The sequence below is a fragment of the Entelurus aequoreus genome, linkage group LG04 (assembly GCF_033978785.1).
Source record: "Entelurus aequoreus isolate RoL-2023_Sb linkage group LG04, RoL_Eaeq_v1.1, whole genome shotgun sequence".
NCBI lineage: Eukaryota > Metazoa > Chordata > Actinopteri > Syngnathiformes > Syngnathidae > Entelurus > Entelurus aequoreus.
Window position 1 is genome coordinate 26,181,238 of NC_084734.1, and position 204,422 is coordinate 26,385,659.

General features: G+C 38.9%; 2 protein-coding genes across 2 annotated transcripts in view; one reads left to right on the top strand and one right to left on the bottom strand.

The window, feature by feature from the left end:
* gja10b (gap junction protein alpha 10 b) overlaps window positions 1–8,491 on the top strand; it is an 8,871-nt gene extending 380 nt beyond the window's left edge. The window contains exons 2-3 of the mRNA XM_062043469.1: window positions 1–1,247; window positions 6,112–8,491. The exon at window positions 1–1,247 is cut by the window's left edge and continues 169 nt beyond it. Of these exons, the coding sequence (XP_061899453.1) occupies window positions 1–1,247; window positions 6,112–6,150 (1,286 nt within the window). The 3' untranslated portion in view covers window positions 6,151–8,491. The remainder of the gene's footprint in view (window positions 1,248–6,111) is intronic.
* Window positions 8,492–22,032: 13,541 nt separating this feature from the next.
* Window positions 22,033–184,202, bottom strand: bach2b (BTB and CNC homology 1, basic leucine zipper transcription factor 2b). Its single transcript, XM_062044458.1, has 5 exons — window positions 184,038–184,202; window positions 76,557–76,811; window positions 51,331–52,827; window positions 37,618–37,824; window positions 22,033–28,811 (listed from the first exon to the last, which is right to left on the bottom strand). Exons 2-5 carry the CDS (start codon window positions 76,797–76,799, stop codon window positions 28,344–28,346), a joined length of 2,415 nt encoding a protein of 804 aa, XP_061900442.1. The 5' UTR covers window positions 76,800–76,811; window positions 184,038–184,202; the 3' UTR covers window positions 22,033–28,343.
* Window positions 184,203–204,422: the final 20,220 nt, after the last annotated feature.

Here is a 204,422-nt window from a genome sequence, read left to right on the forward strand (position 1 = left end):
TTGTTTGCAACACAGAACAACCTGGGTGCAAAAATGTTTGCTATGACCAGGCTTTCCCCATCTCCCTGATTCGCTACTGGGTTCTTCAGATCATATTTGTGTCCTCTCCATCCTTGGTCTACATGGGGCATGCGTTGTACCGTTTGAGAACCCTTGATAAGGAGAGACACAGAAAAAAAGCCTGCCTGAAAGCTGAGTTGGAGGGGGCAGACCCCGTACAGGACCACAAGCGAATAGAGCGAGAACTCAGGAAACTAGAGGAACAGAAGAAGGTACGGAAAGCTCCCCTTCAAGGCTCCCTGTTGAGAACATACGTTTTCCATATCTTGACCAGATCTGTAGTGGAAGTGGGTTTCATTATAGGTCAATGTGCTCTCTATGGCATTGGACTGTCTCCTCTGTACCGATGTGAGAGGTTGCCTTGCCCCAACAGTGTGGACTGTTTTGTGTCACGACCAACGGAGAAAAATATTTTCATGGTTTTCATGCTGGTTATATCGGGAGTCTCTTTAATCCTCAATCTTCTTGAGATTTTCCATTTAGGGGTGAAAAAGATCAAACAAAGTTTGTACGGTTACAAATATGGAGACAACGACAGTGCATGCAGGTCCAAGAAAAACTCTATGGCGCAGCAGCAGGGTTGCATACTACCAAATTCTTCCCCACAGAAGTTGCAACATACACAAATAAGCTGCTCGTTTCTGTCCAATCGTGATGAAGATACACAGGACTTGACCGCCATACCACCTCATACTCAGGAGCCGAACATCCCAAACCACCTGCCAGCACAAGCTTACCAGCCAAGCCAAGCTGACATCAAGAGTCTGCAGCAACTTCGAGCTGTGGAGAGGCGACATACTCTGGACATGGGGAGGCAGTCATCTTGCAGTGACAACTCCGATGCACCTCATAACCCCGGCATGTTGCAGTACACAGAACCTCAACCTACATTAATGGCCAGCCACATTAATATCCCTGCAGTCCTAAACTTTTCACAAGGAAAGCAGAGCAGAGTGAGTATATATAAAGAATTTAGCGATGCAAGTGATTCTCTTGGGAGTGACCTCTTCCCAACAACCAGGAAGAGCAGCTTCATGTCCCGGGGAATGTCTGATGGAAGGCAGGGGACTCCATCTCCCAGCCTAGATTCTATAAATGTTACAAATACTGAAGCTCAGCACTTCAACGGGGAAGAGAGTCCCATAGAGACTCCACCGCTTCCAGGCAGTGGGAGGAGGATGTCTATGGTAAGAATTCACTAGATTTGAATATCTAAAAATACTAAAGTAGCTATATTTAGTTCGGAATATGAAGTTCTTGAACAAACATTGTGTGCATCAGTTTTATTTAGTGTCTGAACTTTGGTCTTGGTTAACATATTGCGCGGAAAATAATTATTGAATCCCCTGCTGATTTTATAGGTTTAACCCCTTACAAATATACAATCGGTCCATAATTCGTATAGTAGGTTTATTTCAGCTGTAGAGGCACAACCTTGAAAAAAAAATCCAGAAATAATAACATTAAATAAAGGTTAGAAATTAATTTTGTATTTGATTGAGAAAAATACATTTGCACCCAATTTATGGTGACTCAATAGCCACGTGTACATGGGCAAAATGTATTTAATCTAACCATAAAAAGGAATAAAATGTTACTGTGTACTTGGACCCTGAAAAAAATCAGATGTTAACGTGCATTTTCATGCATCACAACTTAAATCGGAATACTTTACTTTGACAGGCGCAGACATACCGCAAACGGAAAGGAGTGTTATTGTCCGAAAGATGGCGACATCTCGCCATCTTTCGGACAAGTTTATTTTTTTTTACTGTAGGTGCTGAAGAAGAATAAGCAGTGACTTCCTGCTGTGGACAACCATGACTGCATTTCTGCTTGTCCGACATTGTCGCATGATTTATTTATCAAGTATTTCATTCTGTTCACTACTTTTTTTTTACCTCTCTTTTTTAAATGGCGCTGATTTGTGCCCGCCATGTTGCGATATGTATAAGTTGCCGCGCATCTTAATGTTACAACATTCTGTGTATGTGCCTGAGGCTAGCGGTTAACACTTGGAGTAGCTGTAAGCCCATGAATAACAACTGGATCCCTCCTATTATTGTTATACAGACACACAACACTCCAGACTATAATTTAGTTTTTGCTAGTCTGGGTTTTAGAGCAACAATCTCAACAGTATATAATGCTGTTTACATTTTGCAGGTTTCCCTGCTCTTCTTCAGGCTTGTAGGGATGAAATAGCCTCTGTGTTTTTTCCTGACCTAGCGTATGTTCCACTCTACCCCGGTATTGAGCACTGTATAACGGATAAACCACAGAAACCTCAACTATATAATGCTATTTATGTACATGTTGGATGGGGGGGAGGCAACAGCAAGACAGTAGCTTTAGAAAATGGAATTATATCCCCTCTCTGCCACCAAAGTATAGCTGACCTCAAATACAAGCTCAGTACGGATCATTTCGACCCAAATTTTGGAATAAGTGCTCTTCAATCTGAATGACTATCCGCATAAAACACCCGTCTCAATCGGATTGAAATTTAGATTCGTACATGTGTGATCGGGTCAGAATAATCCGAATGGCGTGTTTACATGAAGCATTTTTAATCCGATTGGGTCCATGTGCACATAACTCATTTGTCACTACTACAGTGCCTCTCAGTATGAGTTTACCTTATTTACAGTCCAATTAGCAAGAATAAATCTGATAAAAGTACACAAGCTATAGATTTTACAGTGAAACTAGAAAGTCATGGTGTGAAAATGTTTGTGCAAACGACGTGATTATCATTATTAAGGCTTTCTCGACATGATATAAAACTCAGTCACATTACACTCGTTTCAATATAGTAGCATTAAGTGTTGTACTGTAGTCTGAAGGTTTCTCAAGGTTTAATTGCTATACAATTTTCCCGGCCACTAAAGACGTGGAAATACTTTGTCATAAATAATGAACACTTATTCCCAGCTAAATGAGGCATGTCTGTGTTCAGGAGTCGTAACTCCAGTACTTAGTGAACTTTGCCATCTCCTAACTGCTTACCTAACTAACTAAAGTAGCAATTTACAGTAACTCATTATTTCAGTTCAGATTAAGTTTATTTTCTTCATTAATTTTTGGCAGGATTTAATTTTGGCTTCAGATTTTACAGTATTCAACACAATTTTTCCAGAAATTGTCAAAGACTTCCCTATTGTCTGATCGGTCGTCCACAAGTTTTAGCCATTCTCTATGTATGTTTTATGGTTGTAGTGTGTTTGTCCGTCCTAAACATTCATTTATGTTCCAACACATTTACCCCCGCACATTAAGAGCATTTGTGAACAGTTGAGAGCGATTTATAGCAGACATTTTGTTTGTAAATGATGGGCAATGAGAGATTATCATCACACTTCAACATCTCCTATCACATAAATGCTGCCTCTTGGCTAGATCAGCATTGCAAATGAGAATATGTTCTTAATTGGCATACCATATATGGATAAATAAAGGAGGAAGTGAAGACACAGGTGTTTTGAATGATTATACAGTGCATCTGGAAAGTATTCACAGTGCTTTACTTTTACCACATTTTAAGTTAAAGCCTTATTCCAAAATGAAATAATTTTTTTGTACTTAAATTCTACAGAAAATACCCCATCATCCATCCATCCATCCATCTTCTTCCGCTTATCCGAGGTCAGGTCGCGGGGCCAGCAGCCAAGTAGGGAAGCCCAGACTTCCCTCTCTTTTAAAACCCTATAAGGTTTTAAAAAATATTTTTGCTAATTTATTACAGTAACTGATTGTAGTACAGTAACTGATTGTTTTATTTTGTTTGTAGTTTGCATTTCTGGTCAATCACTCAGCTTCTAAAACTTGTTGCTCAGCCTCGGTACATTCAGGTTAAAAAATATAAGGTTTTGCTCAGCATCAACATTTGTCCTAAAACAGTCGTTGTTGGCTCTCATGAAGTCTGCAATGATTACTTGTTGTAGGAAATAGTGAACCTTGTGATGCGTCTTTGAAATTAATGCACTGCCGTATGCTTAAAATGCCCAAAATACGTAAACATTGTTATTATATAGTAAGTATTACATAGTAATTATTATTGTGCTTAAAAAAGAAAAACATTTGTGTGCTTGTGTCACATACGGAATGTCAAGGATAGGCAACATTTTTAAAAAGTGCAGTTCCCGTTTAACTCTCTTGGCCATGAATCACATGTACCTAAGTATTCACAGCATTTTCTCAATACTGCTGGAAGACTAGTCCGGATAGAGAGAAAAATGAATGTAGCAATGTACAGAGACATCCTGGAGAAAAAAAAACAACGCTTCCCATACAACCTGATGGCGCTTAAGAGGTGCTGCAAAGAGGAATGGGCAAATAAAAATAGGCGAAACTGTGGCATTGAATTTAAAAGGACTTGCCAAAAGTGCATCAAACAAGTATTGAGCAAATGCTGTGAATACCTATTAACTTGTGCTTTTTATTTATTATTATTTAAAATAAATATGCAATTAAAAAATAACTTCTTGTTGTCATTATGGAGTACAGTTTTCAGGACCAACATGAATTTATTTAATTTTGTAATAGGGCTGTAACATCACAAATGGTGGAAAAAAGTACACTGGTAATACTTTCCGAATGCTCTGTGTACTTCATTACCCAGAAGGTTTAGTGCTGTAGACGGCAACCGTAAGTCGGTCTGAGCTAGCCGGGACGACGACGTTTGTGCCGTTTGAGCTATAAAAGACTTGATATATTCCTCCCACCTCCAAAGACATGCACCTGGGGATAGGTTGATTGGCAACACTAAATTGGCCCTAGTTTGTGAATATGAGTGTGAATGTTTTCTGTCTATCTGTGTTGGCCCTCCGATGAGGTGGCGACTTGTCCATGGTGTACCCCGCCTTCCGCCCGATTGTAGCTGAGATAGGCTCCAGTGCCCCCCGCTACCCCGAAGGGAATAAGCGGTAGAAAATGGATGGATGGATGGATATATTGTTACACCTTGCTGTTTCTGCTTCGTCTACACAATAAAACGCCACTCAAAGACAAATTACCTGGCAAAAATTACGCTGATTGGCCAAACTGTGCGGGGAATTTGCAAGGCCACACATAATTTGCAGGGATTTCTTGAATTTGCGTGAATTGGTATTGGAAATTTCAGGAGTGACTGATTGTGAGGCTGACATGTTAACCATAGACCACCGTGCTGTGGTCATGAATATTAACCAAGTATTAGCTCATGCCAAGTAACTACTTTTAGCAGCGCCGTAATGCAGCTATTGACATACTGAGCTTCTGCATCGCCTCTGAGTTGGTGAAATTTAATTGTAGATTATAAATCATGCCTCTCACTCGTATAGCAGAAGATTGTTGCCATAAACCGAGAAGTTGGGCCACTTTGACATTCAAATTTAGCGAGATGGCGAGAAAGACACAAAAAGATGTTTGTTATATGATGATTATGATGAATTCTTCTTTTAAACGGGAAAATGTGAACACCCAATCAGTCAGCATGCCACTGACAGCAGACATTGTACAGTAACTGACTGTTTTATTTTGTTCGTAGTTTGCATTTCTTGTTAAGCACTCAGCTTCTAAAACCTGTAGCTCATCCTCTGTATATTCAGGCTCAAAAATACAAGGTTCTGCGCAGCATCAACATTTGTCCTAAAGCAGTCGTTGTTGACTCTCATGAAATCTGCAATGATTAATTGTTGTAGGAAATGGTGAACGTTGTGATGCGTCTTTGAAATTAATGCGCTGCCGTATGCTTAAAATGACCAAAATATGTAAATATCATTATTATTAGTATATAATAATGTTAGTATTATTGTGCCCGTTACCACTACATTACATATACTTACAGCACGTATATAAAATGTTGATTTTTTTACGAGCATTATTGGTGCAATTTTTTGCTAGCATTTAACGATTTAGAGTGCATAAAAAAAGAATGATAGGCCAAACATCAACTTTGTTGCAGAACTACATCAATTTGATCCTAATGTTTGTAAATCAACTTTTAATTGTTTAACTTTTTTAAAACGCATGCCTTTGTTCGTTAATTGCATACCTCCCTTTTCATTTCAGAACATGATTCTGGAGCTGTCTTCAATCATGAAAAAGTAAATTCGGAGCTCAGATGTGTCATGTGGGAGCTGACTCAGCAGGTCTAACCCTGCCCTGTGTCTTCTTGTTGTATGTCTGGGTATTACTCACACTCTTATATTCATGTGACATGTTGCCAAACATTGTACTCAGAGTAACGTTACTTTAGAGCAGTTCTTCTCAGATAATGGGGAGTTGGGGATTGGCGTGTGACCCCAGGAAACTTGCTTTATTAGTTCCATGCTTCAAACCCGCTTTGAAAAGCATGTGCACTACAAAATGTGCTAATTGTAGCCATTATTCCTGACTTCTAAATGTATTTATTTTAAAAAAGAAATCAGTATACATTGTTTTATTAATTTTTGTTATAAATATTGTGCTACTGAGTTAATGTTACTGATCAATTTGCATGTATTATATATTAAGTTTAATTTCAGGTTTCAGTATCAAATGGTTCGAGTTGGTCAAAAGTGATTATAGTTTGAATAAGGGTTTCAATGTATTTTTTATTTCTGCCAAATGATGCACTTTAAATATTTTCTGTTGCAGTCTCAAAAAATTGTTGATGAAAATACTATTTCTTGTAAGTTGATCTATATTAATTTATGTATTTTCTTTAATGTTACTAAGGATACAATGCAGGAGTGTACTCATAACAATTTATACACAAATGATATCATTCATAGTCACGATGGAGATTGGGGGTGCAAAATGTTTTCTTCTACCTAGAGGGAGTGAAACAGAAAATAAATGAGAAGCACTGTTTTATAGTAATATGACTCAAATAAAACTATGAAGTAGTCATACAAATAATTACTCAAGTACTGAGTAACTTTTGATTTACTGTATATAGCAGCTATTTTTAATGGTGTCCGTGCGTGTGTGACAGAGATCTAACTACATGTGCTACAAAAGATGCACATTTTACAGTCACTCATGATGTTAACAGGACTAATGTTAGCATCTGCTTAACTACAACATTAAAAAAAAACATCTACAACTTACCAAAACGTGTTTTGTATAGTTCAGGGGTCGGCAAACCAAAATGTTGAAAGAGCCATATTGGACTAAGAATACAAAAAATATCCGTCTGGAGCCGCAAAAAATTAAAAGCCCTTCATAAATCTTATAATAAAGGCAACACATGGTGTTAAAATGTTATATATATTCTACACAATTTTGTAAAATTGGAAAACATTAGTAAAAGGGAGGCTTCTCAGAGGCTGAGATAACCCCTGGAAATTACTGGCTTAACCTGGCCAACTGTGTCCAAGTTAAAGGACACGACAGGCTCTCTTCTCCTAATGGATTTATTACAATCTTTGCAAGCTGGGTAACGTTTGCTGTTGTCTGGAACAACAGAGTACACAAACAACTATCAGAATTGCAGACAATATTACAAACAGATAATGTGTCATGAGACATGCAAATATAAATTAAATAGAGGACATAAGTAAAGGAAATTAAATGAGCTTAAATATACCTACAAACAAGGCATAATGATGCAATATGTACATACAGCTAGCCTAAATAGCATGTCGATGAGCTTGGAGTCTTGCAATGACCAAATATGCCTGATTAGCACTCCAACAAGTCAATAACATCAACAAAGTTCACCTTTGTGCATTTGCACAGTATACAATGTTTGGTGGACAAAATGAGACAAAAAAGGAGTGGCATAAAACACGTCTTTCTGTGGCAGCGTCGGAGAAAGTTGTATGTAAACAAACTACGGTGAGTTCGAGAACCACCAAAATTAGTAGGACAAAACGGCGCTTGCCAAATACAAATCTGGAAAGCTTGTTTGATATAAACTGGGATTTCTAACAATTAGGAAAGCTTTTGTCATGTTTGTCCTTCTAGAGAAACCATATTAAAACAAAAAAATATACCCCCCGCCCCCACACCTTTTTCCATTTTCATGCATTTTTGAGAAAGTTTCAGAGAGCCACCAGGGCGGCGCTAAAGAGCAGCATGTGGCTCTAGAGCCGCGGGTTGCCAATCCCTGGTCTAGTTGAAAGTTAAATTTTTGTAGGCTGAAATGTGAACATTTCTACCGTCACAGATGAGAGAGTATGGTATGAATGTTATTTTTTCCCCTAGTTTTTAAGGTATGCATTGCAGAGCTGTGCTGCCTCGTATTGAGTGTAGTGTAGTCACGTCACTAGTGCTTACATTAGATTGATGAAACGCACTCATGTGACAGTGCCCGCGAGAAGATGTCTCTCCAACAAGTCAAAAGTACGATTATGCAAGCAGTAATCAATAGACAACAAATACATATAATGATGATATAAATAACCTATTTTTCGGACTATAAGGCACACTTAAAATCCTTTAATTTTCTCAAAAATCAACAGTGCGCCTTAACCCGGTGCGCCTAATGTATGGCAGAATTCTGGTTGTGCTTACTGACCTCGAAGCAATTTTTATTTGGTTCATGGTGTAATGATAAGTGTGACCAGTAGATGTCAGTCATACATAAGAGATACGTGTAGACTGCAATATTGATTGATTGATTGAGACTTTTATTAGTAGAATGCACAATACAGTACATATTCCGTACAATTGACCACTAAATGGTAACACCCGAATACGTTTTTCAACTTGTTTAAGTCGGGGTCCACGTTAATCAATATGACGCCCGTCAACAACACAAACACTTTAAATGTTCCATTGAGAATATAGAACATTACACACGGCGCTCAAAAATCTGTCAAAATGTTTTTAGTACGACTTCGGTAAGCTATGAAGCCGCACCGCTTGATGGATTGTCGGCGCATTAAACTTATGAATATTATTATGATGTGTGTATAAGGACCACAAAACGGCACCTATTAGCAGACGTATAACCTGGCGTTTTGTTTCGCAATATTATGCAAAACCAACTTTTCTTACCTTCTGGTACCTGCTGATCTGTATTTGGGATCTGTCAGTCTTGAAAATGTGTGCGCGTCTGCCATTGTAGTCATAAGCTTCTTCTTTTTCTCTACCTTCTTATATGGCATTCATTTTCCGCTGTTGCCATTTCTAATATAAAGTAGTGTAAAGTTCTTACTTATCAGTAGACTAGCTATCAAAGCGTTAAAAACTGTAGTGGGTTTACATAATTCACCCACGGAACTTTAGTCATTAGAGGGTTTTTAGAGGGAGGGTTTTTCACAGGGGAGATAGAAGTTAGAACTTTACGCTACTTTATATTAGAAACGGCAACAGCAGAGAATGAATGCCACATAACAAGGAGATAGAGAAAAATAAGAAGCTTATCAACCACGGAATCGGCACGGACTACAGTGGCGGACGCGCGCTAATTTTCAGGACTTATGCAGAACTCAAATACACATCAGCAGGTACCAGAAGGTAAGGACAGTTGGTTTTGCATAATATTGTGAAACAACACACCAGATAATATGTCTGCTAATGGGTGCCATTTTGCTGTCCTTATACACACACACCATAGTAATACTTGTATCTCTGACTATGGTAGCCGTAATGGGCCGACAATCCATCAAGCGGTGCGGCTTCAATGTCGTACTAAAACATTTTGACAGATTTTTGAGCGCCGTGTGTAATGTTCTTTATTTTCAATGGAACATTTAAAGTTTTGATGTTGTTTACTGGCGTCATAGTGCAGTCTACACGTATCTCTTATGTGTGACTGCCATCTACTGGTCACAATTATCATTACACCTTGTACCAAATAAAATTGCTTCGAGGTCGGTAAGCATGACCAGAATTATTTCCTACATTAGGCGCACCGGGTTATAAGGCGCACTGTCGATTTTTTTGAAAATGAAAGGATTTTAAGTGCGCCTAATAGTCCGAAAAATACGGTAGTTGAATTCACATTTGTCTGCCAGTTCCTCTTACATTCACAGAAAGGTATTTTCAGGCAATATTAGTAGGCCATGTTAAAATTTGCAATAATTATATTTTGATATCTGACTAAGCGTTCACTGTCATCTTTCCAAGTGTTTGTCATCAGCACCAATTAGCTATCTGTTGTAAGTAGGGATGGGAATCTTTCACATGTGAACCAATGAATGAATCGATGTTGGTACTGAACAGTACTAATTTACTGTACTTTTGTGTGTCTTCATGTAATAAATTGTAATTGTTTAATAATTTAAAATCTCATTTCTTTTTTTTAACATTTTCCAATGAGCTAAAAATGATAACTTCCAAAACTGTGCTGTATTCATCGGTAGTCTTAACGGTACAATATATCATTTGTGTAAATAAAGATGTTAAAAATGCAATTTTTATTACTGCAAAAGGTTGTACACCAGCAACATCATGCAACATCGTACAGCAGGAAAGACTTTTATCAACACCTGATTTTTAGGTCTTAAACACGTTTGTTTGCAGTGCAAGGTGCAATGCAATTGTTATATCAAATTGTAAGGCCCACACAGATCCATTACAGTGTTTCTATTCATTACAATTACACTCAGTATAACCATCCATCCAAATTAATATTTAAAATATATTTATTTCGGAGTCGCGGTCTGTGCTGGAGTTCGATCTCTATATACATTTGTGAAGTTACAAACGACTTAAGGTTTATATTATTTGCCGAAGATACGACCACATTTTGTTCAAGAGATATTAAACAGAAGTTAATAAATATAATTACAGATTAAATTAATGCATTTAGGAGATGGTTTGACAAAAACAGACATCTTTGATTCTAAGTAAAACTATAATATTGCTATTCTGACAGGGATTAAGAAATCAAATGTCTAGGTATAATAACGAATGACAAAATTAACTGGACATCTCATCATAAAATATATATAACAATCATGTTCTTTTCAAATACCTTTTATAACTAATAAATTGGATTTACAGCCCCGAAATCTTATTGTTTTCATTTCAATGTCCCGCCCTATGCAAAAGTTCTTAAATGTTGTATGTGCATACAAATGTTAGTCAGTGTATGCACATACAACATGGAACAGGTTACTAAGTACTAATATGATCCAGTTTATGGAAGTATTCAAACTTAAAGTCTCTTCAAAGTACAAGGAAGAAGAATCCTGATAAACATCTTGAACTTTATTGAAATATGAGACATAATCCCTGCTTGGCACTCAGCCTCAAGGGTTGGAATTGGGGGTTAAATCACCAAAATGATTCCCGAGCGCGGCCACCGCTGCTTCTCACTGCTCTCCTCACCTCCCAGGGGGTGAACATGGGGATGGGTCAAATGCAGAGGGTAATTTCACCACACCTAGTGTGTGTGTGACTATCGTTGGGACTTTAACTTTAATCCATTCATCTCATTTTCATCATTATGTAGGTCACAATTTGTAAACAACTATGTATTCATTAGGACTGAATTATTTATTTGTGTCCTTGTGGAAGATTTAGCATAGGAAATCATACTTGCCAACCCTCCCGATTTTTCCGGGAGACTCCCGAAATTCAGCGCCTCTCCCGAAAACCTCCCGGGACAAATATTCTCCCGAAAATCTCCCGATTTTCAGCCGGAGCTGGAGGCCAAGCCTCCTCCACCTCCATGCGGACCTGAGTGAGGACAGCCTGTTTTCACGTCCGCTTTCCCACGATATAAACAGCGTGCCTGCCCAATCACGTTATTCCATACGAGGCGTTGGCATACCGCCGATGAGCATGGTGCAGATGGAGAAGATCTTCTCGGCGTCCAGGTTGGCGCACACGTTGCCAAAGCCGACGCTGGTCAGGCTGCTGAGGGCGAAGTAGAGGGCGGCGATGTACGAGCTGCGCACCAACGGGCCGCCGACCGTGTTGTTGACGTAGGGCATCTCCAGGCGTTTGCCCAGCTCATGGAGCCATCCTCGGGGAAGAGACAGGAGGACAACAGGGTGACAAGAACTAAATCATCCAGACTAGAGATAAATTGTATTATTATGTTTATCTTACCTAAAAATAAATATATTTATTAATAAAAAAACAAACAATTAAATACATTTTTACTATATTTTGCTAAAAAAAATCAAAATTAATTGTATTTTTATTTGTATTTTTTCTGACTCCTTATTACATCCAGCCATATAATTATACATTAAAATAAACATCCATCCATTTCCTACCGCTTATTCCCTTCGGGGTCACGGGGGGCGCTGGAGCCTATCTCAGCTACAATCGGGCGGAAGGCGGGGTACACCCTGGACAAGTCGCCACCTCATCGCAGGGCCAACACAGATAGACATATTTGAAATAATTAATTTTAAATGATCATAATAATTCATTTAAAATGACCATATTTAATTATTAAAATAATTGCTTGTTTATCAACAACTTTAGCATTTTATTCATTACATTTTGAAGCTCTCAGAAGCCAAGTTATGTTATATTCCTTAAGATTTATTTATGCAAGTTTGAAGTATCAATTATCTAAACACAGTTTTGTTAGCATATTTTCAGGATGTAGATATATATATGTATATATATCTAGCTGGTGAATTCTAGCTGTAAATAAACTCCTCCCCTCTTAACCACGCCCCCAACCATGGCCCCGACCACGACCCCCACCTCCCGAAATCGGAGGTCTCAAGGTTGGCAAATATGTAGGAAATTAACAAATGTGTCAGCATTTACTATGAAACAAAAAGGGGTATGATTAAAAAAAGCTCTTCTCCTGTCGGACATGTTGAAATGAGAAAATGTAAATATGGAATGGACAATGTGTAACCGTGTATGCATGTTGGAAATAAACCATACTAAATGTATAGAGTCTACCTTCCTATCTCCAGCTGAATTATTCAGGTCTATCATTTGAAATATTTTGTTGATTTTGTTACTTTCGCCTTTAGGACGGATGTTTTCCTCGTAAATTTATGGAGCTTTTGTTTTGAAATGCCCACAGCGAGCTGTCCTCAGTGTCGTAAATCAGTAGCAGCTGCTGAAAAGTGCACAGCGGCACTTGGAACTCCAAGGCGAAGGAGAGATTGTAATTTATTTATAAAATGAAACTGAAGATAGCAGTAATGCAACACAGCTGCCGTAAAACTGAAAAGAAGAAGAACTCCTCGCGCCTGGTTGTTGAGGAGACAAGGTTGGTGGTATACTTTTTTTATGTAGGTTTTCCCCCCATATACAGTACCAGTTACTGTTTAGCATTGTTTCCCCACTAGAGGGGGCTGTTGCAAAGGTCATGCGTAGCCAGAATGTGAGGTGTGCGAGGTTCAATGTGAAGTCATGTAACGTGCATGTACGTATATTACTTCATGTCATGATCTAGCCAAGATAAAAAATGGAAACGTTAAAGTAGTTTAATATACATATACAGCACAGGCCAAATTCACAACACGACTGATGGTCCCAACCCCATTGATAAAGCAAGACATTCCACTAATCAACCCTGATAAGGCACACCTGTGAAGTGAAAACCATTTCAGGTGACTACCTCTTGAAGCTCATCGAGAGAATGCCAAGAGTGTGCAAAGCAGTAATCAGAGCAAAGGGTGGCTATTTTGAAGAAACTAGAACATAAAACATGTTTTCAGGTATTTCCCCTTTTTTTGTTAAGTACATAACTCCACATGTGTTCATTCATAGTTTTGATGACTTCAGTGACAATTGATTGGATTAATCATGATTAACCAGAGGTTACTCGCTACCATAATTTGAATGAACTTAAAAACTATCTCTATATTTTGACACAAATGCAATTTTGTTGTCAGAGTGTCATACAGGGACGTGTTTTTTGTGTCACTTGATAGCACCTCATTATTTGCTCCCCACTTATCATCTTTGCACTGACGTATGCATTGACCTTATAACAACATGCTCCGTCTTTCAGGTAACCTTCCACGGATAAGGTAAAGGAGCATGCGTTGTCAAAATAAATTGTGTGAATTAACTGTGTAAATACAGTACAGGCCAAAAGTTTGGCCACACCTTCTCATTCAGTTTGTTTTCTTTATTTACATGACTATTTACATTGTAAATTGTCACTGAAGGCATCAAAACTATGAATGAACACATGTGGAGTTTTGTACTTAACACAAAAAGGTGAAATAATTGAAAACACGTTTTATATTCTAGTTTCTTCAAAATAGCCACCCTTTGCTCTGATTACTTTTTCGCACAATCTTGGTATTCTCTCGATGAGCTTCAAGAGGTAGTCACCTGAAATGGTTTTCACTTCACAGGTGTGCTTGAAGCTCATCAAGAGAATGCCAAGAGTGTGCAAAGCAGTAATCATGCCTTCAGTGACAATTTACAATGTAAATAGTCATGAAAATAAAGAAAACGCATTGAATGAGAAGGTGTCCAAACTTTTGGCCTGTACCGTACATACTTATTGCAATATTTTGTTATAATTAGTCACACTCATTGCTATGCTAAAAGAAGGTAACAAATCAACTACGAGCTACTATGGCTGCCACTACAAGATCAATAAATCCTACATAAAGAAGATGGTAAAGACAGTGTCTCTTAAAAAGACTGCAAACAATTAGCTCACACCGCCATCCGTCATTATCATTTCCTGCAGCTATTTTTTATCGTCGTCATTCGTGAGTACCAATATTTCATGATAATATGGGTGTGTAAAAAGTGTTTAAGAGAGTATGTGTGAAAGGTTATTAACAGCGTTTGGAGGGTTTATAAGGACATAGTAAGAATCATAAAATAAATAGTATCCCTACCACGGGGGTGTGGAACATAACTCCAGTGATAATCGAGGTAAGACTGTATAGGACGGTGGTCAGCAACTCGCGGCTCTATAGTCGCATGTGGCTCTTTAAGGCCGCCCTAGTGGCTCCCTGTACCTCTTTTTTTAGAGATGCGTAAAAATGGAAAGATCTAGAAAAAAATTGTTTTTGTTTTAATATATCTTCTGTAGGAGAACAAACATGACACAAACCTTCCTTATTGTTAGAAATCCCACTGTTTATGTTATACATGCTTCACTGATGAGAGTATTTGGCGAGCACCGCTTTGTCCTACTAATTTCAGCGATCCTGGAACTCACCGTATTTTGTTTACAAGTACAACTTTCTCCAACACTGCCACAGAAATACGTGTTTTATACCACTACTTCTTTGTCTCATTTTGTCCACCAAACTTGTTATGCTGTGCGTGAATGCACAAAGGTGAGCTTTGTTGATGTTATTGATTTGCTGGAGTGCTTATCAGGCATTTTTGGTCAATGCATGACTGTAAACATGCTATTTAGGCTAGCTGTATATGTACATATTGCATTATTATGCCTCGTTTGTAGGTATATTTGAGCTAATTTAATTTCCTTTACTTATGTCCTCTGTGTATTTAATTTGTCTCATGACACATTATCTGTATGTAATATTGGCAGCATTTCTGTGTTGTTTGTGTGCCATGTTGTTCCAGACCACAGCAAACGATACTCAGATTGCAAAGATTGTAATAAATCCATTAGAAGAAGACAGCCTGCCGTTTCCTTTAACTTGGACACACATGTCTATACCTTTGGTCATTCTGACCCAGTAATTTCCAGGAGTTATCTCATCCTGTGAGAAGCCTCCAATTTACTAATGTTGTCCAATGTTGCAAAAATGTGTAGAATAAAAATTAAATTGCAACATTTCTGTCAACGAAGATTTGGGTCAGCCTTTGATAGTAGGCTAATATAGCTAATATAGACACTTACATCATGTGTTGCCTTCATTATAAAACTTATACAAGACTTTTAAAGACATTTTGATAGTAGGCTAATATAGCTAATATAGACACTTACATCATGTGTTGCCTTCATTATTACACTTATATAATTTAATTTTTTGCGGCTCCAGACAGATTTTTTTTGTATTTTTGGTCCAATATGGCTCTTTCAACATTTTGGGTTGCCGACCCCTGGAATAGGACAACCAATGTGCCAAAATAACTACTAAAGACAAAACATCCAACAGGGTTCAGCCACTGAGTTGTTTTAAATACTTATTAATTGTTATTAAATTGTGCTATTTGAAACTGTCTTAAATAATCACATTATATAAAATGTTGTGTTGTATGTTGGATACATGTGCAGACATGGACAACACCAACATTGACATGATATTCTTTATTTCATCAACTGAAATAGTGTCCAGACAAAAAAAGCCATTGGTATTAATACTATCAATAACAAAAGAGGGGTTTTCCCAATATCATATTTACAATTTATCAAGTCAAACTTATTGCGACGTCATATACCATGTAAAATGATACTTGTACAGAATAATCACCAAACAGCTATTTTTAAATGGTCAGTACACAAAACTAGAAAACAACTTGAACTACAAGCTTCAAAGTTATTACATTAAACGCACCCAAACACAAATTTCAGTAAAAAACATGTAGCAATAAACACTGCTGCTGTTTGGTGATACGGTCCTTGAGCAGTTTTGAGAGGTATGAATGATTTCACAGGTAGAAAGTGTGAGAAAATCCGTACGAGTGACTTTGGGGGTGGGGACAGGGCCCCTGCATACACTCACTCTACGCTTTGAATGTGAACTGTGACCTCTGCGAGTTCTAAGGCATGTGCAGCATACTGGAGTGGCACTTGCACCAATGCATGTAAACCTCATATTTCATCAAATTCAATACATTGTCACATGTGACGGCCGTAAAAATGTAAACCTTTTTATTTAGTAATCACATTTTTCACAGCCTGCATTTCCATTCCAACCAGATAGCATCACCACCACACCATTACTCTCGCTACTACTCTGTGAACAAGGCATGTTTTGTTTATGTTCTCCTACAAACTTTGGAGTTAAAAAGCCAGTGTTTTTTGTTTGTTTTGTTTTTTACAGGTGAGAAAACAAATAGAACACGACACATACAAAACAAGCAAGTAGGAACATTCAACATGCACGATATTTTCAAAGGCTAAATTGTTGACTAATGGGCTCAAATGAACTGGTAAGCAACCTGGAGAATGGAATAAATGAGTAGAATGAAGGCGATAAATTAGTACACTGGCCGCAAACACAGGTTTTTGTTACTTTTACAAATATAGAGACATTCTGATGTGGACAATATACAACCTTTGGGAGTTATAGCGTGTAAAATTAATGTGCTAAAGCTCCACGTCAACCAATCAAAGCATTACAGCCTATTTGGTTGCTGAGGGAGAAGAGAAAGGGTTAAGTAAACACTGCCACCTTGTGGACAACTGACATAGATGACTTGGAAATCTGACCCTTTGCCTTTTCTGACCTTGTTCTATCATCTTTGCTGAAGTTCTATCATCTTCATTGATGTTTTATCACCTCTGACAAAAACATGTTTTTTTGTGACAGTACACATATTGGTTTTGTACAAGTAAATTGTAACTGCCTGAGTCCTCACCTGGCTTTAAAAGTAAATACAGTGCTACAGCTGTCTCTCGGCTAATTGTTAGGGTTTAGGTTGTGAACCAAAATTCAAATTATAAGCCTCCCCATCATTTGTTGGCGTTGCGAAGGTCACCTTGTAAAATCCGACCGAAACATCTGGTGCCTTACTCGCTCGCAATAGCATACAGCTAGAGATCTACGTAACTTTGAAAGTGAGTGTTCAGGACTGTGCTGAGAAGAAGTGTACGATATTTATTTATTTAAAGAAAGAAATCATAAAAAAATCTGAGAATGGTAAAATAATATCTAAAAAAAAAGGACATTTATCCATGAAAATATGGAAAAGCTGCTGACTGTGTGTTTGATGGATAAGCAGGCCAAAGGAGAAACTGTAAAAAGATAACATTGCTTCATAAAACAAACTAAGAAACCAAGAAAAATTCCTAGTTTGTGAACCCGTTCTCAAACAATGGCAATAAAACTATTCTGATTCTGAAGTTATTTATTATTTTAAAAGGCATGTTACATGATAAAATTGTGCACCCACTAAATAGTTTTCCATTACCGTAATTTCAATTTTTCGCACTACGAGCTGCGTCACAGGACCAACTAAACTCCTATCCCGGGGTATTTTACCATATTTAACTTTATTGTTTAATAAATTTCCATATACAGTCCACATTCACATTATAAATCATAAAAAGATTTTAGATATTTTGACTGTAAAAAAAATAAATCTAAATTGTACCAACTGGGAGTTGAGGATTTGGGGTGATTTTTAAGTGTGTCAAAATATAAAAAGGGTCCAGTCTAAAAACAACTGAAGCAATATAAATACTTTTTTTTAAGGTAAAGCATAAAAGCAAAAAAATCCAAGCATGTACCCCCGAGTTTAAGCAGGCCGCTAACATTTTGATTTCATTAAGCCTGGCAAAGAATACAAGGTTGCCAACAAAATTGTTGCTCTTAACTCTTTATGTGCTGGAGAGGGCAGAGGTAATCTACTTCCCAAAACCCTAGCACAAAAAAACCCACAAAATAATTGTCAAGGTGAAGTCCTGATGAAAAAGGCAATTTCTTGTCACATCTAATTATCCAAAAACATTAAGTTTAGTATGTTTTAACAAAAAATACACAGCTCACATGCAACAATTTGGCAGTTGCATTACAGTATGTAAATGAAACTTCATGATTGGAAAGTTTTGTAATGATACAAAAACCGTGCATCCATATGTAGGCTGCTCAAAAGATGACTTTTGAACAAGGTTGAAACCTGAAATGAGCAAATACTGTTTTTGCATGGACAAATCCACAGGAATTAATAACAAGGAAAAAGAGCTCAACACATGAAATGTGTGATTCCAAACACAATTGCAAAAGCATATTCAGAATGTAGTGAATAACAATCATGCACGTGTAACAAGAGCTTGCAGGGCAATGGGTCACATATAACCATAAGTTTGTTATCAGCTCACCGAGGCCTTTCTACTGGAGCACAACTGTACACAAAGAAGTTGCTGATTTTGTAAGTTTATCCCCTTTCAAAGATAAGCGCATCATTGTTATAGTATTTCTATTTGAAACAGAGAGACAGAATGTAAAAATAATGTGACATAAAGATTTTTTGGATCACTTGGTGTATTTGATTGCTTGGTGTAGAACGTATTGTTGGAAAGCACAGAGACCAGAAGTTTCTTGTTGTCGTGTGGTAGAGTGGTTGTGGGTTCGATCCTCAGTCCCTCAGCATCCTTGAGCAAGCTACTGAATCCTCAGTTGCTCCTGATGCTGCATCATCAGTAGGTAAATGGTGTAAAAGCACTTTGAGTACCTTGAAGTAGCTCTATAAGTAAAGTCTGTTTACTTGTAGTGTCTAGGACAGGGGTGTCAAACTCATTTTAGATGGGGGGCCACATGGAGAAAAATCTACTCCCAAGTGGGCCGGACCGGTAAAATCACAGCACGATAACCTAATAATAAAGACAACTTCAGATTGTTTTCTTTGTTTAAAATTAGAACAAGCACATTCTGAAAATGTACAAATCATAATGTTTTTTTTGTTTTTTTTACACTTACATGTTGCGGTTAATAGTATTCTATCTTTATTTGTCGTTATTTATATTTTCTGAATACATTGTGTGATAATGTTCATCAGTTAACTCATTGGTGTTAATTTTCAACCTATCACGATAAATTACAGGATGTTATTTATGTAATTTGATAATTTTCCTCGACTGATGCACTAACATCATGTGGTTTATTTTGTACATCATCTACAAAGATACAAAGAATTGCTATTGCGACATCCATTGGGCACATTCAGAACAGCTGTTTCTTTCATTCAAACATTTCAGGTTCATTTTTATACTTAGCAAACTCATCCCGCGGGCCGGATAAAACCTGATCCGGCCGTACGTTTAACACCCCTGGTCTAGTAGTTGTAGTGTTTAACAGTAGGGATGTTGTCAGGGCCAGTTTTTTTTTTTGTGATTATTGCGACCGATCACCTCAGACAATTTTCTTTTCCCGTTGGACCTATCAACTAACTTTTTACTTTTTCATATGTAGATAACGTTATCTGAAATATAAACACAACACTTGAACATATTGGATTAAACTGAATCGTAGTTCTCAAATGTAGTCTTTTTGTTTATTGTGCATACTATTCAAAGTGAGTACACGTGTATTTAAAGTAATGTGAAAATGCATCTTTACATTACATGAATGACATCATACATTATTTTTTATAATCTAATTATGAACTTATTTGAGCTGCATTTTTGTTGTTTGTGTCTTTTACGCACACCAAATCTACTTCTGCTCGCCAAATAGTAATACGGTAATCTGTTCTTTATTGATGTTATTAATTGGTTCTAGGCCTGGCTACGGGAAATGCATTTCCACTACGCACAAATGATTAATTATTAATTGAATAGCTTCATTGCTAGAGCATTAAAAACCGTGTTAAATATGGTTTACAGCATTAGGAAAGCGCTGCAGACATGAAATGCTTATGTAATCACCTTTAAAAACCGCACACTTCAAAGCGCGATGTGGCAAGGAACAACTGTTCCATTACTACTAGGCTGCAGTCAGTCCGAGCCCCTAGCGCAGACCTGGGCAAATTGAAGGCCTGGGGGACACATGCGGCCCGTTAAGCTTTTCAATCTGGCCCGCCGGACATTCCCGAATAATTTTTTTAGATCTTTAAGATAGAAACTGTAGCTGCCATTATGATGTGCAGGGATGTTTTCAAATGACCGCAAGCCTTGAACTATACAAAGTATTTCAATGGTTGGAATCTGCGCTTCTGCATGATATACTAGTTACTATGGTAATCTAATTAGTTACTATGGTAATCTAAGTCACAGCAGCTCAGACGAGGCACCAAGCAGTGTGGGTGGGGAGCGTTTCCACAGAGTGTTTCCAGAGCGGCCAGCCTGAAATGTTATTGAAAAGTTGTAAAGCTTAGTGATGTATCAGATATATCAAATTGTAGGTGTTTTTTTTTTTTTACCTTCACGTTCATATTTCGCTGTTGGTTGCGTTTTGCTTGATTGTAAATATGTCGATAGAGAGGGGGTGTGACGTTCATATCATTATTCAGTGTTTTATCGTTCATAGTTGATATTGTAAATCCCACATTCTTTATTTTCATGTACATTCTGTGTGTCTCCTTCAGTAAAATGTTTTTTTAAATTCCATTACGTTTTTTTAAAGCGGTCTGTTATAACGTTTTTAGCATTCAATCAGACATTATTGTGAGGTTTTGTATTAGTGTTCCTGAAAATCAGATATACCGGCCCCCAGACACATTATTTTTCTCAAAATTTGCCCCCCCCCCCCGAGTCAAAATAATTGCCCAGGCCAGCCATAGCGCATTACACAAGTGATATTAAATAATGGGGCCACGAAAAAAAATGTTTTTAGGGCCACAAAAATCTCTGGATGTTGTTGTTGGATTCTTATTCAACATTTCTCTGCAAACAAACACGTCCGGTCCACTTGATAACAAACGCCTCAATTTTTCTCTCATGTGACCACATCATATTCTTTTTGTGTGAGCTTTATTGTGAGCAAACTGTGGTGCTGAATTTCCCCCGGGAATCAATAAAGTACTTTCTATTCTATTTTCAGGTGTTGATTGTCAAACTTCATATTGTACATATGTCTTCTTGAGCTGGGGTCACTGTGTGGGCACAGCAGCCACGCTTCTTATTTGACCTTCTAGTCCGGAGGTGTCAAAGTCGTTTTCACTGAGGGCCACATCTCAGTTATGTTTGGCCCCAGAGGACCACTTCTAACAGTGAATACTATTACTACACACATTTTGAATGCATTTTATTAGTAGATTTGTAAAATAAAAAAATAAAAAAGATGATAAGTTGCAATAATTGTACGGTCAAAATGTAGTGTAAAACAGCACTGCTGTTTTTACGGTAAAAAAAAGGCCGCTCAGTTGCCATAAATTTACTGAAAAATGTAATTTTTTTTTTACTGTAAATAAAAAAACAGCAATTTTACAGTACAATTTTGGCACCTGAGCAGCCAGTTTTTTTAGTTTTTTTTTTTTACCGCAAATCAACAGCTGTAGATTTTTCAGTGTATTACTGTAAATGCCAAAACGGCACCACAGTTTATTATAGTAAAAAAAGTACTGCTGTAAAAACCACAGCAAATTTTAAAATTTTACCATGAAATTTATTGATACTTTTACATTGCACAATTTGATGGATAACTTGCTTTGAAATTATTATTATTAGCATTTATTTATTTAAAAAAATAATTGTTTGAATGTTTGATAATATATTTTTGCATAATAGGACAATATTTAAGTTAACAAAACATGCGATTACATGGAGAACATGTATTTTTTTTCTCCCAAAATAGAAAGAAAGAATACATTTAGTAATAAAAGTTACAGTACTTTATTTCCAGGGTTTCGAGGACCAAATAAAATGAAGTGGGCCTTGAGTTTGACACCTGTGTTCTAGTCCATTCCAGTCTTGTGCAGGTCTACAATCTTGTCCCTGAGGACAGCTCTTTGGTCTTGCCCATGGTAGAGGTTTAAATTAAATGAAGAGTGTTTATGTGACAGGTGCATATCATGAGTACTTTTTAGAAGGGTCAGGACTCATTTAGGTCAGAATGTTTGCTGGTTAAATACTTATTTCCCTGCTAAACGTCTTCTAAGCTACCTACCTGAACAATCCACAAGTGATTGATTCAATGCCCTGAGAGTACAGTGAGCCGGAGGAAGACTTTCCGGATTTTCCAAACATTTTGTCTCTCTCTGTTACAGTAAAACTACCATCAAAAATGATGGACCGTTCATTTTATATAAGGGAGTAAACTCACAAAACAGATACAGTATACTCATGGAGAACAGGGAGGATGCATGTATTAGAAATAGAATGCTCAAACAAATGCACAAAGTTACATTTTTTATTACTCTTAATCATGACAACATACTTATACACCTTCTTAAGTCAACATTTGAAACAAATACAAATTTAGAAAGTGATTCCTGTTTAACGTAACACTGCTGAGAGGTCTGTCAAGGTTTCAGACACACATTATACAATACTTTTTTTTTTTTTTTTTACTACAACTTTAGTCGGTTTTGACATAATTTTAATGCATTGACAGATTTTTTTTTTTTTTTTTGAAGTGCCAATTTCAATGTGTCAGTCTTTCAGACTTTTACAGAAAGTGATCCTAAACAGACATAAAGACCCCAATGAAGTGCTAACTTACTTTTAGTGCTTGGGAAATAAGTGCCTAAATAACATTTTTATTTCTGTATTTTGTCGGTGGATGCTTATTTCATTCATAGAGTATTAGGGTCACATGAAAAGAAAAAAAACCAAAAAACTAATAGGGGAAAAAAGCTGGTAAGAACATGCCAAATTTCAAACCAGAGCCTATAATGTTAATTCTAAATCCATTTAGCACGTGCAATGCTTTAATAGGTTGTCAAATTTTACAATTCAACTCTTCTTACTATATTTTTTAAAGAAAGTCATAGAAAACAAGCTAGCTATCGGACTTTGAGCCTTAAAGTGTAATTGCACTTTTTGGGAATTTTTCCTATAATTCACAGTCCATGGGTGACGAGAACACATTTTTCTTTTTTAATGCATTCAAACTCGTAAATAAACGACTTACAATGGTGCCATTGACAGCCATGACATCATTGCGTCCAGAAAACCCAATAAATTAAGCGCCAACAATACTCTATTTACATACAGTATTAACCAAGTATTAGCGACACTGTTATTATAAGCGCTAAAGTTAGGGACCTACATTTAGCGGCGCATTGATCAGAGAGACACAACTTCCTAATGCTGCTGTATTGACATCATCAGCTCTCTCGCCTTTGAGCTTGTGAACGCTAATTCTAAATTATAAATCATGTTTCTCAGCTGAAGAGTAAAATGATGTGGACATAAACTGAGAAGTTGGTCAACTTTGACAGCCAATTTAAACCCGGTAATGGCAAAAAAGACCCCAAAAAAACGCTTTGTTCCACCCCCTTTAGTATATCAACGTCCTATCAGTCGGCATCCCTGTGACAGCAGACATTGTACAGTAAGTGAAGTTTTATTATATTTGTAGGCTCGCATGAAGTCTGCAGTGAGTAATAATCAGTGATGTTGAAGGAAAAGACAACGTTGTGATGCGTTGCTGCGAAATACGTAAATATTACATGTTATTATGATTGTGCCTGTTACTGTGTATAATATATATATACTTACAGTGTGTGTATAAAATGTTGATGGAAGTGTCTGAATGTTTTTTTAAGCGCTTTAAAAGCAGAATAGAGCGACTACATAGGCTTCATTGTATGCAGACTTCGCATTTATTGACCAGTTAGAAATTAAAACATACGTGTGCTTATCTTACTGTACATAAGGATTGTGAATGATAGGCAAAATTCCCCAAAAAAGTGTAGTTCCCCTTTAAAATGGCTATAAAAAGTCTGACATAAAAATACTAATAAGACACCTCATGTCAATGATATCATCAATACATCTTCTTTGTTCAAATCAAAGTACATTTGTGCTACCGTGCATTAAAAAGTGTCAAGTTCTTTTTAAAAAAGGAATGCATTAGCAGGAACAATGTAATTAGTAGTATTGTCTTGTATGTGGTATACCCACCATCAAATCACTTTAAATGGCTCTGGGTTCCTGTGGGTCAATTACACGACTATTTTTTTCTCTTTTCAAAGTGTCCCAGATACTCTTGTATTTTGTACATTTAGGATTAATGTGAAATAACTCAAGGATCTAAAAACACAGACGGTATATACAAATAGTTTCTTTCAATACTAAGAAGAAATATAAGATCGAAATGATTTCGCATTAAAGACTGAGCCAACGGCAAAGAGTTGACTCTACTCACGTATTATGATTTTATTGACTTATTAATGACATTGCTGGTCTTGGAGTGTTTTGCTTGTTTTAAACATTTGCTTATTAAGTGCTTGTGGTTTACAGTAAATTCTCCTGAACTTGGTTTTAGCCGACGTTTGTTTCGTTACATAGCTGTTTTTCATCTGGAACGGGGGTCAGCAACCCGCGGCTCTTTAGTGCCGTCCTAGTGGCTCCCTGGAGCATTTTTAAAAAAGGATTGAAAATGGAAAAAGATGGGGGAAAATTAAGTTTTTAGTTTTAGTAAGTTTTTTGTTTGAGGACAAACATGACACAAACCTTCCCAATTGTTAGAAAGCCCACTGTTTAATATGTGTGTGTGTATGTTTCACTGATACTTTTGTCCTAGTAATTTTGGCGGTTCTTGAACTCACCATTGTGTGGACAGTTTGTTTACATGTAAAATTTTCCACTCCTTCTTTGTCTCATTTTGTCCACCAAGCCTTTTATACTGTGCGGGAATGCACAAAGGTGCGTTTTGTTGATGTTATTGACTTGTTGGAGTGCTAATCAGGCTATTTAAGCTAGCTGTATGTACATATTGCATCATTATGCCTCATTAGTAGGTATATTTGAGCTCATTTAATTTCCTTTACCTTTATCCTCTTTGTATATAATTTAGTTTTGCATGTCTCATGACACATTATCTGTATGTAATATTGGCCGCATTTCAGTTGTTTGTGTGCCATGTTGTTCCAGACCACAGTAAACGTTACATAGCTTGCCAAAGATTGCAATAACTCCATTAGAAGAAGGCAGCCTGCCGTTTCCTTTAAAGGCCTACTGAAATGATTTTTTTTTATTTAAACGGGAATAGCAGATCCATTCTATGTGTCATACTTGATCATTTCGCGATATTGCCATATTTTTGCTGAAAGGATTTAGTAGAGAAAATCGACGATAAAGTTCGCAACTTTTGCTCGCTGATAAAAAAAAGCCTTGCCTGTACCGGAAGTAGCGTGACGTCACAGGAGCTAGTATTCCTCACAATTCCCCGTTGTTTACAATGGAGCGAGAGATTCGGAGCGACAAAGCGACGATTACCCCATTAATTTGAGCGAGGATGAAAGATTCGTAGATGAGGAACGTTACAGTGAAGCACTAGAGAGGCAGTGATGGACGTATCTTTTTTCGCTCTGACCGTAACTTAGGTACAAGCTGGCTCATTGGATTCCACACTCTCTCCTTTTTCTATTGTGGATCACGGATTTGTATTTTAAACCACCTCGGATACTATATCCTCTTGAAAATGAGAGTCAAGCACGCGAAATGGACATTTAAAGTGACTTTTATCTCCACGACAATACATCGGTGACACACTTAGCTACTGAGCTAACGTGATAGCATCGTTCTCAAATGAAGATAGAAACAAAAGAAATAAACCCCTGACTGTAAGGATAGACAGAAGATCAACAATACTATTAAACCATGTACATGTAACTACACGGTTAAAAATTCTCAGCCTGGTAAGGCTTAACAATGCTGTTGCTAACGACGCTAAGGCTAATTTAGCAACTTAGCAACCAGACCTCACAGAACTATGATAAAAACATTAGCGCTCCACCTACGCCAGCCCTCATTTTCCCATCAACAGCCGTGCTCACCTGCGTTCCAGCGATCGACGGCGCGACGAAGGACTTCATCCGTGGGTTTGGCGGCAAGCATCGGCTAGGCGTAGTAAGTAGTCCTTGTTGTGTTGCTGTAAGTATTGTACTTAGCCGCTAATACACCGATTGATCCCACCTACAACGTTCTTCTTTGCAGCCTCCATTGTTCATTAAACAAATTGCAAAACATTCACCAACACAGATGTCCAGAATACTGTGGAATTTTGTCGAAGAAAACAAGAGGTTTTTGTATCGGGTCGATGGGGTACAACCACTTCCGGGGATTTTGTGACGTCACGCGCATAAATCATATCCAAATGAGTTTTTCAACCGGAAGTGTGGCGGGAATTTTAAAATTGCACTTTATAAGTTAACCCGGCCGTATTGGCATGTGTTTCAATGTTAAGATTTCATCATTGATATATAAACTATCAGACTGCGTGGTCGGTAGTAGTGGGTTTCAGTAGGCCTTTAACTTGGACACACACATCTATACCTTTGGCCATTCTAAGACAGTCATTTCCAGGAGTTATCTCACAAGTAGCCTCTGATATACTAATGTTTTCCAATGTTGTAAAAATGTGTAGAATAAATATTACATTTCAACATTTCTGTTAACGAAGATTTGTTTCAGCCTGCGACACATAGTCATTTTGTTTGTAGGCTAATATAGCTAATATAGACACTTACGTCATATGTTGCCTTCATTATAAGACTTATATACAGCTTTTCATTTTTTGCAGCTCCAGACAGATTTGTTTTTTGTATTTTTGGTCCAATATGGCTCTTTCAATGTTTTGGGTTGCCGACCCCTGGTCTAGAATCACTTCAGAATAGTGATGCTTACAATCGATTATCAAGAATATGAAAATGTGGCCTCATATGTCGAGCACAAGAGGTTCTAAAAACATCTCTACATACACGAAGCTTGAGCGTGTTTGTGCCAATAAATGTGTCTCTGTACTATATGCTTGTGAACAAGCGGTTTCTTTTTCCTGAGAATTAGGAACACTTTCCATTCACTACATGAGATGGTAAAATAAAAATTTTCTCTCAGAAATTCTTACGGTAAAACATTTAAGGCTGCACCTGCCAGTCATCACTCCAAGAAGCTCCACAGTATGTACATTTGGACTTGAAAGTCACCACAATCAAATACAACGGTATTGCTGGTTAGAGGGACACAATATGTAACTGCCACCAATAATCTTTTTTTTTTTTACCTCCATGTGGTGCTCAAATAGGCAAAACGGAATGTTACGTTTTACAGCCTGTACAGTAATTCAAAAACCAGACACATTTTTTGCATAAAAACATTTTTTTTTTTACCAACTATTTTGTCTAACTGCACGACATCTTTGCGTACAAAAGCCTTGTTGTCATTCTTCATCAGTTATGTCGAACATTCAGAGGATTCTGTTTCCTGAGTTTGGAATAGCTGTGGATGAAAAGTGTCACTGACAGCAATAAGCGAGAGAAGAAACACAAGGTAGAGGTAGAGAAGACTGATGAAGTCGGAGCGGGAGAAAGAACGAGATCTAGCAGGTCAGATCCTGCTAAAAAACGAAAGTAATTGCTGTTGGTCCGATGAGGTTCAACTTGTTGTGACTGTAGAAGATGCTGCTGGGGCCAGTAATAGCACCATTGTTAAGGATTTGGTGAGAGGTTCCCCCACATGTGATAGGAGGAGAATACCTTGAGAACAGTATTGCTGCTGTTAAGACAACTCTTGTGTTGACCTTTCAACAAGAAGACATCTTGAAAAACATAAATACTTACAAAGATTGTTTTTTTCAGTGAAAACTGGCAGAGGCTGGCCACCTCAGCAACCCTGAGAAACAGGGTTTGTCGGAAGAGTACAATTAAATAATAGAAAAACAAACAAACTACTTTGTCGAGTCCTTCCGTGGCTGCTCGTCAGTTGTACATTTTTCCGTCATTTCCTGGCAAAAATCCACCGTTACCGTCTGGTTGGGATTTTCCGTGTACGAGACGGGGTCTTGGCTGTTCACATCTTTGTCCGCCCCGTTTCTGACGGCCGGGCCGGATTCACTCTCCAAAGGCCCGGGAGAACCGTAGAAGTTGGAATCAGGAAAGTCCGAATGGGCAGTGAGGTCGATGCTGGAAGTGTTGGTTCTGCTAGAAGGCTTGGGGTCAAAGGCAGCATTGTTGCTGGCAGTGGAATTGGTGGCTCGTAGAACCGGACAGAAGTGGTGCAAAGACTGAACCTGTTCAGGGCTCACCTGGATATCCTTGGACACCTCTTGCGACAGACATGAGAAATTCTCCCATAGCTCTCCCATACAAGCCTTCAGCTGGTTCCTCTCTGTGAGAAGCTTTTCCTTTTCACACACCTGCATACACAAGAACACACGCAGTCATTTAGCTCTAAACATCAACTTGTGCATGGTACTGCAGAGTGTCCGCCCTGAGACTGGAAGGTCGTGAGTCACACCAAAGACTATAAAAATGAGACCCATTGCCTCCTTGCTTGGCACTCAGCACCAAGTGTTGGAATTGGGGGTTAAATCTCCAAAATGATTCTCGAGCGCGGCCACCACTGCTGCTCACTGCTCCCCTCACCTCCCAGGGGGTGAACATGGGGATGGTTCAAATGCAGAGGACAGTTTCACCACACCTAGTGTGTGTGTGACTATCGTTGGGACTTTAACTTGAACTTAAAATCACCTCATGGGATTTTCTTTGAAGTGTACAAACTCCATAAACACGTTTTCCCCGGACAAATGATGACAGAAATTCAGTCACATTCCTGCGACAATTTCTGCGACTTTCCGCGTTTAATAGTAGATTCCGTATTTTATTTAATTATTTTTTGCAAATTTCATGATTCCTTTAACACGGCAAGTCACTGCGAACATTTATTTTGCTGCTGTCAATTGCATGTTCGGTCATTTGGTTACTTCTATAATTGCGTTTACTCCAGGTGCAACGGTACATGTAAACCCACGGTATGGTTGGTATCTCGGTTTTAGGGCCACGGTTTTGTTTCTTTTTTGGTACGTTGTTGGGGGTAAAGGGAACAATTTTTTGCCTCCTATTTTGCTTGTCATTAAAGGCCTACTGAAATGAAATTGTTTTATTTAAACAGGGATAGCAGATCCATTCTATGTGTCATACTTGATCATTTCGCGATATTGCCCTATTTTTGCTGAAAGGATTTAGTAGAGAACATCGAAGATAAAGTTTTGGTCGCTGATAAAAAAGCCTTGCCTGTACCGGAAGTAGCGTGACGTCACAGGTTGAAGAGCTCCTCACATCTGCACATTGTTTACACCAGCAGCGAGAGCCATTCGGACCGAGAAAGTGACGATTACCCCATTAATTTGAGCGAGGATGAAAGATTTGTGGATGAGGTACGTGAGAGTGAAGGACTAGAGTGCAGTGCAGGACGTATCTTTTTTTGCTCTGACCGTAACTTAGGTACAAGGGCTCATTGAATTCCACACTTTCTCCCTTTTCTATTGCGGATAACGGATTTGTATTTCAAACCACCTCGAATACTATATCCTCTTGAAAATGAGAGTCGAGAACGCGAAATGGACATTCACAGTGACTTTTATCTCCACGACAATATATCGGCGAAGCACTTTAGCTACAGAGCTAACGTGATAGCATCGTGCTTAACTGCAGATAGAAACAAAAGAAATAAACCCCTGACTGGAAGGATAGACAGAAATTCAACAATACTATTAAACCCTGGACCTGTAACTACACGGTTAATGCTTTCCAGCCTGGCGAAGCTTAACAATGCTGTTGCTAACGACGCCATTGAAGCTAACTTAGCTACGGGACCTCACAGAGGAATGCTAAAAACATTAGCTATCCACCTACGCCAGCCAGCCCTCATCTGCTCATCAACACCCGTGCTCACATGCGTCGTTCCAGCGATCGACGGAGCGACGAAGGACTTAACCCGATCATCGATGCGGTCGGCGGCTAGCGTCGGATAGCGCGTCTGCTATCCAACTCATAAAGTCCTCCTGGTTGTGTTGCTGCAGCCAGCCGCTAATACACCGATCCCACCTACAGCTTTCTTCTTTGCAGTCTTCATTGTTCATTAAACAAATTGCAAAAGATTCACCAACACAGATGTCCAGAATACTGTGGAATTTTGCAATAAAAACAGAGCTTTTTGTATTGGATACAATGGTGTCCGAATACTTCCGTTTCAACCATTGACGTCACGCGCATACGTCATCATACATAGACGTTTTCAACCGGAAGTTCAGCTGGAAATTTATAATTGCACTTTATAAGTTAACCCGGCCGTATTGGCATGTGTTGCAATGTTAAGATTTCATCATTGACATATAAACTATCAGACTGCGTGGTCGGTAGTAGTGGGTTTCAGTAGGCCTTTAATGACCTTTTCAGAAAAAAAAAGGTTTTCATCCACAAACTCTAAAATGATTTATAAGGAGTAAATGTTACAGTACCCGAGAAGTTGAATCGGCGCAAACACGTAAACAAAAAGTGGGATTCAAAAATATTTAGATATAAAAATCTTGTCACGGCTGGTTACACCTGTCCGTGCCGTTTATGTTGGGTTTTGTTGTGGTTCTTCTGTGTTTAGTGCTTGTTCCTGTCCTACGCTTTTATTTCGGTGGCACTTCCTGTTGTGTTGGTGTTTTTTCATAACTACTTCCAAGCACTTTTTCCCTCACCTGTTTTCTGTTGGTGATTAAGACTATTTAAGTTGAGTGTGAGCCACTATTCTTTGTCGGGGCTTTGTTTGGAGATGATAATCATTCATGTGGATGCTCTTTCCTCCTATCGTAAGTTTTTGCTATATTCCAGCATTCCGTTTTGTTGCTTCGCACCTCTCAGTTTTAGTTTTGTTTTCGTCTGACCTCAGAACTTTCCTCCAGAAGATCTTATCTTTGTCCATGTGATTTGGTCACATTTTCAATAGACCCATAATAAATTCATAAAATAACCAAACTTCATGAATGTTTTTTGTGACAAACAAGTATGAGCTCCAATTACTATGTCACAAAAAAATAAGGGTTGTAGAAATTATTGGAAACTCAAGACAGCCATTACACTAGTGTATGTAAACTTTTGACCATGACTGTATGTAACTTTCTTAAATGAATACATCTAAACACTATTATTATTTATTATATGCATGAACAAAGAGAAGTTATTATAGTATTTAGCTTCTAAACAGTGATGGGCAAGCTACTTGGAAAATGTAGTAAGCTAAGCTACAAGTTACTCTCGATTAAATGTAGCTAAGCTACTGGGGACACTATCCCCAGAGAACTGTAGCAAGCTCCAAGCCCCAATAAGGGTCCATTACTATTAACTATCTGTCATTTAATTGGGGACACCCTACAACTAACTACTTATAGGGGTCCCCACACATCACAGTTTGCCTTTTCTTTGGCTCACCCCTATAATATTATTCATTTTCTCTACCTACAGTAAAAAAAAAAAGCATCAATCTATATCTTGACAAAAAAACAATGACTTGTGTGTTGTTTGGGAATAGCTGGTAATGGTTATGTGCAGTAAAACTTTTCATGAACTCAACTCACCTTAATGTGTGTTCATAAATTTGTGTTGGACGTCTTAGATGAGCAGTTATGATCTTGGTTTGCATAGTAAACAACTAAAAACTAAGGTGTTGGGCATTGTTTTCTCTAAACGCATACATTGGTTTAAATATGGCCAAGGACAGGCATTATTGTGGGTTTCCTGGACGTGGTCTTCATCACTAAAGGAGAAATCTAATCTGTGGGAGAGATTTCCTCTGCCATTTTCGAGTATGTTTCTTTTTTTTAGGGGCCTGGATTCGTTGTCTTTTTGTAGCTTGTAGCTTTGACGTAAGCTACCTTGTGTCTAAAAGTAGCTAAGCTACTTGTTGTAGTAATTGATTCTAATTATAGATTATCATCACAGTGGTTGAAAACTAATCAGACATGCACGCACAATCAGATTATTCACATGTTTTTTTTGTTTGTTTGTTTTATTTTTTTGTCCATGGTCTGCGCTTATGGTATGGTTGTAATGTCCTGTTAAATTATGTATTCTTTTGTATAATGACCTGTTGAATGTTTACTGTATTAACCTGCCTTAGGACAACGGATGACAATTAGCTATTGTGCTAACTCCGGCATATTTACATTGTTGCTCTATGTTGATGAATATGCATTGTCCTAATTCAAATAAATAAATAAATAAATAAATACATTTCGGTCATGTAAATGCTGCCTCTTTGCTACTGTAGATCAGCATTGCAAATTAGAATATTTTCTCAATTCCCTCAACCTGGCTTAAATAAAGGTTAAATATATTAATACATGTAAACTAGAAAGTCAAGACTGCAGTGTGTTGCTAAATATTTACATACTGCCTTACCCAGAAGGCTTAGTGCTATAGTCAGGTGGATGACAATTGTGCAGTTTTAACAACGAAGAGTTGATATATTGTTACACGTAGAATTTGCATGAATTGGTGCGGTTGCGGCAATTAGGGGGACAGACACAATGTAGGGACAGACTTGTATGTAGGGCTGGGCGATATGGCCTTTTTTTAATATCTCAATATTTTTAGGCCATATTGCAATACACAATATATATCTCGATATTTTGCCTTAGCCTTGAATGAACACTTGATGCATATAATCACAGCAGTATGATGATTCTATGTGTCTACATTAAAACATTTTTGTTCATACTGCATTAATATATGCTCATTTTAAACTTTCATGCAGAGAGGGAAATCACAACTTAAGTCAATTTACCAAAAGTGTATTTATCAACCACTTATTAAGCAGTGGCACAAACATTCATGTCATTTCCAAAACAGAAAGTGCAAGATTGTCAGAGACATTTTAAAACAAGCTATTAGTGCACTTTTGTGCATGGTGTCACTAAGATGACTTATCAAAACAACACTAAATTAAAGTGCACTTTTTGTACAGAACGCCACTACAATAGTTTAAAAACATGATGTCACACAAGATTTTTCAATAAGTGTCAAATAAAAATGAGCTGCATAATAGGAAATCAAATAGTGTTCGTCCTTCGCTATGTGGTAGGTTCCTGTGGACATTATCTCCTTTTGTTGTCAACTCTTTTTTTCATACGGTGTTGATCTGGAAATGTTTGCCTTGGCATTTTGATGGCGTGGCACCGAGCGGAGATGTTGACATGCGGAGTAAGCACTCTTCATTCTCCAGCAGGTGACTTTTCAAATGATGCTACATATTAGCAGTAATGGTACTTTTTGTAGCAACACTTTTCAGAATCAGAATCAGAATCGTTTTATTGCCATTGTTTGAGAACGGGTTCACAAACTAGGAATTTTTCTTGGTGCAAACGTGCGACATAAAACACATATAACACATATTTGGTATAAAAAGAGCTGTGACTGAGCTATCAGATAGACTTAGAAGGGATTCAAGGAATTCAAGGAGCTGCTGTTAGGAGTTATTGTTCATTCGCCTGATGGCCGAGGGGAAAAAACTGTTCAGGTGGCGGGAGGTGTGGGTCTGGATGGAGCGTAGTCTCCTGCCTGAGGGGAGAGGGGAGAATAGTGTGTGTCCAGGGTGAGAAGAGTCAGCTGCGATCCGACCCACACGCCTCCTGGTCCTGGAGGAGAACAAGTCCTGGAGGGATGGGAGCTTGCAGCCAATCACCTTCTCAGCAGCACGTACGATGCGCCGCAGTCTATTCTTATCCTGGACTGTGGCGCCGGGGAACCACACTGTGATGGAGGAGGTCAGGATGGACTCTATGATGGCTGAGTAAAACTGCACCAGCATCTCTGTCTGCACCTTAAGTTTCCTCAGCTGCCGCAGGAAGTACATCCTCTGCTGGGCCCTCTTGATGAGGGAGCTGATGGTCAGCTCCCACTTGAGGTCCTGGGTGATGGTGGTGCCCAAGAAACGGAAGGAGTCCACAATGGGGACGGGGTTGGGAGAGTCAATCAGGGTGAGGGGGGATGGTGGGGCTGTGACTTTCCTGAAGTCCATGATCATCTCCACTGTTTTCTGGGCGTTCAGCTCCAGGTTGTTGAGGCTGCACCAGGACGCCAGCCGGTCCACCTCTCTCCTGTAGGCGGACTCATCGCCATTCGAGATGAGCCCGATGAGGGTGGTGTCATCCGCAAACTTGAGCAGTTTTACGGATTGGTGACTGGAGGTGCAGCAGTTTGTATACAGGGAGAACAGCCAGGGGGAGAGTACACAGCCCTGAGGAGTACCAGTGTTTGTGGTTCGACTGTCCGAGACAATCTTCCCCAGCCGTACGTGCTGTCTTCGGTCCGTCAGGAAGTCATTAATCCAACTGCAGAGGGAGTCGGGCATGCTGAGCTGGTAGAGCTTGTCTCGTAGCAGTCCAGGGAGGATGGTGTTGAAGGCAGAGCTGAAGTCCACAAACAGGATCCTAGCTTAGGTTCCTGGGGAGTCCAGATGCTCCAGGATGAAGTGGAGGGCCAGGTTCACTGCATCATCTACAGACCTGTTGGCTCTGTAGGCGAACTGCAGTGGGTCCAGGAGGGGGGCGGTGATGTCCTTGAGGTGGGGCAGGACCAAGCGCTCAAAGGACTTCATGACCACAGACGTCAGCGCGACCGGCCTGTAGTCATTTAGTCCTGTGATCCGTGCTTTCTTGGGGACAGGGACAATGGTAGAGGTCTTAAAGCAGGACGGCACGCGGCATAGCTCCAAAGAGGTGTTAAAAATGTCAGTGAAGACAGGAGCCAGCTGGTCCGCACAGTGTCTGAGAGTGGAGGGGGAGACACCATCCGGCCCGGGGGCCTGCCGCATATTCAGCTTCAAGAACTGCCGGCGTACATCCTCTTCTTTGATGGAGAGGGTCTTTACAGTCTTATGATGTTTTTGGAGTCCTGTGATGTCATTGGAGTCCTTTGAGTCCTTTAACTCCTTTAATGATGTGCTGGCATTGGTGGGGAGGGTGATGGTGGGGGGAGCATGGCTTTGATGAGCTGAAGGCCGTTCATGACGACAGTAATGTGTGTTGAGGCCCTGAGCGAGAGTCCGGTCATTCAGGGCCTGGGGGGTTTTGGGCTTATAGTTCGTAAGGGCCCTTAGACCTCTCCAAACTGCCGCAGAATCATTGGAGCGGAACTGTTCCTGTAGACGGTTAGAGTACACAGATTTAGCTTTCTCCACTTCCCTGGTGAAGTGGTACTTCGCTTCTCTGTATGTACTTCGGTCCCCGCTTCTCCACGCAACCTCCTTCTTCTTGCGCAGCTGTCGGAGCTTGGGTGTGAACCAGGCTTGTCGTTGTTATAACAAACCCTGGTGCGCGTTGGAATGATGCGCGCCTCATTGAACTGTATGTATGAGGTCACAGTGTCCGTATACTCGTCCAGATTGTTCGTGGCCGCTCCAATTGCCTCCCAGTCTGTCGTTTCCCAGCAAGCACGCAACTCGTCCACAGACTCGGCGGTGAAACACTTAATGTTCCTCATAACAGGTTTAGCCAGTTTCAGTCTCTGTCTGTATGAAGGGATTAAGTGCACCATCACGTGATCTGATAGTCCAAGAGCAGCGCGCGGGACTGCATGAAAAGCCTTGCTCAATGTAGTGTAGCAGTGATCCAGCGTGTTCTCCTCTCTGGTCGGGCATTTAATAAACTGTCTATACTTTGGTAATTCCTGGCTCAAATTTCCCTTGTTAAAGTCACCAAGCACGATAACAAGAGAGTCAGGAAAAGACCGTTCCACATGTAAGATCTGTCCTGCGAGCGCGCGCTGAGCGTCACGCACGTCCGCGCCGGGCGGGATGTAAACAGCCACGAGAATGAATGAAACAATCTCACGCGGTGAGTAAAAGGGCTTACAGTGGATGAAAAAATATTCCAGAGAGGAAGAACAGTGTCTAAAAATGACAGTCACGTCTGTGCACCAGCTATTGTTGATAAAGAAGCATAGTCCCCCGCCTCTTTTTTTGCCAGAGAGCGCCGCGTCTCGGTCCGCGCGGAGGAGATGAAAGCCCTCCAGTTGAAGCGCGCTGTCCGGGACACTTGCGCTCAGCCAAGTTTCCGTGAAACACAACACACATGATGAGGAGAAGTCCTTGTTCCTTCTCATCAGCAACGCTAGCTCGTCCATCTTGTTGGCAAGTGAGCGGACGTTGGAGAGGAAGATGCCTGGTAAAGGCGTGCGTAATCCCCGTCCGCGAAGACGGACAAGTGCGCCCGCTCTCTTTCCTCGTCGATGCGGTTTCCCTCTTTTGATCGCAGAATGGACCAAATCCGCAGCTGACGCTAAGATGACCGGTAACAAGTCCATAGGGATGGTGGTTTGTCTGTTCGACAAATTACGGTTTGTCTGTTCGACAAACCGTAATTTGTCAAGTGTGGTTTGCCCCACACTTGACAAATTACGGTTGTCTGTTCCACATATTCCCACTTGAAGCCAAACCACCGCCAGACGATGGACCCCCTGCTGTTTTTCTTGGGAATTAATTCTTCCTTCATTTGTTACCAGATTCGCACCGTCTTTCTCTCGTATTACCACTCGCACCACAGCTAACGTTACCCATGCTGCTACCTCTCTACTCCACGAGGGCGTATACGTATGTGACGTATGACATGACAGTATGTGACGTGTGTAAGAAGGTGCGCTTGCTGTCTGTGAGAAGGAGACACAAGAAGGAGTGGGAAGAGCCTGTCGAGTAATGCCAACAGCTAAAAGCAACTGCGTGAGAACGTATACTCTAATATCACGATATAGTCATTTTCTATATCGCACAGCCCTACTTGTGTGTATATCTAGCTTGTGCTTAGTTGTTGTATAGCCTACCATGTTTACCTTTTGTAAATAACTTGACTAAAACACAACAAAAGACCAACCTTGTGTGCTTTGGAGGACATTTAGGTGTTGACTGGCTCTCCCTTTGCACACGTGCTGCAGGACTGCTTGAATTGAAGTGCTTATATCACAGATTTTAGATTCAAGACGATATAATCCGATACTTATTTTTGCTGATATATGCGATATCAACATCAGTGGCGACACCCCTCGGTAACAATGCTGAACCATGACAAAGCTGCATTCAACTTTGCAGCTTTAAGACTGAGCGGAGCCACGATTCGCTGGAAATGAGTGTCATCATGTGTCAGGAAGAGAAGAAATGATACCGGTGGGAAGAATTGGACTCACCAGTTTTCTAATCTCACACTCAAGGTTCAAGATACAGTCGAGCTTTCTCTTGCGGCAGCGTTGTGCAGCGATACGGTTCTTGCTTCTTCGCCTCACATCGTGGATGAACTCCAGCTGCTCTGAGGTCAGTTTGTGCATTTTCACCAACATCTGGAAGTCATTCCTTGGCAGATTTGTAATTTGATTAACAGGAAAAGGGAGCTTCACCTGGAGAATCCAAAAAAAGACAGAGACAAATTCAGTGTCAAAAGTGTGGGGAAAAAAACGTTTTAGATTGCTGTTATTTAATTTGAGGAGCCTATCTCAGCTGCATTCAGGCGGAAGGCGGGGTACACCCTGGACAAGTCGCCACCTCATCACAGGGCCTACACAGATAGACAGACAACATTCACATTCACACACTAGGGCCAATTTTTTTAGTGTTGCCAATCAACTTATCCCCAGGTGCATGTCTTTGGAGGCGGGAGGAAGCCGGAGTACCCGGAGGGAACCCACGCAGTCACGGGGAGAACATGCAAACTCCACACAGAAAAATCCCGAGCCTGGGATTGAACTCAGGACTACTCAGGACCTTTGTATTGTGAGGTACATGCATTAACCCCTGTGCCACTGTGCTGCCCATATATACACTACTGTTCAAAAGTTTGGGGTCACCCAAACAATTTTGTGGAATAGCCTTCATTTGTAAGAACAAGAATAGACTGTCGAGTTTCAGATGAAAGTTCTCTTTTTCTGGCCATTTTGAGCGTTTAATTGACCCCACAAATGTGATGCTCCAGAAACTCAATCTGCTCAAAGGAAGGTCAGTTGTGTAGCTTCTGTAACAAGCTAAACTGTTTTCAGATGTGTGAACATGATTGCACAAGGGTTTTCTAATCATCAATTAGCCTTCTGAGCCAATGAGCAAACACATTGTACCATTAGAACACTGGAGTGATAGTTGCTGGAAATGGGCCTCTATACAACTATGTAGATATTGCACCAAAAACCAGACATTTGCAGCTAAAATAGTCATTTACCACATTAGCAATGTATAGAGTGTATTTCTTTAAAGTTAATACTAGTTTAAAGTTATCTTCATTGAAAAGTACAGTGCTTTTCCTTCAAAAATAAGGACATTTCAATGTGACCCCAAACTTTTGAACGGTAGTGTATATCCATATATATATATATATATATATATATATATATATATATATATATATATATATATATATATATATATATATATATATATATATATATATATATATATATATATATATATATATATATATATATATATATATATATATATATATAAATATAATATACACACATATATATCCATATAATATGTATATTATTATACAGTACAGGCCAAAAGTTTGGACACACCTTCTCATTCAATGCATTTTCATGACTATTTACATTGTAGATTGTCACTGAAGGCATCCAAACTATGAATGAACACATGTGGAGTTATGTACTTAACAAAAAAAGGTGAAATAACTGAAAACATATTTTATATTCTAGTTTCTTCAAAATAGCCACCCTTTGCTCTGATTTCTTTTTCGCACACTCTTGGCATTCTCTCGATGAGCGTCAAGAGGTAGTCACCTGAAACGGTTTTCACTTCACAGGTGTGCTTCAAGCTCATCGAGAGAATGCCAAGAGTGTGCAAAACAGGGTTGCTCTGCTCTCCAGAAACATGGCTGAGTTATCACAGTGTGTGTCTTTGAAACAAAGAGTCAGAGCCACAGACCTGCCATGATAATTGTTCAAACTTTGCTGTGCTCCCCAAACTAAACTCCAACAGTGTCTGTCCCCCAAATTACCTCAATTTACTAAATCCACCCACTTTCTATAAGGAAGGAATTGTGGTTATTTTAGAGTTTGTACACGATGGACAGATTCCGGCCAGAAAATCCTTGAATCATCTTTATGACTTGAATGTGTGTGGGTGACTGTACGTGTGTGTGTGTGTTATAAACTCTAAACAAATTGATGAAAAGGAAACATTACAATCCAAATTATACTCAATAATATGAAACTATACATATACATACAAATATAATTTAAATGTATTCACAGTAGGGTTGTCTCGATACCAATATTTTGGTACCGGTACTAAAATGTTTTTCGATACTTTTCTAAATAAAGGGGACCACAAAAAATAGCATTATTAGCTTTATTTTAACAAAAAATCTTAGGGTACATTAAACATATGTTTCTTATTGCAATCGAAGAACAATTTTGTCCTTAAATAAAATAATGAACATACTAGACAACTTGTAGAAGTTGTACAAGCTGTAAAAATGTATTATCAATCTACTTGTTCATTTACTGTTAAAATCTGCTTACTTTCTCTTTCAACATGTTCTATCTACACTTCTGTTAAAATGTAATAATCACTTATTCTTCTGTTGTTTGATACTTTACATTAGTTTTGCGATCCCCAGCTTCTACCAACATAGTCACGTTCGTTTTGTCCTTGAGCAAGACACTTCACCCTTGCTCCTGATGGGTCGTGGTTAGGGCCTTGCATGGCAGCTCCAGCCATCAGTGTGTGAATGTGTGTGTGAATGTGGAAATAGTGTCAAAGTGCTTTGAGTACCTTGAAGGTAGAAAAGCGCCACACAAGTATAACCCATTTACCATTTAGTAAGTAGTTACAGGATCATACAATGGTCATAATTTAAGTTCTCATGAGTCCAGGGACGTATTTCCTGAGTTTATGGATATAATATAAATAAAAAATACAAAAGATTTTGTGATGCTAAAAAATATTGATGTAATTATAGTAGTAGTGACTAGATACGCTATTGTACTTGGTATCATTACAGTGGATGTCAGGTGTAGTCCCACCTATGGCATTTGTTTACATACAACATAGAGAAGCATGTTTAGCTATTCCTCGCCCTGCAGGGATGATACTTGTAAGAAACTTACTTTATTTGTTGCCGTGGGGACAAGGATTAGTGATTTAGAAGAAGCTAAAACACTGCCGATTGCGGATGGACATTAGCCGCTAGCTAGCTAGCCATGTCTTAAAGCACCTCTTCCGAAGGGCGTTTCAGTGTTATAACTTTTATCTCTGTTATACACCTTTATCGTTAGTTTTTAAGCCAAAATGCGTCCTTTCTCCCTTTTTTGTCTACACACTGTGTCTGCTTGTAAGTACTCCGTGATTGTGCGCTGCCGAACATGCTCCTTTGCTCGTAAAACCAGCAATGTTATGACGTGACGACGCGCCGTCATGCCTGTAAAAAAATAATATGGCGAGCCGGTACTTTTAATAATAATAATAATAATGGATTAGATGTTATATCGTGCTTTTCTATTATTAGATACTCAAAGCGCTCACAGAGAAGTGGGAACCCATCATTCATTCACACCTGATGGTGGTAAGCTACATTTGTAGCCACAGCTGCCCTGGGGTAGACTGACGGAAGTGAGGCTAACAGTTTGCGTCTACGGCCCCTCCGACCACCACCACCTATCATTCATTCATCATTCATTCACCAGTGTGAGCGGCACCGGGGGCAAGGGTGAAGTGTCCTGCCCAAGGACACAACGGCAGCGATTTGGATGTCAAGAGGCGGGGAGCGACCTGCAACCCTCAGGTTTCTGGCACGGCCGCTCTACCCACTACTCCAGTGGTCCCCAACCACCGGGCCACGGACCATTGGTACCGGGCTGCACAAGAAATTAAAAAAATAAATAAATAAATATTATTTTTATTTTTATTAAATCAACATAAAAAACACAATGTATACATTATATATCTATATAGATCAATACAGTCTGCAGGGATACAGTCCGTAAGCACACATGATTGTATTTCTTTATGACAAAAAAATTAATAAAAATATATATATATATATATATATATATATATATATATATATATATATATATATATATATATATACACACACCATAACACCCCCCCCCCCCCCCCCCCCCTCCGGTCCATGGGACAAATTTTCAAGCATTGACCGGTCCGCAGCTACAAAAAGGTTGGGGACCACTGCACTACGCCATACCGCTCCTTTTCAGAGTAAAGTACCGTTTTTGATTCATTAGTACTGCAATACTCTACTAATACCGGTACCCTGTACAACCCTAATGCACTGTTATCTGTGTATTAGGGTCTGTGATATATACTGAGGTATAAATTACGATTTTGTGGTCTCTATCGCCATAGTGGCAGAACCACTCCATCACAGAGTCATCACATCTGGAGCTACAGCAGCAGACAGATGTGCTGTCCTATATTGGACACTGCACTGCCACAGTGAAAGGGAGCCAGGTTGATCAGAACCAAGGCACTTTTGCTGACCTGAAACTCTGCCTTCCGCTCGAGGGAGGGAGAGAGAGTAATTCACCAAGGCTAGATCTGACCTCAGCATAGACATCAAGGAGTATAGGAGGAAAGTGGAGGCGCACCTGGGCAACAAAGACTCCTGGCAGGTGTCGCAAGGTATCCAATACCTGACGAGCTACAAAAGTAACCCATCACTGGCCAATAACATGGAAGACTCGCTAGTGGAGGAACTCAATCACATCTTTGCCTGTTTCAAGTTATACAGACCAGCCACCTACCCTCCTATCCTCAACTGCTCATCTTCCAAGAACACCAGGTGAGGCGAGCACTGAGAGCTATAAACCCACATAAAGTGGCTGGGCATATTGAGCAAGGTGCTCTGGAACTGTGCAGACCAGTTGGCAGGAGTACTGACATGGATTCAATTCATCCCTGGCACAAGTCCAAGTCTTAAGGCAGCCACTGTCAGCCCAAGTCTAAAGAGTACAGCCATAAATACTTGACTATAGACCACTGGCACTGACCTCTGTGGTTAGGAAGTGTTTTGAAAGGCTTGTTCTCCAAAATATCAAAGGCTGTCTCACACAGAATTAGGATCCATATCAGTTTGCCCTCAGGCCAAACCGGTCCACAGAGGACGCTATCGCCACTGCTCTCCACTTAGCTGTGGAAATTCTGGAACTCCCGGATACCTATGTCAGGATGCTGTTCCGTCAACTACATTATATTCATTACCATCATCCTGGTGAAGAAACATTCTGACCAACCGACCTCAGATTGTTAAGGTGGGTCAGCAAGCACTCCAGTGGGAGTCATTCATCGCATTGACCTGATCACTGACCCTATGGTAACTTATGCCACCTTTCAGACCAGCAATTACGGTAAAGGCGCATCTACAGTCAAAATAAATTGTGTGATTAATGTGCGTATATGACCTGATCAATGTGATAACTTTTTTGATTAATCACATGAGTTAATTTGTTATTTTTGACAACCCTACTTTTAATTCATGTACACATCTAGTAGATAAGGGCCTTTGTTTACAATAAAACATAATACAATAGGTTTACAGCTACATGTGTATTTAAAAAAATAAACCAACCAAACGTAAAACGCTAAGAACGACTCTAGGCGCCACCATTTTTTAAATTGCTTTGTTTTTATATATTGCTGTTATGAGTTAATTTTCACATTTACTCTTTTACAAAAAAAAAAATCAAACACATTTGTAGTTTTTCAAAAGTATCATAATAGTCATAAAACATTTGTTGTCTCATAAATCCTGTACATTGGATTGGTTTGACTGTGTTTAGTGAAGAAAAAGCCAAGAACATCTATGTGGTCATTGCATCCTTAACATTCGTTCTGTTCGTGCAGCTGCCCTCTTTGGAAAAAATTTGGACACACATGTCCACAGTAATACACATACTTATGTAAAATTGTACAGCGTCTCATTCTTTTTTCCGGCAGCCTGTAAGGACCGAGCTTTGAAATCATAAGCGGCCGGCTTCAGGTCTGCACGTATGTTCTCTCTGCATAGTGTGCACCAATTTATGTACAGACTGCAGAATATAAAGTTAATTCTAGTATAGTACAGATAAAATACATAAAAATACAAGTACTCTGGAGCTATTTTTTGCTTGTGTGAGTCACAATTTGACCACAAGATGGCAAAAGAGAGACAATAAACACATCCCTCTGATTCATAAGCTCATACAAGAAGTGCACTCTCACATAGGGATGATCCAAGAAGACTGCATTTGTGCTTAGCGCCTGGAAAGGTGCCAGTGTAGCAGATGGAGGAGGGGCAACAACTTGTCAACATCATGCAAATCAATAGCAGGTGATTCCTGGAGACATTAGCACCTGCACATAGGCCAAAACTAATTCATTAATGGGATAGATTCTTCTGGACAACATGTTTCTCCTTGTCCTCAGTGTGTGCAGGAACAATGAGCTGGTCTCCCTCCCTCAGGTAATGGCAAACCTTGTGATAAACACATCAGAGGTAGATCCTCCACAGTGGTAACAAGGCAAGCAGAGCCAGAGGAAGACGGCTAGAAGCGAGCACTGCAGCTCCTCTCATCTCTGCCTATTTCAGCCACTGCAGCTCAGGAAGAACAAAATCAAACAAAGAAGGAAGTGGAAAATAAGAAATGCAACTCAAGTATCTCGCTTTACTGTACCTGCACAGGCTGCAGGGGATGCCAGGAATATTGGCACTGAACCACTCACAGCAGAATTTAACTACAACAAAATGTTAATAGGATTCACAATCAATTACACGTCTGCTCTCGGGATGGGTACCTTTCACATTTCAACCGATACGCTACCAAAATACCAGTACATGGAAACCTAAACTAAGCCTAAACCTCAAAAATCTTCGAAAAAATGGTGGCACAGCAACTTAATACTTGGTGTCTAACAATCATTTTGAACTTTTTCAGTCAGGGTTTAGCGCAAATCACTCTAGTGAGGTGGCCCTTGCAAAAGTGACTATTGATTTGTTGCTAACCATGGATGTCAATACATAATCTATTATACAGCAGCAGCTCCCACTGCCTCCCCTCTGTTGCAAGTTTTGTTGATTCTATGTAACATGTTTACGTGTGCTATGGCTATGAGTTTTTTTTTTCCTTGGCCTCAGTCTGGACCCCCTCCCTGGAGTCCAGCCCTTGACTGAATATTTTTTTGACACGTGTGGACTAGCCAATTTAGCTTGGCAGCCATCACGATGAAGAGCAGCACAAAGTGTCGCATGTATGACCTTCACACTTCCTTTTCTTTCTTTGTCCCTCTTCTCACTTTTGACATGCTCCGCTTGTGCAAAGCAATATGCTGCTAAAAGACAGTGAGACAAATGATACAGTGAAATAAAAGGCCCTTTGGGGTACTTGTATTTGTAGCAATTGTACCAGCAAAACATGAAAGGATGCAGGACTCACTTAGGTACTCTTCACCTTGTACCACATTATTAATAACAAAACCAATCAACTGTAAGTCAACATACTGTATGCAGAGCTGATGCAACCTCCACTGGAAACACTTTTTCATAGTCCTAATCCTTCTACCTATTTACACTTTTAAAAAAATATACTGGTGCAAATAGAATAAGGAGCAAATTACTTTGGGCACCACAACAGTGAATGATTAGAGTTCGAGCTTTGTGCAATTCATTGGTGAGTTAAATAATTGGATATGATGTCAGTTAGACACTGCTAATACAGAGAATATTGCTTTTTTTTTTTTTTTTTGAAAAAAGCAAGTCTTGTCAGTGTTTATTGATTTGCATTGCGGAAATGTGGTTAAACTCCCTTCACAACTCTGTACGCTGTAGCAGCCTGCTAAGTGACGTGTCTACGTGGTGAGCAAGCATCCTTTTGGTGCCTTCCATAACCACCTCATTCACATTCAAGTGAGTTTAGAGGTTAGCCCGGCTTCTCCTCGACCCTGCTGTGTTTTGCTCTGTGTGTTAGTTTCACCCTAGTTTCACATTTTAGAACTGCCTCTGTTACCTTTTTTAAACATAATCGATATTTTGATATTTATATATCCATTCAAAATACATGTACCAATCATGATGCATCTAAGAATCGATCTCCCCGTCATCTTTGTTGTAGCAATGTTGCGTGCAAGGACAGGAGTGGGAGAAGTGTCAAAAGATGGCGCTAACTGTTTTAATGACTTCAGACTTTACTTAAATCAATAAGGGAGCAGCATCTCCTCATCCGGAAACAACAACACTGGAAATGTGTCCCGTGAAAAAACGTCCGACCGGAACTCTCTAATAACTAAAGTTCCTTGGGTGAATAATGTAAACTCACTACACCGGTATGTTTTAGCGCTTTTATGGCAAGTTTACTGACAGATATAAGTAAGAACTTTACACTACTTTATATTAGAAATGGCAACAGCAAAAGATGAATGCCCCATAACAAGAAGATAGAGAAAAAGAAGAAGCTTATCGACTACAGCATCGGCACAGACTACAAAGGCGGACGCGCGCCTATGCAGAACCCAAATACAGATCAGCAGGTACCAGAAGGCAAGAAAAGTTGTTTTGCATAATATTTCGAAACAAAACGCCAGATAATATGTCTTACTTTATACACACACACACACACACCATAATAATACTTGTATGTTGAAGCACAGTACAATCCATCAAGTGGTGCAGCTTTATAGCTTACCAAAGTCGTATTAAAACATTTTGATAGATTTTTGAGCACCGTGTATAATGTTCTATATTTTCAATGGAACATATAAAATGTTGGTGGTGTTTACTTGAGGCATATTGCAGTCTACACATATCTCTTATTTTTGACTGCCATCTACTGGTCACACTTATCATTTCACCATGTACCAAATAAAATAACTTTGAGGTCGGTAAGCAAAACCAAAATGATTCCGTACATTAGGCGTACCGGGTTATAAGGCGCACTGTCAAGTTTTGAGAAAATAAAAGGATTTTAAGTGAGCCTTGTAGTCCGAAAAATACGGTATTTGAAAATAACGATTTTTGATACAATTATTGAATTAGATCTCATGAGTTGATGTAGATATACAGACGTTCTATTCCATTTCACTTTGGAGGGAGGGAGTTGGAGTTCGCAGACATCCCAGAAAAGGACAAGGAGAAGGTGTGAACTTCACACTCAAACCCCCAACCTGGCTGGGGGCAGCTGCATTAAAGGCCTACTGAAACCCACTACTACCGACCACGCAGTCTAATAGTTTATATATCAATGATAAAATCTTAACATTGCAACACATGCCAATACGGCCGGGTTAGATTAGTAAAGTGCAATTTTAAATTTCCCGCGAAATATTCTGCTGAAAACGTCTCGGTATGATGACGTTTGCGCGTGACGTCACGGATTGTAGCGGACATATTTGGACACCATTGTGGCCAGCTATTAAGTGGGTGCCGCTATGTGCATGTCACGTACGTAACATTGGGGAAATATATGTGCTGTATGAACTTTACGGAGGTGAACGGTACTTTGGGCTGTAGGATTGAGTGTGTTGTGCGGGTGTTTGAGTTGTATTGGTGGGTTATATGACTTTATTTAACATCTATATGCTCCCACTAGGACAAATCATGCAAAATAATAACATTGACCATCATTGCTATGCCGATGACACCCAAATCTATGTAGCGCTATCACCAAATGACTATCGCCCCATAGATCTTCTGTGCCAGTGCATTGAGCAAGTCAAACACTGGATGTGCCAAAATTTCCTACAACTAAATGAAGATAAAACTGAGATAATTGTTTTTGGTGCTAAAAAAGAAAGGTTTAAAGTCGTCCAACACCTTCAATCACTGTCCCTGAAAACCTCAAATAAAGCCAGAAATCTTGGGGTTATTTTAGATTCTGATTTACATTTCGACAGTCACATCAAATCAGTAACAAAATCGGCCTACTATCACCTCAAAAATGTAAAAAGACTTAGAGGGCTCATGTCAGCTCAAGACTTTGAAAAACTTGTACATGCCTTTATTACCAGTAGGCTGGACTATTGTAATGGTCTCCTTGCAGGTCTTCCCAAAAAAACTGTCAGGCAGCTACAGCTTGTTCAGAACGCTGCTGCTAGAGTTCTAACAAAGACCAAAAAATGTGAGCACATTACACTAATTCTTAAATCCTTACATTGGCTCCCTGTACATCAGAGAATTGATTTCAAAATCCTCCTGCTCACATATAAATCACTACATGGTCTAGGGCCGAAGTATATTACTGATATGCTCCCACTATATAAGCCCTCTAGATCACTAAGATCTTCTGAGACCAATCTGTTAGCGGTTCCAAGAGTAAACTCAAATCAAGGGAGAGCATCATTCAGTCACTATGCAACAAATAGCTGGAATAAACTTCCTGAAGATGTCAGACTTTCCCCAACTCTGACTACTTTTAAAACTAGACTGAAGACTTTTATGTTCACCTTAGCTTTCAGCTAAATCTTTTAATCTTTTAACTTTTAACGTCTGCACTGTTTTTATTTTTATTGTCTGCATTTTAATTTTGCTTTTATTTTCTTTCATTTCACTTTGTTGTCTATGAAGCACTTTGAGTCTGCCTTGTGTATGAAAAGCGCTATACAAATAAAGTTGCCTTGCCTTATATGGACGGGAGGGGAGAGGTGTTTGTTATGCAGATTAATTTGTGGCATATTAAATATAAGCCTGGTTGTGTTGTGGCTAATAGAGTATGTCTTGTGTTTATTTACTGTCCCAGCTGAATATCAGGTCCCACCCGCCTCTCACAGCATATTCCCTATCTGAATCGCTTCCACTGCCCTCTAATCCTTCACTCTCACTTTCCTCATCCACGAATCTTTCCTCCTCGCTCAAATTAATGGGGTAATCGTCGCTTTCTCGGTCCGAATCGCTCTCGCTGCTGGTGGCCATGATTGTAAACAATGTGCAGATGTGAGGCGCTCCACAACCTGTGACGTCACGCTACTTCCGGTACAGGCAAGGCTTTTTTATCAGCGACCAAAAGTTGCGAACTTTATCACCGATGTTCTCTACTAAATCCTTTCAGCAAAAATATGGCAATATCGCAAAATGATCAAGTATGACACATAGAATGGACCTGCTATCCCCGTTTGAATAAGAACATTTCATTTCAGTAGGCCTTTAACAAATCATGTTCTGTAATGTCACACTACAGAATCCATGTTGTTTTACCATGTTATCTGCTGTTACCATATTCAAATGAATGTGTTAGGATATGGGGAAATAATCACAAAAGTACACTGAATCCACAATGATCATACTTGCCAACCCTCCCGAATTTTCCGGGAGACTCCCGAATTTCAGTGCCTCTCCCGAAAATCTCCCGGGACAACCATTCTCCCGATTTCCAGCCGGACTTAAGGCACGCCCCCTCCAGGTCCGTGCGGACCTGATTGAGGATAGCCTGTAGTCAGGTCTGCTTGGCCAACCAAAAAGTAACCACAGAACACTATACCGTATAGTGTTCTGTGGTTACTTTTTGGTTGGCCAACGGTTTACGTTGTATTGCGCACCCTGACGGCAAGTGTGGGAGTCTTTTTTTCTTTTCTAAACCTTTATTTATACATTTCAACATTTACAAAACAGTTGAAAATAATAATCAAAGTAAATACAAAAACAGTACAAAACAGTACAAAAACAGTACAAAGCATCGCCAGGGGGTTGTAAATTCAAAGTAACTAAAATAGAATACAAAATATATATATGTATATATATATAATAAACAAAGTGCAAAGCCATAGGCTCACTCAATTTCAGTAAATAACTTAAATCTGGAACACAACATCATCGTTTTCACAGCTTTTTGGTTGTTGGAGGTAGAAAGTGTTTTAATGTAAAGTTCTAAATATTTTTTAAAGGCACAAAAAACTGGCCGGGTATTGAGAAACTTACATTTATGAATATAAAACTTAGCCAATAGTATAATGAGGTTGAAAAGGTAAAATTCCTTTTCAAATTTTTTTTCATACAGTGTAAATCCAAATAGCACCTCTTTAATGCAAGTGTGGGAGTTGGTTCTGAAGTATGAAGTAAAGAGACGTAACTTTGTCACCTCGCCTGGTTATTGACTCCAACCCAGAATATTACACTGCCCATACCTACGCTCCTTTAAAGGCTGTGCTACTGGCTGCGAAGCATTGCACTTTCAAATACAACAATGAGTAGAGAAGAGTGTTATGTGAGTATATGTGTAAATAAATGAACACTGAAATTTATTATGTGTGTATATATATATATATATATATATATATATACATATTATAAAATACATATATATATATATATAGCTATAATTCACTGAAAGTCAAGTATTTATTTTATTTACTTATATATATATATATATATATATATATATATATATATATATATATATATATATATATATATATATATACATATATATATATATATATATATATATATATATATATATATATATATATATGTATATATATATATGTATATATATGTATATATATACATGTGTATATATATATATATATATATATATATATATGAGGAATTCTTACATTTCAGTGAATTCTAGCTATAAATATACTCCTCTCCCCTTAACCCGGCCCCGCCCACCACGACCCCGCCCACCTCAACCCCCTCAAAGCTTAAGTTAAAACACTGAAACGCCCTCAGGAAGAGGTGCTTTAAGACATGGCTAGATAGCTAGCGGCTAAAGTCCATCCGCAGTCGGTAGGGTTTTAGCTACTTCTAAATCACTAATCCTCGTCTCCATAGCGACAAATAAAGTACGTTTCTTACAAGTATCATCCTTGCAGGACGAGGAATAGCTAAACATGCTTCACTACACACCGTAGTTTACTGGCGTCACAATGTAAACAAACGCCATTGGTGGATCTACACCTAACATCCACTGTAATGATACCAAGTAAAGGAGCGTATCTAGTCGATACTACTATGATTACATCAATATATTTTAGCATCACAAAATCTTGTTTTGTTTTTTTAAAATGTATATCATGTTTATAAACTCAGGAAATATGTCCCTGGACACACGAGGACTTTGAATATGACCAATGTAACGACTTGGTATTGGATTGATACCCAAATCTGTGGTATCATCCAAAACTAATGTAAAGTATCAAACAACAGAAGAATAAGTGATTATTACATTTTAACAGAAGTGTAGATAGAACATGTTGAAAGAGAAAGTGAGCAGATATTAACAGTAAATGAACAAGTAGATTAATAATTATTTTTCTACCACTTGTCCTTAATAATTTTGACAAAATAATAGAATGGAAAATGACACAATATGTTACTGCATATGTCAGCCGCTAAATTAGGAGCCTTTGTTTGCTTAATTACTAATAAAAGACAAGTTGTCTTGTATGTTCACTATTTTATTTAGGGACAAACTTGCAATAAGAAACATATGTTTAATTTATCGTAAGAGTTTTTGTTAAAATAAAGCTGATAATGCAATTTTTTCGAAAAGTACCAAAAAGTATTGAAATACATTGGTATTGGGACAACACTAATAGGAAGTGTTAACAAGTGTGTGAAAGCTGCGTGGAGGGCTTATAACAATGTTAAATGCATAAAATATTCATATAAATCATAAAATAAACACTATAGTGGAACTGAACCTCACGGGGGGGGGGGTCCAGAATGTAAACCTCGGGGTAATTAGCATGACTCCACTGGCCACTGTTAGCGATGTTTAATGGTCTTTAGACTTCTGATGTCAGATCTTTAGACCACATTGAATTAAGAAGTATAACCTCATCAATGACTGGGTTATTGCCTTCAACCTGACATATTGGGGATCTATGCAAAGATCTCTATAGTGAATCAAATTACTTGTTGTGTAGTTGTGATGATGAGGACACTGAAGAGTTGCACTCACCTCTTGGCCATGTTCTTGTGCAGCGCAGGACTCGCTGTCTCCCTCTGAAAAAGAACCTGACTCGTCGCTTGAATTGGTGCCGTAGGACTGCTCACATTTGATCTTGGGCTGCACTTGGTTAAAAAGGGCGTCCCCTCCACTTTGCTCCTGTTGATCCACATTGACACACCGGGCCATGTTGGAGCAAGGGGAGGAAGAAAACTCAAATTGAGGCAAGCTGCAGGGAGAACCTCCGCTGCCATCCTCTGCATACGAGTATGAGGAACAGGAGCTGGATGTCCGGGTGCGAGTCTCGCAAGGTGGTGAGCGTGGGCACACTTTTATTGGAACTGGGCAGCTGGTGTTTGGCCGTGGGCGACACAATAGTTGGGGGTCGGTGGAGGTGGTACTGGGGCAAAAGGCCTGCGAGGTCGGGAGGGACTGGCTGGCTCCAGGCCACATTCCCTTTGGCATGTGCTCGGAGAGTTCCACCTCCAAAGAATTCCCACCAGGGTAGGAATGGGCTGGGGTTCCGACACGATTGCAGGCTCCTGAGGAAAATATGACACTTCGACGATCCAGCTCAACTTCCTGTTTGCAGATTTCATCACAGGAAGAGGACTTAAGGGACATTCTGGCGGGGAAACTGTCCTTCTCATTTGGGGATATTAAAGACAGACCCAGCTTCCCAGTAAAAACTCTACATTCTCCCTGAGTGTTAACTTTGTCCTGGGGGCAGCCGTTAAGGTTGGCAAAAAGCTGCTGTGATGTGTTGGGCAGATTGGGAAGGTCTACTCCTTTCTGGAAGAAGGCTTTGAGGCAGGAAGGGGACTTGGTTCTCTTGATTCTTTCCACAGACCTGGGATTATCCATCTCCATGGCTGACACATTGTCCTTTTCCCGGAAGTCCTGTTCATCCCCCGACAGGCACAATGAGATGGCCTCTTCGTCTGCCCGCTGTTCGACTTTGATTTGTGCCAAAGTCCGCCTGTCCTGACTGCTTACTTCCCCATCCATGCTGCTCTCTTTTATTGTGCTTGGAAAACCTGAGGTACCACTGTGTGAGGAGAAGTCGTTATTGTGCTTGTTGCAAGCCCACTGGTATTTCCTGTACTTGGGGCATCGCGGCAGGTCCGATCCTCTGTTTCGATCAAAGTCCAAACGGCCATCTGTGAAGCTACTAGGTATTGTCATTGCTAGACGATCATCGCCAGGAGGTTGAAATGAGGAGAGCCCGTCAGCACATTGTTGCATCCTCGGGGAGGAGGGTATTTCGGCCTCTGACTGCATGCTCTCATCCTCTAAATTGATGGCATCGGCAGCCACCTTGTGGCCTTGCAGCAAGCTGTCCTTTTCAATACGCAACTGAGCTTCAAGGAAACGAAAGCATGAGTCCTCTAGGTTGTGCATCCGCAGGAATTTGGCACAGCGAATGACCTCCTGAATGTTTTCTCTGCTGAGTAACAGTTTAGCCGTGTAGGCAAACTGCAACAATGGGGCGAAGCCTTCAGCAGTGACCTGAAAAAAAACCACAGGGAAATTGCCAGGATTACCATCACAACAGCCACTGGTTTGAGTCCTTTAAAAGTGGTGAGACAGACTGACGGCCCTAATGACCATGAACAAACTCTGTAAAATATCACGTTATATTGCACATCAGTAAAAAGTGGTCATTGAAAGCAGTACATCAGAACAGACAGACAATGCCCAACATATTTTCAAAAGAGCTGCTTCGAATTTCGGTAAACATTTAAATAATAAACATTCAGATCTGCACAATGAGTTTAAAGAGTGACGGGTAATAATGTAGCTGTTATACCTGTCATGCTGTTCGGCTCCGGTGCAAACAGTAGTAGAGGAGCGCAGGGGAAACTTTCCCTTCAATTCACTTTACCCCACAATGGGTCTGCTAAGACCCGCTTTCCGGTCAGAATTTGAGGCCGCCGATTTGTGACAATCTGGTTGCTTTATTATTAGTTTTGCAGGACACAACCGGACCCGTTCATCACTTTACTGCGCAGTGCAGGCGCTCCTCTCTCTCTGTACTTGCCCACTCACTCACTGACATCACTCAGCCCACACGTTGACATTCCCACAAACACACATACCGTACGCTCATAAGTTAACCAGCTCCCCTGTTTGTGCACATGAAGATACGTAGACGCCCAAACAGCTGCTTGGATTGATGCCAAATATTAGCGCAGTTAACACCCATCTAAGGTCAACTAGTGCAAGTAAAATGACTGAATTTGGTAACAAATTGCTACAATTTGTGTTTTATCTTTAACTAATGTGTGTTTTACCTGCTACATGTCTTGTCTGTGTACATTTAGTCATAGTTTTGTTTTTAGTACTTACTAATAACTGTATTTTTCTTAACGCACAGACCAAAAGTGGCAAACATAAATCATGAAGCATTTAATATAATGTTAATAAAGCTTTTTTATTATGATCCAATCTAATCCTTGATTATGGCAGACTATATGTAATATGGAAACAAGAAAAACACAATGTGTTCAATGCCCTTTTTTTTTATATCTTAACCTTTATACCAAAGACTATAAAAATGGGACCCATAACCTCCCTGCTTGGCACTCAGCAACAAGGGTTGGAGTTGGGGGTTAAATCACCAAAATGATTCCCGGGCGCCGCGCCGCTGCTGCCCACTGCTCCCCAAGGGGTTGGGTCAAATGCAGAGGACAAATTTCACCACATCTAGTGTGTGTGTGACAATCATTGGTACTTTAATCTTTAATCTTAATCTTCTAAAATTGTTCTTTGAGTGCAATAGGAAACATATGTTTATTGTATTGTAAGATTTTCTGTTAAACTAAAGCCAAAATTTACACTTTTCCATAGTTACCTTTATTTGGGAAAGTATCGAAAAGTATCGATATACAGTGGGGCAAAAAAGTATTTAGTCAGCCACCCATTGATTGTCAATGGGTGGCTGACTAAATACTTTTTTGCCCCACTGTACATTCTGGTACCGATACCGGTACCAAAGTATTGGTATCGGGACAACCCTAGTGCAGACACAGAAAAACACAGCAGCTTAACCACTAAGCCACAGTAGCTTGAATGAAAAGTAATGAACTCACAATAGAATAAGTGTGTTGTACAATTCAACAGAAGTCTATCTGGAACCCCGATACAGCAGAGAATAACCAGCTAAGGAAGTAGACTAATAAATCGGGAGAGAGAATGATATCAACACCATGTGATGATACTGTGAGCCATCGATATGAATCGGTAGATATGACACACCTCTTTGTGCTGCATGCTTCCGTCGTCTGGGCATTCCGTTGTTATAGTAGTCACAAAAAACCAAAACAACAAGGATGCCTGTTCACACATAGGCGGCTACATTAACTAGTTAACTCAAGTATCTAGTCTAATCCATTTATTGTATACACACACATATATATATATATATATATATATATATATATATATATATATATATATATATATATATATATATATATATATATATATATATATATATATTAGGGCTGCAACAACTAATCGATTATAAAAATAGTTGGCAATTAATTTAGTCATCGATTCGTTGGATCTATGCTATGCGCATGCGCAGAGGCAATTTTGATTTATTTAAAATTATATATATATTTTTATTTTTTTTATAAACCTTTATTTATAAACTGCAACATGTACAAACAGCTGAGAAACAATAATCAAAATAAGTATGGTGCCAGTATGCTGTTTTTTTTCAATAAAATACTGGAAAGGATAGAAATGTAGTTTGTCTCTTTTATCCGATTATTCATCGATTAATTGAAGTAATAATCGACAGATTAATCGATTATCAAATTAATCGTTTGTTGCAGCCCAAATATATATATATATATATATATATATATATATATATATATATATATATATACCGTATTTTCGCACCATAAGCCGCCCCGTGTTGTAAGCCGCACCTTCAATGAATGGCATATTTCAAAACTTTGTTTACCTATTAGCTGCCCCGTGTTATTAGCCGCACCTACGCTACGCTAAAGGGAATGTCAAAAAAACGGTCAGATAGGTCAGTCAAACTTTAATAATATATTACAAACCAGCGTTCCAACAACTCTGTTCACTCCCAAAATGTAATGTGCAAATGTGCAATCACAAAAATAGTAAAACTCAAAATAGTGCAGAGCAATAGCAACATCAATAACTCAACGTTGCTCATACGTTAGTGTCACACAACACACAAAATAAACATTTAAAGCTCACTTTCTGAAGTTATTACTCATCTACAAATCCCTCGAATTATTCTTCTTCGGTGTGCTTCACTTGTTTTTTGACACCATCTGTGATGCGGACGCGCATGCAGTCGTAGATCAACAGGGACGGAGCTGCGTGAAAAAAGTCACCCGGTCTCTTAGCTCATTTTTTCTTCATCCATCCATCCCTTCGAGTTAGCTTTTATGATGACGCCGGCTGGAAAGTTCTCTTTTGGCAAGGTCTTCCTTTTGAATATCACCGTGGGTGGAAGTTTCTGGCCGTTAGCATGGCACGCTAGAACCACAGTGAAGGACGACTTCTCATTCCCTGTGGTGCGAATATTCACCGTACGTGCTCCCGTTGTATCCACAGTGCGGTTCACATGAATATCAAAAGTCAGTGGAACCTTGTACGCGTGTCTCTTAGTAGGAGACATTTTGTGGTCTTTACAGAAACACACAAATGAAATAAAACATAATATCCGTGCGCTTCTTCTTCTACGGGGGCGGGTGCTCACTTTGGCGGTTGCTTACAGTAGAAGAAGAAGCGCTTCCTCTTCTATTGGGGCGGTTGCTTACCGTAGAAGAAGAAGCGTTTCCTCTTCTACGGGGAAAAAAGATGGCGGCTGTTTACCGTAGTTGCGAGACCTAAACTTTATGAAAATAAATATTAATATTAATCCATATATAAGGCGCACTGGGTTATTAGCCGCACTGTCAGCTTTTGAGAAAAATTGTGGTTTTTAGGTGCGGCTTATGGTGCGGAAAATACGGTATATATATATATATATATATATATATATATATATATATATATATATATATATATATATATATATATATATACATTTTTTTTTTGCTGTACACGATCACATCCCAAAACTGGAATTGACGTTAATTACATGATTAATTAGTAAATATAATAATGACTTTATAATATATAATGACAATTAAAATAATATACAATATAATAATTTAAAAAGCATAAATTAACAACATCTAATTAAATCGGATGGCGCCCATGATATTGTACTCTCTAGTCTTTGTTTTTGGCATTGAACAAAGAGAGCACAGTCTACCGAGTCAAATTCCTTGTGTGTTAAACATACTTGGACAATAAAGCTGATTATGATTCTTATCGAATCATGAGGTGCCCAAAGATTCCCACACCTAGTAAATTGAATGTTATAATTCTATTGGCATATTTTACACCAATATGGAAATATTAATTAAATCAGAAATGAAAAAAAACTTACCGTATTTCCTTGAATAGCCGCAGGGGCGCTAATTAATTTAAAACCTCCTGTCACTCCGGCGTTTACCGGAAGCCTGCGGGATGGCCGTGCATGCGCAAATTATTTTAAAACCTCTTCTCACTCCGGCGTTTACCAAAAGGAATGCGATAAATTTAGGCGTGCGCTTTGAGTGTGATGTAAGCATACCATCATGAAAAGCACATTTAATAAAAAAAACATTATTATGGTCTTACCTGTACTTATAAATGGAGTCCATTTGCAGCTCCTTCTGACCAAAAGCATCGATAACTTGTTTATAGAAGTCTTCCTTATTTTCTTTCTTCAGTTTTAAAAGTCTCTCTGTCTCGATGGAGATATTCCTTTAATTTTTACCTCCTGCTTCGATTGAAAGTCCAGTTTAGAAAACTGTTTTATTTTAGATACCGGTATGTAATCCTCCATGTTAAAAGTTCAGGCGAGAGGGAAAAAAAAGAGACTATCTGTTGCTGCGTGTTGTCACTTCTTCTGCAGTACCGGAAGTCGCAAGAAGGATCACTAGCGCCCTCTACCACCAGGAGGCGGAAGTCATTTAATGACTCATACCGTATTTGACACACGCAGCTACGGTATATTAATGAAACATAGCTGCTTACTGTTCTTTTTAGCATACCGTACCGGTATTCAATAGCTTGGACCTTAAATCCTACTGAATAGCTCTTTATCTTTTTTCCTTTGTGCGATTGCAAACTACTGAAATCAGCTTCCTCCATTTTGAAAATGAGGACAGGTAAATCGTCACTCGTGACGTAACGAATTTGACCCGGCGGAAGTTCTAGACATATGCTAAATATTTTGCGAAACGAGTTTGACCCGGCGAAAATGATAGACATGCGATAATAAAATTAATATTTTGCGAAACGAATTTGATCCGGCGTTAATAATGAACCGGCGATAAGGCCAAGCATGTTAATTATTTTGAGAAACGAGTTTGACCCGGCAGTAATTCTAGACGTGCGAATACTATATTCCCTGCGCCAATTCAAGGAAATACGGTAATCATTTTTTACAGTTAATTACATTGTGTATAAACCCTGACAATTCTTAAAATAAATACCTGATAATTTTCACAAAATATGACTTCTTGGGTCATGTACTTCTGTCTACTTCTTAGAAATTAATCACATTTATTTGTAGTGTAAACAGTCACCTGGAAAAAACCTGATTTAAAATAAATCAGATTTGGGCCACTTTGGCCTGCAGTATAAACATAGTGTTAGACTTAGATTGGTCAGATCTAGTTTAGCGGCTGGTGCCAACATCCCAAATATTTATACTGCAACACCAGGAGGGTGTGCCTGGGCAAGGATGGTTCTGCACTATCAAACTGAGAAAAATAACTGTTGAGATGCAAAGGAGCAATCCTACTGTCAATGCCAAGGACAGTCGTTGAAGGGTTATTTCCCCTCGTTAGCATTGAGGTATTGTGTGGCAGAGCGATCGCTGTGGATTGACCACTACCAGCTCAAAATAGTCTGAATCACCCACGTTAGTATTCCATTTAGTTGTAAACAAATGGCACCAAGGAGCATTTGTGGCCAGAATGTTTTTAAGTCCTGTTATTTGTTGGAGACTAATTGCAGAGTATTTTAGGAATGCTTGAAAGGACAGTGTTGTTTGTGGCAAATATGTTCTTTTGCATGTGTTGCTGAAACCAGTGTTTCCCACACATTCATTTTTTTGTGGCGGCCCGCCATGAAAGAATTACGTCCGCCACAAATAAAATAAAAAATATAAAAATGTTTTATTTTTTTAATTTTTTGAGTTCCTGTCCAGCTTCTCAGGCAAATCATATAGTTGATGTAGATGCCCATATAGGCTGTTCAGATTTACTTTACAAAAGAGAAGTGTAAGATACTTCTCTTGTTGCCTTATTTGTATTTGACCACTACTGTTTTCTGTTTATTTGTTACTGACTGTGGCAGGACACCTCTGCCTCTGTTTCACTTTATGTTGCTGGTAAATAATATGGTTGTAGTAGTAGGCTAAAGTTAAATTATTTAGTATGCACTAATTAAAGGGGCAGAGCTTTAAGAGACATTTTAGCTTTTATATTTTATAAGATATATTTTTTGTAAGAACCACAATTAATAAATATATTTCAGTGAATAACTTATTGTTCAAATCTGTATATAAATATGTACATAAAGTGTTGTAATTATATTGTAAAATGGATGGATGGATGGATGGATGGATGGATGGACATTTAAAACAAAACTGTTATTATTAATTAGTAAGTATACATTTTTTGAGCCTTTTTAGAGAAAATCAGATCATTGTAGTAAATTATGCAAATTACTTGATGATGTCATGGTGGCCACGCCCATAGCCACGCCCCCACCGCCACAGGTATCTTGGCAGTTTATGGGAAACACTGGAAACTATATCATGATATATCCGTTTTTTATATTGATCGATATCGATAATTTTTGATACTTTTTATGAACTGCCCATAAATACAGTAAAACAATTTAAAAATTACCAACGGTGCTACTTATCCGTGGAGAAAGTGTCTGGTAGCCAGTGAGGATGAGCGTGACAATAAGATATTTTATTAATAAGGTAATAAATAATTGGTGGTAGATTTGAAGCTAGTTGCAGGTTTGAGACACTAAATGGCAGTAGTGTATAAGCCAGACCTGGGCATTCGCCGCATGCGGCCCTTTGTGCGTCCCTGTCCGGCCCGCGTGAGGCCAATTATAAATTACAAAATAAATTTTAAAAAGTATCTATGTCGAGTGTGCAATACAACGGTGCTGCTTTTGTTTTGAAAATCGTTATTCGTATTACTTCCGTGTGGACGTATGCGTGTGCGTGATTGTGAGTGAATGTGAACAGCTGCAATCACAAATTACAAAATAAAGTTGAAAAAACATCTATGTCGTGCGCGCAATACAACTGTGCTGCTTTTATTTTAAAAAGTATTATTTTTGGGCGTGTGTCCGTGTGTAACCTGCGAGTGAAGGTGCACAGCGACAAGTGATGCACGGTTTACACCCGAGACGCTAAAAAGAGAAAAGTTGATGAAGAATGGCGTGTTTCCAACAAGACATGGACTGCAAAGCAACGTTCCCTCTAAGGTGCGTGCCTGCGCAAATGCGCACTGCTCAAGCGTCCGCTGCGCGCAGCAAATATATGCCGCGCACCAAATCAAATCCCATCTAAATTATAAACAAAATAAACATATTCATTCTGTGTAATTTTGCAATGCAACTTTGAGTGACAGTGACAACAAGCGGCCCTAACGGTGTTCGTCAACACCGTTCAATTGAACACCGTTCAATTATTGTAACGTCTATCGAGATGCTTCGAGGACAGGAATTATATCGATCACTTTATTGAGCAAAACTGTTTATATTCAGACATAACCACACCAAAAACATGAGTAAAACAATTCTATCTCGAAAAACTAGTCATTTTCTGCTGTACAAACCAGGCCAAAACCAACTTGTCATCTGTCACCAACACGCATAGCACTAAACCACTGGTGCGTTTATGGCCACACAAAAAGTCGGACAACTCAAACACCACACAAAGTTACACTATAAGTCCTCAGTCATACGTGTGCTTATTTTACTGTCATTTATTATTAATGTTAATTTATTTATATTAGTCATTGAATGCTGTTACACACACTATGTTGAAGTATTACTATTATTATTAATTATTATTATTATTATTATTATCATTATTATTATTATTATTTATCTTACGGTATACATCAAAAATAATATTGAGCAAAATTTAATTGAAATATTGTCGATGTGGTCCTCCAGCAGTGCTCGGGTTGCTCATGCGGCCCCCGGTAAAAATTAATTGCCCACCCCTGATATAAGCTATTGAACACTACACAGAGCACTTTGGGAAGCATCTAATTAAACCCACACATTGGAAGTGTCAGGATGTTGCCGCACTGTCTGCATTAAAACCAACAAAACTAAAAGACAACTACCTGTTATTCAGCTGATATATCAAGATATCAGTTTCTCTTCTCACTCCATGCAGAGAATCCACAGCGAGACAGAAAGACGGTGCAACCACACTAGTTATGAGAGTAGCGTATGTGTGTGCTCCTTTAAGAATGGCAGTGTGTTTATCATTAACTAATGAAGCCTACTTGGATGAGAGGTGAAACATCTTCTATGACAAACCAATCAGTCCAGTTGCAATTAAAGCTGCATGATTATGGCAAAAACAATAATCACAATTATTTTGATAGACATTGTAATCACGATTAATTACACCATTATTCATTAATTTTAAAACATTATAATTTTTTGTGCCACCAAAACTCAACTTTAAATATCGTTTAAAAAAATGATTTACATTAGTAACGAATAAACCACAACAAGTAAAATAATAAAAAATAGTAATAACAATACTTTTAGATAACAATAGCAATATAAAAAAATCAATACAATTCAGTTTTTCCATTTTAACTGGTTTTATTTCTGTTTTTTACCTTTTACAACTATTTTACTACCGTAGAGAGTAGGGTTGTTTGGTATACCGGTACTAGTATAGTACCGCGATACTAATAAATCATATATATTAAAGTTAAAGTTAAAGTACCAATGATTGTCACACACACACTAGGTGTGGTGAAATGTGTCCTCTGCATTTGACCCATCCCCTTGTTCACCCCCTGGGAGGTGAGGGGAGCAGTGAGCAGCAGCGGTGCCGCGCCCAGGAATCCTTTTTGGTGATTTAGCCCCCAATTCCAACCCTTGATGCTGAGTGTCAAGCAGGGAGGTAATGGGTCCCATTTTTATAGTCTTTGGTATGACTCGGCCGGGGTTTGAACTCACAACTTACCGATCTCAGGGCGGACACTCTAACCACTAGGCCACTGAATGACGGATTTTTGTCGTCAGGTCGTGACATTTTTGGTTTTATGAGCAGATGAGCATGTTCGGCAGCGCACAATCACGGAGTACATACATTGTGTGTAGACAGAAAAGGGAGAACGGACGCATTTTGGCTTAAAAACTAAAGATAAAGGTGAAGTTATAACACTGAAACGCCCTCAGGAAGAGGTGCTTTAAGACATGGCTAGCTAGCTAGCGGCTAACGTCCAGCTGCAGTTGGCAGTGTTTTAGCTACTTCTAAATCACTAATCCTCGCCTCCATGGCGACAAATAAAGTGAGTTTCTTACAAGTATCGTCCTGCCGGGATGATACTTGATACATGCTTCTCTAGTTCACCGGCGTCACAATGTAAACAAATTCCATGGGTGGATCTACACCTGACATCCACTGTAATGATACCAAGTACAAGAGCGTATCTAGTCCATATGATTACATATATATTTTTTAGCATCACAAAATCTTTTTTAGTTTTTTTTTAATTTATATTATGTTTATAAACTCAGGAAATATGTCCCTGGACACATGAGAACTTCAATTATGACCAATGTATGATCCTGTAACTACTTGGTATCGGATCGATACCCAAATTTGTGGTATCATCTAAAACTAATGTAAAGCATCCAAACAACAGAAGAATAAGTGATTATTACATTTTAACAGAAGTGTAGATAGAACATGTTAAAAGAGAAAGTAAGCAGATCGGTAGGTTGTGAGTTCAAACCCCAGCCGAGTCATAACAAAGACTATAAAAATGGGACCCATTACCTCCCTGCTTGACACTCAGCATCAAGGGTTGGAATTGGGGGTTAAATCACCAAAAATGATTCCCGGGCGCGGCCACCGCTGCTGCCCACTGCTCCCCTCACCTCCCAGGGGGTGATCAAGGGTGATGGGTCAAATGCAGAGAATAATTTCGCCACACCTAGTGTGTGTGTGACAATCATTGGTACTTTAACTTTAAATGAACAAGTAGATTAATAATTCATTTTCTACCACTTGTCCTTAATAATGTTGACAAAATATTAAAATGAGAAATGACACAATATGTTACTGCATACATCAGCAGTTTAATTAGGAGCCCCCCCACCTTAACCCCGCCCCCTCCAACCCCGCCCACCTCAACCTCCTTATGCTCTCTCAGGGAGAGCATGTCCCAAATTCCAAGCTGCTGTTTTGAGGCATGTTAAAAAAATAATGCACTCTGTGACTTCAATAATAAATATGGCAGTGCCATGTTGGCATTTTTTTCCATAACTTGAGTTGATTTATTTTGGAAAAGTCTTGTTACATTGTTTGATGCATCCAGCGGGGCATCATAACAAAATTAGGCATAATAATGTGTTAATTCCACGACTGTATATATCGGTATCGGTTGATATCGGAATCGGTAATTAAGAGTTGGACAATATCGGAATATCGGGTATCGGCAAAAAAGCCATTATCGGACATCTGTAGTAGTAACCATGATGAGATCCCAAACTTCTAGTAGACTTTGTCTTTTTTTCACTCATTCGCTCCTCATTAGTTTCACCTTTACAAGCTTCGGAATTTGCATGGATTTTGCCCGGCCCATTAATCCATTTTTTTTTCGATTATTCTACTTTAATGATCGTGAGAAGCCATAATCAAAATTCAATTAATTGTCCAGCCCTAGATGTGATCGATTGAATGCCCTGAGAATTCTATTACAGACATTTTTTTAATTTAAATGTGACTAATTCTGAACCTATTCTGCAGTCTTCGTCAGGTCACTGTTGGTCTGTGCTCTAAGTTAGTAGCCCTGCCTGTGTGTATTATCTTGTGTCCTCAGTCAAGTATATGCAAAGCCTTAAGGTTTGTAAGACTCCCGGCTTATTCTTGTTGTGGCCATGTGGTGTGGGATGATGGAGCAAAGCCTTCCATTTAGGCTTAATACCTGTTAATAAGGTAAACTCCTGAGTCGTCAGAGTTTGAGGCAGCCCACTGCTACATGGGCGATGTTGAGTTAGAGGAGTCTCTTATGGTTACTATTGGATCGGCTTAGCGTTCCAATGTTTGTCCAACTGTTTGCTTTTTTCCCACATTTCCCTGTTAAGGTGCTTGCAGTTTGAACTGGTTAACATTCAGGTCACGACATGTAAAATGGATCATTGTTGGCGGTTTTGGGGCGTTTAATAAGCCGAGTAGATGACTCCATTAGCTACATTGTTAGCCACCTCTTGCTAGCGTTTTTTTGCGGTTTAGAATACACAAAGAAAAAAGAAAGACGTGTGTTCTTGTTTCACAAGGCGATTGTAAATTATAGGCACTACGGTTTTATGGTGTACCGCTACTAGTATGGTATTGTGGTACTAATAAATAAAAAACAGTTCTATACTCTGTTTGAAAAGTACCGGTTCCTGGGCATGACGTCATGTCGTGACATTGTTGGTTTTACGAGCAGAGGAACATGTTCGGCAGCGCACAATCACAGAGTACTTACAAGCAGACACAGTGTGTAGACAGAAAAAGGGAGAACGGACGCATTTTGGCTTAAAAACTAAAGATAAAGGTGAAGTTATAACACTGAAACGCCCTCAGGAAGAGGTGCTTTAAGACATGGCTAGCAGCGAACATTCATCCGCAGTCGGCAGTGTTTGAGCTACTTCTAAATCACTAATCCTCGCCTCCATGGCGACGAATAAAGTACGTTTCTTACAAGTATCATCCCTGCAAGACGAGGAATAGCTAAACATGCTTCACTACACACCGTAGGAGGATACAACAGCTCACCGGCGTCACCGCTAACAAAAGCTAGCAGGCCTGAATGTAAACAAATGCTACGGGCGGATCTACACCTGACATTTACTGTAATGATACCAAGTACGAGAGCGTATCTAGTTGATACTACTATGATTATCAATATTTTTTATCGTCACAAAATTTTTTTTGTTTAACATTTTTTTTTCTATTATATTCATAAAATCAGGAAATATGTCCCTGGACACATGAGAGCTTAAATTATGATCAATGTATGATCCTGTAACTCAGTGTTTTTCAACCTTTTTTGAGCCAAGGCACATTTTTTGCGTTGAAAAAATCCGGAGGCACACCACCAGCAGAAATAATAATTTAAAAAAAAACTCAGTTGACAGTAAAAAGTCGTTGTCGCAATTGTTGGATATGACTTTAAACCATAAGCAACCATGCATCACTATAGCTCTTGTCTCAAAGTAGGTGTACTGTCACGACCTGTCACATCACGCCGTGACTTATTGAGTTGTTTTCTGTTTTCCTGTGTGTAGTGTTTTAGTTCTTGTCTTGCGCTCCTATTTTGGTGGCTTTTTCTCTTTTTTTGGTATTTTGGTCTTCCTTTGAGCGATATTTCCCGCATCTACTTTGTTTTAGCAATCCAGAATATTTTAGTTGTTTTATCCTTCTTTGTGGGGACATTGTTAATTGTCATGTCATGTTCGGATGTACATTGTGGACGCCATCTTTGCGCCACAGTAAGTCTTTGCTGTCGTCCAGCATTCTGTTTTTGTTTACTTTGTAGCCAGTTCAGTCTTAGTTTCGTCCTGCATAGCCTTCCCTAAGCTTCAATGCCTTTTCTTAGGGGCACTCACCTTTTGTTTATTTTTGGTTTAAACATTAGATACCTTTTTACCTGCACGCTGTCTCCCGCTGTTTCCGATATCTACAAAGCAGTTAGCTACCTGCTGCCACCTACTGATATGGAAGAGTATTACACGGTTACTCTGCCGAGCTCTAGACAGCACCGACCACTCAACAACACATAATTTGCAGACTATAATTACTGGTTTGCAAAAAATATTTTTAACCCAAATAGGTGAAATTAGATAATTTTTACAGTAAAAACAGTGAATTTTACAGCATATAAAAAAATTGTAACAAATGGAATGGAATGGTAAAACAATACCACTGTTTTTAGCGGTAAAATTCAAACAAAAGAGCTGCCAGTTTTTTTTACCCTAAAATCCTGTTGTTTTAATGTTTTTTTGTTTGTTTGTTTTTTAATGTTTTAGTGTCTAAGTGTATATGGCAAAAATAGATTTTACGGTAAAAAACTCAGTCAGCATAATTTAACTATAAAATCTATTGTCAATTTTACAGTCTACAATTTGATTGATAATTTGTTTTGAAATCATAAGTCAAGCAGATATTTAAGTACAGCATTTATCTTTATTTTAACAAAAAGCATTTTTGGAATACATGATAATATGAAATTGAGATTTTGATAATATTGAATTTTAAAAGATATGCAATTGCATGCAGTACATGATTTTTAATGTCAAAAGGGAAAGAACAAATATATTTAGAAAGAAAAGATTAAGCATTTTATTAACGCATATTATTTCCAGACTTTCACGGGCCACATAAAATAACGTGACGCCTTGAGTTTGACACCTGCGTTCTATTGTATTTATGTAAAATACACATTGGACTTTATACTTTAGTAATGTTTATTTTTATTTTCAGTCGAAACAAACCTAAATGAAGGAAAAAGTGTAAAAAAAATACAACTGAGGAAGGAAAATTACTCAAAAGAAGGAACATCAATCCTCAACAAAACTCCTGGTAACTATCTGTCTATCTGCACACGCTGGATTGAGTAGTGAGAGCAGGATAATGCATTTATTGACAGTGCAGTGTGGAAGTCAATGAGTTTACTTGCAATTAAGTAAACACAGTCTCATAGGAATATAACCTGCTGAGGCACTTTCTGACCAAACATCCACATTTCAATGTCCGGCCCCTTAGCCCTTGGGCTCTTGAAACTGTGGCCCTCTTCATTATGAAGTTGAAAACACCCTGCCATAACAACTTAAAAAATATTGGAATTTATATTTGATTTGTCTGAAAGCTCTCATGCATAAAACAATGTTAGGTTTATTACAAGGGTGTAGCAGTACATTTGTTCCTAATCAGATCTATACAACATTCTGTATGCTACAGAGTAGTTATGGCATAATACAACTTTGTCATGTCCAATACCGATGCTGCAGCCTTATTTATTGGCAGATGCTGATAAACAACACCAAACTTTTCTCCTTTTTTATTAAGAGATTTGTATGCATGTAGTTTGCTTGATATACACAGTAAAACATTTTTTTTTTTTTAAATGTGCAACAAATATTCTGCTCTAAAGGAAAGAATTAAACTATCCATCCGTCCATTTTCTACCACTTGTCCCTTTCCTTTTGGGGTCGCGGGGGGTGCTGGAGCCTATCTCAGCTGCAGAATTAAACTAATCAAAATTATATTATACCGCACATGGCATTGTATATATACATGTGTGTATATATATATATATATATATATATATATATATATATATATATATATATATATATATATATATATATATATATATATATATATATATATATATATATATATTAGGGGTGTGGGAAAAATCGATTCGAATTCAAATCGCGATTCTCACGTTGTGCGATTCAGTATTGATTCTCATTTTTCAAAAATCGATTTTTTAAAATTTATTTATTTATTAACTATTTTTTTTATTTTTTTATTTTTTAAATTAATTGATCCAACAAAACAATACACAGCAATACCATAACAATGCAATCCAATTCCAAAACCAAACCAGACCCAGCAACACTCAGAACTGCAATAAACAGAGCAATTGAGAGGAGACACAAACACGACACAGAACAATCCAAAAGTAGTGAAACAAAAATGAATATTATCAACAACAATATCAATATTAGTTACAATTTCAACATAGCAGTGATTAAAAATCCCTCATTAACTTTATCATTAGACATTTATAAAAATAAAAAGAATTAACAATAGTGTCACAGTGGCTTACACTTGCATCACATCTCATAATTTTGACAACACACTGTGTCCAATATTTTCACAAAGATAAAATAAGTAATATTTTTGGTTCATTTAATAGTTAAAACAAATTTACATTATTGCAATCAGTTGATAAAACATTGTCCTTTACAATTATAAAAGCTTTTTACAAAAATCTACTACTCTGCTCGCATGTCAGCAGACTGGGATAGATCCTGCTGAAATCCTATGTATTGAATGAATAGAGAATCCTTTTGAATCGGGAAAATATCGTTTTTGAATCGAGAATCGCGTTGAATCGAAAAAATCGATTTATAATTGAATCGTGACCCCACGAATCGATATTGAATTGAACCGTGGGACACCCAAAGATTCGCAGCCCTAATATATATATATATATATATATATATATATATATATATATATATATATATATATATATATATATATATATATATATATATATATATGTATGTATGTATGTATGTATGTATGTATGTATGTATGTATGTATGTATGTATGTATGTATGTATGTATGTATGTATATATATATATATATATATATATATATATATATATATATATATATATATATGTATATATATATATATATATATATATATATATATATATATATATATATATATATATATATATATATATGTAAATATGTATGTGTGTATATATATATACAGTATATATATGTATATGTATATATATATAATGTATGTATACATACATATATATATATACAAACATACACATTTATTGTTGCAATGTATATGCATAAATGACTTTATTGTTTGTGCAATTGATCATCATTATTAATTAGTGTGCTTCATTGTGCATGTTTCTGCTCTGCAGCACATTACAGTCAACTAACAGTGTGTCCCACGGCACGTTTCAGTTATTGTTAGGAGGAAACTGCTGACTCAATATCATTGAGGGGGGATGGTATGTGTGTGTGTGCGTGTGTGTGTGTGTGTGTTTGTGTAAGAGTCAGTATGAGGTGGGATTTTGTGTCCGACAGACTGGGGGAGGGTAAAGGCTTTGACTAGTCTATCTACTCTACTGATGAGCACAGCACATCTACAACTACAAATACACACTCAGCCAACCCTGTGTACACGTTAACAGTAGACACCAGACCTGGGGAAATTAAGGACCGGGGGCCGCATGTGGCCCGTTAAACATTCCCAAATATTTTTTTTAGATATTTAAGATGGAAACTGTAGCTGCCATTATGATGTGCAGTGATTTTTCCAAAGGACCGCAAGTCTTGAACTATACAAATTATTTCAATGGTTGGAATAGGCGCTTTTGCATGATATACTAGTTACTGGTATTGTCCGATACCAATATTTAAGTACAGGTGCCAAAATGTTTTTAGATGCTTTTTGGTACTTTTCTAATAAGGGGGACTACAAAAAACGGCATTATTGGCTTTATTTTAACAAAAAATCTTAGGGAACATTAAACATATGTTTTTTATTGCAATCAAAGAAACAATTTTGTCCTTAAATAAAATAGTGAACATACTAGACCATACTTGCCAACCCTCCCGTTTTTAGCGGGAGACTCCCGGTATTCAGCGCCTCTCCCGATAACCTCCCGGCAGAAATTTTCTCCCGACAAACTCCCGGTATTCAGCCGGAGCTGGAAGCCACGCCCCCTCCAGCTCAATGCGGACCTGAGTGGGGACAGCCTGTTCTCACGTCCGCTTTCCCACAATATAAACAGCTTGCCTGCCCAATGACGTTATAACATCTACGGCTTTTAGAGAGTAGAGTGCACAACTGCGCACACAACAAGGAGACGAAGCAGAAGAACGAGGAAGTTACAGACATGGCGATGCCGTCGACGAGCAAGATGAAGAAATACGCTTGCAAGTTCCAAAACGAATGGAAACAAGAATTTCAGTTCATCCAGGACAGTTCGAAGGGGAAGGGGTATGTAATTATGTTGCCTGTACATTTTGTAAAACAGATTTCTCTATTGAACACGGTGGCCGAGTCATGAACGGAGGAGAAGTTAAACAGGACAATACTGCCATCTACTGGATAGCCCCCGGAACACTGAAATTCAAGAATTTATTTTATTTATATGTATAATAAAATAAATATATATACATATATATATAGCTAGAATTCACTGAAAGTCAAGTATTTCATACATATAAATATGAAATACTTGAGTTGGTGAATTCTAGCTGTAAATATACTCTCCTCTTAACCACACCCCCCACCTCCCGATATTGGAGGTCTCAAGGTTGGCAAGTATGTACTAGACAAGTTGTCTTTTAGTAGTAAGTAAGTAAATCAATCAATCAATCAATCAATGTTTATTTATAAAGCCCTAAATCACAAGTGTCTCAAAGGGCTGTACAAGCCACAACGACATCCTCGGTACAGAGCTCACATACGGGCAAGGAAAACTCACCCCAGTGGGACGTCAATGTGAATGACTATGAGAAACCTTGGAGAGGTCCGCATATGTGGGTAACCCCCCCCCTCTGGTTCCTAATTTAGCTGCTTACATATGCAGTAACATATTGTGTCATTTATCATTCTATTATGATAAAGGACAAGCTGTAAAAATAGATTTTTAATCTACTTGTTCATTTACTGTTAATATCTGCTTATATTCCGTTTCAACATGTTTTATCTACACTTCTGTTAAAATGTAATAATCACTTATTCTTCTGTTGTTTGGATACTTTACATTGCTTTTGGATGATACCACAAATTTGGGTATCGATCCGATACCAAGTAGTTACAGGATCATATATTGGTCATATTCAAAGTACTCATGTGTCCAGGGACATATTTCCTGAGTTTATAAACATAATATACATTTATAAAAAGGAAAAAGATTTTGTGACAATAAAAAATATTGATGTAATCATAGTAGTATCGACTAGATACGCTCCTGTACTTGGTATCATTACAGTGGATGTCAGGTGTAGATCCACCCATGGCATTTGTTTCCTTTCAGGGTGCTAGCTTTTGTTAGCAGTTAGCTATTGTATCCTCCTACGGTGTGTAGTGAAGCATGTTTAGCTATTCCTCGTCCTGCAGGGATGATACTTGTAAGAAACTTACTTTATTTGTCGCAATGGAGGCGAGGATTAGTGATTTAGAAGTAGCTAAAACACTGCCGACTGCGAATGGACGTTTGCCGCTAGCTAGCTAGCCATGTCTTAAAGCACCTCTTCCTGAGGGTGTTTCAGTGTTATAACTTCACCTTTATCTTTAGTTTTTAATCCAAAATGCATCCGATCTCCCTTTTCTGTCTAAACACCTTGTCCTGCTTGTAAGTACTCCGTGATTGTGCGCTGCCGAACATGCTCCTCTGCTCGTAAAACCAGCAATGTCACAGAGTATAGTATATTTTTGATTCATTAGTACCGCAATACTATACCAGTACCGGTACACTGTACAACCCTACTAGTTACTATGGTAATCTACGTCACAACAGCTCAGACGAGGCACTAAGCAGTGTGGGTGGGGAGCGTTTCCACAGAGTGTTTCCAGAGCGGCCAGCCTGAAATGCAGGTGTCAGAGACAGACGCGGAAGGAGATTTTTACAACAAAGTTCAAAAGCTTAGTGATATATCTGATATATCAGATTGTAGGTGTTTTTTTTTACACTTCGCGTTCATATTTGGCTGTGTTTGTTGCATTTTAGTTGCGTTTCGCTTGATTGTAAAATATGTCGATCGAGAGGGGGTGTGACGTTCATATGTTGTCAATATTCAGTGTTTTATCGTTCATATTTAATATTGTACATCCCACATTCTTTATTTCCATGTACATTCTGGGTGTCTCATTCAGTAAAAAATTTTAAATTCCATTACGTTTTTTAAGGCTGTCTGTCATAACGTTTTTATCATTCAATCGTAACTTTACTGATGCATTGTCGTAAATCCAGTGGCAAATTTCTACATAAAAAAAAAAAAAAAGTCTAAACCACATCATTTCATATGGCCCTCGAATGCCTGGAAATATACGTCAATAAAATACCAATATCTTTTCTCACTAAATGTATTAGTTTTTTCCATTTTGACATTAAAACAAAAAGTACTCTGCAAAAGCCCTGCTTGGCACTCAGCATCAAGGGTTGGAATTGGGGGTTGAATCACCAAAAATTATTCCCGGGCGCGGCCACCGCTGCTGCTCACTGCTCCCCTCACCTCCCAGGGGGTGATCAAGGGTGATGGGTCAAAGGCAGAGAGTAATTTCGCCACACCTAGTGTGTGTGTGACAATCATTGGTACTTTTTAAGAACTGTAATAGCAGAGGTGGGACCAAGTCATTGCTTTGCAAGTCACAAGTAAGTCTCAAGTCTTTGCCCTCAAGTCTCGAGTCAAGTCACGAGTCAAGACAGGCAAGTCCCGAGTCAAGTCCAAAGTCAAGACTGGAAAGTCTCAAGTCAAGTCCCAAGTCCTGCATTTTGAGTTTCGAGTCCTTTCAAGTCCTTTTAACCACAGACTAATATATTTACACAGATTGTGTATGCTTTTAAAACGCTGTATTTATTTATTAAAACAAGTGCATTTGAAATTGCAGGAAAAAAAATAGTGCTGACATTGCACTTCATAATAGCACTATTAACCAGTTATTTTAAACACTTAACTCATTCCTTTACAGAATAAACACATTTGAAAAAACAAGTGCAACTGTACTTATTTGTACAAAAGTGTTAACATTGTATTTCCATGGCATATTGCATTGTAACTAGTTCCACAGCAGTTTCTATCCTGTTCTTATCTTATCTCATTGATCTAATCTCATACACTATGTGTGTTTATGTGTGCATACACATGAAAAACATAACAAATGCATGAACATAACAATGAGCAGAGTTGTACTTTTTAGATGTCAGGGCCCTATGCAATATGTACACATATTTTTAATATAGTATACATTTTAACTGACCTTTATTTTACGATGTTTGTCTTTTTGTAGGTGGCTAAAATATGCGGTGCTGCTGACCGCCGTCTAACGTTACGTTACTGTGTGTGATACATTGACTAACGTAACGTTAAGTGTAGGAACCTCATGCAACCCTGCTTAAAAAAATCACTTGAGAAAAAGTATGAATAAGGTAGCGAACTGCAGTGGACGCAACATATTGACGTGTTGGCAATGACGTTATAACTATAGACATCTTATAACTAGACGAATCATTGGCAATTTGGCCGCCATCTTGAAGTGGTGATGAGGAGCCGGCGAACAGCCTAAACTGACAGTTGACAGGTAGAAAACAAAGATGCCGGGCTGGTGTTCAGCGTTTTCCTACTCAAATGAGCGGACTGTTGAAAATAGGAATCGGGGGATTACTTTTCACATGTAAGATTTAACATTAACGTACTATTGTTTGTACTTTATGAAAATAATATTACCACAGAGTTGAGAAGGAGCAAAGATCTTCAATATTTGTATGTGAAAATCACAAATAAATCTTCCGGGGGAGGATGACCCCCCTACAGGGGTTTGGTTTACAAACTTTCAGCCCCACCTAAAACAAAATTCACCAGCCGCCACTGATTATGATGCATTCTCATTTTAGGCAAAATATAAGACAATACTTTCTTAACAGTATAATTGTAACCAGGAATAAGTCTTCAAGTAACAATATTCAAATACTAACATTGTTGGGTAAGACAGAATTTGGTTTTATTCTGAATCCAGTGAAACAGATTGGTGGTTTTAGCTGATATAAAGACTTTCAGGTGTTTATTTATGTTTAAGTATTTGGCAGACGCTTTTATCCAAAGCGACATACATAAAAAATACATTTATAAAAATCACTGTAAACATGATCATTTAAGGGAAGAATGTAATACAAAATATCAATACAAAGTGTCAAGACAGAATAAACTCTCTGCTGCTGCAGCAACAGAGATACAGTCTATAAGATATATAGATATCTAATGTATTCATACATTGTTTATGTACGATATACGCATGTACATATAACCTAATCATATTGTTTCTTCAATTTAAAAATAGCTGACCGTTTTTTCCCCCTTCTCTGGGATTATATTCCCAGTTTTGATCTCGGATGTCTGGTCACTTATAGCGTATAAGAATATTATATTACTGTTAAGCAAACTATGAATAATAAAACATGTGTCCGTTATCATAGCTACACGTATGACAAAAAAGCGCGTGAAAATCAGTGGTATTCAGTGAGGTAAAATGAATGAAATGCGCTGACAGTTCATTGCTCCTGCCAAATGAATTGCACTGAGTGGAGCGGATCACCACTCCAAGATGGCGGCCCCGCGTCTCGTCTGCGCCAGTAGGCAGTAGCGCTCGATGCTGCGTACCCTTATAAGATGTCTATGGTTATAACGTTAGCAGTGAGTTTACAGCCTCACTGATTTAACTACACAGCAAATAAAAGTCATGTTACTTAGCCAATAAACGTTATCTTACATTCAAAACTTACCCTTCTTTGTGCAACTTCAAATGTCGAACGAAGTTGGAAGTTGTTGCGCCTCCGTCTGTAATCTGTGAACAGCGTGATTTGCATACGGCAATTCGTTTTTTGTTGACCAAGTCGTAGTTTTTATACCCGAACGAAACCAACTTTGGCATAATTGTTTCTCACCGGCGCGTTGTTTGACAACTCTTGTTCATTGGTTGTCCTGCAATTTGATTGGATGAATGCTGTGTGATGAAAACAACATAGATCTAATTTGATGGGCTGTTGTACTGAGAGCACACACGCTGACACGCAGCACACACGCTGATAGACAGACACGTACAAAATGAAAGCTACGGAGCGCTCCTAAATAACTTTTTAAGCTTTGGGTTTTGGGGAAAGTAGCAAGTCATGTCAAGTCAAAAGGCTCAAGTCCAAGTGAAGTCACAAGTCATTGATGTTAAAGTCTAAGTCGAGTTGCAAGTCTCTTTACATTTTGTCAAGTCGAGTCTAAGGTCATCAAATTCATGACTCGAGTCTGACTCGAGTCCAAGTCATGTGACTCGAGTCCACACCTCTGTGTAATAGTATTCAATATCGCAACAAATATTGTCATACTTTCCAAAATATAAATAAATATCTGCTTGACTTATAATTTCAAAGCAAGTTATTGGTCAAAAAATTGTACACTCTAAAAAAGACAATAGATTTTATCGTGGTTTTTACAGCATATTACTGTAAATTGAAAAAATTATACCACTGTTATTTTATACAGTAAAATTATGTTGCTACTTAAAACCTATGATTGTTATTTTTACAATGGAAATGGAAAAAGGTTATCACATTTTTTTTCCAGCCAGAATTAAAAGAGTGGTACTGTTTTTCCATTTACGCTAATATGTCGTAAAAAGCACCGTAAATCTTACAGTAAAATTCTGGCGAATAAGCTGACGTTTTCTTCTGTAAATAAAACAGTGGTACGGTTTTTCCATTTTCTGTAACATGTTGTAATAAGACTATTTTTACAGTAATATTCTGGTTACTGGCAAATTTCCACATTTAAAAAAAGAAGTCCAAACCACAGGTGTCAAACTCAAGGCCCGGGGGCCAAATCTGACCCGCCACATCATTTTAAATGGCCCTCAAATGTCTGGAAATATGCGTCAATAAAGTACCAATATCTTTTCTTACTAAATGTATTAGTTTTTTCTATTTTGACCGAAAAAATATTAAAGTATTGCATGAAATTGCATAACTTTTAAACTTTAATGGTATCCAATTTTGCAACAAATATTATTGTCATACTTTCCAAAATATAAATAAATATCTGCTTGACTTATAATTTCAAAGCAAGTTATTGGTTAAATTGTACAATGTAAAAATGACAATAGATTTTATGGTGGTTTTTACAGCATGTTACTGTAAATTGAAAAGATTATACCACAGTTTTTTAATAGAGTAAAATTATGTTGCTTTTTTTAATGTAAAACCTATGATTGTTATTTTTACAATGGAAATGGAAAAAGGTTATCACATTTTTTTTTAACAGCAAAAAACTGGCGACTGAGTAGCCAGAATAAAAAGAGTGGTGCTGTTTTTCCATTTACGGTAATATGTCGGAAAAACCACTGTAAATCTTACAGTAAAATTCTGACCACTAAGCTGACGGTTTTTTTTCCCGTAAAGAAAACACTAGTACTGTTTTTGCATTTACTGTAACATGTTGTAATAAGACTATTTTTACAGTAATATTCTGGTTACTGGCAAATTTCCACATTTAGAAAAAAAAAAGAAGTCCAAACCACAGGTGTCAAACTCAAGGCCCGAGGGCCAAATCTGACCCGCCGCATCATTTTATATGGCCCTCAAATGTCTGGAAATATGCGTCAATAAAGTACCAATATCTTTTCTTACTAAATGTATTAGTTCTTTCTATTTTGACCGAAAAAATATTAAAGTATTGCATGAAATTGCATAACTTTTAAACTTTAATGGTATCCAATTTTGCAACAAATATTATTGTCATACTTTCCAAAATATAAATAAATATCTGCTTGACTTATAATTTGAAAGCAAGTTATTGGTTAAATTGTACAATGTAAAAATGACAATAGATTTTATGGTGGTTTTTACAGCATATTAATGTAAATTTTAAAACTTTTAAAGTAAAATGATGTTGCTAGTTTTTAATGTATTTACCATGTAAATGGAAAAAGGTTATCACATTTTTTTACAGCAAAAAAAATGGTGGCTGAGTTGCCAGAATTAAAAGAGTGGTACTGTTTTTCCATTTACGCTAATATGTCGTAAAAACCACCGTACATCTTACAGTAAAATTCTGGCGACTAAACTGACGTTTTTTCCCCGTAAAGAAAACACTAGTAATGTTTTTCCATTTACTGTAACATGTTGTAATAAGAGTATTTTTACAGTAATATTCTGGTTACGGAAGACCAGTTTTTTTTACTGTAAAATCTACAAATTCTTTTTACTGTGTATGTAAAAAAAAACAAATGTTCAGGCAAATTCTTATATTATTAACTGCGATGTGCCCCTCAATGAAAAGGAGTTTGACCCCCGTGGTCTAAACGATATGTTGAGTGGACTTACCTCCTCAGGAAGGGTGACCACCAAGCCATTCTCGGTCTGTCCTCCCAACACCTGCAGGAAATACTCACTGCAGGCGGCCAGCACAGCCCGGTGCCCGCGAAACTCCTTGCCCTCCACCAGGACTGTCACATCGCACAGGATGTCCTGCTTCCGCTGGTCGTTGAGGCAGAGGAGGATATTGGTACAATGAACCGTCGACTCATACACATACATGGGGGCTTCAGGCTTCTCATCCACGGACATTCCGCTCACGCCCTGGAAACAGAAGCAAAACAGAAGGATGTTGGTCAGCTTCCTGTCAACCTAAGCCAGCACTGCCTGCTGCTTTCTGCTTGAGATTTTTCACCCTCTTTCTCAAAAGGGCAGAGTCAATTTTTTTTACAGCTTATTTTATCCATTCTGTTCTTGCAAAATTTCTTCAATTAATTCATAGAAAACAAATTAGCAATATATAAGCTTTTAGCTTTAAAATTGTTATGGAATGTCTGGTTGCACGATATAGACAATATACAAAACCCCAAACCAGTGAAGTTGGCATGTTGTGTAACACGTGGCTTGGCATTGTCTTGCTGAAATAAGCAGGGGCGTCCAGGATAACGTTGCTTGGATGGCAACATATGCTGCTCCAAAACCTGTATGTACCTTTCAGCATTAATGGTGCCTTCACAGATGTGTAAGTTACCCATGCCTTGGGCACTAATACACCCCCATACCATCACAGAGGCTGGCTTTTGAACTTTGCGCCTATAACAATCCGGATGGTTCTTTTCCCCTTTTGGTCCAGAGTTTCCAAAAACAATTTGAAATGTGGACTTGTCAAACCACAGAACACTTTTCCACTTTGCATCAGTCCATCTTAGATGAGCTCGGGCCCAGCGAAGCCGGTAGCGTTTCTGGGTTTTGTTGATAAATGGCTTTGGCTTTGCATAGTAGAGTTTTAACTTGCACTTACAGATGTAGCGACAAACTGTAGTTACTGACAGTGGTTTTCTGAAGTGTTCCTAAGCCCATGTGGTGATATCTTTTATACACTGATGTCGCTTTTTGATGCAGTACCGCCTGAGGGATCAAAGGTCTATCATATCATCGCTTATACAGTTATATGGTTGAGGAATGTTGTTCTTAAACTGTTCGACAATTTGCTCACGTATTTGTTCACAAAGTGGTGACCCTCGCCCCATCCTTGTTTGTGAATGACTGAGCATTTCATGGAAGCTGCTTTTATACCCAATACCTGTTCCCAAAATTAGCCTGTTCACCTGTGGGATGTTCCAAATAAGTGTTTGATGAGCATTCCTCAACTTTCTCAGTCTTTTTTGTCACTTGTGCCAGCTTTTTTGAAACATGTTGCAGGCATCAAATTGTATTATTGATCTTTGACGAATCAGCATCAGTATTAATATGGCCAATACTGCCACTGTAACTATCTGGTATTGGATCAACAACCACATTTGTAGTTTCGCCCAAAACTAATGAAAATAATCCAAACAAGAGAAGAATAATTATTACATTTGAACAGAAATGTAAATGGAACAATGTTACAAAATTGCAAACAGTGTGTGGGCGGAGCACCATAAATAGCTTGCGATTAACTGTAAATTAGCAAGCAGATTATTTATAGTTCTGACAAAAAAATACAACCTGAAATGGTCACAATATGTTATCCCATATGTCAGCAGCCAAAATTCATATGAAACAATATATCATGATATATATTGTTATTCTAAAATATAATTTACTGTATATCCTGATATAGATTTTAGGCCATATCACCAATGCCTAGTGTGAAATAATCGTCACCATAACAAAAATGCTAATAAAATAACTGTCACTGTTTAATTTTTGTTGGTATGAATATGCATACTTTGTTCCATTCAAAGTATATTTTTTCTACACTAAAAAGTGTCAAGTTCTTTTTAAATACATTTATCTTGAACAAAGTAATACATGTAGCATGTTTTTCATCAATTAGTAAAAGTGTATTTTATAAAAAAATGTGTTCTAAGGCTGCACGATTAATCGATTTTATATCCTAATCCAATTACATGTTACTAAAAAGAACATCGCTAAACATGCATAAACATGAATAAACTTATGTGGCCACAAATAAACTCACAAATGCAGATTAGGCGCTTCCGGGTTTGCTCTTTTTCATAAACAAATGATAATGGAAATGTGGCGGATGTATCGTAAATGGGCTTCACAACACACCTGCTTTGCCAGGGAATAAGACGCAGCAGAAGGCTTCTGTGGTGCCAGTTTTACAACTTTGACGTTATATTTAACGAGGAGAGGTATGCATTCAAAGTGAAAGAGAGGCTGGGGTCTTTGCATTGTGCATTTATTTGGTAAACAAATCTAAGCGGTCACGAAAGGAGAAGTAATCGGGGAGATCCTCCTTATGCAAAGTGCCACAATGTTATGTTTGTTGCTTGTTTCAATAATGCAGAAACACAACTTTTAGCATCTCGGAACTTTTTTTTTTATAGCTCTGCAGGATACTCTTACTCGCTCGTACCTTCGCTAATATTTCTATACTTCTACTGCTAAGACTTGTAGTTATTCTGCAAGTACCAACACGCAGAAAACCTCCAGAAGGGAACTCACCTTTATCACTTCTGTAAGTGCTAAGAACTACAATAGTACCATATTATGACAGATTCTATAATAATGTCACTAATAATTGTTTATTAATATTCAAGTCACAAACTGTAAATGGACTGTTGTTGGAGATTTTTGGATAGTTATCTATTTTATTTTTTTAACATTTTATGGGCGGTATAGAGGACCTCCCATTGGCTCCATTGTAAGCGGAATTTTATTTACGTTTATTTCCGAGTTACAATGCACTAAAAAAAATACATCTGTCGTCATTTCTCTGATAATGATTGTGAATGATTAGCAAAATTCCAAAAAAAGTGCAGTTCCCCTTTAAATTACGTTCATTTCATTTGGATCTGGATTCTTGTGGGTTCATTAACTTATTGACTTGTTGTACTGCGAAGAAAAGGAAGCAGTGTATTTGTCAGTTGTTTCACGTCACACATGAACATCAAAGCTTTGATCCTTTGCAAGTTTTGAGGGAATTTCCACTGTGACCACTGAAGGTTTCAGAGCAGAGTCCTCTCATTCCTCATGCTGGAGATAAACAACCTATTTAGCAGTAAAAAAAAAGGTCACGGTTGGTGGTATTGATCCGGAGATAATATATGCCAGACACCCACGATGAAGACATGCTTGCAAGAGTCTGACGATTACCAGAGCATGAGCATGTATTAGATATGCATTTAAAAGCATCCACTTGGTATGCACAGTTCAAACATAAATGTTCTCCATACGGAGTCATCTCAGGATATGTTCAGTCCATATTTATGTAGATCAAATCATTCTTTCTGCAAATAATCACTCAATTAAGCTTTATTGCAGACTTCAACATCCAAGTACCAACCTACTCAGTGGCCTGGTAGTTAGAGCAGTGGTTCTTAACCTGGGTTCGATCGAACCCTAGGGGTTCGGCGGAGGTCAAAACACACCCGACTCATCGTGTAAATACAAACTTCTCCCTATCAGCATATTACGGATACGGCAACAGCTGACTGATTTGCAGGTGTGTAGTTGGTTTTGTTGTTTGAACAAGGTGATGTTCATGCACGGTTCATTTTGTGCACCAGTAAAAAAACATGGTAACACTTTAGTATGGGGAACATATTCACCATTAATTAGTTGCTCATTAACATGCAAATTAGTAACATATTGGCTCTTAACTAGTCTTTATTAAGTACTTATTAATGCCTTATTCGGCATTGTCTTATTATAACCCTAACCCTCTAACCCTAACCCTAACCAAATAACTCTAAATTAAGTCTTTATTACTTAGAATATGTTCCCCTGGTGTCCAAATAACTCTAAATTAAGCCTTTGTTACTTAGAATATGTTCCCCATACTAAAGTGTTACCAAAAACATATAACTTTGTCTTGAATTAAAAAAAAAAACACATTTTATTTTTCACTAAAGAAGGTTCGGTGAATGCGCATATGAAACTGGTGGGGTTCGGTACCTCCAACAAGGTTAAGAACCACTGGGTTAGAGTGTCCGCCCTGAGATTGGTAGAATATGAGTTCAAACCACGGCTGAGTCATACCAAAGACTATAAAAATGGGACCCATTACCTCCCTGCTTGGCACTCAGCATCAAGGGTTGGAATTGGGGGTTAAATGACCAAAAAAGATTGCCGGGTGCGGCCACCGCTGCTGCTCACTGCTCCCCTCACCTACCAGGGGGTGATCAAGGGTGATGGGTCAAATGCAGAGAATAATTTCGCCACACCTAGTGTGTGTGTGTGTGTGTGACAATCATTGGTACTTTAACTTTAACTTTAAAGGCCTACTGAAACCCACTACTACCGACCACGCAGTCTGATAGTTTATATATCAATGATGAAATCTTAACATTGCAACACATGCCAATACGGCCGGGTTAACTTATAAAGTGTAATTTTAAATTTCCCGCTAAACTTCCGGTTCGAAACGCCTCTGAGGGTTGACGTATGCGCGTGACGTCAATCATTGAAACGGAAGTATTCGGACACCATTGAAGTCAATACGAAATAGCTCTGTTTTCATCTCATTATTCCACAGTATTCTGGACATCTGTGTTGGTGAATCTGTTGCAATTTGTTCATTGCATTATGGAGAAAGAAGCTGAGCAAGCAAAGAAGAAAGTTGTCGGTGCGAAGTGTCTATTTTGCGAGGGAAGTCAGCAACAACACGTACACAGCCGGCGCTTCTTTGTTTACATTCCCGAAAGATGCAGTCAAGATGGAAGAACTCGGACAACAGAGACTCTTACCAGGAAGACTTTGATTTGGATACACAGTTGCGATAACGTGAGTACACAGCTGCGCTTCCAAACATTTGATCGCTTGCTATAACTAGCTCGAGCTAGGAGCTAGGAGCTAGGAGCTAGCATTAGGATTAATTTGTGGCATATGAAATATAAGTCTGGTTGTGTTGTGGCTAATAGAGTATATATATGTCTTGTGTTTATTTATTGTTGTAGTCATTCCCAGCTGAATATCAGGTCCCACCCGCGCGCTTCCAAACATTTGATTGCTTGCCCGTACGTGCGTGTCATGTACGTAACTTTGATTAAATATATAAGCTTTATGAACCTTGGGTTAGGTGAACGGTTGTTTGGGCTGAGTGAGTGTGTGTGTTATGCAGGTGTTTGAATTGTATTGGCGGGTTATATATACGGGATCCCGTCCATATTACCCGCTCGAGCTATAACTAGCTCGAGCTAGTAGCTAGTAGCTAGGAGCTAGGAGCTAGCATAACAAACACCTAGGTGTTTTTATGCGGGATTAATTTGTGGCATATTAAATATAAGCCTGGTTGTGTTGTGGCTAATAGAGTATATATATGTCTTGTGTTTATTTACTGTTGTAGTCATTCCCAGCTGAATATCAGGTCCCACCCGCGTGCTTCCAAACATTTGATTGCTTGCCAGTACGTGCGTGTCATGTACGTAACTTTGATTAAATATATAAGCTTTATGAACCTTGGGTTAGGTGAACGGTTGTTTGGGCTGAGTGAGTGTGTGTGTTGTGCAGGTGTTTGAATTGTATTGGCGGGTTATATATACAGGATCCCGTCCATATTACCCGCTCGAGCTATAACTAGCTCGAGCTAGTAGCTAGGAGCTAGCATAACAAACACCTAGGTGTTTTTATGCGGGATTAATTTGTGGCATATTAAATATAAGCCTGGTTGTGTTGTGGCTAATAGAGTATATATATGTCTTGTGTTTATTTACTGTTGTAGTCATTTCCAGCTGAATATCAGGTCACCCCCGGCTCTCACAGCATCTTCCACTCCCCACTAGTCCTTCACTTGCACTTTCCTCATTTAAAAATATTTCATCCTCGCTCAAATTAATGGGGAAATCGTCGCTTTCTCGGTCCGAATCTCTCTCACTTCATGCGGCCATCATTGTAAACAATAGGGAACTTTGCGTATATGTTCAATTGACTACGTCACGCTACTTCCGGTAGGGGCAAGCCTTTTTTTATCAGATACCAAAAGTTGCGATCTTTATCGTCGTTGTTCTATACTAAATCCTTTCAGCAAAAATATGGCAATATCGCGAAATGATCAAGTATGACACATAGAATAGATCTGCTATCCCCGTTTAAATAATTTCATTTCAGTAGGCCTTTAAGTAGACATAATCAACAATCCATACAGGACATAAAACAAAGACTATAGTATAAAAGGTATTATCACATAATATTAAAACACTGCTTGTGCATATTCAGTAAAAGGCATCTAATAAATAAATAAAAGCGGCAATAAAAAATATACTTTAAAACTGTGTTTACACAGGCACAGATACCAGTGTTTCCACGTATAGGATTGGTACCTAACAGAACTACACCTAGGATTGGTTATCTGTATAATACGATCATTCTGGAACCCCTGCAGTCTACATATAAACTGAAACGTCAGTTTTCTCAGGGTGGCGTGGAAGGTGTTCATCCCTAAATCACAAAAAAGCTTGCTGCTGGGCTTTCTGTGCAGGATTCTGAGACAGCAACCTGGAGTTTGCACAAGCTTTCTTTCTTGAACCTCACCCAGAGGGGTGCCGTGTACATAGGGGTGCAGTAAGTAAACAAGTACACCTTCGCTTCATCAGAGCAGTAAGGAAAGGTTCTCACCAACATATTGGCTTGGACATACAGCATTCTTTCCTGTCTAAGCATGTCAGCATCATCCTCCATCTTGTCTTTGATGATGTGTCCTAAGTATTTGACATCGTTGCACAAAGACAGGGTTTGCCCAGACAAGTACAAAATCAAAGCACTGATTTGGGACTGAGCAGTATACCAATTTAATTTGGGTTCGAGCAGTGTTTGGATTCACTGTACAAACGTTTGTACTTGCCTAGGGCCTAATCAGACGGATATTTTCAAAAATACAAATCCCCCTACTAAGGTGTTAAAACAATGATCATGTTCATTTCGACCAATCAAGGTGACTTGGTGGTATTTAGACATTTCTGTTCCTGAATATTGTGATATACAATACCATTATCTTTAAGATCAGCATTATATATATATATATATATATATATATATATATATATATATATATATATATATATATATATATATATATATATATATATATATATATATATATATATATGTGCGTGTGTCTATATATACAGTGCAGGCCAAAAGTTTGGACACACCTTCTCATTCAATGAGTTTTCTTTATTTTCATGACTTGCCATTGTAGATTGTCACTGAAGGCATCAAAACTATGAATGAACACATGTGGAGTTATGTACTTAACAAAAAAAGGTGAAATAACCGAAAACGTGTTTTGTATTCTACTTCCTTTGCTCTGAATACTTTTTCGCATGCTCTTAGCATTCTCTCGATGAGCTTCGAAAGGTAGTCACCTGAAACGGTTTTCACTTCACAGGTGTGCTTGAAGCTCCTCAAGAGAATGCCAAGAGTGTGCAAAGCAGTAATCAGAGCAAAGGGTGGCTATTTTGAAGAAACTAGAATATAAAAAATGTTTTCAGTTATTTCACCTTTTTTTGTTAAGTACATAACTCCACATGTGTTCATTCATAGTTTTGATGCCTTCAGTGACAATCTACAATGTAAATAGTCATGAAAATACAGAAAAGGCCTTGAATGAGGAGAAGGTGTGTCCAAACGTTTGGCCTGTACTGTATATATATATATATATATGTATATATATGTAAGTGTGTGTGTGCATGTGTTTGTGTGTGTGTGAAATATATATATTTTTTGTTGTCTTTTCTTATTTTTGTTGTTTACTGTATATTGTTGTCGTCCTGTCCGCATAATTTCCACCTGTCTTTTTTTCCTTTTTTCTTTGCTCGTATTGGACCAATATCTGATATCACTGTCGGATTGGGACACCCCTAATAGCTTGATGTAGTATTTGTTACCTTCTTCCAAATAGTATTCCCCGAAAACTGCAACCAACATGGCATCTACAGTGCAGTACACTAACAAAGTACAGTAGGAAAGGGACAGGAGATCTGTGTAAAAGGGGCAGTACTCCAACTGTGGTCAGGTGAAAATGCAAATTACATATACTTATTTCCAAATGTGAAAATATATGATGATTTACTACATTTACGAACACAATATTCCTGTATAAAGAGACGTGTAAACATATTTTTTAGATTGAACAAGACAACTCTTGAATCAAGGTATCGATTAGGACCCCTAACATATTACGGTATAAACCCAAATATTAGCTCATATAACGACGTAAATGGCAGGATATGAAGCGGTTATTGTGTACTGCTCAGACAGCAATGGATTGTGGGATCGGTTTAGGTCCAGCATGGTGTGGAACAAGCGGTAGAATTTGTTGTCTGTAGGGTAAGGAGGAAACAAATCTTACTTCGGTATTGTAAAAAGTTTAATGATAAATGTACTTAAATACTTCAATACTATGTAATGTATTTATTTTAATGATTATTATATACAAAAATACTTTAATAGCATGTAATGTAATACACTTGTTTCTAAAAATACTTCAATATTATGTAATATAATAATATGATAACAATGTTTCAAGGTTTCAATATTATGTAATAACATATATGTCATGATAAATATTCTTAAATATTTCAATATTATATATTACATCCCATTAAATGTAATGATAAATATCCTTAAATACTTCAATAATATGTAACATAATGATAAATAAATATACTTTAGTATTATGTCATTTCAAATTTTTTATGATAAATATACTTAAATACTTTGATATTATGTAATATAATAAATGTCACAATGAATATCCAACTCTTGACGAGCTACAAAAGTAACTCATCGACAGCCAACCACACGGAAGGAACTCAATCACTTCTTTTCCCGTTTTGAGTCATCCAGACCAGCCACACTTCAGAAACGCCACCAACCCTCTTGTACGCAACTGCTCATTTTTCAAGAACACCAGGTGAGGCTATAAACCCGCGTCAAGTGGCTGGGCTGCGTGGCATACTGGGCAAGGTATTCCGGGACTGTGCAGACCAGCTGGCAGGAATACTGACGAGAAATTGGCCCAAGCCCAAGTCTTGCCCTGTTTTAGGTTGCCAAGGTCATCCCAGTCCCCTACAGGACAGCCATGGAAAAACTTAAATGACTGCAGACCAGTGGCATTGACTTCTGTGGGTATGAAGTGTTCTCAAAATATCAAAGCCTGCCTCCCTCAGAACTTGGATCCACATCAGTTTGCCAGAGGACACCAAGGACGTCATCTCCCTTACTCTCAACTTAGCTGTGGAACATCTAGAATTCCTGAATACCTAGGAACAGGATGCTGTTCGTCGACCACAGCTCGGGTGTTCAATACCATCATCCCTGACATCCTGGTGAAGAAGTTGAACTTCCTGGTTCTACCACCCTTCATCTGTTCCTGGATAACACTTTCTGACCAACGAGCCTCAGGTTGTTAAGGTGAATCAAATATGCTCCTTCACCCTGCCACTCAGCACAGGGCTGCGTATAGAGTCCCCTCCTGTACGTCTTATATACGTATCACTTTGTCCCCATTCATCAAGTTCGCCGATGACACCACAGTGGTGTGCCTGATCACGAGGGGTGAAGGAATTGAGAGGAAATACAAGCGCTGACAGGGTTGTGCACCTAGAACAACCTGAGGCAGGACACCACAAATTGACATGCTCTTCTTGTCGTAAATGGAGCATGGACGGCGTGGCGAAGTTGGTAGAGTGGCTGTGTCAGAAATCGGAGTGTTGCTGGTTACTGGGGTTCAATCCCCACCTTCAACCATCCTAGTCACGTCCGTTGTGTCCTTGGGCAAGACACTTCACCCTTGCTCCTGATGGCTGCTGGTTAGCGCCTTGCATGGCAGCTCCTGCCATCAGTGTGTGAATGTGTGTGTGAATGGGTGAATGTGGAAATACTGTCAAAGCGCTTTGAGTACCTTGAAGGTAGAAAAGCGCTATACAAGTATAACCCATTTATCATTTATTTATGTGTGGAGACTGTGGCCTCCTTTTAATTTCCTGTCAACTTGCACCTCAGAGGGTCACACATGGACTGTAAACTCTTCACCACTGGTCAAAAAGGCAAAGCAGGCACTGTGCAGAGGAACCAAATTGAGGAGAACTACATGTATCTTTTTATCAAGCCGCTATAATGCCAGTGCTGATATAATGCGTAACTGTGTGGTTTGCTGCCTGCTCTGCTGCGGACAGGAAGGCCCTGCAGAGGGTGACCAGGACAGCGGAGAAGATTATCGGCCGCCCTCGCCCTTCCCCAGAGGACATTGCCCACTCTCAGTGCCTAGGCTTTCACCCTTATGGCGTCACATTAGTACCAAAAATCCAAGCGCGTAAAAACGGTTATCGCGCGCTGATTCTCCACTTCGTGCGCGCGCGCGACACCCTTTTGCGGGCGCGTGGTGCCTTTGTGCGCGCACGCGGCGCCTTCTTGCGTGCGCGCGGTGCCTTTCTGTCTCGGTCTGTGCGCTGTCATGTTTCATTTTGGTACTTTGGGGGCGGGCATGCTTAGACCGCCCCTTCTTTCTGATTGGCTTTGAAAAAAAAAAAGGAAAATAAAAGAAAAAATACAACTTCAAGTAGGTTGTAAAAAAAGGCAGATAAAGTGAAACTATAGCAATGCTTTTCTTTACACTCTCTCATGCACACAGATACTCATGTTATGAGAAGTATATTGTTTCAAAAATATTAACATTAATTGTTGATATTTTAAACATCTTTCAGATTACATTGCTCGAATTCAAAAACCACTTTACTACACAAATATTAGGCCCAATGTGCAGGATTATTCTATTAGTATTAGTTATTTTTATGGTTTATCATATCTTAGCTTATTTTTATGTTTTATCATATCTTAGCCTATTTTTATATGGTCTTATTATATTTATATTTCAGTTTTTATTGTATTTTATTTTATTTTATAGTTTTTCATATTGTAGTTTATTTTTATGATTGATTATATCTTATCTTATTTCATATTATTTTTGGACTTTTACCTGATGTGTATTTTAATTATTTTTAATCCATTTATTTGATCATCTAGTGTTTCCTCAAAGAGCCCTCTGGATCTCCACGTCCAGAGGGTTCCTGTGATTAGCTATTGTCATTGTGTTGTTATTATTATTGTTGTTGTTTGTTTATTTTTATGTACATGTTTGACTGTCTTCATGGGGTGTGGGTGTTATTTCTCATTTTGTTTTTAACTATGTAAAGCACTTTGAGCTGCATTTTAAATGTATGAAAAGTGTTTTATAAATAAAAATTTATTATTATTATTTTTAGTAATAGTACCCTTACAATCACTCCAAACCAGTTCAATAACTTACCTCTTTTTCAGCCAACATTTTTTTATCCACTTCTTCCTCTGTAAATCTTGATACATATTGACGATGACCCGCCCTGCTATACTTCTGATTGCTCAAAGCCAATCAGAAAGAAGGGGCGGTCTAAGCATGCCCGCCCCCAAAGTACCAAAATGAAACATGACAGCGCACAGACCGAGACAGCGCGCGCGCAGAAAGGCACCACGCGCGCGCAAAACGAGACAGCGCGCGCGCAGAAAGGCACCGCGCGCACGCAAGAAGGCCCCGCGCACAAAGGCACCACGCGCGCGCAAAAGGGTGTCGCGCACACACGAAGTGGAGAATCAGCGCGTGATAACAGTTTTTACGCGCTCGGATTTTTGGTACTAATGTGACGCCATACACCCTGGTCAGCACTTGGTCAACCTGTTGCCACCAGGGAATACATTTTAGAAGGAGAAACAAAGTTAAAAACAGTTCGGATATTGAACCTGTCCCAATAGTTTACACTGTTTTTCACTGTTGCATTGCTGTTTGTAATGGTATTTATGTTTTAAAATGTTATTTATTGCTTGTCTTGTATTTGAACTGCACCTATCAGAGTAGCCACCTGTAATTATGCCCTGCTCTCATGTTTAATGACAATAAAGTGTTCTATTCCATATATTCTCTATCCTGAAAATACTTCAATAGTATGTAATATAATAAATGTCATGATTAATGTTCTCTAATTCTTCAACATTATATAATATGATAAATGTTGTATAAAATGTCCACAAAATACTTCAATATTATGTAATATAATAATATAATTTAAATACTTGATCATCATGATCATCAACATCAGCCGTTGTCAGTCCACTGCTGGACGAAAGCCTCAGCATGTTTCTGCCATAGTGAACGATCTCTAGCTGCTCCCTGCCACTGCACTGTTCCCCAATACTTGTCTATTTCATCTCGCCATCTCACTCTTCGTCTTCCTCTATTTCTGCTCCCATCCATGGGTCTCAATGATGTCATTAGAAGTCCATCTAATGACTTAATAGATGGACTTCCAGGGAAGTCCATCTATTATCTGTTCTCCTACTGATATGTTCAGCCCACTTCCGCTTACTTAATTTGATAGTTCTCATAATGTCTTGGACTTGTGTTTGTTTTCTCACCCATTAATTTGTTTTTTTGTCTTTATATGTGATTCAGAGCATATTTCTTTCCATGTTGTGTTGTGCTGCTGCTATTTTATTTTCCATTTTATTTGACAATGCCCAGGTTTCAGCTCCATATGTCATGGTTGGTAACAAGCATTGATTAAAGACCTTTCTTTTAAGGCTTAACGGTATTTCTCCTCTCATGATGTTGCTCAGTTTTCCATATTGGCACCAGCCCAATCTGATTCTCCCCCCTGTTCTTGACTCTTTTCTTTCAGGCTAAATCTCTGCCCCAGATAGATATATTCATTAACTTCATCAATTTCATTTCCATTAACAGTCACAGGTCCATGAGGTACCATGGAATTTGCCATTACTTTGGTTTTCTTCATATTAATTTTCAATCCACAACATTTGCTGGCATTTGCAAGGTCTTTAAGCATATCTTCCACTTCACTGATTTGCTCTCCCAAGACAACAATGTCATCTGCAAACCTCAGATGATTAAATTTGGCGAAATTGTATCGCCTTGTCGGACACCCTTCTCTATGTGGATTTTCTCGCTTGGTTTGTGCATCGTAACTGTGGTAGTGCAGTTTGTGTAGATGTCCTTGAGTAAGTTAATGTACTTATGATGAATTCCTTGATCTTGCAGAGCTTTTAGAACCGACTGTGTCTCCACCGAATCAAATGCCTTTTCACAGTCTATGAAGGCCATACAAAGTGGTTTGTTGTATTCTTGGCATTTTTCTTTGATCTGATTCAATGTATGAATATGGTCCATGGTAGAAAAACCACTCGTAAACCCTGCTTGTTCTCTGCGTTGGTGGCTATTAAGTGTATTTTCCATTCGATTTGTCAGGATTCTTGTAAACAACTTGTATATATTTGAAAGAAGGCTAATAGGTCTGTAGTTCTTGAGGTCCCTCTTGTCCCCTTTCTTGAAAAGGATGATCATGTTAGCTTCTTTCCACTTCTCTGGCACTTTCCCATGATGTAAGCAAGCTGTGCATAGCTTCGCCAGCTCCTTAGCAATGACATCCTCCCCCTCTTTAATTGTGTCAATTAAAATATTATCTGGTCCTGGTGCTTTCCCTCGTTTCATGTTTTTGACTGCATGCTGCACCTCCCAATATGTGATGTCTGGAATTTCTTCTGAGTCTATGGATAATTGAAGGTCCACTGACTGACTGCTTTGATAGAGTTCTTCATAAAATTCTTCAATCCTCATCAAAATCATGTCTTGATCTGTGATTGCTGTCCCCTTTTTATCAAGTAATGATGTTATTGTTGTTAGGATCCGCTGCTCGGATCAGTTTGTTTACAGTTTAGTGTCACGTGTTTGTTTTTCTGTTGCCATGACGGCAGATTATGCTCAGCTGCCTCTGGTTAGTGTTCGAGACGCTCACCTGTTGTCCGTGCACTAATCAGAGGGCTATTTAGTCTTTGCCCGGGCCTCACTCGGCCTGGCTTCCTACTGTAACGACCTGGTCGCATCGTGGTGCGAGGTGTTCTCCCAAGGATGCAGACGGGCTCGGACACAGCTTGCAGGTAGGAAAATGATTTATTCAGGAACTAAATCGGACAGGAAAAAACAAAAACGACTAGCGTGGGAGCTAGCAAGCAAAATAGCATAGCCTGAAAGCTAGCAGGAATCAAAAAGGTCGATACTTGTTGCATGTAAGCAAATTAGGAAGCCAGGCCGAGTGAGGCCCGGGCAAAGACTAAATAGCCCTCTGATTAGTACCCGGACAACAGGTGAGCGTCTCGAACACTAACCAGAGGCAGCTGAGCATAATCTGCCGTCATGGCAACAGAAAAACAAACACGTGACACTAAACTGTAAACAAACTGATCCGAGCAGCGGATCCTAACAATTGTCTGCTTTCCACTTGCAAGTTTTTGCCTTGTTTTCTTCAAACTTCTATTGTTTTCTATTGTCTCTTGAATTTTAAGGGTATTGTATTTTCTTATGTCTTGTCAGAGTTTCTTTCGTATTGTCTTGCATGTTTCTGTATATTCAACATTCTGGAATCCAACTCCATCTCTCTTCATATTCCTCCTTTTCTCCATTAGCCACTTTGTGCTATCTGAGAGTTTGGACTTTTGCTTTTTCTTTTCTTTCCCTGCTGTTTTTATAGAGCTCTCATGTACTATGTCAATGAATTTGTCATTCCATTCGTCAAGGTCGGAGGTATCTTCTACTTCCAGTCCTTGAAAGCGGTTTTGTAGTTCTAGTTGAAATTCATGCTTTCTGGCTTCCAATTTGATCATATCGGGCTTTCTGTATTTTGCTATTAATTTCATTCTTTCTAATCTTGTATCTACCTTCACTTTGCACATAACCGTACGGTGGTCACTGCCAGTGTTTACTTTGTTGAATATGGTAACATCTTGAATTATCTTTGGCTTGTTAGTCAAGATAAAGTCAATTTCATTCTTGGTTTTACCGTCCGGGCTTCTCCAAGTCCATCTTCTGGATATTTTCTTCTTGAAGAAGGTGTTCATAATTTTGAGTTTGTTTCTGGAAGCAAAATCGATGAGCATTTCACCTCTGTCATTTCTGAGACCTGATCCAAAGTTTCCCGTCACTTCTTCCTCCCCATCTTGCTTGATTCCTACTTTAGCATTGAAATCCCCTATTACTAGGTTAAAGTGAGTTTTTGATGATTTGAGAGCCTGTTCCACTTCCTCATACAATTTGTCAACCTCTTCATCATCATGCGCTGATGTTGGAGCATACACCTGAATGACCTTAATGCTGTATTTACTGTTCAGTTTTATGGTTATTTGGGCCATTCTTTCATTTATTCCTTTAAATTCTGTTATATACTTTGTCCATTTCTTATTAATGATGAAACCAACACCTGCTAGGCTTCTGTTTCCCATTCCTATGTGATAGAATTGATGCCCGCTGCTTAGTTCAATTAATTGTTCTCCTTGTCGCTTCACTTCACTGAGACCTATGATATCCCATTCTATACCATCTAATTCTTCTTCAAGTTCCGTTAATCTGTCGTCTCCAATTAGGGATCTCACATTATACGATGCCACTCGCAGATCCCAATGATGGCCTGTATGAACCCAGGAATTCTTAGCACCCCCTGTTCCTTGCCTTAACGAACCGCCATCTTGGTCTGGAGCTCTGGAACTGCTGGGGACTGATATAAAATACCCCTTCCAAGCCAGCGTGGAAGGTGTAGGCTAATAACCAGCATGAAGAGTACGCCAAGAAGACGCCCCCCAGTCCCCAGCAGTTCCAGAGCTCATCATTATGTAATATAATAAATATTATTAATAGCCTTTAATACTTCAACATTATGCAATATGATAAATGTAATAAAACATATCCCCAAAATACTCTAATATTTTGTATTATAATAATTATCCATCCATTTTCTACTAATATACTTTAAAGGCCTACTGAAACCCACTACTACCGACCACGCAGTCTGATAGTTTATATATCAATGATGAAATCTTAACATTATAACACATGCCAATACGGCCGGGTTAACTTATAAAGTGACATTTTAAATTTGCCGCTAAACTTCCGGTTCGAAACGCCTCTGCGGATGACGTATGCGCGTGACGTAGCCCGGCGAACACGGGTATGCCTTCCACATTGAAGCCGATACGAAAATGCTCTGTTTTCATTTCATAATTCCACAGTATTCTGGACATCTGTGTTCGTGAATCTGTTTCAATCATGTTCATTGCATTATGGAGAAGGAAGCCAAGCAAGCAAAGAAGAAAGTTGTCGGTGCGAAATGGACGTATTTTTCGAACGTAGTCAGCCACAACAGTACACAGCCGGCGCTTCTTTGTTTACATTCCCGAAAGATGCAGTCAAGATGGAAGAACTCGGATAACAGAGACTCTAACCAGGAGGACTTTTGATTTGGATACACAGACGCCTGTAGAGAACTGGGACAACACAGACTCTTACCAGGATTACTTTGATTTGGATGACAAAGACGCAGACGTGCTACTGTGAGTATGCAGCTTTGGCTTTTTTTTGCGTATGTACGTAACTTTTTTAAAATATATAAGCTTTATGAACCTTGGGTTAGGTGAACGGTCTTTTGGGCTGAGTGATTGTGTGTGTTGATCATGTGTTTGAATTGTATTGGCGTGTTCTATGGAGCTAGGAGCTAGCAGAGGAGCTAGGAGCTAGCATAACACGTACCGTACCGTACGTGCGCGTCACGTACTAACTTTTTAAAAATATATAAGCTTTATGAACCTTGGGTTAGGTGAACGGTCTTTTGGGCTGAGTGATTGTGTGTGTTGATCAGGTGTTTGAATTGTATTGGCGTGTTCTATGGAGCTAGGAGCTAGCAGAGGAGCTAGGAGCTAGCATAACAAACACGCAGGTGTTATTATGCAGGATTAATTTGTGGCATATTAAATATAAGCCTGGTTGTGTTGTGGCTAATAGAGTATATATATGTCTTGTGTTTATTTACTGTTGTAGTCATTCCCAGCTGAATATCAGGTACCGTGAGTATGCAGCCTTGGCTGCTAAACATTCGATAACTTGACCGTATGTGCGCGTCACGTACGTAACTTTTTAAAAATATATAAGCTTTATGAACCTTGGGTTAGGTAAACGGTCTTTTGGGCTGAGTGATTGTGTGTGTTGATCAGGTGTTTGAATTGTATTGGCGTGTTCTATGGAGCTAGGAGCTAGCAGAGGAGCTAGGAGCTAGCATAACAAACACGCAGGTGTTTTTATGCAGGATTAATTTGTGGCATATTAAATATAAGCCTGGTTGTGTTGTGGCTAATAGAGTATATATATGTCTTGTGTTTATTTACTGTTGTAGTCATTCCCAGCTGAATATCAGGTCACCCTCGGCTCTCACAGCATCTTCCCTATCTGAATAGCTTCAACTCCCCACTAGTCCTTCACTTGCACTTTACTCATCCACAAATCTTTCATCCTCGCTCAAATTAATGGGGAAATTGTCGCTTTCTCGGTCCGAATCTCTCTCACTTCATGCGGCCATCATTGTAAACAATAGGGAACTTTGCGTATATGTTCAACTGACTACGTCACGCTACTTCCGGTAGGTGCAAGCCTTTTTTTTATCAGATACCAAAAGTTGCAATCTTTATCGTCGTTGTTCTATACTAAATCCTTTCAGCAAAAATATGGCAATATCGCGAAATGATCAAGTATGACACATAGAATAGATCTGCTATCCCCGTTTAAATAAAAAAAATTCATTTCAGTAGGCCTTTAAATGCTTCAATGTTGTGTAAAATAATAGATGTCATGAGAAATATTCTTTAATATTTCAATATTATGTAATATGATAAATGTCATTTAAAATATCCTCAAAATTCTTTAATATTATGTAATATAATAATATAATGTAAATATTTCAATATTATGTAATATAATGAATGTCATGATCAATATCCTTTGATACTTCAATATTATATAGTATGATAAATATATAAATAATAATAATATAATTTAAAAACTTCAATATCATGTAATGATAAATATACTTAAATACTTCAAAAATATGCAATATAATAAGTATGAACTTTAAATAATTCAATATTATGTAACATAATACATTTAATGATAATTATCCTTAAATAGTTCATGATATTGTCATTTAAAATATCCTCAAAATAATTTTTTTATATTACGTAATATAATAATATAATTATAATACTTCGATACTATGAAATATAATGAATGTCATGATCTGTATCCTTAAATACTTCAATATTACATAGTATGATAAATGTAAGAAAATATCCTCAAAATACTTACATATGTAATATAATAATATAATGTAAATACTTCAATAACATGTAATACAGTACATGTAATGATAAATATACTTAAATACTTTCAATAAAATGTAATATAGTAAGTATACACTTCCAATATCATGTAATACAATAATACACTTTAAATAACTCAATATTGTTTAATATAATACAATTCATAATATACTCAACATACTTCAATATTATGTAAGATAATAATAGACTTTATTTATTATGTAATAGGGACAAGTGGTAAAAAAATGGATGGATGGATGGATAACACATGTAATGATAATTATCGTTAAATAGTTCAATAATATGCATTATAATAAATGTCATAAAAAATATTCTTAAAGATTTCAAGACTATATAGAATCAAAAATGCAACGATAACCTTAAATACTTTAACAATATGTAATATTATAAATATATTGAGAAATAAATGCTGCATCCAGCAACAGTGATATTTGTTTATACCAGTTTGTGAAAAAAGTACAACTGATCAAGTAAAGAATAGGATGAAAACTACTTTAATCAGCACCATGACAACACATGTTTGCAGAAACTGCCAAGTCAACAAAATGTAACATAAAGCCAAACATTTTGTCTTCCAGCTTTTTGGTGGAAAACAATACATTTGCTTAGTTTTGACGATATAATGAACAACAATACTGACAGTGATTGGCATGTAAACAGGAATATTCTTATTGCTGCAAGCTCATGACATCAGCGTTTCAAAATAACTGTCATTCGAGACACATCATCACCCCGTAACATTTCTACACTCAATCAAAGCATCGCCGGTCAAAGTCCTCGAAAAGTTGTGCAGACATTTGCGTTACCTCAGAAAGGCGTCAGTACAGATCCAGTCATCTTGTATTCCACTCTTTACTTTGACAACTTTCTTATGTCTGCCACCATTTGTTACCAACAGCATCTGATCCTATCGGTGTCTGAGGGCGGCTGAGTATGACGGCGCAAGTGAGAAATGAGTGTGTGTGTGTGCGTGTGTGTGTGTGTGTGTTCGTTCTTGTATTTCTACCCTTCTTGAGACATCAACAAGGAAAAGCACCTTCCATATGAGGACCGGTGAGCAAGTTAGGACCGAAATCATGGTCCCAATACGGAAAACCATTGCAATCTATAGAGAGCCAAATACTAGAGCCTGAGAACATTGCTCCAAAGTCAGGTTTTTTTGTTGATTTAATGTGCATACAAAAGTAAACATAGACAAGACGGCAGTTAATGAAGGACTTCCCTATTCATCCCCGAAAAATTCGCCAGATGAACAGCTGATTTTACGACTTCTGATGCTGACGTAAGACAGCCTGCGTCCCATATGTGACCATAGGATGAACAAATACACTACGGTATTAAAACTATAGAGGCCATTAACAGTTAGCTTCTACAGCTGGGTTGCCCAAAGTGCGGCACAGGGGCCATCTGTGGTCCGTGACTCGTTTGTCATCGGCCTTAAGCACATTACAAAAAAACAAAAATAGAGGGTGGGGTCAAAATTAGGGTCGTCCCAAAAAGGAGGGAATTTTCAAATTGACTGTGTGTCGGTTTTAAAAGTGCTCCCCCTCTGGTTAACATATGAAATAACAAGTGTGTGTCATACTTGCCAACCTTGAGACCTCCGATACCGGGAGGTGGGGGGTGGGGGGCGTGGTTGGGGGCGTGGTTAAGAGGGGAATATATTTAAGCTAGAATTCACCAACTCAAGTATTTCATATATATATATATATATATATATATATATATATATATATATATATATATATATATATATATATATATATATATATATGTATATGTATATATATGAAATACTTGACTTTCAGTGAATTCTAGCTATATATATATATATTTATTTTATTATACATATAAATAAAAGAAATACTTGAATTTCAGTGTTCTGGAGGCTATCCAGTAGATGGCAGTATTGTCCTGTTTAATTGTGTCACATCATTGCTGTTTACGGCAGAAGAACTGCTTTACGGTAGACTAAACGTGACTGCTGTTGTTGTGTGTTGTTACCGCGCTGGGAGGACGTTAATGAAACTGCCTAACAATAAACCCACATAAGAAACCAAGAACTTGCCCTCGATCATTCTACAGTTATGACGTCATTGGGCTGGCAAGCTGTTTATATTGTGGGAAAGCGGACGTGAGAACAGGCTGTCTCCACTCAGGTCTGCATTGAGCTGGAGGGGGCGTGGCCTCCAGCTCCGGCTGAATACCGGGAGTTTGTCGGGAGAAAATTTCTGCCGGGAGGTTATCGGGAGAGGCGCTGAATACTGGGAGTCTCCCGCTAAAAACGGTAGTGTTGGCAAGTATGGTGTGTGTAAAAATTCAAAGTGCTCCCCCTCTGGCCAACATATCAAATAACAAGTGTGTGCAAGAAATTGAAATGCGCCCCCTTTGGCCAAATTTTTTTTTTTAAAAATAAGTACATACTGTATATATAGACATACTGTAATAACTTGAGGCAAATAATGAAGATTAAAAACCAATTACAAACAAAAAATTCAACAAAAACAAAAAAAGAACTAAAAGAACGTCTTTTTTTTCACAATGTGTCGACTTCTTTCCTATAAAATTGGTAACAATTTCTCCTTTTCTTTCCGTTTCTGTAATATTGCAATATTTTCTCGTAAAATTATTACTTTTTTAATGTAAAATTATTACTTTTTAATGCAAAATGGCGTCACTTGTCACACAAAATTCTGACTTTTATCACAACATTGCCAATTCTTTTGTTGTTCCTGTAAAAATAGTGACATTTTTTGAGTAAAATTATGGCTTTTGTCATCATCTTGACAAGTAAAATTTGGATGATTATTATAATTATATTTCATTTTTTTCCCCTTCGGCCATCAGGCACATGAACAATAACAAGATCTAATAGATCAGTTACAGCTCATCTTATTCCATTCTGTGTTATATGTGTTTTATGTTGCACGATTGCACCAAGTAAAATTCCTAGTTTGTGAACCCGTTCTCAAACAATGACAATAAAAACTCTTCTGATTCTGATACTGCCAACATTTTTGAAGATTTCTTATAAAATTGTGACTTTCGTCGAGTGAAATTACGACTCTCTTCATAAAATTGCCAACATTTTAAGCTTTTCTTGTAAAATTGCGACTGTTACTGAGTAAACGTCCAACTTTTATCATAATATTGCACAACTGTTCCGTTTTTACTTGTAAACTTTTGACTTGCGTCGAGTAAAATGACGACTTTTATTGTAATACTGACAAAAATCAAAGTTTTTCTTGTGAAATTGTGACCTTTTTCTTGTGAAATTCCAACTCATTTTTCACAACAAGCTTTTTTATGTTTGCATAGTATGTATATATTATTAATGTTGTAAATACAAATCTGTATATATCTAGAAAGGGTGGTCCTACAGAGGTAGGCATTTTTCGGTCTCAAGAAGGTGCAAATACAAGAGTGTGTGTGTGTACGTGTGTGTGTGTGTGTGTGTGTGTGTGTGTGTGTGTGTGTGTGTGTGTGTGTGTGTGTGTGTGTGTGTGTGTGAGGGAGAGAGAGACATGCCAGAGTATTTTAGGCCCCTGCCTGCTTAAATGCAGCTTGCATGAATCATGACTTCCCACATAGTAGGCCAGTGAGCAGGGTGAGTCATATTGCTGTCTTATATGGTAACACGCTGCACATGTGATAGAAACAGTGGGTTATCTATAGACCGGACTCACTGCTTCAAATGTCTGATGCTTTGCTGCTCTGCTTGAATGAAGTGTTTTGTTTTTTTTTTGTCGAGAAAGAAGTTGAAGTTTAGGCTAAAGTTTGTCCGCCCGTCATTTTATTGGGTATTTTCCACAGCATGCCGGTATGAGTCAGCATGCTTTATTTGGCTTTCACCACAGCTATACAGTCACCACACAGGCCAAACAACACAAAGATACATGTTGTTTTTGTCTTTCCAGACCTCTCAATGTGCAACACAAAGTCAATCTCACAAGGCAAAGATGGTGTCCTTTGAAAACAATTGCAAAGTAGTGATCAGGCCATAGTTTTACGCTCGGTTGAATGTAGGGTTGTACGGTATACCGGTGCAAGTATAGTACCGCGATACTAATGAATCATATTCGGTACTATAACGGCTGTAAAAAGTACCAGTCCCCCGCCAACTCCGCCGTCGTCACGTCGTGTTTTTGCTGGTTTTACGAGCAGAGGAGCATGTTCGGCAGCGCACAATCACAGAGTACTTAGAAGCAGACACAGTGTGTGGACAGAAAAGGGAGAACGGACGCATTTTGGCTTAAAAACTAACGATAAAGGTAAAGTTATAACACTGAAACGCCCTCAGGAAGAGGTGCTTTAAGACATGGCTAGCTAGCTAGCGGCTAAAGTGTCTGTGTTGTAGCTACTTCTAAAGCAGTGGTTCTTAATCTTGTTGGAGGTACCGAACCCCACCAGTTTCGTATGCGCATTCGCCGAACCCTTCTTTAGTGAAAAATAAAAACAATTTTTTTTCAAATTCAAGACAAAGTTATATGTTTTTTTTACTGCCGCACAAAATGAACCGTGCTTGAACATCACCTTGTTCAAAGAACAAAACCAGCACAGTGCATGAACTTACAACAAATGACACACCTGCAAATCAGTGTGACTTCTGCTGTTGCCGTATCCATAATACGCCGATAAGGAGAAGTTTTTATTTACACAATGAGTCGGGTGTGTCTTGACTTCCGCGGCGAGGGCTCCGCCGAACCTCTGAGGCCGACTCACCGAGCCCCTAGGGTTCGATCGAACCCAGGTTAAGAACCACTGAGTTAAAGTTAAAGTCCCAACGAGAGTCACACACACACTGGGTGTGGTGAAATTATCCTCTGCATTTGACCCATCCCCATGTTCACCCTCTATGAGCAGTGAGCAACAGCGGCGGCTGCGCTCAGGTGATTCAACCCCAAATTCCAACCCTTGATGCTGAGTGCCAAGCAGGGAGGGAATGGGTCCCATTTTTATAGTCTTTGGTATGACTCGGCCGGGGTTTGAACTCACGACCTTCCAGTCTCAGGGCGGACACTCTAAGCACAAGGCCACTGAGAAGGTTTCACTAATCCTCGCCTCCATGGCGACAAATAAAGTACGTTTCTTACAAGTATTATCCCTGCATGACGAGGAGTGGCTAAACATGCATAGCTGAACCATTCCTGAATGTAAACAAACGCCATGGGTGGATCTACACATGACATCCACTGTAATGATACCAAGTACAGGAGCGTATCTAGTCGATACTACTATAATTACATCGATATTTTTAGCATCACAAAATCTTTTTTCGTTTTTTTTAAATGTATATTATGTTTATAAACTCAGGAAATATATCCCTGGACACATGAGGACTTTGAATATGACCAATGTATGATCCTGTAACTACTTGGTATCGGATTAATACCTAAATGTGTGGTATCATCCAAAACTAACAACAGGAGAATAAGTGATTTTTACATTTTAACAGAAGTGTAGATAGAACATGTTAAAAGAGCAAGTAAGCAGATATTAACAGTAAACGAACGAGTAGATTAATAATTCATTTTCTACCATTTGTCCTTAATTATGACAAAATAATCGAATGGAAAATGACACAATATGTTACTGCATATGTCAGCAGACTAATTAGGAGCCTTTGTTTGTTTACTTACTACTAAAAGACAAGTTGTCTTGTATGTTCACTATTTTATTTAAGGACAAGATTGCAATAAGAAACATATGTTTAATGTACCCTAAGATTTTTTGTTAAAATAAAGCCAATAATGCAGTTTTTTGTGTTCCCCTTTATTTAGAAAAGTATCAAAATACATTTTGGTACCGGTACCAAAATATTAGTCTAGGGACAACACTAGTTGAATGTAACATTTGTAATATTTGTTTCGGATATGCTTAACAAATTACAATAAAGAACAAACGTGCTATTGTTTGCACAGGTTAACGTGCATAAGATGGACTTGGAAGAAGCAGAGCTTTTTTAATTCTTGCCGTTCTCACCAAAAGATACTTGTTGTCATTTGTCATTAAAAATGTTGAACAAAAATCTAAATAAAAGACAAATGATTAAACAAAGATGATTACATATAGTACAGGCTGAAAGTTTGGACACACCTTCTCATTCCCAACACAACTGATGGTCCCAACCCCATTGATCAAGCAAGAAATTCCACTAATCAACCCTGATAAGGCACACCTGTGAAGTGAAAACCATTTCAGGTGACTACTTCTTGAAGTTCATCGAGAGAATAACAAGAGTGTGCAAAGCAGTAATCAGAGCAAAGGGTGGCTATTTTGAAGAAACTAGAATATAAAACATGTTTTCAGTTATTTCACCTTTTTTTGTTAAGTACATAACTCCACGTGTGTTCATTCATAGTTTTGATGCCTTCAGTGACAACCTACAATGTAAATAGTCATGAAAATAAAGAAAGCAAATTGAAGGAGTAGGTTTTTCCAGATCTGTATTGTAGTTTGTATTAGAATGTAGGCCTGGGTTTTTAACACATTCGCTGACCTACAAATTATTGCTGAGAAAGGAGGGGATTGCACTGAAGCTCCGTGCATTCATGTCAAAAACAAAAATATTAGACATGTCTATTCAGCAATATCATTTTATAATTGTATAGCTGCTAGATGACTTAAGGGGCTGATTAAAACAAATTAAGTTGATGCGTTTTGGTGTCTGCTGGCGTTTTTTTTTAATGACATTTGTATATTCCATATGTTATTAACATACACTACCGTTCAAAAGTTTGGGATCACCTAAACAATTTTGTGGAATAGCCTTCATTTCTAAGAACAAGAATAGACTGTCGAGTTTCAGATGAAAGTTCTCTTTTTCTGGCCATTTTGAGCGTTTAATTGACCCCACAAATGTGATGCTCCAGAAACTCAATCTGCTCAAAGGAAGGTCAGTTTTGTAGCTTTTGTAACGAGCTAAACTGTTTTCAGATGTGTGAACATGATTGCACAAGGGTGTTCTAATCATCAATTAGCCTTCTGAGCCAAAGAGCAAACACATTGTACCATTAGAACACTGGAGTGATAGTTGCTGGAAATGGGCCTCTATACACCTATGTAGATATTGCACCAAAAACCAGACATTTGCAGCTAGAATAGTCATTTACCACATTAGCAATATATAGAGTGTATGTCTTTAAAGTTAAGACTAGTTTAAAGTTATCTTCATTGAAAAGTACAGTGCTTTTCCTTCAAAAATAAGGACATTTCAATGTGACCCCAAACTTTTGAACGGTAGTGTATATGAAAAAAAACTTCTTTCAATATGCATTTTCTTGCGTCTACAACATTCGCAGTTTGTGCCAGCATCTCCCATGAGTGCACCTTCAGCACTGTAAAAAAGTGAATCCCATTGTAAATGCAAATGCTCAGAAAAAGGTGGTACATAACATACTTGCCAACCTTGAGACCTCCAATATCGGGAGGTCGGTGGGGGGGGCGTGGTTGGGGCGTGGCTAAGGGCGTGGTTAAGAGGAGAGTATATTTACAGCTAGAATTCACCAAATCAAGTATTTCATATATATATATATATATATATATATATATATATATATATATATATATATATATATATATATATATATATATATATATATATATATATGTATGTATGAAATACTTGACTTTCAGTGAATTCTAGCTATATATATATATTTTTAATTTTTTTTAAATTTTATTATACTTATAAATAAAATACATACTTGAATTTCAGTGTTCTGCAGGCTATCCAGTAGGTGGTAGTATTGTCCTGTTTAAAGGCCTACTGAAACCCACTACTACCGACCACGCAGTCTGATAGTTTATATATCAATGATGAAATCTTAACATTATAACACATGCCAATACGGCCGGGTTAACTTATAAAGTGACATTTTAAATTTGCCGCTAAACTTCCGGTTCGAAACGCCTCTGAGGATGACGTATGCGTGTGACGTTGCCCGACGAACACGGGTATGCCTTCCACATTGAAGCCGATACGAAAAAGCTCTGTTTTCATTTCATAATTCCACAGTATTCTGGACATCTGTGTTCGTGAATCTGTTTCAATCATGTTCATTGCATTATGGAGAAGGAAGCCGAGCAAGCAAAGAAGAAAGTTGTCGGTGCGAAATGGACGTATTTTTCGAACGTAGTCAGCCACAACAGTACACAGCCGGCGCTTCTTTGTTTACATTCCCGAAAGATGCAGTCAAGATGGAAGAACTCGGATAACAGAGACTCTAACCAGGAGGACTTTTGATTTGGATACACAGACGCCTGTAGAGAACTGGGACAACACAGACTCTTACCAGGATTACTTTGATTTGGATGACAAAGACGCAGACGTGCTACTGTGAGTATGCAGCTTTGGCTTTTTTTTGCGTATGTACGTAACTTTTTTAAAATATATAAGCTTTATGAACCTTGGGTTAGGTGAACGGTCTTTTGGGCTGAGTGGTTGTGTGTGTTGATCATGTGTTTGAATTGTATTGGCGTGTTCTATGGAGCTAGGAGCTAGCAGAGGAGCTAGGAGCTAGCATAACACGTACCGTACCGTACGTGCGCGTCACGTACGTAACTTTTTAAAAATATATAAGCTTTATGAACCTTGGGTTAGGTGAACGGTCTTTTGGGCTGAGTGATTGTGTGTGTTGATCAAATGTTTGAATTGTATTGGCGTGTTCTATGGAGCTAGGAGCTAGCAGAGGAGCTAGGAGCTAGCATAACAAACACGCAGGTGTTATTATGCAGGATTAATTTGTGGCATATTAAATATAAGCCTGGTTGTGTTGTGGCTAGTAGAGTATATATATGTCTTGTGTTTATTTACTGTTGTAGTCATTCCCAGCTGAATATCAGGTACCGTGAGTATGCAGCCTTGGCTGCTAAACATTCGATAACTTGACCGTATGTGCGCGTCACGTACGTAACTTTTTAAAAATATATAAGCTTTATGAACCTTGGGTTAGGTAAACGGTCTTTTGGGCTGATTGATTGTGTGTGTTGATCAGGTGTTTGAATTGTATTGGCGTGTTCTATGGAGCTAGGAGCTAGCAGAGGAGCTAGGAGCTAGCATAACAAACACGCAGGTGTTTTTATGCAGGATTAATTTGTGGCATATTAAATATAAGCCTGGTTGTGTTGTGGCTAATAGAGTATATATATGTCTTGTGTTTATTTACTGTTGTAGTCATTCCCAGCTGAATATCAGGTCACCCCCGGCTCTCACAGCATCTTCCCTATCTGAATAGCTTCAACTCCCCACTAGTCCTTCACTTGCACTTTACTCATCCACAAATCTTTCATCCTCGCTCAAATTAATGGGGAAATTGTCGCTTTCTCGGTCCGAATCTCTCTCACTTCATGCGGCCATCATTGTAAACAACAGGGAACCTTGCGTATATGTTCAACTGACTACGTCACGCTACTTCCGGTAGGGGCAAGCCTTTTTTTTATCAGATACCCAAAGTTGCAATCTTTATCGTCGTTGTTCTATACTAAATCCTTTCAGCAAAAATATGGCAATATCGCGAAATGATCAAGTATGACACATAGAATAGATCTGCTATCCCCGTTTAAATAAAAAAAATTCATTTCAGTAGGCCTTTAAGAGTGTCACAACATTGCTGTTTATGGCAGATGAACTGCTTTACGGTAGACTAAACGTGACTGCTGTTGTTGTGTGTTGTTACCGCGCTGGGAGGACGTTAATGAAACTGCCTAACAATAAACCCACATAAGAAACCAAGAACTCTCTCTCCTTGTTGTGCACTCTACTCTCTAAAAGCCGTAGATGTTATGACGTCATTGGGCAGGCAAGCTGCTGGGAAAGCGGACGTGAGAACAGGCTGTCCCCACTCAGGTCCGCATTGAGCTGGAGGGGGCGTAGCCTCCAGCTCCGGCTGAATACCGGGAGTTTGTCGGGAGAAAATCTCTGCCGGGAGGTTGTTGGGAGAGGCGCTGAATACCGGGATTCTCCCGCTAAAAACGGGAGGGTTGGCAAGTATGGTACATAATGATGTGCTGCATGTTCCAAAACATAGCCAAACACCACAGTTAGGAGCATAGTAACATGAATGTGCAGTAAATGAGTGACTTCATGGTGAAAGCTGCGTATTAAAGCGGTCTGCAGCAGTTATCAATTGCACACGCAGTCTTAGTAGATCACACGCAACAAGCCCACTAATAGTACACACCAGTGGCGTGCGGTGAGGTTAATGTCTGGTGAGGCACTGCATCATCACAGTCAGATTTACAAACATATGAACCCTAAATAGTATCTTATTCACCATGTGATTGGCAGCAGTTAACGGGTTATGTTTAAAAGCTCATACCAGCATTCTTTACACATACAAACTAGCACACAAAAAAGCACATTTAATAAAAAAAAACATTATTATGGTCTTACCTTTCTTGCTGGACATCCAGCCTTTGCGTGTGTACCACGCCGTTTGAAAAGAACGAGTCTTCTGTCCCGAAGTCAAAAGCAAACCTTTTAGCTCCGGCGTTGGTCTACCTCTAATTATTACCTCCCGCTTCGATTGAAAGTCCAGTTTAGAAAACTGTTTTATTTTACATATGTAATCCTCCATGTTTTTAATAAAAGTTCAGGCGAGAGGAAATAAAAAAACGCTGCACTTATTATTGCTAACTTTTTTTTTTTTTTTCTTCTGCGGCAAGGAATGATCTCTGGGATCACTACCGCCCTCTACCACCAGGAGGCCGGATTACTGCGAGCCTCAGACAGTACGTCTTTGGCAGCAGTTTTATGAATGCTCAGCTGAAAAAATATGTTACACACATACAGTTGTTGACAAAATACACAGTACATTATATACCTCAGCTAACTAAACCATGGAAATGTATAATATAATTCATATAGCAATACGGTGTCACTGCACAGCAGCTCAGCAGTTAGCCGAGTCATTGTGCACAATCCATGTTGAGGCACAAATCAGTGACGTGCCTCAACTGGCTGCTGATCACCGCACCGTCTCTTCTCAGTATTTGAACGGCAAATGTGAAAATAAAAATAAAAATAATCTAAAACTGGTGAAGTTAAATGGAAAATAACTTTAGTATAATCACTGGATACATATAACAATTCAATTTTTTTTTTTTTCTTTTTACATTTTTTTTCTTTCCATGACGGCAGGTGAGGCCCCGCCTCCCCTGCCTCTAGTGACTGCACGCCACTGGTACACACAATTTTAGTCTTTGCGTGGTATTTGGATCTTAGTAAATCTGGCCCTATGTGTATAAAATACACCTCTACACCACCAAGGGCATGTCTAATATGTTCCAATTGTAGACCCGCACAAAACTGGCATGGCCTAGAAGTTTGACAATCAACTAGAAGCTTGGTGCTAAAAGAGAGGGCTATCGTGCAATAATTAATAAATAAAAGAAAATCTATACAACAGTCGAATCGTCCTCGCTCTGGAGCTCCTTGCAATATTTCGCCGAGTGGGATAAGGAGGATTGTGAGAAAGGTGAGGGAGTAGCCCAGAAATCCAAGAGAAGATCTGAATAATGGTGTCAAAGGTTTTGGAAGCAGAGTCAGCTAGAAACAAATAACACGATTTGCTGGACTGATTGACAACACGCAGTTTTTAAGAAGACACATGTACAAAAATACATTCTAAAGTGGGACTGAATGACTCACACAAAGAATGTTGTGTGGTCACATGACAGCAATATGGGCGTGTATGTCATCGAGTGGACTGGACGTGTGTGTGCTTGCAGAGAAATAATATTAGTAATAATGTTATTATTATTAACTACAAGAAATTACAATACACTACTACAACTACATTTAAACACAATACACTACTCCAACTGTGATAAACTACAATACACTACTAAGATTACAAAAAACTACAATACACTACTACAAGTACAATAAATTACAATACACTACTACAACTGCAATAAACTACAAAACACTACTACGACTACAATAAATGACAATACACTACTACAACTACAAGAAACTACAATACACTACAAAGACCACAATAAACTACAATACACTACTCCGACTACAATAAATTACAATAGTGAAGTGAATTATATTTATATAGCGCTTTTTCTCTAGTGACTCAAAGCACTTTACATAGTGAAACCCAATATCTAAGTTACATTTATGCCAGTGTGTGTGGCACTGGGAGCAGGTGGGTAAAGTGTCTTGCCCAAGGACACAACGGCAGTGACTAAGATGGCGGAAGCGGGGATCGAACCTGCAACCCTCAAGTTGCTGGCACGGCCACTCTACCAACCGAGCTATACCACCACAATACACAGAGGACATAAGTAAAGGAAATTAAATGAGCTCAAATATACCTACAAACGAGGCATAATGATGCAATATGCACATGCAGTTAGCCTAAATAGCATGTTAGCATTGATTAGCTTGCAGTCATGGAATGACCCAATATAAGCACTCCAGCAAATCAATAAAATCAACAAAGCTCACTTTTGTGCATTCACGCACAGCACAAAATGTTTGGTGGACAAAATGAGACACAGGAGTGGCATAAAACACGTCTTTCCGTGGCAGCATCGGAGAAAGTTGTACATGTAAACAAACTACAATGAGTCCAAGGATTGCTGAAATTAGTAGGAAAAAAACGTGCCTGCCAAATACTCTAATCAGTGAAGCATGTATAACATAAACAGTGGGATTTCAAACAATTAGGAAGGGTTGTGTCATGTTTGTCCTACAGAAAATATATTAAAACAAAAAATATTGTTTTTTCTTCATCTTTTTCCATTTTCACACAATAAACTACAATACACTACTCCGACTACAATAAATTACAACACACTACTACAACTACAAAACACTATCTTTTTCCATTTTCACACAATAAAATACGATACGCTACTGCAACTACAAGAAACTACAATGCATTGCAGCATGTGAAAATACCGTCTAAACATCATAAAATGCCACAATTTCAGACAGCCATTTTAAATATTCCGCTCCGAATGTCTTCGGCAATTTCCGTGGATTTGGGCTCCGATGACGTCACGCTTCTGCACTCTGACCATGTCAGCAGATCAGTCATAGCGAAAATATGCAAAAATTAGAAATAGATCTGCTGTCTATCATTCACAATCCTTATGTAAGACATGAACACATGTTTTTTTTGATGCATTCTAAGTCATAAATAAAATTTTAAAAAGTCTGCTAATAATTGAGTCAATGGATGCTCTCTATTTTGCTCACAAACCCCTCTAAATAACCGTCCAAAACCCGCCAACAATACTCTATTTACATATTGTGACCTGCATTTTTACTAAATATAAGCGATATTGTCATTACAAGGGCTAATGCAGACAAACTATTAGTTTTTCTCATTAATAACAGGGATCTAACTAGCTTATGCTGCAGCATTGAGCCGGCCGGTGTACTGCTCGTCAAAGTTATTCTCGATTATAACATCATGCCTCTCATCTGGATAGTAGGAGCATTAAGAATTGTGAATTGATTAACGTGGACCCCGACTTAAACAAGTTGAAAAACTTATTCGGGTGTTACCATTTAGTGGTCGATTGTACGGAATATGTACTGTACTGTGCAATCTACTATTAAAAGTCTCAATAAATCAATCAATTAATCAATCAAGCCATAAATCTAGAAGTTGTTCATCTGTGACAGGCAGGCAGCAACTTTTCCTTTTAACCCTTTGTGTGGATTATGATTCATTCTTAATCTAACCGGGAAGATATGAACATCCTATCAGTCGTCATTGCAATGAGAGCAGACATTGTACAGTAAGTGATTGTTTTATCATGTTCATAGTTTGTATTTCTTGTTTAGCACTTAGAAATAATGCTACATGATGCTGTAAATCACTAAAGCTTGATCTGTAAACTTAGAATAAGACTTAGAAAAACTTTATTAATCCACAAGGGAAATTGTTCCACACAGTAGCTCAGTTACAAAGGATGGAAAGGATAAGGATGGAAAGGATAATGCACACAAGGGCACACAAAGAGGGTGAAAACAAAAGGTATAAAGTAGACAAAAAATTTACCATAGTAGCAATATAAAATATAACATATATGTAATATTTACATAATATATATACAGTATATAATAAATACTGATATATTATATTATTATATTAGCTTCTAAAAAAAAAGCTTCTAAAACGAGGAGCTTTTTATATTTAGAATCAATGATATAAGGTTCTGGATCATTTGTCCCAAAGTAATCGTTTTTGGCTCTCACAAAGTCCGCATGATTTGCATTGTTGTTGATGGGGAAGGGATCTGTGGTTCCTACCTCTATGTCAGGGATCACGTGACTGGCTTGCTCATCATCTCTCAAAATGGCGCAGGAATCTGCAATACTATTGATACCATTTTAATTATATTTATTTACTCACAAACTTTGTAAGTGTTTTGGTGTCATAAATCAGATATATATGGCAATACCTTCAATAATAAGGCAACTTGTTTTTTAGTTTTACTGGTAGTTTGATATAAACCTGCCAAAAGACTGTTTATTAGTGGGTAAACTTACAGAATAACTGTACTTCTTTGTGGGAGAAAAAAAAGGAAGGTGAAAATGTGAAAGTCAGCCGCCACACTCAGAACACTGATAGGAAAATGTCTGCCCACAGAAAAAAGTCGACACAAAGTTGTCGCCCACGTCAAAACCTTTAAAAGCCACATGTGTTCACGTGCGAGTGCATGCAATTATTTAAAAATGTTTGAGCAGACTGAAGAAAATCCGCAGATAACCTTTAGGGCAGTACACAGTAATTTGTTGTAGTCGTAGTCGTATGTATAAATGTCTCAACCTGACCAATATCTACATATCTACCTCTTAGTCTGTCTGTGGGGGAGATGAGGGACAAACCTACTGCTGTGATGGAATATAACACCCACAAATTTGCATGTTTTAGATTAAAAAAAATGTTATGAGAATTTTTTACTTCTGGTTATAATTGTTTTTTCCGCAGAAAAAATTGCAAGGTCGTATCAGACAAGCTCTGCTTCTTCCCACACTTTTGTTGAATTATCCATCCATCTAAAATGATGCGGCGGGCCAGACCTGGTCCCCGGGCCTTGAGTTTGACACCTGTGATGTAGACAAAAGCTCGGAGTCTGTCTGTATAAAGCCAAATAGTAAATTACAGCATATTGTTGAAATGCGGGGCACTTTGAGTAAATAATATGTTGATTGACAGTCTAAAAGTAACACGTCTTCCTTCACTTGTTATTTTCCCAGTTTTATGCATTTTTATAAAAATCGCACATCCAATTGCAAATACAATTTTGGAGAGAAAAATTGCATTTAGGTTTTTTCTCAAAATCGTGCAGCCTTGCTTTACAGTCTGCAGAAGGTTGTTTGCTGCTAGCTAGTATTAAAAGCTATCATTCATATCATTTATATCGTATATCGTCTACATCACCCAACCACTCCTAAATGTTTCCTAGACGTCATTTAGGAACTTAATGAGTTTAAGTCAATCAATCAATCAATGTTTATTTATATAGCCCTAAATCACAAGTGTCTCAAAGGGCTGTACAAGCCACAACGACATCCTCGGTACAGAGCCCACATACGGGCAAGGAAAACTCACCCCAGTGAATGTGAATGACTATGAGAAACCTTGGAGAGGACCGCATATGTGGGTAACCCCCCCCCCCCCCCCCCTCTAGGGGAGACCGAAAGCAATGGATGTCGAGTGGGTCTGACATAATATTGTGAAAGTCCAACACATCAGCGAAAGTCAAACACAAAGCTGAATGTCAATACATTTTTAAGTGGTGCTTTACTAAAAATCCCTTCTCTGAGCTAACAAAACACAACAAAACCCTCCTTGTCATTCATGCAGTGCTTTCTTCTGAACAGCTGTGGAGTACACTTGTGGCAATGCAAGGCTGATGTCTAGAAAGAACATGATTCACATTACCAAACCATAGAAATGCCCAAAAATAAAAATCAAGTCCGATGGGATTTTCAGTAGAGATGTACAAAATCCAAAACCAGTGAAGTTGGCATATTGTGTAATTAGTAAATAAAAACAGAATACAAAGATTTGCAAATTATTTTCAACCTATATTCAATTGAATAGACTGCAAAGACAAGATATTTAATGTTCGAACTGAGAAACTTATTTTTTTTGCAAACAATCATTAACTTTTACCACTGTGTTACATGGCCTTTCCTTTTAACAACACTCAGTAAACATTTGGGAACTGAGGAGACCAATTTTTAAAAATTTTCAGGTGGAATTATTTCCTATTCTTGCTTGATGTACAGCTTAAGTTGTTCAACAGTACGGGGTCTCCTTTGTCGTATTTACACTTCATTTTGCGCAGCACATTTTCAATGGGAGACAGGTCTGGACTACAGGCAGGCCAGTCTAGTACCCGCACTCTTTTACTACGAAGCCACGCTGTTGTAACACATGACTTGGCATTGTCTTGCTGAAATAAGCAGGGGCGTCCATGATAACGTTGCTTGGATGGCAACATATGTTGCTCCAAAACCTGTATGTACCTTTCAGCATGAATGGTGCGTTCACAGATGTGTAAGTCACCCATGTCTTGGGCACTAATACACCCCCATACCATCACAGATGCTGGCTTTGGAACTTTGCGCCTATAACAGTCTGGATGGTTCTTTTCCTCTTTGGTCCGGAGGACACGACGCCCAGAGTTTCCAAAAACAATTTGAAATGTGGACTCGTCAGACCACAGAACACTTTTCCACTTTGCGTCAGTCCATCTTAGATGAGCTCGTGCCCAGCAAAGCTGGCAGCTTTTCTGGGTGTTGTTGATAAACGGCTTTGGCTTTGCATAGTTGAGTTTTAAAGGCCTACTGAAAGCCACTACTACCGACCACGCAGTCTGATAGTTTATATATCAATGATGAAATCTTAACATTGCAACACATGCCAATACGGCCGGGTTAACTTATAAAGTGACATTTAAAACTTCCCGGGAAATATCCGGCTGAAACATCGCGGTATGATGACGTATGCGCGTGACGAAGTCCGAGTAACGGAAGTTATGGTACCCCGTAGAATCCTATACAAAAAGCTCTGTTTTCATTTCATAATTCCACAGTATTCTGGACATCTTTTGCAATTTTTTTAATGAACAATGAAGGCTGCAAAGAAGACAGTTGTAGGTGGGATCAGTGTATTAGCAGCGGACTACAGCAACACAACCAGGAGGACTTTGTTGGAGCGCTAGCCGCGCTAGCCGGCGACCTCACCTTGACTTCCTACGTCTCCGGGCCGCCAAACGCATCGGGTGAAGTCCTTCGTCCTTCTGCCGATCGCTGGAACGCAGGTGAGCACGGGTGTTGATGAGCAAATGAGGGCTGGCTGGCGTAGGTGGAGAGCTAATGTTTTTAGCATAGCTCTGTGCAGTCTGGTTGCTAAGTTAGCTTCAATGGCGTCGTTAGCATAGCATTGTTAACCTTCGCCAGCCTGGAAAGCATTAACCGTGTATTTACATGTCCACGGTTTAATAGTATTGTTGATTTTCTATCTATCCTTCCAGTCAGGGGTTTATTTCTTTTGTTTCTATATGCAGTTAAAGCAAGATGCTATCACGTTAGCTCGTAGCTAAAGCATTTCGCCGATGTATTGTCGTGGAGATAAAAGGCACTGAATGTCCATTTCGCGTTCTCGACTCTCATTTTCAAGAGGATATAGTATCCGAGGTGGTTTAAAATACAAATCCGTGATCCACAATAAAAAAAGGAGAGTGTGGAATCCAATGAGCCAGCTTGTACCTAAGTTACGGTCAGAGCGAAAAAAGATATGTCCATCGCTGCCTCTCAAGTCATTCACTGTAACGTTCCTCATCTACGAATCTTTCATCCTCGCTCAAATTAATGGGGTAATCATCACTTTCTCGGTCCGAATCTCTCTCGCTTCATTGTAAACAATGGGGAATTGTGAGGAATACTAGCTCCTGTGACGTCACGCTACTTCCGGTACAGGCAAGGCTTTTTTTTATCAGCGAGCAAAAGTTGCGAACTTTATCGTCGATTTTCTCTACTAAATCCTTTCAGCAAAAATATGGCAATATTGCGAAATGATCAAGTATGACACATAGAATGGATCTGCTATTCCCGTTTAAATAAAAAAAAATCTTTTCAGTAGGCCTTTAACTTGCACTTACAGATGTAGCTACCAACTGTAGTTACTGACAGTGGTTTTCTTAAGTGTTCCTGAGTCCATGTGGTGATATCCTTTACACACTGATGTTGGTTTTTGATGCAGTACCATCTGAGGGATAAAAGTCCGTAATATCATCGCTTACGTGCAGTGATTTCTTCAGATTCTCTGAACCATATGAAGATATTACGGACCGTAGCTGTAGAAATCCCTAAATTCCTTGCAATAGCTCATTGAGAAATGTTATTCTTAAACTGTTTGACAATTTGCTCACGCATTTGTTCACAAAGTGGTGACCCTCGCCCCATCATTGTTTGTGATTGACTGAGCATTATACCCAATCATGGCACCCACCTGTTCCCAATTAGCCTGTTCACCTGTGAGGTGTTTCAAATAAGTGTTTGATGAGCATTCCTCAAATTTCTTAGTGTTTTTCCCCCACTTGTGCCAGCTTTTTTGAAATATTTTGCAGGCATGAAATCCCAAATGAGCTAATATTTGCAAAAAATAAAGTTTTCCAGTTCGAACGTTAAGTATCTTGTCTTTGCCGTCTATTCAATTGAATATAGGTTGAAAAGGATTTGCAATTCATTGTATTCTGGTTTTATTTACCATTTACACAACATGCCAACTTCACTGGTTTTGGGTTTTGTACTACACACGAAAAAAGTGTTTATTTTATGATGTGTCAAGAAAAGTATGACATAAATTGCAAGGAACTGAAACACAAACAGCTAGTATAGCTTCTTGATATTTTGTGACAATCAAGAGCAATGCAATGTTCACAAACAAGTTGAGTCCTTTGAACGACTCTTCCAAGTGAACGATGAGAAACGAGTCCCAGTTAGAAGTCGGTCGTTTGGAAGCCATTTTAATAATAAAATGGCCAAGTGTGCCACTTTTGCTGCTGTACCAGGGGAGGAGGAGATAGAAGTTCAGCAGGTAGTGTAGTGTATTTTTATCATTCCCCTTGTATATATATTATGAATATACATACATGTCATTCTTATTTGTATATTTATTTCTGTATTATTATTATTGTTATTATTTTTTTAAATGAATTTATTAATCAATCCAACAAAACAATACACAACAATACCATAATAATGCAATCCAATTCCAAAACCATACCCGACCCAGCAACATTCAGAATATCAATATTATCAGAGCAATTGAGAGCAATTGAGGACACACAAACATGACACGGAACAATCTAAAAGTAGTGAGACAAAAATTAATATTATCAACAACAGTATCATTATTAGTAACAATTTCAACATAGCAGTGATTAAAAATCTCTCATTGATATATCATTACAAACATTAATAAAAAAATTAATTATTGTACCAGAAAGTTTTTTTTAGATGGGGAAAATACAAAAATAAAATAAAAGTTTGAAATATTCTGATACAGTGATAGTTAGCATGATACCAGTAATGTAAGAATAAACGGTATAATAATAAACCGCGGTAAGACACCCGGTGGTTAGTATTACTGTTTTTAAATGAAAATTATCATAAAACCGTGATTGATAACACTTTGATAAACTCACTGACACACTGATACTGCTCATTTACTAGAGAAGCATGCTAGCACTAGCTCATTAGCTAGCTAAAAAGCACAAACAGATACGAGAGACTAGGGTTGTACAGTATACTGGTATTAGTATAGTACCGCGATACTAATGACTCATATTCGGTACGATACTGCTTCTGATACCGTCGTCACGTCATGACATTGCTGGTTTTACCGGCAGAGGAGCATGTTCGGCAGCGCACAATCACAAAGTACTTACAAGCAGACACAGTGTGTAGACAGAAAAGGGAAAACGGACGCTTTTTGACTTAAAAACTAACGATAAAGGTGAAGTTATAACACTGAAACGCCCTCAGGAAGAGGTGCTTTAAGACATGGCTAGCTAGCTAGCGGCTAACGTCCATCCGTCGTCGATATGTTTGGGCATCACAACATCTTCTTTCGTTTAAAAAAAAATTCATATTATGTTTATAAACTCAGTAAATACGTCCCTGGACACATGAGGACTTTGAACATGACCAATGTATGAATAAATGATTATTAAATTTTAACAGAAGTGTAGATAGAACATGTTAAAGGCCTACTGAAATTAATTTTTTAAATTTAAACGGGGATAGCAGATCCATTCTATGTGTCATACTTGATCATTTCGCAATATTGCCATATTTTTGCTGAAAGGATTTAGTAGAGAACATTGACGATAAAGTTCGCAACTTTTGGTCGCTGATAAAAAAAAGCCTTGCCTGTACCGGAAGTAGCGTGACGTCGCAGGTTGAAGGGCTCCTCACATTTCCCCATTGTTTACACCAGCAGCGAGAGCGATTCGGACCGAGAAAGCGACGATTAGCCCATTAATTTGAGCGAGGATGAAAGATTTGTGGATGAGGAACGTGAGAGTGAAGGACTAGAGTGCAGTGCAGGACGTATCTTTTTTCGCTCTGACCGTAACTTAGGTACAAGGGCTCATTGGATTCCACACTTTCTCCCTTTTCTATTGTGGATCACGGATTTGTATTTTAAATCACCTCGGATACTATATCCTCTAGAAAATGAGAGTCGAGAACGCGAAATGGGCATTCACAGTGACTTTTATCTCCACGACAATACATCGGCAAAGCACTTTAGCTACGGAGCTAACGTGATAGCATCGGGCTTAACTGCAGATAGAAACAAAAGAAATAAACCCCTGACTGGAAGGATAGACAGAAAATCAACAATACTATTAAACCATGGACCTGTAACTACACGGTTAATGCTTTCCAGCCTGGCGAAGCTTAACAATGCTGTTGCTAACGACGCCATTGAAGCTAACTTAGCTACCGGACCTCACAGAGCTATGCTAAAAACATTAGCTATCCACCTACACCAGCCAGCCTTCATCTGCTCATCAACACCCGTGCTCACCTGCGTTCCAGCGATCGACGGAGCGACGAAAGACTTCACCCGATCATCGATGCTGTCGGCGGCTAGCGTCAGATAGCGCGTCTGCTATCCAAGTCAAAGTCCTCCTGGTTGTGTTGCTGCAGCCAGTCGCTAATACACCGATCCCACCTACAACTTTCTTCTTTGCAGTCTTCATTGTTCATTAAAAAAATTGCAAAAGATTCACCAACACAGATGTCCAAAATACTGTGGAATTTTGCGATGAAAACAGAGCTTTTTGTATTGGATACAATGTGTCCGAATACTTCCGTTTCAACCATTGACGTCACGCGCATACGTCATCATACATAGACGTTTAAAGAAGTTAAAAACAGTTAAAAAAAGTTAAAAGTTAAAAACAGTTTAAAGTCTCATGCTGGGTTAAAAGCCAGTGAATAAAAATGGGTTTTAAGAAGGGTCTTAAAAATAGCCAAAGAAGGGGCCTGTCTCACATGGAGAGGGAGATCGTTCCAGAGTTTGGGACCCGCAACAGAAAAGGCTCTGTCCCCTCTGAGCTTGCGCTTTGATTTGGGTACCTCCAGGATCAGCTGACCTGAGGGACCGGGTGGGGGCATAGAGGTGGAGCAGCTCAGAGAGGTATGGTGGGGCAAGACCACGTAAGGATTTAAAAACGAGTAAGATCATTTTAAAATGGACTCTAAAAGACACAGGCAGCCAGTGCATATTCATTAAAACAAGGCAGAGGTTTTCATTAGCAAGTATATTTAATATTTTTGGCCGCTGTGACATTATACGCCGTTTGAACAGTAACACTCTATTTAAATATTTAAGTGATTCTTTGGTGTACCACTAGTGGTCTGAGAATCACTGGTATAAAGGAGCTTGGACGAGTGTGAACACATTAGCAGATCCTTGATTGACATTTTAACCTGCTGAAAGCCAGAGTCCACTAAAGTGGGCACGTTTATTTTGCATAACGTGTCAATTTTTTCTGAAACGTGTAACTCTTACAAACATTGTTCACTGCAGAGAATGCTGGTTCTCAAAATAAGAATAATAGGGAAGAGAGTGGTCCGTCCCCCAGGTTCATATATTTCTGGAAATGTGGCTCCTAGAACAAATCGGTTGAGTAATGAGGTTTAAAGTACAAAACCCAAAACCAGTGAAGTCAGCACATTGTGTAATTCGTACATAAAAACAGAATACAATGGTGGTATGGTATGGTATGGTATGGTATTTGCAAATCCTTTTCAACTTATAATCAATTGAATAGACTGCAAAGACAAGATATTTAATGTTTGATCTGAGAAACTTATTTTTTTTGTGTGCAAATAATCATTAACTTAGAATTGAACGGCAACAACACGTTACAAAAAAGTTGGCACAGGGGCATTTTTACCACTGTGTTACATGGCCTTTCCTTTTAACAACACTCAGTAAACGTTTGCAATTCTTCACAAAGTGGTGACCCTCGCCCCATCCTTGTTTGTGAATGACTGAGCATTTCATGGCACCCACTTTTTCCCAATTAGCCTGTAAATGGTAAATGGGTTATACTTGTATAGTGCTTTTCTAACTTCAAGGTACTCAAAGCGCTTTGACACTATTTCCACATTCACCCATTCACACACTGATGGCGGGAGCTGCCATGCAAGGCCCTAACCACGACCCATCAGGAGCAAGGGTGAAGTGTCTTGTTCAAGGACACAACGGACGTGACGAGGTTGGTAGTAGGTGGGGATTGAACCGGGAACCCTCAGGTTGCTGGCACGGCCACTCTCCCAACCGCGCCACGCCGTCCCCCTGTTCAACTGTGGGATGTTCCAAATAAGTGTTTGATGAGCGTTCCTCAACTTTTTTAGTCTTTTTTTGCTACTTTTGCCAGCTTTTTTGAAACATGTTGCTGGTATCAAATTCCAAATGAGCTAATATTTGCAAAAAATAACAAAGTTTACCAGTTCGAACGTTAAAAATCTTGTCTTTGCAGTCTATTCAATTGAATATAGGTTGAAAGGGATTTGCAAATCATTGTATTCTGTTTTTATTTACCATTTACACAACGTGCCAACTTCACTGGTTTTGGGTTTTGTATACAAAAGTCAAGTCAAGTGTACAAGGTGAACAACGAAACATGATGGTTTCAGATTGACACAGATGTGACAGGGCAGAGAATGTGGTTTAGTGGCTTTTGGGTAGCAGTACTGATGATTCAGTGTGAGAAGAGAAAGTGGTGCTCGTAGTGCAGATGGAACTTCTTAGCCGCAGTCAAAAACTGTGTCAACAGTGACTTGCCAGTTGGAGACTTGCAACATAGTTTGGTTTGCCATTTTAGTCATGGTCGCATATTCGAACGCAAATATGTCTATACAAACATATTTAAAGAATGTCGGTTATGTTGTTGAAATAATGCCTTATAAAAACGTAATGACTTGCACGTCACACTAATTAATTGGATCTACCAGTACTGTAGGAATGGTAACACTTTAGTATGGGGAACATATTCACCATTAATTAGTTGCTTATTAATGTGACAAAGACTTAAAAGGCCCACTGAAAGCCACTACTACCGACCACGCAGTCTGATAGTTTATATATCAATGATGAAATCTTAACATTGCAACACATGCCAATACGGCCGGGTTAACTTATAAAGTGCAATTTTAAATTTCCCGCTAAACTTCCGGTTGAAAACTCCTTTGGAGGATGACGTATGCGCATGACGTAGCCAGTGAAACAGGTATGGCTCCCCCATTGAAGCCAATACGAAATAGCTCTGTTTTCATCTCATTATTCCACAGTATTCTGGACATCTGTGTTGGTGAATCTGTTGCAATTTGTTCATTGCATTATGGAGAAACAAGCTAAGCAAGCAAAGAAGAAAGTTGTCGGTGCGAAGCGGAGTATTTTGCGAGGGAAGTCAGCAACACAACACAGCCGTCGTTTCATTGTTTACATTCTCGAAAGATGCAGTCAAGATCGAAGAACTCGGACAACAGAGACTCTAACCAGGAGGACTTTGACTTCGATACACAGACGCCTGTAGAGAACTGGGACAACACAGACTCTTACCAGGATTACTTTGATTTGGATACACAGACACAGACGCGGTACCATGAGTACGCAGCTGCGCTTCCAAACATTTGATCGCTTGCCCGTACGTGCGTGTCACGTACGTAACTTTGGTTAAATATATAAGCTTTATGAACCTTGGCTTAGGTGAACGGTCCTTTGGGCTGAGTGAGTGTGTGTGTTGTGCAGGTGTTTGAATTGTATTGGCGGGTTATATGGACGGGAACTAGTAGCTAGGAGCTAGGAGCTAGCATAACAAACACCTAGGTGTTTTTATGCGGGATTAATTTGTGGCATATTATCTATAAGCCTGGTTGTGTTGTGGCTAATAGAGTATATATATGTCTTGTGTTTATTTACTGTTGTAGTCATTCCCAGCTGAATATCAGGTCCCACCCGCCTTTCACAGCATCTTCCCTATCTGAATAGCTTCCACTCCCCACTAGTCCTTCACTTGCACTTTCCTCATCCACAAATCTTTCATCTTGCTCAATATAATTTCCTTAGCAGAAGAAACATTGAATATTGTTCTACCTTCTTAAAAGCCATACTATTGTTACTTTAAATATGTTTATATTTTTTCCTTTTAATTTTTGATGATCTTACCTAGTGTTAGTGTGTGGGTTCATTTCCTGGACGGGTAGGGCACAAATCCTCTGCCAGAAATAATCCATAATTATAATAGATTTTTTTTGTTCAGCACTTTTTATTTAAATAAATCTTTTTTTTAAACATTTGTTTATTGATCATTTTGCACACAGTTAAGAGAAACGCAATACAATACAAATCGAATGTTCTTTTCCCCCCACCCAAAGGACAAAAAAAACCCATCAGTCAAATACAGGCAAATATTGATATAATGCCACAGACGACTGCGCTTCCGAAGGGCCCCAACAAAAGGCTCATCAATCATCCACAATTCAACCACGTCTCAATCGGGGCCAAACCGGAGATCAGTCTCCTTTACATATTTTAGGAAAGCACCCCATACTTCTTTAAATTTCAAATTTCAATGTCTGCAATTTAATGATATAAACAATATCTCTGATCCAGCAGGTGTGGTAGGGAGGTGATGCAGCATATATATATATATATATATATATATATATATATATATATATATATATATATATATATGTATGTATGTATGTATGTATGTATGTATGTATGTATGTATGTATGTATGTATGTATGTATGTATGTATGTATGTATGTATGTATGTATGTATATATATATATGTATGTATGTATGTATATATATATATATATATGTATGTATATATTTTTATATATATATATATGTATATATATATATACATATATGTATATATATATATATATATATATATATATATGTATATATATATATATATATATATATATATATATATATATATATATATATATATATATATATATATATATATGTATGTATATATATATATATATGTATATATATATATATATGTATATATATATGTATATGTATATATATATGTATATGTATATATATATGTATATATATATATATATATATATATATATATATATATATATATATATATATATATATGTATATATGTATATGTATATATATATATATATGTATATATGTATATGTATATATATATATGTATGTATATATATATATATATATATATATATATATATATATATATATATATATATATATATATATATATATATGTATATGTATATATATGTATATATATGTATATGTATATATATGTATATGTATATATGTATATGTATATATATTTGCGGACACAACCGCGGAGTCCGCGGATAATCCGCGGGTCGGGCGGATGCATGACGAAAAAAATAGATTTTAAATAGATTCGGGCGAGTGGCAGTTGAACCAATTCGGAAATATATATACATAGTTAAATGTTGTTACCCACATACGATAATATTATAATAATGATAAATAATATTATCACGCATTAATATCTATTAGCCTCTAATGCGTGGCCAAGAGATATTAATGCGTGGCACGCATTGAATGTGTCTGCTGCGTTGGATCAGTCTCCTTTCTGCCTTGCATCGTCTATATTAGATATATAACAACGGGTGGGTGGTGGGTGGCGGGTGGCGGGCGGTTGTGGTTTTGATAAAATGTTAGTTCGGGTGGATGACGACTTTTGTGATGCGGTTGCGGATGAAATAATTGCCTATCTGCGCATCTCTAATATGTATATATATATACTGTATATATAAAAATCAGACACATTTTTTTGTCTAAATTTGCCCCCCTGGGTCAAAATAATTACCCAGGCCTGATATATATATATATATATATATATATATATATATATATATATATATATATATATATATATATATATATATATATATATATATATATATATATATATATATATATATATATATATATATATATATATGTATATATATACGTTCTAGATGTATAATACTGGTTGCAGTATCTAAAGTGTACTGTGGCCAAGACGCCAATTGCGCACACTCAGTGTCGTTATACACAATATAGATTACAACCAGTTTGTTTTTTCATATGCACAATTAAGTCATATATTATTCAACATTTGGAAAACAATGCTTAATTTCAGCAAAAATAAAACACAGTAAGGTTAGTGTGAAACATATTTATTGATATATTCATGGAGTGTAGGTCTTTTAGTTTTTTAGATAATCTGCAGTGACCTTCATAAAAGTGGTTTTAAGACAACTTCAAAGATGTTTTATCCTTTATATTTTATATTTCAGTCGACTGTAATTTTAGTTGACTAAAATGTTGAGAAATTTGGTCGACTAAAACTAAATCAATTTAGATGACTGAAATATGAATACAATTAAAATACATTTTTGCCAAAAGACTATGACTAAAACTAAACGATAAACTGCTGTCAAAATGAACACTGGCTGCACACATGCTTGGGACTATCTGACTCTATCACATGACAGCAAAACAGATGTGTTTGTCATTAAGTGGACGGGATGTGTTTGTTTGCAGGGAAATGTTGAATATGACTCCAGCAACATCACTATTGTCAAACATGGAGGTGCGAACATTCTACTTTGTAATGTTTATCTCACCAAAATCTCTCATGAGATGTTTGCAACCCCGCTGACCAACGACAAAAAACTACATTACACAAGTACAGGGGTCGGCAAACCAAAATTTTGAAAGAGACACATTGGACCAATAAAACAAAAAACTAAATCTGTCTGGAGCCGCAAAAATTAAAAGCCTAATATAAGTGTTATAATGAAGGCAACACATGATGTAAGTGTCTATATTAGTTATATTAGCCTACTATCAAAGGCTGACGCAAATGTTCGTTGACAGAAATGTTGTATTTTTAATTTTTATTCTAAACATTTTTACAACATTGGACAACATTAGTACAACTTCTCACAGGATGAGATAACTCCTGGAAATTACTGGCTTAGAATGGCCAAAAGTATGGATGTGTGTGTCCAAGTTTAAGGAAATGGCAGGCTGTCTACTTCTAATGGATTTATTACAATCTTTGCGAGCTGGGTAACGTTTGCTGTGGTCTGGAACAACATGGCACACAAACAACTATGAGAAATGCAGCCAATATTACAGACAATGTGTCATGAGACCTCATGCAAATATAAATTATAAATAAATGGGTTATACTTGTATAGCGCTTTTCTACCTTCAAGGTACTCAAAGCGCTTTGACAGTATTTCCACATTCACCCATTCATACACACATTCACACACTGATGGCGGGAGCTGCCATGCAAGGCGCTAACCAGCAGCCATCAGGAGCAAGGGTGAAGTGTCTTGCCCAAGGACACAACGGACGTGACTAGGATGGTAGAAGGTGGGGATTGAACCCCAGTAACCAGCAGCCCTTCGATTGCTGGCACGGCCACTCTACCAACTTCGCCAGAGGACATAAGTCAAAAAAATTAAATGAGCTCAAATATACCTACAAACAAGGCATAATGATGCAATAAGCACATGCAGTTAGCCTAAATACCATGTTAGCATCGATTAGCTTGCAGTCATGGATTGACCAAAGATAAGCACTCCAGCAAATTAATAAAATCAACAAAGCTCACTTTTGTGCATTCACGCACAGCATAAAACGTCTGGTGGACAAAATGAGACAAAGGAGTGGCATAAAACACGTCTTTTGTGGCAGCATCGGAGAAAGTTGTACATGTAAACAAACTACAATGAGTTCAAGTATCGCTGAAATTAGAAGTAAAAAACGGTGCTTGCCAAATACTCTCATCAGTGAAGCATGTTTAATATAAACAGTGGGATTTCTAACAATTAGGAAGGTTTGTGTCATGTTTGTCTTCCTACAGAAAATATATTAAAACAAAAATAAATTTTCCATTTTCACACATCTCTGAAAGAGGTCCAAGCAGCCACTAGAGCGGCGCTAAAGAGCCGCATGCGGCTGTAGAGCCGCGGGTTGCTGTCCCCCGCACTAGTCCAACTACAAGAAACAATACTGTACTACAATTACTAGAAACTACAATACACTACTTAAAAAGATTTTTTTAAAAACGTCCGACCTCTGTGCTTGCCAACAAGGGTTTCAAGATCTAAGTTTTGTAATGGGATAAAAATATGCTACCAAATATAAAATGATCTATTTATTATCATTATTAATGCTACTTTTCTTACCTGTGACCCTATTGAGGACAAGCGGAAAAACAAATGGATGGATGGATAAACAATAGAAGTTTTGTATATGCTTAAGAATGTATGTTGCCAATGAGGTGTGGATTGTAGAACCAATCTGAAAAATCAGCCAATAGTCAATATAGAATATTTTATACATGTCAATGTATAGTCAATTTATCAAAACAAAAAATGTACATAACAAAGAGCCATGTAAATGGTGTCGTAAATGGCTTGCTAGAGGTGCTTCATTTCAAAGGTGTTAGCAACTGCACTTACATTTTATTTTTTTTTGCCTATCATTCAATTGCCTATCCTATTTGAGAAAAGAACACACGTCTTCTCTTTTTTGTGAAGTCTAAATTGTAAAAAAAATTAAAAATAGCTAGTATGAGGTAGTTAACAATGTTGGCATGGGATTCATCTATGCTGCCTAAAAAGCCCCCTAAGAACATGGGTTGTACTTGTATAGCGCTTTTCTACCTTTTTAAGGAACTCAAAGCGCTTTGACACTATTTCCACATTCACCCATTCACAAACACACATTCACACACTGATGGCGGGAGCTGCCATGCACGGCGCTAACCAGGCCCATCAGGAGCAAGGGTGAAGTGTCTTGCTCAAGGACACAACGGACGGGACTAGGATGGTAGAAGGTGGGGATTGAACCAGGAACCCTCAGGTTGCTGGCACGGCCACTCTCCCAACTTCGCCACGCCGTCCCCATCCAAAACCGGCCACAATATATTTTTGGGGACGGCGTGGCGAAGTTGGAAGAATGGCTGTGCCAGCAACCTGAGGGTTCCTGTTTCGATCCCCACCTTCTCCCAACCTCGTCACGTTTGGTGTGTCCTTGAGCAAGACACTTCACCCTTGCTCCTGATGGGTCGTGGTTAGGGCCTTGCATGGCAGCTCCCGCCATCAGTGTGTGAATGTGTGTGTGAATGGGTGAATGTGGAAATAGTGTCAAAGCGCTTTGAGTACCTTGAAGGTAGAAAAGCACAATACAAGTATAACCCATTTACCATTTTTTACATGCTGTGACCTGCATAGTAACCAAGTTTCGGAAACATTGTTATTGGAAGAGCTAACACCGAGGAACTATTTTCATTAACATGATCACAGAGGTAACGTAGCTACTGAAGCTCTGATTTGGTAAAAGTTCATGCTAGATTGTAAATCAGGGGTCTCAAACTCAATTTACCTGGGGGCCACTGGATGCAGAAACTGGGTGAGGCTGGGCCACAAGAAAAGATTTCTTAAAAAAATCTAACATGCACTTTTTAATGAATTCACCTTCTTTGAATGGCTATCCCGCCCTAGCAACATATTTGCCAACCCTACCGATTTTTCCGGGAGACTCCCGAATTTCAGTGCCCCTCCCGAAAATCTACCGGGGCAACCATTCTCCCGAATTTGTCCCGATTTTAACCCGGACAACAGTATTAAGGGCATGCCGTGATGGCACTGCTTTTAGCGTCCTCTGCCTTTAACGTCCTCTACAACCTGTTGTCGCGTCCGCTTTTTCACCATACAAACAGCGTGCCGGCCCAGTCACATGTTGTATGAGGCTTCTGCAGACACACGTAAGTGACTGCAAGACATACTTGCTCAACAGCCATACAGGTCGCACTGAGGGTGGACGTATAAACAACTTTATCACTGTTACAAATATGCGCCACACTGGGAACCCACACCAAACAAGAATGACAAACACATTTCGGGAGAACATTTGCACCGTAACACAACATAAACATAACAGAACAAATACCCAGAACACCTTGCAGCCCTAACTGCAAGGTGGGGGGGGGGGGGGTTAGGGTTTGGTGGTAGCTGGTGTGTATATTCTAGCCCGGAAGAGTTAGGGCTGCATGGGATTCTGGGTATTTGTTCTGTTGTGTTTATGTTGTGTTACGGTGCGGATGTTCTCCTGAAATGTGTTTGTCATTCTTGTTTGGTGTGGGTTTCCAGTGTGGCGCATATTTTTAACAGTGTTAAACTTGTTTATACGGCCACCCTCAGTGTGACCTGTGTGGCTGTTGACCAAGTATGTCTTGCAGTCACTTACGTGTGAGTGCAGAAGCCAAATTCAACATGTGACTGGGCTGGCACGCTGTTTGTACAGGTTGTAGAGGGCGCTAAAGGCAGTGCCATCACGGCACACCCTTAATATTGTTGTTTGGGTGAAATTCGGCAGACATTCGAGAGAATGGTTGCCCTGAAATTCGGGAGTCTCCCGGAAAAATCGGGAGGGTTGGCAAGTATGACGCTGTCAAGCGCCATTCATATAAAACTTGCAGGCCGCACTAACATGAACTTTTCATATTAAGGTGCGGGCCGCAAAATAACGTCTCGCAAGCCGCAATTGGCCCGCGGGTCTGAGACCCCTGTTGTAAATCATTCTTCACACTTGGATAGAAGAAAGCTGTGGCCATAAGTGGAGAAGTTGGTCAACTTTAGCTGGATCTGCTTATCACCCAGCTTCTAAAACTTGTCTTTCACTCTCCATGTATTCAGGCTCAAAAAGATAAGGTTCTGGATCATTATTTGTTCCGAAGCATTTATCGTCGGCTCTCACGAAATCTGCAATGATTAGTAGTAGTCGTCCTTGAAGGAAATAGCTAACATTGCAATGCGCTCTGTAAAATCAATGCACCCAAAAAAATAAGACCAAAATACACAAATATCACATGCTATTATGTATGTGCTTGTTACTACTTTACATACTTATACTTTTTTTCTTTGATGCACCTAAAAGACTGGCAGCACATCACAGTAGCTCTTTTTATTTCCTTAATTTTACGCTATTTTTGGTATCATTCTCAACTTTTCTTGCTTTTTATTAATCACTTATCTTTTCCATAAACCACTAATTATGGTTCTTGGGCGCTTTTGTGTGTTTTCTTTACTTTTCGGGCCGTTTTGAGCTGTTTGCACTCTATTTAAGTTAAAGTTAAGTTAAAGTACTGGTCACACACACACTAGGTGTGGTGAAATTTGTCCTCTGCATTTGACCCATCCCCTTGTTCACTCCCTGGGAGGTGAGGGGAGCAGTGGGCAGCAGCGGTGGCCGCGCTCGGGAATCATTTTTGGTGATTTAACCCCCAATTCCAACCCTTGATGCTGAGTGCCAAGCAGGGAGGCAATGGGTCCCATTTTTATAGTCTTTGGCATGACTCGGCCGGGGTTTGAACTCACAACCTACCGATCTCAGGGCGGACACTCTAACCACTAGGCCACTGATTGGGGATTGCAGCCGGACAATCCTGTGGAACTACGGAAAAAGCGTGGGATGCCGTGCCGGATCAATAAAGTTTGTCTAAATCTAAGTCTAAATCTATGTATATAAACCATTCTTGAAGGTTTTTTGTAGGGCTTTATTGGCAGAATAGATTGAATCCCCATTAGCTGCATTATCTGCCTCTTGCTACCCTTTTCTTTTGATTAAAAAAAAAAAAAAAAGAGAAAGAAATGTGTTCTTGTCTCAAACAAGGATTGTGAATGATAGACAAAATTCCGAACAAAATGTGCCCTTTAAGGAAACCTGTGCTGGGGGGACAGAAGTCAATTTCACTGAAGTCTAAGATCATTCTAATTCCCATTTACAGTCCACGTCATACATGACAAACCCCCATTGTTGTGCATCAACCACCAACACCAACTGGACCACGGAACAATGTACAATAGCTCTTCTTCAGAGCTTAATACAGACAAGTTAGAGGACACCATTATTTGTATTCTTTGAAATAAATATATGTCCTCCAGGTGTATTCTTAAGTCTGTCCTTCTGTGTCTTCTTTACTGAAACTCTACTATTTTCAGTGTTGGCGCTAGGAATTTTCAAAATGGGGTCCCAGGGACCCCATCAAGTCATAAAAATGGGCTCCAACAGTAAATTTTGTGGTCCCACTTTTTTGTAACCTTTTTGAAAACAAATGATAGATGTAAGCATTATCCTGTTATATCTCACATTCAATATTGTGTTCTGGAAAAAGGTTGTCATAAACGTTACTTAATTCATTAAAAAAATAAGACAAAAGAAAACACATTTTTATGCATATGTAAATGTATTCAGTTATAAACATTAATTCACTTTCTTCTTTCCTTCATGGATCAAAAGTTTACCGCTGCCAGTATTTTTTTCTATATATGTATTTCATAAGTTGTAGGTGTATTTATTTCAGTATAAAAATGTAAAAAGTTTTTAGCTTCGGTCATGAAATGATGATAATGGTGTGCCAGGGCAAACATGCATTATTTATTTAACGCTTACATTTCTAGAGTCTACATCAACTTCAGATCTATCCATCAAGTTTTTTTCTAATGTTGTTTTTTTGTTTGTTTGTTTTCTGCCCTTTTTGTCAAAGAAAACTGTTTTTTTTTTATGGAAAACACACAACATATGCAAAATCTTCCACAAAACATATTTTTCAAAGTGGAATATTTGATGTAAAGTAATCGGAGCCCTGGATAGGTCAATAATTCATAAAAACATTGATTTTTATTTTCATTTTTTTTCATTTTTCAATATTATGTTTTGAGCAATGACAGTTTCAAAGAAAAAAAACAGCTTTGTTTTATTAGTCAACATTGCAACTTTTTCTAAATTACATTTCACCTGTAAGCTTGTTTATTCCACTTTTGTTATGTTTTTGTTGATTTTAATAGTATTTTTAGAATGTGCCGTGGGCCTTTAAAACATTAGCTGCGGGCCACACTTTTGACACCCCTGCTATAGATAATAAAAAATGTAATCTGATAAGTCTATGGATAAAATGCAGAGCCTGGCGACGCATGCGCATTTATCATAACGCACAGTCAGCATCTCTGCATCAGTAAACACGGTGATGATGTCAGCGATGCGAGTGACACTTGTTAACTTGTCAGCCACTTCTCCAAGAGACTCCCTTTGAACACTCGCACATTAACACTTCAAAAGGCACATATTCGCCCTGTTTGTTGACCTTCAAAGTATATTTTTGGGGTGGAGGAGTCAGGTCAAGTGCTGGTTAGTTTGGAAACTAACAGCTAGCCTGTCTCCATCCTCGAACAATGTCACTTCAGCGGGAGATAAAAGTAAAGTTTCCATGGACTCACAAAGACTAAAACAAGTCATTTACTGGAGACATGGCACAGGATGAAGTTAAAAAGGTTGACTTTACACTCAACTTAGTGTTTACCATGAAGTCTTTCTTTTGACAGCCCCTCGCGGTAAAGTTGTCCGAGTGCAAACCGGGGCAGTATTTGTCATTGATAAAACTTTCGGCGAATCCAAATTTACGACCAATAAAAACGCAATAAACGGGGACGGAAATTTGAGCCGGCAAATATAAACAAAACAAACCACCGGTGGAAAACGATAATAGAATAGAATAGAATAGAAAGTAGTTTATTGATCCCTGGGGGAAATTCAGCACCACAGTTCGTTCACAATAGACAATAAACACTTAGGTATTTTTTTACATGTGAATAATATCGTTGATATTGATAATCGATCAAATAAAAAAAAAACAAGCAAACCGCAAAAAATTACAATAAATCCGCGTCCGGGGGACACGCATTGCGCGTCCTTTCTGATTTCAACGTGTAAAAAGACACAAAAAGTGCGTTAACGCCAACACTGATACTGTACTTTACTTTCTTATTAAGGACCAGACAGGTTACAATGGTGCCGTGACCCGAATAAGAGAGTGAAGTTTACAGGGTCGAGTGTATTGGGGGCCCACCAGTGTGGCTATGCCATGGGACATTGGTAAACCTCTCACCCTAATGCCTTAACAGTTTGCGATGGACATAGAGTTAGCAGCTCAGGCCCTTAGCTTGATGTCTAGTGCTATGGCACTCTCATTCAGAGGACCCAGCTTTGAGCCCCGAGAAGGACACACCAGGCGGGTTAAACGAGGCCCAAGGGTTCTTCAGGAATTTAGGATAGATAATATCAACTCCTGCTGCTCTGCCTGTTTTGGAGGATGAAAAAGCCAGTATCTGTCTCATTTCTGGTGTGGGCTCTGGCAAATGAGGTACTGGGGATGGCGTGGCGCGGTTGGGAGAGTGGCCGTGCCAGCAACCTGAGGGTTCCTGGTTCGATCCCCACCTTCTACCAACTTCGTCACATCCGTTGTGTCCTTGAGCAAGACACCTCCACCCTTGCTCCTGATGGGTCGTGGTTAGCGCCTTGCATGGCAGCTCCCGCCATCAGTGTGTGAATGTGTGTGTGAATGGGTGAATGTGAAAATAGTGTCAAAGCGCTTTGAGTACCTTGAAGGTAGAAAAGCGCTATACAAGTATAACCCATTTACCATTTACTCTTTAGGTAGGACGAGTAGGTGGTCTGGTAGACTTCCTGGTAGAATGTCCCTTAGAGTTGTGTTTCTAATGACTTGTGCTGGACAGGAGACGCTGCACCAAAGCAGCTAAAAAGAGCGCATGCCTTCCTACTAGTGTGTGAAATCCAAATCTTCCACGGTTTCTTGTTCCACAGCCACGTTGTCTGTGGGATATCCCCTTGAAAGTAATGAATTCACCAGCATGCAGCTACCGTTGTAAGTAACGTAGAGTCCCGACGCAAGCACACAGACTGATGCTCTTTTTAAACTTGTTGCCGACATGAAAAAAACCAACAGCCTCTATAATAACTAGCCAGGAGCCACAACAACAACACAGCACTTCCTCATTATGCACCAATGAGAGTGACGGCAAGTGAGGTTTCATTCACAAACTCTTGGAATTTCAGTATTTCAAGTTTTCTGTTGCAGCACGGTGGGACAGGGGTTAGTGCATGTGCCTCACAATACAAAGGTCCTGAGTAGTCCTGAGTTCAATCCTGGGCTCGGGATCTTTCTGTGTGGAGTTTGCATGTTCTCCCCGTGACTGTGTGGGTTCCCTCCGGGTACTCCGGCTTCCTCCCACCTCCAAAGACATGCACCTGGGGATAGGTTGATTGGCAACACTAAATTGGCCCTAGTGTGTGAATGTGAGTGTGAATGTTGTCTGTCTATCTGTGTTGGCCCTGCGATGAGGTGGCGACTTGTCCAGGGTGTACCCCGCCTTCCGCTCGAATGCAGCTGAGATAGGCTCCAGCATCCCCCGCAACCCCGAAAGGGACAAGCGGTAGAAAATGGATGTATGGAAGTTTTCTGTTCTGTATTGCTGCAATAGTTACGACAATTTGTTGAGGATTTAATTGATTATTTTTTCAATGTATTACCTATATTTGAAGTATTTCAATTACTAGTCTGTTCAACTTGATCGTCACAAAATTCCATGAAAATAAAAAGGCATAGTTTTTTGTTTTTTTTATTTGCATGTTTTTGATTTTTTAAGTATTGTATTTTTCTGACTATAAGGCGCACTTAAAATCCTTTCATTTTCTCAAAAATCGACAGTGCGCCTTATAACCCGGTGCGCCTAAAGTACGGCATAATTCTGGTTGTGCTTACCGACCTCGAAGCAATTTTATTTGGTACATGGTGGAATGATAAGTGTGACCAGTAGATGGCAAGCACACATAAGAGATACGTGTAAACTGCAAGATGACGCCAGTAAACGACATTGAAACTTTAAATGTTCCATTGAGAATATAGAACATTACACACGGCGCTCAAAAATCTGTCAAAATATTTTAGTACGACTTTGGTAAGCTATGAAGCCGCACAGCTTGATGGATTGTCGGAGCATTAAACATATGAGTATTATTACGGTGTGTGTATAAGGACCGCAAAATGGCACCTATTAGCTGACATATTATCTGCCGTTTTGTTACGCAATATTATGCAAAACCAATTGTTCTTACCTTCTGGTACCTGCTGATGCGTATTTGGGATCTGCATAAGTCCTGAAAATATGTGTGCGTCCACTATTGTAGTCCGGTTTGGTTGATATCAGCACTTCAGTCATCAACATTTGCATCATCTGAGAAATGGACATCGAAAGGTCTGACTTCGTGACATAAGAACAAGTATATACATTTGATTATTTACAATCCGGGGAGGTGGGATTTGGAGGGGGGAGGGTGTTAGTCTAGGGTTGTAGTTGCCTGGAGGTGTTCTTTTAGTGCGGTAAGTGAGCCAGAGATGAGGAGATGCTGCTCCGTTATTGATTGAAGTAAAGTCTGAATGTCATTAAAACAGTTAGCGCCATCTTTTGACACTTCTTCCACTCCCGTCCTTGCACGTTACAACAAAAATGACGGCGAGACGACGCTGTTAAAGGTGAGCCACGTAAATAAAATCGCCCACAAAACGGCGCATCCGGAAGTGACTGTCAGAAAGCGGCTTGAAGATGATGTGTAAAACATAATCCATGCAACATTTTGACCAAAGAACCACCATTACATGTTATGTAGACCACAAGGAACTGTTTTACATTTAGAAAAAAATAAAATAATATGTCCCCTTTAATACGCCCTATAATCCGGTGCGCCTTTTGTATGAAAATAGACCTGACTAGACCCGCTCATCAGCAGTACGCCTTATAATCCGGTGCGCCCTATTATCCGGAAATTACGGTATATGTTCCACTTAGTCTGTGACGTATCCACCATCTTTTGACCTGAAATGACTCTGGAATATGACGGGTTAAGGACACATCTGTAGCTACACTGTAATTGCCTGCTCCTGTAGCAAACTACTGACAGCAGCTGTTAAATTTATAAATAATCATGGAGCATATTTGTGATGTGAATTGCCAAAAAAGGCGAAATTATAGACATCAAGAGGAGACGTAACAGCGAGTTCCTTTCCTCCCAAGAGTGTGATGTTTACTTTGCACAATACAGCTGTAGTAGCAGCACAATGTTGTTACTTTGTGCCTCGTGTTGATGTCATACTACTCAACTGCTCATTATCCCAGCTATTGATTAGTCTGATCTCAGCCAGAAGCCATGCAGAGTGTCAACAACAACCTCTTTTTTTCTTCCCCGCGTACATTAACAGAAGTGAACGCTGGTGAGACTCAAATTCTGTTGCTCTTTTTCTACCAAGTGAACCTGACGTCATCTTGTAATTTGTAATTAAATAGTCTTGTAAAAAGGCTAAATAAACATTATCCATATAGACATTTAAAAATTTTTTTGTTCCTTATTAGTATAACCATTTCAGCTTTTTCTCATTCCATCGTGCCTTTAGCTTTATTTATCCATTTTTTATATATATTTTTTAGAGCCATAAAAAGCAGCCATGTTATACATCATCTCTGTCTTCATCAATATGCTGATCATTAAAACACTGACAAAACTGAGAGGAAAAGATACAAATATGTCATACAGTACACGCAATGTGATTTACTAACACTCATTATTGTTTTGTGAGCACTATTAAGCGTTTTATTTAACACGTACTTGCAAACTGACACAATTCCACACACGGCTGCAGGATCAGTGTTTGCGCTGCAAAGACAGATGATGGACAGACACGAATCCTCCGTCCTACATGTGTGTCAACATATTGGAACTGTCAGAAATGAAAAAATATTAGACATGTAGTCTATACAGCAACATTCTTTTATAATTTTAGAGCTGCATGCTAGGTGAGTTATGGGTTGATTAAAACAGAATCAATTGATGCATTTTGGTGTCCTTTAGGTTTTTCTTTTAAATTGTGTTTTTTTTCTTCACATAGCATATTTACATAACCCAAAACCAGTGAAGTGGGCACGTTGGGTAATTTGTAAATAAAAACAGAATACAACGATTTGCAATCCTTTTCAACCTACTTTCAATTGAATAGACTGCAAAGACAAGATATTTAATGTTCGAAATGAGAAACTAAATTTGTTTTGCAAATAATCATTAACTAAGAATTTAGTGGTAGCAACACATTGCAAAAAAGTTGGCACAGGGGCATTTTCACCACTGTGTTACATGGCCTTTCCTTTTAACAACACTCAGTAAACGTTTGGGAGCTGAAGAGACCAATTTTTGAAGCTTTTCAGGTGGAATTCTTTCCCATTCTTGCTTGATGTACATCTTAAGTTGTTCAACAGTCCGGGGTCTCCCTTGTGGTATTTTAGGCTTCATATTGCGCCACACATTTTCAATGGGAGACAGGTCTGGACTAGAGGCAGGCCAGTATAGTACCCACACTCTTTTACTATGACGCCACGCTGTTGTAACACGTACATTGTCTTGCTGAAATAAGCAGGGGCGTCCATGATAACATATGTTGCTCCAAAACCTGTATGTACTTTTTAGCATTAAAGGCCTACTGAAACCCACTACTACCGACCACGCAATCTGATAGTTTATATATCAATGATGAAATCTTAACATTGCAACACATGCCAATACGGCCGGGTTAGATTAGTAAAGTGCAACTTTAAATTTCCCGCAAAATATTCTGCTGAAAACTTCTCGGTATGATGACGTTTGCGCGTGACGTCACGGATTGTGAGGACATATTGGGACACCATTGTGGCCAGCTATTAAGTCGTCTGTTTTCATCGCAAAATTCCACAGTATTCTGGACATCTGTGTTGGTGAATCTTTTGCAATTTGTTTAATGAACAATGAAGACAGCAAAGAAGAAAGCTGTAGGTGGGATCGGTGTATTAGCGGCTGGCTACAGCAACACAACCAGGAGGACTTTGAGTTGGATAGCAGACGCGCTACCGTGAGTACGCAGCTTTGGCTTCCAAACATTTGATCACTTGCCCGTACGTGCGTGCCGCTATGTGCATGTCACGTACGTAACTTTGGGGAAATATATGTGCTGTATGAACTTTACGGAAGTGAACGGTACTTTGGGCTGTGGGATTGAGTGTGTTGTGCGGGTGTTTGATTTGTATTGGCGGGTTATATGGACGGGAGGGGGGAGGTGTTTGTTATGAGGGATTAATTTGTGGCATATTAAATATAAGCCTGGTTGTGTTGTGGCTAATAGAGTATATATATGTCTTGTGTTTATTTACTGTTTTAGTCATTCCCATCTGAATATCAGGTCCCACCCGCCTCTCACAGCATCTTCCCTATCTGAATCGCTTCCACTGCCCTCTAATCCTTCACTCTCACTTTCCTCATCCACAAATCTTTCATCCTCGCTCAAATTAATGGGGTAATCGTCGCTTTCTCGGTCCGAATCGTTCTTGCTGCTGCTGGCCATGATTGAAAACAATGTGCAGATGTGAGGCGCTCCACAACCTGTGACGTCATGCTACTTCCGGTACAGGCAAGGCTTTTTTATCAGCGACCAAAAGTTGCAAACTTTATCGTCAATGTTCTCTACTAAATCCTTTCAGCAAAAATATGGCAATATCGCAAAATGATCAAGTATGACACATAGAATGGATCTGCTATCTCCGTTTAAATAAGAAAATTTCATTTCAGTAGGCCTTTAATGGTGCCTTCACAGATGTGTAAGATACCCATGCCTTGGGCACTAATACACCCCCATACCATCACAGATGCTGGCTTTTGAACTTTGCGCCTATAGCAATCCGGATGGTTCTTTTCCTCTTTGTTCCGGAGGACACGATGTCCACAGTTTCCAAAAACAATTTGAAATGTGGACTTGTCAGACCACAGAACACTTTGCATCAGTCCATCTTAGATGAGCTCGGGCCCAGCGAAGCCGGCGGCGTTTCTGGGTGTTGTTGATAAATGGCTTTGGCTTTGCATAGTAGAGTTTTAACTTGCACTTACAGATGTAGCGACAAACTGTAGTTACTGACAGTGGTTTTCTGAAGTGTTCCTGAGCCCATGTGGTGATATCCTTTACACAATGATGTCGTTTTTTGTGGCAGTACCGCCTGAGGGATCGAAGGTCACGGGCATTCAATGTTGGTTTTAAGCCTTGCTACTTACATGCAGTGATTTCTCCAAATTCTCTGAACCTTTTAAAGATATTACGGACCGTAGATGGTGAAATCCCTAAATTCCTTCCAATAGCTTGTGAGAAATGTTGTTCTTAAACTGTTCGACAATTTGCTCACGCATTTGTTCACAAAGTGGTGACCCTCGCCCCATCCTTGTTTGTGAATGACTGAGCGTTTCATGGAAGCTGCTTTTAAACTCAATCATGGTATATCACCCCTTCCCAATTAGCCTGTTCACCTGTGGGATGTTCTCAATAAGTGTTTGATGAGCATTCCTCAACTTTCTCAGTCTTTTTTGCCACTTGTGCCAGCTTTTTTGAAACTTGTTGCAGGCATCAAATTCCAAATGAGCTAATATTTGCAAAAAAAAAAACGTTTTCCAGTTCGAACGTTAAGTATCTTGTCTTTGCAGTCTATTCGATTGAATATACTGTAGGTTGAAAAGGATTTGCAAATTATTGTATTCTGCTTTTATTTACCATTTACCAGAGGTGGGACCAAGTCATTGCTTTGCAAGTCACAAGTAAGTCTCAAGTCTTTGCCCTCAAGTCTCGAGTCAAGTCCCGAGTCAACACAGGCAAGTCCCGAGTCAAGTCCAAAGTCAAGACTGGAAAGTCTCAAGTCAAGTCCCAAGTCCTGCATTTTGAATTTCGAGTCCTTTCAAGTCCTTTTGACCACAGACTAATATATTTACACAGATTGTGTATGCTTTTAAAACGCTGTATTTATTTATTAAAACAAGTGCATTTGAAATTGCAGGAAAAAAAATAGTGCTGACATTGCACTTCATAATAGCACTATTATCCAGTTATTTTAAACACTTAACTCATTCCTTTACAGAATAAACACATTTGAAAAAACAAGTGCAACTGTACTTATTTGCACAAAAGTGTTAACATTGTATTTCCATGGCATATTGCATTGTAACTAGTTCCACAGCAATTTCTATCCTGTTCTTACCTTATCTCATTGATCTCATCTCATACTGTATGTGTGTTGATGTGTGCGTACATATGAAAAACATAACAAAAACATGAACAAAACAATGAACGGAGTTGTACTTTTTAGATGTCAGGGCCCTATGCAATATGTTCACATATTCTTAATATAGTATACATTTTAACTGACCTTTATTTGACTATGTTTGTGTATTTGTAGGTGGCTAAAATACGCGGTGCTGCTGATCGCCGTCTAACGTTACGTTACTGTGTGTGATACATTGACTAACGTAACGTTATGTATAGGTACCTCATGGAACCCTGCTTAAAAAAAATCACTTGACAAAAAGTATGAATAAGGTAGCGAACTGCAGTGGACGCAACAGATTGCTGTGTTTGCAATGATGTTATAACCATAGACATCTTATAAGTAGATGCAGCATTGGCTGCTGTGACACGAGCAATTTGGCCGCCATCTTGAAGTGGTGATGAGGAGCCGGCGAGCAGCCTAAACTGACAGTTGACAGGTAGAAAACAAAGATGGTGTTCAGCGTTTTCCTACTCAAATGAGCGGACTGTTGAAAATAGGAATCGGGTGATTACTTTTCACAAGTAAGATTTAACATTAATGTACTATTGGTTGTATTTTATGAAAATAATATTACCACAGAGTTGAGAAGGAGCAAAGATCTTTAATATTTGTATGTGAAAATCACAAAGAAATCTTCTGGGGGAGGATGACACCCCTACAGGGGTTTGGTTTACAAACTTTCAGCCCCACCTAAAACAAAATTCACCAGCCGCCACTGATTATGATGCATTCTCATTTTAGGCAAAATATAAGACAATACTTTCTTAACAGTATAATTGTAACCAGGAATAAGTCTTCAAGTAACAATATTCAAATACTAACATTGTTGGGTAAGACAGAATTTGGTTTTATTCTGAATCCAGTGAAACAGATTGGTGGTTTTAGCTTTTAGATGATATAAAGACTTCCAGGTATATATATGTTTATGTTGAAGTATTTGTCAGACGCTTTTATCCAAAGCGACATACATAAAAAATACATATAAAACAATGACTGTAAACATGATCATTTAAGGGAAGAATGTAATACAAAATATCAATACAAAGTGTCAAGACAGAATAAACTCTCTGCTGCTGCAGCAACAGAGATACAGTCTATAAGATATATAGATATCTAATGTATTCATACATTGTTTATGTAGGATATACGCATGTTTATATAACCTAATCATATTGTTTCTTCAATTTAAAAATAGCTGACCGTTTTTTTCCCCCTTCTCTGGGATTATATTCCCAGTTTTGATCTCGGACGTCTGGTCACTTATAGTTTATAAGAATATTATATTACTGTTAAGCAAACTATGAATAATAAAACACGCCAAAACATGTGTCCTTTATCATAGCTACACATATAACAAAAAAGTGCGTGAAAATCAGTGGTATTCAGTGAGGTAAGATAATTTAAATGCGCTGACAGTTCATTGCTCCTGCCAAATGAATTGCACTGAGTGGAGCGGATCACCACTCCAAGATGGCGGCCCCGCGTCTCGTCTGCGCCTGTAGGGAGTAGCGCTCGATGCTGCGTACCCTTATAAGATGTCTATGGTTATGACATTAGCAGTGAGTTTACAGCCTCACTGATTTAACTACACACCAAATAAAAGTCATGTTACTTAGCCAATAAACGTTAGCTTACATTCAAAACTTACCCTTCTTTGTGCATCTTCAAATGTCGAACGAAGTTGGAAGTTGTTACGTCTCCGTCTATAATATTCGAACTGCATGATTTGCATAGGGCTATTAGTTTTTTGTTGACCGAGTCGTAGTTTTAATACCCGAACGAAATTAACTTTGGCATAATTGTTTCTCACTGCCGCATTGTTTGACAATTCTTCTTCATTGGTTGTCCTGCAATTTGATTGGATGAGAGCTGTGGGATGAAAACAGCGTAGATCTAATCTGATTGGCTGTTGTACTGAGAGCACACCAGCTGACAGGAACAACACGCTGATAGACACGGACGAAGAAAATGAAAAATACGGAGCGGCGCGCTCAAGTTTCAAGTTTCAAGTTTATTATTCTTCGGTCAATCGTCAACAAAATAAACAAACAGTTGTACATTCTTAAATTGAAAACGCTCCCAAATAACTTTTTAATCTTTGGGTTTTGGGGAAAGTAGCAAGTCATGTCAAGTCAAAAGGCTCAAGTCCAAGTGAAGTCACAAGTCATTGATGTTAAAGTCTAAGTCGAGTTGCAAGTCTCTTTACATTTTGTCAAGTCGAGTCCAAAGTCATCAAATTCATGACTCGAGTCTGACTCGAGTCCAAGTCATGTGACTCGAGTCCACACCTCTGCCATTTACACAACGTGCCAACTTCACTGGTTTTGGGGTTTGTATTATTAACATATCTCCTATATGAAAAAAGAATGTGTTTTTTTTGCATCTTGAGCACAATAAGTGCATACTCTCTCCAATGAGCGCACCTCTAGTGCTGAAAAAAGAGCGGGGTCCGTTGTAGATCCACTTTGGACTGTGTCTAAAATGTCCATAAAAAGTGGTAGATGTCGCCTGCATATTTGAAAACATAGCAAAACACTGTATGATAACATGAATGTTCAGTAAATCGTCGAGCGTCTCCATGGCGATGCTCCGCATAGTGCAGGCAAAACCCTCATTTAAATAAGGCGGTCTACACCACTTTTGAATTGCACACACATTCTTAGTAGATCACATACAACACGGCCACTAATAGTACACACACTTTTATAGATTGCACACATGCCAATTAGCGTGTAGTGTTTGGTACATCAGGCCCTAATGTTTAGTTTGCAGAATAATTTCCACCATAACTTTTTCCTGCTTGTGTAATGTATTTTATGTAAGTGTGACATCATCATACTTGATAATCAGACAATAAGATAAATCAGACAGACAGGTGTGCAGTTTCTCTTCCTTACTTGGAAGCGGCGCGGGCGTACTTGAGCTGACATATCCAAAATAAATAATGACCATCTCTGCATCCACATATAAAGGGAGACTTTGATTGTTCATGTGAAATGAGAAAGTGTACATTATTATGCTACTGGATAGAATAGAATAGAATGGACATTATTGTCATTATATTTGCATATAACGAGATTAAGGACTCTAACTAAGGTAGTGGGATCAAATATGTGGTTAAAAATAAATAAACAATAAAATAAAATAAATTACACAACAAGCAATAAAGAAAAAAACCAACAATTGAAATAAACAGACTACTATCCAATAAGAATAATAAGCAATCCTGTACAATATACAAAACACTATAGAAATACAAAATACTGTACAATATACAGAACAAGACAAGAGTACTGGAGTAATAAATAACAATCAGTGTCGGACGTATTGCGCTCGAAGGGTAATATTGCACAGTAGGGTATTAGTGTAGGATATTGTATAGGAGTGAATTATTATTATAAGTTAGAGGATGAGTGGAAATGAAGATGCAACTTTGGATGTTTCACGCTCCCCCTCAGTTTCTGCCGAAAAAAATTGTGGTGCGTAGACGAATATAAGTGAGGACCCCTGATATAGTACAGTTACTGAATACCTCGTTCTCTCTTTCACTGCTAAAGGAGGCTCCCTTGCTTACAGAAGTGCAGCCAACAAAAATTCCAATACTATTCTTGTCTTTCTGAAATCATTTGAATTTATTTGAAGACAATGTTGTGCACATTTTCTGCGCATTCTAATGCTGGATTTTTATTAGATGCGTAACGGTAACGGAACATCCATTCGCCGTCTGGCAATCCCCACTGCCATTTAGTTGCAGCTAGCGGGGACTTTTTACGAGATCTTCCTACTCCACGTGTAATTACATGATGAGGGGAGTTGTAACAAAGTGAACACGGTTTATTTTGTCCGTCCAGAGGAGCAGACGCAAATAGACTCGGTCCTGCCGTTAACGGCTGCTGAACGGCAACAGAACGTCTCAAGCTTGCCGTCCATCAATACCCACAGGTGACACACAACACCACAACAGTAACATCACCCCTGGTGAGCGTTACAACACCATAGTTCAGTGTTTCCCACACATTAATTTATTTGTGGCGGCCCGCCATGAAAGAATTACGTCCGCCACAAATAAAAAAAAATAAAATAAAAATAAAAAAACATTTTTTTATTTGTTTTTTGTCCTGTCCAGCTTCTCAGGCAAATCATATAGTTGATGTGGATGCCCATAGGGCCGTTTTTCGACTTTTATTATAAATGGCAGATTTGAAAACAAACAGAAAAGGGTTGATTTTCATAAAATTGGATTTTGTGCTGTGTCTCCTTTTATGGATTCCAATTTTTCCAGATAAACGCAAAAAAATTGCAAAAATGCGTGGTTATCTGTGTAATGACAAATTGAGCCGGAAGCAGTATTTTAGCCTTTCCTTTGCCTTTAGCATGTTTTTAGCATAACGGTAACATCTTTGTTCAGCAGGAGTCCTATATATAAAAAAGTGTCATTAAATAGTTGTCCAACTTTTGTTTCAGAAATGAAAATAGAAAAAATTGTCCGAAACTTGTTTTTTAGGACTCCTGCTGAACAAAGATGTTACCGTTGTGCTAAAAACATGCTTAACGCAAAGGAAAGGGTAAAATACTGCTTCCGGTTCAATTTGTCATTACACAGATAACCACGCATTTTTGCAAATTTTTTTTCCGATTTGTGTGTTATATCTGGAAAAATAAAACTCCATAAAAGGAAAACAGCACAAAATCCAATTTTAATGAAAATCAACCCTTTTTTGTTTGTTTTCAAATCTGCCATAAATAATAAAAAACATTTTCAAACAGCACCAATTTTATGGCAATATTTTAATGACATTTTTCAAGATTTTTGTTATTTATGGCAGATTTTAAAACAAACAAAAAAGGGTTGATTTTCATTAAAATATTGCCATAAAATTGGATTTTGTGCTGTTCATGGTCCGTTCATTCTATTTCCAATTCTAAAATGCAAATCAAAAAACAAATTTCGGGCCATTATTTCCACTTCCATTTCTGAAACAAAAGTGGGACAACTATTTAATGAGACTTTTTTAAAACGACAACAGGACTCCTGCTGAACAAAGATCTTACCATTATGCTAAAAACATGCTAAACGCAAAGGAAAAGCTCAAATACTGCTCCCGGTTCAATTTGTCATCACGCAGATAAACAAGCATTTTTGCATTTTGGATGAACATGTATTCGATTTTTGTGTTTATCTGGAAAAATGAAAATCCATAAAAGGAGACACAGCAAAAAAATCAAATTTTATGGCAATATTTTATAAAAATCAACCCTTTTTTGTTTGTTTTCAAATCTGCCATTTATAATAAAAATCGAAAAACGGCCCGTTTTGCGTTTCAGAATTGGAAAAAAGAATGAATAGAAGGTACAGCGACCTTTTATTTTCGTTTTGCGTTTCAGAATTGGAAAAAAGAATGAATAGAAGGTACAGCGACCTTTTATTTTTATGGATTTTTATTTTTCCAGATAAACACAAAAATCAAATATATGTTCATCCAAAATGCAAAAATGCTCCGTTATCTGCGTGATGACAAATTGAACCGGAAGCAGTATTTTAGCTTTTCCTTTGCGTTCAGCATGTTTTTAGCATAACTATTTGTATTCAGCAGGAGTCCTGTTGTCATTTTAAAAAAGTGTCATTAAATAGTTGTCTAACTTTTGTTTCAGAAATGAAAATACAAAAAATGGCCCGAAATTAGTTTTTTGATTTGCATTTAAGAATTGGAAATATAATGAACGGAAGGTACACGGACCGTTGCATCCCTACTGCAGTATCTTATAACAGAAGTTTGAACGAGGTAAAATATGATAACAACTGTCATTTTCTATCTATAATTGTGTTCACTCGAGGTGCAACGCTACAGGTAAACCGTTCTGCGGCCCGTACCTCAGTTTTGTGTACTGAATACTACAAGACTTTTATTTCAAGTTAACACTCTTTAATTACTTGTACATATTAGTGCTTCTCACCAGTGGCTTGTCAAAGGACAAGCGGTAACTCAAGATTGTGGATTTAAGAAAAAAACTCTAATACTACAGCTTACCCTATTTTCCAGACCATAGAGCGCATAATATTGCGAAACAAAACGCCAGATAATGTCTTACCTTATACACACACCATAACAATACTCGTATGTTGAAGCACTGTACAATCCATCAAGCGGTGCGGCTTCATAGCTTACCAACTTCTTACTAAAACATTTTGATAGATTTTTGAGCGCTGTGTGTAATGTTCTATATTTTCCAAGGAACATGTACACTTTTAGTGTTGTTTACTTGAGTCATATTGCAGTCTACACATATCTCTTATGTGTGACTGCCATCTACTGGTCACATGTATCATTACACCATGTACCAAATAAAATTGCTTCAAGGTCAGTAAGCAAAATCAGAATGAATCCGTACATTAGGTTATAAGGCGCACTGTCGAGTTTTGAGGGGGAAAAAAAGTGCGCCTTATAGTCCGGAAAATACGGTATTCCCGTGTTGCCCTTTTTTCTTCTCCATAAGACAAATGAAACAATCACTTTCACCTGATGAGACAGACTGGCCGGGGTGGGGGAGGAGGAGTGCGTGAAGGTTCACCGAGTTCAGATAGTAAATAAGTGACTGACTCCTCTGAGTGCATTCCAAGGCTCCAAATCACCCTCCTGCCCAGCCTCTTTCCGGGGGATTCCTGGGGTTTCTGGGGCTGCTCTAAGCTCCATGTGTCAACATTTCCAGACCACGCAGCCAGTAGTGAAAGGGGGAGGGATGCTCATTCACGCTCTTGTGTTTGGTGCAGCTGAAGAAGTGAAGGTCAGCATATTGTCTGCCCTCCACCCCTGCTGGCTTCAAACAAAAACATCCTGAAGGTCTCAGTCAAAATAGTTTCTTGCGAAAATGCACCAACTTTACAACATACCCAGAAGAGATGTCATTACTATCATACCAGAACTAAAAATATCTCTACATCCATAATGCTTACTTATCACATACATGGAGATAACTACACCCAAGAAGCAGTTACATATGAACCACATCAGATATGGTACATTTGATACGGGGTACTTGGCAATAAATCTATTTTGTCGATAAATTTGAGCTTTTTGTTGAAGACGATTTAAAACATTAAAAAAACAATGTTTTTCTCCTCTTGTTCCGGCATACTTTTTTTGCCCTAGAACAGGGATCTGCAACCCAAAACACTGAAAGAGCCATATTGGACCAAAAAAAACAAAAAACAAATCTGTCTGGGGCCGCAAAAAATGAAAAGCCGTATATAAATCTTATAATGAAGGCAACACATGACGTAAGTGTCTGTTATCTATAATAGCCTACTATCAAAATGACTATGTGTCGCAGGCTGAAGCAAATCTTCGTTGACAGAAATGTTTAAAATGTAGTATTTATTCTACACATTTTTACAACATTAGAAACCATTAGTAAATCAGAGGATACTCAGAAGGTGAAATAACTCCTGGAAATTACTGGCTTTTAATGGCCAAAGGTATAGACGTGTGTGTCCAAGTTAAAGGAAACGGCAGGCTGTCTTCTTTTAATAGATTTATTATAATCTTTGGCAAGCTTGGTAATGTTCGCTGTGGTCTGGAACAACACGGCACACAAACAACTATCTGAAATGCAGCCAATATTACATACAGATAATGTCTCATGAGACATGCAAAACTAAATTATATTGGGAGAGTGGCCGTGCCAGCAACTTGAGGGTTCCTGGTTCGATCCCCACCTGCTACCAACTTCGTCACATCCGTTGTGTCCTTGAGCAAGACACTTCACCCTTGCTCCTGATGGGTCGTGGTTAGGGCCTTGCAAGGCAGCTCCCGCCATCAGTGTGTGAATGTGTGTGTGAATGTGTGAATGTGGAAATAGTGCCAAAGCGCTTTGAGTACCTTAAGGTAGAAAGGCGCTATACAAGTATAGCCCATTTACCATTTACAGAGAGGATAAAAGTAAAGGATATTAAATGAGCTCAAATATACCTACAAATGAGACATAAAGATGCAACATGTTCATACAGCTCGCCTAAATAGCATGTTAGCATGGATTAGCTTGCAATCATGCACTTACCAAATATGCCTGATTAGCACTCCAACAAGTCAATAACATCAACAAAGCTCACCTTTGTGCCTTCACGCACAGCATACAACGTTTGGTGGACAAAATGAGACAAAGAAGGAGTGGAAAATTTTACATGTAAACAAACTGTTGCGTCACAGTCCACACTATGGTGAGTCCATTATTATGGTGAGCTCAAGAACCGCCGAAGTTAGTAGGACAAAACAATCTTCACCAAATACTGTCATCAGCAGCTTACTGTGATGGAATCAATTACTCAAAGTACCATGTATGATGCTAAAGTTGTGGTGGCCATACAGTGGAAAAGCCTGTGTTTACTATACAGTACTTTATTATTTATCTGCATGAAATGTGCAAAGCTACATTTTTGTTTACCGAAATATTTTATTCCAGTCAAAGATTTAGTTTGCACTTAATTGATCTCAAGAGTAAGATGCAGTGTTTGTTCATGTCATGTATCCCTGTAAGTTTGTCTATTTTAAAACTACTAGTTTTTGATCAGATGAAAATAAATATTGTGTTGGATTATCTAGGTTTCTTTAAAAAGTAAGGAAAAAATTGGGAAAAAATTTCAAATCGCATTTTTGGTGAAAAAATGTGAGATTTTATATTTTGGACACAATGCCTTGGCCTTGTACAGCAGAATTCTTTAAGGGTTTCTCTGTTCGGTACAGAGACGTGATAATGTTAAACTCCTATGCATTACTGTTATTTCATATTGGAGAACTTACTAAAACCAGTGGGCCGATAATAAAAGGAAAATGTCTTTAATTTGGTAATGGTTTAATTAATTCCGTTCAAGGGTGTTTGACAAAGTGAAATTAATCACATGTTCACACTTGCACAATTCAACATGTTCGAACAGGAAGTAGATTACGTCAATCCGTAATTTATATGGAAAAAATGATTACATTTACATGGAAAGCAATTTAACAAAGAAAGCCAGAACAGAAAATCTACACATAAGGAACTGAAAGGGGAACTGCACCTTTTATTTGGAACTTTACAATCATTATGAAAGACATGACGACGGATGGATTTTTTTAATGCATTCTAAATATTAATTAGAGTCAATGGGAGCTCCACTATTTTGCCCATAAAATCCAATAAATAACCATTCAAAAAGCTCCAACAATACTCCATTTCGTTTCGTGACTTGAATATTAACCGAGTATTAGTGATACTGTTGGGGACGGCGTGGCGAAGTTGGTAGAGTGGCCGTGCCAGCAATCGGAGGGTTGCTGGTTACTGGGGTTCAATCCCCACCTTCTACCATCCTAGTCATGTCCGTTGTGTCCTTGGGCAAGACACTTCACCCTTGCTCCTGATGGGTGCTGGTTAGCGCCTTGCATGGCAGCTCCCGCCATCAGTGTGTGAATGTGTGTGTGAATGGGTGAATGTGGAAATAGTGTCAAAGCGCTTTGAGTACCTTGAAGGTAGAAAAGCGCTATACAAGTATAACCCATTTATAAGTGCTAACGCAGACAAACTATTTATAGCGACGCCGTAATCACAAGGTTGTGTGCCTATGTTTACATCATCGAGTGGTCTGCTGCTTCTTCACTTCCTTGCTCCCTGTAGTGAAGTATATTTTTTTATACAGCGCTTTTCTCTAGTGACTCAAAGCGCTTTTACATAGTGAAACCCAGTATCTAATTTACATTTAAACCAGTGTGGGTGGCACTGGGAGCAGGTGGGTAAAGTGTCTTGCCCAAGGACTCAACGGCAGTGACTAGGATGGCGGAAGCGGGGATCGAACCTGGAACCCTCAAGTTGCTGGCACGGCCAGTCTACCAACTGAGCTAACCCGCCCCACTGTAAGTTTATTGTAGATCACAAATCATGCATCTCATCTAAGGGTGTAACGGTATGTGTATTTGTATTGAACCGTTTCGGTACGGGGGATTCGGTTCGGTGTTGTACTGAACGAGTTTCCACACGGACATATTAAGTAGCGCACCCCACGTTGTGTAAACAATGCACACTGAGGCACAACACACAGCATGCTAGCAACGACCGGGCTACTACAACATGCAAAAGCCAGAGCTGGAAGACCCTCCTGCCTCGTTAAGATCTCCCGTTTGGGAACATTTCGGTTTTGCGGTGCAATACAACAATGGATAACATCGCTTCAACGAAGAGAAAGACGAACACACACAGCTCCCACCGCATTCAAGCAGCCTCTCCTCAGCGAGTCAGACAGGGCTAAAGCAATAACAAATGCTGTTGGTGTTTTTATAGCATCAGATTTAAGACCATATTGCATTAAAAAATAGATTTTGACCCACTTCTTCTTCTGGAAGAACAATGAGCCCATATATCCTCTTACTGCCAAGTTAGCCAGGCACTACCTCGCCATACCTGCTACGTCCGTGCCCAGCCAAAGGGTATTTTCCACAGCTGGAGACATTTTAACTGCAAGCAGGTCTGCTCTTTCTGCAGACAATGTGGATAAACTCATTTTTCTGGCAAAAAACATGAAAATTGAGTGAAAGTCACCAGGGTTAAAGGCTGAGGGTGGGGAAAGAAAAGTTAATCTGAGGCTGAGTTGACTTGAAACTGTTTAATGTTGCACTTTTTATATGTAGAAGAAAAGTTTTGTCATTTTATTTAATCTGAGCAACAACTTGAAGCAGGTTAATGTTGCACTTTATATGTAGAAATGTTGCACTTTATATGTAGAAAGGTTTTGTTAAGAAACCAATTCTGAGCCTTATCTTATTTAGCTTTTATTTTATATATGTTGACTGCATTAACCCTAGCAATCGACCCTGTGTGTATATGTATGTTATTGTTATGTTAAAAGGATAAAGCCATTGTTTACAAATTTTGGTAAATAAATAGCCAGAAAATGTATATTTTGTTTTTTTCTTACTGTACCGAAAATGAACCGAACCGTGACCTCTAAACCGAGGTACGTACCGAACCAAAATTTTTGTGTACCGTTACACCCTTAATCTCATCTGAAAAATAGATGGTTGATGGTATAATCCGACAAGTTGGTACACTTTGACAGCCATTTAGGACCCGAAACTGGCGAGCACTCCATTTACATTTCATGACTTGAATATTAACCAAGTATTAGTGATATTGTTATTACAAGCGCTAACGCAGAGAAACTATTTATAGCGGCGCCTTGATTACGACATTGTGTGCCAATGTTGACCTGATAGACTGATCAGCTGTTTTTTGTTTCCTTGCACGTCAACTTTAATCTAGATCACAAATCATGTCTCTCAGCTGGATAGTAGAAGGACGAAGACGTATTCTGACAAGTTGGTACACTTGGACAGCCAATTTAGACCCGGCAATGGCAAGAACTACACGAAAAACCCTTGGTCCTCCCCGCTCACTTTTTCTTCGTGAGGATTGTGAGTCATTCTTCACCTAAATGGGAATATATGAACATCTTAGGTGTCGCCATCCTAATGACAGCAGACCTTGCACAGTAAGTGATGTTTTATTATGTGTGTTGGCTCTCATGAAGTCTGCCGGGAGTAATAATCAGTGAAAAAGAAAAAAAAAGCAAATGTTGTGATAGGTTTTTTAATTAATGCATCGCGTATGATTAAAATGATCAAAATGCATAAATACTAAATGTTATTAGAAATGTGCCCTTTACTACAATACATACACTACCGTTCAAAAGTTTGGGGTCACATTAAAATGTCCTTATTTTTCAATGAAGATAACTTTAAACTAGTCTTAACTTTAAAGACATACACTCTATACATTGCTAATGTGGTAAATGACTATTCTAGCTGCAAATGTCTGGTTTTTGGTGCAATATCTACATAGGTGTATAGAGGCCCATTTCCAGCAACTATCACTCCAGTGTTCTAATGGTACAATGTGTTTGCTCATTGGCTCAGAAGGCTAATTGATGATTAGAAAACCCTTGTGCAATCATGTTCACACATCTGACAACAGTTTAGCTCGTTACAGAAGCTAAAAAACTGACCTTCCTTTGAGCAGATTGAGTTTCTGGAGCATCACATTTGTGGGGTCAATTAAACGCTCAAAATGGCCAGAAAAAGAGAACTTTCCTCTGAAACACGACAGTCTATTCTTGTTCTTAGAAATGAAGGATATTCCACAAAATTGTTTGGGTGACCCCAAACTTTTGAACGGTAGTGTATATCCTTACATCATGTATATAAAACCCTAATTGAGATATTTTGATGTTTTGTCAAGGGCTTTGTAAGCGGAATTGCGTAGCTCCCATAGGCTCCGTTGTAAGCAAACTTTTGATCGCATCTATTTGATATTTAGAATACAAATAAACCAAAAAACATCCGTGGTCATGTCTGTCATAATGATTGTGAATGATAGGCAAAGTTTAAAAAAAAGTGCAGTTCCCTTTTAACAGTCTGGCATGCAACTGGGTTGTTTTTCTATGCCATGGTGAGCTTTAAGCTGGATATTTCAATGCTGCAAGATTTAGGACAATAGTGAGAGTTTGAAGGTGAGGGAAATGGGGCCCTTGCATCTACTTAATGTATTCCAAGAAGACCTCCACCTCCAATCGCCCCATATAATGCTCTCCATGGTGACAGAGTTTTTGATCTGTGGTGGAGAAATGGCAAAGTGGATAAATTACCTAAATTTCCACTTGTCAGAAGTGTGTATTCGATTCTTGCTTTGTCAATGCAGTTTTACATAATGGAGAATCCGCTTTTGTCTGTACATGTCTTTTGAGTTGGTCCTTTTCCCATGGTTTATGGCCATAGTCCTGCATTTCCTCAACTTCTTCCCAGAGGCATCCATTCATCCTATAGCCATGACAACAGTCTGATTTTTTATGCATCAACAGTTTGGATAAAAACAACATTCCTATTTGAGACCTACACCCATTTTTTTGTTAACTCAATGGTATTTCTACTTTGTATTCCAAATGTCACACCACTTATTTATGTGACACATCAACTGTACTTCTCCCCTTGGTTTACAGCCAGAACACACACACACACACACACACACACACACACACACACACACACACACACACACACACACACACACACACACACACACACACACACACACACACACACACACACACACACACACACACACACACACACACACACACACACACACACACACACACACTTGTGCAGTGTAGCTGACTGTAGTTCAATTGCTCACAATCTCACACATTTACAAAACTCAAAATCAGTGAAGTTGGCACGTTGTGTAAATCGTAAATAAAAACAGAATATAATGATTTGCAAATCCTTTTCAACCTATATTCAATAGAATAGACTGCAAAGACAAGATACTTAAAATTCGAACTGGTAATCTTTGTTAGTTTTTGCAAATATTAGCTCATTTGGAATTTGATGCCTGCAACATGTTTCAAAAAAGCTGGCACAAGTGGCAAAAATGACTGAGAAAGTTGATGAATGCTCATCAAACATTTATTTGGAACATCCCACAGGTGAACAGGCTAATTGGGAACAGGTGGGTGCCATGATTGGCTATGAAAGCAGCTTCCATGAAATGCTCAGTCATTCACAAACAAGGATGGGGCGAGGGTCACCACTTTGTGAACAAATGCGTGAGCAAATTGTCGAACAGTTTAAGAACAACATTTCTCAAACAGCTATTGCAAGGAATTTAGGGATTTCACCGTCTACGGTCCGTAATATCATCAAAAGGTTCAGAGAATCCCTCAGGCGGTACTGCATCAACGAGCGACATCAGTGTGTAAAGCAGGGGTCCCCAAACTACGGCCTGCGGGCCGGATCCGGCCCCCCAACATCTAAAATCCGGCCCACAGGAAGTCCCAAGTTAAAAAAAAAATATATATATATATATTTTTTTTTAAATCTTTCCTTTCTAATCCATTTTCTACCGCTTGTTACTCTTGGTGTCTCCTAGTCGCTCAGGCAAATCATATTGTCTAAAAATGAATTTTCCCATCGATAACGTGACAATGTTAAATGTTGATGAACATCAATGCTAATTGATGTTAAATGACAAAACAGATTTATTAAGAGAATGTATATATATATATATATATATATATATATATATATATATATATATATATATATATATATATATATATATATATATATATATATATATATATACACAGCCTGGCCCCCGGCCAAATTTTTTTAACCCAATGCGGCTCCCGAGTCAAAAAGTTTGGGGACCCCTGGTGTAAAGGATATCACCACAAGGGCTCAGGAACACTTCAGAAAACCACTGTCAGTAACTACAGTTCGTCGCTACATCTGTAAGTGCAAGTTAAAACTCTACTATGCAAAGCGAAAGCAATTTATCAACAACACCCAGAAACGCCGCCGGCTTTGCTGGGCCCGAGCTCATCTAAGATGGACTGATGCAAAGTGGAAAAGTGTTTGGTGGTCTGACGAGTCCACATTTCAAATTGTTTTTGGAAACTGTGGACGTTGTGTCCTCAGGACTAAAGAGGAAAAGTTTTGGCGCAAAGTTCAAAAGCCAGCATCTGTGATGGTATGGGGGTGTATTAGTAGTGCCCAAGGCATGGGTAACTTACACATTTGTGAAGGCACCATTAATGCTGAAAGGTACATACAGGTTTTGGAGCAACATGTGTTGCCATAAAAGCAACGTCCTTTTCATGGACGCCCCTGCTTATTTCAGCAAGACAATGCCAAGCCACATTCTGCACGTGTTACAACAGCGTGGCTTCATAGTCAGAGTGTGGGTACTAGACTGGTCTGCCTGTAGTCCAGACCTGTCTCCCATTGAAAATGTGTGGCGCATTATGAAGCGTAAAATAGCACAACGGAGACCCCGGACTGTTGAACAACTTAAGCTGTACATCAAGAAAGAATGGGAAAGAATTCCACCTGCAAAGCTTCAAAAATTGGTCTCCTCAGTTCCCAAACATTTACTGAGTGTTGTTAAAAGGAAAGGCCATATAACACAGTGGTAAAAATGCCCCTGTGCCAACTTTTTTGCAATGTGTTGTTGTCATTAAATTCTAAGTTAATGATTATTTGAAAAAACAAATGTTGTTTCTCAGTTCGAACATTAAAAATATCTTGTCTTTGAAGTCTATTCAATTTAATGTAAGTTGAAAAAGATTTGCAAATCATTGTATTCTGTTTTTATTTACCATTTACACAACATGCCAACTTCACTGGTTTGGGGGTTTGTACATGCACAGTGTGTGTGTGAGTTAGTGGGGATCGGGCTAACAAACACAAAGACAAACACGTATGACTGTATTGCAATCGCTACTCCACAGTTACATTCCATGAACGTTCAAAATACAAAGTCTAAGCGGGAATATATTAGGTCCCTTGTTGCCCTTTCCATCAACTTTGTCCAACCCAATTGCCTCAATAGCAAACCTCCAGCCCAGCCCCCGCGCCTACTGGGCTTTGTATGATCGCATATGACTCGACAAAAACTTAGGCCCTTAGGAGTTTGGTTCAGAGCTTTTTTTCTTTAAAAATGGAGGAGACCTGCTGAGCTTTGGACTGTGAATCAGACTTGGCCGATGTTGCAATGCTGATGGACATTGGCTTGAAATGAATGCCAAAAGGGACCCTTGGCACGCAATTAAATGAACAAACCCAGCAACCAGCACACACAATTGCCATGCTGCAAAAGTATTACCAAGAGCACACTCCAAAAACCGACATCCAAGCAAAATGAAAAACCTGCAATCAAGGTCAACCATTGAAAGACTTTGCCCCGAAGAGTACCTTTAGGAATGCACGCTCATTAGGTAGTATTACAGGTGATGAAGAAAGATGCTTACATATGTATCCTATGAAATGTGTAATGCAACACCTAGACATACATACTGTTTTAAAGTTAAAGTTTAAGTACCAATGATTGTCACACACACACTGGGTGTGGCGAAATTATTCTCTGCATTTGACCCATCACCCTTGATCACCCCCTGGGAGGTGAGGGGAGCAGTTGGCAGCAGCGGTGGCCGCGCCCTTAAATTTTGTATAAGCTTAAATAAATACAAGTAGGCTATACATACTAAGCAATAACTTACTAAATTGGGAAATAGAAATTAAATTCAGAATAATGATATTCGATTCTGCTTCATTATCCTTATACTTTGTAAACACCATGTCATTATGTTGGTAGTATGTTATTTGATTTATTTGCTCCATATTTTACTCCACATATGCTAAAATACTAATGTATATACAAACATTCCTAGAAGAAGTATTTCCCTTCTCCTGTTTGTACATTTATTGTGCAGCAAGTTGTTTTTGCTTTGTACGTAGCATATTTTCCGGACTGTAAGGCGCACTTAAAATACCTTTTCCTCCCTCAAAACTCGACAGTGCGCTTTATAACCAGGTGCGCCTAATGTACGGAATAATTCTGGTTTTGCTTACCGACGACCTCGAAGTAATTTTATTTGGTACATGATGTAATGATAAGTGTGACCAGTAGATGACAGTCAAACATAAATTATATGTGTAGACTGCACTATGATGGCAATATGACTCAAATAAACAACACCAACATTTTATATGTTCCATTGAAAATATAGAACATTACACACGGCACTCAAAAATCTATCAAAATATTTTAGTACGACTTAGGTAAGCTATGAAGCCGCACCGCTTGATGGATTGTCCGTGCATTAAACATACTTTATTATGGTGTGTGTATAAGGTAAGACATATTATCTGCTGTTTTGTTTCGCAATATTATGCAAAAACAACTTTTGTTACCCTCTGGTACCTGCTGATCTATATTTGGGATCTGCATAAGTAATGAAAAATTGCACGCGTCCGCATTTGTAGTGCCGACACCGTAGTCGATAAGCTTCTTCTTTTTCTCTATCTTCTTGTTATGGGACATTCATCCTCTGCTGATGCCATTTCTAATATAAAGTAGTGTAAAGTTCTTACTTATATCTGTCAGTAAACTCGCCATGAAAGTGCTAAAACATACCGGTATAGTGAGTTTACATTATTCACCCAAAGAAATGTAGTTATTAGAGTTTCGGTCGGACGTTTTTTCATGGGACACATTTCCAGCGTTGTTATTGACGCAACAGTCAGAAAGTTTGAAGATGATCTGTAAAACATGATCTATGCAACATTTTGACAAAAGAACCACCATTACATGTTATGTAAACCACAAGGAAGTGTTTTCAATTTAGAAAAAAAATAAAAATAATACGACCACTTTAATGCGCCCTATAATGCGGTGCACCTTTTGTATGAAAATAGACCTGACTAGACCCGCTCATCGGCAGTGCGCCTTATAATCCGGTGCACCCTATGGTCCGGAAAATACGGTAAGTCTGCATGGGTGTTTCAGCCAACCAATCAGAGACCACAAAATAAGATGTGCTTGGTGGAAACCAAGGGACAACAAACCCAATAAATAGGAACAGGACATTTTCAGCTCCTGCAACAGATCACTGGCAGGCCCCTTCACCTAAAATGACTCAGCTATAAACCAGAAGATCAGTTGTCACACAGAGGTTGTGCCTCTCCTTGTCACCCTGCTACTTAAACGGAAATTCCGTCTGACTAAACAAACGCACAAAATGGAGAGGTGCGACATGTGATACAGTACAGCAAGGTTAAAAATAGAGTCAGAGTTGACTGATAGGGCACTGCTACGCACAGTCATTGGATCTGGAAGCCTCCGAGCTATTAGAATTTTATGTGTCGTGGAACAATGAGAACACACGGAATCAAACATTCTCACGCACTCCAAGTAAAGGGAGTCCTGCTTTTAGAATACATAGATACTAATAGTAGCGACGCTAATACTGTAATACCGAGTAAGGTGTCATGTTCTGGCAGCTCTGCTGCCACCTGTCTACTTTGTGTTGCACTGCCTGGTTTCTTCACCTGCATGCACACCTGATACTCAATTTCTCCTGACGACTGAAGCTTTTTAGTTCATTCGCTCAGCGCCAGGAGATTCCTGTCGGTTCACCCTTTCAATCGTGTTCATCTCCTCTGCTTTGGCTCCACTCACGCTTCTCATTCCCGTGGCTCCTCCCCACACTTTTTGTGTGCATTTTCTGTTTCTCCACACCTTTTGTGTGATTCCTAAGTTATTTTTCCTCACTCCTTTTTGAGTGCTTTTTCTGTTATTATTTCTTCACTACGTTGGGGTCCTACTCCGGCTAAAGCCGATCGTGACATTATGTGTTTTGTTACAGCTATACTCTGTTGTTTTGTCTATTTATCACTTAATTTATCATTTGGTTATATCCCCTACAAATGTGTTTTCTTCCGTTATCGTTTTTGTTAACTCTTATGCATTCTACCAAGAACAAAAACATGGTGTTATTTGTATAATACAAGCCAAAACACACCTTCTCATTCAATGCATTTTCTTTATTTTCATGACTATTTACATTGTAGATTGTCACTGAAGGCATCACAACTATGAATGAACACATGTGGAGTTATGTACTTAACACAAAAAGGTGAAATAACTGAAAACATGTTTTATATTGTAGTTTCTTCAAAATAGCCACCCTTTGCTCTGATTACTGCTTTGCACACTCTTGGTATTCTCTCGATGAGCTTCAAGAGGCAGTCACCTGAAATGGTTTTCACTTCACAGGTGAAGTAATCAGAGTAAACGGTGGCTATTTTGAAGAAACTAGAATATAAAACATGTTTTCAGTTATTTCATTGTTCATTCATAGTTTTGATGCCTTCAGTGACAATCTACAATGTAAATAGTCATGAAAATAAAGAAAAGCCATTGAATGAGAAGGTGTGTCCAAACTGTTGGCCTGTACTGTATATAATACTACCTTTAAGTTGTTCATGACTTTACAAATACAAACGCCTAAATAAAACACATACATATTGTATTGACCCCTGAGGTAAGCCACAAACTATATTCTAACACAGGGGTGGGCAATTAATTTTTACCGGGGGCCGCATGAGCAACCCGAGCACTGCTGGAGGGCCACACCGACAATATTTCAATTAAATTTTGCACAAATTATTTTTGATATACCGTAAGATAGATAATAATAATAATAATAATATTTTCATTTAACCTAACTTATCTTTATACAAAAGCAGATGGCTTTTGATGGTTTTATTTTTAACACTTTCTTACACAACACTTCCTGATGTATATTACAATACAAAAATTTCAATTTCTGTCACTTCATCCTGCATCCTCTTTGTTGTGAACGTAGCACGTCTGTAAGGTGATTGGCGAAGAAGGAGGAAGCGTTGCTGTTGCGGAAATGAGGAGTGAGGATTGGTTTTCCTTTTGGAAAGAACGAGATAAGTTGAGCTGTGTTAGTATAGCATGCTCAATAAAAGTTTAAAAAGAGCGTCAGACTTGGTGTGCACTTCTTCTGGACGCTACAATTGATGTCACAAGTGGGATGAAATGCCTCCCAGTTCGCCTTGCCATCAAACCTGGGAGTCTTCATTGAGGGCGGAATTCCCCCCGTGGCAAGCAGCGTGGCTGCACCTGTAAACGCTGTCTCTCTCTCTCTCTCTCTCTCTCTCTCTTTGCGGCGAGCTCCTCACGTGGCACGTACCTCCCGATGACGTAGCACACAAGCAGCGCAGTATGCGCAAAATTTTACTTCTGACAACAATTGTAGCGTCCAGAAGAAGTGCACAGCAAGTCTGACGCAATTTTTAAACTTTTATTGAGCAAGCTATACTAACACAGCTCAACATATCTCGTTCCTTCCACACGCACGTCTCCTCACTTCTCAATTACACAACTCAAGAAGACAACATCTACTTCAGCAGGTCGTTACACTATATTCTTTAAACACAGCAACATGTGTACCACAAATAAGCACACGGCTTTACATTTACTTGGCAGTCCATGTCTTTTTTAAAACACGCCATTTGTCATCAACTTTTCTCTTTTTAGCGTCTCGGGGATAACCGGGCATCACTTATCGCTGTGCGCCTTCCCTCACAGGACATACGCACATATAACACTTTTCAAAGTAAAAGCAGCACAGTTGTATTGCACGCACGACAAAGATGTTTTTTTAAATGTATTTTGTATTTGTGATTGCCGCTGCGCGCACGAACATACGTCCACACGGAAGTAATACAAATAACGCTTTTCAAAACAAAAGCAGCACCGTTGTATTGCACACTCGAAATAGATACTTTTTAAAATGTATTTTGTAATTTATAATTGGCCTCACGCGGGCCGGACAGGGACGTACAAAGGGCCGCAGAATGGTCTGTTCTAACACAAAGATGTGTTTTTTTTTATGAAGCTAGAACTACTAAGTAAGGTCGATTTTTAGTTTTGTTAAACCTATTCTCAAAGTGGTTTGCTGTATTTCAGAGCAACTGTGGTCGGAGAACCTCAAGATGACGCAAAGCTTCCTTAATAGATCAAATCTTTGAATCAGATTCTAAAGGTGGAAGCATAAATCAGCAAGACACACATTTTAATTTGAAGTTAAGTGTTAAAGTAGGCTAAAAGAGTATAATGTTCTCTGCTATATCAGAACAGTTTATACCAAGACGGGAAAAAAGCAACACTCATTCATCCATCAAAGACATTCCAGGGTTATAATGGGATAGTTTTTCCCACTCTGTGTCAGAAGTGCAAGCATCTTGCCTTAGGGTGAGCTTAACAATGGCCTCTTTCATTGCCTTTGCCAGCCTGGAGATGCCGGGAGGTGCATCATGGGAAGCAAACAGGCAGACATACTAGTCCAGTTAAACTTAAACATGTAAGAAAAAACTTTAAAGTGCTTTGTTTAACGTTCCGTTCTTTCCGCATGTCTTTTATTTTACATTTGTTACCCCGAATATATATATATTTTAAATAATGACTCCCTATATGGCTTTACATGCAGTAAGGGGTGGAGCTCTTCAATTAGTGGCTCCAGCAGGTGGGTTGTGCCTCCTCTTCTATGCTACTCGTTGTGGCTTGTGCAGCCCTTTGAGACACTTGTGATTAAAGGCCTACTGAAACCCACTACTACCGACCACGCAGTCTGATAGTTTATATATCAATGATGAAATCTTAACATTGCAACAGTTGCCAATACGGCCGGGTTAACTTATAAAGTGCAATTTTAAATTTCCCGCTAAACTTTCGGTTGAAAACGCCTTCGGATGATGACGTATGCGCGTGACGTAGCCAGTGAAACAGAAGTATCAGTACCCCATTGAATCCAATACAAAATAGCTCTGTTTTCATCTCATAATTCCACAGTATTCTGGACATCTGTGTTGGTGAATCTTTTGCAATTTGTTTAATGTACAATGGAGACTGCAAAGAAGAAAGTTGTAGGTGGGATCGGTGTATTAGCGGCGGACTACAGCAACACAACCAGGAAGACAGAGATGGATAGCAGACGCGTTAGCCGCCGAACTCACCTTAACTTCCTCCGTCTCGCCGACTGCATCTGTGATCGGGTGAAGTCCTTCGTCGCACCGTCGACCGCTGGAACGCAGGTGAGCACGGGTGTTGATGAGCAGATGAGGGCTGGCTGGCTGGCGTAGGTGGATAGCTAATGTTTTTAGTATAGCTCTGTGAGGTACGGTTGCTAATTTAGCTTCAATGGCGTCGTTAGCAACAACATTGTTAACCTTCGCCAGGCTGGAAAGCATTAACCGTGTATTTACATGTCCATGGTTTAATAGTATTGTTGATCTTCTGTCTATCCTTCCAGTCAGGGATGTATTTATTTTGTTTCTATATGCAGTTAAGCACGATGCTATCACGTTAGCTCCGTAGCTAAAGTGTTTCGTTGATGTATTGTCATGGAGATAAAAGTCACTGTGAATGTCCATTTCGCGTTCTCGACTCTCATTTTCAAGAGGATATAGTATCCGAGGTGGTTTAAAATACGAATCCGTGATCCACAATACAAAAAGGAGAGAGTGTGGAATCCAATGAGCCAGCTTGTACCTAAGTTACAGTCAGAGCGAAAAAAGATATGTCTTGCACTGCATTCTAGTCATTCACTCTAACGTTCCTCATCCACGAATCTTTCATCCTTGCTCAAATTAATGGGGTAATCGTCGCTTTCTCGGTCCGAATCGCTCCAGCTGCATTGTAAACAATAGGAAAATGTGAGGAGCTGTTCAATTGACTACGTCACGCTACTTCCGGTAGGGGCAAGGCTTTTTTTGATCAGATACCAAAAGTTGCGATCTTTATCGTCGTTGTTCTCTACTAAATCCTTTCAGCAAAAATATGGCAATATCGCGAAATGATCAAGTATGACACATAGAATGGATCTGCTATCCCCGTTTAAATAAAAAAAATTCATTTCAGTAGGCCTTTAAGGGCTATATAAATGAACTTTGATTGATTGATTGATACTTTGTACCACTTCTTCCTTCCTCATCTGTCTCCACTTTCTTTTATATTTGTTTATTATTCCTAGTCTGCTGTTTGAAGTATGTTTAAAACCACGAAATACAAACAACAAACCACAAAACAAACACATAACACTTTTAGCAAATCAGTGTGAAACTATGGAAAGGATTGAACAAAGTAAAGTCAAACAAATGTACTTACCTGAGCCTGTCTAACAAGCATATTACGTTTGCAATAGTTATAGTAACTTTGGATTCTTTTAGGGCAGGGGTGCACATTACGTTAGGGTGTTTCAGTCGATCGCCAGCCAGGCATTAAAAAAATAGACCTAAAAATTTGCGATCATCAATCTTCACCAAGACGTCACTTTTCGTCACTTGATTGACTGGGTATTGTGAGATGACGCTGGTTGTTGCCAGCTCATTATTAAGAAAAAATGACCGACAGGAAGTCGAGAAACATTTTTTATTTCAACCGACTCTCTTGCCGTCAAAACTGCACAGTTCCTATCTTCACAATAAAAGCGCTGCTTCCTCCTGCCTGCACTAACAAAATAAGAGTCTCAGGAGTTTGCTGCCAATGTATTTCTTGCAAAGTTTATAAAAAGAAGTATGGAAGCTGGACAAATAAGATGCTAAAAACCAACCACTTTCATGTGGTATTGAACAAGAAGGAGGACTTTTTTTCTCCTCCATTTGAAAATGCGTAGGTTATCAGCACTACTGTCTGATTCCAATCAATAAAAGTCATCAGAATCAGGTAATACACCAACTTATATTCTTGTCTTCATGAAAGAAAGGAATATATATGTGTTAAACATGCTTGTATTATCATTAAACACCTTTAACTTGTTAACAAAAACATATATTTCATAAATAAATAAATATAAGTTATATGTATGTACAGTATATATATAAATAAATATATATGAATGAGGTAGATCCCTTCGACTTGGTCAGTTGAAAAGTAGTTCGCCTGCAGAAAAAGTGTGGCCACCCCTGTTTTAGGGAACCAGTTTTTTTTGGCTCAGCTCAGGAAAAACAGCTGTCTCTTTCGGCCCTAATATGTGTGTATTTGTCGGATATAATTCATTCCTGAATGTACACCAATTTCAAATGTCATCTCATATTAATTAATTTGTTACCTAATGAACACTACTGATATAATTTGTTTCTAAAATGTATTCATTTATTATTTAATGAACATCACAGAGTCTGATATCATTTATTCCTGAATCCATTAATTTGTTATATGATGAACATCAAATGAACATTGCATTGTCTGATATAATTTATTCCTGAAGGCATTCACGTATTTAAATTAACACCACAGTTTCTGATATCCTTTGGTCCCAAATGAATTCAATCGGGAGTTGTTTAGGGCACGTCTGACCGGTAGGAGGCCAAGGGGAAGACCCAGGACACATTGGGGGGACTATATCTCCCAGCTGGCCTGGGAACGCCATGGGATCCCCCGAGAGGAGCTAGACGAAGGCTGGGGAGGGAAGTCTGGGCTTCTTTGCTTAGGCTGCTGCCCCGGCGACCCGACCTCGGATAAGCGGAAAAAGATGGATGGATGGATAATTCATTCGTTATCTAATAAACATTAGTATCTAATATCATTTATTTCTAAATCTATTCATTTGTTATTTAAAGAACACCACAGGGTCTGGTATCATTTATTTCTGAATTCATTAATTGATTTAATGTACACCCCAATGTCTGATGTCATTTATTGCTGAAGGAATTCACTTATCTTAATTAACACCACAGTGTCTGACAGGGCCGGCATTCCCGACATTCTTTGGAGGGGCGCCAAATAGCAGAATGTAAACAAAACATTTTTCCATAACAATAAAAAATATGTAACGTTTTTCCGGGCCATAGGGTGCACCAGATTATAAGGCGCACTGCCAATGAGCGGGTCTATTCAGGTCTATTTTCGTACAAAAGGCGCACCGGATTATAGGGCGGATTAAAGGGTCATTTTTAATCTTTTTTTCTCAATGGAAAACACTTCCTTGTGGTCTACATAACATGTAATGGTGGTTCTTTGGTCAAAATGTTGCATAGATTATGTTTTACAGATCATTTTCAAGCAGCTTTCTGAGCGTCTCTTTAGGATGCGCCGTTTTGTGGGCGGTCTTATTTACGTAGCTCATTTTCGACAGCGTCTTCTCCCCGTCATCTTTGTTGTAGCGGTGTAGCGTGCAAGGACGGGAGTGGAAGAAGTGACAAAAGATGGAGCTAACTGTTTTAATGACATTCAGACTTTACTTAAATCAATAACGGAGCAGCACCTCCTCATCCGTAGCTCACTTGTAAAACCGTCCGACTCGAACACTCTAATAACTAAAGTTCCGTGGGTGAATTATGTAAACTCACTACACCGGTCATTTTTAGCGCTTCTATAGCGAGATACAAGTTACTTTACATTAGAAACCGCAAAAGCGGAGGATGAATGTCCCATTTTTTTAGATATGTGCATACTAGCTATAACTATTTGGCTGTTCTAGTTTTTATTTTTATTAATTTCTTTATTATCTTTTTTTATTTATTTTATTTTTTTTGTTAATACACTTTAGCACTTTGAGATTGTTTACTCAATATAAAGTGCTTTATACAAATACAATCTATTAGTATTATTATAACAAGAAGATAGAGAAAAAGAACACATTTGTTGACTACGGTGTCGACACGGACTACAATGGCGGAGGCGTGCAAATTTTCTGGACTTATGAAGATCCCAAACACACATCAGCAGGTACCAGAAGTTAAGAAAAGTTGGTTTTGCATAATATTGCAAAACGGCAAATAATATGTCTGCTAGTGGGTGCCATTTTATGTTGACAATCCATCAAGCGGTGCAGATTCATAGCTTACCAAAGTCGTACTAAAACATTTTGACAGATTTTTGAGCGCCGTGTGTAATGTTCTATATTTTCAATGGAACATTTAAAGATTTGGTGTTGTTTACTTTAGTCATATTGCAGTCTACACGTATCTCTTATGGGCGACTGCCATCTACTGGTCACACTTATCATTACACCATGAACCAAATAAAATAGCTTCAAGGTCGGTATCCACAACCAGAAAAATATTCCGTACATTAGGCGCACCGGGTTATAAGACGCACTGTCGATTTTTGAGAAAATGAAAGGCTTTTAAGCGCGCCTTATAAAAATGTTTGCATAATGCGCACTCTGTACACTTATTGGAACGTTTTCTTTAAAGAAAAAAATCTAACTATGACGTGAAGTCTTTGCTACCTGCTGCCTGCGCTGTGAACCAGCTGAAACTGGTGGTGAAGGGCGACGGCACTTGTCACGAGCGAAGAAGGCTAGTGGAGTAATTTTATCTGATTGATCGTCTTTTACGATGAAAAGTGGGATATCAAAGTTATCCGGTGCGGCATATAAAGCAAAGGTAGGAGGAGGAGGAAATACGGACTGAAAGAAGAGGTATGTACATGTACATGTACATTAAGCTAATTCATTTTTAGCATTAGCATCTTGACTCAACAGCAGCAACAAGTTGTTGTTGTTGTTGGTTTTTCTATTCTGGACAGCAAAAGCACTTCGCTTAAAGGCCTACTGAAACCCACTACTACCGACCACGCAGTCTGATAGTTTATATATCAATGATGAAATCTTAACATTATAACACATGCCAATACGGCCGGGTTAACTTATAAAGTGACATTTTAAATTTGCCGCTAAACTTCCGGTTCGAAACGCCTCTGCGGATGACGTATGCGCGTGACGTAGCCCGGCGAACACGGGTATGCCTTCCACATTGAAGCCGATATGAAAAAGCTCTGTTTTCATTTCATAATTCCACAGTATTCTGGACATCTGTGTTCGTGAATCTGTTTCAATCATGTTCATTGCATTATGGAGAAGGAAGCCAAGCAAGCAAAGAAGAAAGTTGTCGGTGCGAAATGGACGTATTTTTCGAACGTAGTCAGCCACAACAGTACACAGCCGGCGCTTCTTTGTTTACATTCCCGAAAGATGCAGTCAAGATGGAAGAACTCGGATAACAGAGACTCTAACCAGGAGGACTTTTGATTTGGATACACAGACGCCTGTAGAGAACTGGGACAACACAGACTCTTACCAGGATTACTTTGATTTGGATGACAAAGACGCAGACGTGCTACTGTGAGTATGCAGCTTTGGCTTTTTTTTGCGTATGTACGTAACTTTTTTTAAATATATAAGCTTTATGAACCTTGGGTTAGGTGAACGGTCTTTTGGGCTGAGTGATTGTGTGTGTTGATCATGTGTTTGAATTGTATTGGCGTGTTCTATGGAGCTAGGAGCTAGCAGAGGAGCTAGGAGCTAGCATAACAAACACGCAGGTGTTATTATGCAGGATTAATTTGTGGCATATTAAATATAAGCCTGGTTGTGTTGTGGCTAATAGAGTATATATATGTCTTGTGTTTATTTACTGTTGTAGTCATTCCCAGCTGAATATCAGGTACCGTGAGTATGCAGCCTTGGCTGCTAAACATTCGATAACTTGACCGTATGTGCGCGTCACGTACGTAACTTTTTAAAAATATATAAGCTTTATGAACCTTGGGTTAGGTGAACGGTCTTTTGGGCTGAGTGATTGTGTGTGTTGATCATGTGTTTGAATTGTATTGGCGTGTTCTATGGAGCTAGGAGCTAGCAGAGGAGCTAGGAGCTAGCATAACAAACACGCAGGTGTTTTTATGCAGGATTAATTTGTGGCATATTAAATATAAGCCTGGTTGTGTTGTGGCTAATAGAGTATATATATGTCTTGTGTTTATTTACTGTTGTAGTCATTCCCAGCTGAATATCAGGTCACCCTCGGGTCTCACAGCATCTTCCCTATCTGAATAGCTTCAACTCCCCACTAGTCCTTCACTTGCACTTTACTCATCCACAAATCTTTCATCCTCGCTCAAATTAATGGGGAAATTGTCGCTTTCTCGGTCCGAATCTCTCTCACTTCATGCGGCCATCATTGTAAACAATAGGGAACTTTGCATATATGTTCAACTGACTACGTCACGCTACTTCCGGTAGGTGCAAGCCTTTTTTTTATCAGATACCAAAAGTTGCAATCTTTATCGTCGTTGTTCTATACTAAATCCTTTCAGCAAAAATATGGCAATATCGCGAAATGATCAAGTATGACACATAGAATAGATCTGCTATCCCCGTTTAAATAAAAAAAATTCATTTCAGTAGGCCTTTAAGGCAGGGGTGTCCAAAGTGCGGCCCGGGGGCCATTTGCGGCCCGTAGGTAATTTTTTAACGGCCCCACGGCACATTCTAAAAATACGATGAAAAAAACAAAAAAAACATAAAAAGTGGTATAAAAGAGCAAACAGGTGAAATGTAACAAGAACATGTTGCATTATTTACTCTAATAACACTAAGCTGCCATGCAGGCTGTTTCTTTCTTTAAAAAAAAAAATGAATCAAAACCAATGTCATTATGAATTATTGACCTATTCAAGGCTCCATTTACATCACATTAAATATTCCACTTTGAGATATTTTGGGGGGAAAATGTTGCATATTTTTTGGTTGCCATTTAAAAAACAAAGTTTTTTTTAAAGAAGGGCCTAAAACGAACAAACAAAAAACATAAACAACAATAAAACTTATAATTGACGGATAGATCTGAAGTTGATCTTAAGACTATTGTGGTAAAAGTTTAAAAAAATGTTGGATTCATTTTTTTAAACTTTACTGAGCTTTTGGATCCCCAATAATTTTAGTGGGACTTTTTTTTTTAAGTGTCATTGCTCAAAAAAATAATGAATTAAAATCAATGTTGTTATGAGTTATTGACCTTTTTAAGACTCCAATTATTATATAATCTCAAATACTCCACTTTAAAATTTTACTGGGGGAAAATATTGCATATTTTGGGTTTTTTTCCATAAAAAAACACGGTTTTCCTTGACAAAAATGGCATACAACTTAAATCTTTGAAAGCGTTTTATTGACAGATAGACCTAATGTTGATCTAGAGATTTAAACCTTGAATAATAATAATAATAATAATAAATAATGACACATTTGTAATATTTTTTTTGACCAAAACCTTTTGGGGTCCCCGGGATCAAGTCTGAGTGGAGGCCTAAATGTATCTTTTTTATACATATATTGTATTGGTTTTGAAAATAAAAAATATCAAAATGGCCAGTGTGCGGCCCTCTGTGGAAAAGGTTTGGACACCCCTGGCTTAAGGTAACTATAACCTCAATTGGGGGAACTTCTTAAGAAAACAAAGTAAATAAGCAACATTTGTAAAGCAGAAAATCCAGAAGTGCACAGAGGGTGAAAAAGTCGGTAACCCAAACTTAAACTGTATTTATTGTAAGCTGGTCTATTGGCTCATTTGGCTGCTATGTAAGCTATTATTTAAATTAAATAATGAATGCTAATTGTGATGTGATCCAATCAGAAAATATTTACAGCCACGACAGGCACATGGAAAGGCTGCTACGAAGGACGAGGTGGCACTGTGTTACTGCATTCACCTGAGCCTCACCAGGAACAGTTTTGGTATACGATTTTTCTAAAATGATATTTGTATCATATTAGAAAAAGTACTTTAGAGTTACAATGCATGCAGAGATGATATTTGTGCCATTTTGTGTTTTACACTGCAGCATCTATTCAGACAGCAAGCAGCAGCACATTTGCTGGTGAGAGACAGACTCAACATGTAGATCCAGGTGAATGTATATTTGTAACAGACCATAGTAACAATTATTTTTCAATTAAAAAGTATTTAACATGTGTATTCAACAGTAACACATTTAAATCAATATCAGACTCATTGTCACACTCATTTTTAAATACTCTCAAGACATGTGTGCTTGAATGTCTTTTATTACCGTATTTTTCGGACTATAAGGCGCACTTAATATCCATTCAATTTCTCAAAACTCGACAGTGCGCCTTATAACCCGGTGCGCCTAATGTACGGAATAATTTTGGTTGTGCTTACCGACCTCGAAGCTATTTTATTTGGTACATGGTGGAATGATAAGTGTGACCAGTAGATGGCGGCCAAACATAAGAGATACGTGTAGACTGCAATATGACTCAAGTAAAAAACACCAAAATGTTTTATGTTCCATTGAGAATATAGAACATTACACACGGTTCTCAAAAATCTATCAAAATGTTTTAGTATGACTTTGGTAAGCTATGGAGCTGCATCGCTCGATGTATTGTACTGTGCTTCAACGTACGAGTATTATTATGGTGTGTGTATAAAGTAAGACATATTATCTGGCGTTTTGTTTCGCAATATTATGCAAAAGCAACTTTTCTTACCTTCTGGTACCTGCTGATCTGTATTTGGGATCTGCATAAGTCCTGAAAATGTGTGTGCATCCGCCTTTGTAGTCCGTGCCGACACCGTAGTCGATAAGCTTCTTCTTTTTTTCTATCTTCTTGTTATGGGACATTCATTCTCCACTGTTGCCATTTCTAATTTAAAGTAGTGTAAAGTTCTTACTTATATCTGTCAGTAAACACGCCATGAAAGGGCTAAAACATACCGGTGTAGTGAGTTTACATTATTCACCCAAGGAACTTCAGTTATTAGAGAGTTCCGGTCGGATGTTTTTTCACGGTACTAGTGAGCCACGGATGAGAAGCTGCTGCTCCGTTATTGAATTAAGTAAAGTCTGAATGTCATTAAAACAGTTAGCTCCATCTTTTGACACTTCTTCCACTCCCATCCTTGCACGCTACACAGCTACAACAAAGATGACGGGTAGAAGACGCTGCCGAAAGTGAGCCATGTAAATAAGACCGCCCACAAAACGGCGCATCCTGACGCGACTGTCAGAAAGCGGCTTGAAGATGATCTGTAAAACATAATCTATACAACATTTTGACCAAAGAACCACCATTCCATGTTATGTAGACCACAAGGAAGTGTTTTAAATTTAGAAAAAAATAAAATAATAATAGGACCCCTTTAATGCGCCCTACGGTCCGGAAAATACGGTACTAATAACATCATGCTGCAAGAGAAAATAAACTAGCTTTCAGTCCTGTTATATTGACTTTTTAGCAATAGATAAGTATAGTTAGAATAACTCTTACTGGAATAGGAAGTAATACTGTACATATATTATGGGCTGCACCCTATCAATATAAGCCTTTGCCATTGTTGAATCCAAGTTTACAAAGCAAACAAAAACTCAAATCGTGACATCTACTGAATGATCAGGACTTCTTTTTCACGACTTTAAGTCCAGCTTCTGAGAACAAACGATACCTGGCATTTTCTAGGTATAGCGACGGTCTAAGAGCTCATTGTTATTCACAAACCCTTGCCGTGTATCTAACTTGTCAGGCGTAATGTGTAAATTAATCTATTTGAATAATTCTGACCTTTTGACAACACTGAGTCCGACAGACGAACAACATCCTGCTGAAAGGAACCTCCCAGCGCCTTCACTAACCCCCTCCAACAAAACTATGACCTCACTCCTGCTCCACTGATTGTTTAAAATAGAAACATCAGTTCAGCTTCAACCCAATGGCGGCTTGCTATTAGTTTGATCATCATTTTCAACTTAATGCTTCTCAAAGCAGCAAATAGTACACGCAATTTTAATTTGATGACTAAAAAGCAGTGAACCTATTGGAATTGGAAGCATTGCAGTGTATCCTGCCAAGACTGAACGGAACATGCGTGCCCCAAATGTGAACATACAACACACAACATGAGATGACGCGGCATGTTTCCATCTGATGCCTTTTACACCAACAGTTACAGTATATGCAGTAGTTGCAGTTTTACTTCAAATTTGTTGATCTCGCCAGTTCATCAAAAAGTGCAGCTTGTGCTATGCTCAGTATTGCAATGTTTGTTGATGAAGGAATCAATAAAGTACTATCTAGCTACAAATTAAATCATATGTATGTTCATGTAGTTACTGTACACAAGGAAAATACACTCAGACTAGGGTTGTACGGTATACCGGTACTAGTATAGTACCGCGATACTAATGAATCATATTCGGTACTATACCACCTCTAAAAAGTACCGATCCCCCACCCCCCGCCGTCGTCACGTCATGACATTGCTGGTTTTGCGAGCAGAGGAGCATGTTCGGCAGCGCACAATCACGGAGTACTTACAAGCAGTCACCGTGTGTAAACAGAAAAGGGACAATGGACGCATTTTGGCTTAAAAACTAAAGATAAAGGTGAAGTTATAACACTGAAACGCCCTCAGGAAGAGGTGCTTTAAGACATGGCTAGCTAGCTAGCGGCTAAAGTCCATCCGCAGTCTGCAGGGTTGCAGCTACTTCTAAATCACTAATCCTCGTCTCCATGGCGACAAATAAAGTAAGTTTCTCACAAGTATCATCCCTGCAGGACAAGGAATAGCTAAACATGCTTCACTACACACCGTAGCTACCGGCGACACAGTGTAAACAAACGCCATGCGTGGATCTACACCTAACATCCACTGTAATGATACCAGGTACAGGAGCGTTTCTAGTCGATAATACTATTAATACATCGATATTTTTTAGCATCACAAAAAAACACACGTTTTTTTCAAACATTTATATTATGTTTATAAACTCAGGAAATATGTCCCTGGACACATGAGGACTTTGAATATGACCAATGTATGATCCTGTAACTACTTGGTATCGGATTGACACCCAAATTTGTGGTATCATCCAAAACTTATGTAAAGTATCCAAACAACAGAAGAATAAGTGAATATTACATTTGAACAGAAGAGTAGATAGAACATGTTGAAACGGAAAATAAGCAGATATTAACAGTAAATGAACAAGTCGATTAATAATCAATTTTTACAGCTTGTCCTTTATAATGTTGACAAAATAATAGAATGGAAAATTACACATGCTACTGCAAACGTCAGCAGACTAATTAGGACTTATTTGTTTGCTTACTTACTACTAAACAAAAAGTTGTCTTGTATGTTCACTATTTTATTTAAGGACAAAATTGCAATAAGAAACATACTGTATGTTTAATGTATCATAAGATTTTTTGTTAAAATAAAGCAAATAATGCCATTTTTTGTGGTCCCCTTTATTTAGAAAAGTATTGAAAAGTACCGAAAAGTATGGAAATACATTTTGGTACCGGTACCGGTACCAAAATATTGGTATCGGGACAACACTAACTCAGACATTTCTTTTAAAAATGTTTTTTAAACATACTGTGCAGAGTACCCAAGTTAGTGTTTGACGGTAAAGAGGATTGTTTGTGAATGGCGATGAGGTCATTTGAGTCTGCAGAACCACTCCTCTGTTGGCTGTATGCGAGAAAAGCACATTACTGTGTGTCTGCTTTACACACAGCAAGACAAACAGCGGCGTTTTCCCACTGCAAGTTCAAACAGACCTGAGCAATTCCTCAGTTCTTTGCCAACATTAGAATACTAGTGCGCCGCTAATCCAACACAAACGTCTCGTTATACTTGACAACATTGTCATTTACATGGCAAATGCACACTTTGCAAAAGCCTAACTCTTCTAAACTGCCTGCTAAACCTTTGACATCCCTTCACAATTACTACAAACCAGATGCACATTATTCTATTTGCTTAACACGTTTGGTCTAATTCATGGAAGGAGAAAGGATAAGCTACTAAAGAGTATTAACCTTCAGTTCAAGAGGTGAATGTGCTTGAGGTGGTAGGAGCAGCTTGGGACTGCAGAAGCCATAAACAGGATGATTTACTCGATCATTCCCTTCAGGTAACTCAACAAGAAACACACCGGAGTCACACGTCCACTTGTGGCGTGTTTGAAGGAATAATCTTGGCAAGTTGCCGCAGTTGAAGCCGAGAACGTGCAGACAAGTACTGACTCTGATGAAAGCTGGACTAAAGCAATCTGACTTCAGTGCTGTGCACATTTTTGCCAAAAGGTGTCAGAAGAAAAAGAATGTGCAGCAGTGCAATGGCGGGAGAACAATAGTGAATGAGCAGCGTTTCGGGCAGCTTAGCCGACTGTAAAGTCCTCGCTTGTTTACAAATAAGTTTGAGGCTCACAGGAGAAAAGTGTGAACATGTTATGAATACAAGACACTTTGGGCCTGATTTACTAAAGGTTTGCATGTACTAAAACACATGCAAACTTGACAGCACGTGCAAAGGTGATCTACTAAACATGTGCGAATTGGATGGCGTCTGTTAAGTGAGCAAAAGAAGGCGTGCAATCCATTTTGCGGCCATGTCTTCATTAATATGCAAAATATATGCTGATCATCAAAAACCTTGCAATACAGGGAGGAGAAAATGCAAATATATTATAAAGCACGCGCAATACGATTTATCAACACTCATCACCGTTTTGACAGCTGTAGTTGGGTTTTATTTACCATGTTTGAAAAGGACACGCAAACTGACATGTAAACAAATTCAATGGATGTGATGCTGTGTCATTTAATAGTCATGTTTTTGAATGAATGTTTTCTCACATAGAGTATATATACATATATATTAGGGGTGTGGGAAAAAATCGATTTGAATTCGAATTGCGATTCTCACGTTGTGCGATTCAGAATCGATTCTCATTTTTTTAAAATCGATTATTTATTTATTTTAATTGTTTTTTTTATTTTTATTTTATTTTTTTTAAATTAATCAATCCAACAAAACAATACACAGCAATACCAAAACAATGCAATCCAATTCCAAAACCAAACCCGACCAAGCAACACTCAGAACTGCAATAAACAGAGCAATTGAGAGGAGACACAAACACGACACAGAACAATCCAAAAGTAGTGAAACAAAAATGAATATTATCAACAACAGTATCAATATTAGTTACAATTTCAACATAGCAGTGATTAAAAATCCCTCATTGACATTATCATTAGACATTTATAAAAATAAAAAAAAAGAACAATAGTGTCACAGTGGCTTACACTTGCATCGCATCTCAAAAGCTTGACAACACACTGTGTCCAATATTTTCACAAAGATAAAATAAGACATATTTTTGGTTCATTTAATAGTTAAAACAAATTTACATTTTTGTAATCAGTTGATAAAACATTGTCCTTTACAATTATAAAAGCTTTTTACAAAAATCTACTACTCTGCTTGCATGTGGGGTAGATCCTGCTGAAATCCTATGTATTGAATGAATAGAGAATTGTTTTGAATCGGGAAAATATCGTTTTTGAATCGAGAATCGCGTTGAATCGAAAAAAATTGATTTTGAATCGAATCGTGACCCCAAGAATCGATATTGAATCGAATCGTGGGACACCCAAAGATTCGCAGCCCTATATATATATATATATATATATATATATATATATATATATATATATATATATATATATATATATATATATATATATATATATATATATATATTAGGGGTGTGACGGTACGGGGGTTCCGGTTCGGTGCGGAGGTGTACCGAACGAGTTTCCACACGGACATATTAAGTAGCGTACTGCACGTTGTGTAAATAATACTCAAAATGCCGGACACCTGAGGCATCCGGCGAAAAGAGGACGCACGGCCAGTCTATGACCTAGGCCGTTAGCTGCTAGCATGCTAGCAAAAGAGGACATGTCTAGCGTGCTAGCAGCGATCGGGCCAGGTCCTGACCACACGTCCTCCCCCCACCGGACATGCCCTCCCTCGTGGGGCCGCCCGGGCGGTGCCCCCCAAATGCCCCAAATGTCTGGCACCCCGAGCTATGGTTGCGTGTATTAACAATGTACGTTCAGAGTTAAGAAGGTTAAAAACAAAACAAATTGTGAAGGCGCGCAGCAGCATTTGTGAGGGAAGGGGAGAGACAGAGAGAGCGCGAGCTCTGCTTTTTATCCATAGATTTATCACATTAAATTTTTTATTATCTATAGCAGGGGTGTCAAAAGTGTGCCCCGGAGGCCATTTGCGGCCCACAGCTAATGTTTTAAAGGCCCACGGCATATTCTAAAAATACTATTAAAATAAACAAAAACATAATCTTTCCTGTGATAAAATGGCAACCAAGGTAATCAAAAAGGTCCACCAACGAACACGATTTCTCTATAGAATCTCCTCTCTGGTCAACAAAAGCACCATGAAGATTCTGGCGGGAACTCTTTTTCGATTACGCATGCACCTCCTGGTACCCTAGCACCTCCAAAACCCTCAAATCTAAACTCCAAACATCCCAGAACAAGATAGTCAGATTACTTCTAGACCTCCACCCCAGATCACACCTCACTCCTACCCACTTCTCCAAAGTGGGCTGGCTCAGGGTGGAGGACAGAGTAAAACAACTTGCACTGAGCCTAGTCTATAAAATCCGCTACACCTCCCTGATACTGAAGTACATGTCAAACTACTTCCTTAATGTAAATGACCGCCATAACCACAACACCAGGGGGAGCTCCACTAACCACATTAAACCCAGATTCCGATCTAACAAAGGTCTTAACTCATTCTCTTTCTATGCCACATCAATGTGGAATGCACTCCCAACAGGTGTGAAAGAAAGGGCATCTCTATCCTCCTTCAAAACCGCACTAAAAGAACACCTCCAGGCAACTTCAACCCTAAACTAACACCCTCCCTTCCTCATCATAACTCTTCGGATTGTAAATAATCAAATGTAAATAATCAAATGTAGACACTTTTTCTTATAATTTCTGATCTCTCTCTCTGTGTCCACTACTTGCTGTACATATCCTACCAAGTCAGTACTACACTGTTCCAATGTCAATTTCTCTGATGATGCAATTGTTGATGACTGAAGTGTTGATACCAACCAAACCTGAACCCCCCCACCCCCCCCTACCTATCCCACACCCCGGATTGTAAATAATGTAAATAATTCAATGTATATACTCTGATGATTATCTTGTGTGATGACTTTATTATGAAAATAGTATATATCTGTATCATGAATCAATTTAAGTGGACCCCGACTTAAACAAATTGAAAAACGTATTCGGGTGTTACCATTTAGTGGTCAATTGTACGGAATATGTACTTCACTCTGCAATCTACTAATAAAAGTTTCAATCAATCAATAACAAAAGTGAAATAAAAAAGCTTAAAGGTTAAATGGAATTTAGAAAAAGTTGCAATGTTGACTAGTAAAACAAAGCTGTTTTTCTTTCTTTCAAACTGTCATTGCTCAAAACATAATATTGAATCATAATCAATGTTATTATGAATTATTGACCTATCCGAGGTTCCGATAACTTCACATCAAATATTCCACTAAGAAAAATATTTTTGGTGAAAGATTTTGCAAATTTAGTAAATAAATAACCAAAAAAATTATATTTTGTTGTTTTCTTACTGTACCTAAAATGAACCGAACTGTGACCTCTAAACCGAACCGAAATGTTTGTGTACCGTTACACCCCTAATATACATACATATACAGTATATATATATACATTTACATTTATTTATATATATATATATATATATATATATATATATATATATATATATATATATATATATATATATATATATATATATATATATATATATATATATATATATATATATATATATATATATATATATATTTGTATATATATATATATATATTTGTATTAGGGCTGCAACAACTAATCGATTAAATCGATTAAAATCGATTATAAAAATAGTTGGCGATTAATTTAGTCATCGATTCCTTGGATCTATGCTATGCGCATGCGCAGAGGCATTTTTTTTGTTTTTGTTTTTTTGAATTTTTTGTTTTGTTTTTTATTTTTTTAATAGACCTTTATTTATAAACTGCAACATGTACAAACAGCTGAGAAACAATAATCAAAATAAGTATGGTGCCAGTATGCTGTTTTTTCCCCAATAAAATACTGGAATTGATAGAAATGTAGTTTGTCTCTTTCATCCGATTATTAATCGATTAATCGAAGTAATAATCGACATATTTATCGATTATCAAATTAATCGTTAGTTGCAGCCCTAATATGTATATGTACTATATATATATATATATCCATCCATCCATCCATTTTCTACCGCTTATTCCCTTCGGGGTCGCGGGGGGCGCTGGAGCCTATCTCAGCTATATATATATATATATATATATATATATATATATATATATATATATATATATATATATATATATATATATATATATATATATATATATATATATATATATATATATATATATATATATATATATATATATATATATATTAGGGCTGCAACAACTAATAGATCAAATCGATTAAAATCGATTATAAAAATAGTTGGCGATTAATTTAGTCATCGATTCATTGGAACTAGCTATGCGCATGCGCGGAGGCTTTTTTTTATTTTATTTTTTTTATTTAAAAAACAATTTTTTTTAAAAATAAACCTTTATTTATAAACTGCAACATTTACAAACAGCTGAGAAACAATAATCAAAATAAGTACAAAAACAGTACAAAACAGCGCCAGGGCGGCGCTGAGGCTACGTCTCATGAGGTGGCGTAAGCTAGCCAATGATGTGTCATGTGCAGCTCACGTGACGACGCCGTCTCCTTTGCTGGAAACATTTGAAAAATGGCGCAGGAAAACACTACCGATAGTTTAGCGGATAAACATCTTGAGGTTATTGCTTCAATGGAGAAAAGTGTACGACCTAAGTCGTCAAAAGTGTGGGAACACTTCACTTTAAAGACTTCAAAGAAGACCGTTTCCTGCAAAATGGCACAGAAGTACAACATTGCTTCAGGAGCACCTGAAAAGGAAACATGTTGGAGCCATGGATGAAGGGAAGAACTCACAGTACGTAACTTTTTAAGTCCATAGTGGCAACAAGCATTCATGAGTTCAGCTTTTTTGTAAGTAACGTTAACGTTATGCCTTTGTTGCAACGCGGGGCTGATAATGTGTCTCCGGCACATTTGACTCCGTTTTGAGAGAAAACGCACGGTTACCAATTTCGAAATAAACGTAACGGACAGAAATATCTCAGGTTGGTTTCATAATGGATCAATGTAGCCGGGCCGATAAAGCTATATAAATCTATTTAGATTTGAGTGACGCTTTAGTATAACTAAACGTTATGAAGGTGCTGGAATATTTCATGCTATTATTCAGAGGCAGCCTAAAATGAATCCTTTATTATTCACAACAGAAACGTGTACAAGATTCAGTTCTGATCTGATGAGTTACATTTCTGTGTTATTATTGGTGTATGCTGCACCCCCAATGTCCAGAACATGGTGCCAGTATGCTGTTTTTTTTCCAATAAAATACTGGAAAGGATAGAAATGTAGTTTGTCTCTTTTATCCGATTATTAATCGAAGTAATAATCGACAGATTAATCGATTATCAAATTAATCGTTAGTTGCAGCCCTAATATATATATATATATATATATATATATATATATATATATATATATATATATATATATATATATATATATATATATGACTATAAATGGTATCATTGGTCTATAGAATTGTTATATGTACACCTCTGCATAACATTGTATCCTTATTAACATTAAAGACAGCAAAAAAAAAATATGGATCAACTTCCAACAAAGAATAACTTTATTAATATTGATTTTAGTAATGCGGACGCTGTATCGATCCGTTGTGGTGAAGAAGGAGCTGAGCCGGAAGGCAAAGCTCTCAATTTACCGGTCGATCTACGTTCCCATCCTCACCTATGGTCATGAGCTTTGGGTTATGACCGAAAGGACAAGATCACGGGTACAAGCGGCCGAAATGAGTTTCCTCCGCCGGGTGGCGGGCCTCTCCCTTAGAGATAGGGTGAGAAGCTCTGCCATCCGGGGGGAGCTCAAAGTGAAGCCGCTGCTCCTCCACATCGAGAGGAGCCAGATGAGGTGGTTCGGGCATCTGGTCAGGATGCCACCTGAACGCCTCCCTAGGAAGGTGTTTAGGGCACGTCCGACCGGTAGGAGGCCACGGGGAAGACCCAGGACACGTTGGGAAGACTATGTCTCCCGGCTGGCCTGGGAACGCCTCGGGATCCCCCTGCAAGAGCTGGACGAAGTGGCTGGGGAGAGGGAAGTCTGGGCTTCCCTGCTTAGGCTGCTGCCCCCGCGACCCGACCTCGGATAAGCGGAAGAAGATGGATGGATGGATGAAATATTGATTTTAGTCTAACAGAAAATATTTAAAGTGCATCATTTTGCGTAAAATGTTTTATTTTATTTTTTAAATTAAACTATCAAATTTTTTTTGACTGACACAAACCATTTCATACTGAAAAATACAATTAAATAAACTCAATAATTAATAATACATTCAAATTGATTAGCACAATATATAAAACACTTTAACCTTCAAAACTAAAATGAATAAAACAATTTATCTCAATTTTTTTTTTCATCAAAACGAGGAAGTCCGGATTAATGGCGACAATGAGCACATTTTGTCGTACACAGCTTTTCCCCCACTATTTGAGAAGAACTGCTCGACAGTTACACTTGACAACTGTTCATCATAGAAAGCAAGAAAGACTCCACAGGACAGAAATCAGAGGATAAATCGTAGAAGTGATCATTTAGAAACAGAAATGACCGATAGAGTAAAGACCTGTTCAATACAAAAGTGTCCTTAAATGACTCCTGCACTATGAAGGAAAAAAACTACAGATTGAGCAGTTTTCAGGGTGACATGCAGAATCTTCTTCCTGCAGTGCTTTGCTCAACTGGCAGCAGTCCAGTCGCACATACCTTTGTGCTGACATGCACCGCAGATGACAACGTGTTCTTTTCCTGCACTAACATTACTCGTGCATGCCATTTGCAAACGCACAGACAAAACAACAAATGCAAATAAATGATCATCACCATTCTGTTCAAAAGTCACTCAACTACAAAACACCCTTCTGACGGATTTAGGGGAAAAACACAAACTACATTTTCAACTTGCAACAACAACAAAAACGGAGAATCCAGTAATGGGATTTCTGATTGTGGGAACACGAGGGAGTTGAAGACAGTGACAACTTTGTTCACAAAACTCCACAATGGTCCAAAATGTGTTACAGTGTTCCTTACACTTTTGCAGAAAAAAATATTCCGTCTGCATCTTATTTGACATTCTACTATTAAGAGTGTTTTCTCTATCAATCCTATTTACACAATGTGTCATTACTGTCGGTACATGGTCACGTTTACAGCTTCGTCTGTACTCTGGAGTAGCGATCACAGTCATTAAATGACACATCTTCATTTTGCGCTCTATTAGGAACCTTTGAAATGTAACTTTAGAGGAGCAATTGCAATACAGACAGCTATGCTGCATTGTGAATGTGTGCACAGGTCTATCGTTTATCAGTCAAATCCCGCCATACCCACACGCACACTACGCATGTGTACACCCAAACTGTAACTGTAGAGGAGCCATCACATTACAGTCAAATACAAAACCCAAAACCAGTGAAGTTGGCAAGTTGTGTAAATGGTAAATAAAAGCAGAATACAACGGTTTGCAAATCCTTTTCAACTTATATTCAATTGAATAGACTGCAAAGACAAGATACTTAACGTTCAAACTGGAAAACTTTGTTATTTTTTGCAAATATTAGCTCATTTGGAATTTGATGCCTGCAACATGTTTCAAAAAAGCTGGCACAAGTGGCAAAAAAGACTGAGAAAGTTGAGGAATGCTCATCAAACACTTATTTGGAACATCCCACAGGTGAACAGGCTAATTGGGAACAGGTGGGTGCCATGATTGGGTATAAAAACTGCTTCCATAAAATGCTCAGTCATTCACAAACAAGGATGGGGCGAGGGTCACCACTTTGTTAACAAATGCGTGAGCAAATTGTCGAACAGTTTAAGAACAACATTTCTCAAATAACTATTGAAAGGAATTTAGGGATTTCACCATCTACGGTCTGTAATATCATCAAAAGGTTCAGATAATCTGGAGAAATCACTGCACGTAAGCGATGATATTACGGACCTTCGATCCCTCAGGCGGTACTGCATCAAAAAGCGACATCAGTGTGTAAAGGATATCACCACATGGGCTCAGGAACACTTCAGAAAAAACACTGTCAGTAACTACAGTTTGTTGCTATATTTATAAGTGCAAGTTAAAACTCTTTTATACAAAGCGAAAGCCATTTATCAACAACACCCAGAAATGCAGCCGGCTTCGCTGGACCCGAGCTCACCTAAGATGAACTGATGCAAAGTGTAAAAGGGTTCTGTGGTCTGACAAGTCCCCATTTCAAATTGTTTTTGGAAACTGTGGACATCGTGGCCTCCGGAACAAAGAGGAAAAGAACCATTTGGATTGTTATAGGCGCAAAGTTCAAAAGCCAGCATCTGTGATGGTATGGGGGTGTATTAGTGCCCAAGGCATGTGTAACTTACACATCTGTGAAAGCACCATTAATGCTGAAAGATACATAGGACACTTTTCCACTTTGTATCAGTCCATCTTAGATGAGCTCAGGCCCAGCGAAGCCGATTGCGTTTCTGGGTGTTGTTGATAAACGGTTTTCGCCTTGCATAGGAGAGTTTTAACTTGCACTTACAGATGTAGCGACCAACTGTAGTTACTGACAGTGGGTTTCTGAGGTGTTCCTGAGCCCATGTGGTGATATCCTTTACACACTGATGTCGCTTGTTGATAAAGTACAGCCTGACGGATCGAAGGTCACTGCTTACGTGCAGTGATTTCTCCAGATTCTCTGAACCCTTTGATGATATTACGGATCGTAGATGGTGAAATCCTTAAATTCCTTGCAATAGCTGGTTGAGAAAGGTTTTTCTTAAACTGTTCAACAATTTGCTCACGCATTTGTTGACAAAATGGTGACCCTCGCCCCATCCTTGTTTGTGAATGACTGAGCATTTCATGGAATCTACTTTTATACCCAATCATGGCACCCACCTGTTCCCAATTTGCCTATTCACTTGTGGGATGTTCCAAATAAGTGTTTGATTAGCATTCCTCAACTTTATCAGTATTTATTGCCACCTTTCCCAACTTCTTTGTCACGTGTTGCTGGCATCAAATTCTAAAGTTAATGATTATTTGCAAAAAAAAAAAGTTTATCAGTTTGAACATCAAATATTTTGTCTTTGTAGCATATTCAACTGAATATGGGTTGAAAATGATTTGCAAATCATTGTATTGCGTTTATATTTACATCTAACACAATTCCCCAACTCATATGGAAACGGGGTTTGTACGTTTGTAAAAACTCTTAACAAGCTGCTCCGCTTCTTCTGCCTCTGTCTCTGTCAGTACTCTACACAGCACCCAACATTGTCCCACCCACACAACCATCTGATTGGTTACATACAGAGCGGCAACAGCCAATCAGCAGTGCGTATTCAGAGAGAGAGAGGGGGGGGGGGGGGGGGGGGGTTACCCACATATGCGGTCCTCTCCAAGGTTTCTCATAGTCATTCACATCGACGTCCCACTGGGGTGAGTTTTTCCTTGCCCTTATGTGGGATGTCGTTGTGGCTTGTGCAGCCCTTTGAGACACTTGTGATTTAGGGCTATATAAATAAACATTGATTGATTGATAATATTGATACTGTTGTTTGATAGTATTCATTTTTGATTGACTACTTTTGGATTGTTTTGTGTCATGCTTGTGTGTCCTCTCAATCGCTCTGTTGATTGCTATTCTAAATGTTGCTGGGCCGGGTTTGGTTTTGGAATTGGAATTGTATTATTACGGTATTATTGTGTATTATTTTGTTGGACTGATTAATTTAAAAAAATAAATAATAATAAAATAAAATAAAATAATAATTTATAACAAAGATACAAACTAATTTAATCACTCAGTTTTGATTAAGATTAATAATTTATAAGGGCAAATGTAAGCCACTGTGACACTATTGTTCATTTTTTTAAATGTTTTTATTTTAATTTTTTATAAATGGCTGTGATGATAATGTAAATGAGGGATTTCTAATCACTGCTATGTTGGAATTATTATTAATTTTAATACTGTTGTTTGATATTATTCATTTTTGTTTGGCTACTTTTGGATTGTTTTGTGTCATGTTTGTGTGTCCTCTCAATCGCTTTGTTGATTGCTATATTCTGAATGTTGCTGGGCCGGGTTTGGTTTTGGAATTGGAATTGTGTTATTATGGTATTATTGTGCATTATTTTGTTGGAGTGATTAATTAAAAAAATTAAATTAAATTAAAAACAAAAAATCTGTGTTGGCTTTGTGATGAAGTGGCGACTTGTCCAGGGTGTACGCCACCTTCAGCCCGAATGCAGCTGAGATAGGCTCCAGCACCCCCCGCCACCCCGAAAGGGACAACCGGTAGAAAATGGATGGATGGATACAATATATATATATAAATTATATATTATAAATAAATTATATATATTATTATGGAATTATAAACAATATATAATAATAACAATTTATAACAAAGATACAAACTAATGTAATCAGTATGAGTGACACTTGTGGAGAAACATTAAAAATACATACAATGATAATTAAAGAGAAGCTGTTACAAGGGGTTAGTCGTAAGTGTGTGTTGCGTTCAATCAATCCAATCAATCCACTTTATTTATATAGCACATTTACACAACAAGAATGTTTCCAAAGTGCTGCACAGCAATGTTAAAAACAATATTAAAAACAATATTATGCTACACAATGACTAAATAAAAACAAAGAATAAATGAATAGAAAACCAATACAGAGACAATATAAAAAATAAATATGATTAAAAACGATTTTAAAGGGTAAAACCAATTAAAACAATAAAATAGACATCAAAATGTATTAAAAAAAACACAACAGAGGACAGAAGACCACACAACTCACGTAGTGTTAAAAGCCAAAGAATAAAAGTGGTAGTTCAAGTACTACTACTGCAGCTGCTTGTCTTCTGTTTGGGGAAATGTATATATTTTTTTACCAACATGACAACAGAAAAATAAAATAAAAGGTAAAAAACTACCGTCTCTTTGTGCCTGGGAGAAAGTTAAACTTAACTACATAATTCATAAACTTCACCCTTCCGCACTGTGGTGCGTTCAAGGAGCGTCCAATTAAATTAGGAAGTCTTAACACTCGCCGGAAGACATTCTGAGTGAAACAAAGAACCAAACATGCAGACATGGCGGGCTTTCTAACAACAAAAATTATAAGCTGCTAATGTAAGGAGAAGTGAGTCGTGAAGCCGCGTCGACGACGTGGTGAGACCAGTAAGTGTGATGCAATAACTCTGCAATTATCGCATTAATTTTATGCCATCGACGCGCCGAATTGAAAAGGTGGCATTGGAGTCATTAAAGGATTTATGCTTTCCAACACACGCGGAAGAAAATGGAGGACATGCATGGGAAACATGCTGCGTGGGCTACTGTAAGGAACAATAGACTCCTTCCGCCGTGCAAGTGTTGCGCGACGACGAACAATGTTTGCGTGTTTTCGTCGAGGATACGACTTTAAGCCCGACACACTTGACATGGGCATATTTTTGAATGTGAGAAAAAAGCCGCGGATATGTAAAAAGGTGAGGGAGAAGATGGAGGCTGATGCTGCATCAGCACTGACACACAAAGACACAAGTAAATGCTGCCTCACTGCACCAATGCAGGCGAGCAATGTTTGCTGTGTCAGAAATAGCTCAATAAAAACAGCATGGACACATCTTACATCAGCATTCAAATACAATAACACAAACACAACACAAGACGATGGAGAGGGATGCTTAGTGGAAACAATGCAAAATAGTAACTACTAGAACCTCCCGAAAGGGACAAGCGGTAGAAAATGGATGGATGGATAGTAAAAAATTTAGAAAAGTTAAGAGTTGATATATTATTTAAAGAATATAATTGGAAGCAATGTATTGTCATATTACTCTAAAGCCAGGACATACACTGTATGTACAGTATTTACATATATTAAACAGATTACGCAAAAAAAGTTATCTAACACATATAAATATATGCATTACAAATATACAAATTATAAATATTATTTTTTTTTAGAAATATATATATAATATACATAATTATATATATATATATGTATATATATATATATATATATATATATATATATATATATATATATATACATATATATATATATATATATATATATATATATATATATATATATATATATATATATATATATATATATATATATATATATATATATATATATATATATATATATATACATATATATATATATATGCTGCCCTTTTTTTGCTGCAGCTGTTACATATACTGTAATATTGTACATGGTAATTGGGATTTGTTATATATTGTATATATTATATAAAAATATATTAATTTTTATATATTATATTTATATATATATATATATATAATTACACACAATACTTAATTAATTATATATGGGGCGGCGTGGCGAAGTTGGTAGAATGGCCGTGCCAGAAATCGGGATGGTTGCTGGTTACTGGGGTTCAATCCCCACCTTCTACCATCCTAGTCACGTCCGTTGTGTCCTTGGGCAAGACACTTCACCCTTGCTCCTGATGGCTGCTGCTTAGCGCCTTGTATGGCAGCTCCCGCCATCAGTGAGTGAATGTGTGTGTGAATGGGTGAATGTGGAAATACTGTCAAAGCGCTTTGAGTACCTTTAAGGTAGAAAAGCGCTATACAAGTATAACCCAGATTAAACCCAGATATATATTTATTTATGTGTAACCCGACTTAAAAAAGTTGAAAAACCTATTTGGGTGTTACCATTTAGTGGTCAATTGTACGGAATATGTACTGTACTGTGCAATCTACCAATAAAAGCTTCAATCAATCAATCATAATATAATAACATAATATATTAAGTTAAAGTACCACTGATAGTCACACACACACACTAGGTGTGGTGAAATTAACCTCTGCATTTGACCCACCCCACTTGTTCACCCCCTGGGAGGTGAGGGGAGCAGTGAGCAGCAGCGGTGGCCGCGCTCGGGAATAATTTTTTGGTGATTTAACCCCCCAATTCCAACCCTTGATGCTGAGTGCCAAGCAGGGAGGTAACGGGTCCCATTTTTATAGTCTTTGGTATGACTCGGCCGGGGTTTGAACTCACGACCTACAGATCTCAGGGCGGACACTCTAACCACAAGGTATCAGTGTATATTATATACTGTATATATAATATGCAAATATTACATATATGTTATATTTTATATTGCTACTAAAGTACATGTTTAGTCTACTTTATACCTGCATTATCATTTCCATCCTGCGTAACTGAGCTACTGTGTGGAACAATTTCCCTTGAGGATCAATAAAGTTAGTCTAAGTCTAAGTGTGTGTACATCATATACATATTTATAGTATTTAAACATATAGATAATAAAGAGACAAGCGGTAGAATATGGATGGATGGATAATTAGTGCATTTAAATACAATAAAATAAATGATATGTTTGGCTATAATACACATTCAATAATATACACAATATGAATGCTCTATACAAACAATTGTTATGTATTTAAGAATGATTACACACAATACTTAATTAATATGTTCAATAATTTTCCACATATAAAAATGAAATAAATGGATGATTTTGTAAAATTTCTAAAAAAAAATACAATGTTACCAAGAAACATTTTACTTATATTTGTTTATTTTTTGACGTAGTTTAAAAATATGAATATTTTATAAGTAATGTTTTATAAAAGTAATATGAGCCTCTGATAAATACGTTACATTGGATACGTGTAATTAAAAAAAATATATTCACGACTTTATTTACATGACTCAAATATATTTTAAATGCATTATAAACCCCCATTGAAGACGAGTAATCATAGTAGACGTGTAACTGCGGTGATGATATTAGTTGCGTAAATGGCGGTGTTATGTGAAGAAGGTGTCCTGGAGTCAACCATGTTTTGGATGGTGAGTGCAGCGTGAAAACGTAACAGGATGTGGTTTCACTGCTCAAACCGCGTTCACACCCCGACACGTTTAACCCTTCAACATTTGCACCGCCGCCAAGCTAGCAACAGCCACACGACACGCGTGGATACGGACAGCGTGGACGTGTCTTACACGTTAATAGCGTGAATAGTTTGCAGCTCGGAGACAAATAAGCAACACAGCGGATCGAGTGCAAGGGAAGGAAAGTACTCACCTTTTTTGCTGCTTTCTTGCTCGATCCGGCATATAAGTTTTCTCACATTGTATCCTCCCGCCTGATACTTGTCCTCGCGATTATGAAGTACCGGTACACGACACGACCGTGATTGTGCAGTCTGCTGCTGTGCACGGCGTGCTGCTGTGTGCTGTTACACTTGACTGGAACGCCCACATTGTTGACAGTCGTCCGCTGACGTCATCCCGTCCGCTCATTCACAACATGGCCAGCGTCGCCGCGCCTTGGCGTCGCTGCGGTGCGCGAGCATGGGAGTCCCCGCTTCAATGTGCGCAGCTCGACGTGGAGAATGGCTCCGGCTACGTTACTATTTACGTTACTACGTTACGCGCTAAGTACGGAGGCCCCGCCCCTCGCGTACACACACAGCAGCAAAAGATGACACGAGGCATGTTTTTGCCTTACAACCGTTTTCTGAAACAGCTAACACTCCTACAATATTTAGTTTTATATTAATTGTATAATACATTTCTATGTAGAAATGATTCAAGCTTATTATGCAAAATGAAACTTAATGATTAACTAATAAAAAGCCATATTAACACTTGAAATACATATATATATATATATTATGTATGTACACACACATATATTTATGTACACACTTGAAATGTTTACATATATACAGTGTATATATATACACATACATACATATATACACACACACACACACACATATATATATATATATATATATATATATATATATATATATATATATATATATATATATATATATATATATATATATATATATATATATCTCCATTTTCTACTGCTTGTCCCTTTTGGGGTCGCGGTGGGTGCTGGAGCCTATCTCAGCTGCATTCGGGCGGAAGGCGGGGTACACTCAATGTTTATTTATATAGCCCTAAATCAGGGGTCGGGAACCTTTTTGGCTGAGAGAGCCATGAAAGCCAAATATTTTTAAATGTATTTCCGTGAGAGCCACATAATATTTTTTAACACAGAATACAACTAAATGCGTGCATTTTTAAGTAAGACCAACATTTTTAGAGTATAAAAAATCTCTTATTATTTTTAATAACGTTGTTATTCTGAAGCTAAGTAATGATAAATAAAATACTTCTTTCCATTAATGTGACTTCTTGAACAGGTGCGGTAGGAAACGGATGGATGGATTAAAATGCATGAGAATGTTTTATTTTTAGGACGTTATTTTTAACACTGTGATTACCAGCGGAATTATTCATTACTTATCGTGTTCAGCAATGTCAGCTAAGAGAGAGCCAGATGCAGTCATCAAAAGAGCCACATCTGTCTCGAGAGCCATAGGTTCCCTACCCCTGCCCTAAATCATGAGTGTCTCAAAGGGCTGCACAAGCCACAATGACATCCTCTGTACAGAGCCCACATAAGGGCAAGGAAGAACTCACAACCCAGTGGGATGTCAAAATGAATGACTATGAGAAACCTTGGAGAGGACCGCAGATATGGGTGACCCCCCCGGGGAGACCGGATGCAATGGACGTCGAGTGGGTCTAGCATAATATTGTGAAAGTCCAGTCCATGGTGGATCCAACATAATAGTGAGAGTCCAGTCCATAGTGGGGCCAGCAGGACAACATCCCGAGCGGAGACGGATCAGCAGCGCTGAGATGTCCCCAACCGATGCACAGGCGAGCGGTCCACCCCGGGTCCCGACTCCGTTCAGCCAGCACTTCATCCATGGCCACCGGACCTGTGCCCCCCCTTCCACAAGGGAGAGGGGGGAAGAAAAGAAAAGAAACGGCAGATCAACTGGTCTAAAAGAGGGTCTATTTAAAGGCTAGAGTATACAAATGAGTTTTAAGATGGGACTTAAATGCTTCTACTGAGGTAGCATCTCTAACTGTTACCGGGAGGGTATTCCATAGTACACCCTGGACAAGTCGCCACCTCATCACAGGGCCAACACAGATAGAAAATATATATATATATATATATATATATATATATATATATATATATATATATATATATATATATATATTATATATATATATACCGCAATTTCCGGACTATAAGCCGCACCTGACTATAAGCCGCACCAGCTAAATTTAGGGGAAAATACAGATTGCTCCATATATAAGCCGCACCCGACTATAAGCCGCAGGGTTTTGATGTGTAATTACCGTAGTATATAGGGGTTCCTGCTACCACGGAGGGGATTGTCGGGACAGAGATGACTGTTTGGGAACGCAAAGCGTCCCATTTATTAACAATAAATCTTTCAATCATTCAATCAAACTTTAACATCTTTGACATGGCGAACAGCATTCGTGCAGAGTACAAATAATACAACGGTGCAAAGTAATACAAAGTGCTCGCCTGTACGTTATCAAAATAACCAGCCTACCGGTATATGAAAAGTCAGTCTTTAATCATTGTGTCATCGTCTTCCTCCTGCGTACTAAAACCACCGAAATCCTCTTATAGTCGGGTGCGGCTTATATATGGAGCAATCTGTATTTTCCCCTAAATTTAGCTGGTGCGGCTTATAGTCAGGCCGTAAATAAGCCGCACCCTTGTATAAGCCGCAGGGACCAGAACGAGGGGAAAAAGTAGCGGCTTATAGTCCGGAAATTACGGTATATATATAGATTAGGGGTGTGGGAAAAAATCGATTCGAATACGAATCGCAATTCTCACGTTGTGCGATTCAGAATCGATTCCCATTTTTAAAAAACGTTTTTTTTATTTATTTTATTTATTTAAATATTTTTTTTTAATTTAATTTAATTTTTTTAATTAATCAATCCAACAAAACAATACACAGCAATACCATAACAATGCAATCCAATTCCAAAACCAAACCTGACCCAGCAACACTCAGAACTGCAATAAACAGAGCAATTGAGAGGAGACACAAACACGACACAGAACAAACCAAAAGTAGTGAAACAAAAATGAATATTATCAACAACAGTATCAATATTAGTTACAATTTCAACATAGCTTTGATTAAAAATCCCTCATTGACATTATCATTAGACATTTATAAAAATAAAAAATAAAGAACAATAGTGTCACAGTGGCTTACACTTGCATCGCAACTCCCCTCTCCCCTCAGGTAGGAGACTACGCTCCATCCAGACCCACACCTCCTGCCACCTGAACAGTTTTTTCCCCTCGGCCATCAGGCAAATGAACAATAACTCCTAACAGTAGCTCCTTGAATTTCTTGAATTCCTTCTAAGTCTACCTGATAGCTCAGTTACAGCTCTTTTTATTACCAAATATGTGTTATATGTGTTTTATGCACCAAGAAAAATTCCTAGTTTGTGAACCCGTTCTCAAACATTGGCAATAAAACTAGTCTGATTCTGATTCTGATTCTGATAAGCTTGACAACACACTGTGTCCAATATTTTCACAAAGATAAAATAAGTCATATTTTTGGTTCATTTAATAGTTAAAACAAATTTACATTATTGCAATAAGATGTGACTTTAAGGTTTTACTACTTACGTATAAAATACTAAACGGTCAGGCTCAGGCCTGGGCAATTATTTTGACTCGGGGGGCCACATTTAGAGAAAAACATGTGTCTGGGGGCTGGTATATCTAATACAAAACCTCACAATATTTTCTGATTGAATGCTTAAAAACGTTATGACAGACCGCCTTAAAAAACGTAATGGAATTGTACATTTTTCTATGTAGGATAAAACACTGAATATTGACAACATATGTATGTCACACCCCCTTTCGATCGACATATTTTACAATGAAGTGAAATGCAACAAAAATGCAACAAACAGTGAAATATGAACGCGAAGGGTACAAAATAAACCCACCTACAATCTGATATATCTGATATTTGCTGAATTTCCCCCAGGGATCAATAAAGTACTTTCTGTTCTATATATCACTAAGCTTTAGAACTTTGTTGTGAAAATCTCCTTCCACGTCTGTGGAAACGCTTCCCGCCCACACTGCTTGGTGCCTCGTCTGAGCTGCTGTGACGCAGATTACCATAGTAACTAATTAGATTACCATAGTAACTGGTATATTACCCATAAGCGCAGATTCCAACCATTGAAATACTTTGTATAGTTGAAGACTTACGGTTATTAGAAAACATCACTGCACATCATAATGGCGGCTACAGTTTCCATCTTAAAGATCTAAAAAAAATTATTTGGGAATGTCCCGCGGGCCAGATTGAGAAGCTCAACGGGCCGCATGTGCCCCCCGGGCCTTAATTTGCCCAGGTCTGGTCTAGCTCCATCCTATCTTGCCGATTGTATTGTACTATATGTCCCGGCAAGAAATCTGCGTTCAAAGAACTCTGGCTTATTAGTGATTCCCAGAGCCCAAAAAAAGTCTGCGGGCTATAGAGTGTTTTCTATTCGGGCTCCAGTACTCTGGAATGCCCTCCCGGTAACAGTTAGAAATGCTACCTCAGTAGAAGCATTTAAAGGCCTACTGAAATGAAATTTTCTTATTTAAACGGGGATAGCAGGTTTGATTGATTGATGATTGATATATATGTGTATATATATATGTGAATATGTATATATATGTATATACATATGTGTATATATACATATATGTACACATATGTAAATATACTGTACATACAGTATACTGTATATACATAAAACAGCTCAAAGACCTCGATGAAAAAGAAAAACAAAGGACTCAGATTTCCCTCTCCCGGACGCGGGTCACCAGGGCCCCCCTCTGGAGCCAGGCCTGGAGGTGGGTCACGTTGCCTTTTCAGGCAACGTGGGTCCCCCCTCCAATGATTTTAGGTTGTCCTGAAGAATTTGGAGATAATCCTCCTTTTCCATTGTCCCATTTACTCTCTGTATATCACCAGTTCCATTGGCAGCAAAACAGGCCCAGAGCATAATACTACCACCACCATGCTTGATGGTAGGTGTGGTGTTCCTGGGATTAAATGCCTCACCTTTTCTCCTCCAAACATATTGCTGGGTATTGTGGCCAAACAGCTAAATTTTCATCTGACCACAGACATTTCCTCCAGAAGGTCTTATCTAAATTATATATATATATATATATATATATATATATATATATATATATTATATATATATATATATATATATATATATATATATATATATATATATATATATATATAATACACAAAAACAAGTACCAATATAGGTAAGAAAGGTTGGTTTTGCATACTCGGTCCCCTTTAAACTTTGTAGCAACAGAAACATGAAACATATTTCACTGCTTTACTTTTAAAGTTATTAATACTTGACAAATAAATGTTACATTTTGCAAGGTAAGCAAAACAATTTAATCAGTTGATTAATTCTCGTAAAGCACAGATGTCAAACTCAAGGCCTGGGGGCCAGATCTGACCCGCCACATCAAAAGCGTGAAATTAATATGTGTAAATAAAGTACCTTATCTTTTCTTAATAAATGTATTACAAAAATAAATGTGCTGTGTACAATTACATAAATTTACACTGCAATCATCTCTAATAATACAACAAAATATTATATCATCATCATACATTTCAAAACAATGATATGGTTCAAATAAAGATACATACTTAATTATCTGCTCAATTTATGATTTCAAAGCAAGTAATCCAACAAACTGTTCATGTAAAAATGTTACAATAATTTTTTGTTTTTACAGTAAACACCACTTTCAATATAGAGTAATATTACACTATAAAACACAACAACCGTAGATTTCACAATATAAAAAACTTGCACGTATTTTTACGTAAAAAAAACAGTGGTACTGTTTTTCCATTCCATTTAATTTAATTTCATGTATTGTTTTATTTTATATGCTGTATGGTTGCCCTCTGCGATGTGGCCCTCAATGAAAACGAGTTTGATACGCCTGTTGTAAAGCTACATTTTCTTTAACATACAGTACACACCGTCGTGGTCAAAAGTTTAAAGTGGGTTTTGTGGCCAAACAGCAAAATTTTTGTTTCATCTGACATCACATGGACAAATATAAGACCTTCTGGAGGAAAGTACTGTGGTCAGATGACACAAAAATGTAGCTGTTTGGCCACAATACCCAGCAATATGTTTGGAGGCGAAAAGGTGAGGCCTTAAATCCCAGGAACACCATTCCTACCGTCAAGCGTGGCGTTGGTAGTATTATGTTCTGGGCCTGTTTTGCTGCCAATGTAACTGGTGCTTTACAGAGAGTAAATGGGACAATGAAAAAGGAGGATTATCTCAAGTTGGGTGTTCCAACAGGACAATGACCCCAAACACATGTCAAAAGTGGTAAAGGAATGGCGAAATCAGGCTAGAAGTAGGGTTTTAGAATGGCCTTCCCAAAGTCCGGATTTAAACGTGTGGACAATGCTGAAGAATCAAGTCCATCCAATCAATCCAATCCACTTTATTTATATAGCACATTTACACAACAAGAATGTTTCCAAAGTGCTGCACAGCCATGTTAAAAACAATATTAAAAACAATATTATGCTACACCAATGACTGAATAAAAACAAAGAATAAATGAATAGAAAACCAATATAAAAAATAAATATCATTAAAAACGATTTTAAAGGGTAAAACCAATTAAAACAGTAAAATAGACATCAAAATTTATAAAAAAAAACACAGAGGACAACAGAGGACAGAAGACCACACAACTCACGTAGTGTTAAAAGCCAAAGAATAAAAGTGTGTCTTAAGACGAGTCTTAAAACACTCCACTGTGGAAGCAGTTTGAACATGGAGGGGCAGAGTGTTCCAGAGCTTAGGGCTGACCACAGAGAAGGCCCTGTCTCCCCTGGTTTTAAGTCTCGTCCTGGGCACCACGAGCTGGAGCTGGCCAGCTCGTGTCAGAAAACCAACAAATTTAGCTGAACTGCACCAATTTTGTCAAGAGGAGTGGTCAAAAATTCAACCAGAAGCTTGCCAGAAGCTTGTGGATGGCTACCAAAAGCGCCTTATTGCAGTGAAACTTCCCAAGGGACATGTAACCAAATATTAACATTGCTGTATGTATACTTTTGACCCAGCAGATTTGGTCACATTTTCAGTAGACCCATAACAAATTCTTAAAAGAACCAAACTTCATGAATGTTTTTTGTGACAAACAAGTATGTGCTCCAATCACTCTATGAGAAAAAAATAAGAGTTGTAGAAATGATTGGAAACTCAAGACAGCCATGACTTTATGTTCTTTACAAGTGTATGTAAACTTTTGACCACGGCTGTAAATACATATATACATGTCTCTACATACATACAGTACATGCATACAGGTCAACGTAAATGTTCTGTATTGACTTGGTGTTCATATCTAAGAAGGAATGATGGTAGTAATTAAGGTAACCTGAGCCTGATGGGCAGCTTTTGACAGCCATAGTTATGAATGGCAGTTAAACTGTTCCCCGGGGCACCGTCAAGCTTGCAGTAATTGGTGTAATCAAAGGCATTTGGCTTTGGGTCATGACGGCCGCCAGCTGACAACAGGGCAACATTTTCGCCTCTGTGCTGCTGCCTAGACTTGCTGCTCTCCTTAGCCTGCACATTCACGGAAACTCTTTTTTAGCTGACAGTACGGTGTCAAAGACCACAAATTGAGTTGAATGACTAGGAAATGAGTCATCCTTACTCTTTCAGCAATGTGTGTCTCATCCTGAGTTCTGCTGTTTTCATGCCTTGGATTAGCGTCGAACACTTTTCCTATGAGTCACTGTTTGAGCAGATGTTGGATTATATGAGCCAATTCTTCTCACACCAAACTGAACTGAACGGTAAAGTGCATTGTTCTTATTCGGACAATTTATATAAAAACAGTGACCACTGGATGTCACGTTGGGGGGTCGCAGCGTGCTGCGGTGTTGTTCTTCCAGTGCAAAGACGGCTCCGGACGACAGCGTGAAGGTAGGCTTGGATTTATTTAACATAAATAAATCACTACCATAACCACAAAAATACAACAAAAAAGGCAAGCGTGCCTAAAACACAAATGAAGCTGCTAGTTAACAGAAACTATGACATGGACTATGAAAACTTACTTGGTCAGAATGATACCTGAACTGGTGTGACATAAAGACAATGAACGCAGAACGAGTGAACAGAAAGAAAGACTTAAATAACACAGACATGATTAACAACAGGTGCGTGACTCAAAACGTGAAACAGGTGCGTGACATGACAGGTGAAAACTAATGGGTGACCATAGAAACCAAACCAAACAAGGAAGTGACACCAGGAACTAAAAAAAAGAGTCCACAAAACAAACAGCACATGGCCAAACAAAAACATGATCAACAGACATGACAGAGCCCCTCCCTTAAGGACAGATCCCAGATGTCCAAAAACAAAAAAAACAAGGCAGGATCAGGAGTCATGGGAGGGCGGGAGGGGGACATGGCGGTGGGTCGCCAGACCAGGTGTCCCCGAATCCACCGGGGCAGAGTCAGGTGGCGGCGGCGGGTAGACCGCCGCTGAACCTGACGAGGTGGGCGACCTGGGAATGGCCACATTCGTGGCAGACGAGGAGGTCGGCGCACCTGGCGTGGCGGACGCCCATGGAATGGCCACATCCTTGGCCGACGAGGAGGTGGGCGCGTTGTCGTGGCAGGCGGCGAAGCTTGGCGTGGTGCGTCAGGTGGCGAAGCTTGGCGTGGCGGGTCTTTGTCTTGGCATGGGTGGTCTTGGCCTTGGCATGGGTGGTCTTGGCCTTGGCGGTCTTGGTCTTGGCAGCGTGGGTCATGGTCTTGGCAGCGTGGGTCATGGTCTTGGCAGCGTGGGTCATGGTCTTGGCATGGTTGGTCTTGGTGTTGGCATGGTTGGTCTTGGACTTGGACTTGGTCTTGGCATGGTTGGTCTTGGACTTGGTCTTGGCATGGTTGGTCTTGGACTTGGCATGGTTGGTCTTGGACTTGGCATGGTTGGTCTTGGACTTGGTCTTGGTCTAGGCGAGGGTCTTGGTCTTGGCGTGGTGCAGGAACCGGAGCTTGGCGTCGTGGTGCAGGAACCGGAGCTTGGCGTCGTGGTGCAGGAACCAGAGCTTGGCGTCGTGGTGCAGGAACCAGAGCTTGGCGTCGTGGTGCAGGAACCAGAGCTTGGCGTCGTGGTGCAGGAACCAGAGCTTGGCGTCGTGGTGCAGGAACCAAAGCTTGGCGTCGTGGTGCAGGAACCGGAGCTTGGCGTCGTGGTGCAGGAACTGGAGCTTGGCGTCGTGGTGCAGGAACCGGAGCTTGGCCGCGTGGAGCTGGTACCGGAGCTTGGCCGCGTGGAGCTGGTACTGGCAGCACTGGAGCTTGGCGTGGAGGAACTTGACGTGGTGCAGGTGGCCTAGCTGGGGGTTGCTGCTTGGCAGGCCGAAAGACCGGTGGTGGTGGACGGGCCGGAGGTTGCTGCCTGGCTGGGCGCAGCTGAGTCACCCCACTATTACAGCACCTGGCCCTAGCCCCCCCCTCAGGGAGCGGATACCAGACGCGCTCCCCGTCTGGAACCGTTTTTTGGGGTGAGTGGAGGGAGGTCAGGAGGGGGGCAGAATCCTCCCCATTAAATTGTCCAAAATGTCTATTCCCCACCTCCACTTTAGACTGGGTATGAAAAAATCTAAATTTAGAAAAATTTAGTCAACAACTGTATGTGTGCAAATTATTTCTTGTGCTGAGCGATCATAAAACTGCTGCGAAGACGCACTGTGAGAGGCTCGCCTCATAACCCCGCCTCCTGGTGCTAAGCATCACTGCCGCAGAATGCACCGCCCGACGGGAGCGCCACACCAACCAAAGCCCACACCCAAACCCTCCACGTGCAAGACCGAATCCACCCAAAAAAAAGTCACTTAACAAGAAGCCAAAAAGTGCAAAAACAACAATGCTTGCGCCGGAGGAGCTGCGAACGACCGCAGGGACACAACATTAGGTACACCTGCAGACTGCAGCACGGATTTCATATTTCATTCATTTACAACTCCTCCAACACGAACACCACTGTTCCCGCACTTATAAGTAAAGGTAAGACCATAATAACGTTTTTTTTAATTAAATGTGTTTTTTTGTGTGCTACAGTTTCTATGTGTAAAGTTAAAGTTAAGTTAAAGTACCAATGATTGTCACCCACACACTAGGTGTGGTGAAATTTGTCCTCTGCATTTGACCCATCCCCTTGTTCACCCCCTGGGATGTGAGGGGAGCAGTGGGCAGCAGCGGCGCCGTGGTGATTTAACCCCCAATTCCAACCCTTGATGCTGAGTGCCAAGCAGGGAATAATGCTGGTACGAGCTTTTAAACATAACCCGTTAACTGCTGCCAATCAAATGGTGAATAAGATACTCTTTAGGGTTCATATGTTTGTAAATCTGACTCTGATGAAGTCCGTGCCTCACCAGTCATGAACCTCACCGCACGTCACTGATACCAAAACATTTTGGACAATTCCATGCTCCCAACCTTGTGGGAACAGTTTGGAGCGGGCCCCTTCCTCTTCCAACATGACTGTGCACCAGTGCACAAAGCAAGGTCCATAAAGACATGAATGACAGAGTCTGGTGTGGATGAACTTGACTGGCCTGCACAGAGTCCTGACCTGAACCCGATAGAACACCTTTGGGATGAATTAGAACAGAGACTGAGAGCCAGGCCTTCTCGACCAACATCAGTGTGTGACCTCACCAATGCGCTTTCGGAAGGATGGTGGAAAATTCCTATACACACACTCCGCACCCTTGTGGACAGCCTTCCCAGAAGTGTTGACGCCGTAATAGCTGACATAATATTGAACCCTATGGGTTAGGAATAGGATGGCACTTCAAGTTCATATGTGAGTCAAGGCATGTGGCCAAATACTTTTGGCAATAGAGTGTATTTAAATATTTGAATTACATCTCCCACTCCGCACAGTCAGAAAACACAAAGGCAATAAGAAGAATTTCCCCGACATTGAGTTGAAGGTGCCTCTTGCTGGAGTGGAAGTGGCAAAAATATACTCAGTTTCACTATTGTTGCAAGTTAGTGCTGTGCATGCACCGGGGAACAGGTGTGGGTTAGTATGGGTTATACTTGTATAGCGCTTTTCTAACTTCAAGGCACTTTGACACTATTTCCACATTCACACAAACATTCACACACTGATGTCGGGAGCTGCCATGCAAGGCCCTAACCACGACCCATCAGGAGCAAGGGTGAAGTGTCTTGCTCAAGGACACAACTAGTATTTCACACTTTACGCACAGGTTTTTAACAACCATGGGCTTGTTTGAAATATTTGAAGTATTTGAGTTTAACAAAAAAAAAACCAGCAAGTCACTAACTTTAACCACTGACTCGTAACTATGCAGTAAAGACAATTTGGGAAAAACAAGCTCAAAATGTGCGTCACGGGATTTAATATAAGGACAATTACATAAATAAATGTACTCGCAAAGAAGCTACCCATAGTGCACAATGCCAGAATGCAGTCTCTCCCCACAAATGCTGTTATTTGTACGAATCATGCGTCAAACCAGGCCGTTTGTGATCTGTACATTGATTGAATGAAAATGTTTCCTATTGACATATATAGCAACGTGTGTGCACTCTGCAGTCGATACCTCCAACTAAATTAGGAAAACTGTTTGAAAATTGCGCTTTAATAGGGTTTTTTTTATCGCTTGAAGTGCTTGGTAGAGAGTATGCACTAACTATGCTCAAGATGCCAAAAATACATAGTTCAAGAAGTGTTTTTCATATACCAAACACAATGCCAGTGAAGTTGGCACGTTGTGTAAATCGTAAATAAAAAAAACAGAATACAATGATTTTCAAATCCTTTTCAACCTATATTCAATTGAATAGACTGCAAAGACAAGATACTTAACGTTCGAACTGGAAAACTTTGTTATTTTTTGCAATAATAGCTCATTTGGAATTTGATGCCTGCAACATGTTTCAAAAAAGCTGGCACAAGTGGCAAAAAATACTGAGAAAGTTGAGGAATGCTCATCAAACACTTATTTGGATCATCCCACAGGTGAACAGGCTAATTGGGAACTACACTGCTCGGATTTTCCGTTTATCTCGAAAATCCTCGAAAAAATTGTCGCACAGCAGCTAAATGAACACTTAGCGTCTAACAATCTCTGTGAACCTTTTCAATCCGGTTTCAGGGCAAATCACTCTACGGAGACAGCCCTCGCAAAAATGACTAATGATCTATTGCTAACGATGGATTCTGATGCGTCATCTATGTTGCTGCTTCTTGATCTTAGCGCCGCTTTCGATACTGTCGATCATAATATTTTATTAGAGCGTATCAAAACGCGTATTGGGATGTCAGACTTAGCCTTGTCTTGGTTTAACTCTTATCTTACTGACAGGATGCAATGTGTCTCCCATAACAATGTGACCTTGGACTATGTTAAGGTAACGTGCGGAGTTCCCCAGGGTTCGGTTCTTGGCCCTGCACTCTTTAGTATTTACATGCTGCCGCTAGGTGACATCATACGCAAATACGGTGTTAGCTTTCACTGTTATGCGGATGACACTCAACTCTACATGCCCCTAAAGCTGACCAACACGCCGGATTGTAGTCAGCTGGAGGCGTGTCTTAATGAAATTAAACAATGGATGTCCGCTAACTTTTTGCAACTCAACGCTAAGAAAACGGAAATGCTGATTATCGGTCCTGCTCAACACCGACATCTATTTAATAATACCACCTTAACATTTGACAATTAAACAAGGCGACTCGGTAAAGAATCTGGGTATTATCTTCGACCCAACTCTCTCGTTTGAGTCACAAAATTAAGAGTGTTACTAAAACGGCCTTCTTTCATCTCTGTAATATCGCTAAAATTCGTTCCATTTTGTCCACAAGCGATGCTGAGATCATTATCCATGCGTTCGTTACATCTCGTCTCGATTACTGTAATGTTTTATTTTCGGGCCTCCCTATGTCTAGCATTAAAAGATTACAGATGGTACAAAATGCGGCTGCTAGACTTTTGACAAAAACAAGAAAGTTTGATCATATTACGCCTATACTGGCTCACTTGCACTGGCTTCCTGTGCACTTAAGATGCAACTTTAAGGTTTTACTACTTACGTATAAAATACTACACGGTCAAGCTCCTGCCTATCTTGCCGATTGTATTGTACCATATGTCCCGGCAAGAAATCTGCGTTCAAAGAACTCCGGCTTATTAGTGATTCCCAGAGCCCTAAAAAAGTCTGCGGGCTATAGAGCGTCTTCTATTCGGGCTCCAATACTATGGAATGCCCTCCGGGTAAAAGTTAGAGATGCTACCTCAGTAGAAGCATTTAAGTCTCATCTTAAAACTCATTTGTATACTCTAGCCTTTATTTATTTATTTATTTATTTATTTATTTATTTATTTATTTATTTTTTATTTTTTTAAATTTTTTTTAATGTCCTGCCCAGCTTCTCGGGAAAATCATATAGCAGATGTAGATGCCCATATCGGCTGTTCAGATTTACTTTACAAAAGAGAAGTGTAGGATACTTCTCTTGTTGCCTTACTTGTATTTGACTTTATTAAATGTATTTATATTATCATTTGGTGCAGCCGGGCCAGAGCAGGAGGGGATAGAAAGAGAGAAAAAGGAAGACAGAGGGGGGAATTGTGGGGACAAGAGGGGGATTAGACAGAGAGACAAAAACAACAACAGCAAACACAACAACAACAACAACAACAACAGAGCAACATCAGCAAATACGACATGTACAAATATGATGGTAAAAGTAATAGCAAATAAGCAGTTAGCGAAAATAAAATAAAAAATACAGAAATGACAATGAGCATTATTACACTAAAAATGGAGCAATATGAATACCAATAGAAATAGTGCCCAATAGAAATAGTGCTATTGATAATAAACAATACCAATACTTTACCTTTATTATCAACAATACAATTGTTCAAATGCAACAATACATATACGTAATGATAATTTGAGATACGAAAGAATGCAGAAAAATGGAGGGGAAGAAAGAGAAGCAACCTACATTAACCTTGTAGATTGTTATAGTAACAATAGGTTAAGATTTGTCAGTGTGCCATGTGTTATACCCAGTTTACCCTAGGGCAACAACGTTAATATATGTTTGATGAAACGTGATTATGTGCATGAGTGTATGTGTGCATATGTACTTATATATGTACAGTATGTGTATATGTGTGCTTGTACAGTGAATGTATATGTACAGTATATGTATGTGTGTGTTTGTACAGTGAATGTATATGTGTAGTATGTGTACGTGTGTGTTTGTACAGTGAGTGTATATGTACAGTATGTGTATATGTATGTTTTTACAGTGAATGTATATGTACAGTATGTGTATACAGTATGTTTGTATAATGAATGTGCGTGTGGATGTACGAACTTTGAGTGTGTAAATATGTACTGTATTTATTTGTATATGTATGTGGGAGCGTAGGTACCTATGTATGTCTGTATGTATGTGTGTGAGTGTATGTGAATTTGCATGTACAATACATTTGACTCCCAGTGTGTGTGGGAGCCAGAGTACGGCCCCAGCCTCCCCGAGAGCCCATCCCACAAACAGTAGGTGTGGTGCCCAGGGAACCAGGGGCCACCGCCCCCACGCAGCCAAGCCGGACAGCGACAGGAAACCCAGAGCCTGGCCTACCGCGCCGCCCACAAGGGCCAGCAGCAGGCCGCAGACAGACGCACCCGGCAGAGGACAAGGCACGAGAAAAGCAGGGGGCAGCCAGACCCCAAGCCAGCGAGAGACCACACCCCACACGGACAGAAAGGCGGGACGCCCCGCCCGAGGGGCCCGGAGACCCCCCGCAACCGGACGGGAAGACCGCCCCCGCCCCACCGGCAACAGGGCCCCCACGAGCCCCCCCCCCCCCCCACCCCTGGAGAGCGCGGCGAGGCCAGCCCACGGCCACCCCACCCAAGCCGGCCGCCACAGGACCACCCAGCACGGGGCCACAGGAACCACCCACCCCACCCGCAGGGACCCCAACGATGGAGATGGAATAACCAGCAACCGCCCCGCCGAGTCCCCCCCCTGAGGTAGGGGAATAAATAAATAAAATAAATAAATACATAATAATAATAATATTAATAAAATATGTTTTAAAAAATAAGAATAAATAAATAAATAGCCTTTAAATAGACTCCCTTTTTAGACCAGTTGATCTGCCGTTTCTTTTCTTTTCTTTTCTACTCTGCTCCGGGGTGGACCGCTAGCCTGTTCATCGGATGGGGACATCTCTACGCTGCTGACCCGTCTCCGCTCGGGATGGTTCCTGCTGGCCCCACCATGGACTGGACTTTCGCTGATGTGTTGGACTTTCACAATATTATGTCAGACCCACTCGACATCCATTGCTTTCGGTCTCCCTTAGAGGGGGGGGGGGGGGGGGGTTGTTACCCACATATGCGGTCCTCTCCAAGGTTTCTCATAGTCATTCACATTGACGTCCCACTGGGGTGAGTTTTCCTTGCCCGTATGTGGGCTATGTACCGAGGATGTCGTTGTGGCTTGTACAGCCGTTTGAGACACTTGTGATTTAGGGCTATATAAATAAACATTAATTGATTGATTGATTGATTATCCCACACTTCCTCCTTTTTGTACTGTGGTACACGGATTTATATTTTAAACCTCCTCGGATACTTCTCTTGAAAATGAGAGTCAAGAACGCGAAATGGACATCCATAGTGACTTTTATCTCCACGACAATACATCGGCGAAGCACCATGGTTTTGGAGCTAACGTGTTAGCATCGTGCTTGACTGCACATCGAGGCAAGGTGAACATACCCCTGACTGGAAGGATAGACAGAAAGTCAATAATACTACTATTACTTCTACTATCAGGAGACACTGAACTCAACCCTGGACCTGTAACAACACGGTTAATGTTGTCCCGACTGGCAAAGACTAGCAATGCTACTGCTAGCGTCGCCATCGAAGCTAACTCAGCTACCGGCTCATCTCAGCTCAAGCTCACCTGTGCTCCAGCGGTTGGCGGCTCGGCGGAGGACTTCGCCCTGTTCATCGACACGGTCGGAGGCTCGGCGGCGGCGTTGGAGGACGACCCAGTCATCAGAGAAGGCAGCGACTCAGCGGCGGTGAACGACGCGGCGGCGGTGGACGGCGACCCAGCCATCGGTGATGGCGGGGAACTGCACGAGATGGCGGGGGTCCACGCGGCCTCTCCCCGGTCCATGACGGTCGAGGACGCGGCATACACTGGATTTAGAGGCGCCTTTACAAAAACATTTTCGTTGTTCTCTTTGTCTTCAAAAAAGCCCGCCAAAAGGAAATCCACCCCCAGCAACCCTACCTGGCATCCCCCTCTCCCCCTCTCCCCCTCTCCAACTCCGCTCCTCCCCCTCCCTCCCCCTTCACCTGGAGGAAGAACAATATGCCTCTCTCTCTCTCTCCTTTCTCTTCCTTCTGTTCTTCAACTTCAACAGCAATAATAACCAACAACTTTTCTGGTCAGTACCACAACACAGCGGACTCTGATGCCCTTTTTGGTGCCAGTGGACTACACATCATCCACCTTAATGTGAACAGCCTCTCTGGAGCCAAACTCGACCAAATCAGAGAAATGTTCCTCAACACGAAGGTAAAAATCTTGTGTTTCTCTGAAACCAAATTTCATCAAAGTATTTCTGACTCAGAGATAGAAATAGAAAACTTTTCGGTTATCAGAAAGGACAGGAATAATACACACGGTGGGGGCGTTTGTATGTATATTCACCAAGATATTAAATACATAACTCGCACTGATCTTAACCACAATGACCTGGAATCTGTGTGGGCGGAAATCAAATTTAAAAACGCTAAGCCGGTACTAATAGGGACTGTTTATAGACCCCCTAATCAGAGTGATTTCTATGGGGTTTTGGAAGAATGCTTGGCGGGGACAGACAACGTGGAGAAAATTATAACTGGGGATCTGAACACAGATATTCAACGCAAAGATGCGCCTGTCTTCAGATCCTTCAGCAAGTTTTGTAATCTGCACGGTCTTTCCCAGCTAATAGCGCTACCTACAAGGGTGTATGATTCCACCCAATCAACCATAGATCTCATTCTCACTTCAGACCGGCCTAAAATAAAAAATAGTGGGGTCATGATCTGTGGTCTTAGTGACCACTATCTAACCTTCTGCACCCGCAAAATAGCTAAACCTAAAGCCAATGGCCACATAACAGCCCAATCCAGATCCCTCAAAAAATACTCAAATGACAATTTCAATTTAAAATTAGATGAGTGGGACTGGTCCCCTGTGCTCGCGAGCAACCTGGTCGATGTTGCTTGGGATCGCTTCAAAACGGCGTTCCTAAAGATACTAAATGACATGGCTCCCGTGAAAACAGTCAAGATCAAAGCCCGCTCGGAACCATGGATGAATCCGGACCTATTAGCTGCCATAAAAGACAGAGACAGGAAATACTCTGAATACCAAAAATGTAAAACAGAAGTAGATAAACAACCCAATAATATCAACCTCAAATTACTCCTTTCAACTCTCAAAAAGCAATGCAATAAATTAAGAAATAAGTCAACCAACCTGACTAAATCCTTAAAAAAAAATTACATTAACGACAAAATAGAGGAAAACACAAATAAGCCACGTGAGCTCTGGAAAATTCTCAACAACGAGCTTCCTGGTTGCAGCCAGAAACTTAAAACAAGACTCACCAACATCAGCATCAAGGAGGGTGACTCCCTCATTACAGACAAAATGGAGGTAGCTAGCAGACTTAACATCTTTTTCACCAGCATAGCCGCAACCCTTGTCAACAAGCTGTCCCACCACTCTGGTCGCTTTGGTGTAGAACACATTAAAGCCTTCTACAGAAAGCTAGGAGTATCCAACGATGATTTCAAATTAGAAATGGTCACAGCTGATGAGGTGTTTAAAAAATTGAGCGCGCTCCACCCTAACAAGGCCACCGGCCTTGATAATATTCCCTCCAGATTCCTCAGGGACTCTGCCTCCATCATTGCCCCGATCATCACACACATAATAAACCTATCAATTACACAAGGCCAAGTACCAAAAGATTTTAAGATAGCAAGAGTAACTCCCCTCTTTAAAAAAGGAAGCAAATTGGAACCTGGCAACTACCGACCTGTCTCTATGCTCAGTTCCATTTCGAAAGTAATGGAAAAAATTGTTCATGAACAGGTCGATAGTTACCTTGCTACTAATAAACTCATGTACAAATTCCAATCCGGCTTCACAACTAACCACTCCACTGACACATGCCTTCTCTATCTGACCGACCACATCAAACATGAGGTGGACGCGGGCAAATACTGCGGCATGGTCATGCTGGACCTTCAGAAGGCCTTTGACACCGTTAACCACGCTATACTGTTGGATAAGCTCAGAGCAATCGGATTTAACAAAAACTCATGGAGCTGGATGCAATCTTACTTGGAGGGGAGGGAGCAGGTGGTAGAGGTGAACGGCACCGTGTCCCCCCCCCCTCTCGGTGAGCTGTGGAGTCCCCTAAGGCAGTATATTGGGACCTTTACTGTTCCTAATATACATAAACGACATGTCATCGGCATGCGACTGTGAATTGTTTTTGTTTGCGGATGACTCTGCCTTGCTGGTATCCGGCAAGGACAAGTCACAGGTGGAGAAAATCCTCAGTGCTGAGCTCTGTAGAACTTGCACCTGGCTCGCTGACAACAAGCTATTCATACACTTGGGTAAAACAGAATCCATCCTGTTTGGGTCCCACATCAACCTCAAGAAAGTCAATGACTTCACAATAAAAGTGGGTGACATTGTTATCACCAGGAAAGATGAGGTCACCTACCTAGGTTCCATTCTAGAGGCTAACCTTTCCTGTGATAAAATGGCAACCAAGGTAATCAAAAAGGTTAACCAACGAACGACATTTCTCTACAGAATCTCCTCTCTGGTCAACAAAAGCACCTTGAGGATTCTGGCGGGAACTCTCGTTCAACCCTTTTTCGATTACGCATGCACCTCCTGGTACCCTAGCACCTCCAAAACCCTCAAATCTAAACTCCAAACATCTCAGAACAAGCTAGTCAGGTTACTGCTAGACCTCCACCCCAGATCCCACCTCACTCCTACCCACTTCTCTAAAGTGGGCTGGCTCAAGGTGGAGGACAGAGTTAAACAACTAGCACTGAGCCTAGTCTATAAAATCCGCTACACCTCCCTGATACCGAAGTACATGTCAAACTACTTCCTTAACGTAAATGACCGCCATAACCACAACACCAGGGGGAGCTCCACTAACCACGTTAAACCCAAATTCCGAACTAACAAAGGTCTTAACTCATTCTCTTTCTATGCCACATCAATGTGGAATGCGGAAAGAAAGGGCATCTCTATCCTCCTTCAAAACCGCAATAAAAGTTCACCTCCAGGCAGCTACAACCCTAAACTAACACCCTCCCCGGATTGCTAACAATCAAATGTAAACAATCAAATGCAGATACTTTTTCTTATGCCGTCTGATCTCTCTCTCTCTCTCTCTCTCTCTCTCTCTCTCTCTCTCTCTATGTCCACTACTTGATGTCCATATCCTAACCCCCCCCACCCCCTCCACACCCCTGATTGTAAATAATGTAAATAATTCATTGTGATTATCTTGTGTGATGACTGTATTATGATGATAGTATATATGATAGTATATATCTGTATCATGAATCAATTTAAGTGGACCCCGACTTAAACAAGTTGAAAAACTTATTCGGGTGTTACCATTTAGTGGTCAATTGTACGGAATATGTACTTCACTGTGCAACCTACTAATAAAAGTCTCAATCAATCAATCAATCAATACAGTTGATCTCTACATCTGTAAGTGCAAGTTAAAACTCTACTGTGCAAAGCGAAAGCCATTGATCAACAACACCCAGAAACGCCGCCGGCTTCGCTGGGCCCGAGCTCATCTAAGATGGACTGATGCAAAGTGGAAAAGTGTTCTGTGGTCTGACGAGTCCACATTTCAAATTGTTTTTGGAAACTGTGGACGTTGTGTCCTCCGGAACAAAGAGGAAAAGAACCATCCGTACTGTTAAAGACGCAAAGTTCAAAAGCCAGCATCTGTGATGGTATGGAGGTGTATTAGTGCCAGAGGCATGGGTAACTTACACATCTGTGAAGGCACCGTTAATGCTGAAAGGTTTTGGAGCAACATATGTTGCCATCCAAGCATCAGCTTTTTCATGGACACCCCTGCTTATTTCAGCAAGACAATACCAAGCCACATTCTGCACGTGTTACAACAGCGTGGCTTCGTAGTAAAAGAGTGCAGGTACTAGACTGGCCTACCTGTAGTATAGACCTGTCTCCCATTGAAAATGTGTGGCGCAATATGAAGCGTAAAATACCACAACGAAGTGTTTTATGTTGCACTATTGCACCAAGTAAAATTCTT

Bases quoted from the DNA above. Each gene is read 5' to 3' on its own strand.
- bach2b (XM_062044458.1), bottom strand. From the start codon at position 76,799: ATGTCCGTGGATGAGAAGCCTGAAGCCCCCATGTATGTGTATGAGTCG. The intron at 52,828-76,556 runs GTAAGTCCACTC...GTTTTTTTTCAG, and splicing joins TGGTCACCCTTCCTGAGGAG to GTCACTGCTGAAGGCTTCGC. The intron at 37,825-51,330 runs GTGAGTGCAACT...TGGATTCTCCAG, and splicing joins CACAAGAACATGGCCAAGAG to GTGAAGCTCCCTTTTCCTGT.